The sequence below is a fragment of the Meriones unguiculatus genome, chromosome 1, assembly GCF_030254825.1.
Source record: "Meriones unguiculatus strain TT.TT164.6M chromosome 1, Bangor_MerUng_6.1, whole genome shotgun sequence".
NCBI classification, from domain to species: domain Eukaryota; kingdom Metazoa; phylum Chordata; class Mammalia; order Rodentia; family Muridae; genus Meriones; species Meriones unguiculatus.
This window is the reverse complement of record NC_083349.1, coordinates 193,749,264-194,037,621: the sequence shown is the minus strand read 5'-3', so window position 1 is coordinate 194,037,621 and position 288,358 is coordinate 193,749,264. Positions and strand designations below refer to the sequence as shown.

At 44.3% G+C, this 288,358-nt stretch overlaps 3 protein-coding genes and 1 long non-coding RNA gene across 13 annotated transcripts in view; 1 reads left to right on the top strand and 3 right to left on the bottom strand.

Annotated features, from left to right (window-relative positions):
* Positions 1 to 130,637: 130,637 nt before the first annotated feature.
* Positions 130,638 to 232,823, bottom strand: Nptn (neuroplastin). Of its 7 annotated transcripts, XM_021649745.2 has the most exons (11): positions 232,780 to 232,823; positions 225,823 to 225,969; positions 215,679 to 215,749; positions 171,313 to 171,660; positions 166,492 to 166,666; positions 162,429 to 162,523; positions 144,007 to 144,140; positions 140,111 to 140,384; positions 133,198 to 133,219; positions 132,342 to 132,416; positions 130,638 to 131,647 (listed from the first exon to the last, which is right to left on the bottom strand). In XM_021649745.2, the coding sequence occupies exons 1-10, from the start codon at positions 232,806 to 232,808 to the stop codon at positions 132,356 to 132,358; spliced, it is 1,356 nt and encodes a 451-aa protein (XP_021505420.1). In that variant the 5' UTR covers positions 232,809 to 232,823; the 3' UTR covers positions 130,638 to 131,647; positions 132,342 to 132,355. The 7 variants fall into 7 exon arrangements, with proteins under 7 accessions (XP_021505420.1, XP_021505421.1, XP_021505419.2 ...); XM_021649746.2 differs by lacking the exon at positions 225,823 to 225,969; XM_021649744.2 differs by lacking the exon at positions 232,780 to 232,823 and having other exon boundaries at positions 133,198 to 133,207; positions 225,823 to 225,947.
* A 435-nt stretch (positions 232,824 to 233,258) lies between these two features.
* Cd276 (CD276 molecule) lies at positions 233,259 to 263,361 on the top strand. 4 transcript variants are annotated; one of them, XM_060375067.1, is made up of 8 exons: positions 233,259 to 233,983; positions 247,652 to 247,999; positions 250,792 to 251,046; positions 252,344 to 252,640; positions 256,899 to 257,033; positions 259,187 to 259,228; positions 260,439 to 260,474; positions 261,714 to 263,361. In XM_060375067.1, the coding sequence occupies exons 2-8, from the start codon at positions 247,921 to 247,923 to the stop codon at positions 261,734 to 261,736; spliced, it is 867 nt and encodes a 288-aa protein (XP_060231050.1). In that variant the 5' UTR covers positions 233,259 to 233,983; positions 247,652 to 247,920; the 3' UTR covers positions 261,737 to 263,361. The 4 variants fall into 4 exon arrangements, with proteins under 4 accessions (XP_060231050.1, XP_021505429.1, XP_021505428.1 ...); XM_021649754.2 differs by having other exon boundaries at positions 233,264 to 233,983; positions 247,867 to 247,999; positions 250,708 to 251,046; XM_021649753.2 differs by having other exon boundaries at positions 233,264 to 233,983; positions 247,746 to 247,999; positions 250,708 to 251,046.
* On the bottom strand, positions 254,712 to 256,899 carry LOC132650075 (uncharacterized). Its single transcript, XR_009588435.1, has 2 exons — positions 256,698 to 256,899; positions 254,712 to 256,647 (listed from the first exon to the last, which is right to left on the bottom strand). It is a non-coding gene; the product is annotated as an uncharacterized LOC132650075 (long non-coding RNA).
* A 21,539-nt stretch (positions 263,362 to 284,900) lies between the features above and the next one.
* The window catches only part of Insyn1 (inhibitory synaptic factor 1), a 10,747-nt gene continuing 7,289 nt past the window's right edge, over positions 284,901 to 288,358 (bottom strand). The window contains exon 3 of the mRNA XM_021649759.2: positions 284,901 to 285,703. Within this exon, the coding sequence (XP_021505434.1) occupies positions 284,984 to 285,703 (720 nt within the window). The 3' untranslated portion in view covers positions 284,901 to 284,983. The remainder of the gene's footprint in view (positions 285,704 to 288,358) is intronic.

Genomic DNA, 288,358 nt, shown 5'->3' with positions numbered 1-288,358 from the left:
GTCTGCAGAAGGCAGCGTTGCCGGGCCTTCTCCTTCAGGGAAGACAGTGGCGATAGTGTCTGCAGAACCCTGTCCTCCCTCTGGCTCTGCCTAGGACGTTTTCTCCTGGAAGCTTGGGGCCACCCTTTGGTTTCTGACTCCCTGAGCTCTTCCCACACCATTCATTTTGCCAGCCTTACAAAGCTCCTCTTCCAAGAATGTCCTCCCCTGGGTAATTGGACCCTCAGGCCATTGACATTTAAAGAAATGTTTTTGACCTTTTCAGCGGTTCCATAAAATCACAAAATAGAACTCTAAATATTACTGCAGTCTCCTGCTTGCCCAGATCCTGGTGGAAACTCATTTTCCAGGCTAACTCAAGAATGAGAGGAAATAGCATAATTGCTAACAAAGAGGGGGTTCTTCTCGAACTTCTCCCTTGCACTCATTTTATTACGGGCTACACTAACCGCACCAGATCTGTCCTCTCCCTCCACCATTCCCAGCCGGAGCCACTCGTAGCTCTTTGTCATTGTTACCCAAATGACATGATTGCATTGGAAGTGTGGGGTTTCTACTCTTGAATCATTAGTAATAAAGATCTATTTGCAGTTTCGATGTTTGACCCAGCAATATGAGGACCTATTCCTTTTCCAACATCCTCATGGAATGAGAAACAGCAGATACAGAAGGACCGTTAGTGGCTCCAGAGGCTACTCAGGAAAGGACAGGGCCATGAGAAGGGAGAATAAACGTGTTAACTGACTTTTTTTTTCTTAAAGAAATCTGATAAACATGAAGGTAATTAGATATTAGATACCTCAGAATGGTTCCTTGTGTGAATAGAGATCAGGTGAAGGGTAGAAACCAATGTTGTTTGCTTGTTTCCAAAGAGAAGTTTTACCATCTAGAGTAGGAGCTGACAAACACATGTGAAGACTAAATCCAGCCCTGGACTTGAAAATAGTTTTTATGAATTTTAAATAACAGATTTATTAAGGAATACATTTTCCTCACAAAATTCACTCTTTTAACGAATGTAATTTAGCAGGGTTTTAGACTAGCCACAGAGTTGGATAACGGTGACCACAATCTCATTCTGGAACTCTTCCATCACTCCCAGACATCACCCCTCATCTGGGAAGAGGGAACCTCAATTGAGAAGAATGCCTCCATCAGATTGGCCTGTAGGCAAGTCTCTGATGATTGATGTAGGAGGGCCCAGCACGCTGTGGTTGCTAGACAGGTAGTCTGTGTATAAAACAAGATGAGCAAGCATGAGCAGCAAGCAAAAATGTAGCACGCCTTCGTTGTCTCTTCAAATTCAGCCTCCGCTTTCCGCTGGAGCTCCTGCCCTGACTTCCCTCCCTGATGGCCTGTGACCTGAGGGCTGCATGATGAAATAAACCCTCTCCTCCCAAGTTGCTTTTGGCCACGATCTCTATCACAGAAAGAGCAGACTAGGACAGGTGGCCTTTTAGCAGTAGCTGCCATCACCTACTGCATCAGCCCAAGCTCTTGAAAACCTCCAATCTACTTTCTAGATCCATGGATCTATAAGCCAGAGTTGTTTTTATTAAACATGATATTTTCAAGAACTATTCATGTTGAAGCACATATCATATGTAAAAATCATGCCATTGTATAAATACATATGCATCCTTTTCTGATACCATCAAGTGTGTGTGGTTTCTTTGTTCACCCTCTGGAACCAAATACTTGTCTTTTTGCACACCACCCCCACTCAGTTCTCTGATACTAACTTGGTAGCCAACAATTCAGTTCTCACACTAGCTACCCAGGACTAGTATAGACCACGCCACAGTTCAAGGGCATCGTCCCATGAGACTGCCTGCACTTCAGATGCCAGCTATAAGTGGATGCCCAGAACATTCTCAGGCGTGTGCTAGAATGACTTGTAGAACTCAGGAAAATACTCACATTTACTGGTCTATAATAAAGACAGAGATTCACGGGGCAAGGGAGGTAGCACGAAGTCTCCCTATTCTCCCTGGGCATGCCACCCTTCCTGCAGCTCCATGTAATAAGCAACCCGGGTGCCCCTCAGGTCCTCTCAGTGAGCTCTCATAACCAGTCTCTAGGCCTCTTCACCAAGAAGAGGCGGGAAGGGACTGGGGGAGAAGATGCTGACAGTTCCCATCTCAGGTTTTTTGTTTGTTTTGTTTTGTTTGAGACAGGGTTTCTCTGTGTAGCCTTGGCTATCCTGGACTCGCTTTGTAGACCAGGCTGGCCTCAAATGCACAGAGCTCCATCTGCCTCTGCCTTCCAAGTGCTGGGATTACAGACGTGTGCCACCACACCTATCTTCAAGCAGTTTTTGCCTTTCTGGTTAGTAGACTTCATCCCAAGATTGGGGGGGAGGGGGCCGTGCGTTGAGTCATTAGCACAGATGCAAGTGTAATCAAAGAGATGTCTTATAGATAACATAAGACATTACTAACACTTGAGACAGTCTAAAGGCTTTAGAAACTAAGTGCCAGAAAATAAGGATAGAAGCCAAATATATGTCTTTACTGTTACATGTACTGACCACATTTTGAAATTCCTTCACGGGTTAATGGACAATTGAATTGTCCCCACTCTTTTTTTTTTTTTTTTTGCTATTATGAATATACACAAACCCATTTTTGTATAAATATACACTTTCAGTTCCCTTGGGTATAGATCTAGGGGTAGAATTGCTTGGTTACATGCTTCCCTTGGTGAGGAACTGCCAGTTTTCCAAAGAGGCTGTACCTTTTACATTGTCCTGGGCAGTTTTATTTCTCCACATTCACGCTAACACTTATTGTCTGCCTTCCTTACCTGAGGCACTCTTGTCATTATGACAGGTACCTTATTGTGGCTGACACATCTTGAAAAGACTGAAAAATCAAACACAAAGAAGCCTATAGGTTTTGCATGCCATATGTGACCCCAAGCCTCACTGCTTTACTATGTAGCTCTTCATTGAAAGTGCCAAGTGTTGGCCTAACTTATCTGTTGAGCTAGGAAGGAAAACAACAATCATAGTCATAACAATTTAGAATCAAAAGTTTAAATGCAAATTATATGAGGTAAAATTGAAATTTTTTATATTTTTTGTTATATTTGAAATAGTCTTATTAAAAAATAACCACAATCAGCTGAGCGTGGTGGCACAAGCCTGTAATCCCACCACTCGGGGAAGCAGAGGCAGGCAGATCTCCATGAGTTTTTCAAGCCAGCCTGGTCTACAGAGTGAGTCAAAGTGAGTGCAGGACAGCCAAGGCCACACAGAGAAACCCTGTTTCAAAAAAATAAAATAAAAAAATCTTGTCTGAAAAAATAAGGAGGAGGATAATAGGGAAAGCCACCTGATGCCAGCCTCAGCCCTCCACACACACACACACACACACACACACACACACACACACACACAATTTTAGAACAGTTCCCTGTACAGTGGTTGCCCATGTAAGAATCAGCACCACGCATGTTGACATTACTTCTAAGTCTGGCGTGTTAGACAGTAACACGAATTGTTTGGTTTTATAAAACATCTCTCAGTCTCCACATATGGCTGCACTCTATTAATTCATGTGTGTCTCCAAAACCATGAACTGGAATATAAAGAGAAGCAAGAAAATGCTCTTCTGACACTACTTGGGCAGGCGCTTCATTATGCAAGAAAATACTGCATTCACATTCTCCGAAAGGTTTGACAAGTTAATTAATTTGTCTTTCTCTACTTAAGTGCTCCTCTGCGAAGATCCACAGGCTCGGGGCGGTGGACCCATCTCTCCCCTCCAGAGCAGCGCAGCCCTGATGTCTCAGCGTTTGGAGAGAGACACCTTTTCATGGACAGCCTGAGGGGGAGAAGAGCGGAAAAGCGATTCTCTGAGACTAGAGAGTCATTAGTCACAGAGTGGAGGTTAGGCCGTGGGGTGGTGGGGGTGGGACTGGGCTTTAGTTCAGCACTGACAGCCAGCCTGGACCATTGTATCTGAAGATACTGAGGGGTTCTTACTCGTTTTCTTAGGGGGGTAATGGTGTTTGGGTCATTTTTAAAAGTCATCCGCTAATGCTGAAGTATTTACGGTTAAGATAAAATGGTGTCTGGGATTTGCTTTATAATACTGCAGCAAAAAAGCATAAGGGAGATTTATGAGATCAGATTGGCAAGTATTTAATATTCATAATTGTTGAAATGGGTGATGATTTATGGAAGTTCCTTTAACCATTCTTTCTACATTTTATGTCTCAAATGTTTCATAATATAAAACAAAAAATAATAAAGTGGGCAAGGACAGAAAGGTTGCGGGACAAGGGAAGGCAGAGCAAACAAGGAAAGAAGGACTCAAAGATGCTTCCTACCCCGTGACTGGCTTCTCCCTGAGAGCCAAGGAGAAATGCAGGACTGAAACCCCAGTGCAAGGACCTTTATGATCTACCAGCTCTATAAAAAACCGTTATGCTACCTCAGGCTGGGGAGAGTTCAAATACCTAGAGCCTATATAAGGAGCTGGGTGTGAGGGTGTGCACCTGCAGTCTCCACGCTGGGGGACATGGGGGACAGAGACAGGTGCATCTGTGAAGCATGCTGCCCAGCCATCCTTGGCAAGCTCCAAGCCAATCAGACTCTGTCTCAAAGAAGCAATGTGAATGGCTCCTGAAGAAAAAGCCTGAGTTGGCTTTCATGTGAACATGCACACAAAATGGGATGTTATCTTTTGGATCTGAAGTAAAGGCCTGATTAAATCTCCCAGATTCTAGTTATATAGGGCATCAGCAAACAGCGTGGTACTCTGCTCAGGACTATTCTCTTTTGCCGTCCCTTCTTCAAAGAAGCTGGCCTGTGATGACAAGTAAGTTCTTGAGACGGGAGCCTGGCCTCATGTTTGTTTGGTTTGGTTGCTTACTTTTTTTTTTTTTTTTTTTTTTTGTCACACTCAATCCTAACCTAAAGTCAAGAGGTAGTTTAGATGCCAAAAGAAGTCTAAAAAATATTAGCAAACATCCAGGTACTTACCATTATGTCCAAATGTAACATTTTGTCTTGTTTACTTCAGATCTACCTCATTCTTTTAAAATAGACTTACTTGTTTTCTGTGTATGGATCTTTGTTCCGTGCCCACAGGGGCCAGAAGAGCGTGTCAGATCCCTGGAACTGAAGTTACTGATGGCTGTGAGCTGCCGTGTGCGTGCTGGGAATTGAACCTGGGTCTTCTGGGAAAGCAGCCAGTGCTCTTAACTGCTGAGCCGTCTTGCTGGCCCCATCATGCTTTTCTTATAAACTGAAAGAAAATGCAGATACAGCTGAAGTTCATGTGAGCCTGTCTTTGACTCTCATCTCTCCTGATTTGTCCTCAAAGATAACTAAGCTCTAGAATGTAATGTTCATTTCTCCTGCCTAAACTCTACATGCTTATGGGTCTGCAGACATCATATCATGCTGCACATATTTAAACTTTACACAAATCACATCATGTTTGAGAGCTTTACATTGGACTTTTATCAATCATATGCTTTAAGGTTTAGCTATGCTCTTCCTGATTAATACATCGATCCTCTGCATTGATGAACATTTGGGTTAATTTCAATGTTTTGTTGCTACAAACAACATTAAAATGACAATTTTTTTCTTTTTTTCCCTTTTAAATTATTATTGTCATTTATTACAGTTTATTCAATTTGTGTCCCAGATGTGGCCCCCTCCCTCTTCTCCTCCCAATCTCACCCTCCCTCCCTCTTCTCGCCCTATGCCTCTCCCTTAGTCCACTGGGGTCCTCCTCCCCTTCCCTGTGACCCTAGCCTATCAGGTCTCATCAGGACTGGTTGCATTGTCTTCCTCTGTGACCTGGTAAGGCGGCACCGCCCAGAGGGAGGTGATCAAAGAGCCTGCCACTGAGTTCATGCCAGAGAAAGCCCCTGCTACCTTATTAGGGAACCCCTTGGTTAGGGTATCATTTTCTTCAGGGTCCCCAGGGCTCAGTTTTTGGGCTCTGTTGGTCTCCTTTTGGAGCTCCTGTTCCCTCCAGATCTTTCTATCTCCCCCTTCTTTCATTAGATTCCCTGCACTCTGCCCAAAGTTTGGCTATGAGTCTCAGCATCTGCTTTAAGACGTGATAAATAAATCTTAAAAATATATATAACTGGATCATTTCCCTTGTATCCAAGACACACTTTCTTACCGTAAGGTAATACAATGCTCTCTTTTGTTTTCCTTTAAAGTTTCTTTTTAAATTTTGACTTTCATGATTAGTTCTTTAGCCTATCTGGAATTTATTTTTGTGAGGTATAAACTTTAGGTGTAATATTTTTGTTTTGTTTTTCGAGACAGGGTTTCTCTGTGTAGCCCCAGCTATCCTGGACTCACTTTGTAGACCAAGCTGGCCTCAAACTCACAGAGCTCCATCTGCCCTGCCTCCCTGAGTGCTGGGATTACAGGCGAGCACCACCACACTGGCTTAAGTATGATAGTTTAATGACAGTGATTCTGATTGAAATGTTAATTTTACTTAGCTTATCATTATCATCTTGACAGGGTGGGCAGGCCATAGAGCATTTGTGATGTTCAGAGCACAACTTTTCACAATGATTCTCTCTTTCCAACTTGTTTTTGAGGCAGAGCCTCTGCTGTTGCTTCTGCTACCTTGCACACTCCAGGCCTGTGAGCTTCTGAGTTCTCCCTACCTCTCCCCCATCTCACCACAGGACCACTAGGATCCTAGATGTGTGTTACTACCTCTGGGTTTTTATGTGGGTTGCTGGGTTTGAGCTCAGGTTTATGTGGTGAATGCTTTTACCCACCGGGCCATCACACCAGCCCTTGACTGTTCTCAGAAGGTAGGTCGGCGACTGTTACTGCCTTCTCCCTCCTTTGAGGCACCGTGTTCTTGCCCGCCACCATGATGCTGCCCAGAGGGTCTTGGCTGTTTTTGATACTTCACTGTTCCATATAAACGTTAGAATCACATTGTTGTTTTCTACAGAAAACCCTATTGCCTAGAAGAGCAATGGTTTTGTAGACTAACTTAAGGATAGCTGCAATCCCTACATTATCTACCTGTTCTTTAAATTACCTCAGTAATGTTATCTAATTATTTCCATCATATTCTCCCCAAAGTTGGGTAGGTTTCAGTTAGGCTAGTCTTACTAACCTTTTGGTTTTGCTTTATTTTGTTATTTTGACAACTATTTTAAAATTATGGGACTGGCGAGCTGGCTCAGTCAGTAAAGTGCTTGTCACATATGTTTGGGTCTCTAGCACCCATGTTTTAAAAAAGCTGGGTGTAGGCAAGCCTCCAGTCCTTGTACTGGGGAGGGAGAGCCAGGAGGGGACCCTGGAGTTTCCTGGCTACACAGTCGTGCTGATCCATCCGCTCCAGGTTCCATGAGAGACATTGTCCCAAACACTAAGGTGGAGATCCATCGAGGAAGACATCAGACATCTGCCCACTTAGTCTGTCCTCCTTCAGCTCATCCATATCTACCGATTTTTCTCTGAGAGAAGGAGATAGGTATGGACATGTGTTCTGCCTTTCTCCTTCCCCCATGAGCTGTCAGCTCACCTGTCAGAACTGACTGTTGCAAAACCATCAGGCACTAGAAAATAATAATTTGGTTCCCTTTCCTCACTAGAAAAAAAATCACAGGAAATGTCTGAATTGCACACATCATCCCCCAGCCCCACCCTGCTCTGCAGCTCTCTCTCTCTCTCTCATCTTGTCTCCTCTCTACATCTCTTCTGCATCCTCCATCTTCTTTCTTCTAGCTAGGGACATTAGACATTTTCATACTCCTTTGCATGTAGACTGCTGTCTTCAATGTAGTTTTTACCAAACCCATGCACTCAAATGCTATTTGGAAGTAAGAAGTGAGGGGAGGCTGTCTTTCTGCTGTTTCTGTTAGTCAAGGCTGCGAATGTATTGGAGCTGGGGCCGAAGATGGGAATTCTGATGACTAGTGTACAGTTTTGGGGGTGAGGGCCAGTTGTGGTATCTGCAGAGATGATGGCAGTGACAGGGTCATCACAGCTTGAGTGATGTGACTATTTAGTCATTAGCCTGGCAGCAGAGCCCTTCCTTCCACACCACAGATTCTAACGCCCACCTCCTTCTTTGTATTAATTCCATTTCTGTGTAAAATAGTTGGAGCAGTCTCTTTGTCCACACAGAACGTGAATCATGCATCTTCTGTCAGAATAGCTAGTCTGGTTTAAACTTAGTCTGTACTGAGCCCACTCACTGGGCCCAGTTCACCACTTTCTTGGGTCCTGTCTTCAGTAGTCCCTAGACTTTCTGCATGCGTGAATTCACAACAGAGGTCTGTAACAATATGTGCTATTTCTTAAATGATCACCAAGCACTAGGCATGATGGGACACTGAAACCAGTGTCTTTCTGACCACAAAGAAGCTATAGTGTAGTGTATTAGGGATGTGATCTATCATCTATCTATCTATCTATCTATCTATCTATCTATCTACCTATCTATCAATCATCTGTTGAGATAATGGCTTCCATCTCATTATGTAACCATATGGTGACCCTGAATTTCTAATCCTCCTGCCTCTGCCTCTGCAATGTTAGGTTACAGAAATTCACCATGACACATAATTTATAGAGTTCTGGGTATTGAATCCCTACTACATCACAGACCCAGGGAGTGCTCTTGGTTATAGCATTAGATGGGGGGGGGGGGGATAGGGGTGTAGCCAAGAGATGCAGTGCTAACCCAGCATATGAAAGGCTTCAGTCCTCAGCACTGCAAAATGAAACACAAAAGAACAGTAAGTTGTTTGTTTTTCCCTTAAAAACATGTTCATGGTGGGAAATTCAGGAGTATAAGCTGATCAAAGCCACTATGAGGAACTGCGCTTCTTGTAGCTAGTCACCTCACATGTGTGTGCTTGTGTGTGTGTGTGTGTGTGCGTGCGTGTGTGTGTGCCCGCACACCGTGCACACGTGTGTTCCTTAAATTGAATAAAATAGATTCTTCACCTCTAGGCAGCCCAGCTAGCTTGCAGACAGAAGGAAGGGAGGTTGAGGGAGACAAAAGGGAAGCAGTAAGGCTCGGTAGTCAGATCCCTTCCAGGCATTGTCTTTGTTCTCAGGAAAGAACAACCCCCTCATGGTCTAATGTCAGCATCTCATCTGCTGTCATCAGCCTCTCGTTGGCAGGGCTGGGTGGTCTCTTGGCTCCATTGCTCTGCAGTGTGGAGTGGTAAGGATGTCGCTGTGGGCTGGAGAGATGCCTCAGTGCGTAAAAACCTGCATGAGGGACTGAGTTCAGATCTTCACACCCACATAGGAGGTGAGAATGGTGATTCCTTATAATCCCAGTGCTGGGGAGGATCCTGGGGGCTTTCTGGTCAGCCAATATAGCTGATATAGTAAGTTCTACGGTCAGAGAGAGCCTGTCTCAGAAAAAAGGAAATGAGACGGGAAGTGAAAGAGGAAGACACCTGGTGTTGACTGCAGCCTCTGCGCGCGCACACGGGGAACGGGCACCCCCTACACTCATACCTGCCACCCCAGACAAAGAACTTCACTTGGTATGTTTTGTTTTAGAGTAAGGTAGGAGAAAATGTGGTTAAAACAGATGCTAAGTCAGCTGATCCATACTGTCTGCCAGGAAAAGTGTTATCCTAAATGAGCAGTCTCAGACTGAGAGAAGATATGCTGTGCCTGAATTAACTCATTCATCTATCGGCCTAGAGAGCGTGTTACTCTGTTCATGTGAACCATGCTTTGCATGAAGAGAGGTGATGTTTGCCAATGTCCAGTCTAGCCTCCTTGGCCTCAGTTCTTCTTTTAGGCACCCCTACAGTGTCTTAGACAGTGTCTTAGTTAGAGTTTCTATTACTATGATAAAGCACTATCAATCTTGAAAGGAAACCAAGGCATGAACCCAAGGCAGGAACCTGGAGGCAGGAACTGAAGCAGAGGCCATGGAGGAGTGCTGCTTGCTGGATTGCTCCTTATCGCTGGATTAGCACTCAAAGTAGACTGTGCCCTTTCACATCACTCATCAATCAAGAAAATGCCTCACAGGCCAGTCTGGTGGGCACCATCTCTCTATAGGGGTTCCTTCTCCCCAAATAACACTGTCATGTCAAGCTGGCATTAAACTAACCAGGATGTAAAACAAAGTTGTAGAGTCAGTGACATCACTAAACTGGAGACTGTAAGTGGTCCTCCTGGAGCTGAAGCATTACACTGAGACACACAACTTGCGGTGAGAGGTCCAAGGGGAGTCTACGGCCAGCCCCTCCCGCTCATTAAGGTCACCTGCCAGCGAGCAGGAACCGGAGCTACTGTGGAACGCCATTCACCGCTGAGATGTATAGAGGTGTGCGGTGGCTCTCTGGGATAGTTCAGAAAAGAAGCAGGACTAGGTACATGCCTGGGAAGGGGTTAGGTAGAGGAAGGTCCTTTGCTGCGTTGGATTCATTGGCTTAAGCTTGCACGGCAAGTGTAGCTGTGGACAGAGGGACTTGGATACCGGGTGGCATCACGGAGCACTGAGATGGTCCCGAGGATGATGCTTCTGCACGTAGTTTATTACAAAGTGTCGGTGAAGACAACTGTAAAAACCTGAGTGAGAGATTTTTAAAGGGCAAAAAATAAAAAAGAGACCAATATTGTAAAAATATAAACATGTCTTAAGTTAATGAGTTAAATACAAACTCAACTGAAACCACACTACTTTTTCATGCAGTATTATAGGCTGGATCCTAAGCTTTGCATGTAAATGTAAAAGGTAAGTTTTCCAAGGAGTTCATAAAAGATAAGGGATAGGTGTGTGGCTTGGTGATAGAATGCTTGCCTAGCAGGCCCAAAGCTCTGGATTTGAGTCCAGCACTCAAAGCAGGCAAGGAAACAAACAGACCAAACTAGATTTGGGTCCAGCATGCAAAAAAAAAAAAAAAAAAAAAAAAAAAAAAAAAATTAAGAGGACTTCTCCTAAAAGAGATCAAGATTTATTGTAAGGTAGGGCTGGAGAGATGGATCAGTGGTTAAAGGCACTTGTTTCTCTTGCAAAATATGTGGGTTTGGTTCTTTGTATCCACCTAGTAGCTCCAGTTTCAGGGGCTCTGACACCCTCTTTTGGCACCTGTGGGTACTGCATTCATGCGGTGCACAGATAATGCAAAATATTCACATACGTAAAATAAGTAAATCTAAATATACTTTTTTTTCTATGAAGCCAGCTGTGATAGTGAAGACAGCACAGTATGGGTATAAGGACTGGGAATGAACCAAGGGAGTATATTGTATGTAACTTCTAAGGGTGCAAAACGAGTTCCCCATATGACGAAAATAAATTTCAGGTTTACGGGGAAATTCTCAACAGTTGGAGTCCTACAAATTAAAGACCATCAGTGAAGACTCTAAAAGATAATTTAGGAGACTACCTTTGTGACTTTAAGGTAGAAAGATTTCATACAATACAAAACAGAACTAACTGTAAAAGATTGTTCTGCATCGAGAGTGTTGCTCTTCAAAAGCTGCTGGTACAGATGTGGACAGATGAGCTGTAGCAAGGAGACAGTGTCTGCGCACATTGCTCTACCAAGTACCCCTTACAAACCACTCAGAAAATATATCCTGATTATGGTTTCTCCTCCCAGTTTCTTCCCACCTCACCTCCCATCAGGACCCACCTTTCTGTCTCTCAATAGACAACAAATGTGCTAGGTGGGGGTAGCTCACACCTTTAATCCCAGCACTCTAAAGGAATTTTGCAAGTGGTTCTCTGTGAGTTCAAGGCCAACTTGGTCTACAGAGTGAGTTTCAGGATAGCCAGGGCTACACAGAGAAGCCCTGTCTCAAAAAACAAAAAAAACAAAACCAACCAAACAAAACAAACACAAAAAAACAAATGGGTGTCTAAGAGATAATAATAAAACCTAATAAAAACTTCTAGGACTGTGACTGGGAAACTGGCCTGGAGCTAGAGTTAGGTCTAGATATAGTCAAACCCTGAAAATCTCAGTCTTTGTTGTTGTTATTGTTGTTTTTGCTTTCGAGACAGCGTTTCTTTGTGTAGCCTTGGCTGTCTTAAACCAGGCTATTCTAGAGATCATGAGATCCACCTGCCTCTGCCTACCAAGTACTTGGATTAAAGGCCTGTGCCACCACTGCCTGGTCAAAACGTCTCAGTCTTGAGAGCGACAGGAGTAAGGATTGCTGCCTCCCTGTTCTGTACCTGCCTGCCCGGAACAGTCTTACAACCCCCCACCTCTCAGTTCTTGAGGTGTCCTGTGGCCTAGCGCCTGAAAATCCTCTCCATGCAAATGAAGCATTCTCAGCACCTAAGCCCTAGCAATGACGGTCACTCACCCAAAACCCCCCACCCACGTCCCCAAGGCTTATACAGCCCTTATTCCCCTCTAGTAAAGAGGGCTGTGTCACTGGAAGAGCTGTGTCACTTGGAGGGCTTTCTCAGTGGAAAAGCTAGGTCAAAAAAAGGCTTTCTCCCTCCAGGCAGTCACTTCCAGACTGGGATCCTGCAAACCCACCCACCTGGCTAAGCTTCATTCCTTCCCGTCCAGGTTTGGCACCTGGGCATTCCGAGGGGAATAAGCAGGACCTGGGCTCTCGATCAACAAAGACTAACACATTGGAATTGGACAAACAGAAGGAAAAGAGACCAAGAGAAGGCACAGGAAACAGAGGCCCAATCCTTTGCACACTAAGAAATCACACAAAAACCCTAACCTGGAAGTCGTAACATATGCACAAAGAACCCATAGGGTAAAAAGAGAAAAGAAAAAGATAAAATAAAGTAGAAAGAAAGAAAGAAGATCCTTGATAAGGTCGCGCCACAAGCAACCGCCTAAAATGCCACTGAGTTTGTGTTCTGTTGGTTATCTACTGCAGGGCATGCCTCCTACTGTAAGAGCAGCCTGTTTTCTGTGGTACTGCCTTAAAGACACTAAATTTTCCCTTGAAAGTGGTTTCTAACTGGAGATCGCTTCTGGGTTAGGGATGCAAACCTGAGTTCACTTATCCTTCGTGCTGTAGGTCGTGCTGGTGCAGACCCTACAGTCCCTGTGCGCACTGCCTCAGTCTCTGTGAGTTCATATGTGCACCTGTCATGTTGATTTAGAGAGAGGGCTTTGTTTTCTTGGTGGCCACCAGCCCCTCTGGCTCTTACACCCTTTCTGCCTCCTTTCCCTCAAGTAGCCCTGAGGAGAGGGATTTGATGGAGACATTTCATTTAGAGCTAAGTGTTCTAAGTTCTCTCACTCTCTGCGTAATGCCTGGCTGTGGGTCTCTGTTCCAAAGACTGTAGAATGTAGGAGCGAAGGCTCCTTGTAGGCGCCAGGTTGGCTTCTCCCATCTTCTGCAGGGAAGCTTGTCTGATGGTGGCTGAGCAAGGCAATGCTCTATTAGTGTAGCCCAATGTCATTGGGAGCCATTTTATTGCTGCACTTTTATGCCAATATTATTTGGTTTTACCCTAGGTCCCTGCACTATCTAGTCTCGGATTCTTGATCACACAAGCAGTGCTGGGTATGGGTTCCATCTTGTGGAGTGGGCCTTAGGTCAAATCAGATAGTGGCAGGTTGCTCCACTATTGCACTAGTGTGCCGTTCAGGCCGACACCACTGTAGAGTCAAGGGTTTGTGGCTGGGTTGCTATTTGTTCTTTGGTAGAGTGCAGAGTACCTTCCTGTTCCAAAGACTCTAGAATGTAGGAGTGAAGGCTGCTTGTAGGCTCCAGATTGACTTTCCATGTTCAATAAGCTGTGTAGGCGTTGCCGTCAGCAACGGGGCCTTGCTGTCAGCTTGTGGAGAACAACCTATAGTCTTGGCTATAGCGTGGGCTGTTTGGCCAACAACTCAATTAGATGAACCACAATCCCTGTACTGGACGCTTCACTTGGTGATGAGACAGATAGCCTGTGGGACTCTGTCTCCCCTGTGAGTTGGCAATTTCAGCCAGATCACCTTCGTATATGTATATATTCTATAAGGCCTCCACTGTGTTGGGTTTCCACACTGTCCCTCCAATGTCTCTTGACTTTCCCCTTCCTCTCTCCCCTCCACCTCCTCGCTTGAGCCATTCCAGCTGCCCCTCCCCCTCCATACGTATTCTATTTCTTTTTCCTACACAGATCTATCTGTCTCTCCTAGTCCCCTTACTTTATTCTTAACCTCTGTAGTCCTACACATTGTAGCTTGGCTATCATTGACTTAATACCTAATATCCACATATAAAGAAATTCCTACCATATTTGTCTTCCTAGGTCTGGGTGACCTCACTCAGGATGATTTTTTTTCTCATTCTATCCATTTTCCTGTAAATGTCATACTTCATTTTTTAATGGCTAAGTAATAATCCATTGTCGAAATGCGCCACATTTTCTTTATCTGTTGTTATCTAGGCTGTTTGTGATTTCTAGCTATTATGAATAGAGCAGCAATGAACACGGTTGAGCAAGTGTCTCTCTCTGTGGTAGGATGAAGTATCCTTTGGGTATATGCCAAAAAGTGGCATAGCTGGGCCTTGAGTAGGCTGTGGGTTCCCAGTGAGTGCCTGCTGGAGTTGGGGGCTGGAATAAATGAGTCGGGGAAGACAATCGATGATATGCTTTTTAAAATAGGAAAACCAGGAGTATCACAAAGCCAAAAATATATTTAAAGAAATGGATCCAATCTTTTAATCAAAGAGAAGTCACAGTCGGAGTCTAGCCATTAGATGAATGAAGCTTTTAGAGGCCTGGCAGCACTTGGCATTGGGCGGCGTGTGGTAAAGGGGAAATCCGCTTGCACTGTTGGTGGGAGTGTAAATCGGTACTACTGCTTTGGACAACTGGTATTTGCTCACGAAGTTGAAGAAGTGCATACTTAATGACCCAGAAATTCCTTAGACGAATGAAGGAAGGCAAAAGTGTCAAGAACAGCATTGCCTATGATATCCTCGGACTTGCCCTCAATACTAGAATATTTAAATTGTGGTGTGTTCACACAATGGAACAGTGTACAGCAACAAAAGGAGCCCAAGTGAATCTCATAAACACGGTTTTAAACAGAATAAGCCGTGTGCAAATGAATATACCCTACATGAGCCCGTCTATGCACCGTTTTGAAGACTGTCAAGCCGGGCTGCTGGGTCTCAACCGACTTGCCTATTTCATTCAGGGGGAAGTGAGCACCCTGATTATCAGGCGGGGCCCCTGTTAGGGAGGACCCAGGCTGTGAATAGAAAGGGGCAGAGCTGGCTTCAGTGGGACTCCAGCTGTCACCTCCCATGAGCCCCCTGCCACCTGGGCTCACACTCTGCTCTTCCCCATGGTACTGCATTTCAGAGCAAAATGCTGGAAAGTGCAAAGACCATTCATAGCAGGCTGGAAGGGAATACAAGAAGGCTTGCGGCACAGGCCCACCCCATCTAGCAGGTCAGTCTCTTATCCGCATTTCCAGAAGGGGAAGTTGAACTGGAGAGCTTTAAGTGGCCTGTCTCCAGGGGTCAGTGGTTATAGTCAGACTCAAGAATAGAGCCCAGACCTCCCACCTGCCGTAAATGCTTCTTTCCAACCTACTTTACATTTCTCCCAGCACAGACACCAGCTCTGTTCCCCAAGAGTGACCACCATGATGATGGGAAAGTTTGCCATGTAGCCTAGATGATAGCGAAGGCAGACAAGTAGAAGCATTCTTTTTGAGGGCCCTAGCCCCGCCTGACGGTCCAGGCAGTGGAAAGAGCTGTGACTGGGGTCCTTAACTCTGAAGCTCCAGCAGCTTCTAGGGGCTTCTGGGGCTCTGGGCAGTGGCGTTGCTCCTCTTGCCCTGCCGTGCTCCACTCTCCCTGGCCGGCCCTTCTGGACCTACAAACCTGGCTGGAGGGGCAGGCTCTCCTTGATTTAAGAGCCCAGTGCCCTTGCTGGAGAACACAACCTAAAAGATAGGAAGTGTGTGCTCTGGGAGAGCAGGAAAAGGCTCATGCCCACAAACACTACAAGGTGGTCCATGGCCAGCACACGGCCTTTGTAAGTCACTAATGCCCAATGTAGGCCAGCTGCTCCGTGAGAACACACCTGAGCTGATTCCTGAAGGGCATATGGGAATTGAGGAGTAGAGAAAGAATGGAAGGTTTTCCAGCGTAGCCAGTGCTAGTATTGTGGGGAAACTTCTGGCTGCTGGGAGGGACAGTCCTCAGCACTCTGTTCATGTGCAAGTATATCACGACTCTCTCTTTTTTAAAAAAAAAAAAAAAAAAAACATTTGTTTGTTTGTTTATTCGGGGGCTCCTGACAAACATGGAAGCCAGGGGACTACTTGCAGGAGATCCCGGGGCTAGAACTCAGGTCCTCGGACTTGTCAGCAAGCACCTTGACCTGATTAGCTCTCTCACCACCTGGAGGCTCCCTTTCTGGTGACGTTTTGTGAGGCTTGTCTTAAAGGTCCTGGAGCTTTGTGTCTCCGTATGTGGTAGATGTGCCGTGTGCATACGTGCGTGGAGGCGTTTGAGGCGAGCGTGCACGTGCGGACCAAGCTGCTGTGGGTGTTCTCTTCAACTGCTCACCACTTTATTTTTCGGAACAAGGTCTCTGACCACACCTGAGGCTCCGGGGATCTGTCTTCAGCACAGGGCCGAGCCAGGCTCTGTGCGTGGGAGGTAGGGATCTGAACTCGGTTCCCATGCTTACACTGCAGGTACTTTTCCAACTATCTCCCCGGCCCGTGCACGAATCTTTTTCCGGCTCACCGAACCCCCATCACAGCAGAGGTGCCTGCAGGATCGGGCTGTGCTCAGCACTCTGCTGAAGGCCTGTGAACATCCTTGTCAGCAGTGTTCTCCGCGACCATCTGGGCTTTGGGTGGCGGCTCTCCCAGGTGCCCTGCTCTTGCAGAGTTTACAGACAGAAGTGCGTTCTTTCTTCCAGGCTGTCCCGGAGCCCGGTCCCTTATGGAATTGTTTGCCCCGCCCCCCATATTTTCGGCAACCAATGTAATTAATGTGCTGTCTAATGTGTTTTCCTGGAACTGTGATTATGCTCAAGGTATCTCAAAGCTTTTTACAGTAATTACTGGGAAAAGGCTTGGAGAGAATTAGCTGTGCGTGTGGAGTGAGCTGTAATCTGGCCCTTGGACACTTAGATATTAAAAATCACTCTGACTGTGTCTGCCTTCATTTGCATTTCCAAATCTTCAGGTTAGAGAGCCTTTCGATTGATTGAATAATAGGTTAATGGAATCCTCTCCCTAACTAAATCCAGATTGTCTCTTTGTGAAAGTACACACTTGGCAGTCCCCAGCTGGATCATTCTAATTGCCTTCTGAGGGGACCATGGGGCCACCTCAAAGAAGCCACTGTCCTATCCGAGGGTAGACACTCGGAAGGAGGCAGAGGAGCAGGGCCACTTGGGGGCTACTCGGTTCCATTTATGGCTGTACCTCAAGATTAGCGAGAGGGTCTGGCCCTGACTTGTGGACCACCATCTATCCCGCCACCTCCAGTGCTGGGTGCTTGATGCTCCAGGAGCCACCTGTCTCAGCCTCTCTCCCCCCAGCACCAGGCTGACCAACATGCAGCACTCTACCCGCCTGTATGAGCTTGTTAGGGATGCAGACTCAGGTCCTCACACTTTGCTGGCACTTTAGTGACTGAGCCATCCTCCCAAGTGCCTTGTCCTAGTTTGCTGTCTGTCGCTGTGGTAAACATCATGACCATGGGAGGGGAGGGTTTCATCAGCCCACACTGTCAGCTCATTGTCGCCAAGGTGAGGGACGGGCAACAGAGGAGAGCTACTTACCGACTCGCTCCCTCTGGCTTGGGATCAGTCTGTTCCCTTATACAGCCCAGGACCACCTGCCAGGGGTGGCACAGTGAACTGAGGCCTCTCACATCAATCAACAATCAAGACAGTTCCCCACAGACAAGGCTACAGGTCAGTCTGACCTAGGAAATGCTTCAGCTGAGGTTCCCTGTTCCCAGAAGACTCTAATGTGTATCAGGGTGACAAGACAAACTACCCAGTGCACCATTTCATTTATGAAACTTTGTCTTGCAACTCAGGCTGACTAGAAGCTCGCCTATGGCCAAGAACTTCCTTGACTCCTCATCTTCCTGCTTCCCAATCCCATGACGAAATATTCTAGGTATAAACCACCATATCTGGAAGAGACTGGGTGGTTTATAGAGAACAGAACTTTATTTCTTATCATTCCAGATGCTGGGAAAACAAGATTAAGGGTGCACACCTGGGGAGCCTCTTCTTGTTTTTAGGGGAGGACTTTATAGGGTCCCAGAGTAGTTCATGCACCACATGATAAGGGGCTCGTGAGAGATGACCAAACCTGTCAGTGACCTATTCATCTATGAATGCATTGATTTAGTTATACATTGATCCAGTAGCCTCCTGCAAATCACATCTCCAAATACCTCTAACACATGAATTTGTAAATTTAAGTTTCCAAGGGAATTTTTGTTTTGTTTTGTTTTCTGTTTTTTGAGGCAGGATTTTTCTGTGTAGCCTTGGACTCGATTTGTAGTCCAGACTGGCCTTGAACTCACAGGGATCCTCGTGCCTCTGCCTCCCCGAGTGCTGGGATTACCGGCATGCCCCACCCTGCCCAGGTGAGGGAAATATTCTAACCAAAGCATGATCACTAGAATGGAAAAGCATTCTGGGTGTGCTCACTGCAATACTTAGACATAAAATATAACAAATATTATTAATGACTGCTAAAGCTCACAAGTAAAGACAACTGAACCTTTCACCAGCCACTAAGGAAATTAAAATCAAAACCAAAATGAGACATCGGTTCATACCCACTAAGATGAGTACATCACTGGTGATAACATAAAATGGGACAGCAAACAAGGAAAAAGTTGGCTGGTTCCCAAAAAGTTAAACAATTATCACGTGACATAGCCATTCCAGCCACAAATCTGAAAACAAGCATTCTAATAAAAATGTATACATGAATGTTTACAGCAGGATTATATGCTGCTGTCAGAAAGTGGGACAACACAAGTGCCTTTTAACTGATGGACGAGGAAACAGAGTGAGTATGGCCATACAACAGAATACTGTTGTTAGATCACGCATCCTCTATCTTCTGCTCTCTCCCCCAAATCAGCATCCCCACCTCCTGCAGTATATCTTTCCTCCTCCTCTGCCCCCCTTCCCTAACTACAGAGAGTTGCCAGGACCTTGAAACTCTTACAAAGACTGGAAACTTTTCCCTCCTTTTTGCAACTGTGATAAAGCCCAACCTCCTGGTACCTAGACCCTAAACAACCGTGTGTTGTGACTCTTAACTATCACCTGTCTCCATCCTAACCCCTGGCATATAAGCTAGGTCCCATAGAGTGGAACTTAGACCCCCACACTCTCGTAAAAATTCCTAAGAACCAGAAACTGCCTTTATCCTATGGAATCAAAGCTCCCTCTCCCGTCGAGACCTCATGTTGTCCATGATGTGACACTATAACTCTCCTAGTATTCTGGGACTGAAAAGCCCTGAGAGCTGTCTCCCTATAATGCTGCTGTCACTCTGCCCAGGATGGCTGTCTTTTCTAAGGGAGCGCTCCCTGGCTGTCTCACTCTCCCATCTCTGGCCATGATGCTAGAGCTCTTCTGATAAGGTTCGCCTGAAGAGTAATCCATGTCAGCTTTCTTTCTGGGAACTTGTAGCCTCTTCCGTTATTTATAATGCTAATACTCTTATCCCAGGCCACCTTTTCTCATCACAAATGTTAATGAGAAGGTGTTCTGCAGAAAGCTTAGCCTTCTAGGAAGATTACAGCCTCAAATGAATTGTATGGCACAGAAGACCTTTTTTGGCTCACCTCAACCAATCAAGGCACTCCATTCACAAAGCAGACTGTTTAGGCCTGCAAGTACAGAATGCTTCACTGGTATAATGGAGGGAGGTGCCACTGGGACACCTAGCAGTTTGGGCTCTCCGGTTTTATTTGGACACAATTTCAAATGCATTGGTTCTAGGCTATGATGGCTTGCTGCTTGTGGCTCTCAGACTTATGATCCAACATGTAAGGTCATCTCTAGTCACCAAGTCCCAGATGCTCCATGGTCACGTCCTCATTCTCTACCAAGAGCTGCTGCTAAAGTGAAGGCTGTCCTCAGATACCAGTCCTTCCTTGGCCTCAGTATGCGCTGCTACTGCCCTGAGAGAACGTACCAGAGATTCTGTGTCACGTCGTTATCCACCACGTCCAGTCCTGTCCATGTGAGCTCAGGGACAGCACTGTCTTAGTAGAGCCTGCATCAGCTGAGGAGCCCGCTCTTAGCTAGAAACCAGCAGCCTTCCAATTCAGCTGATAAAGGGAACTGAACAACATCACAACCATGGTCCGTGCTGTCTCCACATCCCAGAGGCCTTCCAAGCATGACTGGGCTTCTTAATGTGAGGCTAATAAAACACAAGCGTTTCCCCATCCCCACTACTTGGTGAGAATATTTCAGCATATCCCACACTTTGGGCAGCTGAAATATTACTTCACTGGTGTGGGCGGCCTCTTGATTTTTTTTTTTTTTTTTTTGGAGGAGTTCTCACCTACTCTCTGGTTCCAGTGTCTTCCGGAATGCTTGTCATTCCCCCTCCTAGGTCTGATTAATGTGATTTTAGCCATATGGTGGACACACATACATTTCTCCAGAATATTGAAAAGATCTATTTTTGGCTGTTTGTGGCAGGGATATAGAGACAAGAAACAGGAGAGTTTCTCTGGCTGTGGAGCAAGATGAGCACCGTTCCTGGCCCTGGGCAAGTACAGACAGCTGTTGACCTGCGTTAGTAACAGGTTGAGGATAATACACACACTAGCTTGAAGGGTTCCACCAGTTACCAAAGGTTGTGTTGATCTGTTCGGCAGAAACACTAAGTTCAGGAGCTGCGGAGGTGGCTCCATGGTTAAGAGCTCTTGCTGCTCTTGCAAGAACCCGGAGAGCGTTCTCAGCATCCATATGGTGGCACCCAACCTGTAATTAAATGGATTCAATGCCCTCTTCTTTTCTCACAGGGCGCTTACGTATATGTTGGCCAACCATTCATAAGATAAAAATCAATACGTTGAAAACCTTTAAACATTTGGTCTGACACAATAGCTGGGATTGCAGCCGGCAGTTTCTGGAACTTATATCAATTAATCCAACTGATTTCGAGCTCTTGAGAGTGGTGCTGATCTCTACAACTCTGCCTAGGATGCAGTCTCACCCCTGATTTGGCTGGGAGGTAGTGCAAGGGGCTTCCGTTTTTTGCTTTTCATACTGCAGTGACCCTTCTCTCACAAGCCAGGAAACCTACTAGTAAGTATATCCATCTCCACTCTGTAACTAGACGCTGGAAAGTGTGGTTGGACCGGGTTTCCATGTAACACTGGCCTTCTGTGAAGCTTTTCCTCTAAGCTTGGGTGAGGGCGCCATTATGGCAGTATTTTGTGTCCCATGATATTGATGTCAGCTCAGGCCCACGTCCTATGGCCTTCAAAAGATCTATAGATGTTCCCCTGATTAAGGTCATTGATAAGGTCTCTAGGTCCCTTTAGGGGAAGGAATAAGGACACTGAGTCCTGGAGAGCAGAAGGGGTGAGGAGGAAAGGGGTGAGCACCAGGTCACATTGGAGGAGGGGGTAAGGACACCTGCTGCCTACGCTTGTATCGTCATAGAGTTCCCTTTTTAAAGTAGCATGCTTTTTAAATCAAGCCCCTGAAACCCGGCCCAGGCCTGGAAATGTGGTGTGAGATTTCCATTGTAATCAACCTTCTACTCACCTTCTCTCGGTCGCTTTTGATCACACAAGTAAAGCAGCCTTCTCATTGCCATCCACGTCTCTCACCCCTAGAAACAGCACTGCTCTGGATCCCTGAGGTTTCAGGCCTTTGATTTCCTTGCAGTCTTGTTGTGAGTCGTGGTAATTACACCTACCCAGACTTTGACAGGTGAGGTACTGTCCCTTGATTTGTGCTGTTCCAGAATTCTATCATCTCACTGACACTAGGGACCCCAGTTTTGCAGAACATCTCTCACCATTAACCCTGGACCAAAGGCAGCCTCCACTGAGCAACCTCACCAGCACATTCCTTGTTACTTTAATGAGAGAAGTGTCTGCTGAAATTTCCCAGGGAACATATTCAGCTGGAGGGTTCTTGGTTTTATATAATGCACGCGCTCTGACATGCTTAGCGCTCTGAGGCTTTTGACTGCCTCCTCAGGACTCAGCTAAGAAACCTCAACTTCATCCCTCACCAACCATCAAGGTAGAGTCAGGTCCAGCTAGCCTTAACAGGATGTTAAATCGAAAACCATAAGGGTTTGTTATAATCAGGGGATAATCTTGATTATCATCTTGGACTTGAGAGCAACTAAGGAAAACATCTCTGGGGCCTTTGCTTCTGGGCAGAAAAGACCTTCCTCCAGACTGGGCAGTGCCTTTGGGCAGTGGATATGAAAAGGGCTGAGGAAAAAGCAGCCCTTTGTTTCTTTGTCTTGCTGGTCTAGCTGCTGTGTGTGTACCCCTCCTGCAGGGTTCCCTTTAAAATAGAGATTCATTTAGTTCAACTTTATGTGTATTAGTGTTTTGGCTGTATGTATGTCTGTTACCACACGTGTGCAGTGAACAGCGGAGGACACAGGAAGGAGCCTCATCGCCTAGAATGGAGTTACAGACAGTTGTGAACCATTATGTGGGTGCTAGGAGTTGAACCCGGCCCTCTGGAAGAGCAGTGATCGATCTCCACAGCTTTTTTGGTTAGTGATTCTTTTTATTCCAGTCTTGCCCGGCTGAAGCCTGACCCTAGCTATCAGTCTAGAGGCAAGGAGGGGTGGCGGCGGGAAGCTGCCATCCTAACAAATAGGTGTGGGGGGGCGAGGGGACACATTTGCTGGCTCAGAAGAATCCGGTTTTCTTTTCCTCTTAAAAAAAATCAAAAAAGATTTTAAAAATAAAATGTATACAAGTGTTTTGCCTGCATGTATGTCTGTGTGCTACGGTGCATGCTTGTGCCAGGGTTAGTCAGATCTCCTGGACTGGAGTTACAGGTGACCTTGGGTCCTCGGCAAGAGCAGCCAGTGCTCTAACCTACTGGGCCACTCTTCCAGCCTGATTTCAGGTTCCTAAAGGCATCCATTTAAACAAATAGCCCCACCCCACCACCAGGTCCTGATGTCACCATTCCAGTACCCTCGAACTAAGAAACTCATTAAGGCTATGGAGTCATCTTCCTTTGTACCCCCCCTTCTTTTGAGGGAGATTGTGTGTGTGTGTGTGTGTGTGTGCACTTAGACTGAACGTAGGTCCTCACACAGGCGAGTACTCTACCTCTGAGCCATCCCAATCCTCATCTTCCTTGGTAATTTTACCACTCTTGCAATCAGACCTTGGCCTGATTTTTGAGCACAATTTGTCCTCTAGCTGCAGAAGATGAGGATCACTTTGAACATTGCTATGCAGGCCCCATGGTTTTCAGTGTCTCGATGCAATACTAGGCTGATATAAAAGCTGCTACTTTTTTTTCCTTCTAGGTTTCTAAGGTAGGTGACAATAGACAACCAACTCAGCCATCCCTATGGTTACCACAGTTCCTGTATCTTTTAGATGCTAGAGCTATTGAATAAGCATAGCATCTCCTTTCTGTCTCCCAGCCCAGTCTACGGGACAGAGTTTTGCTTATGCTAACATAACAGCTGGTATTATCACCCTGTGTCCCACTAACTGCCCTCAGGTTAGCAGATGACATAATAGCAGGGTCCCATTAAGAAGATCTGTTTCCTTGGGTCATTTTTGGCACCAGCTTTCTTAGGGTAAAAAAGGAACTTGGGAATGAATAGCTTATTTGATGGTGTTCCCAAACTTGAGTCGGGTAGAGAAAGTGAAGAGAGAGACAGAAAGGGAAGGAGCTCAGGAGAAGTCCGCCATGGAGCCAAGCACTCATCTCCCATTCGTCACCGGCAAGGAATTGCTTCAGGGGCCTTCATTACTCCCAGAACTTCCTGGCTCTTCTCACTCATAAAAAGTAAAAGTCCTGTGAGTCACAGATATTCACAGTGGAGCGCGGTTCCTGTGTGTGATCCTGGTGAGTGTGTCCTTGACAGTGTGTATGCAGTTAAAATTCTCCACCTCCTTCCCTGCCGTAACCCTGCACACAAAGGAAGATGTATAGTAAACTCCCCAACCCCCAAGGAAAATGTCAAGAAAGCCCCCCCCCCAGGAAGGTGTCAAGGAAGCTCTCTCCCATTGCTCCCCCCAACGGAAAGGATGGTGTCAAAAAAGCCTGTCTTTCCTTACTTGGGAGAATTATCTTGGTAACTATCTGTTTATGTCTGACATTGAGCTTGCTGCTTGAATTTTACTCTCCTTAATAGTCCAGAAACCCAAACTAAGAAATTAGCATAAAATTTGCCTCAGGCTTAGGGGATGCCCAGTGGAAGCACTTGAGGCAGTAAAAGGGTCTTCAGATACCCCACCAAGCAGGTCTGACGTTTAAACCTGTCAATTTGTTCAGATTTAGAAGCCTGGCAGAAACACATCCTTGAGTGTGTCTAGGAGGGTATTTCTAGAAAAGTCTAACTGGAAAGGAAGAGCCATCTTGTATGCCGGTGACATCCTGTGACCTGGAGTCTTGTCTTGATAACCAGCGGTCATCTCTCTCTCTCTCTCTCTCTCTGCTTTCCGGCTGCAGTGACCAGTTACCTCATCCTCCTGCCACGTGCCATTCCCACCATGACGGACTGTACCCTCAAACTTCGACCAAAATAAGCCCTTCCTTAAACTGCTTTTGTGAAGGTATTTTGTCACAGAAACAAAAAATAGTAACTAAGACAGGTTGGGGACGGGGGGAGCCAATGGGGTCTTTTCTTCTTTCTTCTTCCTCTTTTTTTTTTTCTCCTTCTTTTTTAAGACAGGGTCTCTCTGTAGCCCTGGCTGTCCTGGGCTCTATGTAACCCAGGCTGGCTCACAGAGATCCGCCTGCCTCTGCCTCCCAAATGCTAGGTTTAAAGGCGTGTGTCTCCGCGCCAGGCTGGGAATAGCAGAATGCAGTTAAAACGGTTCACAGAACCAGGCCATCTCATAGAAGGGAAAAAGAATGGGTGTTTAACAGGGATAGAGTGCAGTTCTGCAAGATGGAAAAGCTCTGGCAGCCTGCATTAATGCGTGCATCCCTAACATTGCTGAACTATGCACTTAAAAATGCTAAGAGGGAAGGTTTTATGTTCTATATTCTTTATTACACTGAAAAGAAGGTACGAAGAAAATTTAAGAGTAAGGAGCGTGCTTGTGCCAAGATGCTAGAGAGAATCATGGATGAGAAATTTTATACACCATCTCATCTGATCTGTGAGATGGCTCTGTTGCTACGATGGAAAGGAAAGGTTTGAGAAAACACACTAAAGTACTGATAGAATTGGTTGCAGAATTATGAGTGATGAACTTTTTTTTTTCTAAACCTGTTTTAATGATCTGACCCTTAGGATTTCAGTTTGAGAAATTTGGAAAACTTAGTTTGAACTCTCTAAAAATAAATAAATAAATAAGGGAGTATTTTTTTGGCTCATGTAACTGGAAAGGCTAGAGGTGGGGTGAGATTAGGGTTGATTCAGTTCAGAGGTGGCCTTTGAGGACCTGCAGGGGCCTCCTTCTGCTCTTTCTCCGTGGCTCCGGCTTGACCGCTGAGGCTGGTCCCCTGCATCATGACAGCAGTGTCCTGCCACACTGACCCTTGTGTTAATAAGCCCCAGACAACAGGTGCTTGAGTCTTCTTGTCCATACCATGTCTCACCTCCACCTCTGACTCATTGTCCTGGTTAATCTCAGTCAAAGCACAGCCCACTCAAGGTGCTGGCCACCAAGGCTGATGGCCTAAGCGTGATCCCTATCTGCACATGGTAGAAGGAAAGAACTGACTCCTACAGAGTCCTCAGATCTCTACACATGTGCTGTGGCACACACGTTCACACACAGAAAATAAATCATTTAATTAAGAAGTAAAAGTAAGAATTGCTTTTACTAGTCTTTATCATATTAGGAATATGTGGAATAAAGCCATCATTCTGAAATCATCTTCAATCTTATAATCAACTAGGGGAGATATGAAACTATTTAACTGGTAACATGGTACAGTTATCAATCTGTGGGAGGTATCATTTGCCATTGCACTGTATTGGTGACTTGAAGCAGGGACATAGCCACCATAACTTAGCCACCATCAGCTCAGGTCATATAAACCTGTCCAACATCCTCAGCCTATCAGCATGCCAGCCCATAGGTTTCACCACCAGACACAGGTGTTCAAGGGAAAGCCTCACTCTCAAATACTAACAGAAGTGTGGACTCAAGAAAGTAAAAATCAAATCCACCCAAATCCTCCACAGTCTGCTGTGGCATTTAGTGAAGTTTTGCTGCACTGGAGTCAAGACAAACTAGTATTCAAATTACCTTCGTTATTTATAGACCCACCTTGTCAGTCTTCAGCGTTCACATCTATAAGATGAATTGAGAATTGCCTCTAAAATGGGCATGGTGGCATATGCCTGTAATCCCAGCGTTCTGAGAGACAGAGGCAGGCTCTGTGAGTTTGAGGCCAGCCTGGTCTGCAGAGCAAGTCCAGGACAGCCAAGGCTACCCACAAAAACCATGTCAAAAAAAAAAAAAAAAAAAGAATTGCCTCTAAAATCAGTTATGAAAACTTAGAGTATATTCATCCGTTTTCCATTGCTATATCAAAATACCAGAGCCTGGGTAAAAGATAAGTAAATATATCTAGCTTATACTTAAGAGACTGAAATCCAAGTGGCCTTTTTTTGTTTCTGGTGAGGATTTCCTTAGCTGGGTCATATGTTAGGATGTCATCGTAGCAGGAGGACATGTGAGAGGGACATGACAAGAAGGGGACAAGAAGGAGAGCTAGAGATTGGACTCAGTCTTTTGTTACAACTCATGTTCTCAAAAGCTAGCTGAGGGCCCCTGAAAAACACCTGTATCCCTTCTGAGGACGGGGCCTCAGCGACGTAACCACACCCCACTAGAATGTACCAAATCCGAACCCTCCAAAACAAGCCACACTTACACTGTTGCACAGAAGGGTTGTCGATGAGGTGTCTAGCTCAGGGCTCGGCACCGAAGAGGGGAGGCAATTGAGGAGGGTCACTCACCATTATCTCAAGAGACCACTGGGGAAACTTCAGACAACTGAGGAGCTTATACACTCTCTGAAGGGAGATCAGCTCTCTGATTTCTGGAGCATGGAAAGAGCCACTGGCCTCACCACCATCTCACCCCCACGTTGAGCTTCAACTGTCCACTCGTCCACACTGCCCCTGTGTCTAAATATAACAAGCTGACAGCCACTGGCGCTGGCAACAGCTCTTTCTGAGCTGGAGTTTCGACAGCCCAGCCTCTACAAGCTGTTCACAAGTTATTTCAAGGGACATTTTGCTGTCAATCACGTAGCCCGCAAGTGGACTGCACAGGCTAGGCTTGCGCCGGGGATCATGAGAGGGTGGAAACAACATTTGTTTCTTGGAAATTAGCACACTGGTTCGTGACCCATAAAAGGAAGCCGAGAAAAGAAATCGCTGCTAACAGGGAGAAAGCTATTCTTACCAAGAACCCTGTGTGCGGCAGGCGCTGAGCCACCTCCCCGAGTCCCAGCCAAGGGCAGGCAGCAGGGCTGGGGGTGGCCCAGGGGTAAAGCCAGCTGAGTTCGAATCCCATCTCAGTTAGGAAGGGGCTTCACACCAAAGCAGCGCCCGTCCTTTCCGCCCCTCCCCCTGCCTCTCGAGGGGAAGCACGTCTGACTCCTGCTTGAACGCCCCATCTGTAGTGGAAGTTTTGCTTTCTTTAAAAACCTAGTTATGTTATGTATGTTTTTGTTTTAATCCTAAGTTTGGGATGTGAGACTGCCTTAGTTTGTCCACAGCTGATAACTGCCTCGTTCGGGGGTGGTCGTTGGCAGCTGGTGACACCCCTGGGCTATAAGAAAGCAGGCTGAGCGAACCAGTAAGCAGCATTCCTCCATGGATTTCCCAGGGTCCTGCCTCGTTTCTTCCCTGACTGACTTCGACGATGAGTTATAATATGAATACTGTACAATATGAGTTACAATACAATACAATATGAATTACGAGTGAACACATGGCGAATGAAGTGTAACTGAGGTAAGCCTTTTTCTCCTCGACCTGCTTTTGGTTACAGTGCTTCATCACAGCAATGGTAACCCCGACTAAGACCTCAAGTAACAGCGGGGGACCTGGCTCAGTGGTGAGTTCCCAGAATCTGTATAAGGCTGGTCCTGAGAGCTGTAATCCAGCACTCCTGTGAGGAGAGTCATGGAAGCTCACAGGCAGAAATCAGACTCTGTCGTGAACAATGCGGAAGGTGAGAACCAACTCCAGAGGTTGTCTCTGATCACGGTTCATGCAGCATCATTATGCTTGCAGCAGAACTCACTACTCACACACATGAACATGCACTCATAGACACATGAGAGAGAGAGTGTGTGTGTTTTGTTTTGTTTTTAAAAAAGGAGGCAAGTACTTCTTACAAATCATGAGATGAAGGCTTACGGACCCTAACTGCCCCAGCTGGGTTCAAACCTAGGCGTTTCAACTGCAAAGCCCTGCCAGTATTTCTCAGAAGTGATGTTAGTTCTGGAAGCAGATCATTTTTAAAAACTGAATAATGTTTCTCATCTCTGGTCCCTGGGCAGTTAAGGTCCGGGTCAATCGCAGGTCCGGGTCATTGTAACAATTAAACCTGTCTGGCAGGGTGTGGTGGTGCATGTCTGGAATTCCAGCTGTGTGGAGGTGGAGGCAGGAGGATTGTGAGTTCAGTTTAGGGTAGTGGGAGTAGGGTGGCACTGCCTGGGTTAAGAACTGCTTAGATCAAACTGTCTCTCCTAGAGAATGAGGAGATGTACGGGTGTGACCTTGAGCGCGGTCCCTGAGTACAGAAACGGATTTGCTGGCCTGAGGATGTGTCCCCGTCCGGTCTGCCCTCTCTCGGGGCGTGGCATGTGTATGTGGAATGTGAGGTCCAAGCCACCAGGACCCCTGCCAAGTCCAGTCTCTTCAGTCCTGCTCCTCCCCCCTCCAAACTGTGTCTCTCACCCACTTCTGCCTGCCTTCTGTTCCGTAGCACCCGATATCAAACCTCTTCCTCTCTCACCTGGGTCACGGCAGCATTCCCGTCCGTAGGTTCCCATGTGACCAGCTCACTGTCCACCCCACTGCTAGCATGATCTTTCTGAAAGGCAAATAAGACCATGTCACTCACTCCCTGTCTCAGAAGTCCTAAGTAGTTGCCTTCTGGAGGTTCTAGAAGCAGAGACCTGTGTCGCAGTGGAATCTTCAAGCAGAAATACCGTGTGTACAGCAGGTAGCTGAGGAACTGTTCTGCTGCACTGTGTAGACTCCTTAGGAAGGCCACGGGAGGGCTTCCACAGTCTGTCCCCCTTCCTACTTCCGCAAAAACATCTTGCATGCGGGCACGTGTGCATGTGTGTGTGTGTGTGTGTGTTCATTACTGTACAGGTACACAAGTGTGTGGCTGTTCATATGTGTCGAGTCTAGAGGCAACCTCAGCTTTTGTTCTCATTGGTCTGGACCTCACCAAGTAGAGGCTCACCAGCCAGCCAGGGAGTTCCGGTTTCTGCTTCCCCAGTACTCCCAGTACTTGACTGATTTAAAAGCAAACAAACAAACAAACAAACAAACAAAAACAAAACCCCTGGGTTCTAGAGATCCAACTCAGGTCCTTATGCTTGCAAGGCAAATAGTTATCAACTGAGCCATCTCCCCAGGTCCACAGTACCGTCTCTGACCTTACAGAAGGAAAATGGGGCTGACATTGAGGAGTCCAGAACCAAACTGAGTGCAAATCCTCTCTCATTTGCCAGCTGTGCAAATGAACATTCCTTCCCTTCTCTGAGCCTGGGTTTTATTACTGATATGTGGGCCTGGTACTTCATGAGGATTTTTTTTTTTTTAATGAGATGAATTTGTACTTGTTTTTAGGGTAGAATCACTCCGTAAATACTAATTCTTTTGACCTTGCTTACACTTGTCCTTGAGCTGTCCCAAATATCTGCAAGGGACCTGAAGTCAAAAGCCGCTCAGCCTTTGTGATGTGCATGCTGTGTGTGTGTGTGTGTGTGTGTGTGTGTGTGTGTGTGTGTGTGTGTGTTTATGGTCAGAGGTGCAGGGCGTGGCCACTGGAGATGGAAAGGAACCTTACTGTACAAACACACAGAGACAGGATCCTGTATCACAGAGCTGTCCAGGGCAAACAGCTCCTTCCTTCTTTCTGGATACTGACTTCATCACCCTTCTACTCTGAAGAGTAGACAAACTAATTTTCATTCTCTAAATTCTTGAGACCCCCTTCTGATTGGCAAAATCTATTTTCCAATTCCTCCTGATTGTGTAAAGCCCCTTTCTGTCTGGCTACTTTATAGGTCATTAACTGTGAAGAGGAAAACTCTAGTCCAGTCAGCAGCCACCATCTTTTAAGAGGTTTGCTTCCCTTGTAGCTGAGCTGGTGGCAAGTTGAAGGGGCTTGGTGACACTCTGGTAGAGCATCTCACAGGCCCTGCCTGGACCTCCCAGCGTCTCTACCCGGCAAGCCTGTTTCCTGAGTCCCTGTCATTATCTCTTCCTTGACTGTTCCAGGCAGAACCAGGCACTTTCTTTATGTGGCCAGGTGCAGTCCTGTGCTTCCACCTTTCCACGAGAGTTTCTTCATTACCTCCAGCATCTGGTACACAGTGAATGACTGACAAAAGGTGTTTATCGGATGAATAAAATCCACCTAGCCACATACATAAAAGACGACGGGTTTCAGCTTCTATTTGTTTTCTTTGTCAAAAGTGTAATTCCTTTTCAAACCTTAGACAAGTGCAAACTCAAGAGTGTGTTTACGAGGGTTTATTGTCATTTTGATAGAACCTAGAGTCACCTGGCAAGAGGGAACTTCAGTTAAAGAATTGCATCACTCACACTGGCCTGTGGGCAAGTCTTGGAGAAAGTGTCTTGATGGATGATTGATATGTAAGAGCCCAGCCCACTGTGGGTGGCACCATCCATAGGTAGGTGGTTCTGGGCTGTAGAAAAAAGCTTGCTGAACAAATAAGCCAGAGAATCAGCCATTCAGCAGTGTTCCTGCCTCCAGGTTCCTGCCTTGAGTTCCTGTCCTGACTTACCTCAGGGGTGGATTAAGACCTGGACTCATAAGTCAAATAAATCCTTTTCTTCTCAAGTTGCTTTTGGCCAGAGTGTTTTATCACAGCAGCAGAGGAGTGATGATAGACTATCAGGAGGAACTGATTGGAGGTGGTCTCCCTCACCACCACCTGGGGATCAGTCTCTCCATGTCTGATTTCTCTGCTCCCTCTACTTGAAATGTCCTTTGAAGGCATCCATACCCACTGCATCATCTGCCTGGTCCCCTACTGGTTTAGTTCTTCAAATGTTGACTTCTCCAGGAACAACTCCTAGACTGTCCCCCTCCCTATCAGTTCCCTATTCCTCCAGCTCTAAGTTATGTCTAAAGAACATACAGTGACCACCTTCACGTTTATCCCAGAGAGAAGAGATTCACTTCCTTGTGATGTTTTTGGCTAGAAGGGAGCAGGCAAGGAGAGCGACTTATTCATCCCTATAGTTCACATCCTCCCAGGATGCTCCTTGGAAAGAGCAGGGTCTTAGCATATAATGAAGGAATGCAGACTGCGTAGCTATGCCAGAGCAGCAGAGCAGCCCCTTGGCTGTACCTTGGACTTTGAAATGCAGTTGTCTTACCACAAACCTTCTTTTTCCATTGTGTTCAGCTCAGACTGAAGCTATTTATTTTCCTTTTTAGTAGTTTTGGCAATTTTCCAGAGTCTATTTCAACCGGCTAATGGAAGTGAGGGAATCCAAAAACACTCCTTAATGTGCCACCTGTGGACAACTGAGACCAATAGCAAACTTTTAAAAGTGGCTTTTGGATGATTGCTTTGCCCAAATAAGGTCTTTACATTTGGATGAAATGTGAAATTCCTCTACCATCTTGGCTTTTTTCCCCCTTCTTTTTCTACCATTCTGCCATTTCAAGGACTGAAAAATGTAATTAAGCAAAATGCTAAGATGTCATTTTTATTTAATGCAAAGAAAAGCTTCTTCTCAGTGCTTGCTAGCTAGAAAACAGTTCTGTCTTGTACCATGTTTGGAAATAAAGTCCAAATGTAATGAAGATTTAAATGTAAAACTGAAATGTAAGGCTACGAAAAATGAAAATAGTCAAAACTGTGATAACCTTCTAAAGAAGAGATTTCCTAAGACATTTTTAAAAAAGTCATGGTAGAGGCTGGAAAGATGTCTCAGCAGTTAAGTACTTGCTCTGTAAGCAAGAGGATCAGAGTTCAGATACCCAGCACCCACGTCATGGGCTGGACATGGTACCACTTACATCTCAACCCCAGCACTGAGATGGGCAGAGATAGGATAGGTGGAGCTTTCCAGTTGCCAACCTGGAAATGTGAGCTCCAAGATCATTAAGAGACCCTGCCTCAAAGGAACATGGTGAAGACTGATAAAGGAAAATGTTTAGAGCCCTTTTATGACCGCCACACCCACACAAGCACACATACACAGGCACATACAACTCCCTCCCATATGCACACATAAAATATCACAATAAAGAAAGGAGTTTGATTGCATTAAAAATAAAAGATGTGTGAAAAGAATGTTAGGGCTGGAAGACGGGGAGAAGCACTCTGAAAGGCTGTCTTCGGGGCATGACATGGCAGTTGTTACCCTTTTGAGCTCACGGCAGCTGTGCTTATCCACGAAAGCGTGAGCCCACAGAACCAGTGAACACACACAGCACTTATTGGACCAGGTGGGTTAAAATGAAGAAGGAAGCATGAAGGTGGAAAAGGAACATGGAAGGCATGTCTGGGGTAGTGGGAGAGTTGGGAACAGATAGAATCAAGATATTATACACATGTATGCAATTGTCAAAGGTATTTGGAAAAATCTGAGTATCATAGAAAGGTAAGAAAATAAAACACTGGAGAAGTGAAAATATTTGTAATGTAATTAGTAGGTACTTAAATAGTATCTAGAATATATGAAAGAGTGCTATTAGCAAATAACAAAAGTATGGAACCAGTAGAAAATGAGTGGAAAGGAGGAATAAGCAATTCACATGTGAAGGGGGTGGGGTGGGCATGACACACTAAATGACGAACCTAGAATGTGATGGTTAACTGAGATAATGATTAAGAGAATACATGTCAAAACAATAATGGATCATTTCTTAGTCACTGTTCCATGGCTGTGAAGAGACACTATGATCAAGGCAACTCTTACAAAAAGAAAGCATGTTATGTGGGCTTGCTTCCAGTTTTAGAGGGTTAGTCTGTGATCATTTTGGCAGGAAGCAGGCATGGCCCTAGAGCAGTAGCTGAGAGCTTTACATCCTGATCTGCAGGCAGCAAGGAGAGAGACAGAGAGAGACAGAACAAGGTGGGGGAGGGAGACTGGGCCCTGGTAGAAGCTTTTAAACCTCAAAGACCACTCCTAATGGCACATCTCCAACAAGGCCATACCTCCCAGTCCTTCCCAAACAGTTCTCAGAACTGGTGACTACGCATTTAACTCTCATCCAAACCACCACAGGTCATCACTGTCAAAGGAAATGTGGGAACATGGAGTGTCCTACACTGTGGACAAGTGTTGAGTTGTTACTTACATGGAAAAGTAACTTGTCAATTTCAAATAAGATAAAAATGGAGCAGACATGACTCAGCAGCTCAGGTAATAACTCACTCGTGGGAATAAAGAAACCTAAGCAAAAGAATAAAACAGAGTTTTGTGTGTGTGTGTGTTTGTGTCCTCTTCCCTGCTTTTTTTCCCTTCTGTAATAGTGAAACATAAGAACCTTTTTTTTTTCTTTTAGCTTGTATCTTCTGAAGCAAAGATCCAAACAGGGTCTTCCTGGCATTCAATTGCAGTCATCCTGTTACCCAATGAGGGGCTGCCAGAACTCCTGCAGATGCCAGCTCTACAGATGCTCAGCCCCGTAGATAAACTACTGAAGCATTTGCATATTCAAATCCTCTCATGGACTTTGAACCATTTCTAGGTTATTTATCATCCCTAATGCAATGAAAAGGTTATGCGAGTGGTTGTGCTACTATATTGTTTGTGGAATGATGACAAGGAAAATTGGTACATGTATTTTTAAAACATTTTGTATTTTCTTTTCTCTCATTTTTTTTGTTTGTGTATATTTGTGCGTGTGTGTGCGTGCGTTTATGAATGTGTTTGTGTTTGTGTTCCTGTGCCCATGAGTAGATTGGCCAAAGGATAACCTTGGGCGTCATTCTCAGGAGTACCATCTGTTTCATTTGAGATGGTCTCTCATTGGCTTGAAGCTCACCAATTAAGTCAGACTGTCTGGCCAGTGAGCCCCAAGGATCCTCTTTCTCTTCCTCCCCAACACTGAGATTAAAGGCACAAGCTGCTGAACCCAGAGGGTTTTTGTTTATTTGGTTTGGTTTGGTTTTTGGTTTTGTTTTTTTGTTTTTTGTTTTTGGAATGTGCATGCTGGGCATCCAAATTCGGCTTCTTAGAACTTGCATAGCAATCACTTTTCTGATGAACCATGTCTTCAGCTCCCCATATTTTTATGCCCTATCTCGATATGGTAAATCATTGGCTCAGATCTGTCACAAGGCATGTGCCACTATGCACAGCTTTGTAAGTGGATGCTGGTGTTTCAACTCAGGTCCCTGTGCTTGCAAGGCCAATACTTCTCCCAAGTCCCAAATGCATAACTTTTTTTGCAATGTAAAGTACACAAAGTACAAATGCTTTGTAGAGCTGATTGATTGTCACTGTCTGTGGAATTCTGCTCTGCACAATCACCATGCATACTGGATCAGTGAACAGTGAGCTGTTGTTAATGGGAGAAATGTAGGGGAGAATTGGGCTGCAACAAGGCCACTCACCAACCAGTTAATACATGATCTTGTTTCATGTGTATTTCTTTAATTACATCTTGTTTAAAAAGTTTTTATTCATTTGACTCTGATTCTTACCTGAATGAAGTTTAACCAGCACACATATTTTTTTTCTATAAGATACACCATAGTTTTGTAGTTAAGACACACTAGTTCCATGCACAGGGCTTGTTTTAAACGGTGAATTCTTTATCAAAAGAAAAAAAAAGCAAAACCAACCGCCCCCCCAAACATTGCAGTAAGCATACTGTAAATCTGACACATGCAGGCAAACTCTTCTGTATGACCTTTCTAGGACACTGTACATCCTCCTTAAAAGGTGTGGACCTGGTGTGGAGTATGACTGTTTCCAGGAAGTCACAAACCCAGGGCTGAGTGAGGACAAGCAAGGCTACACAAGCAGGACCCAAGGCTCTGTCAACGCTGGGATTCCACGTCCCCAGTGAAGCAGAGACCACTTGTGAAACAGCATTCGGAAGGTGAACTCTTATTTCTTGTGATAAAAACCATTCAGCAGGTTATTTTTAAGATTACAATGTACCGGTCAAATTGTCCTCTGACCTCCAATTGCACACCATGTGGCACATATGTGCAGGTAGCAAATCAAATTAATTTAAAAAATATATAAAGAATTTTCCCTAAAGGAAGGATTTTCTTTCTAAAGTATATTGTGATGCTCTCAAATACAAAATGTTTGCTGCAGGCAGACCATGCAAGTATCCCTGATCATTCCCAGAGGTCCCCCTAAAACTGACCCCCCAGCTTCATTCATCCAGTCCTAATGTAACATCAGTGGCTGTAGGCTAAATTATTCAAATTATCTCAACAATGACAACCAAGCTCAGAATGCTTTTGCTGAGTCACTGTCCAACACAAAGCTTTTTCTTCATGATGCTTTCATCTGTCTCTGAGGTGTGAATTGCAAACCTTCCCGCCCCAGTCTACAGAGGTGGGTAAAATGATTTCTCCTAGGAAGAAACAAGGACGAAATAAGTGATGCAGCAAATTGGAATAGATTTCTAGAGGGGTCCACACTCCTGCCTATGTGGTTCAGTATCACAGTTAAAATGTCCCAACTAGACCAGCTACCAGAATAAGATTTTTGAGATGTTAAATTTCTACTTCCCTGTTTGCTCCTTCACAGAAGGATATTAGGAAGGGAAAGGGGTGTTAGCCATTTTCCCCAGGCTAGCCCTTTGTCAAAGTGATTTAAATCATCCATTTCTTCCATATTAATATTTGCAGCCCTTCATAAAAGAGAAAACCATGCCAGGAACTCTGATTTCAGTATTAACACGACAGTCCTCCTTTTCAAGGTGTGAGTCTGCAGTTTTTCTATAGGGGTTGTTTTCAGTTTCTTTCTGGTTCTAACTCAGCTTTGCAAAGCTTGCTCCCAAATTTACCAGCTGGCAAGCATGTTTTTAACTAGCCTGTTATTCTAGGGACTTTTAGTGAATGGGAAAAGTCAGTGTTACTCTCTTTGCATGTTGTGCCAATGAGCTGCAGCCTGCGTACAAGCTGGAATTGTCTGTGTCACACTGAAGTCCCTTCAATTACCTGCAATAGGACAGCTGGTCTTTGTATGTGAAGGATAGGGTAGAAATGAATATAATTGCTTTCTAGCTGTGAGTGTGAAGTTCCACGGGAACCTCCCCCCTGCCACCTGGGGTCTGATATCATGGAGACAGATCATCTGCCTATAGTGATGAGAACAGGGGTTTTCCTCAAACCCCCCCACTGCCACGGACCGTGCTCTGCATCTCTCAGACACTGTGTGCAGTAGCCAAGGGACCCAGCAGGCAGAGCAAGAGTGCAGATGTCTTTGTCATCCTGCAGTGCAAGGGACTTGAGGACACTGAGCCATCATTTCCTTTGCCGACTTAACATCCTGGGGAGAAGGGGTGCCTATAGTTCCTAGTCTGTTTAGAAGTGGACATGATCAGATTCTAAAACTAGTTCCTCTTTTCTTTCTTTCTTTCTTTCTTTCTTTCTTTCTTTCTTTCTTTCTTTCTTTCCTTTCTCTCTCTCTCTCTCCTTCCCTCCCTCCCTTCCTTCTTTTTTTTTCTTTCTTCCTTCAGTAAGGTCTTCTGTGGTCTAGGCTGGCCTCAAATTCACTACACAATCAAATAGAACCTTGAACTTCTGACCCTGCAGCCTCCACCATGCTGAGTGCTGAAATTACAGCATGCACCATGATGTCCAGTAAGTTTTTACAGGGTTGGGGAATCCAACCCAGGGCTTTGAGCATGTTAGGCAAGCCCTCCACCGAGCCACATATGTAGTCCTCCACAATCAGTTCTGCAGCACACTTTGGACAGTGACCCTAACAATTGAAGTGCCTCACTGTGTCACATGTCACCTGCAAAATAGTTACATATAAAAAAATTAAAGAGATATTTAATGAAATATATATTTTTTCAATATCTGGGATTTAACTTTTCTGTCTGGTAACAGTCTCGGGGGGTGGGGGGGGCTGTAGAGAGCTAGCCTCCAAAGCAAATTAGCCATTATCTTTGCCAGAGCAGCTGTGACCTTCTGCAGGCAGCTCTGGAAATGGAGCCGGTAGATTATTGAGATCCTCTTCATATAAGGAGCAGCAGCAAGGGATGTTAAACCCTCAGCTGTTATCCCAGTCACTCCCTCCCACCCCTCCCAGCCAGCTTTGGTCCTGTGGTCTGGGAGTGCGGGGATGCTAGGGTCAGAGACTATTGAAAGGTAACTGGAGAAATGGCCCCATCACTGCAGCCATGGGAAGTTGTCGGCCATCGTGGGGTGAGCCTTCTCAGTGGTGTGGCTGCCTTGGGGTCACTCTGTTTCTGTAAATAGCCCCTTACCCACGCTCTGCAAGAAAGCACAAGAAAATTGTTGGTTTACCAACTCAGACTTTGGTCTGTCACTGGTACCTGTCTAAGGGAGAGCAAGTTTTGTTTATATCACACACACACACACACACACACACACACACACACACACACACACACCGTGAGTTCATGCACCAGGGTGACATGTTAGCTCATAGTCACCTGTCATTCAGTACTTTAGGTCACAAGTTCTTTGTGGCTACAGTGAGTTACTTAGGCATGGGAGGGTCTTCAGATCTGAGGATGATTCTTCCCAAACACCTCTTGTACCATCTGCTTGTCTGCAACTGTATTAAAAGTAGACACAAAGCTCTCTTGGTCTTGTTCATTGCCCTCTACGTTTGTTTCAGAAGCAGATCCTGGGATAAGGAGTCAAGTACAAATAATTTATTTGAGAGATGATCCCAGAAAACACTGAGAGGGAGGGAGAAGAGAGTTAGATATAAAAGAATCGTTACCAACTAAAGCTGAATCCCACTAGGGAATGCTGGGAAACAGGGTATTACACGAATCTCAGCGTTATCCCACCTGAGGAGTGAGGAGGATAAGAGACAAATAGATTTCCTGGGACGTAATCAATAAGTTATTATCTTCTAAAAGTAAAAGTGAGATCTCATCCTGTCCACAGTGTACAAGATGTGCTGTGCCTTACCTCCTATGCCCTCCTTCACCCTTTCTGGGCCAAACTCTCTAGTGTGGACACTTGGTCATCCCAGAGATGAGCTGGCCACTTATCCCTATCGCACTTGAGAAATAAAACTTTCTTTTTTGCATATGCATTCATGTGTGCTCATGTGTGTGCACCCACTTGAGTGTGGCTACATGAACATTGAGCATATGTGTGTGTGTATGTGTGTGTTGGCACACTTATGGAGGGCAGTAGGACTAGGAGTTCAAGGTCATTTTTGGCAGAGGTAAAAACAAATACAATAGTAGATATAATGGGCTCATGATGCACACTTTCAAGTATGTGGAGTCCTGGGAGGGGAAAGACAAGCTGCAGTGATAAAACTGAGACCAGACCAGACCAGCTGTTTGTGAGGCGAGCCTTAAATGGAAGAGAACGGAATTTAGGAGTTTACGAGGTGTTTTATATCCTGTTGAGGTGGTTACAGGAATTATGTGTGTGTTAAAACTCACCTAATTGGCTGGATGTGGTAGTGCACATCTTTAATCCCAGGACTCGGGGAGCAGAGACTGGTGGATCTGAGAGAGTTTTTGGGCTAGCCTGGTTTACATAGGGAGTAGTAGTCAGTTCCAAGACAGACAGATCTGAGAGAGTTTCAGGCTAACCTGGTCTACAGTTCTAAGACAGGCAGGGCTATATAGTAAGACCCCATCTCAAAAACAAAAACAACACAAAACACAAACTTATTTAAACATTGAATATCTGTGCTTTTTTTTGTTGTATAATGCTGTACCTTAATAAACACTTCACTTGTATCTTTAAAAAAGAAGATACTTTGGCTGTTAAGAAGATACAATGGTCCAGGACAGCCAAGGATAAACAGAGAATCCCTGTCAAAAAAAAAAAAAAAAAAAAAAAACCCACAATAAACAAAAAAAAAGATGTGATGGTTTGGTCAATGTTCTGACCCCTACTAGCACAAACCTTAGAAGAGGTAGAAGCCTGGTGGGTCTTACTCTACCTATCTAAGCTCCTCCTATGTGCTAAGCCTCTGGGAGTTCCAGCGACTCCCATGAATACTCTAAGTCTATGCAGGCTTCCATTCACCAGGCTGTGGCGTTCTCATCTATCTTTCTCTGCAGACATGACCTGCTCTTGGCAGATGCCAGCGGCCCAGAAGCTGGCTGCAGGTGTATTGTCTAGGAAGGGAGCTTGCAGGTGGGAACTCAGCAGGATTCTGGGCGTCCTTGGGCACTGACAGGCCCAACTGTGAACACCATCTGCTCCTGTGAAGGGTGTCTGACAGCAGCCGCCGCCCTGGACCTGGAAGGTGAGTGCCCCTGAGACCCAATGTCAGGCTTCTGTTCCCATCCCCCCTTCCTGTTAGCAGGCCCACAGAAAGTCACTTTAACCCTGGAGACGGAAAGGATCAACATGTGCACCACTCCACTTTAGAGTTTACCAAGTGTTTCCTCCCCTGTGCTTTTCTTTTTCTCTTTGTAAATCTTGTTGTGGTCCTGTAAGGTAGTTGTTTAATGACAGTATTTTATATAGAGGTTGAGTGATTTCCCCAAGGTCACACAGCTGGCAAGCCATAGCCCTGGGATTCAAGCTTTAACCATTTACTACCACATTAAACACAGGACTGCCGTGTCATGTAAGGACCTCCAGGAACAGTTTCTGAAACTCGACCCTTTCAGTAAACTTTACTAAGTGAACAAAATGGTGAGTAACAATTTCCCCTTGTCTTTAATTCAATTTCTCTCATTTGCCTCTGAGAGGTTTATCTGCCTGGACCACAGCTAAGGTAGTGTCTCTTGCTTATGCAAAATGTCCACATCCCTCATCACCTGCTACTGTGCTCTTTTGCCCCAAACGCCTCTCGTCCTTATAACAGGACTTAACTTCCTAGAAGCCACACTGCCACCTCAGTATCTTTGGTCCTCTTCGAGCTCTAAGTCAAATGCCATTCATTGCCTCTCCTGCCGGTAGACTATGACTTCCTCTAAACTCTGAGATGTCTGCATCGTTACCTGTCAGTTGTCAACCAAGCTCCTGACTTGGCCCAGTCTTACACTTACATTTTTTTGGTGAGTGGGGTTGACACACGGAGGCATCGTGGAGCCCATAGTTGCTCTGTGGCTCTGCTGTTCACTGGGCACGTGACCTTAGACAAATGAGTTTGTTTGCACCTTGCTTCATCTTCCTTATTCGATCCAAAGGTCCCTGAGGCGAGATATGCGTTTTAAGAAATGGGTAACCATGTCTGTAACCAGTTGCTGACTAGCATAGTTTTTTGCACACTGCAGATAGCTGATGCTTTGTAGCGAACAAATCACTACCTTCCCAACCATTCTCTAAACATTAATGTAGTTTGAAAATGGTTTGCTTTGAACTGGGTTTGATGGCTTGTGGCTATAATCCCAACACTCAGGAGGCTGAGGCAGACCCACCATAAGTCTGAGGAGTGCTTAAGCTACAGAATAAGGTCCTGCCTCAAAATATCAAACAAACAAACAAATAAACAAATAAATGAACAAACAGCCTAATTAAAATAACTTCAGCCTCCGTTCTCTGTATACATTGTTCTGACTTGACAGAGACTGTGGAGCTGACACAGGACGAGACTGTGGGGTCCACAGTTCTGCTTTGGCTCTGCCGTTCACAGGCTGTGTCCATTGATAAATCATGTCTGCTTTTTGTATCTTATTTTGCCACCATCAGTTCTGGGGTCAGGCAGTAATCCCTACTGTGTTTCTTTAGCTCACCACAAGGTTGTTGGGAAGATAAAGGAACTAACAGATGTGGAAATGTCTTGCTGGCTATAAATCACCCAGAAATGTCATTTGCTTGCAGTTTGGTGGAGGCGCACCTTTTGCTGTTTGGCCGCCCCCTACCCATCTGCTCTTCTCTTCTGGCGAAGAAAGGAAGGGAGTGTGTCCAGGTTGATGTTTCCTGAAAGGCCCATTACGTTGTGGTAGATGTGAGTTAAGATGTGAAGAGGTGCCGTTATCCGCAAGACGGCTGTGAGGTTGGAGACACCCTAGAGAGCCAGCTTAGTCCTAGGATTCGGGGGTTACGAGGAGGTCAGTCAGTAGGAGAAATCTCTCAAGGTCAAGGCGCAGTGCTTATGAACAACATGGGCTGCCTTGAGGGAAGGTGAAGGCTCCCCGGCTGGCGCTGAAATCTTCCAAATTGTAAGCATAATCGCCTCACTCCCAGGAAGAGTCGAGATAATCTCTCTTGGGTATCCAACGTCCAACATCAAAACCAAAACAACACCAAAACCAAAACAACACCAAAACCAAGACAAACAAACAAAAACCAACAACGAAAAACCCCAACCCAGCAAAGACCGCACCGGTAGTGGAATCCCCCACTTCCTCTTACAGGAAGGAGGGGTTGGGGCGTGGCCTTGAGCCACCTCGCCTCCTGACTGGCTAGCCGGTTGCCGTAGGTGTCACGCGGGGCGGGCTGGCAGCACAGGAGGCGGGCATGGCTGAGGCGGCGACTGTGGCCTCGGGCTTCGGCCTTCCAGGAGAGGTCTCCCAGTGGCCTCTGAAGCGCTATGGCCGCTTCATGCTCTTGGACACTGGGGAGTCGCTTGAGCCTAGCCCGGAAGCTGCCGCAGGGTCCTCACCCACGTGGAAGGTGAGACCTGAGAGAGGGAAGGACCACTAGCCGCCAGATCGCCAGGGAGGGAGGGCGGACCTGGCCAGCAGCCACATAGGTTTGCGTCCCACCCTCACACCTCCGTGAGGACTGAGGGGGTGACCGCTAACTTAGGAAACTTGCGTCTGAGTAAGTTGTAGCTTATTCAGGAATAAGAGGACAAGAGGCACAGTTGTAACTCATTTCATTTTCAAAATAATTATGCAAGGGTGAGATCAACATATTGAATGACCATGGATTGCGTGCTAGACACAGGTTAGAGTGCTAGAGATTTAGCATGGAGTGCGGCATAAATGGTCCGCGCTCTCATGAATGGTTCTGCTTGCTTTCTTGTGGGGATCTAAGTGCCCCATCTCTGAGTTGTATTGCCAGACCCATTGCCTTGTTTACTGAGGACATATTATTTACCCAGACACCTATGTCAGTTGTGGCAAGGATCATTAAGTCATCCATAGCTAAATTGTCATGCTTTTTGGTAGTCAGGCGACACAAAACTAAAATTAGACTCTAGCTGTTTTTATTTCGGTGCTGGGGATTGGACCAAGGCCTCTGTGTTCTAAGCATGGGCTTTACCACTGAACTACACGGCCAGCCCCTAAAATCCAGCTGAATTTCCATGTTTTTGGTTAAGCTAGTTTCTCTGAACATTATTTACCACAGAATAGAAATAATATCTTAATGTTATATTCAAATAAGTATGGCAGAGACAAAACAGGAATAAAAATAACCATCTAAGTTCGTAGTGAGCATGTACACTGAGTTGTCTATGTGCTTTTGGATAGCCGTGGGTAAGATAAAAAAGAGAAGGGAAGGTTTAACGTGGGAAAGGCTCCATAACTGAGAAGACCTCAGCAGGCCTAATACATAGAGAGAAGCCGAAAGGTTGGTGCTTAGGAACCAAGGGAATGATAGTGAGGACGTCTGGAGAGGAAGATAGGTGTCCTGTGAATATTATTTTAGAAGCCCACAGGGGCAGCCACAGGAAGGGTTTTAATCATTTTCTTCTTTGACAAATCATTCTGCCTTTGTAGATGGAATTAGAGGACTGTGTCAGTGAATTCAGGAAGACAAAAGATAATGACACCTCAGGCCTGAGGGGGCGGTGACAGTAGAGATGGGGAAATGGGACATATCATTTGGAGGATGGAAATGAAAGGGCTTGGGGATTGATTGAATGTGAGTGGTGAGGGTGAAGGGATTCGCCTTCTGGCAGGAGAACGGGAAGCGCAAGAGGGAAAACAGATCTGAGGCGTCAGATTCGGGCATTTTGAGTTTAATGTGCATGATGAAATGCCAGCTGTACTCAGCCGAGTGTACTCTTCTGGACTGAAAGGCCGACCTGGGCTGGAGACGTGAAGGTGTGAGTCAGCATCAGGAAGGTGATACAGTCAAGAGGTTAGTGGAGACAGAGGTGTCAGAACCTCCCAGATTGACAAGGCCAGAGAGTTACAAAGTGCCTAGGAGAGTGAAGGTCTGCTAGTTCTCAAGAGGGACAGAGTGCTTGCTTAACTTTGTTGAATGATGCTGTCGAGTAAAGAAAAATGATGAAGGTTATTCATGGTCATTGCGAAGAGGAGTTGGAGTGAGTGAAGGGTGTAGAAGCCAGACAGAGGTGGATTGAAAAGTGACTGATAGGTGAATAAATACACGCAAGTGCAGTTTTGAGAGCCTTGGCTGGGAATGTGAATAGAAATAGGGCATCGTGAATTATTCATGGCATTCTGGGATATTAGAGTAAGGGTGCTCTAAAACTTGAAATCAGTATATTTAGGTCCATTTAAAAAAAATCATTAAATACCTTGTGCTCTTGTGGAACTGTGTATCCTGTAAGACGATAGAGACCAAAAATGCAAAATGGACTGAGGAGGAGTTGAGTGCAAGGAGGACAGTCTACAATTGAATCTTAGAAAAGGCCAGGAGTGGTAAAGGACATATTTAACCTCCAAGAATGCTCCATTAGGCTCCTTGGTAATTTCCCCTAACAGCTCTTTAATCCCTTCCAACCCTTTTCTCCATATTGGCTGCTTTGGCTCAGATTCAGCCAGGGAGCTCTTATATTGCAAACCAGCGCATGGGCATTTTGAACATTTTAAGATGTCAACTACTATTACAATTTTTTATTTGCTCTTTGCAAAGCTCTTCATAATTGCTTATAAGGAGCAGCGCGTTTCAGCATTTTTCAGATGTTTGCCATAACACCATGGCTGTAGTGACAAGAGATGAGGTTGGCATTTGCAGAGCCTTTTAAAACTGGACATTTGTACCTTGCTTTGAGACTGTGCCCAGCCATCCTGCCCGCTGTGGTCTGTGTCAGCCTGCGTCTGTCATTCATTTCTTCTAAATGAAAGAGAAATGAGATTTGTTCTGTCTCGTAGGCCCTGCGACTAGTGTATGACAGTAATAATAATACTGTATTCTTCAAGTCCCATGAGAATTTTTTTTAAGAACACTTGGTACCTATAATAGAACTATCTATTAGGTGAAACACAGAGATTTATTATAACAAGGTCATTCTGGTAGGGTATCTTTTTTCCATATGGAATGTTTCAAATTCAAATGTGGATAAACCCATTTTGATTTTTTTTGGAATTCACCTCTCCCCATTACAGAGAGACCTGCTCTCTGGTTCCGTATGTGTAGATGTTTTGCCCCAGAGATGCTCACCACAGTGGCCACATGCTGACCTAACTGTCCATCCAAGAGAAAGGTGACCAATGAGACTCCTCAGACTAGAAACTCCTGTTGAGAGGTCGGGTCAAGTTAGGAGACGTCAACATAGATTACTGTAGACAGAAAATGTCAAACTGCTGATTCTACTTACTTCTCCGAATTGTTATTACATGCTGCACACTTTGGAGTAAACTTCTCGTAACAGTGAAAAACAAAACAAAATAAAAGCCCAAACTCACCGCAGTTTACAGCCGTGCTACTCCGGCTTCAGTGTGCATAGTTGTCCTGTAGGGATTTTGTTAAAATGCAAATTCTTCCTTAATCGGAATAGATTGTTATGGGAAATGAAATTCTGTCGCCATAGGGGCCTGTGCTTTGAGAGGATGGGTTTGGAAGACCTTGAGTGAAGGGTACAATTAAAATGAATTTATAGAGGTATGACGACTAGGCAAACTTTTATCAACAAGGTTAATATTTAAGCCATCTGTCATCACCTAAGTGGAATGAGCAAGTGAAATACAAACTTGAACTTGATTTTAGTTCCTTATAGCTATTAGCCTTCCTGACAGAAATTATCATAACAGATTGGTCCATTTTATGTCTGTATATAATTTAGTCTGTTAATTTGGGAATTTTGAAAGGTGATGTTAATTGCAGGTTGCTTTTAACTTAAGATTTTTATCATGCTTTTCAGCTTTTAAATATTTCTCAGACATACCTTAATTGGTTGAACCTGACAACTTCTTAGGTTTTTTTTTTTTTTTTTCAGAGAAAAAGAATGATCCTTTAATTTTTGTAGGAAGACCTTAAAGTAATTGTCCTGCTTAGAAATTAAGAAATGGAGTATGAAGTTGCACTTGAGATGAGCTTTTAGCATGGGTTCATTGTAGAGTATGCTTTGAGGACCTTTATCTTCCTTATGACCGGCGCCTCTGTGCTCTGCGCCTTGTGATAAATCCTTAGTAATGTTTGGCTGAATAGTAGCATGGCTACTTTTTTCTTTTTTTGATCAAGGGTCTCACTGTGTATTTGGTGTATAGACTAGACTGACCTTGCACTCCCGGAGTTCTGCCTGTCTCTGCTTCCCAAGTGCTGGGATCCACGGCTTACAGCACTGTGCCTGGCTCTACGTGGGGAGAGTTGTGACAGCAGCCCTAACAAGCAAATATTGTTTCCATTTTATGGATGAATCCCCTGAAACTGAGAGCTGCTCTGTGGCTTTTCGAAGGTTTTAGAGAGTAGTTGGGAGTAATTTAGTCTCTAGTTTTCTTGTCTCTAAAGCTTGTGCTTTTAATTACAGTGCTGCTTGCCTTAGAAATGTTAGTTAGTATTTCAGGAGTCTTCAAATTAGCGTACAAGGTGAAAAGATGATTTTGATGATTAAGATGATTTTGTTCATGTCTTATGGACAATTTAGTTTTCAGTAAAACGTCAAGAAAATTATTTTTTTTAAAAAAATCGCAAAATAGCAGTTCTCCTTTGTATGCTGGCTAATTTTTTAGTGAATAATTTATTGTGAATTTTGACTTGGGTCCAGGAAAATATTTTTGTTCCTATAAATACTGTAGCTCCCTACCCCCCATCTCAGTTAGGGCTTCTACTGCTGTGAAGAGAAACCGTGACCACCGCGGCTCGCATAAAGGGAAACATTCAGCTGTTGCTGCCTCACAGTTCAGAGCTTTAGTCTGTTGTCACGGCTGGAAGCACAGCAGCCTGAAGCTAGACTGCTGGAGAGGTCGCTGTGAGCTCTGCCTCTGGAACCATAGGCGGCAGGAAGACACACTGAGCCCCTAGGCCTGGCTTGAGTTTCTGAAACCTCAAGTGCCCCCCCCCCCCCAGTAGCACACTTCCTCCCACAAGGCCACACCCCCTAAGAGTGCCACTTCCTATGAGCCTGTGGGGCCAATTTTCATCCACCACTCCTGCCCAACACACACACACAGGATAAGCTACTTGAAAATAGTTGCATCTTTTCAAGTCTGTTTTTAAACCATATGGAGATCAGCAAAACATTTGGTTTCGGACTACCCCCTCCCCCGAACCCCCGCAACTGCTGACGGAAAATTCTTGAGTGAACACTACTCAGTGCCCCAGAAATGAAGTGTCTTCTACCCTGGCTGTTCTGTGTGGGTCTAGGCAAGGCTTCCCTCAGTGCTTGGATGTGGTTCCTTCCCGGCCGTGTGTGCTAAGCAGAGCCGCCCTGCAGACAGGCCTTGGGAGTGACTGGTGTTCACTCAGGGTGTGCTCCTCTGGCAGTCTGTCCTGTGTGTTTTTGCCTCTCTGACCTCCTTGGACATCCAGCCCCATCTCTTAAACTCAGGAGCCCACCCATACCCTGCTTGGGTTGGTTTTGGTTTTGTTTTCTCACTTGACTATGGAAATTCTCCAAGCAGTGAGAGACATTGTTGTTGTCTATATTATTTATAATTTGCGTTTTTCTAACTTCTTTTTACCTTCATTTTACAAGTCTTTGGGGCAGTAGCAGGAGAGCTCACTTCGTTTCTTGAAGTTTCTCAGAAATCCTAGCCTTCATTTCTTGTACCCAATAACTTGAAAATGGATACTCTGAATTACTCAGTGTTTTAGTTGTTGTAGGCAGGAGAGCAAATTTGACCCCTGTTACTTCATGCTAGCCTGAGAAGGAAGTCCACAGTGGGCCTTTTGGGTCCCTTCCATTTTGCCTCTCTCCACTTGCAGACCATCCACTCACCACCTATTGTTTGCTGGGCTCTTAGCATTCAGCTAGGCACCAGCCGTGGTGGAAGTGTCCTTGGGAGTCACTCAGTCTTTTTGTTGTTGGTCTGACCACGTGGGGGTGGGTAATGTCAGTGCTCCTGCTTCCGCTTTTCCAGGGCTGGGATTACAGGGCTACTCCACCATGCCTGGCCTCACACAGTCTTAAATATAGTCATGTGACCCTCAGCAGTACCACAGCATTAGACAATTTTGTTGTTACACTAACATCAGAGTGGAGAGTTAGGCCTTGTCATTAAATGTTACTATTCTATGTTATGTGTGTGGTCTTGTGGCTTGTTTTGACTGAAACAACTCTTTGGGTCTATGTGTACAGACAAGAAGTTGAAGCCTGACTAATTAAATAGCTTACCAAAGGTTGATGCAGGAAGTAGAAGGTTAGACTCTAATCTTGACCTTACCCTGCTTCTGCTGCTGCTCCCCTTGCTTCTATCTTTTCTCCTGAAGATGTGGAACTACTGTGAAGGTTTCACTGCTCTTAGGAAACAGCCGTGTTTCCCTTCTGCTTCCACACTGTGTTAGAACGGGGGAACCTCATCAGAGCCTAGACTTACGGAGCCACTTAATATTAAGCCTCCAAAACCAGGAGCTAAATGAACCTGTTTATAAAGCACCCAGTCTCAGGAATTTCATTATACAACAGAAAATGGATTAGTAGAAGTAACAAAATTAACTTTTACTTTGTGTGTAAATACTGTATGTTTATTCCTGACATGATGCCTGGCTGATGTCCCATAAAGTTTTACTGAATGGGTGAATGAAAGCCAATCATTCTGCTGAGTGAGTGACCTCAATTACCATTTAAAGTCTATAAGCAGGCTTTCCTAAGCCTTTTCTATTCCCAACCCTTTGTGCCCAAGTAATTTTTATGCAGCGTTGGGTGTATATGTATATAAAATAGATACAGAAATCCAACATTTACTGATAATAAATCATAAATCATTTATTTTAAAACAGCTCTTTGTCTGTACTTGTTTAATTTTACACATAGAAGTAAGTGTTAGCAGATTTTTAAGTTGTAGAATTAGAGTATTGTCAGTGTTTTTCAGGGTTGGTTTTGATTTTATAATTATCAGTGATGAGAAAGCTTTTCGTATCAGTAAGTAGCACAGAATGTCAAAAGCATGTTTAAAGCTATTGCAAAACTTGTTGGGAATTCTGTTCTAATTCCAAGCCAAAATTCATTAGTGAACTTTTTCTTTAACAGTTTTTATAAAACCAAGCCAACCACTCAAACATCAAATTTTATCTATCTATCTATCTATCTATCTATCTATCTATCTATCTATCTAATGTACGTGTGTGTGTGTATGTGTATGCATGTGTACCATGTGAATGCAGTATCCATGGAGGCCAAAGGGCCATCAGATCCCCTGGAACTAGAGTTACAGATGGCTGTGAGCTCCATGTGGGTGCTGGGAATCAAACCCAGGTCCTTTATAAGAGCAGCCAGTGCTCTTAATTGCTAAGCCACCTTTCTAGCCCTCAATCAACAATTAACTTAAGTTACATCTATGTGCACATGCCTGCATGTGGGTTTGTGCAAGTAAGTGCAGGTGCCGGTGGATGCCAGATATCAGAGCATTGGCTCCCTGTGGAGCTGGTGTCACAGGCAGTTGTGAACTGCCTTGCATGGTTGCTGGGAGCCAGACTTTCAGGTGCACTCTTACTACCGAGACATTTCTTTAGCTCCTCAAACAGCATTTTTTTTTCTTTTTTTGGACTTTTAAGACAGGCTCTGTTCTGATTACTGTTTTAGTGCTATGTTGAGACATCATGACCAAGGCAACTTACAAAAGAAAACATCTAATTGGGACCTTCCTTACAGTCTCAGAGTGATCATCACGGCAGAAGCATGGTGTCCTGTAGGCAAGCGTGGTGCTGGAGCAGTTGAGAGCTTACGTCTGATCCACAAGATAGCAGCAGAAAGAACGACAGTGGGTCTGGTGGAGGGTTTGCAACCTCAGAGCCCCTCTGCAGTGAAACACCTCCGCTAACAAGGCCAGCCTCCTAATCCTTCCTGAACAGTCCACCAACTGGGTGCCAAACATCCACATATGAGCCTATGGGGGCCATTCCCATTCAAACCACCCCACAGCCTCTCTTTGTAGCCCCGGTTGCTCTGGAACTTGCCGTGTAGACCAGGCTAGCCTTTAACTCACGTAGGTCCACCTGCTTCTGCCTTCCCATCAAACAGCAATTTAAAAACATCAAACATTCTAACACAGTATAATCTAGAGGTACACTGATTTGATACTCGCATGTTGAGGACTAACAGCAAAAAATACTAAAAGTAACTGTGTCCCACTGCTAAATCATGCTATCTATAAGAACAGGAGACTTCAGACCTACAGTAAACACACCGCAGTTCATAGCATACAGCAGGCTCAAACCCTAGCCAGAGGGGTTCAAGTGCCATTCATTGGTGTGTGGCATAAGTATATGGAGGGCAAAGTGTACGTGTCGTGGGTTCAGTCCTAACGGTGCAGGGAAGTCCCGTCATGCAGCACGGGTAAGTGCTGCCGGAACTTCCCAGAACGTCAGATTCACCATGTTGCGGGTGATCAGAAACAGTTTACTCTTTTAGACTTCGCAACCTTTATACTCCGTTATGGGGCCATGACCCACAGTTTAACAAGCTATGCAAAAGACTGTAAGGTAGTTAGTATTATCTCTATTTTATAGACGGGAACATTAAGTTTTCTTCTAAGTGGTAAGGCTGAGATTTGATTCTCCATCCACCTGACTCTAATAATGTCTTTTATTAAGTGGTACTTGTAGCCAGGCAGTAGTGTGGTGGCACATACCTTTAATCCCAGCAAGACGGAGGCATCTCTGTGATCTCTGTGAGTTCAAAACCAGCCTGGTCTACAAAATGAACTCCAGGATAGCCACAGTTACACAGAACAACCCTTTCTCAAAAAACCTAAATAAATAAACAAAGTGGTAGTTGCTGCTGCTGCCTAAGCGCGCTATGATTCCACCTGGCGTGCGTGCCATTACACATGCCTGGCGTGCGTGCCATTACACATGCCTGGCGTGCGACTGGTTTGGGGCAGTGAGGTGTGAACACAGCTGGCACATGTCCTGGGCAGAAGCTTAAAGAGCCAGTGCATAATCGGCCTTGCTTTCTCCTTGGGCACACAGCTGGTGCTGCGGTAAGAGTGGCAGGCAGTGTGAGATAGCGGGAAGGCGGGAAGGACGGTGGGGAGTGAGGCGTGAGATAGCGGGAGGGCGGGAAGGACGGTGGGGAGTGAGGGAGAAATGCAGCTCTGCAGTTTTGGAGGCACGCCAGTGTCTGCAGTGTGCTCTCGCACATACTGGCCGACAGACGTGCTTCACACTCACAGGGTCATATGGTCCACACATTATAGGTTGCCTCAGACTTTGAAAAAGAAACCTGTAAGTGATGTTATCCTTGTTCCAAAACAATCTAGTTTATAAATACATATTTCTACCTTGGGGTCAGACTCTGTTCTCTTTTTTTCAGAAACAAAAGTTTAATTTTGTACAGCAGACATAGTTTCCATGGAGGCCATGGCTTGTTTGCACAACATGATTTAAGGTGGAATGATTTAAGGTGGAATTCATCTGGACGGATGCAGTGAAGAAGGGTGTTTGTGGCATGTGTTTGTAGCTTAGTGGTTAAGGAGTCTGAGGAAGTTACGGTTCAGAGTGAGGCTCACAAATACTAAAATCCCATCGATTTTTAGGATTTTCCTCCCCACTATTTCCAGACCCTGTAAGACTCTGTTGGAGATGTCTGAGGCTGCACCAGTGAGAGGGCTGGCCAGCTGAGCCCAGCTGCCTGATGATGTGGGCGCCAGAGGCCTCCTCAGCTCCCCAATGACAGCCCTGCTGCTGACACTTTCACTCCCATTGGAAACATGCTTTGGATATTGGAGCTGTTAGGTGCTTCCCGGCTTTGTGAATGGATAGAAGACGTAAAAGGAGAATGTGAGAGTTACCAAAACCTATTGTGCCAGTGGGAAGGACCGCTCGCTGTATAGTCTAATTGGTGTTGCTAATGTTTTTTTTCTGAGACAGAGTCTCATTACCTAATACAAGCTGGCCTCTAAGTCCTGATCCTCCTGCCTCCCAAGTGTTTCCAGGTGTTGTGATTACAGGCGTGCAACCCTGTACCTGCTTTTGTGGGATTTGTTATTCTGTGCAGATTTTTATTTGTGGCATGTGCTCATGGATGTATGTACCTCCACTGAGGGATCAAGGAAGACTTGCCGTGTCCTGAGGCAGGGTCTCCAGCTATGGAGCCTGCCAACTCCGCTCCTGCAGCTGACCAGCTTGCTTTGGTGATCCCCTGTCTGCCCCTCCTGGGCTCTGGGGCATTGTCTTGCGTACTCAGCTTTAGCGTGGGTTCTGGGGATCTGAACTCTGGTCTCCATGCTTGCACGGCAGTCGCTGTACCTGCTGAACTGTTGCCACAGCCAGTCTGAGGAAGCTTCAAGTTTTTTATTTTTGTTATTGTTAGAGTCATATAGCTCAGACTTACCGGGTAGCCAGAGATGACCTTGAATTCCTGACTCCCTAACTTCTTGAGTTAACTCCAAAGGCCAAGCTTAGAGACCTGGAGACTTTCATGACCAGTGATCTTATCCTTAGGAGTATGTGGCAAAAGACAGAATTATGTCTCATGCATGGTATACTTTATTTATTTTGTAAGTTCAAAAAGAAAAAAGTATATCATTAATTTTATCATTAATTTTAGGGGTGCATGAGGGAGGTCTTGAAGTTACTGTTCTTATACTTGATTTTTATTGTTAAAATTGTATTCCTGTGCAATAAAAAGCCAAATTATACAGTTTAGTATGTCGCAGGACCATGCTTGTTAGCCTGCTCCACTCTAGACCTCTGTAGAAATGAGTTAGGAGACTCTTTAGTGAGCGGCAGCCAGGGGGAGGCAGCTGGTAGTCCACCAGCATGTTTGCGCAGGGTTGTATTTTATAACGTATCAATCAGCAGTTTGGACCAACATGCAAAGCTGTGACAGTTTTGAGAGATCTTAAAAGCAGAAAACAGGTCTTTAAACAGGAACATAATTTAGTTCATCACAATCTGAAGATTAATTTATTTCATCCTTCAAGTATATATAACTTAAAATAAGTACATTTGGAAATTTTAAAAAATTATAGTTCTTTTAACTTTTTTCTACTTCATTTTCTACTTCTCTTGGGACGATTGCATCAATGTAGACATTGAATTACGAGGAATCTGTATTAGTCAGGGTTTAAGCTGTTCTCTGATTATGTAACATACATAAGCTTGTGGTGGGCACTCAATTCTCAGCATATGGTTTCATATTGATAGTAAAGTAATCTCTGTTCTCTCAACACCTTACAATAAATATTTTTTGTTATGGCTTGATCATTGAACATTTTCTTCGAACTTTCTATATTGTGTTAACTTGAACATTCTAATAAAATGCTAAATTATTAGCCATTAAAAGTATTTCCAAAGAGTCAGAAATAAGGTATTTTACAAACCTGTCTATTGCTCATGTAATGGTTTTTATTCTGAATAATCTTAAATATAATCACAGGTATAAAAATAGTTTGGTGGCCAATGACATGATTCAATCCTTAGGAAAACCTAAAGACTATACCAGAAGGATTTTAGACCTGATAAGCAAATATTGCAACGTAGCCAGACACAAAATTGACACACAGGAAGCTAGTAGCCTTACCAGCAACAAACCTGCTGAGAAAGAAATCAGGAACACAATCTTATTCACAGTTACCTCAAGAAATAGTGGAATTTCTAAACCTAAGCTTCTTTAATAAAAACTATAAAACGCTATAAAAAGAAATTTAAAGTACAAAAGATAGAATAAGCAGAATTAATATAGTAAAAATGCCATATTATTCAAGGTGATCCACAGATTCAATGTAGTCACCATCAAAATACTGAAGTCATTTTTCACAGAACTTAAAAAATAAATAAATAAAATAAAATTTATCGTGCAAGCACCAAAGACCCTGAACCAAACCTTGAGCAACGGGGCAGCTCTGGTGCAGTTACGTCTGATTGCTTGCACTCTCTTTCTGTGGGTTAGTGGAAGCATCTGGAGGTCAAGCAAACTCAAGCTGATCGCACTGGGACCAGCTTACAGTGCTTTTCCTTTGCTAGGAGGACGTTGCATCTAATTTTCTCTTTCTGTTGTTGCTCTTGATGTATGAAGCCTACATACATAAATTAGGATTTGTAAAATAGTGATTTATTGTTCTAATTTTATTTCTTTAACTGCTCTGTGCCCCGCCCCATCCTCACATTTGCCTTAAATAACCCCATTTTTAAATTACATGGCAAAAGTGGAGTCGGTGCTTGATTCTTCCTTTTAATTTGGCACTTAAGCACACACACACACACCCCTCAGTTCCCTAGAATCCTGAAGCACTGCCTTGTGTATTTAGATGGGAGCTTTGACTGTCTTTCTCTCTACCTGGAACTTAGGAATTCCACCTGGCTGTGTCCAGGTCTTGGTGTTTTCTTTTGCTTCTGCTACTCCTTTGAAGTCTGGAACTTGATCCCTTTCTGTCCTCATCCAGTCTCATGTCCCTCTGGAATACTTCTTCTGTTTAGCTGGTGCCTTCCCTTGGTCTGTTTCCACCCCTGTCATCCATATTTCTTCTCCTGACTCTGAGTCTTTGTCGCCGGTATCTTATACTGGCACTTTTGATGTCTTCTTCTTTCTATTCCCCCTGCAATTCTAAGTAGTTCTCGCTTTTTGACTTTTAATTTGGCCTCTGTAGTGTTCAGTTGCCTATGGAATGTTTATTTTCATAAAACATAACTCTAAATCCAGGACTCTACTTAAATATTAGTAATTGTTACTTTTGTTCAGGCTGTCAGTCTCCTTGAACAGTTTTACTCCTCCAGGTTGTCCTTATTTGGGTTTTCTCTCCCCCCTCCCCATATATTAATTGTACAAAAATAATGGGGTTCATCCTCCTGCAGAGGAGTAGGGAGTCCTGGCTGGAGCCAGGGAGGCGGTGAGCTTGAGAGCACACTGTCCAGTGTCTGTTCTTTAGGGAAAGGCTTAACCTGGGCCCTGCAATGCTGCCCCTCCCCAGGGCTGCTTGCTCAGAGTTTCAGGACCTCCCTGCTGGAGGGAAAAACATTTTGCCTACTCTTTTATCTGGCCCCTGAGGCCTCCGCCCACTCTTTAGAACCACTTGGATGCTGATCTTAATCACACTCCAGGAAGGTAATTGGTATTTGGATTGCATTGGGAAAGGGAAAACCACAGGCTAGAGTCCAGCTACCATTATTTTTTCCTGAACTACTTAGACGTTCTTAAATTCGACATTTTAAAACTGTATGAACTTACTAAATAGAGTTTTTAAGTGAGGGTTTGTAGCAGATATGTGAAAAATTACAGGCTTACCCCCGCAATTCTAGCACTTGGGAAACTGGGGTAATAGGGTTGCTGTGGATCTGAGGCCTGTCAGCACCCTCTTCTGACACCTGGCTACTTCTCTCATACCTTCAGTTACTTGCTCAGGCCTCATCCTCTCAGTGAGGATCCCGCTCTTGACTCCCTATTCATGCTTTTTTATTTTTATTTTTAAGTGTATTTGGGTGTGTATGTGTGTGTACATACGCGTACAGGTGCTCCCAGAGGCCAGAGGCACTGGGTACCCTGGAGCTGGAATTACAGGTGATTGTGAGCCGCTTGACATGGTTTTTGGAAATCAGACTTGAACCACCTCCCAGCTTCTATTCATATTGACACTCATGTCCTTTCTTGTCTTCTTTCATTTGCTCTATTTCTCTTACAAACTAGACAGTTGTTTACTGTGTTCAGTATTGTACCTAGAATATTTGACACCCAGAACGGATAATTTTTGACACTTTCTTTCCCCAAGGGATAAAATTATTTTCAAAAATGATTATGAAATTAATTAAATTCACTTATTATGCAAGCTGAAGACTTTTACTTTTGTTCTAATCACACTAGTTGAATAAATAGAAAGTGCACATTACAGAATAAGGTAGTAAAAATTTCACAACCATGTAAGCAGCGGCTTTGTTGTCAGGTATTTGAACTGTAATCCCTGGTTACAGGCTGATATATTTTACATAATTACTTGCTTGTTGATGAATAGAGTTGTTTTTAGTAAACCAAATTGTTTAATAAATATCTATAAAGGATGCAGTTTAGTCAACTACTCATAAAACCACAATTTTTCTTAGTTTTAAAGCCTTTAGTAAACTTAAAACATGTTTGTGTCTGTGAGACCAGCCTTGTCTACAAAGTGAGTCCAGGACAGCCAAGGCTATGCAGAGAAACCCTGACTCAAAAAACAAAAAACAAAACAAACAAACAAAAAAACCCATACTAATTGAGCTGGAGATGGCTCACAGGTTAAGAGCACTGGCTGCTCTTCCAAAGGTCCTGAGTTCAATTCCCAGCAACCACATGGTGGCTCTCAACCATCTATAATGAGATCTGGTGCCCTCTTTTGGCAGGCAGAACATTGTATACATAATAAAGAAATCTTTTAAAAAAGTGTGTGTGTGTGTGTGTGTGTGTGTGTGTGTGTGTGTGCACGCGCGCGAATGTGTGTATGTGTATGTTGGGCACCTGTGTGCACACACACATGCACAACCATGATTGCATGTAGAGGTCAGAGGACAAATTTGTGGAGCCCATTCTCTCCATCCACTCTTTTTGTTTGTTTGTTTTGTTTTTTTGAGAGAGGACTGCCTTGGCGGTCCTGGCCTTGGTTTGTACACCAGGCTGACTTGGAAATCTTGGGGTCCTCCTGCCTCTGCCTCCCCCAGGGCTGGGGCTCCAGGTGTAGACCCCTGCGCTCCACTTCTCCATCCACTTTTTATCCGGCCCCGAGGAGCAAACGTTTGTGGCGCATTCCCCTACCCTCTGAGCCATCTTGGTGGGTTTGTTAGTAATGGGTTTGAAAGAATGCATTTCTTTGGGCATGGTGGCTCATACCTATAATTTTGGCACTTGGACGGGCAGGAGGATTGCTGTGCATTTGAGACCAACCTGGTCTATAGGATGAGATAAATTTATTCAGTGTTAAAGATAATGTTCAAATTTAGTAAAGATATTTTGAGCATGAGTTAAAAATTTCATTTAACCAAACAAATATGTGACATCTTAATACTTATATTTCATCTCAGTGTTTTGAATTTTAAACTCAGATATAAATGTCAAAACGTCCGTTAAGATGAGGACTTGACAGTCACCGTTCTGTCTTTGTTCGTTGTGAGACTACCTTTCAGATGTAGGCTTGAGTAGTGCGTCCACAGCGCTAGTGAGGGAGCAGAATGGGAGAAGAAAAACTGGAAAGGGCTTCATGGGAAGTAGCCTTGATAGCAGAGCATTTGGACTATCACCGAAACGAGCGTGCGTGTCTAGGTCTGTGTGGGGGTCAGCTGTCGCTGAGACCCTCCAAACAAACCTGCATATAGAGAACAGTTTAAAGATAAACAACACAACTCTGATAATGTGATGCTTAGATTTGTACTATTTAAGCCTTTGTATTAGTTACTTTTCTATTGCTATGACAAAGCAGTGTAACCAAGGCAACTTATATAAGAAAGGATTTATTTGGGCTCATGGTTCCAGAAAGCTAGAGCTTGTAATGGTGGGGACAGCGTGGCAGCCGATGGCTGGTGTGGTAGGAGCAGGAAGCTGGGAGCTTATGTCCTGACTGGAAGCACAAAATAAAGAGAGCAGACCGGAAGCAGGCAAGGCTTTTTAAACCTCAGGGCCTGTTCCCGTGAGGCACGTCCTCGGCAAGGCTGGGGCGCCTAACCCTTCCAGCAGCACCGATGGGACCAGGGCAAATGCTGTAGCTGGAGGTCCTTCCCACTCAGGCCACCACAGCTTAGCAGTTACCGCAGCAATTCTAGGTGCCCCTGAAGGTCCGGGGTGTGAGCATATGAAGAATTTTTGGGGGGAGAGATTTGGAAAAATTTGTGGGCTAACTATAAACTTAGGGAAAAATTACATAGAAAAGTTTGGTATATTATGTATACATAAAATGAACATGGATAATTGATTAATTCATCATTTACCATCATAAAACATATGAAATCTATAATAAAAAGGTACAAATGTGGGGATTGATGAGATGGCTCAGTGGTTAGGGGCATGCTGAAGACCTGAATTCGGATCCGAGCACCCACATCAGGTGGCTCATCAGCCTGTAGCTATAGCTCCATGGGCCTGACACCCTCTGGCCTCTGCGGGCATGCACACATGTGGCAGACACACAGACACACATAAGTAGATAATATATAACTTAAAAAAATAAAAACTTTTAGTTAGAACATAAGCAGAGTGGGCATGACGCCATCCACGGTGGAGAGGTTTTTAGAAGCAGCGTGACATCAGAACAGTCTAAAGCGGCTGCGTTGTCCTGGACAGCTGTGGCTCCACGCTCCCTCCTGCTGCGTGTGCAGTGAGCTCAGGCACCACCAGCGTCCGCTTAAACACTGTGCCACGCTGATCGTCTCTGTGTGAGCTGTCCATCTGTCAGGAAATTGCCTATCACAATAAAAGTGATGTGTCGGTTCCCACACATTTTTCACGTGAGAAATATGATTTTCTCAGTAAGAAGTGATTTCTCAGGTGTCCCACATAAACAGTGTGTGGCTTACAAAATACATTTTATCCGACTGTGTCACGGGCAGGCCTCTGGTCCACATAGGCTGGCAGAACTTTGAAGGACTCAGAAGTCACAAGCAGAGTTCAGTTAGCAGCCAACAGCAGGTCTTGGAGAGGGCTGAGCAGCTTCGTCCCCTTCACCTCTCCTGAGACCCAGGAGCTCCTGGCAGGGCCACACGCTTGGTTCTGCATGCAGAGCAAGAAGCATCGCCCTCACGCCGGCCACGCCTGTGTGCAGAGACGAGCCAGGCGGGGGAATGGTGAAATGGCTCCGTGTGGGAAGGGTACCAAAGAAGGTGTGTTTGTACAGCAGGCTGCCACAGAGTGTAGCCCCAGGAAGTGCCTTTCCCGCCCTGGAGCCTGGGGGCTGGAGTGTGATTCTGTTGAGGGAGAGGACCGTGCGCAAGCAGCAATGAGACAGGCCCTAATAGAGCTCTAGTTCCTGACAATAAACTCGCAACAGACCCTGGCCAAGTATTGCATGACCGACAAGCACAGTACAGGGCACAGTAGCTTTTAGAGGCACTCCTCACCACAAAGGACCAGGCCCAGAGGACCACAGTAAGGAGGGTAAAGAAAGTGCAGGCAGAGGCACCTCTGTCTTCCCCTCCTTCTCATTCAAAGGCTAACAGCATTTAGGAGTCAGCCGGATGAAGGGTGCATTTTAGCACTGACCTGAAGGAGAATTGGTGGCTTGGAGTAGTAATACAAAGGTAGACTGCTCAGTTTGAGCACTTGTCAATTCCCTTTGGACAGAGCCTTCCCTGGGATGGACTGCGGCCCTACCCACCCGAGTTCCACTCTTCACTCACCACTGTTTGCCCCTTTGTTGTGCAGGTCTGTGCCACGTAGCTCCATGAGGGCAGGCTGTTTGTTTCGCTCAGCGATGTTCCCCATCCTGAATAATGCTTGCTATCTAATGGGATTTCGGCAATATTTGTTGAATGAACAGATGAATGAATGAAGCTTAAGGTCAAGGCTCTTCTGGTTTTTTTCCCCCTTTTTCTGTCATTTGTAAGTAGTTTCTGAATGTGGTGGGTAGCTGTTAATGTTAACTGGATTGCTTAAATCCTGGGATGGGGCCAGAGAGATGGTTCTGCAGGAAGAGCGTCCACTGCTCTTCAGAGGACCCAGCGTGGCTTCTCAGCACTCGCATGGAGGCTCACAACCATCTGCAACTCTACTTTCAAGGGATCCAGCTGTCTCTTCTGACCTCCATGGGATCATACACACATGTGCACATATCTACACTCAAGTATTCGCACATATGCATAAAATAAGTATTTAAAAATTTTTAAATGTTTGGTACACGTTCTCTGTGTTTTAAGACTATTACCTATCTATATGGATTCTAGAACTGTGGAATCTACAAAATTAGGAATTTTAAATTTTTATTGATTGTTTTTGTGTGTCATGTGTGCATATGTGTGAGAGCACTGCTGTGTGCTCACCACATAAACAGAGGACAGAGGACAGTTCTTTCTTCCGCCTTTTTATGGGTTCTGGGGATCACATTCAGGTCATCAGGCTTGTGCAGCAAGTGCGCTCCCCTGCTGAGCCACTGCCAGGCTCAGAACGTTGATTTGGCTTGGCTGGAGCCATCTGAGCAGCCCTATCCTAGCTTCCTACTATGGCCATAACAAACGACCACAACTTTATTGGTCCAAGACAGCATTCTATAGTTTATAGCTCTGCAGGTCCGAACTCTAGAGTGATGTTTTATGCAGCTAAGTTAATTCGAGGGAGACGGAATTCTTCGCAGAAGCTCAAGAGGGGATCCACGTTGCGCTAGCATTCTTGCCTGGCCTCCACCTCCTTGTCAGCAATCACATTCCTTCCCAGGCTGGCACCCTCTTTCCCTTAATGGCATGCCTGATTACAGTGGGCCCACCTGGGTAATCCAGGATAATCTCCCTATCTCAAGCTACGTAATTCCATTAGCAAGTCCCTTTTGCTCTGGAAGATAACATTCACAGGTCCCAGGTATTAGGACACGGACACGGAGCTATAAGCCTGCCTACCAGCACTTCAGTCACACTAAGTCTCCCTGTCCATGAGCAACACTCCATGTGTTTATGATTTCAGTTAATCTCAACTTGTAAGGTGCCATTCTTTCACATATTTTGCCGTTTATCCCTAAGTAGTTTATGTTTTTGAGGATATTATAAATTTTGGTGCTTTTAAAGCCAAGTTTCCGTTTCTTACTAGGATATTAGTTACTTTCCTTCTTTCTGTGACCAGAGGACAAGAACGAATTGAAAAGAAAGAGGGTTTGTGTTGGCAACAGTTGAAGGGGCTACAGCTCAGTGTGGCAGGGAGCGTGCAGGCGAGAGCCTGGGGTGGCCGCCCGGCTGTGTCCACAGCTTTAGAGGCACTCCTCACTACAAAGGGACAGGCCCAGAGGACCACCGTGAGGAGGGTAACAGAGAACAGACAAGAAGTGGCTCTCCAGGCCTGTTCCAGCACTACCAGTTGGAGACCAGAGAGTCAACCAGATGTGTCTATGGGAGATAGCTTACATCCATACCACCTGACATTTATGAATATAATTTGTTTTCATTAAAAAATTTTCAAAAACTTTTCAAAATTCACTTATTTAGTAAAGTTGATTGGATTTTCTGCACAGACCACCACTGTCTGAGATTAAATGTTGTTTTAATTCTTCCTTTACAGTCTGAGTGCTTTTTGTTTCTTGTCTCTTCACAGTAAACAACTCCCCAGTAGTGAATATTGACTGATAGAAAGAAAGTACTTCTCATCTTGGGTTTGGAGAGATGCCAGCACCATGAAGTGTCGTATTAACTGTCAGTGTCACATATAGACCGTGTCATCTGGAAAGTGTCATCTAGTTTGTGGTTTTCTGGATTTTAAAACCATAAACAGGTGACAGGGTTCATTCTGTGCTCTTCTGCAGTCTCCTTTTTTGACCACACAGCTTTTCGTTGCAATAGCTTGGTGTATGACATGGAGTTCAAAATAACTTCCCTATTTCCCTTTTAGTTTATTATTTGTTCCTATGCTATTTAGTTATAAAATGTTTGGCCAACTTTTCAGCACGCTGTTACTGACTTTTTAACTGCATTCAGAGAAAATTCTGTGATTTATTTGGACATACAGTGTGAAGATTTGGTAAATATACACAGTATAATTAATCAGGGTGCTTAGCATATCTGTGCAGACATTTATCAGTTCTTTGTTGTGAGAACAACTTAAATCCTCCGGTAGGTACAGTATTACCTGGGGTCACTTTGCCCTTGCCCTGTCTTGCTGTGGGTTGGACCCAGGACTTTGCACAAACCAGGTGATTATTCTGAGCTGTGTCCCCACGGAGTGTGTTCTTTTGTGGTCGGCTAGTGTTTCATTGTGTATATAACCACAGTTTTTTTCTCCATCTGCTGGTGAACATCTGGGCTAGAGAGTTCATGTTCTTGTTGCAGAACAAGAGAGTGTTGATCTCTTTGACAAACTGATTTCATTTCTTTGGGTGTGTACCCAGTAGTGGGATTACTGGATCATGAGTGGAGTTCGTATTTTAGTTCTTGGAAGAATGTGCACACGTTTTCTGACAATGGATGCAGCCATTCACATTGCACCAAAAGGTTATGAGTTCCTTCTCCTCATCTGTCAGCTTTGGTCTTTTGATGATGGCCATTCTTGTTAAGAGTTTACTGATAGCTCACTGGGGAGTGACTTGATTTCCCTGGTAATTAAGGAGGTTGAGGCTTTCATGTACCTGTTTACCTTGTGTGTCTTTTGAGAAATGTTTGTGCAAGCCTTCTGCCCACTTTTACAGTGTGTTGTTGTTCCGAGTCTGCTACTGAGTTGTCTGAATGCCTTGTGTGCTCTGGATAACTGCCCTGGTCACATGTGTAGTCTGCACATATCTCCCCCATTTTTAGGCTGTTTTCCTTTTCTGCGCAGCAGCTCTTAGGATAATGTAATTACATTTGCTTGTTTTTGCTTTTGTTATCTGTGCTTTTAGGTTCTTATTCTAAAACTCTTTGTTTTCTGTGTGTGTGTGAGAGAGAGAGAGAAAGAGAGAGAGGTTCTATATACATGTTTGGGTGTGTAGCTGGTGTCAGTGTGACTGAGCCTAGACTCTGCTAACAGCCTACAAGTCCCAGGAATTCTCTTGTTTTCAACTCCTCTCCCTCCAGCACTATAACAAGTGGTTATGGTTGTGTGCCCAGCCAAGCCTGGCTTTTATGTAGGTTCTGGGGATTTGAACCCAGGTCCTGATATTTGCACAGCAAATGCTTTTATCTACTGAACCATAGAGCATTTCCTATGTTTTCTCCCAATATTTTCATAGTTGTTGGGGTTATATTTAAGACTTTAATCATTTTGTATTCCCTGTTTTGTTTAATAAAGTTTTGTTTTTCCAATGGTATAGTTGGCTAGACATATTGGTGTCTTTTCTGGCAGCTCAAGGACAGTGAGCACTAACTTTCCACTGAGTGTTGGTAGTGTGGTTAAGCCTGTTGACCGTAAGGGTGTAGCTTCTCTCAGTTCTCTTGTACTTTTCCCCTTGGCCCTCGTGCATGTTTTGGTGCTCCCATGCTGCTTATGTTCCTGTGGCTGTGAGGGCTGTGAGGCTGAGATCTCTGGCTTTGTTCTTTTTAGTTACGTTAATTGTCTCTTTTGTTTGTTTGGTTGGTTGGTTTGGGTTTTTTGTTTGTTTTTGTTTTTTGGGTTTGGGGTTTTTTATGTGTACTTCAGTTTAGCTTGTTTAGGTAGCATGGACATTTAGACAACATTAATGCTTCCATCACATGAACATGGAATGCCTTTACACTCTTGTGTGTCTTCTGTTTCTGTTCACCATATTTCATTTTTCTTTGTTTTGACATTTTTTTTGTCTTAGTGGTCTATGCTGAGTAGGTTTATGTCAGCTTGACACAAGCTAAAGTCGTCTGAGAGGAGGGAAGCTCACTTGAGAAAATGCCTCCGTAACATTGGGCTGTAGACAAGCCTGGAGGGAAATTTTTAACTTAGTGATTGATGGTGAGGTTCCAGACCATTGTGGGTAGAGCCATCCCTGAGCTGATGAACCTGGGTTCCATAAGAAAGCAGACCGAGCAAGCCGTGAGGGACAAGCCAGTGAGCCGCACTCTCCGTGGCCTTGGTATCAGCTCCTGCTTCCAGGTTCCTGTCCTGCTGGAGTTCCTGTCTCGACTTTCTTGATGATGAACAGTGGTGTGTTTATTGTAAGACAAATAAACCCTTTCCTCCTCATTTTGCTTTTGATTACGGTGTTTCATCACATTAATTGTAAGCCTAACTAAGACAAATTGGTACCAGGATCAAGGGGTATTGCTGTGACAGACCTAACCATGTTGTTTTGAGAGGATTGTGGAAGGACTTTGGACCTTTGTGCTAGAAAAGCCATTGAATGTTCAAAGTTTGATGAGTTCTTCTGTGGGAACCTGGAAGAAAAGAATGTTAACAGCAATGTAGATGATGAGGCCTGGCTTGTGAACTTCTAGACTCTAGAGGGAAGTTTGAGAGTCATTTAGAGGCTCTTCTCAGGGCTGTTTTCTAATTTGAGATGAGAATCTATGGTTCTGGTTTGCAGGGGCTGAAGAATCAGTGGTTAACAAGAGATCAGAACCACTTACATAAATCCTTTTCTTTATTGAGAGAATTGATGCTAGTCAGATGGAGCTAAGAAATTAACAGTGATGAAAAAGAGACAAGCATTGAGGTGAAATCTTTTGGGAAGTGTTTCCTCAGAGGCAGCCAAGGTTGTACCTCACACTGGCAGCCGAACTTGATAATGTGTAAGAGTCTCCCAGGTGATAGTGGTTTTGAAGGTATGAAGAGGACATGAAGAGCAGCTGAGGCTTTACATTGTGTGAAGCCAGGAGACCATTGGAGAAGGGGCAGCTTCAAGAATCAGTTGACGCCCTGGACTTGAAGGAGCCATAGAGAAAGAACAGGAGAAGCTGTTGGTGACAGTGCAACCCAGTTGCAGCTGAGACCCTAGCATTTTGGAGGTGCCAGTATCATGGAATGACCACCAAGGATAGTGGCATCCATGGAGTGGAGCCTGCTAGCAAGACAAGCTGTGTGTGCAGACGAGGAGCCCAGGAGACCATGAGTGAGTCCCAGATATTGCATGTTGAGTGACTTACACTGTTGGAGTTTGGTTTTCTTTGATCTGATCATGTCTGTGTCCTGGTACTTTCCTCTTGACGTAAGGAAGTATTTAACTTATTTTTTCATTGTACAGGAGCCCACAGTTGATGGACTGTATTTTAAAAGAGACTTTAGGTTTTAAACGAGACTTTGGACTTTTAAAGAGGCTGGATTTTGAGGTGTTTTAATTTGTAAAGATTGTGGGGCATAAGTTTGTAAAATACTGTGATGTTGATATTAATGTGTGATCTTGGGGTGAAGAAGAAAGGAAAGGTGGCTTACCAGATACGTGTTTATGTGTCAAGTTGACAAGGGGTCAGTTGTGCCGGATAGTTTGTTAGCTTGACACAGGCTAAAGTCATCTGAGAGGAAAGAACCTTAATAACAAACTGCCTCCATTAGCTCAGTCAGGCCTGTAGGGCATTTTCTTAATTAGTGGTTGACAGGAGAGAGTCCAGCCCATTGTGGGCTGGTGGTCCTGGGCTCTGTAAGAAAGCAGGTTGAGAACACCATGGGGGCAAGCCCGGAAGTAGCAGCCCTCCATAGCTTCTGTCTCATCTCCCGCCTCCAGCTTCCCACCCTCACTTCACTCATGGTGACTAGTGACGTGGAAGTTAAGCCAAATAAACCCTTTCCTCCCCATTGCTTTTGATCATGGTGTTTCATTGCAGCAGTAGTATCCATAAGTAAGATATGGTCTTTTGCTTGTTTATTTTGATGTTTGTCTTTGTGTTTCTTTGTTTTTGAAATCGAAAAAGCATGAAGAATGTAAGGTTGGGTGAGTAGGGAGATGGGAAGAATTTGAGGGAAATTGAAGGAGAGGAAAGCATGATCAAAATATATTGTATGAAAATTGTTTTGTTTTTTTGTTGTTGTTTTGGTTTGTTTGTTTGAGACAGGGTTTCTCTATGTGGCCCTGGCTATCCTGCAGCTCGCTGTATAGACCATGCTGGTCTTGAACTCAGACATCTGCCTGCCTCTGTCTCCGGAGTACTGGTATTAAAGGTTTTTGCCAACTCCCTCAACTCTCCCCAACTCCTGGCTGAAAAAAAGGTGTTTTTAATATAATTTGAAAGTTTTTGTCTTTAATTGGGATAATTGAATCATTTACATTTATTGTGGCTATTGATAGAGCTAAGTTTGTCATTTGCTATTTGTTGTGTCTTTATATGGCCCATGTGTTCCTGTGTGTGTGTGACAGGATCTTACTGTATAGCCCTGGTTGGCCCTGAACTAAGTGTATAGTCTAGGCTGTCTTCAAACTCACAGAGATCTGCCTGCCTCTGCCTTTAGAGTCACCCAGGTGATTATTATTTCTAGTATTCTGTACTCCTTCATGGAGAGCTCATTTTTCCTTTTTTAGTAATTTATTTTTTTGTTAATTACAGTTTATTCACTTTGTATTCCAGCTGTAGCCCCCTCACTTGTACTCTCCCTCTCTTTTTTTTTTCTCCCATGCCCCTCCCCCAGTCTACTGATAGGGGAGGTCCTCCTCCCCTTCCATCTGCCCCTAGCCTATCAGGTCTCATCAGGACTGCCTTCATTGTCTTCCTCTGTAGCCTGGTAAAGCTGCTCCCCACTCAGAGGGAGGTGATCAGAAAGCCAGCCACTGAGTTCATGTCAGAGACAGTCCCTGTTCCCCTTACTAGGGAACTCACTTGGAGACTGAGCTGCCATGGGCTACATCTGTGCAGGGGTTCTAGGTTAGGAGATCTCATTTTTCATCTGATCTCATTTTTCTGCCTGAAGGACAACTTTTAACTTTTTTCCCTCTGGTATAGTTTCCTAATGATGAATTCCTTCTGAAAACATCTTTGTTTCCTTTGAAAATGGTGCATTTTAATACAGTGCCTTCATTGGCATTTCAATCTCATTTATCCAGTAAGAAAGAAGTAATATATGTGTTAAGTGTCAAGCACAATCTGAGGCATTAGGATATATAGGATATACAGCAGTAATCCATCCCAGTCTTTTTGGAGATTAAAAAAATCTGCTCTGGCTAGACAACTAGCAATAAGTAACAACAAAATAGAGACTAGAGGCAGTAAGAGCTGTGGAGAAAACCAAAGCCGAGGGAGGGATGAGTGGGCTGATTGGTGTCTCAGATGAAGGGTAACCTTGAAGCACCAGTCTAGAGAAGAGAGTAATGCAGGAATCTAGGAGAGATCCCAGCTAACAACACAGTAAAAGCATGGAGGATTATAAGCCCAAACAGGCCCGAGGGTACAGGAAGCAACAAGGAGCCAGGGGCAGAGAGCAGACAGAAGGGTAGAGAGCCGTGAAAGGCTCTGAGCTAGAAATGTCAAGATTTGACTTAAGTATTTACAGGATCGCTTTCGCTATTTATTGGATGGAAATAAACTGTATTGGAGAAGGAAGCAAGAACAGAAATGAAGCCAATCAGGAGGTTTTTATAGTGGCCCAGCTGGCAATGATAAGGATAAATAGATCCAACCAGACCTGAGAAGAATTGTCTGGTTCTGTGTATTTTGACATGAAGGATTTGCTGATGGATTGGATTTGGATATTGTAAAAGGAGAGGTGGATGATTCTGTAGTTTTCCCGTAAAGAACTGGAATGATACTTTATTTTATGAGGCAGGAAAACTGTGGCGCTCAGTGAATCAATGTAGGAGAAGGTAAAGAGCTCAAGTTTTGGGCTGTTAAATTTGAGATATCTGTGACCCTTTTATATAGAGATGCTGCCTGGCCAACGAGTTGGAGAGCAGGGAGAAGTGTAAACAGACTCTTCTAGAAGTTCATAGCCATCACTTGAAAAAGTAACTTAGAAGGAAATGGTATCTTCAAAATGAACATTCCAAGACTAACAAGAATATTCATAACTGAACTTTGCACAAAAACTATACTTGGGGCGAAAGTCCCTAACAGAAATGAAAAAACGCTCTGGCATAGGTGTAATGGTATTCTGCAATAGTGGCAATGCGTGTGTATGTCTACTCACACCCATGTCACTGGGTGCACACACAGCAGCATGGCTGAAGCCAGACATAAAGATTACGTAAATTAAAAACAATTTACGTAAATCAGGGCTCAAGAGATGGCTTAGAGTTTAAGAGCACTTACTGCTCTAACAGGAGACCCAAGTCCACATCTGCCTGTAACTCCAGCTCCAGGGGACTGGCCACTGCCTTCTAGCCTCTTTAGGTACCAAACAGATGTGTGCATTCTCATACACATAATTTATTACTATGCTATTGGAACCAAGTGTGGTGGCTCATGTCTTTAATCCCAGAACTCAAGAGACAGAGGCAGGCAGCTGTCAGTTCAAGGCCAGCCTGGTCTACAAAGCTAGGATAGCCAGCGCTATATAGTGAAACCCTGTCTCAAAAAAAAAAGAAAAGAAAAGAAACACTGCTGTTGGAGGTCAGAACAGAGATTGTCTTAGGAGGACATAAGCTGTGCGTTTATGTTTTGGTTACTTTGCTGGAGAGCTGGCTCATTGGTGTGTCCTCCTCCACCTCCGCCACCCACTCAGGGCAGGGGGAACCAGATCACTTTCCCCAAGGATCTTAGTTTGATTCCCAGGACCCACAGGCAGTTTACAGTTATCCCTAACTCCAGTTCCAGGGAACCTGATACTGGTTTCTGGCCTCCATGGACACCAGGCACATAGTGCTGTACAGACATACATGCAGGCTAAAACCAGTACACGTAAAATAAAAAGATTTAAGGTTACATTATCACGCTTAAAGTTTTGTAATCCAAATGGCTTGTTGTCTGGACTGTAGTTTTGAAAGCTGTGTGTATCTCTAAGTGGTCATAGGCATAAGCTCGTCCATGTAAACCGGCAGGAAGCATGTTCTGTAGTAACTAGGGCCCCGTACGGGGAAAGGGCAGAGAGCAGCAGCTCCAGGGACTGGACAGGCTTGTCAACATCCCTCCTGACATCCGAAATGTTTGATGTTGAAGTTTGGGATTTAAAATGGATTAAAACGCAGGAAATTGTGGATTTCACTATATGACTAAAATTCTGTAACCTACATAAGAAACTATGGGGTAGAGATTGTGGGACTTTATGAAAATATTCCTAGCTAGAGTTATTTGAATGTTGATTACTTACTTTAAGCAGTGAAGTTTGCTCTACAAAGTTGTTTACCTTTCAGTGTTATTGTTTTGTTTTGTTTTGTTGTTTTAGTCATCCAGTCACCTAAGACTTGATTCCCTCTTTAGGATGTGTTTGTCATGTCTTCCGTGACACTTTGATTTAAGTGCCTCAGTTTCCTCTCCAGAACTCCCTAGTCTGAAAAAGTATACCAAGTAAAGCTAATAAACTAGAATACCGTGGAGATAAATCCAAGGCCGCTTATTTAGGTTAAACATAAGAAAGGGAAAATAAGATTTACAAACATAGGTGGTGAGTTCCAGGATGTTTTATTGATTTCAGATGGAACTCTTGAGTGGGACTATTCCTGGAAAGGTTAATGTGAGCTGACCGGCTGCAAGCTCCAAAGGTGACTCAGTCATACCCAGAGGGCTGTGGGACGCTATAGTCCCCCCCGCCCCCACCTTCAGTGGCATTGACACACTTCAGGTCAGGAAAGGAAGGCAGCAGGTTTGTGGGGTGATGAAAGTGGATTACTTGGCTGAAGAAACCCGGGCTCGGAGGTCCCTCAGTGACTTTGGGAAGGAAAGGAACTTAGATCCCTAGAAGAGATGATTTATTAAAATACCACTGAAACGCATATATCAAGACCCACCTGTCTTGTCTTCCTTGTGTTTGAAATACTGGTTTTTAATTTTATTTTTAAAATATATTTTTCACCATTATATATATATATATATATATATATATATATATATATATATATGAAGGAAGCTTGACAAGAAAACCAGTTACAGAGTGAATGAAAAGAAAGGTTCAGATGGGAGTCAGTGTGAGAATGTTTTCAGAATTGCTTTTATGTGTATCATAGAAATACTTTTCACAATTTTTCTCTCTTCAAGGTTTTTGAGTCCAGTGAGGAATCTGGGTTCCTCACTGTCACCATCGTCATATCTGGTCACTTCTTCATTTCCCAAGGACAGACACTGCTGGTAAGTCGCACTGCTTCATAGCCCAATCTGTACTCTTTTTTTTCTTCATGTTTGTAGCTTTGTCATATTTTTGTGCCTTCAAGCTTCATCTTTCTAAACTTAAGTTCAGCTAACTAAGGATTTTTTTGCATGTTTTAACAGGGAAATTCAGAAACATGCTGATTATTTCCTGCCTTGAAGAAGTTTTTGGATCTAGTGATCAAAGTAGATCAAAAGATTTCTGTTAGCCAGAATGATAAAGGATTTTTAATTGGAATGTTTGATTGAAGACAGGCTAGCTTGTAGAGAAGACTAGTGACTTTTTCGGGTGGGTGGGATGGATACAGCCAAAGACACAGCTGAAAGAAAACAAAGTATGCTACATTTCATTGATAGGGCCTCCGTAAGATGCTGACTTTATAAAGACGCACTTGTCATTTTTTATTCTGACTATGTATATATTTTAGGAAATTATAGAATAAAGAAATATAATGGCTGGGCACAGTATAATTCCTATACTATAATTCCTATATTCAGGAAGCAGAGGTAGAATTACTGTAAGTTTGAGGTCAGCCTGAGGTTAGTCTACATTAGTAAGTTAGAGACCAGTGAGAGCAAAGAGAGGGAGAAAGGGAGGAGAATCATCCAATCAGATCGCTTTGCTGGGAAGTCCAGCTTCTGTTTAGTATAAATAATATGAATAAAGAGAAGATAACCTGTAATCTGATTAAAGAAATTGTCCTAGGGCTGGAGAGATGGCTCAGAGGTTAAGAGTACTGACCTCTTCGAGAGGTCCTAAGTTCAGTTCCAAGCAACCACATGGTGGCTCACAACCACCTATGAGATCTGATGCTCTCTTCTGGCATGCAGGCATGCTTGCAGGTATAACACTGTATACATAAATATAAATAGATAGATAGATAAATAGATTGACAGATAGACAGACAGATAGAAGTCCTAGAAAGAGAAGGTTTATGAAAGCATTACATCATTTCCTGAGCATAGTGTCTATATTGATGTCATAAAGTCATATAGCAAATGTTCACTAAATGCCTGTATGGTCATAATTTATTCATTTAACAGATACTTATTGAGCAGTTAGCTTCCTTTTCTGCTGTTGCTGCGGGGAGCTGGGGATACCAGAGTGCACAGGGCAGGCAAACGCCCTGTCCTTGTGGAGTTCCGCTCTAGTGAGGAGATCATGATAAGCAAGCAGGCCAGGTGTATTTAAAGACCTTTACTTGTACATATTCCCCTCCAAGCTCTGTTATAATATGACGGCAGGATCTCACACGTGTGTGAGAATGCTTCATTTTTCCACGTAAGTGAAATAAAGTTTAAAAAAAAACACTCAAGGCCAGGTGCAGTGCACACACCTGTAATCCCAGCACTCAGGGAGGCAGAGGCAGGTGAATCTCTGTGAGTTTGAGACCAGCCTGGTCTGCAGAGTCAAGGACAGCCAAACCACACAGAGAAACCCTGTCTTGGGAAAAAAGGTAAAATGAACGTGAAAGAGTGTCATCATGAATGTGAGCCCTGCAGAGCCAGCTTTGCATCCTTTGTGCCCTTCAAAGTCACAGCATGAGTTGCCTTGCTTCCACTTTACCTGCTACGCCAAGGGTAGCTCAAGATTAGACTTCACAGCTGCTCTAAAGGCTGCTCTAGAAGGTAGCCTTGCTTCTGAGAAATGTCCAGCTCGTTCTCCCTATCAGAGCCACCATCTTGCTGAATGGTGGTGTCATTGCAGTGTGATTTCCTCAGATGTAGGCCTCCACCACGTGCTTGCTTTCTATTCATCTGTCATTTTACAATGTTAAAAAACTAGTCAAGGTTGCTTTGTATCCTGTGTGAAGTGTTTTTGGTTTTTATTTTCCCCACTGAAGTTACAAAACCAAGCTCACCAAATTCAAAACAACCCCTTCAAAGAAATGTAAGAGGAGCTCTAGCTCTGCAATTATTTGATGCAGGTTCTAGTAATGCATACATAATTTCAATCATATTTTTAATTCCTCAGTGTTCTTTTTCAGAGTTGTTTTGACTATTTTGTTACTTGCATTTCCATGTGACTTTTGGAATGAGCTTTCATACCAGAAAGCTTGCTGGGTTTTGTTTGGAGCTGCTTTGAATCTGTAAATCAATTTGGGAAGAATTTACTTGCTACTATTGAGTCGTCCAACCCATGGGCACATTTTAACTCTCCATTTATTTATATCTGCTTGAATTTCTCGCAGCAGTGTCTTACAATAGCCAGAGATTCCGTGTGTATGTGTGTGGGTGTGTAGAAAGTTACTTTTCCATTTTATGGAAATATAAGTCTTGCATAAATAAAAGACTTCCGTTGCCCTCTGGCAAGCTTTTGTAATCCCCCAGTGTTTGATGGCAGCAAGCAGCCACAGCTTGCGGGTAGGAGCAGCAGCAGGTGGCGCCCTCTAGTGTTAGAGTTCTTGTGTAGGTCTCTGGTACAAATGTTAGAGCAAGTGTAGGCCCAGAAATCCAGGACTCCTCGGCTTTGGTCAGTGGCTTCTGAGTCTAGGTATTTGGATTCTGCTGTTACTCCCTCCACCACTGGTGGCTAGTGGCCCCGAGGCGTCCCATGGAGTGTGGCTGTCCATGTGGCTGGCCTTTCCACTTCTTGTGCAGCATGGCTGCCAGCCACTCTGTCGTCACAGCTACCTCTGCTTCAGTAACGGCTGCTGCTTCTTTTTGTGTTCCTAGTTCAACCTGTTTCAGAAAAAGTAGGCAAGAAACACCACTTAAGAAAATACTCTTAGCTGGGTGGTGGCGCCCACCTTTAAGCCCAGCTCTTGGGAGGCAGAGGCAGGGGGATCTCTGTAGGCTACTGGTCTACACAGTGAGTTCCAGGACAGCCCAGGCTACATAGAGAACCCTGTCTCAAACAGAGAGAGAGAGAGAGATCTTGAGCTTAAAATTGTAATAATGGGTGGGGAGCAGCAGAGGCAGCTTGTCTTGAAGCAGCTACAGCATCCCCTGCCCTAGGTCACTGGGAGAGGCTCCACCTCTGGCTTAGGTGGAGGTCGTCACATGGACAGTCCTGAGCAAGGTTCTGGAAACAGCTGTGCTGGGCTGCACCCTCACAGCTCGAGCAGGGAGCTGTGATTGTCATGTTGCTTCCTCAAGGCATTTATAAAACCTTCAAAGTAACTGGCTCTGGAGTAAGAGTGGTTTAACCTGCCTGCTCCACTGACAGTCCTTTTCTTCAGGGGAGCTAGAGCAGCAGAAGAGAACCTAATAGCTGTCAGTTAGAAAGCAAGTCCTCTAGTTTGCGAAGCCTTTGCTTATTTACAGGAAAATATGCATCAGGAGTGTTTACAGTAATGTATTGTTAGCGTTAATATTGATTTTATAACGTTTAACAGGGTTTCTAACAGTGTGTAGCAGCTGCTCAGTGCCCCAGGGAGAGAGAGGTCCTGCTCATCTAGCTCAACAGTCCAGACCTGTTCTCAGTGCCTAGGAAGATGGCTTCGTTGGCAAAAGCACTTGCTGTGCTGTGGAAGCAAGAGGACCTGAGTCAGTTCCCTGGCACCCATGTAAATGCAGGCATGGCCTGTGTGTGTAACCCCAGCGTGGGCAGGTGGAGGTGGGCAGAGCCTGGAAGCTCACTGCCTAGCCAGCTGGCCTCGCTTAAATAAAGGGTAAGATTCAGGGTTAGTGAGAGACCATGTTAAAAAAAAGAGTGATAGACGTGTGTGCCTACATGTGCAAGTGTCCACTTTCACCAGTGTCTGACTGGTCACACGCTATGCCTTACGTGTCTAGGACCTGAAGTTGTGTCGGCCCAGGAAGGAGCTGAAGTTCTGTACCGTTAGATCAGCATCTCCCGTTGTGTCCGTGGCCTTTTCTCACCTGTTGTAGCCCCTTACTCTCTGCTTCTGTGAACTCATTTTTTTTCTTGTTAATTTTATTTTTAATTTTATTGTTATTTTTTTTCTTGTTAATTTCTCACTCTTAGCCCAAGCTGGACTTGAGTCTGCTTTCCTTAGTCTCTCAAGTGCTGGGATGACAGACATGAGCCTCTATGCTGACTTAAATTCAGAATGTGAAGATTCGGCAAATGTAGAGCTAGAGAGATGCTCTTCCGGAGGACCTGAGTTTGATTCTCAGCACCCACATCGTGGCTCACAATCAAATGTAACTCCTGTTCCAGGGTATATTACACCGTCTTCTGCCTCCACAGGCACTAGGTGTGCACGCGGTACCAGACATACATGCAGGAAAACCGCAACAAACACATACAGTTATTTTAAAGCTTCTACACATAAGTGAGATATGTAGTATTTGTCCTTTTTATTAAGTAAATTCTTTGACATTTAATCTCTCTATATAATGCCACCACTATTACGTGCCCAAAGCAGCGAGAGCAGCTAATCAGAGACTAGAACAAGCAAAAGAAGGAGTCAAAGAAAAATGTTTCTCCTTCAGCTGTTTGCCTGGCATGTGCCAGTGGTGGAATCTGACTGGCATGAGGTTCTTTGCCCATTTGTAAAACGGATTATTTAGCTTTTGCTCTTATGTTGAGCTTCTTAGATATCTTGAGTATTCGCCTCTTGTTAGATTTATGAATTACGAACGTTTATTTTCATTGTGCGAGTTGCTTTTTCATTTGGTTAATTGCTTCTTTTGCTCTGGTTGCTGAGCTTTTAATCCTGGATACAAGTTGAGTTTTGTTGAATGCTTATTGGCATCTGTTAAGATGGTCTTTTTAAAAATTCTGTTACTGTAATAACACTTAAAGATACTCAGTTCATGCTGGGCTTGGTAGTATACACCTTTAGTCCCAGCACTTGGGAAGCAGACACAGATCTCTGAGTTTGAGGCCAGCCTGGTTTATGTAGTGAGTTCTAAGACAGCCATAGCTGCAGAGAGACTCTGTCTCGATAAACGAAAACAGAAGTATTCTGATATTTATAGAATTACTATTATATTGAGTTTCTTATATTTTGGGTGTCAGCCTCTTGTCAGACTTATGATTTGCAAACATCTACTTTCACTGTGTATGTTGCCTTTTCATTTTCTTGATCATTTTCTCTACTATGGGTGCTGAGTTTTTAATCCTGAATATGAAGCTTTTGACTTTCAAAAATTAAATACATGTGTAAGTGTGGTAAAGCTAAGAATCATATTTAAAGAAGATTTTACTCCTTAAGAAATAATTTTTGTCACTTTATACATAACATTTTTTATGTATCCACAAAATAAGAACATAAAATAGCAAACACATTTGGATTATAACAAATTTAAGTTGCAATGGTGCCCTTATGCATATATGCCGTCTGTTTGAATACTAATTAAGTTGTGTTGTAATTTTAGAGTTTTTCTCACAAAAGGTAGGAAACGGGGAATCTTTGGAAAGTTTGGGCCACATCTATCTTAGCGTGAAATCTGGCTGTTGGCATGGATGAAATTGTTCTCTGTTTCTATTCAAGTGTTTGTGGAAGCTGCACTGTATCCCACCACAAGTCAGGTCTTCAGGGAAACTGATGGCTGTGACTCAAAACAATGCTGTGTAGGTTTTCCTGGAAATCTGAACAGGTCAGCAAGGCTTTGTTTTTCGGGTGGCCCTGAACATCCCTTTAAACTTAAATTTTCACACATTCCTAGGTCTCTGGTTGCTACCCTCCGTGAGACCACAGGGAGCGTATTGCTTCAGACTGAAGTGTGGGTGCTGTGTGCTAACTCTACAGGTTTCCGTGTTGGTGGTGTGCACTGGGCAGCTGTCCTGGAGCTGGAGGGGTCCAGCGGACCTGCCTGGCCACTCTGTTATTTACATCAAAGAGCTGCTGTAGCAAGAAGACCAAGATCTTCGCGTGGTTTTCATTCTACCTTGCACTTGACCTCAAATGGATTCCACCTCCAATCTGGGCTTTTAATATAGATTTTCCATTGGCTATTTTGGGGCTTTTTATTTTTTTCTAATTTGTGATAACCACACATAAAATTTACTATCTTAACTATTTTTACACATATATGTCAGTGATAGTAAATACGTCCATGTTGTACAGCCATCACCACCATCCATTTCCAGAACTCTTTATCTTGCAAATTTGCAATTCTGAATCCATTAGCTATAACTTCCCCTCCCTATCCCCTCACTGAGGTAAGTACCCTTTACTTTCGTCTGAGAATCTGCGTGCTCAGGATGGTTTTGTGTGCGTGGAGTCACGCAGTTTTGCCCCTTTCGCTTGGCACGTCTTAGAGGTCTGTCCATGTTGGAGCATGTGTCAGTTCCTCTCCTTTATAAGACGGGATGAGACTCCATTGTGTTTACATGTTGCATTTTGCTTACAGATCCGCCTGTCAGCGGCTGTCTGGTTGCTTCTACCTCTTGCCTATTGTAAATAATGCTTGCTGTAAATGTGTACATGTATTCTGTGAAACTCTGCTTTCGGTTGTTTTGGATGCATACTCTTAAGAACTGCTGAATGAGGTGCTTAATCCTGACTGTCAGTTTGATTGAATTGAAAAATATGTAAGAGCTTAATGGAGCACACATTCCTAAATGCCTGTCAGGACATTACCAGAGTCGCTACATCAGGCGTGCTCTGGCCTTCGTGAAGGCTCACACCAATGGCCTAAGTCGCTGGCAGTTTAAAAAGTTGAACACATGCTGCAAGCTGGTGGCACTGTGGGAAGTAGGACATCGTGGGAAGAAGCAGGTTATGGGAGTATGCCTTTGAAGGGTGCAGTTTATCTGGGAAAAGCAGGCTCAGAAACCCGGAGCCAGGCTACTAGGACCGAGACCGTGTGCTGCGCCGAAACGAACCTTTTCTGGGTTAACTCTTTTCTCAGGTATTTTGTCACAGCTTTAACAAGCCTGACACTGAGTCCATGGTAATTCTGGGCTGAACTTTTTAAGGAACTGTCAAGTTGTTTTCCGGGGCGGCTGTACCACCTCGTTCTTACTAACAGTCACAACGTCCCGGGCTCTTGGTGCTCTCACCAGTACTTGATTTTGTTGCTTCAGAGTGGGGATGTCCAGCTCAGTGACAGCACTTACCTAGCCCTCAGGAGACTCTGGGTTTGGTCTGTGTTTGTTGGCCAGTTATAGATTTTCTTCAGAGAGAGGTCTGCTCAGCTTCTGGTTGGGATTTTGGTGTGCTGTTGACTGCAGGATTGACCTTTCTGACCCTTTACACACAGCACATGTGTGTAACACAGACACGCTCAGAGAACATGGCTCTTTTTCCTTAGGTCTTTTCTGCCTGTCTATTCTTATAGCACAGACAAGGGGTGTATTGGCTGAGCACTAAGAGCCTTTTTCATTGGAGAGACTTGTAAATGTGGCTTTCTGGGATGGGCTCTGGGCAGTGCTGTGCTCTCTCCCAGGCACACTCAGGTTAGGATCACCCCTGCCACCCGCTTTCTGTCTGCACAGTCCTGCTTTCCCTCCTGGTGCAGAGATCCTAACAATAGTGATGATCTCTTCAGAGGGCTGGCCTTCCTCCTGTGTCGCAAACTCATGCTTTAAAAAGTGTGGAGTGAGGCCAGAGAGATGGCTTAGTCGTTAGAGCACCGGCTGCAGCTGTGCTCCACGGTGCACACTTACAATCCCAGCACCTGGGAAGGCAGAGGCAGGCCTTGCAGGGCAGGGTCTCTGAGTTCGAGGCCAGCCTGGTCTGTAAAGTGAGTCCAGAACAGCCGAGGATACACAGAGAAACCCTGCCTTTAAAAAAAAAAAAAAAAGAAAGAAAGAAAAGAAAAAGAAAAAGAAAAAAGCACCGGCTGCTCTTGCAGAGGACTTGGTTCTGTTCCCAGCAACTACATGGTGGCTCACAACCATTCTTAACTCTGGCTCCAGGGCCTCTGACATCCTCTTCTGACCTCTGCAGACACTAGGGACCTAAACAGAACATATACATCTAGCAGGCAAAACACTCATACACAAACAATAAAAATGAGTTTAAAATAAATAAGTAAGTGGATCATTTGTGACTCCTTTGGGCTGTTTCTCCGAATTTAAAAACATACTGTGTTCATCTCCCTCTCCACCTAGAAGTCAAAGTCTCAAGCCGACATCCTAGGAATAGTCAGCCAGTGGGGAAATTATTTCCCAGGACTTCGGCCACTGTTTTCAGCCACTCCTTTTTATTTTAGTTAGTTCTGACCCAGGTTGTTTGTCTTCACCTAAATGATGTCCTGCCTGAGACTGAGAAGTGAAGTAGTTTGGAGGCAATTTTAATCCTGTTTTTCTTTGGAAGCCTGGGTCATCTTGGAAATGATGGAGTTCATGTTGTTTTGCTTTCATCTCCTTTTTATTTTTCACACCCAGTGCTAATGTTCTTCAAAAAGAAATCATCTCTTTGTTTAACATCAAGAAATGTTACATTCCTATGTAAGTGAACTCTCTAACCTTCAAATGTTGTTTTAATCCAGTTAGTTTTTAAAAAATGTTCCCCTATCTCAACCTGAGAATTTTCTAAGAAGGAAGATTTAACACTAAATTTTGAAATTAAGTTATTCAGACAGTTAAACTATTTAAATTAATTCCAGTTCCCTTCCTTCCCCTCCTCTTCTCTTCTTTGTCTTCTGACAGTTTCACTATGTAATCCAGACTAGCCTTAAACTCGCCATCCTCCTGCCTCAGCTTCCTGAGTGCTACATATGTCACCACAGTACTCATCTTTACTTTGGCAAGTTTTCCCAGAAAAATAAGGGGAAGCAAAATTCTCCACAGCATTACCATCCTTTCACACATTAAAACCATTGGCATCCTTTAAGACATAGTTGGGTTAGCAAGAGTAAAACCATTTTACTATTCTACATTTATACTTTCCCACATCCAAATATGCTTTGGATTACAGGCACTGTGTACCTAAGAAGTCCCAGCTATTCGCCTGGGAGGTGCATGAGCTCAGGGCTCTGTGCCCGGATTCCCATGTCTTGCTTTTCAGCTTCCCTTTGGAATCATTTCTAATTTCTAATCTCCCCTTTGAGATCATTCTAGCACTTTGTGAAGAACCAGCATGCTGCTGTAACAAAAGACACAGACAGTCCTAGTTTCCTTCTCGTGGCTTAGGGGGCCTGGCGTAGAGCAGAGGTTGCCCTCTGCGTCCAGATTGTGCTGTGTTGTAGCATCCTCCAGGGGAGGAGCACTCTGTCCTTACACTGTGGGCGGAACGACCGAGCAGACGCAAGTGCACCCACTTCCTCGAGTATTTCCTCGGAGCCTGAACTCATTCAGCAGAGCACTGCCCTTGTGACTTAATTCCCTTTCTGAGGCTCACCTCCTTCTACTGTCGTGTTGGAGACCGAGTTCACGATATTTCTGGGCACACACTCTGATCACAGCAGAGCGGTGTAATCCATGAGTTCAGGACAAAACAAATTGATAACCTCCAGCTGTCCACAGACCCCAGGCCCTTGCTTGCCTGCCTAACACGCCTTCCAACCTGATGATGAAGATGATGGCGTGTCTGTTGGTTGCACTCCTGGATGCTGACTGTGGCATTTCAGGGTAGAAGGAGAAAATACAGCCAGTGCCCTGGAATTGGGATTAAGTTACTTTTTCAGTGCAAGGAAGCTATTTCGGTAGAAGTGAGGTGACTGTCCTGGGCTAGAGTAAATAAGAGTGGCTTTCAAGGTGGCTTTTCTGAATTTTATTCTCTGATTTCAGGAGTTGTTGCTAGGCCTGGGACAGACTCTCTGCTGGACCACAGCCCTCTAAACTCAGAACTTACTCCTCATTCAAGAGGTGCTCCTACTACAGTCAGCTTCTAATTAACAGAATCTTTAAAAGCATTTGGTTTCCTTTGCATTATGTCACGATAGAAATCCATCAGTGCTTAGCTGCCCAGCTCACATTTCCCAGTGTTCCGGATTCAGTGTCCTTCATGCTTTCTGTGCGGTAGTACTGAGGTTTTGTCGTTGGCATTATTGGCATTTTCTCTATAGATTTTAAAGTCTTTTTTTCTAGGTCTCTTGATTGACTCGGCTTTAGTGGAACGTAGCTTCTAGGAGCTGAGCTCACTGTGGTGTGATAGACATCCACTTCCTGTGGAGCTTTCCCTGTGCCCACTGCATTAGTTGCTATTTCGGTCACTGTGCCAAAACGTCCTCCCTGCTCTTCTTTCTGGTACTGAAGATTTGTTTGACCTAATAAAAAAGTGCCCATTTGTATCTCCCTTCCGTAACTCAGTATGGTTTTGAGACTTGTATTTTGTTGTTGAGTGTGCCATGGTCTTTGTTGCTTGCTGCATTTCCCTTTATGGGTAAACCACAGCTTGCTCACCCTTTTCTCCTGTGGGTGGATATTTGGATTATTTATAATTTGGGACAATTATAAAGCTACTGTGAACATTTTTATTTTATTTTATTTTTTTGGTGGTGGTTATTTTTCAAGACAGGGTTTCTCTGTATAGCCTTGGCTGTTCTGGAACTCACTCTGTAGAGCAGGCTGGCCTTGAACTCACAGAGATACACCTGCCTCTGCATTTGAAGTACTGGGATTAAAGGTCTGCACCACTACTGCCTGGCCAGTACTGGGAACATTTACATGCACATTTTCATGTGTTGCATTAATTTCTCTTAGCTTACACCTAAGTGTCGGATTCCCAGATCCAATAGTGAATGAATATTTAACTTCACAAGAAACTTCCGTGACGTTTTAAAGGCAATTGGAGGATTTTGCTCTCCCACCAGGCATGCTTATTTGAGTGAAATTGTTAGTCTTACAGTTTCGTTTGCTCTGCGCCTGTACCATTGTGCTTTCGTTCCTGGATGGCTGATGAAGCACATTGTTGATATGGATGCTGGCTAACCTTACCAGCTCTGTCTTCCAGAAGCCCATCTTGTGATGCTCCCAGTGACCACTGCATGTCTGTCTCCCCAGAGGCCAGCTGGCAATGTGGCGCCTAACAAAGATTAGTTTTCCTTGTGTTTGTACCTTACATGCAGGAGATAGTGTAGGGCTCGCCTGTGTCTGAGCTTTCGCCCTTTACTGGTTTGCGGGGCTCATCTGGCTTGATGGGTGTAGTTGTTGACTTTTATGACTCTGTCACGGCAGCTGAGCCCTCATGTTGTTTGGGTCATTTCTAGTTTTTAACTCTGAAGTAACGCTGTTATGAATATCTCAGTATTTGTCCTTTGGTGAATGTTGTATGTTGTTTTCGTGATCCTAATGAGGAATGAACTGACTGACTTCCCGGTGAAGTAGCTGAGTTATAGGACAGTGCTTCTCAGTGAGTTCTCAGTGACTATTTGGATCCTCTGTTAAGATGCCGGTTGTGGGCTGAAGAGATGGCTCAGCAGGTAAAAACACTGGCTATACCAGCTCAATGACCTGAGTTCTAACCCTTGAACCTGCATAAAAAGCTGGCTGTGGGGTCTTTACAGGTTTCTCACTGGTTAAGAGCACTGGCTACTGTTTCAGAGGACCAGGGTTCGATTCCCAGCACTTGCATGGCAGCTCACAACTGTCTGTAACTCCAGTCCTGTGGGATCTGGTGCCCTCTTCTGACCTCTTCAGGCACATGTACATGCAGGCAAAACACCCATAAAAATAAAATGTGGGGAGAGGAGCTGGATGTGGTGGCATGCATCTGACTTCCCAGCACTCCTGTGGCAAGATAGGAGGAAAGAGGAGAAACGCCCCCCAATGCTTGCTGGCCAGCTACCCTGCAGTTCATAGTGATGCGGCAGTGGAAACAGCAGAGAGAGACTGCCACAGCAAGGTGGAAGGTGACGAACAACGCCAGGAAGTTATCCTCCGACCCCACACACCCACGTTCCATGTTCTCTCTCTTCCTCCCTCCCTCTCTCTCTCTCTCTCTCTTACACACACACACAAATAATAAATAAAAATGTAGAAGAATGCTGAAGGTGAGCCAGCAGGTTTGGGCATCCTGGCAGACTCCAGGGTGATGCCCATTCTAGATCCGGCCCTCTGACAAGATGGCAGACATACCTGTTAGCATTGGCAGACACTGCTGCAGACACTGCTGAAGAAGCTTTCCATGTGCCTGATTTACATGACTCTGAGTCACAGGGAGAGTTCTCTGCTTTCTTGGCAATCCCTTCCTGAAATTTTCTGTTTTTATTTTAGCCATTTTGGTATCTATGTTGTGATTCCTCCTTATGGTTGTAACATATCATAACTAAGCAGTGGGGTTACTATCATTCAAATCTGGTTTGTTCCTACCAAAACACACACTGAGGCTTGGTTCCCATGGCTGAAACAGACATTCAGTAGCAGCTACCATTGCTAAAAAGCGTTGATTCTTCGTGGATCCACAAGGAAAACATGCAGGATAAAAGCCTGACGCCTCTGCCTTTGTTCTCTGTCTTCTGGTCACCTGTTTACCTACACATAGGCCTGTTCATCACTGTGGCATGTCTGGCAAACTGATCTCATTCTTCTTCAAGGCTGAAGAGGCTCAGAGGCAAGTTGTGACCTTAAACCTACCAGTCACCTTGAACCCCGGAACAGCAGGACCTCCCAGGTGAGAGTGGTTGCCTATGATGGGGATGTCGCTCTCAGAAACAGAGGCTGTCATCTCCTGAGGACCACCCTGGTGAGTTCTCCAGAACGCCCCGCAGAGCTAAAACTGAGGTAATGGCATGCCGGGCCACACACCTCCTTACCCAGTTCTTCTCCTGTTTGAACCTAAACCTTAAGGATAGATGTGGGGCCACTGGATCCCCTGTATTTGTACCTCTTTCCAGTGTAGACATACGGAATATTCTTCTTTTCACCATTGCTTGTCCCTTGAGTTGGTGACTGAGCCTAGCTTGTTCTGGCTTCTGGAGCACAGGCTTTCCCCTTGAAAACTCTGGATACAGAAGCTGCTCCGGTCTTGGGATGGACTCTGGTTGATGGATTACTGTCCTCCCGTAGTGCTGCTCTCTCAGGACTGTATTGGTTGCAGCAGGTATGGTGGTTGTAAACGTGGCCTCCTCACGTTTCTGTCACAAAGAGAAGCAGCACAGGGCCCTCTCCAGAAATCAGGAAGTCCCCAGTGCCATCCAGGCCTTCTGCTTCCCAGCCTCTCTCATGCACCAAAACAAATTTCTACTCTGTGCATGTTGCTGACCTCAGGTAGTCTGCTATAACCACAGAAATAGACTGCGAGTTGCTGAATGAATACTTCTGATGTTTATTGAGCAGAAAGTATCCCTTGTTTGTGTGAGTTCTCCCAGTAATTATTCTTCTGTCAGGCTATATTTGGTACAGTTTTTACTTCTATTATTTTTTATCTTAATTCTTCAGATCTTTACTCTATTGCTCAGGCTTAATGAGCTTCATCCACAGCTTCAAATCTGTACCTTACAGATTTATTTACTTTTGCAAAGTATAGCCTTAATTACAATTTACCTCCATTTCCCATTTATTTTAGAAAACTGAGCCTTGGAGTTAGCAGTTTAGCCCAGTGTTAAGGCCCTGGATTTGGTCCTCAGCACTGGAAGAAGAGAGAAAAAAGTGACAAAAGTAAATGTAATGTCTTCTCCTCCGTTTTGTTTCAGACTCTCAGCATAGACCCTACATTGGTTTTGCGTTTTCTTTTCTCCTCTGTGTGCTCTTGCTGTCAGTTCTTTCCCCATTTCTCTGCTTCACTCATCCTTCATCCTTATTGTGGAGACATCATAGCTGGAGAGACCTGTGGGTAGGTCCGTCTGCAGCAACCTCACTACCCTTGGACACAAACAGATCTTCCTCTAGAATACCACAAAAGAGACATTGCTAATATAAATTTATACTCCTCACCAACCCAGAAGCCTCAGCGAAATGGACTGAGCCTGTCAGAGCAGAGGATTGTCTGTGATTCCTTCCGTAAAGAATCAATATTTCCAGCCACAAAGCCCGTTGCACACTGTAGGTCTTCACCCATGTTCCTGGTGTCTCTGCCCATTGTTTCTAAAACAGACTGATCTCCTGGATTGCAGACATCCTAAGGCGCGTTGTTTCAAATGTTCATGGCTGGCAGTAGCAGACTTGAAGAGCTGCTCTTTCCCCTTGTCCCTGCCTTCCCTAGCTCTCTGCCAGCGTTCCTGCCAGCAGCGCCTCACATCCTTTCTCACTGGACCCCCTGCCCCTAAAGCCAAGCCACGTGGGCTATTGACATCTTCTCTGCATCTAGATTCATCTCACTGTGTCTTCCACAAACTCTTCAACAGTTCTGTCACCTGCATGGAATCAGTTCCTAGCATTGATGTGATTTTCTTCTAGTTTACAGTTGTTTTAGCATGTTAATTTTCTAAGGAGAAATATTGTTAAAGTCTTCCTCAGTTCTCTCTCTCTCTCTCTCTCTCTCTCTCTCTCTCTCTCTCTCTCTCTCTCTCATCTATCCATGGTTTCTCTGTATAGTCCTGGCTGTTGTGGGACTCACTCTTTAGACCAGGCTGGACTTGAAGTCCACCTGCCTCTGCTTCCCAAATGCTAGGATTAAAGGTGTGTGACCCCTCCCCCCCATCTCCCCCATCTCTATTTTGAGATTGGGTATCTCAGTGAGCCTTAGTTTACTGATTCAGCTAGCTTGGCAGGTCAGCAAACTCCAGGGATCTGTCTTTGCTGCACGTACGACCGTTACAGAGGTATGCCTCTGTGCCTAGCTTTTACCTCGGTGCTGAGGACTTCAAGTATGTTTCCTCATGAGCCATCAGTCAGGGCCTCTCGTGCACTTAGAGTATGGGCTAGCCCCAGGAACCCACTTCTCCTCCACTTCCTGAGCACTCAGATTACAAATTATGTGAGGCTTGGGGATCAAACTAGTGTCCCATGCTTGTGAAGCAATCACGACCAACTATGCTGTCTCCCTAGTCCCTAAAATAATGTTAAGTGTTAATATGCCTCTTTTCTCATTGTAAGATAACCAACAGGTAAAAGTTGTGTACCTTTTTGGGAGGTTTAGTAACTCATGGTGTCTCATAGGAATTGTTTCTTTAAATGGGCAATCTAAGGTGAGTGGCCTAAGCTATATATACTCAAATATAACCAAGAACATTTAGGAGGATGTAAATAATTCACTAGTTGTAATCAGATAACAGAGGCCCTCTAATTGGGTAGCTGGAACAGTGATCTTTGACCCGTGCCTTGCTGTGCTAAGTGCTGTGTGGAAAGTGTCTGTCGGAGCTTTGCTGATGGGGTGATGGCTCTGAAGGGGCCTCAGGGCCTTCTCTCCCCACTCTACTTTAAAGCTGTAATCACGTGCTTGTTCAGCTGCACTCTCCTCTCCACTTTTATATGCACTTTTGGTCCTCTCTTTCCTTAGGGACTGTACTTTTTTCTACTTTGTTTTTAGTATGAAAGTCTTAAGAAAGGGAAGCCAGTAATATTGGCTGTTTCATTTCTTCTCCTTATCTCTTCTCTCTAAAGTGAGTTGTGACTTTGCGACAGTGTTTGTAAAAGGGTATTGCATGCTCACAAAGGGGATAGGTAGTTTTGACACTTGGCATCCTTCTTCCCTTCCTCCCCTAATACACTGGAGTCAGATATACTTGCTAGTGTTTGTGTCTTTATTGCAGAGCTCTTCTTTAGGTTACTGGATTTTTAGTCTGGGCAGAAAACTGCTTCTTTTAAGGCTAATTCTATTTGACTTGTATGTTTCTTGAAGTTTGTGTTAGTGTACTCTTACTAGTCATCATTTATTGATACCACAACTCAGAACAAAACACCCTAAATTCTGGAGCTCTGGAGACGCTTTGCAGTCTGGCTTTAAATGTTCGCTTGTGGAGCTGATGGTTCAGTGGTCAGGAGCACTGACACTCTGGAAGAGAACCCGAGTTTGGGTCCCAGCACCCACACCCAGCTGTTCACAACAGCCTTCAGGACCCGATGCCGTGGTTTGGCCTCTGAGGACACCTGCACAGATGTGCACACTCGCAGGCACAGACCTGTGTGACAATGCATGTGCACACGCATTATTAAAAGTAAACCTTTGAAAAATGTTTTCGTGTTTCTCTTACTTCTTTTTCAACCATAACAAAGCAATTCTTGGATTAACTTATACCTTTTTGCTCTTATCAAATTAAATGTCATGGGAAGGTTAATTATTTCCTAGTACTCTGACTGGCTTCTAGAGCCCTGTTCTTGTTAGGAGCTTACAGGTTGAGGGGTTTTTTGTTTAAATGTTTCAATTCCCTTGGTGTTCAAATATACACCTGATCCAACTGGATGCGTTTTTATCTGGATTATTTTAAAACAGTGAGTCTTGGGCTATTATTAGAGGCAAGCTATTTGTTATCTGTGATGGTTCATATCGATCTAGAATCATTTAAGACAGCCTCTGGGCATACTGTGAAATTATTTAAATTAGGTTAATTGAAGTGGGAGAGACCTACCTTGACTGTGATGGCTGAATAAACAGGTACTACGCATGGCAGCTAACCTACTGACCTACAGACTTACATCTTAGCAGTTTGGCTTGGGGTGGGGGCTGGTGTGGTTTTCTTGTCTTTGTTTGTTTGTTTTGTTTGTTTCTTTAAAGACAAGGATTCTCTGCATAGCCCTGGCTGTCCTGGAAAACTCTGTAGACCAAGCTAGCCTCAAACTCACGGAGATCTGCCTGCCGCTGCCTCCCATGGGCTGGGATCAAAGGTGTGCACCACTCCCTCCCAGCAGCAGTATTTATTCCTGTCTTCAGATTCAGGATCTAGGTAGCTCTTAGATATCCGATCATACATAGAGAGGGCTAACACGGCATTCATGCACATATACATGTGTTTCGTTTTTATGGTTCCTTGGACTCTTCCATTCTATGACTGTTGCTTGGTCTTTGCATTTTTTTTTTTTTTTTTTTTTTTGTGATTTTGACACCTTCAAAGAGTACTGGCCATGGGTTGGGGATTTAGCTCAGTGGTAGAGTGCTTGATTAGCAAGCACAAGGCCCTGGGTTCAGTCCTCAGCTCTGGGAAAAAAAGAAAAAAAAAAAGAGTACCGGCCAGGTATGTTGTTAGCTCTGAGGAACAACTGCTGTTTAGCCTTTTCCTAGTTCTTCATCTCAGGACACACTCGCATGCCTTGTTGCTGGCGCCACTGACCACTGATCATTTAGTTAAGGTGACATCTACTGTCTTCCTCCATTCTGTCTGCCTTGGTAATTAGTATCTTCTGAGGAGATAATCTGAGATAGCAAATCCCATTTCCTGTTTGATGGGGATGGAAGCGTGAGTACCACAGTGCACGTGTGGAATCGGAGGAGAATCGGTTCGCTCCTTCGCTGTGCGTTGTGGGCACTGAACTCGGGGCATAGGCGCACAGCAAGTACTTTGACCTGCTGAACCATTTCTCCAGCCCTCTCAGTATTTTCCTGCCCACTAATTTTAGCATCTATTGGTTTTCTTTTCTTTTTTTTTTTCTTTTTGCCTGTTGTAGTTCAGTTCTGATGTCTTTACAAATGATTTTCTGTTCCTGTTATTCTTTTTATATTTTTAAATCAGAATTCTACTGGGAACAGATGTGTATCTTTTCTTCTGTTTCCGTCTATATTCATTTATTTGATGATGTAAATATATATTTGTGGATGGTCACTTTATCAGTAGCATTTATCCTTTACTGCCATCATTTTGACCCTAGCACCGTGTTATCAATGGAAATATCAAAGTTTCTGAACTTTCCATGTGTCATGAAATTCAACTTTAGATAAAATGTTGAACTGTTCTCTCTCCTCAGTGCCCTCAGTGGTACAATGAGCAGTAGCATGTGCTCTGCTATATGTATGGTAGATTTGTAAAATATGAAATGTAACACATCAGTAATATGGTGGGTGTTGGTTTTTAATCATCTGTGAGTGAACAGAGAACTGAATCTCCTCAGGACCAGACATAACATTTAAGGCCACCCATTTATTTACACATTGAGGGCCACGATGAAAGGAGAGCCAGATGTGTAAGAGTCAGAGGCAGAAGAAAGCCCAAGCAAGTCGCAGCATATATATTCATACACATTCTCACATTTTGCTATAAAACTTCTTTCTGGAATATCATTCTAGAATTCCCTAGAATATCATTCAGAAATCAATTTCTTTAAATGTTAGTTTTTAAAACTCCTCCCTTATTTCATATAAAAATAAATTGCCAGTCCAATGTGGTTTCTGAAAACACAGTTTTTATCATCTGTTGTGTGGTCAGTGTGGTCCATGCGCATGCGTGTGAATGTGTGCACGCAAGCACGCATGCCAGGTGCATGTGCAAGAGGCCAGAGAAGTCATGTGTCTTCCTCACTGTCCTGTGTATTTTTGAGACAGGGTCTCTTACCTGAGGGCTCATCTGTTTGGCTAGGCTGGCCAGCCAGTGAGCTCCTGGGAACCACCTGCTCCTGCCCTTTCCTCACACTGGCATTAACGATTCACACCTCCGAGCTCAGCCTTTTGGCTGGGTGCTCAGTATTTGAACTCCTTGTGCTTGCCTGGTAGCCCTTTACTGATCCATATCCCCGGCCCCCAAACCTGACACTTCCTTGCCTCTAAAACAGTTCCTTGGTTTGAAATACTACCTCTGGTGTGCGTTATTAAGGATTTGTGAAGTGCATATGGTGTTGTGAATGTCGTTGTTTGCATTTTTCCCAGTTTTGCTTGTGAGTCTTTTTAGGTACCTGTGACAATACCGCGTGTGTCACAAGTCCTTGATGTGACTTCTTCTCATTAAGTTTCTGAATCAATACATATGTCCTTGTGACTAAGATCATCTATGTCTCCATCCTGTTTGGTGTAGATATTTAGAGGATCTATTGAACACTAAATTTGTAACTTAAGTTAGGTTGTTTTCTTCTTCTGCCTGTCATTGGCAAAGAAGGTTTTATTTCTTCCTGTCACAACAATCAGGGAAAAAATAGTCACCTAAGCTGCTAAGTAGGTCGGCCTGCCTGAGCACCATGAGGTGGCAAATCCTAATGAGGTTTCCTGACTTCAGCAGTTGTCAGTGATGGGAACAGGGAGTAGAAATAGCGTACTTGGACTTTAAATATCCAAGGAGAGTAAATGATTCTCTGCTTTGTTAAATGTTTGTAACTGGGGAAACAGCTTTTACACTATAGTGTGGGGTGGTTTTTTTTGGCTTTTTTTTTTTTTTTGGTATTTCATCTTAATGAATTCAGCAAATAAAGGCATGAAACTAGAGTGAGAAAAAAAAAGTCCACAGGAAATGATTATATGAATGGATCTAGGCTATTTTGTTCCCTAATACAGTAAAGGATTAGAAAGCCATTTGCCTTGATGTTGTACGTGTGTATAAAAGCCAAGAAAAGGAACAGAAGCTGTTACAAGGGGGTCATTGTACTGTAGTCCTGTACAGGGTGGATGTCTCTGGTGTGGATTTGTAAAATCCTCTGAGACATCGAGATTACAGGAAATGCTCCAAATGACCTCGAGACTTGGGGTTCGGTTTAGCTTTTGGATTGGTTGGGAACTGGGTGCTCTTCTTGTTGACTTATCTGTTGTGTGGTGCTCTGCTGGACCCCAACCCCATCCACCACATTGCTGGCACGTTAGGTGAGTGGGCTCTCTCCCTAAACCACTATGAAAGGTGTTTATACTTCCGGATTAATGAAGCTGTGCTTTTGTTTAATTGGGCTGAACAAATTATGAAGGGCAAGTAATATGAAAAATATTTTTGATTGCTACAGTCTAATAAATGCTTGAAAAAGCAAAATTAAATATCTATGCACCAAAACTCAGTTTGGTTATTTGATGTCTAAGTCTTCGTGCTAAGTCTTCCAGTTTGGTTGACAAAGAAGTAGGTAGTTTTTAGTTAATCATTTTGAAACCAAGTGTTTGTAACCCTAGCTTGTCCTCCTTTATCTCCATTACCTCAGTTAGGCCCTTACTGTCTGTCAGGGCCACTGCAGGGGCTGCCCTCTGATCAATTTCCTCCTTCTCAGTGGACTGATGTCCAGGTAACCTCTGTAAAACCCAAGTCTGATCAGATCATGTTCTCGCTTACCATTTCTTTCATGGCTTCCAGTTGCCGTAGGATAAGGTGTGGAGCGAGGGCCCTTTGTGACTAACCCTCTTTGACCTGTCAGTCTAAACTCTGCCTTTTCCCAGTGTGACATGAGGTTCCCCAGGGACTGCCAGCTGCCTTCTCACTTTCAATGTTTCTCTGACTGGCACTCCATTGTCTTACAGACTAGCTCATCGTCATACTTCAAGACACAATTTAAACTTCTAAAAATCCTTTTTATCAAGGTTCTTTCAAACATACACAGGATTATAGAGTAATATGATGGTCCCTTATGAATTCCTCACCCAGTTGCATAGTCTTAACATTTGTAGCAAATCTTCAACGGGACTTTTTTTTCTTAAGGATAGTCTTCAAGTGGAGACTTGCAGGGCTTCAGTAAGCGAGGCCGCCCCTCTGCCCTGTGCTCCTCAGCGCCATGACAGTCCTGTGCTTGGGCTGCCATGCTCACCTACCTGTTTGCTCCTCTGGGTTGTAAGTGCTGTAACGGTGTATGCTTTCCCCTGGAGTGCCCTGTAACTGACATGGACACTGCTGTCTAAGAGGTGTCAGATAAATAGGATAAAGTGAGAACCCGTGCATCTCCACCTTTCTTTATCCTTTTCTCACTGCTTCCCGAGGATGCATGCACAAACTGTGTCTGTGTGTATACATACTGTATTCATGAGAAAAGTAGAACGGAAGCATGGTGATGCAAACCCATAATCCCTGTACCGGAGACTGAGGCAGGAGGTTCCTGGGTGTGAAGCTGGCTTGGGCTACCCGGTAAGACCCTGTTATAAAAACCAGGGCTGGAGAGATGAATGGCAGTTAAAAGCACTGGCTGCTCTTCCAGACCTGGGTTCAACTCCCTGTACCCACATGGCAGCACACATTGTGATGCCCCTTCTGATCTGCAGGCAACCATACAGACAAAGCACCTGTATATATAAAAAAAAATAAAACCAAAAAAAAATCAACAACCTCAAACCACACCAAAACAACAATTAAAAAAAAGGTAGGGATTATCTCTGTGGTTGTGGAAGGTTCCTGGGGCAGTAGGTTATCTGGGGTGGTTGAGGTTACAACATAAAGTATTCTCTTTTGATTTGGACGATAGTTAAATATATGTGTATAAAGTGTATCAGTTGGCATACTTAAGGGTTTATCATCATCATCATCATCATCATCATGTTTTTCAAGACAGGGTGTCTTTGTCCTGGAACTCACTCTGTAGACTAGGCGGGCTTTGAACTCAGTGTGCCACCACTGTGTGGCCTCTGTGTGCCACCACTGCCTGGCTACGGTTTTACTTTTTTAAGCAGTATGAAAATCTAGAGTCTCTGCCTTCATTCTGTATTATTTAAAATAATGCTTTCAGTTTATTTCTTGTTCTTGTGTGTGTGCGCGCACGCACTTGTTTGTTGGGATGTGCATCATATATGAGCAGATGCCCGTGAAGGCCGGGAGAGGGCATCAAATCCTCCTGGAACTGGAGTTAAAGGCTTTTGTGGTCCACCCAATATAGACAGGTGCCAGGAGCCAACTCTGGTCCTCTGCAGGACAAATGCTCTTAATCGCTGAGCCATCTTCACGCCTACCCTTGAGATGTCTGTGCTCTACTGTGTATAAGCTGCATTTCAGTGTTCTTTGCGCTCTGCCCCCACAAACATTTTTTAGTTACTCCTTTGCTGGCTAGCATTATCTTTTTAAAATTATTACTAAAATTTAAAAACTGGAGTTGGCCTATTCTTTGCACACTTGGTCCTCTCAGTTTACGAGTCCATCGTATAATCCTTCTCTCCTTTTCATCTGCAGCTCCTCTGGCATCTGAGTGCAGACCAGCCTGGGAACACCTCCATGTGTCAGGGGTCTCCTAGCTTCAAGAGTTAGAGAGGAAGTCAGCCTCCTTACTGCTTGCTCATGTGTAGTTGTGGTAGCACTGGACTCAGAGCAGTTATGCTTCGGAAAAGCAGTGAATTAACCTCACTAATGGAGGTTACAGGAGGCTTTAAGTACCGCTCGTGATTGTTCTTACCTGCCTATGGCGGCTAATCTTAATTTTCAACCTGGTTGGATTGGGAAGTGCCCCCCTCAGCCTCTCCTCTGCCCAGTGGCGAATCCTTTGATGGTTCATGATGTGTTGACATTATTGGAGTGTTAATGGGTCCCAGGCGGAGGAAGCAGGTCACATGGATGTGTTGTCAGGGACCATGGCTTGCCCTGACCCCGTCTTGTGTTCCATGAGATGAAATTTCTCCTGCACACGCTCATCTCTGTGATACTCTGCTGAAGTACACAGGGCCAAGCAACCATGGACCAACCTGTCTGGAACTGTGGGACAGACGACACCTTTCCTCCCCCAGTTTGTTTCTATCCAGTATTTGGTCACAGTGACAAAGGTCAGTACGTTAGACATGTGTATCCATGTGCAGAAGGTGTGATGGTGTGGGAAAAGTGTGCAGCTTGAAGTAAAAAGACAGCCCAAGCATGCAGTGGTGAGCATCCTACTGCTGCAACATACTCAAGCTGATGGCTTATAGACGCCGGGTAAGTCACCGTTGCCTGATGCTTAAAGGAAACAGTTGTCTTACACCATAGGGAAATACATAGGGCAACTTAGGGTAAGGTGCATCTTATACTAAGTTTCTCACTGTTGAAGAAAAAGTGGTAAAAGCAGTAATTCATAGGAAGGTCTGTAATGGCGGGAGACTATCTCAAGGGCCACCGCCAGTTTTGTCCGTGAGGAGAGACAGCTGATTTTTGCTGTTCTCCAGAGAGCAGGGCCTGAGGGGCAGCGATGTGATGAGAGCATGCATACTCACACTGTACATATCAAGCTGGTCTCCTTGCGAAGGAAGGGTTGCAGTCTAGTTGCGGGTTTGGTCCTAAGTGCATACTCCTTTGTAAATTTCCTCAGGATTTGTCAGACGTGTAACTCTGAGGGCGAAGGTCTTAGCAAGGAGAGTCAGTAAGTTCCTCTACACAGAGCACAATGCTTGCACACTTTGCACCCTCCATGGCATTAACTAGCAAATCCTACGGAAAATAACGAAAATGTTAAAGCTGATGGTTAAATTTCTACAGTAGCCTCATCTTAGCATTCTAATTAGTTTTAAATTTTATTTTACTAAATTGTATTGGTTAAAATTTTATCCTGGCATAAATATTTGAAATTTTATGACTGTGAAATTCTAGCCAATTCTTCAGACTATAGTTACCCCTCCCAAAGCCATTCATGAATGGTGACTTGTCCAGAAGGAAGTCTCTTCCCGGCGTTACTGAGACTGAAGTTAAATAACTACAAAAGAAGACTTAAAGGCTAAAGATATTTTATTACAACATTATCTCAAACAGAAAAAGAAAATAAAGAGAAAAGAAAGGCCATCTTATCTACCCCCAGCTTTGACATTCTTTACTGCTGTTCAGCATTTTTCAGTGTTACTGAACTCACTACTACAGATCTTTAGAGTGGCCTGGATTAGACAGAACTATAATCCTGTTTGCAAGGATGTCAGTCAGTTTAGCTTGTAGTCTCTTCCTGTTAGAAACATGAAATAGTATGGCTACTTTGGCAAAAATTCTGGCAGTTTCTTCTAAAGTTAAATAATGCTCTTAGCAGAAAAGGCTCTTAGATATTTATTCAAGAGAAATCAAAATGCATAAGCATTCCTTCTTAAAGGCTGTAGCTGTGTTATTCCCCCCAGGTCTGGAGCCCAGTGAGGAGATAAGGGGAGCTAGGGCCCAGTTTTGCTGTGCTCGGCGGTGAGGGGGTTACTGGCACACACAGCATGGGTGAGTCCCATGCACACCTGCGAGGAGAGAAGCCAGGCTCTCGGAGTGTGGAGGGTGCGCTGCCGTCTACCTGACATTACAGAATGGCGGAAAAGGCAGGAGAAAAGAGTGATTGGCAGCGAGGAGGAGCAGGTGGAGGTTGATTGCAGGGTCTGAGCAGGTAATTTGGAGAGATGATGAGCGTGTTGTCTTGACTGTTTTGGATGCACAACTGTAGGTGTTTGTCAGACTCAGAACCGCACACTAAGAAGGTGTATAAATTCTTCCTTGATAAGCCTGACTTTCTGACTTAATTTCTTTTAAAGATATAACTAAAACATCCACACAAATGCACACATACCCACACAGAGAAGGGGAGAGGAGAGAAGAGAAGAGAAGGAGAGAAGGGGAGGTAAGAATCCATATGAAGTAATGCACTGATGTTTTGAGTTCCTTTAGAATTGCCCAGTGAGATGGGATGAGAGCTTCTGGGAGTGACGGGCAGAGCACAAGCGTGTGGGTGCTTTCCTAGGAGCTCGAGAGGCCCTGCTGTGGTGCTTGGTGGTTTGTTTTCCAACTCTAATGATCTTTAGTGTCTTTTTGTATTGGCAGTCTAGGTTTCCTCACCTCTGAATTATGTTTTGTTCTGCTTTGCTTCTGTGTCCACTCTGCTAGCTTCTGCCTTGGTTCCTAGCCTGCAGTTGGCTTTTCTATTCCTTCCTTCCTTCTTTCCTTCCTTCTTTCCTTCCTTCCTTCCTTCCTTCTTCCTTTCCTTTCCTTTCCTTTCCTTTCCTTTCTTTCCTTCTTAATTTTTTTCAAGATTTATTTATTTACATAGTGTATGAGTACCCTCTGCATGTACATCTTCAGGCCAGAAGAGGGCATCAAATTTCATTATAGATGGTTCTGAGCCACCATGTTGTTGCTGGGAATTGAACTATGGACCTCTGGAAGATCAGACAGTGCTCTTAACCACTGAGCCATCTCTCTAGCACCACACAGTTGGCTTTTCAATTAGTTTATGGTAGCTTTCACACTATGTAAGTTTTAGCTTCATGTATAGTTGGGTCTGTCAATTCATGTTTTTGTACTTCATGATTTTTTAAGATTTATTTTTATTTTATTTGTCTGAGTATTTTGCCTGCATATAATTTATATGCACCACACGTATGTCTGATGCCCACAGGGGCCAGATGAGGGCATCCCAGTCCCCTAGGACTGGAGTGACAGATAGTTGTGAGCTACCATGTGGACCCTGGGAACTCAACCTGGGCCCTCTGCAAGAGCAACAAGTGCTCTGAACTGCTGAACCATCTCTCCAGGCTTCTTCATGCCTTTCATATTTGTTGTTGTTGTTTTGCTTGTTTGTTGAGACAGATTTTCTCTGTGTAATCCTGGCTGTTCTGAAATTCACTATGTGGACCAGCCTGGCCTCGAACTCACAGAGAGCTACCTGCTTTTCCCTTAGGAACGTGCTGCCCATCTGTTGCTAAGTTTCCCCCTCTGGACTCTGGCAAGAAGAACCTGACCCTGCCTTCTTGCCCACAGTCAGCTGTTGCTTCCCTTCTTGTTGGCTGCTTAGAAGCAGTCACAGGCAAGGCTTTGCTTGCTTCCTCTCAAAAATAAGTTACCTGAGGTTTCACTCAGAAATATACCTGGGAGGAGTTTGGACACAGAACAGCAGTTTTGAAATTGGGCAGGCTTAGAACTGTTACTAAAATAATAGATACTAAAATAATAATAAGTGGCCTATGTGTGTTTTTTAATTATCTGATATTTACTTTGTGATAGTCTTCATACGTACAATTATTTTTTTAATAAATTGGTTCAACAGTCAGTGTAAGTTTCCAAATTAAATGTGTATGTAGAATTATTATGAGGCCTGCTGTGTTTTCTTAAACTGTGTGTCTCAATTGTTAGCTCCACTTAGGTTCCTATGCAAATAGCTTTTTTGTCCTATTTGTTATGTGGAGCTACTTTCTCCCTGTCTCTGACACAACTAGTTAGGACCCTCTTCTTTTTCCCCAGTGCTCTTTGCCTGTGTTATCTTGTGTTTTCTTTCCTCTCACTCGGGTGCAGCTCTCTCTCTTTCATACTGTTTAAGGTTCACAGGAATATTCTGGTTATCCCTTGTCTGTAGCTATGGGAGCACCATAGTCTTAGCTTGAAGAGCCTCTTTAAGAGGACCTTGAAGAGGACCTGCCTGGGAGCTGTGGTTCATATGGCGAACACATACACACACATCTTTTATGAAATGACAAATGAATATCCCATTGCTTTTTCTCTTTTTGTAAACAAATGTATTCACACTGCTTAGTCATTTGGTAAAGAATGGCTCCATAGAGCCTTATTGGTTCATTGTCTACTTACTGGGTCCACTTCATACTGATAAGCAAGAAGGTTTTGTTGTTTCTTAGAAACTGATTTGAATCTGGGCTGGTTTTGCATCTGTTTTCTCACAGTGGAAGGAAACCTTAAAACCTTTGCTGTGTCCTCTTGATTGTGCTGTTGATGTGACTTCTTACTGTATAATCGAGAGTTGGCGTTTGAACTTAAGTCAGTTTGTTTGCTGTTAGGCTCAGTACCACTTACAGAATCTAAAAAGATGCCCATGGTGCTGGCACACTGTGGGTGGAGTGCCCCAGAAGCAAGTGCAGGTGGAAGTGCTGTTTTCATCGGCCAGGAATTCCACAGGAAGTCAGCATGAAATGTGAATGGAACAAACGTAGCTGGTTTGACAAGAATGGGAGTTTAAGTCACACATATGTGTTCTTATCAAAAGGATATCTGGTCATTTGTAGAGCCGTTATGACAGCTGTGGTGAGGGAACAGGTGTAAACTCATGAGTGGCTTTTATAAATGCTTTTATCTACCTGAGAGGTCAGTGACCGTGGCAGGCATGGAGTCCTTTAGAGCATGAACAGCAGCATAGGTCTGGGAGGTTCGAGTACCCGCTCCATAGGAAAGTTTTAAAAAAATCACCAAAGAAAAGATTAATACGTGCTAAACATATAAAAATGGGAAGCTTTTGTATGTCAAATGGCATCTATAACCAAAGTAAAACAAAAACCAAAAAAAGGTCTTAGAGTAAGAAAGCCTTTCTAGCTAGGCAGTGGTGGTATGCCTTTAATCTCGGCATAGGTGAGTCTCTGAGTTCGAGGCCAGCCCAGTCTACAGGTTAAGTTCAGGACAGCCAGAAAAAGCCTTTCTCAAACCAAACCAAATCAAACCCCAAAAACAAAAACAAAAAGGAAAGAAAAGAAAGTCTTTCTAACTTAGAAATGAAAACCTACAGTTTAAAGTTAGGTGCAGGGGTACAATGCCCTTAATCCCAACACTCATGAGAGAGAGCTAGGCAGATCACTGTGAGTTCCAGGCCAGCCTAGGCTACATAATGAGATTCTTTCTAAAACCAAGCCAAACCCTATGATGTGTAGAATAAAAGATTGATACAGTTTGCTTCATGAAGCCATCCAGACTTCATATGGAGAAAATAGCATAAACAAGGTTTGAAAGAGAAAACTGATGTTGGAACACTAGTTCAAAGCAGAACATTCATTTCCCGTGTGTATGAATGCCTAAAATTCAGTTAATAAAGTACAACCCTGCTGAAATAGCAGCAAAGGCACTGTCTACAGCAGTGGCTAGAATGCTCACATAAAAATACACCCCACACACATAGCTGGCTGAATGTGCTTTAGGTGTAGGACTTGCAAGAATCTGACTTGAGGGTTGGGCCCAAGAAGGCCGCCTGGGTGGCTGGTGGCAAGGCTGAGAGAGCACTTACTTACTCTTTCAAAGCAGCGTGTTTTTACTTGTTATTCTCTCTCCATTCGTAAAAACAAATAGTCGATAGCTATTGCATGTATGTGTGCATACCACATAGTTTAGCATATAGGCTTGAAACAACAGTGGGTGCATAAAGTGATGACAGTGGTTTTGTTATAACAGAGTTCGTGTGAATTAACGAAAAGCTGGAAGACCAGTGTGTAAAAAGCAAAGGCCCCAGAACACAGAAAGGAAAGCGGGCACCACCTAAGCTGTCTGGGGTAATCATCATGGAGTTCAGGCATCACTTCATCAGGAAGTAGGGCCTAAGCACCTTCGGTCAAGGGAAAGGCCTTTCCGCATGTCCCCACGGCATCCTGTGCTTGCCTGGTCATGCACTAATTTCTTCTGTAATCAGGAGTTTGTTTGCATGTTGTTTTCTGCCTCTGAATCAAAACTACAAGCTCTTTGAGGTCAGAGAGTGTGCCTTCTGGTTATTGAATCAACGGAGGGAATGTTCTCATTCATTTAGTAAGAAGAGATTGAATTTTAACCTACAGCACTGACGGGAGAATGCTGACAGCATTGTGCTCATTTGTTCTGGTGGCGGAGTGGGTTGTTTCCCTAAAGCCTTTTCATTGTTTGCCAGTATTTATCAAGACCTCCCCAAGTATACAGTTGTTAACCTTTGATCCAATTCTCCTTTTAGAATAACATGAAGATAATTTAAACTATAAAAGAACAGGGCGGAGGGCAGAGCTTACTGTTAATGTACTTGTCTGGCAGGAACAAGGCCTCAAGCTCCTCTCTAGTAGCATCACATAAAAGGGAGGGGCAGATTCACCTAAAAGGGTCCCTCACAGTCTTCTTCACGGTAGGGGTGAAATGGAAGTGCCTGCAGTTTTTCCTTCTGCAAAGTGAGGGGTTCTTAAAAGTTGTTGGGTCCATATAGTGGACATTAAAGATGATAATCCTTACAAATACTTAGCAGCATGAAAAATGCCCTGTTGTAATTTCAGTGAACAGAGCGAATTTTAGAATGTAAGTACAGCTTAAGTATAATTATAAAAGAAAAAGAAAAACAAGGAAGAAATACCTTAAAATTTGAAAACAAGAAGGGATACTTATTATCCTGCAATTAGAATAAGTCTGAGTACCAGTGACTAAAATTCACCTTTTCTCTCTCCCTTCCTTCCATTCTTCCCCTTTCCTCTCCCTTCTACCTCTCCCTACTCCCCTCTTCTTTCTGTTTGGGCACAGTGGTACAGCTGAGGAACTGTTGACTTCAAGGCCAGTCTGGGCTACCTAACAAAATCCTGTCTCGGGGTGGGGGTGGGGCTTGGATGGAAACTGCCTGGCTACCATCATTTCCTTCTGTCAGATTCTATTTTGTTTTTTTAAAGTTTTTTTTAATTTCCAAATATTTTTTATTACTTAAATTTGTTCTTTGACAATTTTATACATGTAATAATGCAAACTGATTACTCTTACCCTCTCCCATCTCTCTCTCCTACCCCTGTCCATTCCCTATGAATCTCTTTATCATACCTGCATGTATTGTGTGTGTGTGTGTGTCCCACTGAGTTTAGCAAGGTCCACCTGTGTGACTGTAGAGCACAGCTCACCGTTGGAAGATAATGGGCTCAGCAGTGGGTACTTTCGACAATGATCCCCTTCTCCCAGACGCTGTCTGCTGTAACCGATAGTTCTGTAGTGTATAAAGGGTGCTCCATGAGCCCCTCCCCCATGCGTGACAGAGCCAGTCCTACACGGGCCCACTGCAGGTCACTGCGGTTGCCAAGTTCATGACTGCACTGGTTGTGAAGGCTGGAGCTCGGCACTTACAGCCTTATACCCTGACTTCTGGCTCTTACATACTTCAGTCTCCTCTTGGAGCTTTTATGTCCTTCCTAACCCCTCTTCTCAGTGTTCTCTGAGCCTTAGAGGGGGTGGTCGTTTGGAGCCCTCAATTGTCACAGTCTTAATATTTGGGGCAGTACCATTTGTTGAAGATGCTGTCTTTTCTCCAGTGTGTATTTGTGGCATCTCTGTCAAAATCAATAGCTTGTGGTTATGTAGCCTTATATCTGGGCCCCTCTGTTCTACTCCATTGACTTATGTTACTGCTTTTGTGCCCAAACTGTGGCTCTGAGGTGTAACTTGAAGTCAGGTGTGGTAATGCCTCCTACAATAATCTTTTTTTTTTTTTTAATTTTTATTTATTACATATATAGTGTTCTGCCTACATGCCAGAAGAGGGCACCAGATCTCATTATAGATGGTTGTAAGCCACCATGTGGTTGCTGGGAATTGAACTCATGACCTCTGGAAGAGCAGCCAGTGCTCTTAACCGCTGAGCCATCTCTCCAGCCCTACAATAATCTTTTTGTTCAAAACTGCTTTGTCTACCCTTAGTCTTTTGCCCTTCTATATAAGTCTTAAGATTGATTTTTCTGTATCTGTGAAGAATGCACTGGAATTGGAATTGGATTGACTGTGGATTGCATTTGATAGGATGGTCATTTTCAGATATTAATTCTATCTGTGAACATGGAAGCATCTTCTAGTGTTTTTTTCCCTATTTATTTGATGTTTTTAAATTTCCAGTGTAGAGGTCTTTCTTGTCTTTGGTTAGGTTTATTCCAAGGTTGGTGTTCTCTCTTGTTATTGTCCTTCTTCCTTCTCCTTCCTTTTCCTCATCTTCCTTCTTTTCTGCTTTCTCTTCCCCTTTCTTCTTTTCTTCAGTGTTATAAATGGGCTTTTCCTGATTTTTTTCAGTTTGTTTCATTGGTATCTGGGAAGATTGCTGATTTGTGTGTTGATTTTGAGTATCTTGCCACTTTCTAGGAGATTTTTGGTGAAATCTTTAGGGTCTTGTGTATAAAATAGTATCATTTGTAGATAGGGATAGTTCAACAATGATTTCTTATTTATTTTATTTGTTTGTTTGTTTGTTTATTTATTGATGGGAGGTTCACGACAGGGTCTCCCTGTGTAGCCTTGGCTGGACTCATTTTGTAGACCATAGAGATCTGCCTGTCTCTGACAACGATTTTTCTATGTTTGTCTTTTTTTGTTTTCATCTCTTGTTTTATTGCTCTAGCTAAGACTTTAAGCACTATATTGAATAGGAGTAGAGAGAGTGGATATCTTATCTTGTCCTCATCTTAGTAGGAATGCTTTAAGTCTAGCTGTGATTATTAGCATGTTGGCTATAGGCTTGTTGTCTGTAGGCTTTAATATGTTAAGATGTGCTCCCTCCTTCGCTAGCCTCTCCATGACTTTTAGCATGAAGATGCTAGATTTTTGTCAAAGCCCTTTCTGTATCTGTTGAGATAATGTGATATCTGTCTTTGATTCCATTTATGTAATGGGTTGCACTTATTTACATGTTAAACCATCTCTGTAAAATGCCAATTGCATTTTGATGAATGATCTTTTTGATAATCTTGAATTCAGTTTACAAATATTTTATTGACAATTTTTTTTTCATGTATGTTCAACAAGGAGATCAGTCTGCAATTTTCTTATAGTCATATTTTTTTTCTAGTTGTGGTATTAGTGTAATATTGTCTTCATTAGGAGTCTGGAAGCATCCATTCCTTCCTCTCTATTTTATGAAATAATTTGCGTAGATGATGTTAGCTCTTCTTTGAAAGTCTGGAAGAATTCTGCATTAGATTCATCTTATTCTTGGCTTTTCTTTTCGGTAGGCTTTTTATTAGTGCTTTAGTCTGGTTATCTATTGCTGATTATAGATCTGTTTAAATTATTTTATCTTGGTTTAGTTTTGTTAGGTCATATGCATTTAGAAATGCATCCATTTAGATTTTTTTCCCAATTTAGTGGAATATAAGGTATGATCCCAATTAATTCTTAATCTCATTGATGTCTGTTGTAATGTCTCCCTTTTCATCTCTGATTTTATTTACTTACATTTTTCTCTCCCTTTTGGCTAATTTGGCTAAGAGTTTGTCAGTCTCCATCATCTTTTCAAAAAACCCGACTCTTTGTTTAGTAATTCCTTGCTTTGCTGCTTTTTTCTATTTCTATTTTATTAATCTCTGTTCTAATCTTAATTCTCCCTAATTACTGCTTTGGGTTTGATTTGTTGTTGGTTTTCCATGACCTTAAGGTACATTATTAAGGTAGTTATTTGAGATCATTCTAATTTTTTTTTTAATGTAGGCACTTAGTGCTATTAACTCTCTTCTCAGAACTGCTTTCATTGTATCCTATAATTTTTGGTATGTTGTGTTTTCATTTTCATTCAAATTCTAGAAGTTCTTTATTTTTATTTACTTAATTTCTTCAGTGACCTATTCATTGTTCTATGAATTAATTGTTAATCTTTAAGAGTTTGTGGACTTTCTGTAATTTCTCTTGGGTTTAGTATCTAGTTTTATTCAGTTATACTCACATCTTTGACTTGCTTGGTTAGGGTCACATCAAGGTACTTTGTCCTTTGTGGCTATTGTGAAGGGTGTTGTTTCCCTAATTTCTCTCTCAGCCCTTTTGTCTTTTGTATACAGGAGGGCTACTGATTTTTTTGAGTTAATTTTATATCCGGCCACTTTGCTGAAGGTGTTTATCAGCTGTAGGAGTTCCCTGGTAGAGTTTTTGGGGTCACTCACGTATAGTATCATATCATCTGCAAATAGTGATAATTTGACTTCTTCCTTTCCAATTTGTATCCCCTTGATCTCCTTCAACTGTCTTATTGCTCTAGCAAGGACTTCCAGCACTATGTTGAAGAGATATGGAGAGAGTGGGCAGCCTTGTCTTGTCCCTGATTTCAGTGGGATTGCTTTAAGTTTCTCTCCGTTCAGTTTGATGTTGGCTATAGGCTTGCTGTATATCGCCTTTACTATGTTTAGATATGTGCCTTGTATCCCTGATCTCTCCAATACTTTAAACATGAATGGATGTTGGATTTTGTCAAATGCTTTTTCAGCATCTAGGGAGATTATCATGAGGTTTTTTTCTTTCAGTTTGTTAATGTGGTGGATCATATTGATGGATTCCGTATATTGAACTACCCCTGCATACCTGGGATGAAGCCTACTTGGTCATAGTGGATGATATCTTTGATGTGTTCTTGGATTCGGTTTGCAAGTATTTTGTTGAGTATTTTTGCATCAATGTTCATAAGGGAGATTGGCCTGAAATTCTCTTTCTTTGTTGAGTCTTTGTGAGGTTTAGGTACCAAGGTGACTGTGGCTTCATAGAATGAGTTTGGTAATGTTCCTTCTGTTTCTATTTTGTAGAATAGTTTGAAGAGAATTGGAGTTAGCTCTTTTTTGAAGGTCTGGTAGAATTCTGCGCTGAAACCATCTGGTCCTGGGCTTTTTTTGGATGGGAGACTTTCAATGACCGCTTCTATTTCCTTGGGGGATATAGGACTATTTAATTGATTTACCTGGTCCTGTTTCCACTTTGGTAAGTCGAATCGATCAAGAAAATTGTCTATTTCATTTAGATTTTTAAATTTTGCAGCATATAGACTTTTGGAGTAAGTCTTAATGATTGGATTTCCTTAGTGTCTTGATTTGTTGATTTAGATGGTGTCTCTCTGCCTTTTAGTTAGCTTGGATAAGGGTTTGTCTATCTTGTTGATTTTCTCAAAGAACCAGCTCTTGGTTTCATTGATTCTTTGAATTGTTTTGTTTCTAATTGATTGATTTCAGCCCTGAGTTTGATTATTTCCAGCCATCTACTTCTTTTTGGTGTGTCTGCTTCTTCTTTTTCTAGGGTTTTTAGGTGAGCCATTAAGTTGCTTGAATGAGCTGTCTTGAATTTCTTCTTGAAGGCACTTAGTGCTATGAACTTTCCTCTTAGCACAGCTTTCATTGTGTCCCATAAGTTTGGGTATGTTGTGTCTTCATTTTCATTGAGTTCTAGGAATCTTTTAATTTCTTTATTTTTTTTCCCTGACCCAGCTGTCTTTTAGTAGCAAGTTGTTCAGTTTCCATGTATGTGTAGGCTTTTTGCTATTTCTGTTGTTACTGAGTTCCAGCTTTATTCCATGGTGATCAGACAGGATACAATGGATTATTTCAATCTTCTTGTATCTGTTGAGGCTTGCTTTGTGACCAACTATGTGGTCTATTTTGGAGAAGGTTCCATGAGGTGCTGAGAAGAAGGTAAATTCTTTTGTGTTTGGGTGTAAGGTTCTGTAAATGTCTGTTAGGTCCATTTGATTCATGACCTCTGTTAGAGACATTGTTTCTTTGTTTAATTTCTGTTTTGTTGACCTGTCCTTTGTTGAGAGTGGGGTGTTGAAGTCTCCCACTATTAGTGTGTGGGGATCTATGTGTGGTTTAAGTTTTATCAATGTTTCTTTCACAAATGTGGGTGCCCTTGTATTTGGGGCATAGATGTTCAGGATTGTGATGTCTTCTTGTTGGAATTTTCACTTGATGAGTATGAAGTGAACTTCACCATCTCTTTTTATTAATTTTGGTTGAAAGTCTATTTTATCAGATATTAGAATGGCTACTCCTGCTTGCTTCTTGGGTCCGTTTGCTTGGAAAGCCATCTTCCAACCCTTTACCCTCAGGTAATTTCTATCTTTGTGACTTAGGTGTGTTTCTTGTATGCAACAGATTGCTGGGTTTTGTTTATGTATCCATTCTGTTAGTCTATGTCTATTTATTGGAGAGTTGAGTCCATTGATATTGAGAGAGATTAATGACCAGTGGCTGTTAGATCCTTTGATTTTGATGTTGGCTGTCGTCATAAGGTTGTGTGCTTGGTTGCTTTTTGTTTTACTGTAGTGAGGTTAATTATTTCCTGTGTTTTCTTGAAAGTAGCTAGTTTTCTTGGGTTGTATTTTTCCTTCTAGTGTCTTCTGTAACACTGGATTTGTGTGTAGATATTGTTGAAATTTGTTTTTGTCATTGAATATCTTGTTTTCTCCGTCTGTGAGGACTGAGAGTTTTGCTGGGTATAGTAGCCTGGGCTGACATCCGTGTTCTCTTAGGGTCTGCATGATATCCATCCAGGCCCTTCTGGCTTTCATAGTCTCTGTTGAAAAGTCAGGTGTGATTCTAATGGGTTTGCCATTATATGTTACTTGGCCTTTTCCCCTTGCAGCTTTTAGTATTTTTTCTTTGTTCTGTATACTTACTGTTTTGATTATTATGTGGCAGGAGGATTTTCTTTTCTGGTTTAATTTATGGAGTATTTTGTAGGCCTCTTGTATTCTTATTGGCCTCTCCTTTAAGTTGGGGAAATTTTCTTCAATGATTTTGTTGAAAATATTTTCTGGGCCTTGGCACCGGGAATCTTCTTTTTCCCCTATTCCTATTATTCTTAGGTCTTGTCTTTTTATGTTGTCTTGAATTTCTTGGACAGTCTGTGTCAGGAATTTTTTTAGATTTAACATTTTCTTTGACAGATACGTCTATTTCTTCCATTGTATCTTCCACACCTGAGATTCTTTCTTCCATTTCTTGTAGTCTGTTGGTTATGCTAACCTCTGTAGTTCCTGTTTTCTTCCCTAAATTCTTTCTCTCCACAATTTCCTCCATTTGTGTTTTCTTTAATTTTTCCAATTCTATCTTCAGATCTTGAGCCATTTTGTTGATTTCCTTCACCTGTCTGACTGTTTTTCCATCAATTCCTTCAGCTGTTTGTTTGAACAATCCTCTTTTTCTTTTATTTCATTCAGTGATTTAAGCATTTCCTCTCTATAGGCCACAAACTGTTTGGCTGTAACTTCCTCTGTTTCATTACAGATGGCCATACACTGTTTGTTTTTATCTTCCTCTATTTCTTTACTCATTTTATTTGTTTCCTCTGTTATTCTCTTCATGATCATATATGTTAGGTCCTCTTCTTGCATTTCAATTATGCTGGGGTGTCTAGGGCTACTTGTCCCTGGATAACTGGGTTCTGGAGATGCCATATTGCTCTGTCTTTTGTTGGTTGAGCTTTTACGCTGGCCTCTACCCATTGGGCTATCTTAGGTGTTTGGAGTTAGTTTCTGGTGGTTCCTGGAATCCTGTGGTGGAGAGAACCCCCTTGGCAGGAAGATGGTTTTTCCTGAAGGAAACCTCCTCAGCTTTTTAGGTATAGTCACTGGATGGCCGATGTTTTTCAGGAGTTGCCGCTGCTCACCTCAGGCATAGAGACCTGAGTGGTAACTGTGGTCCTTGTTAGTTGAGAGGGCTCTCCTCTCACCTGGAGAAGTCCTGAAGACAGCTGCCCTGCTTCTGGGTTTCTTGCTGTAAATTTAGTGATCTGCTGCTGTAACCTGTGTGTCCTGTGGTTTGGTCAGTTTTGTTAGGGATAACTAGTTGCCCCTTGGAGCAGTATCTGGGGGTTGATCTCAGGGATTCCGGACTTTTGTAGGTCTGAGGTTGGGGCTCTGTGCCCCGGTACCCAAGCGGTAATCTGTGGCGGGTGGGTACCACTCTCCTGGTAACAGCAGGCTATCTGGTGCACAGCAGGTCCCTGGGTTGGGCTGGTCTGCGGGATTTTTTCCAGGAATATACTGGGTGGCCTGAGTCCGTCCCCTTTGCTTCGTTCCCTGTGGAGTTTTCTCCCGACAGGGACTCCCAGTCTCTGGTGCCCTGGGGTGCACAGCTCTGTGTGTGCTAGAGAGCTGGGCGCGCAGCAAGTGTCTGTGCTTGCAGCTGGAGCCCAGTTCAGTGATGGCAGCTCATACCCGCTAGTCTGTGAGACTTTTTCCAGGGAAAGACTGGGTGACCCAAGTCAGTATCGTTTCCTTCCTTCCCTGTGGGGTTTTCTCGCGACTGGGATTCCCAGTCTCTGGTGTTTTTGTGCCCACCGGTCAGCCTGGGAAGGTGATTGGGACACACAGGCGTGTGGCTCTGGACCTAGTGCCTGCATGACGCAGGATCTCTTCTGGGTTTTGGCTGGGGGGCCTGAGAGTGGACCCGACTGATTCCTACACCGTGGGGGTTTCCTCTCACCTGGGAAACACGATGGCTGTTGTTTTAGGGCGCAGAGTTCAGTCTGTTGGTCACTGTACAGAAAATGTCGTCCTGCTCCTCAGATGCAGTGTTCTCCTGGCGCCACCATCTTGTCCCCTCTATTCATGTCCTTTTAAAATTAATTCTGGTATCTGTGCCCTCCTTGAATGCTTTGAATGAATTGAGCATTTTTACAATTATTCTTTTGAATTATGTGTCTTAAGTTTTGTCTAAGTTGCTGTCCTTGAGAAACATCACTGTGGGATTGGTGATTTTGATAGCAGGTGTTTTGTCATGTTTTACCTTACTCTTTGTATTTTTGCTATGAGACCAGGACATCTGGAGTTAGAATACTGGTTGTCTGTTAATGTGAATTTATTCTGAAGGCAGGGCCACATTCTGGGGCAGATGCTTTGGGGAGTCATTTTGACGGGGTCCCTCACTAAACCTAATGATTTTCTACGTGGCAGGAAGTCCTAGATATCTTCTTGTCTTTATTTACCAGTGGTAGGATTACAGATGCATGCTGCCATGGCTCCCCCCCCCCCCCCCCCCGTGGGTACTTGGTACCTGAACTCAGATCTTCTTGTTTACCCAGTAAGAATTTACTGATTTACTGACTGGGCTATCTTCCCAGCTCCCACAATCTATTTTACTGAAAAGGAATTGAACATAAAGATCACTTTCTATAGCTTTAAGCTACCAACAGAATTCCATCCTGATTATTCTGAGTATCTGAAGACTTGAGAGAGATGCCCACAAATAGCCTAAAAACAACCCACCGTGAACTTTCGTGATCTTAGAAGTTTGGAACAAAACTATATTTTCCTGGGAGTGCTAAACCATAAAAACCAAAGCCAAGACATGGGAAGGCTCCCAGGGAGGCTAGAATGCTCCCAGGCCAATGCGCAGGAGAAAGCAAGCCAAGGTCGGCACACAGCCCCAGAGAGTGCAGATGAGGGGTCAATGCCAGGGAGGTCTCCACAGAGAAGGTGCTGGACGGTGTTGATGGCCAATGCCTTGGTATTTTATGAGACTACTCCTCAGATTTTCTTTCCTCTGGGAGCTAAGAACTGGACTAGACACACTGTTCTGTGACCTCGGCCCGCCCTTGTCTTATGAGGCTTCAGGGTCAGAATGCTCCTAGGACTTCATGGAAGTTTATGATCTCTACATCTCCTGTTTATCAGTCAGGTGCACAGTGTTCATCTTCTTCATTCTTCCTCTGTATTCCCTTGCAGGTCATATAAGAGATTTTATTTTTATCAAGAAAAATAGGAAACTACCAACAGATTCTAAGCCATTGAGTGAGAGCCTGTTACATTTTAGATTGAAGCGTTATCTCTTGCAGTTGTGTGGGAATAGGAGGGGTGAGCAAGAGGGACATAAAAGATCCATGGAAGACAGAGAAGGCTGTTTTAGTAAATCAAGAAAGAAGATGGAAGTGTCACCATAGGTCAGAGAGCTTAATGGAATTGCTGTGGGCAAGGGAAAGCAGAAATTCAGAAGTGAGTCTGAGGTAGGAGAGATGTGAAGAATTCTGGTCTGTTCAGCTTTCTGAAGGTGGCCTTCTTCCCTTATTCTGAGTTATGAATTCAGAAAAGAGCCAGGGTTAGAAATAGGTGTATGGTGTTCACGGCTCTAGGTAGTTTGAGCTATGGTATCTCTGAGCCACTCAAGCAGATTTCTGTTTCATCAGTCCTTTGCTCTTTGCCCTTAGCCTTGGGCTTCTCTGAAGGTCTTAGAACACTCTGTGCTGGAGGCCTGCTGTTTAAAGTGTGACTGAGCCTGAGGTGTGGTGAGCACAGAATGCTGAGAGTAAGGTAGCAAAGGAATAACAGGCGGAGACAGAGTGTGGAGAGATCAGGAAGCAGCAAGGCCGGCTGAACTGCCGCCACAGTATTGAGCACCATTTTTAAAAATCAATTGCTAGATTGTTAAATGAGCAGATGTGGAATTTTGAAAACATTGTGGCAACTGAGCAGGGGAATTTGGATGGATATTTGAGCAGTGAAAGCAAATTAGCTTGGCTATTGTGTTTCTTAAGCTGTAAACTGGGTTGCAGGTAACACAAGCCCATCTTCCTGTAAATGAGTAAGACTTATTGCCTCACAAATTACAATGTACAGATATAGGCATGGTTTCAATGCAGGGGGCCCAGACCTCAAATACCATCGCTAGCTGCCTCTGCCTCCCAGCTCTGCTTTCAGAGACCCCCAGAGGCGTACCAGCAACGTACTTATCTTTCAAACAAACAACTGTATTGGAAAGAGCCTCTCCATCATAGCTGAAGCAGAGAGCACAGCACTTACACAGCGCTCTCTAGCTTATATGTGCACTCATAAATGCAGCATGGTGGCCAGAAGCAGTCCCTGCGCACCCAGCGCAAGGGCAGGGGAGGAGCCAGCCTTGTCTGGACCCTGTGGCTAGGGTCAGCTGGTTTCCCAAAGGAAAGTGAAAGTGTTCCCAGAAAGAAGAGTGGGTGCTACCCAGACAAGGCTAGCAGGTGTTCATTTTGTTGGGAAAAGAAGCCTTTCACAAGGCTCTTTCTGTTAGGGTTGTTTGTTTGAAAGATAGGTTCTAATACATGTGAGTGCCTTCAGGGGCGCTGCACACTCTCCTTTGACGCAAAGGAAGTGTGGTTCTGTTGCTGGGGTAGCTCCTAGGGGCCCTGGGTCTTGTTCTAATGATTGGGAAGGGCTGTCCTTAACCTTGCAGTGTTCTGCTATTCCTGTCTAGAGCTGATAACAACTAATCTTGATGACAAATTTGGGCCAATGAGCTTAGTATTTTAAACCCAAACTATTGTATCACATTGTCGGAAGGTAGAAAAATGGTATCATGTTGATAGCTAGAACCTTTTAGCATAGTAGAAGGCTTTTCTGAGAAACTCTGCCTCTCTGTTGAGCCTGCCCATGACGCAACAGCCAAGTGTGGGTGCCTGCACTTCCTCAGTCACATCTGTCCTCTTGTCTCTCTGCCTTCACCCACACTATAACCTGCTTTTCTACCCAGGACCTTACACTTTTAAGTGACAGTGTACAGTTGGGGGAAGATGTTGGCAGCTTCTCTTTACTGAGGTCTAACTTACATATACTGACAGTCATCTGGACGCCCTCCACCCCCACCGTCAAAATAAACGACTTCTTTTTGATCCTCAGAGATAACCCTTTCCACGTTGGGGGCCAGAAAAAAACCGCCAGTTAGTCCTCTTATATTTTGTTGCCCTCTCTCTACTGTGATAATTTTTTAGTCTTTTTAATGCTTGGACACATGTAGCTCTTTAAAACATGCTTTACTCCTTGTGGGATGAGCACTGCAACTCCAGTTTGTTGTGATTCACTTTTCTTGAAGTTGAATGCTTGTCATTAGCCTGTTTTGTCTAATATTTTGTATGTTGGCGGTTTCTGATCAGACATGATTCTGACACAGTGAAGCATTAGCATTTTTTGTGCCCATTAAAAGAGTTTTAGAGATTTTTAAGAAGTAGTTTATAATCAGCTTGACCCTTTGGAAGCTTGTTTTGACTCTGCAGGGTGGAGCAGGGCGGCCTTTACCCTGCAGCAGATTCCACAGCTTCTGAGGTGTGCTGTGTCCTGAGCAGTCTGCGTTCAGGGCAGGCTCTCAGCTCTAGCTGCAGAAACAGTTCTCGCCTGTGGGACTCTGGGACTGCTTGGCTATCTCCCCGGGGCTATTTTCTCATTCCAGAGGTTGCTCTTGAGCAGGGTTGGTGTCATATCTGCAGTGCCCAGACTGCAGGTCAGCCAGAGGCTTCAGGACCCTTGAGGCAGGTTTGTGAGGCTCTGCCAGGGAGCAGGCTGCTCTTCCAGCAGTCCTGTGGTCCGCTCTAGCCACATCAGTCTTTTTCCCATCTCTTTCTTCTTAACTCATTAAGACTTCAGATTCAGTAGGTTCCACTTCTGTTTGTTAGTCTGAAAAATTTAAATTAAAATGTAAAGGTTTTGAGATGGAGAGGGGTTGTGGAGAGATGCGCCAGGAGTTCGGGGCACTTGTTTTTCCTGCAGAGAATCCTGGTTTGATTCCAAGCACCCACATGATGGCTCACAACCATCTGTAACTCCAGTTCCAGGGGATCTTACACCCTCTTTTGATCCCTGGGCACCAAGCATGCACATGATACACATACATACATACAGGCAAAACACTCACCTACATAAAATAAAATCTATAATTTTTGTTTGTTTGTTTGTTTTGTTTTTGAGACAGGGTTTCTCTGTGTAGTCCTGATTGCCTTAGACTCGCTTTGCAGACCAGGCTGGCCTCAAACTCACAGAGATCCACCTGCCTCTGCCTCCCAAGTGCTGGGATTACAGGTGTGCGTCACCACACCCCACTGTGCCCTTTTTTTTTTTTTTTTTTTTTTTTTTTTTTTTTTTAAGCTTTGAGACAGAATCTTATGTAGCCCAGGCTGGCCTTGAAATTGATAAGCAGACAAGAATGACCATGAACTTGATCTTCCTTCCTCCCAAGTGATGGCATTACAGATGTACCCGTGAGCCTGGCTTCAGTCTGGAAACTGATTCTAAGCACAAAGCCTAGGTGAGCACAGGCTCGCTCTGCTTGATTCCCTGTCATCGGGTCCCACAGCCCTCCTGCACTTGTTCTCTTCTCTGTATACAGCATTTCCAGCAGTTGTTCAGCCGTAAGCTGTTTATAATGTTTATTTGTGACTCTCAAGCAGAAATGGTAAAATGGCTTTTTAATTTTTCCTAGTTCCTTTAAAACCAAGTCAGTGGAGCTGCAGACTGAGCGATCTGTGGGGGAGTGATGGCTGTGTGCCACCATGCTAGGTTGAAGTCCTTCTGCATAGATGCTCAAGCTCATACATGAACATGGAACAAAAAATACCATTTTGCAACTTCTAATGAATTAATGAGTGTAGGCAGTGCTCATAGTAACTGCCAAGTTCACACACATGGGACAGAGATAGGGTGTACCTATAGCAGAGTCGTATCAGTCGCCTAACCAAATCCAAGGAGATGATGAGCCTGAACTAGATCAACCTTCTCGATCTATGAGGAATGCAGGAGACAGGATAGGTATGAAAATCCTCCAAGGAGGTGTAGCGAGGGTGAGTTAGGGGAAGGGGCAAACAGTGGGCTGTGAGTGGCTTTCTGTTTGATGTAGTATGCATGTGTTCACGGGGTGGGGGGGTGCACGTGCTTGTCAGAAGCCAGAGGGCAACCTGGGTGTCGTTCCTTAGGAACGTCCACTTTATGTCTGAGGCAGGGTCTCTTTCTGGGACCTGGGTTTGCTGACGAGGCTGAACTTGCTGGCCAGCTATCCCAGGGGCCCACTTGTCTCCTCCTTGCCAGCTCCAGGATTCTAATGTATCATTGTGCCTAGCTTTATATGTGGATTCCAAGACTCAAATGATTTATACATTTCTGAATAGTTAAAGAGCATTGAGGAAGGAATAGCATATTGTGAGGTGAGAAAACTTCTATGCAATTCTGATTTCAGTGATCGCGTAAAGCCCGTTGGACAGTAGCCACACCTGCCTGTGGCTGCTCTCCCCACCACAGTTCAGCAGGGGCCTGGACACTGCCCAGCTCAGACTCCTAACATATTTACTCCTCAGCCGTTTACAGAGAGAAAGCTGTTGATCTTTGATCTAGAGACCCCTTGGCTTAATGTCTCAACAAACATTGCAAGGATGATGAGAAAGGCAGGGAGAAGACTGCAAGCCTGAAGGGACCAGCAGCCCCACATCAGTGTGTGCACGGTATTTGGATATGAAGGGCCATAGGAAAGCTACAAGACAGGGAAATGGGATACTGTCAGACACATTTGATAACAGGAAGGAGCTGTTAATTTTTAAAGATTTGGTTTTGTGGTATGTTTTTTAAACTTTTTATTGACTCTTTGTGAATTTCATATCATGTACCCTAATTCCACTCATCTCCCCATCTCTCCATATCTCCCTCTGCCCCTGCTACCTCCCTACAAAAGAAAACAAAAAATATAAGTAAATTTAAAAAATTTAAAAAGAAATCTCACTGTGGAAGCTGCAGTGTGACAGTGTTTCCCACAGACTACCCTTTTGCCCAAACAGCTTTACTTGCAAATGTTCATTGCAGTGAGTCATTAGTCTGGTTCGAGGCCTTTGGCTTCTGCTACACTATCAATACTGGAAACTGTCTGGGACTCCACCCAGATATTCTGTTGTTGCCCTGTGTCATAGAGATCATGCAGCTTTGTTTCACATGCTCTAGCAGTTCAGAGATGGGGTACATGTTGGGATGGGCCCACTCAAATCTCTGGATCTGAGCCTGGATAGAGCCCACCAGCTCTCCTGCACCCCACCACCAGGGCCAGCTCTCCGGCACTGCCCAGGCAGGGAGTGGGGCCAGCTCTTCCGAGTGCTGCCGCCAGCGAGGAGCAGGGCCAGCCCATCATGCAAGGGGATCATAAGTGTTGTTGTTAGGAACACAGTCTGTCTGACATTTCAAAGTGGCATGCTTGGTGTACGTTATCTCAGTGATCGAGTAAGTTGATGTCCACATCTGACTTCACAAAGCTGCCACAGCCTACAACATCCTTGGAGCCAATTGCCCACCCCATGCAGCTCAGCAGCAGCAGCAGCGCCAGGACACCTGACCTGCACACATGGCTGGGCCTCCACGTGCCTACCCTCTGCAACCCGCCCAGTCCCCCCCCCCCCCAAACACTGCACACAGAGGCCTGTGGTTACATTCTAAGAGGCCTTAGCTTTGAAGAAATACATCCTGAAATATTTACAGATATCTGTCTTAGCTTCAGAATGATCTGGGGAGCGGGTGGCGGTTGAGTGGGTGTAAATGAAGTAAAGATGGGCTTCGTGGTGACAGTTGCAACTAGGAGATCACTTCTATTTACATTACAAGATGCAAAAAAAAAGAATCTGTGGTGGAGGCAGGAAGGTTGAAAGTTTTAGGTCAGTCTGGACTGTGTGGTGAGACCATGTCTGAAAATATTAAAACAGAAAATAGATCTTCAAGCAAAAAGTTTCATTTGGGAATAAACAAGGAATAAGATTGTAGGCTGGGAAAGTCCCAGCCCAAGGGTCCTCTGGTGTGTCTGAAGGTTTTCTTAGGAAGCGTAAGCTTCGGAAGGTGCTTTGAGAGAAAGCCCATGGCACAAAGCCCTGTGGAGAGCCTGAGAGAGCTGGCTGGCTCAGCCTGAGGTTACCACTGGAGGCCAGTCACGATCACCAGGTCACCACAAGTGGCTTTGTTGGGGTGAGCACGTGGGGCAGATCCTGCAGCGGGTGCTGTGACCCAGCCTCTTGACTGATCCAGTGATTGGCAGGCATGGCTGGTGTAACCAGTGTCGCATGGTGGTCCTTACTTGTGGTTGCTGTTTACTGTGTCTTACTATTAAATCGCCTGTGGGTCATCATGAGACCACCTGGTTGTGTTTCTGCCATAGACCAGGAAGGTACGACATAGGAGCTCGGGAAGTTACTGTGTGGAATCCCAGCCTGGACTGTCTCTTCAGTCTGAGATAGGATGTTTATTTTTGTGGGAAGTGTGAGGTGGCCCCTGGGGATTAGACCATTGTTTCTTCTCTGTCACAACTTTGCAGATTTTTTAATGAAGTAGAAATACCCACATTCAAGTCTTAGGCTAAATCTAATCCTGACCCAGCTGTAAATTATTTTTATTGCCTATCTCATTGTCCTTTTTTATTAACTTAATAAATAACCATTGATAACTCCTGAAAGTGCACATTTTAGGGCCCGGATTCCTTTTGTTTCTTTTTTCTTCCCTCACATTACTGTGTCTTGCAAAGACTCTACTGTATGGATATTTTTCCTGTTTTCAGTATAATTTGAACCTCATAAACCCAGAGCTTCAGGAGTGAGTGGAAACACAGCCCTGAAGCTTTAGACGGGATCTTGTTTTAAATGTATCATCACCTGGCACCTGAGTACCCGCTCTCCTTCCTCAGGAAGCCTTTGGCACCCAGAGCTTAAGCCTGAGAGGATTATCAGCAGTTAGTCATCGAGCTATTTTTGTTGCCATTGTCTCCTACGCTGCTTCCTCAGATGCTGCTTCCTCAGATACAGGGTCTCTGGAGCAGGTGGGAGCACGCTCATTGTCTTGAACGTGAAGTGCCCTGGTTACTTCAAAGCTTTGAAGTCACACTTGGCATGGGTTTAAAGCCGATTTATCTTGCTTATTACCAGTGACCCTACCTGCCGTGACATCCTCCTGGGTAGCAGCTGGCTGACACTGGACAGCAGAGTTGGAACCAGGAGGCATCTGAGGCCAAGTGTGGAGATGCAGGCCTGTCATCTCAGCATTTGTGAGGCTAAGGCAAGAGGACACCCGGTTAGAGGCCAGCATGAGCTACCTAGCAAGACCCTGGAAAGGGGCAGGAGAAGCACATCAGAGCCCCTAGGAAACCAGGTCAGCGAGGGGAAGACCTGAGGGAGGACTGAGGGCTCTCCACAGCCATGCTTGTTCACAGCTCAGCACCTGAGTCGTCTGTGTCCTTTGCTCCATCATCATGTCTTCCTCTTGTCTATGGAGGCTTTTTATTGTTAAGTTTTTGAGATTGGGTCCTGCTCTGGACCTCACTGTGTAGCTCATGCTGACCTTGAATTTGTGGCAGTCCCCCTGCCTCAGCTTCCCTGGTACTGGGGGTATAGACACGAGCGCCATGACAAGCTTTAGGTGTAACTGTGGAGGTCAGGGACCCCATGGTGAGGAGACTCCGGAAATGAACTGCACGATGCTTGTAATGCAGGAAAGCCTTAGGACATGCTATCCTCACAGACGCAAGCTGCAGGGCCCTTGGAATCCAGTGTCATTCTAGCCAAATGGCCTCCAGGATACTCTGCCCAAACCCAGCAAAATAAAGGCCTGAAACTGGCTCCTCCATTTTGTGTACAAACAGGCTGGATATGAAGTGCAAAACAAAAACAAACACCAGGAACCCAAATTTCAATATTATTTAATTTTAATATATATTTTTAAAAGTGGAAGTGATATAAAACATTTTATATTAAACTCTACTTTTTCTTAGCACTTACATTTCACATTAACTAGCAAACTCCAGCATCCTCTGGGGCTGGGAGGTGGCTCAGCCGTGAAAGTGCTTGCTGACAAGCCTGACCGCCTGATTTTACTCCAGGAACCCTGAAAACGGAGGAAGCAGAGAAAATGCTGCAAGTTGTCTTTTGACCTGTACATGTGCACCAGGGCTTGCGAGTACCTGCACACACGCACACACCAATGATAAAGAGAAAATATGTACCACCCACAGTGTAAAACATGCTAGATTTCACAGACCAATTTTACTTATTTTAAAAATACTATCTCACTGCTTACTTTGTCATATATTAGGTTAAAAAGCAACTTATATGTAATATATAAAAATTATGTATGAGTATGTAAATTATATATAAATATAAAATTTTATATTATAACTTTATAATTATATAAAATTATATGTAAACTAAATTAAGTTAAATTAACAAAGTGTTGAAATATTAAATGTTAAAATGACATTTACTATTTTTAAATAATGATATTTTAAATGATAACTAGACAGTTTAAAGTTACGTATGTGGTGCAGTTGTGTGTCTCCTGGACAGCACTGATGGGTTTTCATTGGTTTATAGCTCTAGGGTGTTGCCTTGCACAGCAGCCACAGTTTAATCAGCCCGTCTCTGATGTGCACTCCAGTTGTTTCTCACCTTCTAAAATGCAGGAAGGAGCCTGGAGAGATGGCTCAGCAGGGAAGAGCACTTGCAGCTCTGGCGGAAGCCCCAGGTTTGTTTTCCAGCATTCAGCATGGTTCACAACTGACTGTAACTTCTGTTCCAGGGGATCTGATGATCTCTTCTGGACTCTGCAGGCACTGCAGGCATGTAATATACATACATAGATACATATATACATACAAACCTACATACATATGGGCACAGGAAATAAAGTAATTTTTAAAATGCAGCAGGGCTGCTCAGTGGGTAACGGTGCCTGTAACCACGCCCAACACCTGAGCTCTCTCCCTGGACCCACATGGTGAAGACTACTGATCCCTGCAGGCATCTTCTGGTCTCTGCAGCTGCATGACGACACCCCTCCACCTTCTCCCTCCTGCCAAATAAACACATGCAGTAATGTAATGCATCAATGCCTACCTTGGCCATGCATCTCGTCGGGATGAGTGCAGTTGCTCTGTAAATGCATCCGTGCTTGGACTGTTAGGTCAGAGGAGAAATACATGTGTGTTATCAGCATCACCATTTGTCCCCTGTAAGCCCTGCACTTCCTTGTGCTCTGTGCCCTCCCCAGCCTGCCACCAGAAACAACTGCTTATTTTGGGTGTCAGAATTACACATTTCCTCTCACTAATCTGAGATATTTGTTTTGTTTTTATTTTGATATCAAGTCTCATTAAGAAAATTGGGCAGGCCTCAGACTTGTGGCAATCCTGACTCAGTGCTCCTAAGAATTTCAGGTACATGCACCATGCCCACTGTGAGGGGCATGAGTTCACAGGAAGATACCACAGAGGCTTCGCCTGACTTCTGTTGTTTGTTTTTCAAGACAAGATTTCTCTGTATAACCTTGGCTTCCTGGTTAGCCTCACACTCAGAGATCCACCTGCCTCTGCCTCCCTGAGTGCTGGGATTAAAGGCATGTGCCACCACTGAAAGGCCCAGCAAGGGGTCTAACTACCTGGAGGTTTGAGAAGGAGACTCTGAGGCTGGGGAATCGGGGAATCGTTGTAATTAACAAGAGGTTTTATTTACACCAGTGCGCTGGGGCTAACTCCACATCCAGGTTAGAGTCAGCACTGACTCTCAGTAGCCTCCAGTTTTTAAAGGAGTAGAGGAGGGGGTTACAGGTCTGACATCATGGGAGCGGATATAGGATCTGTTGTGGGCACCAGGTCCAGTCAGCTAGATATCTGGAGTATATCTGTTCTTTTCTGGTATGTGTAGATTCAGCTCTTGTTAAAGCTGGGGAAAGGATCAGTACATTTTGTGGTGAGACCAGGCCACTGTTAAAGGTGGGAAAAGCGATCTGCTCATCCTGTGGCCTCTCTGAGAAATGGGGCTACGTGCCTTTAGTCAAACGGTCAGGAGCTGTTTGGGAGGGGAATTAGGACCATCTGGATCCGCAGTACTGCCTTCTGTAACCGGGTGGAGGTCCTCTCCTTATCTCCGTCCGTGCAGATGGCTGGGGTCAGGAGGGGCTGTTACATTCTCCTGTCCTCTGGAAGAGCACTGAGAGAATTCAAAATATAGCTGATAAGGCCAGTCTGAGTCTCTCACCGCCTTGTTCTGTTTTTAAAAAGAAACTACTGGTGAATGTCATGGAAGTGGACAAGCATCTCAGGGATTTGGGAAGAGCATACTAGGGAGGCTGGGATGGCCAAGGGCATTTTCCTTTGTCTTCTGAGTTCTTGATCTTCTGGGTGAGGAGGCTTTCCAAAGGAAGTTTTGCTCATGGTGGGTGAGAGGCTGAACACTTTCCAACTCAAGCTGTATCCCCAGCAGTGTGCCGGCAGCCGAAGAGCTCCGGGCACAGGCTCCTCAGTGCGGTCATGCAACAGTGCGAGGCCCTCTTAGCTCTCTTTTGAGACTTGTGTGCCCTCTACTGCTCTGTCTGCTGGTTGTTTTTTTTTTTTTTTCTTTCTTTTTCTTTGTCAGAGGCAAATAAAGAACAGAATACTCACAAAGTCAAATGGCCCCACAAGTATGAACGTGATGTTTACTATCTTGGTATTTTTCTTCATTTGAATACTGAGGTTGAGAACTGCTTTTTTAAAGGAGTGCCAGGACTCGCCACCAGCAAGGTGGTCACCTTAGCGTCTGGTGGCGGCTCTCCCATGGGTGTCAACTAGGAATGGGCAGCTGTCCTTTTCTGCTCCTGTTGCTAACTCCACCTAATTGCCGTTTCAGGAAGGGTTTTCGCTCATTGGCAGCAAGAGCTGGTTGAAGATTGTGAGGCGCATGGACTGTCTTCTGTTTGGCACGACCATAAGGGTAAGGTGATACTGAGTGACATGGCCGGCCACGTTAACACTAATGCCCTCTCTTCCCATCGCTGCATAGTGCCGTGCAGCTTCCCTGCGCTAAGCCCTGGGAGCAGCAAGGCCAGCGCTATGTGTCTGCTTACTTAGATGTTTAAAAGGGTATTTTTGAAGGTTCCATTGAATATATATTTTTTATTTTTTTCTCATTTGTAATATTTAAAAATAGAAGCTAGGTGTGGTGGTATACACTCAGGAGGCAGAAGCAGAGGCAGGCATAGCTCTGTGACTTCAAGGCTAGCCTGGTCTACGTAGTGAGTTCAGCCAGGGCTATGTAGGAAGACCTTGTCTCAAAATGAAGAAAAAACAAAACAAAATAAACCCTGGCCAGTAAGATGGCTTAGTGGGTAAAGGTGCTCGCTGCCAACCCTGATAACCTGTGTTCAGTCTCTGAGGCCCATAAAATATGAGAACCCACTCCCATAAGATGTCTTCTGACCCTCAAGGGATGGCGCCGTGGACAGCTCACAGACACCTGTCTGTGGGGACCCACACACATACACAGACCTACACATACAGACGTAAATATTTAATGCAAGCAAATGTGTGTGGGTTTTTTTTTGTTGTTGTTTTTATTTGTTTGTTTGAGACAGGGTTTCTCTGTGGAGCCTTGGCTGTCCTTTGTAGACCAGCACCCACCTGCCTCTGCCTCCCGGATTAAAGGCATGCATCACCACACCCAACTGCAAGTAAATCTAAAAAAATAAAAAATAAATGCCTTTTATTTGTTTGCTAGCTGTGTAGAGCATAAAGGATGATCCTTATCAAGGAAACATGCAAACTCATCACCTAGACAGTGCCCCTTAAAAAATAACCATGAAGCTGGCGGCAGTGGCACGCCTTTCATCCCAGAGGTGGGCAGGTAGAGAGTTCACAACCAGCCTGGTCCACAGAGTGAGTTCCAGGACAGCCAGGGAAACAAGAGATCCTGTCTCGAAAAACCAAAATCAAAATAAATAAATAAAAACAAAAAGCCATGAAAACCAATCTCTTACCATTCACTGAGCAATAATAATAATAATAATGAAATTTTGGGGGAAAAAGAAACTAATTTTTAAGTAACTCACACACAGACCTTAGGAATTGCAGGAGAGGTCAACAACATCTAGTGAGTGGATCATAGCCTGGAGCATAAACCCGGAAGAGCCTCCCGGAGTTCAGGGCTCTGTGAATCACAGGGATCTTCAGTGACCTCTAGCTTGAACTTGTCAGTTCTCTCTGCCGTGGATGTAGGTGACCCCTGCAGTAGTGTGGCTCTCCTCACAGCGGCCCCGCAGCCCCACAGCCTCGGCCCCGCAGCCTCGGCCCCGCAGCCCCACAGCCTCGGCCCCGCAGCCCCACAGCCTCGGCCCCGCAGCCACGGCCCCGCCAGGCACAGTTGTTGATCTCAGATGCTCATTGTATCTCCAGATCCCTACAGCCCTGACTTCACCCGTGCTGTGCGTTAACAAGGAGGCCTCCACTAGCAGTTCCAGGTGGTGTTTAATAATGTAACAACCCACCCTAAGAACTGGTGTCCTGGACCACAAGTGCACACGATGCCGAGGTCAACAGAGCCAACCCAGCTCCAACAGGTGACCTGCATCTTTGGCTCAGGAAATGTTGGGGAAGAGGGCCAGAAAGACTGTTAAGAGCCACCACAGCAGGAAGCCTGCTGTGAAAGCCTGGCCTAGAAAGTGGCCTCGCAAACAAGATTGGCACCACGGCCCCATCAGTGAGCTAATGTCGGCAGACAGCTGTCTCTCCTCCAAGCCACCCCTGCACTTCTTTATGTTAGCTCAGAGCTCTGAGGCTCTGAGACTGCATGTGTGTAAAACCTTGAAATTACTTCAGATTAATGTATGTTTAGTCATAATTAGACTTTTCAGAGATTTATTTTTAATATTTAAATGTGTATGTGCATGCCCCTGAGGTAAGAGGCTTCTCTCTCCTGGGCACCCCTGGGGTTGCAGGTGCTTGCGAGCCACCCAGCATGGGCGCTGGGAACTGAACTTAGGCCCTCCGAAAAGTTTAGTAAGTGCTCCTAACTGCTGAGCCGTCTCTCCAGCCCTTACGCTTTTCTAAAAATTAAAACTAGAAGTATTTTGCTTGCTGTTATATAAATAATATTCTTTACCACAACTTATTTCCAAGCTGGTTAATGTTGATTTTTTTTGAGTCAATTTAAATTTAACCTCCTTACTGAACTTTTATTAACAATAACATGTTAATATTTAAGTTTCTAGTAAAGTGATTTTTATTCAGCAAACTGATTATTTATTTCCAGTAGTTCACATTTTGTAGTACTTTCCCCACCTCTGACGGTTAATCTTCATTGTAAAGTGAAATAAAAACACTTGAATTGTTTTTAGAATCTCCTAGGAAAGACATCTCTAGGCATGTCTACACTGCCGTCTGCAGAGAGGTTTCAGTGTGGAGACGAGAGGTGTGCTGGCTGCGGGCTGGGTACGAGACTGAAGGAAGTGGGGGGGGGAGCAGGAAAGGCAGTGAACACTGGCATTCATCTCTTTCTGCAGATGGCCAGTGACCAGCCACCAGCCTTCCCACGCCTTCCGCTCCACGTTAAGTGGAGCCCCATAAAACACCCAAGCCAGTGTAAACCCTCCTCTCCTCCAGTGGCTTTCAGTCAAGTACTTGTCACAGCAGCCCGAAGCTGACTTGCCTCTGTGCTGACCCTTGGCACACTGTGGCTGTGCCAGTACCCTGAGCGCTCCCTGGCTGCACGGGTGGTGGTGTGCCAGTGGCAAATACAGCCCTGGCTGCCCAGGCCTTCTCCACATCAAGGAGGTATTGCTTCCATTGTAGTGTATTTACCAAGACTTTTGCCAGGCTTGCACGACGCATTCCATCAAGTGCTTTTAAGAAAGCTGTTTTTGGTAGGAGGTATGGGAGTGCCAGGTCAGAGAACAGTTTTGGGGAGTTGGGTTTCTCCTTCCACTATGTGGGTTCCAGGGACAGAACTTGGGTCATCAGAGTTGGAGCAAGTGCCTTTATCCTGAGCTGTTTTACAGGCTCCGTCAAATACTGTTGACACTTAGCAAAGTCATGTTTTTTTTTCCTCTCTGCTGCCTTGATGGCACGTGGAAACAGAACTGTTGGCCTTTGCTTCTGTCTTAGCTGGCTTCTTGCTTTGGGTCACTTTTAACTCATAAGCACTATACAACATATACTGTTGTTCCTATTGACTGTAGAGATAGAGTCTGCACTCCTGTAGCAGAAATTTAATATCATTTAGGTTCTATAGATAGCAAACACTGTATTTTTCTCTCCTCTAGTAGGATGTGCAGACAAAAATAGGCTTGTAAGGTGGGTCTCCTCCCTTTAACTAGAACTAATCGCTGATGAGAGTCCTGGCCTGTTGGCCAGCAGCAGGCATGCAATTCCTGCCTGAAAGGCACTCTGGGTAAAAGGAGCAAACCTAAACCACTGCCTTCTTTGTTTCTTCTCATCCCAGCAATTCACCAAAGAAACTTTGTTGATTTTGTCCGTCTTGGGCTTTGAGAATTACCTCTTGGCTTTAAAGCAAATACACTGAAATTTGTTCTCTGAGTGTATTAGTCAATTTTCCAATGCTATAATGCCCTAACAGGCTAGGTTACTTTATAAAGAAAAGTGGTTTACATAGCCTGCAGTCTTGAGGCTCAAGGGACTGGCACTTGCTGAGGGCCTTCTTGCTGACATAGTCTCAAAGCGGTACAAGGCATCTCATGGCAAGAACCAGGGAGCAAGCAAGTGTCCCCAAGATTCGCTAGGGCACTGCTGATTGACCTTCTGTATTCCGAAGGGCCTGGCCTCTCAACACTCTTGGATTAGTATCTGTCCTCTTGGGCCCCTCAGCACCGAGGCTTTTTTCTGCTCTTCCTGCACCTTCCAACAGTACGGAAAGCAGGTGGAGTCTTGATAGTGGTGCTGTATTCCTTAGGACCTTGGTAATCTGAAGCTAACAGGAAGACAGTGGGTGCCTGAGATCTCTGAGGCCACCCTGGCTGTGTGGCACGGGGTTGTTAGGCCCAGCATGAGCCTGATTTTAAGAAGGTATGAAGAGAACCCAGGAAACTAATCACCCATCGGTGCAAAATCGCAAGAGGTTCATTTTGACCATGGCACAATGGGGTCACCCTTGCTGGTCAGCAAAGTGTGGCAGTGGGAGACAAAGGCTTTGGGTTTTTAAAAGGCAAAGCATGGGAAATTCCAGGGGTTGCCTTCTTGGCAATTCATGATTGGATGAGGTATTTAACTTTTAAAGTAATTGGTTGGTTCTGGGCACCCTTAGGTCCGGTCAGCCCTGTCGTAAATATCTGATCTTCAAGTCAGTTTGGAATTTCCTGCCATATGAGATATAGCCACAGTTAAAGGTGGGAGAGTGATTAACTTATCCCATGTCTGTTCTGAGGAGTGGGGGCTACATGCTTTGGGTCAAAGGTCAGGAGTTATTCAGGAGAAGGATTGGGGCCATTTGGCCCAGTTTCCAAACAAAGCTCATCTCACAGGCGCAGCCGGTGATTTCTTCTCCATTTAGTAGGGATCTCTGCTTGTTCTCTTCCTTATCTCTGCCCTCACAGATGGCTAATGTCAGGAACTTGTACATTCCTCTGTTCTCTGGAGAAGCAGTAAGAGGCTTTAATTAACATGTGCCTAAAACTTGCAAATATAAGTTACAAGGCAATTAAAAGAAACATAGGTTACAAAGTTAGTCTGATTCTTTCAGGGTGTCACACCTTCCTGGACAGGATGACAACATCTGCTGTAGAGGGGTTTCCACACCTCAGTGGAGAGACGCCTCGGCAGGCTGTGTGTGGAGATAGCACTAGCTTGCCTCCCTCTGTCCTTAGGTCTATGGAAGGCGGAGTTTCCTGTAAATTACTAACTTGAAATTGTTCAAGGATCCACTTGACGGCAGAACCACTTCTTCATGAAACTAATTCTTAGGTGACTGACAGCTGTGGTGAACTCACACTGTCTGGACAGTTTGTGTACTTGAAAATATTCTCCTCGGAGCTGGGGAGATGGCTTGGCAGATAAGCTCACTTCGCTGCTCCTGCGAGGGCCGGAGTTCTGTTTCCAGCACCCGCCCAGGCCGCTCGCTCCCAGGGCCTGTAAGTGCAGCTCCAGGAAATCTGATGCCCTCTTCTGAACTTTGACCCTTTTCCTCAGGAAGGCGGCAGGTTGCTTTTAATGACTTGATAATTTGGGAATTGTTCATCCAAAAGACTCAAGTGCTAAAGGCAGTTATAAGTACACACAAGAGAAAAATACAAATTAACTGTGAAGCTGAAGAAAAATCTTCAAGCTCAGTTATAACCAGAGAAATGCAAGTTTGAAAATCTGTTTTCCTAGTATGTGACAAAAATGAATAAACATCTCTGCTAGAATGCACAGGGAGTGGGCACGTGGGCAAGTCTGCATTTAGGCATTTTAATACAAAGATGTTTTCTCTGTGGTTTATAATAGGGGAAAGGCTGGGGCAACCTGAATGTCAGTAGGAGACCAGTTAAATAAAGGGATATGCCTCAGCTTTCAGAAGTAATGAGCTATACTTCTATTTTTATACCCCCACTGAATAGAAAATTAGGCTACAGCACTGTAGATTAAAAATATGCACAAAATACAACCTATATATTATGTATTCTATCGGAGAGCTCCAAGACTTCTGACAGATCCAGATACACAAGACTGTGCAACGGGGTGATAACAACTAACAGACACGCAAAGCCTAGAGAGGGGCGCGTGAAGGGGAGGGACATGCTGCGCGCTCCCTAGAGCCAAGCCTTGGCTCTGTGGGGGGGGCAACAACTTGCTTATAGGAGGTTTTAGAATTTTGCTGAGGTCAGGAATCTTCCACACTAACGTGTGTGGTTCACATATTTAGTAAAGGCGGTGTACACGCTAACCTGCTTTCTTTATGGGAATACACCTGGAACAAATGCATTCAGTGTCCTTGGGAAGCTTTATGTGGACTGACTCATCTAGACAGACCATTAGATTGCAAATAGGAAACTTACTAAACTAAGGGTTTCATGTTATCACAACCCAGGTCTGTTTTTAAGCTTAGAATCAGGTAACTCTGATGAGTTGCCACATGTGGTTTGGTTTGGTTTGGTTTGTTCTTTTTAGTTGCACCTGTCCCACGTTTAACAATTTTCCTAAGGATGTACCTCCTACGGGAAACGACAGGCAGCTCCCTCTGTGGCTTGGTTAGCAGCCAGGTGCCCTGAGGATAAAGGGTGCTAGAGATTACTGATGTGCACACGCTTTGAGCACCTGCCCTCCACCAGGCTAAGTTCCCTGCCTCCTTAACATGGCAGCTGCTGCCTTTCCTTTCCTTCCTGTCTATAGGGTGCTCGCTGAGATCCGACCTCCATCACTCTCCAGCATAATTTTTGAGACAGGCTCTCTGACTGAACTCAGAATTTGCTCTCTCAGCTAGGCTGTCTAGCCCCTCAGGCCCGGGGTCCTCCAGGCTGTGCTCCGCAGGGCAGGCTTACAGGCAGAGCTGTAGTGCCTGGCTTTTCCCCGAGTGCTGGGGAGCCAGTGCAGGCGCTCATTGTGTGCATAAGCATGTTACCCACGGAGCCATTACCCTGCTTGCTCTTCCCTTTACTCCACTCAGAAACATTTTGTTGAACCAGGACTGTCGTATATTGGTTTCAGATTTTTCTATTTAAGGAATTAGATGCTGAGAAACTTACTATTTTGTAGACTAATCTAAAACTTTATTAAAAATTTCAGCTCTAAAGTCTATAGAGAGCAAGAGGAAACACTGACCTTCCACTCAAGTCAGTGGAGCGACCCTCCAGGCTGCTAATGTCTAGTGCCAGCATTCGGGGGAGCTGCCTGAGGGAGGTGAGTCCTGTGTGAGCACAGGCTTCTAGAAAGGCACAGAAACTAGTTCCTGGCTTCTCTGCACCTGCCCCAACAGCAAGCGTGTCCACTGGACGACTCAGTGATGACCTTTAGCTTTTCACACACAGAACAAGAGCCGCATGTTTCGTGTGCAGTTTAGCGGGGAGTCCAAGGAAGAGGCGCTGGAGCACTGCGGCAGCTGTGTGCAGACCCTGGCCCAGTATGTCACCGTTGAGGTACCTGACAGCATCACCCAGGATCTTCGGCAGAGCCCAGGCCCACTGGAGGCAGGTGAAAGCCAAGGGAGGGCCGCACTGCAGCTGGGGGTAAGTGCTGGCGTGCTGGCCACGCAGGAAACCTGATGATGTAACGCACTGTGAGGACCCTGGTGGGACTGTCAGACCCATCAGGCTGCTCATCACCACCTGTAACACCAGCCCAGTGATCCAAAAGGCTCTTCTAGCTTCCTCACTCATATGCACGCAGGTGTAGGCACACTAGCACACGCGCACACACACATATGCAGAGCCTAAAATTATTTTTTAAAAGTATCTAATGTTGAGTGATCTTTTAAATTCAAGGTTAGCTGCCTAAAGGCTAAGAAACAAGACAGAAAGCCCAACCTGTATCCTAATATCAGAGATTCTCAATGTGTGAGCCCTGGGACCCTACTTCAAGGTCAAGACCATTTTCATCACAGTAAAACATTATCTACCACTTTCATTGTCTGCCTTGGGAAGACTGAAAGACTTGTGGGTCAGGCTTCTGACCCTACAAGACAAGCAGTGGACCAAACGGCCAGCTGCCACACCCTCACAAGGCATGCAGGGTAAAAGGGTCCACACTGGACAAGTACTGATTCTTTCTGAAAGTACCCAAGCAAGACACTTGCAGCTGAACGACCTCTGCCTTCACCAAGTGCTTCATGGAGCCATGGGCAGCCACGGCAGTGCCGATTTCAATGGGCATTTCAAAGGGAAGCCAGACCTTTCATCCCAGATAACAGTGGACACACTTTTTACTGACATAGCAGAAGGTCGAGTTTTTTGGTTTTAGACGGGATCTGCCCTCTTAACTGATCCTCCCGCTCCAGCCTCCAGGTACCAGGATCATAGGAGTCTTAGAAAACTTGCATCTGTCACACAGGTGTCAGGCCTTCCTGACCCAAGACTTTTATGCCTCCCTAAGCAAATGAGATTTGTCCTTTATGAACAGGTGGCAGAATGTGTTAACGCCTTATTGGACAGTATCTATAGCTGACCAGTGCATGATGCCTGAAGAGTCTAAGTGGCTGACAGAAAGCTAGCCAAATGCAAAATAGGCCAGTGGCTGTGTGTCGGGGCATTTCAAGTTCACTGCTATGGCTCAGTCTATGCAACCTGCCTATCAACAAGCCAGCCAAGCGTGGTTGCGTCATGTGGGAGCGAGCACACGCAGACTGGGCTGTAAGCTACAGCAGCAGATGAAGGCTCCAGGGTGCTGACTTGAAAGGCTAGTTCAAGACTGTGCAGGTGGGAACATCCTGAGTCTCTCTTCAGGGGCTCTTCTCATCTGTAATTTGGTGTTCTGGGTAGGTGAGACAGCCTGATGTGATGCAGAGGCCACAACTCTAGTATCTGAACACATCTGGGTCAGAGTCCTGTGGTAGCTGTGTGATCTCATACAAGCCAAGAACCTCCTCTGTGAAGTGATCGAGAAATACTGCGAAAGAATACTGAACAGGGCCTAGAAAACAAAACAGAAACCACACTGTCATTACAACCGCTGCTGCCAGCATTAAAACCCTGCCCTTCCTACCTATGAGCAAAGGTCAGAATCCTCAGAGCCCAGAAGACTCGCTGACATGGCAGAGCAGTGAGACAGAGCCACCAAGCACAAGCACAGCCTAGAGAGCCCCGTCTCAGACAGGACATTTCCCAAGCTGACCCCTGACTTCTGGATACATGCTTAGTCTACCTTAAGAGTTGCGGCATCACAAGTTCAGGTCGCTGTGTTGCATTGAGGAGAATCATTTACCAATGCCATGACTTTCTAGTCAAAAGTAGTTGCTCTCCTCCTTGCAGACAGGAATAATTAAGGTTCTTGAGTCATTTCCTTGGCTTATGTTTTAGGCTTTACTGTTCCTCAGCCTGGTAATTTTGTTAATTGTGGCCAGGTGTTTCTCAACCCGAGGGCTCTTGAGGCAACCCAACCCACCCACAGGAGAGGGCTGGGCAGGAGGGGAGCCAAAGATAGGAAGAAGGGTTCTTATGACACTCTCCCGTGAGCACACAGGTCCAGAAGCAGTAGCAGCAATGCAGTCTTACTGTGTGCACAGAGCCTCCCTCCTCTGCTGTTGAGCTCAACCACCTAGTCCGAGAGCCCACCAGACTCACAAGTGTGACCACCCTCAGCTGTGTTTAGTGCTGGGAGGTGGGTTTTTGGCTGACCCCTTTCTCACTGTTGCAGTGCATGTGAGCTGAGCTCGTAGGTACCCCAGGAAGGCATTGACAGCAGAGGCGGAGGGAAAGTAGGCACCAGAGTTTTGACCTCTGTAACACACAAGAAAATATAGAAATTGAACTTATAACCAGGCTTATTTAAAGGCTCTTGTCCCATACTCCACCTCTGCTTTTTTCTCATTTTGATTTTAGTATCCACTAGTTCTCATTTTATCCATCTCTATTTGGGGTAGTGGGAGATGGGACCAGAGGGTATTTCCAATTTTGGTTTTTTGCAACCTACTGACTAGCAAGTCAGCTTCCACACTGGAGGGAAGGCAGGACTGAGCAACCTTTGCCTCTAGTAATAGACTCATTTCTGATGGACAAGAGGAACCCTCAGAGAGGAATTTTCTTTTTTTTCTATTACACCCTCAGTTCCCATCAAGCACAGGAACACTCCTCTCAAGAGTAGCAGTATGGCCACAGGTTCCCAGAGTATAACCAGGCCTGTGGATATGCAAGGAGCCAACCTCCTGGGTAAAGGCAGCACCCTGGCTACTACTCGGTTCTCACCAAGCTAGAGTGCTAGAGAGCTAATGCCCATCCTGTTACCATTCAGTGTCTGGTATAAAGCAGATACAAGTGCTAGATATAAGGAATTTTGTTTAATAAAAAACTCAAGAGCTGCACAGTGTTCAAAATGAAATTCTTAAATTAAAATGTTGCCTCACAGTAGTCAGGGGTTTTCTGTTTTGCATTTCCTGTGATTCATGCAAATAAACTCAAGGGGTTCGATAAGAACACAGGGCAGCACATGGTACTCCTGTCCTTGGTTGACAGTCCTGAGTCATGCAGGGTTCTTTGGACAGATGTGAGCTGTGGTGGCTAACATGGCCCCAACTTCCCATCAGCTCCTGAGACTACCAGGTCTGTGCTGTGGTAGAACAAGCAAGCCCTCAGTGACCCGCCTTCCTAAGTGTGCTTGGTAACTACTTTTCTTTATGTGCTTGTCTGTCTTTGAAGGTGAACCTTGGAGCTGAGGACTCAAAGAGTGAGCTCACAGCACTGGACTAACTCTAACCCTCCTCTTCTCACACTGTGTTTCTCTGCAGCAGCAGGTGTGTGTGGCAGCTGGCGCTGGTGCTCTGGAGGGAAGGACTTCAGTGATCCATCTAGCTCAGGTATTGTGTTGGGTTTTGTTCCTAAAAATGGTAGTCCACAAGAATTTGTATTCCTTGATTCTTTCCCTTGTTCTAGAAAAGAAATCTAAAGTGTTATTGAACAGAGGATGAAGTCAGGTCAGGGATAGGCTACCTCCATTAGCCATGACCCCTGCCCTTAGATCGCACAGGATGGCTTGTGTAGACTGCCGCCTGAGGAAGTGAACAGGAATCGGGCTTAATGTGCTATGAGGAACTTAAATCACCACCTCCCCAAAGGAATGAAAGAATTCAATCTAATCTTTGGAATTAAGATTTATAAACTATTCTATACACACTTACCAAATCTGGACTCTGTAATAGCTTCAGAGCTAACTTTCAGTGCTCCAGTCTCAACTAAGGAGTGTGGAAAGTAGGAGGAAGGCATCAAAAAGTCCCTATTGCTATTTTTCTGAACATGGGCTCTGGTAAAGATGGCCCTGGAACCAATTCCAGAACATCTAACATGAGCGCCTTGGTTCCAAGGACACAGGAGGATAAAAGCTGGTATACGAGTTGCCCATGTCTTTTACCAATTCTTTAAATCCATGGACCAACAGCTGTATGCCACAGCTCATAAACAAATTTCATTGGCTCCACAGTGAGCATGGTGAGGTCTGCCTGAGCCTAGGGAACCTATCCAGCCCTTAAAAACAAAACAAAACAAAACAAAACAAAACAAAACAAAAACAAAAAACTGCAGGAACCTTCAGAAACTTTTGCTTGCCGACTTTCTCAACTGCCTTGTAACTCAGACCTCTCTGCAGACAGCTCCTACCCACTTGTCGCTCCACTTAAGGTGGCTGGCTATTCTCTGTATCCTGGCTGTACCAGGCAAAGGGCTCATGCTTTCCACAGAACTTGCATATTCAGTGTGCAAGGATGAGGAGTCCTTTTTAGTTAAATAGTATCTTTATTTAATAGTATTTATTAAATAGTATCTAGTGATACATAAAGAAAATAAGGGCTTTCATGGTAGTGGGGCATCTGGCTTGCCCCTACAGGTAAAGTAGGACTAGTTCCAGATAAAGAACTTGGGAGAAGGCAGAAGAGCAAACGCTTATCACGTCTGAGGCTCCTGGTTCAATATCCAAGAAACCTTGTCCAGCAGAAGGCAGCGCTTTTGTCTTGTCTTTCCCCCAGCCCTCTGGGGAGCGACTGAGCAGGCCAAGGTGCTGTGTGCTGTGTTCTTAGAGAAAGCACTGCTGTCAGTGCCGTCCCAGCAACTGATTTACAAAGCATCAGTGAGACCAGAAACAGCAAACAGAGTTTGCTCTGACCTTTTGGGCAGATCATCCTGTGAATACAAAGTTGGATAAACTTCCTGGAATATTGATGATATAAAACAAGTTTAGTAGCCTATTTTCTGAAAGCCGTATTTCAGCTGTGCAGGTGTAAATGGAAGAATTTTTTTCATCATCATACTGTTTACAGTTAGGAATGGAGTCAATATAAATGCCCACTCTCCTGAGTGGCTAAAGTGCAGTGTTACCACAGACAGGTCAGAACTGTGGTCAGGGCCAGCAAGGTGGTTCAGTGGCTAATGGTGCTTGCTGCCAAGCCTGATGACCTTAGTTTGATTCCAGGGACCCATTCCTGGGAAGAAAGGAATTGATTCCAGCAGGTTGTCCTCTGACCTCCACGTGTATGTCACAGCATACATGTCACACCTTCCCCCAACCTCCTCTAGAAACTAAGCAAAGCAAACTGATGTTAAGCTCTGTTGCTGACATGGAAAAATTTTGTCAGTACATTGGCTTTTTTGAAGCTATAAAATATTACTCCTCCATTTTCATAATTACTAAACTTGGAAGAATATCCACTGTGCATCAAACAGTGGCTCTCAGTGGAGAACATGGCTGCATAGTGTTTTTCTTTTCTCTTTATTTCCTTTAGGCAGAATCTGAAAACCCAACTTAAATTTAGAAAGGTAAATTTCTGTTAACAATACATGTTGTTCTTAGAGAAATACTCTTGTACTCAGCCATGTAGTACACCCATAGGAAAGGAGTTACCTTTGACAGCATTAGTGTGGTGAGTCTCCAACACATATGAACCAGTAACAGTTTCTGTTTTTGTACATTTTAAGGCGGTGTTTTCTGTGTTATATTATCTGGGATCATGTTCCCACCTATAGTCAACCCCTCCATCTTTTGGCACCCCTGCAGTCTATCCTGGATTCGGAGAAGCTGACCCTAGCCTATGAACAGTCTTCATGGGGAGCAGAAGAATTGGGCCCCTTTCTACGCTTGTGCCTCATGGATCAAAACTTCCCAGCATTTGTGGAAGAGGTGGAGAAGGAACTTAAAAAGATCATAGGACTGAGAAACTAAAGCCCCACACACATATGCAACTAAGGAACTGAAGGTATCTGAATTAAAGAGTATTATTCCAAGCACCTTTTATCAATGTTTTATTGTTAAAAACAGGTGAATCCACTTTTGTACACCATTGCACTTCAATAATTACACAGAACACAAGTACATGCATCTACAGTTAGTACCGCATGAGAACCCAGTCAGGTTATAAAATCTATCATCAATCATTAAATCAATGTGAAAAATACAGTGTCAAACCAAAAGGTATAACTAGAGTTGCATAGAATATTACCATGCTATTAACATTTCAGGGTCATTGAAAACAAAAGGGAAATTATAAAAGTTGCCTTGATCGAATGTACAAGAATAAGGTTCGACACATCAGTGCAAAAGGTTTCATAATTTACATGATTTGACAAAGGAAAGATAGTCACTTAAAAGCAATCATACATATATACTGCAATTCATTATAGCCGTTCAGTGGACTGTTCAGGTTCTTAAAGTTATAGGGTAAGCCCTTAGAATGACAGACTTAAGTTTATACTCTCATCTTTATGTACCAGAACTGCAGCTTCCTCATCTGACAACAGACAATAAGGAATGAATGTCAGCAGCTTAAAAATGAAACAAGCGTTTACTTTATTTTGGATTTCTCCCACCCCCAAAAATATAAATATATATATATATATATTTATATACTGTATATATCTGTAGGTTTTGCTGTACTTTACAAAATGATCACTAGATGGCAGCAGTGCATTTAGAGCTTTGCCAATTTAACAGCTGCATAAGTAAAAAATGGCGCATGCATGATCTGATCCTCAGGGGACCTTTTACTTCAATTTAAATATTTTAACAAAGGGAGGAAAAGCAACATTCACAGCACATCAAGCCCAAAATAGTTTACACCTTCTACACTGAAGCACTGTTTAAAATGTACCTGGCTAGGTCACCCTTATAAGAGAGGCTAAATAAGGCATGCTTTAGACGGTCATTGTGGTGTTGCTCACTTGAAAGGGAGAGACCAAAGAGGTCCAAGCAGAAAACTTAGCAGGTCATGTTGCCACCATTTTTCAGGAACCTAAAGAGCTGTAAAGAGAAAAAGATTTGAAAATTATGAGAATATGCACTGTCACAACTCTGTCAATGCCACATCAAATAAAGCTTTGGTTCAAACAGCATGCTCAGGGATGTGGTATGAAATTCTGATCTCCATGTACCTAAGAATGCTGCCTTATGGCCACCATCTGTGTCTTGCCTTCAGCAGAGACCATACCAGGTACTAAAGGCCTCTGAGGTTAACAATTTCTTTCTTTCTTTTTAAGATTTATTTATTAGGTATACAATCTTCTGTCTGCATGTATGCCTGCACATCAGAAGAGGGTACCAGATCTCATTAGAGATGGCTGTGAGCTACCATGTGCTTGCTGGGAGTTAAACTCAGGACCTCTGGAAGAGCAGCCAGTGCTCTTGTCCTCTGAGCCATCTCTCCAGCCCCAATTTATTTCTTTTTACTACTTTTTAAAACTATCTAAGTAGACTGCAGTGCAAGTTATTCAGTGTGAAATGAACCTAATATAAATATGTGAGTCAATACAGCTGAAGGACATTCCATCCATCCACTGCAGTGAAAAAAAACTTGTTCCATCAGTATTAGCTATTCTGAAATTAACTATATAGTCTTACCACATAACACCAATTGCTGAAGAATTTGTAGCAAAGTGAGCAGGGGCATAGTTCATTTGAACAGAATGTTTAAATCTCTAAAGAAGGCCATACTTACATTATAAGCAGTACTTAATTTGTGTTTCTCTGGCGCAAGTTTTTATCTTTGTGATTGTTGGTAGAGTTGGTTTTCCTTTGGAGGGAAAATTGCACTGTGTGAGTTCCACTAGTCACATTGTTTGAAAAGTGCAGCACATGGAAACACAGAGACTCTTCACTCCCTCCCATCCCCGGTGTAGCAGCAGACTACGTCTAACAGTAGTGTATATTCTTTACATAAAGTGCCTCCTACTTCCAACTGCTAGATCCTTCATACTCTCAAGGCAGACAACACACAGGTAAGTTTTTCTTAGATTCCTAAACTACAATTACTTACAAGAGACAGAGAATTATTCTTTTGAATACTAATTTCTTAACTGATAAAATCTGACCTGCAACTAGCCACACTGAGCCCTCTGGCCATTAACCTACCAGCCACCAATTGCCCCACTTGCTGCTTATAATCTCCAACTCTAGGAACCCTGGCAGCCTTTAACTCATTCCACATTTACAGCTCTGTCTCTCTTGGATGTCAGCAATTATTAAAGGAACTGGGAAGTTTATTAATTCTATACTTCAGTTTGACGTAACTTGGTTATTCTCCTTACTTATATACTATCAGTTTAAGCATGTCAAATGCATGAACTTTTTTCAATTCCCTTTGCATACTATTCATGTGTATGGCTAAAAACAAGACCTGGCCTAGGAATCAAGAGATCACCAAGCAGAATTATTTCATGCTTAAAAAGTGTACACCACAAATTTCATTGTAAGGGAATTGTCTTCTCTTACAATCTTTCGTATTCCTTTTGACTAAACTGCAAACATAACACAATTCAATCAGAAACTAAAATTATGTCCAATGAAGTACTCACATTGGCCCAGCTGGTTCATCATCTGAACAAGGTGTTCCGTTTTTAATAATCCATGAGATATAAGAAAAGAGAGGAGAAAACCATTAGACTCTGCCTAAAAATGAACAGGGCAGTAAACTGCAGGTGGCAAACATGGCTATTCATAGCATATATTAAAGGCCATTCCATCTGGAGGTGCAAAACACTCATGAAGTTATTTCTAGATTCAGTTTTAATGACAGATATGCTGTTTCAATGGTTTTTAGTTAACACTTTGAATGCTCGTCATGAAAAACTGCAACTGTAGCGGACAGATAGGCTGTAATATCATTGAACTCATCTTGTCCCCAAGTTCCAGTGGTTCACTCTTAAATAGATGAGAAGACAAACCAACATTTCGGTTGTAAAATCCTGCTGTTTATTTTCTTGTGGAGAATGTATGCAGTTCCTGAATGTAAATGGATGTGTACATTCTATACATTTAACCACACATCCTCACTTCCACATAAGGCACTGTTTTTCCTTCTGTTTTATAATCTTTATGAGGTCATTAATCTGAAGAATGAGACCAACGAGGAGGAAGCCATAAGAGGAGCCTAATCCTTGGCTATCCATGCTCTGGGCCAGTAAGACACGTATGAGAAGCAGAGGATGTTCTGTGACATCACAGAGAAAGCTGAACAGTGACACCCCTCTCTAAAAAAAGATTCCACACAAAAAGATGGGCTTGTTATTGTGCCCTGGCCAAAACAAGAAGAACCACGAGGTAGTTTTTTTTTTGTTTTTTTTTTTTTTTTGTTAAATTAAAAAGTTTTTGTTATTTACGTTTAGAAGCTTTATTAATACTTCATGATTCTGACAACTTTGTCTCAACTTATTAGATATGCATACATTGAAAAAATGTTATCAGAATAAAAAAATGTTATTTAAAAAAATCCACAAGGGGAGGAAACCAGTAAGCAGCCTTTGTTTTTACTGTACAAAAAGTTGGGTGACCTAAAAGATTTTTGACATTTTGATTTCGCTGAAGCATCTAGGAAAATTCAGCAGGATTCCACAAGGGGCGGGCGCACATGAAGCAGTTATGGAGCTGCAGTCTTGGTGTAGGCACTGCAGGGGCACATGTCAGGAGCAATGTCTGTCAGGGAGACATTGCTCCACCTGTTCCTTTCAGGCAACGGAGAGGCAAAGCCACCGCCAGCACACAGTGACTGGAGCAAAACAGGATTAAAAAAGGAAAAAAAAAAAACAAAAACAAAACCAAAACTAACCACAAACCAATGACTCATCAGCAAAACAATAGGCTAGCAACATACCAGTGTCCACAGGAGTCCACTACTAACGACAGTACTATTAAAACAGGTACAGAGAACAAGCTAGGACTCAGGACACCCAAGACAACTGTTTGTTACGTATGCAGTGGAAAGATGTGAAGACATATTAGGCACTAAGACACACAAGCCCAGCCTGAACCCTCCCCTCACCACAGCCTACAGCTCAGCACCTGGGGCAGGCAAATCAGTTAACATGCTAGAAGCTAAGCACCTTGGGAATTAGAAGACATAGGAACAAACTAATTTTAGTGTGCACTCTAAAACACAAAATTCGGATGTAAGACTCCCAACTTTAAAAAACAGGAGAGGGGGGAATCACAATCGCAAGGTCAGTCTTTTCCGAGCAGGACACTAGACTAAGCCAAGTGAACATCACACCGTAGGTCTTTCTTTTGGTGTGGGGTGTAGCCTGGTGTCTAATTACAAATGCCTCTTTCCAACCTAACAAGCTGGCCGTGTGCAAAGGTTTACATGTGAGTATGGGAGCAACAGTGTTTCTGGGGTAGCGGCCATGCCTGAAAGTGAGAGCAGCCGTGATTCAACCCACACTGGGTCTAAATTCCAGGAACCTCCTTTCAGTCCTGAATCCACTTGGATACCACAAAGAGGAGGACATCCACCCCCCTGTTCTGCACTGAGCCACTGTCTGCAGTATCACTCTCCCATACAGGCCAGACAAAAGAACAACTTGACCTCCACAGGAAGGTCAGGAGAGAACAGAGCTACAGAGAAAGGCACAAAATAAAGTAAATGGGGACTAAACGGCAAACTAAAAACCCAAATTAGTTGTGAAAGTGAATGAAGTAAACTTGAAGAAAAGTGTTAACATTATGAACTGTGCATTGTATAGACTGAAGCGGAGATTAAACAAACTCCAAAAGCATGCATATCGCTCACTTACCACCATGTTTTAAGGGTTTGATGCAATTGAAGGGGGAAAAAAAAGAAGTCACAGTAACCGACAAATATCAACATACCCCCAAACCCTCAGGCCAAAGCAGCCTTAAACAGAGACTGTTCTCTCCACCTGGGGATTACTCACAGCCACTGACTAGATGAGAGGAAGAGGACTGAGGGGAGAATGAAACAAGATGCTCTGGAATCCATCTGATGAGTGTGAAGTTCCTAGCGGAGTGGTACACACACTGGTTTCCCTGCATGCTCTGTCCTCACTGAAAGTATGGCTGCCTGAGCCCCACCTTCACCCCTACCCTGCACTGACCTCTTCTTGTAGGAAACATACTGCACCCACTATACAATACAGAGTGATGGCAGAGTCAAAACAAGAGCTGATTCTGTTCAAAGCCCCTATGCCACTACAATTAACTCACAGATTTTTGTGGCCCCTGCTCCTCCCCCACCCTCTCCCATATGTTTTTTTGTTTTGTTTTCTTTTTTCTTTTTTTTTTTTTTTTTTGGTGAGGTTGGGTGGAGTTATAGCCCAGACTTGCCTAACTTTCTATGTCACTGAGGGTAGCCTTGAACTTATAGTCCTGCCTCAACTTCCTAGATGCTAGGATTCCAGGCATATGGATGTTTATGGGTTGCTGAGGATCAAAGTTAGGACTAGGCCTGCCAGGCGAGTCCCCTACCAAGTAAGCTGCAGCCTCAGCCCCTCTGTCCTCTGTCCCTCTCCCCAAAAGGACTTGCTATCTAGCCTAGGCTAACATCAAACTTACAATTCTCCTGCCTCACCCTCCCAAGTGCTAGAATTTATTATAGTTACTAAATCCACTTACATTTTGCTTGATCTCAACAGAGTTAACACTAAACCCAAGAAAAATGTAATGGTTCTTACAATCATTTCTCCTTGTTTCACTTAACTATATTTCCTCGTACAGTGCTTGTGACCGACCCTAGTTAAAGTGTGTTTTCGGTGTTACTTTAAAAAGTCACCTCTTTTCCAGCATCTCTAGCTTGCTGTCTTACCAGAACAAGTCTTCAGTTCAGTGTCTAAAAGAACTCAGACCACAGTTTTTAAACAGTACTCTCCCTCCTCTACCCTCCAAACTTGCAAGCACCTTGTCCTCCAGCAACTTAAGAAAAAATCCTTTGACCAACTTACAAAATTACCCTACTGTGAAAACAGAAGATTCCCTGATGCTAGCATTTTCTTTCTTAAATCAGCTGTTAAATTCAATGCCTGTGAGGACACCAAAATATCTAGTAGAAATGAAGGCCAAGAACGAAGTTTACCCCAGCCTCTGTCTCCCAGTGAGCAGAAGGAGACTACCCTACTTTAACCCTGTCAAGGGGACTACTCTCAATGAAAAGGCAAAGCTCTTATTTGACTCTATTACTGACTTGTTACTAAGAAAATTAAAAGTGAAAGTGGGTGTGTAAATAATCTACCTATTAGATAACTTATGAGGTACTGATCCTCAAGAAGATCTAAAGGACTTTGTGATTTCCTCTGTGAAATGGCCTGAGTACTCAGGAGATAAAAGGACCAAAGCTGCTTTCAAAGACAGCACTTAGCCTCAACATATACACTTTCAGTGTGAGAAATCTAAAGAGATGCATGCTTTTCTAATTAAACTAGGTATCTGTATTTGTCTTCTTTTATATTCTTGCATTGTTTACCAAGTGCTCTTCTACTTAAGGAGATAATATCTACAGATTACTGAAAATATAAATGCATGAGTTCTTACTTAGAGAGTTCATTGAGGCTCAAATAACCATGAGTGTTGGTAATAAATTGCCTGTTTGGTAAAGAAAAAGCACACCAGACCTACAAAAACTTCCCATTTTCATAGTGGCATAAATAGGCATAACAGACATGATTATAGGTAAAATTTCATCACTGAAACATACTGAGTTTGTATCTGAAAGAATGTACTTCATCCTCAACAGACTACAAACCAATCTATAAGTAAATTTAGAGGAGCAAATGGGAAGAAAGCATATTAGTGGGTTTGTAGTCCTCATGAAGTGAGTTGGACTTGAGGAGAAATTTAACAAAGAAAAGGCCACAATGTAAGGAAAATTCACTGAGCATCAACATACACACATCCTCTTCCATAAGAGAAGCCAAAAACTGAAGAGCTAGATGGAAGCAGGGAGACACCTGAGAATGCTGAAGTGGGGCAGGGACATGGAGATGGGAAATGGACCCTGGACAACAATGGCTGTCAGGAAAGGAGAGAAGGTAAACTGCAAACATTTCAGAATCCCAGATTTTCACCCAATACAACAAGAAAGAAGTAAAAGCTACTTGCATGATAATACTCTCCCAGGAGACCAGTCAGTGCAAGGAGGTTTTACTTTGCACTTACCCTGCAGTCATCTGTTTTCATTCACTGTACATGGTAATTTGGCTTATTATTTTCCATCCAGGAAGCTGTTCAGAAAACTGGCTCTGGCCTCCCCACCCCCATTTCAGTTTAACCACCAAGGAACTCTTCAGAGGAAAGCTGCTTCCATGAGCAGGCATCTGCTTGTCAGACAGAAAGAACTACCACTAACCACTGTAAAGTCTAACCTGAAATATGCTGGGACAGAAACATTAACAAAAGTGGCTTTATAAGACTTGTACCAGCTGGGCGTGGTAGTGTATGCCTGTGATCCCAGCATTCTGGGAGGGAAGGGAGGAAGGAAGGGAGGGAGGGAGGGAAGGAAGGAGGAAGGCAGGCAGACCTGTACCTCTAGGGACAGGCTAAGCCAATGTATAACTGCTGTGAAAATGGCAACCACCCGTCTTAAATTTAAAAACTAGGCTTTGAAGCCCATCTTTGCCTTTTTTAGTTGACTTTTTGGCTCCTTGGCTTTATTAAAATAGAAGATGGCACTTGGCACAGCTAGTGTGGTATCTCAAGACTCTCTTTGGTCTTTTCGAATATGTTTTCCCTTTCCAGGAACAAACTCCAGGTCTTGTACACTAATACTGACCTAAATCTAAGCCCCTAGGTTCCTAACTGGCCAAGGTTTAAAACATTCTGAGGGAATAATGGCCCTGAAATGTAACTGTTCCTAAATACCCAAGTTGTAAACGTATACAAGGGAAGCAACATTTCCTTCCCTTTACTCTCAGGTCTGAATAGCTATAGTGCTCTACCTCAGAAGTCCTAACATTTAACAAGAAGAAAAGTTTGAAGGAAAGGGCATCAGGGATACATGGAAATCCTAAGAATGCAGTTTCACTTCATTAAATGAGGAAGTGAAACCAATGACACCCTTTGTTGCAAGGAACTGGAGCCCCTCTGCAAAGGCCCCTCTGCTTCCAGCTCAAGTCTTTCCCATCTTTCCATCCAGCTCACTGATGAAAAGTACACGGGAGGGAAGCTCACCAGGTCTTCCTGCAAAGATCAATATCAAAAGATCCCCTGGCCAATCTCAGTGCTCACTCTAAGACTCTACGTAGTCCAGGCAAGAGATGATTTAAGAGTTGCTGAGAAGAAAGTAAAAAGTTGTTGCTCTGAAATATGTCCTTTCAGAATGCTATGGCTTTGAGGCTTTCTCTTTCTAAAGGAGTATAAAGCCTCACTTCGTGCTGTCTACTGACAGATGGGGTATGTTGTGGAGAGAGGGCAACACACTCCAGTTATTGCTCAGCCACATGGAGCCATCAACTCTGGAGGAAAACACTGCAGCACACGTGCAGATGGTAGCCAGCACCCTCAATGACCCAGGAAATATGCACTGAGCTTGGGACACATCCTCCAGTATTCTCAATGACAGGCAAGGGTAGTCATGGCTGGGTGACCAATCAATTTCTATTTGCTGATATAGTATTATAGCCCATAAGAGTAAAGATGAGGGGCTTTTTAGGAATTGAAATACCAGGGATAGAACCTTCCATAAGCAGATTCTCTGTTCTATTCACAGGGCTAGAAATGAAAATCTATAACTAAATACATAAGACTTTCACAAAACTTTCCTGATTTTAAGCATATCCCACAAATAAGACTTCTAGTCTTATTATACTTTCTAACAATGGTTCAAAAGTGGGAGAAATGCCCTAGAGTGTAGGGTGAGGAGCTGGCACTTAGCTCTTTCAAACCTAGAAAGTAAGCTACATCCTCCCTACCATTCTTGTCTGTGAGACACAGACAGAAAAGCCTCAGAAGGTAAGAGATTCTTAAAAACCTATCAAAGGGACCAACAAAGGAACCAAAGTCTGGCTTCTTCCAATGGCTTTCTGAACACTCTAAAGTAGGCTGGGGCAGTTACCTACAGGGACTATGCCAGGTAATCATGTGACAACCAATTAGATACCTTAAAATCTGCCTGAAAGGACAGGTGGCCTGTGATCTTGGGGTGGCTTCTAGGCTTGACTTGGATTCTCCTCAAGCTCAATCTGCCTGATGATCTGTATTGAAGGAGGACAGAGCTGAACAAAGAGTTTGACAGCTGACCATTCACCACATGGCCTGAAGGACAAGGCCTAGAGTTTGGAGAACACCTAAACAGGGAGAAAGCTAATTATATCTCTAAGGAGTGGGGATTTCGTAGGGAGTGGGGAGCACAGATTAGTAACCAGTATGAAAGTTTTCTTTCTTTTCTTTAGGTACTTAATCCCAGTCCTTATATTCCTCTTTCAATACTTAGAAACTACCCAAGGAACCAACCCCAACTTTACTGTTTTGTTGGGATGCTCTTACCATCAGGAACCTCATCTGGCCTCTTCCTCTTCTCATACACAACAATGATCACCACAAGGATGATGATTTCAGCCAGAATTCCCAAGAAAGGCCAAAGTGGGGCAAGGTGGCTCCGTACCCTGAGGACGGTGGAAACGGAGAAAGTGCCAATGGAGTTGGTAGCATTACATTCATACTCGCCGGGATCTTCTGTGATCTGGAGATTCACAATATTCAATTCTGTGTAATTCTCTTTGTTGATGATGAAGTAGCGACCAGAGCTATTGGAAATCTCCTAGGAGGAAAAAAAGACCAGTCAGAGAGGATGAGCTACCCAAAGGGAGGGTGACATTGCACTCCATTTTTATCAGGATACTGGCTGGAATGAGGCACCATCTTTGTTCAAAAGAATCTGGTCACTTAACTAATAACTTTCCTTCAGTGTTCAATACAGTTCTTGTAGAATAGGGTCCAAGTTTGCATTATTGCTGATCCTATGGACTTCTCCAACTTCCAGACTGCCTGGCATTCTGTTGCTTGCAGACCCCCACAGACAAACAAATCAACAAATGCTGCTTCAAACAGAAACGGGGGGGGGGGGACTGTAGCAGTAAGAAGCTGGGAAGCAAGCGATATCCACTGTTAGGTGTGCTGAGAACCTCAGGCCTGTCTGGAGCTTCACTTCAGAGCCAGCACATTTACTTCTTCACTTCATCAGTCCTCACAAATCTTTACACTTCTCTTAGAAGCAATTCTAAAAACCTGCTTTCAGGAGGGAGCAGGGAGAAAACGCTAACTTTCCTTCCAGAACTATGGGATTAAAGAAAAGACTATTTAACTAATCAACAACTACCTACTAGTTAACATATACCTGTACATCTCATATCCTACTAAAGGGAAGTTAAGATACACATGGAAAATTGTGACACAAAATACACAAGACTCTGGCTTTAAGAAGGAAGGAGAGAGCTTCATAGATAAATGGACCACAGAAATTGTGATACAACTACACAATGGAATATTACTCAGCAATAAAAAACAAGGAAATCATGAAATTTGCAGGTAAATGGTAGGAACTGAAAAAGATCATCCTGAGTGAAGTATCCCAGAAGCAGAAAGACACACAGGGTATACAATCACTCATAAGTGGATATTAGACATATAATATAGGATAAACACACTAAAATCTGTACACCTAAGAAAGCTAATCAGGAAGGAGGACTCTGGCTAAGATGCTCAACCCCCATTCAAAAAGGCAAAGAAGATGGACATCGGAGGAGGGAGAAAACAGGGAACAGGACAGGAGCCTACCACAGAGGGCCTCTGAAAGGCTCTACCCTGCAGGGTATCGAGGCAGATGTTGAGACTCATAGCCAAACTCTGGGCAGAATTCAGGGAATCTTATGAAATAAGTGGGAGATAGTAAGACCTGGAGAGGACAGGAGCTCCAAAAGGACATCGACAGATCCTACAATTCTGGGCACAGGGGTCTTTTCTGAAACTGGTACTCCAGCCAAGGACCACTCATGGAGATGGCCTGGAACCCTTGCACAGAGTATCCAAGTGGCCTCCATAGTAATGGGAACAGGGACTGTGTCTGACATGAACTGATTGGCCTGCTCTTTGATCACCTCCCCCCGAGGGGAGCAGCTTTACCAGGCCACAGAAGAAGACAGTGAAGCCACTACTGATGAGACCTTGATAGACTAGGATCAGAAGGAAGGGGAGGAGGACCTCCCTTTTCAGTGGACTGGGAGAGGGACACGGGTGGGGAAGAGGGAGGGAGGTACAGGGGGCATACAAAGTGAATAAACTGTAATTAATAAAAATAAAAATAATTAAAAAAAAAAAAGGAGAGAGCTCCATAGATAAATGCATTTGTTACACAAGCCTGGCAACCCGAGTTCCATCCAGAACCTAGGTGGCAAAAAAAAACCAGACTCCCCAAAGTTGTCCTCTGACAACTGTGTACATAATGGTATTGGACAGACATCCACAGGCAATACTGACTTCAGGAATGTGGTTTTTGAGGGGAAAAAAAAAAAAGGCAAAAAATAGTGCAGGATGGAGAATTGTAAGGTATTGATGAGCCACTTCGGGAAAACCAAAAGGAGCTGGAAAAAACTGGCTTTATCCTTAGGGCTGTAGAGGAAGGGTAGCTGTGTCAGGCATGAGCACGCTCGGCAGTGCATGTCTGTAAGGCAGGAACAGAACAGCACATGAGCAGGAACTGTGCACTGGTCTGAAGGGACATGGTAGGAAATGGGGTTGTGTGTGTGTGTGTGGAACGCTGCATCTGCAGCCTGTACTAGCAACAACTAACAACATACAAAAATAGCAGAGGAAGGGGAAGATTATCCTTCACATTATCCCAGTCACAGCATGTTTGCATTTTGAGTATGATACACAGTTGAAATGGGGACCTCAGCCTTCACTGTGAAATTCCAACTTTCATCTCTCAAGACATGAAAATGTCAAGTAATTTCAATCAGTTTTAGTGAAGGCTAGGAACTTCCTATCTAATGGCTAATAGAGAAACATATTCCTTCCTAGCACTTTAGAAAACACAATGGCTTTTTCTAAAACACTCAGGTCAGCATCTTCACCTCCCAGCTCCTCATCCTGATCCTCTTCGATCTGCAGGGTCCTTTCTGATTCTGAGGACTGTAATAAAAAAGGATGCCTATAAAGTATAATGCTGAATCAGATGTTTGAAAACCCCCTGTCAGAAAAGAAAACTGAGTCAGAGAATAAAAGAACTCAAGGCACTATTTAAACTCCATTAAGGAGAGCTCTGCAGGAGCTAAATGATGGCTCAGCAGTTATGAGCACTTGCTGTGCAATTATGAGAACCAGAATTCTGATGCCAGTGCACATGTAAAAAGCTAGACATCCTGAACACACCTGTAACCCCAGCTCTGAGAAGGGGTGGAGACAGGTTCAAGGAAAGGCACTGCCTCACTATGGGGAACCTGACAGAGGAAGATACCTAACACCTTCTTTGACTTCCACAAATATACACTGGTGGGGTGAACCCCACCCCACACAAATAAAGCTTAAGAACTGTTTGGGGCTGCAGAGATGGCTCAGTAATTATAAGCACTTGCTGCTCTTGCAGAGCACTGGAATACAGTTCCCAACAACCACAACAGGCAGCTCACACTAACTGTAGTCCTGCTTCAAGTGATCTGACACTCTCTTCTGGCTGCACACAACTTTACAAATATACACAAATAAAATAAGTCTTTTAAAAAAAATAATTCCACAGACTGGAAAAAATGTTCTTTGGCTTTGTTTTTGAAGCAAATATTGTCAGATTACAAATGCCTATGGCTAGGGGCTGGAGAGATGGCTCCTGCGTTTAATTCCCAGCAACCGCATCACATGGTGGCTCACAACCATCTATAAAGAGACCTGATGCACTCTTCTGGCATGCAGAACACTGTATACATAATAAACAAACAAATTAAAACAAAAACAAAAAAATGCCTATGGCTGTTCTTTCTCTCCAAGAATACCCCAATTTTTATTCAGTATTTTCTGAATTCTAGGAATATACTTACACTATCTTTTGGTTCCTTTTCTTCCAAAGAACAAACAAAAACAACCTATTCCAGAATCGTAGCAGAACATTTAGATTAGCTCTAAACATTTAGCTCTGTGCTCTACTGTGAAGGCATGCAATCTAACCCTTTACCACAGACAGCTTTAGCAAAGCATGCACAGAGTCAATGCTGGATAGAGACTAACCTCTATGGTCAAAGTGTAAACTGTAATTCACTCAACAATGGCCCAAGCCATACCTACATCAAAGAAACAGTTGTTGCAGTAGCTTGTCAAGATGCCTGGCCCTCCTCAGGAAAAACCCAGTAAGTGCAGAGATCTAAGTATAAGTTACAGTGCTATCTCCTACTCACCTGGAACACACCATTTTCCTTCTTGCGCCATATCCATTCTGGGTGGGGGTAGCCAACTGACTTGCAGTACATCATTGCATCCTGCCCTTCATTTTTGTTTTCACTCCGTTTATGACCAGTGATGTCAGGAGCAGCTGTGAAAACGTGTTAAACTGTTACCACCTAAGATACCAAAGGCCTTACCTATAGGCTCAGAGCTCTGCTTCTAATGCTATCAATCTTTATCAAAGCTAAATATAAAGGTGTGTCTAAAGAGCCTTTTGGGGCAGAATAGTGTAAGAGGACCAATTTTATTCCCTGCCCTTACTTATCAAAGCATAAAAAAAAAATACCAGGGTTATTAATATAGAAATTTCTACCAAAAAAATAATTTCTACCAATGTAGAACCTACTGAAAAACACACAGAAGCTCAATTGTACTAACTACAAATTCCTTCCTCAGGAAACATACAAACAGAAGCATTGTCACTTATATAATTCAAGTTTTTTTCTTTAAACACCTGCAATAACTATGCATCATGTCAAATGGCACATATTTTCTTAAGGCAATGAAAGTTCCTTGAGATTTAGATACATAAAATCAAGCCTAGTAAAAGATATATGAAAATGGATGCATGTTTGAAGAACTACTGATTGAAAACCAAGAACCAGAGCTCTTCCAAGAAAACCATCATCAAGCCCATTGGGCTTAACAATGAGGAAAGGAACAATCAGGGACTGAGCTCAAACTAACATCTCCAAGGATTTTGTAAGCAGAATAAAAACCCGACTTAAGGCCTGGTGGTGGTGGCAGCAGCAGCCTTGATCCCAGCACTCAAAAAGCAAGAGGCAAGCAGACCTCTGTGAATTTAAGGCCGCTTGGTCTACACATCAGTTCCAGGACAGCCAGCATGGTCTTAAAAAACCAAAAAGCAAAAACCAAACAAAAACATCCTGAGACAGGTGTGGTGGCTTGTCTACTGGGGAGCAGAGCCAGTATCTAGAGATTGCAAGGGCAGCCTAGGACTACACAGCAAGACCCTATATCCAAAAAGGAGACAAACAAGGCTGCCAAGCCTGACAGCCTGACTTAGATCCTTGCAACCCACATGATAGAAGGAAAGAACTGCACATACATTGTGTCCTCCAACCTACACACACAACTTAAAAAAAAACTGTCCTAGCATTCCAGATCTTAAGATACATTATAGACCACAGTAATAAAACAATATGGTACTGACACAAAACCGGAAATGCAGATCAACCTAACAAAACTGAAGAGCTCAGAGTACACATAACTTCAGCCATTTAGGAATTGATAAAGATGGCAAAAACAGCTGAAGAAAAGAAAGCATCTTCAACAAATGAAGCTGTGAAAATAGATACAGAATAAAGTTAGACCTGTATCTATCACCTTAAGCAAAAAGTAACTCCAGTGGATCAAAGATCTAAACTTGAAATTTAGAACATTGAAACTGCTAGAAGAAAATATAATCATACCTTCTATGATACGGGATTTATGATACCTTATATGATAGAGGACGGGAAAGGACTTTCTGAATAGGACTCCATTTGCCTAACAATAAAGGGCAACAACTGACAAGTTCAGAGCATTCCTGAAACTAAAAAGCTTCTGCACAGCTAGAGAAACAACCAACTAGTGAAAAAGAAGTCCACAGAATGAAAGAGAATCTGCCAGCTATACATCTGACAGAATTAATATTCAAAATATACTCAAAACAAAAAAACAAAACAAAACAAAAAAATCAGGCCTGGGACTTAACAGGAATTTCTCTAAACAACCTAACAGCTAAAAAATAGCGCAAAAAAAATACATCTCTAGAAATCAGGGAAATGCAAACCAAAACAACTTTGAAATTTCATCTTACCCTAGTTAGAATGGCAAAGATCAACAAAACAAACCTACAACAAATTCTGAAGGGTATTTGGGGGAAAGGAGAGCCCTCACTCACTGTTGGGATTGCAAACTAACAGTCACCATGGAAATCAGTGTGGAGAATTTTTATTATTATTTTTATTAATTACAGTTTATTCATGTTGTATCCCAGCTATAGTCTCCTCCCCCATCCTCTTGGAGAATTCTTAAAAAAGTAAAAATAATGACCCACTATACCACTGACATATGACCAACAAACGACATCATCCTCCAGACACTTGCTCAGCCATGTTCATTGCTCCTCTATGCACTATAGCTAGAAAATTTAAACAACCTAAACGCTCTTCAACCAACAAATGGAATATGAAATGTGGTACAAATATACTATAGAATACTATTCAGGTACAAAGAAAAATGATATCATAAACTTTGCAGATAAGTGGCTAGAACTAGAAAAGATCCTATTAAGTGAGGTAACCCAGATCCAGAAATACAACCATCACAAGAGCTCTCCCATTGGAAGCTCCCAGAGCTCCAGATCTTCAGATGTGAGTACATCTCCTGAGTAACTGAAGAAACCAGGACACTAAAAAAGAGACTGTTGTGGGAAAGAAGTTGGGAGATCAGAGAGAGAGAAAAATAGCAGGGTACAAATAATCTGATCAGAGAACTGGGAAGGGAAAGGTGCTAACTAGGGAGGAAGGAGATAAATACAAGAGAATGAGGAAGGTGAAATGACAGTGAGGATGTCTGAAAAAGTTATAAGAAGTCATACTATTAACTACCTTAAAAAAATCTATGACGTGTGCACGCATGTAACGGGTGTGCACGATTTAAATGAAATTTTCTCATCTGGGCTGACAATACTGCCTCCAAAAGCCGAAGAGCATCTAAACACGAGGTTGTTGGTCAGGGTTGTCCGAGAGACTACCAAAATACACAAGCTACTGCTACTGCCCTTGGCTGCCCCACAAAAGTGAAAGTCATGTGACTAGGCTGAAGACACCATGCACTTCATACATAAGACCAGAGGCCCCTGAGCTGGAAGTGAACTGAATGCCTCTCCTCAAAGGACTGGCCTTCATGGTACCAGAAGGCAGCAGGCAAGCTTAGAAGGAGAGCAACAGCCAACACTCCTCCCCACTATCCTATCTATAAAGCACAGCCACCAGAATGGCATGATAACTGTAGGGCACAGCAGTGGCAGCACACCACTTCGCAGTAACCAACGACTCTCTAAGTAGACTTAAGAGCCACTCAGCAATATACACTGTGCTTGAAACTGGAAACCCAGCCAACTACCCAGTGCTAGTGAGGTCATGGGTCTTGGAGGAGAACCTACAACCACCATCTTACTAAACCAGCATAAGCCCTAACTACATTCTAAGTACTTGTCCTTTTATGTAAGATAAATGCAGTCCTCAAGGTTCATCAAGGAAACTTCTCTTTACAATTGATAGACCATTATAGAAAACCACAACTGATGAAAATGCAAAGCAAGGCTACACAGAGAGACCCTGTCTGGAAAGCAAAAACAAAAACAAAAAAGAGAGAGAGAGAGAGAGAGAGAGAGGAAGGAAGGAAGGAAGGGAGGGAGGGAGGGAGGGAGGGAGGGAGGGAGGAAGACGGAAAGAAAGGAAAAGAGAGAGAGAGAGAGAGAAAGAAAGAGAAAGAAAGAAAGAAAGAAAGAAAGAAAGAAAGAAAGAAAGAAAGAAAGAAAGATACAAAGCTGTAATGCCCAGTACCAATGAACACAGCTACAAAACACCCATGGAAAACTTAAGGCTCAGGGATCTTTGCAGAAAAAAAAACAGAAAAATTCTGTGATGCCAGAAGATAGTAATGCCAGAAGATAAACCCAAAGTCTCACAACATGACTGCCTAAACATGAGCTGAATGAGGCCAACAATAGATATACCAAATATACCAAAATGGATGGGGAAATACACGTCTTCAAGCCTACACAAAGAACTAAAAGGCAACTAAGAAATGCTGACAGTGGGACAAACAGCCTTCCCCAGGAAAAACACACCAATTGGTTATACCAAATGTTCAGGTTTGAAAATATACATACAAGTAACATTATACAAACTGGGCAGGTTGTGTTTATTAGTAATATATATGAATACACACACACACACATGTATATAACAACAGTTAATGAAAAAAGGGACCATGAATTTGAAAGAAAACAAGGAAGGAGGTTGTGTTTATTAGTAATATATATGAATACACACACACACACATGTATATAACAACAGTTAATGAAAAAAGGGACCATGAATTTGAAAGAAAACAAGGAAGGATGTTTGGAAGAAGGAAAGGAAAGGAGGAAATGCTGGGTATGGCAGTTCATACCTGCAATCTCAGTACTTAAGAGGCGGGGGGGGGGGGGGAAGGATTTGAGACCAGCCTCAAATACATAAGACCATGTTAGAAAAGAGGGAACCAAAAACAAAAATAAAAAACCCCAAAACCAACCAACCAAACAACAACAAAATGATGACTTCCACATCCAGCCAATTTACTGCAATCTCGAGAGCCCAATATCTGGAGCATTTCAAGATGCAGACATGCTAGAGGCTATTATTTTCCACTTTTAAGGCTCACTTAAGAAATAAACAATGCCTGCTTCAGAACGGCTTTAAGGATTGAAGAAGCCTGATATGGAACTAATTCTTTGAATTTAAATTTTTTTTTATCCTAATTATATTTTCCACTAAGGTTTGACAAGACATCTGAAAGCACTAAAACTCAAAAGTAGGCCAGGTATCTCTTTGTTGGCCCAGGTAGGAAAGAGAATCAAAAGGCATTGGTCCAAATTCTAGTCGAGTTGGAGCTTTCTTCTGTGCTTTGATCTATACTCATCAAATGAAGATAATTCTTGGACCTGCCTAGTTCCCAGTGTTCTTAAATAGGTAAGTAAGACGTTCAAACATGCATTGAAACTGTAAAATCCGGGAGAACAGTATCAAATCATGGTCTGCTACCACATACCACCTCTGAACTACTGGTTTGTTTGTTTGTTTGTTTGTTTGTTTGGGGGGAGGGTTAGAAAAAATCCAAAGTCCTACAGTCCACAGAGTGCTTTCCAAGCAGATTTGACTTGCAGGCAATTTCCAGAGGCACGTCAGATGGAAATGGTATCGGTAATGTTCCAAGCTACATTTATAATCTGCTTTAGTATCACTCTGTGAAATGCTTCCAAGGTTCAATATTACCAAGGAAGTGTCCTTTTGTTTTTCCATAAAAATTCTTTACTACCCAAGGAGTATCAGGCTGTTCCCATAAAAGCAATTTTTCTACAGTTACTCTGCCATTACTCTGATCTACTGATCACTTTTTCTCAGAGATTTCTTCAGTCAAAAAATATTACAGATGTGTATCCACCCATAGGACCCCCTGTGCTGCCACCACTCCCCAACACCATGCCATACTTCCATATACTCCGCAGAGGACAGCCTGGTAAGTGCAGTCCTCATCAAAGAAACCTCTTTTTGCCATAGACAAAGAGCACCACAGAAAACCACAACCAATCAAATTTCAGAGTTGTGGAGCCCAACCCCAAAGGATACATCTATAAAACATTCCCACACCTAAAGTTCAGGGACCATTGCAGAAGAGGGGATGGAAAGATTCAATGAGTCAGGGGGTCAAGAAATCTTCTGTGAGATTGTGCCTTTTAGTAACATCAGAAGCTATAACTGCGAAGTCTCATGAACATGACTGCCCAAACTTAAGCTGAACAAGAACGATAATAACAAACATGTTAAACTAGATGGAGAGAAAAGCCCACAAGGCCTCAACCCTACCAAAGAACCACAGACAACTGAGTAAAGCTGGGAGCTGGAAGGGGGTCCTCCCCATGGAAGAACACACTAATTGGTTGTCCAGTACTAAACGGTCAGCCCTGAAAATAAATATACAAGTAACAACATATGGGATCAACAGGTTACATTTATATATTTTCAATAACAATCAATGAAAAAAAGAGACCATGAATCTGAAGGAGAGTGGGGAGGGATATATGGAAGAGTTTGAAGGGAGGAAAGAAAAGGAAAAAATATTGTAATTAAAGTACAACCTAAAAACAAAACAAAACAAAATATTAAGCATTTCAAGGCAAGCAAAGTTCTATCGATATATGGTCACTCAAGATGCTATCCAAGAGAACAATATATAGAAGGAGCAGAAGAGCCACCATCTTCTCCAGCTGCATTTTTCTGACTTAACACATTTGTTTAGTACCTTCTACATGGCCAAGGCATATCTTACAAGAGTCAAGTAAGGCCTTTCTGCTTAGGTATATTTTAGCTCAGCTGTGAAAATAATTACGGGCTAGGTCATAAGTTATCTTGTAGGAAGAACACTACAGGAAAGAAAAAGTCCATACCTAAGGCAGGTATGGACTTGTTTTAGATAAGAGTTTACAATTTACAGTAAATAATACGTATGACCAACCAGAATGGTACTCGGCATCCAGACAAGAAGGTAAGAGTCACATGATGGTAGTAGCAGCAGTGAGGAGAGGTAAGAGACTGGTGTAGTTTATACACTGAGCTCATATATTTGTTAATTAGACGTGGGACATTAAAAACAACAAAAAAAAAAAAAGCAAGGCTTCAGGATAACTCCAAGATCTCTCTTCCTTGAGTAACTTCAAGAATGGAGCTGCCAGTTACTAAGGAAGACCATAGAAAACTTGGAAGGTTTGTTGCTGTGTTGTGGAAGAAGGCAATAATGATAATGAAAACCAGGAATTGATTAAATGTTGTTAAAAAGATACAGACAGCATCCAACTTTAGCTGTCAGGCAGGCTTCTTTGATAACTTATGAGAATGATCTAAGACAGACAGAAAACAGAATATACATCTTACTTTTATTCTTCTTTGACTTGGTCTCTATGCTGGACTATTACCTAATGCCATTAACTATGTGAATTCAGTGATTCAGCTTGCTGTGGTTTGAAGTTTAACTATTCTCATGTTGTTCATCTTTTGAGTGCTTGGTCTCTGGCTTGTGACACTGTTTTGAAGGCTAAACAGCCTTTAGGACACACTGCTTAAGAAAACAAGTCACAAGAGGTAGGGCTTACCCACTCATGATTCTGGGCTATATATTGCTTCCTGTCTGCCTCAATGGGAACAAGCCACTACCTTAAGCTTGCAAAACAATGATAGAACCATCCCCCCACCCCAATTTCCCTGCCATGATGCACTAAAATTCCTCTGAAAATGAGCAAAATAAAGCTTTCCTTTCCTCCCTTACAATGTTTCTGATATTTTTATTACAGCCACAAAAAAAAAAAAAAAACCCTAACACAGGAACTCATCTCTAAAGTATGTATCCAAACAACCTACACAGTAATTTTCAACCTTCCTAATGCTGTGACCCTTTAATACAGTTCCTCATGTTGTAGTGACCCCCAAAGGATAAAATAATGTCATTGCTACTTCATAATGGTAATTTTGCTACTTTATGAATAGTAATGTAAATATACAGTACATGGGATATCTCATATGTGACTCCTGTAAAAGGCTCCTTTGACCCCAAAGGGGTCACCACCCACAAGCTGAGAACTGCTGACCTAGAAGGGCAAACGTTGATTTGGTATATAGCTCCAGAGCCTCTTATCAAATCTGTTTCTGAAAGGACTCAAACTTAAATGGTCCCAACAGAGAGAAGAAAAGAAACGGTCTTCACTCCAGGCTTGAGTTTAAAAAAAAAAAAAAAAAAAAGCACAATTTTCTGTTTCATTTACTCAGTAATAAAGCCATTCTATAGAGGCTTCTATTTATATATGGGAACATGACCTTAAAGGCTATTGCTAGCCTAGCTAACCCCAACTACGCTTTATTGGTCATGTTTATAAGCCTTTATAAATATAGTAAAAAGACTGCATAAAAATGTATTTCAAAGAATAAGGCCCTGATTATTCACCCTTTGGGTAGGAAAAGCATCACTACTACACTAGGCAGAGAGAAAGACAATTTAAACTAAGCTAGCCCATCCCTGAAGATAATGACTATAATAATTATCATTTTAGCCTTGGATCAATACAAAGATCTAACACTTTATCTTATAATAGCAGCTCAATCAGTAAGCCTGCTGCTGCTTCACCTGTTGGGCAAGACAGTCGACCTACAGCAAGACACCAAGACACTCAGGTACTCTGAGAGTACCAGTAAGAGACTATTTAGGCTCAACCAAGTTCTCAGATGTTGCCATTCAAGAGATGAAACTTCATTTCCCTTCTGCTGAATTGGGACTGAATTTAATGATTCCCTTCTAATCAAGTAAAATGGTGAGTAAAACTACACGAGTCTATTAAACTACTTATAAAAGCACCATGCTTTGAGGGGTGTGTGATGGTATAATCAGGAGCACTCACCTGTAGTAGCCTTCAGAAGGGAGACCATGAAAATAAATGTGAGCGAACCATTCTGAGAACAGATCCTTAAGTCTTATTTAGTCAAGCCTTCAGGTGACTCCAGAACAAGTAATAGATAACAGCTACACCAACTGACAAAACATACATTCCTCCATTTTCATGAATTGGAAAAATTAAGTTTGGAAATTACTTGATGTCTCAAATTATACTGCTAGTAAAAGACAAAGCTGAAATGTAACTCATGACTGACTCCAGAAACCATGCATTTTGTAAAAAACAAAACAAAAGAGTACATAAAAAAAAACTAAAATATGCAATATGATTAAATGCAAATTGCAAAACAAATTTTCTCACATTATTCTTACTTGCATATATGATGAAATACTCTAAACATAAAGTGAGACTTATTAACCTCTCAAGAGTTTAACTATGCCACATAATATAAAGAGCAAAGTTTTGAATTTAGAGATCAAAGCTACCTAGTTGCTTTCAAGCCTCTATTTACCAACTGAGCAAACTAACAACCAGTCATTTAAAATCTTTTGATGTTAATGAAAATCTTTTCCCATTCTGTAAGCTACCATTTTGTCCTATTGATGTGTCCTTTGCCTTATGAAGCTTTTCAGTTTCATGAAGTCCCAGTTATCAATTGTCAATCTTTAGTGCCTGCACAATTGGTGTTCTGTTCAGGAAGTTGTCTCTTGTGTCAAAAATGTTCAAGGCTATTCCCCACTTTCTCATCTATCAGGTTCTATCTGGTTTTATGTTGAGGTCTTAAATCCACGTGAACTTGAGTTTTGTGCAAAGTGATAGATAAGAGATCTATTTGCATTCTTCTACATGCTGACATCCAGTTAGACCAGCACCATTTGTTGAAGATGCCTTCTTTTTCCCATTGCGTAATTCTGGCTTATTTGGCAAAAATCAGGTATGCAAAGGTGTGTAAATTTATGGCTGGGTCTTCTATTCGATTCCACTGATCACCTGTCAGTTTTTATGCCAACAACATACTGTTTTTATTACTATAGCTATGCAGCAGACCTTGAAATCCGAGGTGATGATACCTTAGGAAGTTCTTTTATTATACAAGATTGTTTTAGCTATGATGCGTTTTTTTGTTTTGTTTTTCTTTTTCCATATGAAGTTGAGTATTGTTCTTTCAAGGTCTGTCAAGAACTATGTTGGAATTTTGATTAGGATTACACTGAGCCAGTAGATTACTTTTGGTAACATGGCCATTTTTATTATGTTAATCCTACGAGTACATGAGCATGGGAGAACTTTCTATATTATATCTTCTTCAATTTCTTTCTTCAAAGACTTGAAGTTATTGTCATACAGCTCTTTCAGTTGCTAGGTTAAAGTTACACTGAGATATTTTATATTATTTGTGGCTATTTTAAAGGGAGTTGTTTCCCTGATTTCTTTCTCAGTCCATTTATTGTTTGTATATAGGAAGGTACTGATTTGGGTTTTTGTTCTTTTTTTTTTAAAGTTAATCTTGTATCCAGCCACTTCACTGAAGGCGTTTATCAACTACAGGAGTTCCCTGGTAGAAATTTTGGGGTCACTTCTGTATACTACCATATCATCTGCAAATAGTGATATTTTGACTTCTTCCTTTTCCATCTGTAGCCTCTTGATCTTCAGAAACTGTCTTACTGCACTAGCTAAAACTTCAAGTACCATACTGAATAGATACAGAGAATACAGCTTTGTCTTGTTCCTGATTTCAGTGGAATTGGCTTTGATTTTGTCTCCATTTAATGTGATGTTGGCTATCAGCTTGCTTTATATTTCCTTTATTATGTTTAGGTATATGTTCCTTGTATCCCTGATCTACCCAAGACTTTTAGCATGAAGGGGTGTTGGATTTTGTCAAAAGCTTTCTCATCATATAATGAGATGACCATGCTAACTTCCAAAATATAGAGAGAATTCTAGATATTAACAAACTAAATAATCTAAAAATGGAATAGAGATGTAAACAGAGAATTCTCAACAGAAGACTTTCAAGTGGCTGGGAAGCACTTAAAGAAATGTTTAACATCCTTAGCCATCAGGGAAATAAAAATCAAAACTCTGAGATTCCATCTCATACTTGTCAGAATGGCTAAGATAAAAAACTCAAGCGACAGCTCCTACTGGAGAGGATGTGGAGCAAGGAGAACACTCCTCCATTACTGCTGGGAGTTCAAACTTTTACAGCCACTTTGGAAATCAATATGGTGATGTCTCAGAAAATTGGAAATTGATCTACCTCAAGACCTACCTATACCATTCCTGAGCATATACCAAAAGATACTCCATCCTACCACAAGGACACCTGCTCACTATGTTTAGAGAAACTTTACTCTTAACAGCCAGAAGCTAGAAACAATCTAGATGCTCCTCAACTGAAGAATGGATAAAGAAAATGTGGTGTATTTATATAATGGAGTATTTCTCAGTGTTAAAAAAAAAAGAAATCATGAAATTTGCAGGAAAAGAGATGTAACTAGAAAAAAAAAAATCACACTGAGTTGGGTAACCCAAACCCAGAAAGACAAAATACTGTACTTACTTCTAAGTGGATTTCAGCTGTAAAATAAAGGATAACCATGCTACAATACACAGACTCAGGCTAAGAAACAAGGACGGCTCAAAGAGGGACACATGGATCTCCCTGGGAAGCGGAAACAGAATAGGTATAGCAGGTGGACTGTAGGTGAGTGGGGTGGGAAAAGGAGGGATGGGTGAGGGGAAAAGAGTACTAGGTGAGACAGCTGGACCTGAGGGGCATGCATCTCATGGACAAGCTAGACACCTCGTGCAGTGGAAACTGCCAGGAATCTATGAGGGTGACTTTGGCTAAGATTCCTAGCAGTGGGGGTTATGAAGCCTGAACTGGCCATCTCTTGTAACCAGGTAAGACTTCCAGTGGAAGGATTGTGATATCAACCCAGACACAAAACCTTCGACCTACAATTTGTCCTGCCAGCAAGATGTGCTGGAGCAAAGGGGGTGCAGAAATTGTGGGAGTGGTCAAACAATAACTGGGCAGCTTGAGACCCATGCCAAAAGAGGGAACCCACTCCTGACACTGCCTGGAGGGCCAAGAACCAGAGGATAGATAGCCCAGAAGCATAGGATAGAACCAAACATGATAGGCACAAAAAGTAAAAACTAAAAAATAAGTCAATGAAATGGTTTCTAATGATATTCTGCTATACATACTCATAAATTTGTGCCTAGCCCAATTGTCATCAGAAAGGCTTGATGTAGCAACTGATGGAAGCAGATACAGAGACCACAGCCAAACATTAGGCAGAGCTTGGGAAATCCTATGGAAGATGTGTTGTAGGAGCCAGAGGGGTAAAGGATACCAAAGAAAATCCACAGGATCAACTAATCTAGGGGCTCAAACAGACTGAACTGACAACCAGAGAGCCTGCACAGGTATGACCTAGGCTCTCTACATAAGTTTCAGTTGTGTATCTTGGTCTTGTGGGACTCCTAACAATGGGAGCAGAGGCTGTCTCTGACTCTTTTGCCTGCTTTTGGGGACCCCTTTCCTCCTCCTGGGTTGCTTCATCCAGCCTTAATAAGAGTGGAGGTGCCCAGTCTTACTGCAATTTGATATGCCATCTGACTGATATCCCTGGGAGGCCTACCCTTTCCTCAAGAGAAAGAGGAGAAATGGAGCAGGGACAGACTGGGAGGGCAACTGTGGTTGGGAAGTAATATGTGAGAGAAGAATAAAAAAAAAAAAAAAAAAAAAAAACTGAATATAAAATCTTTTGAATTTTAGTGTTTCCTCCTATAAAATGGGACCAATACTGATACATTATTTCACAAAGGCCTTAAAGAGATTATATCACATGTCTATACTAATCTAACAGATGGTTGAGAACTCATTCAGAAATAAACACTAAGGATAGGAATAGTGCATGCCTATAATCCCAGAACTTGGGAGGTAGAAGCAAGAGGATGATACTGCATCTGAGGCCAGCCTAGTCTGCATAGTAAGATCCAAGATACTAAGAGACATGGTGAGACTCCAAAACCAAGAACAAAAAGGAACAAAAATAAATAAATAAATAAATTCACTTAGACTATCTATCATTCCATGAAGGAGAGACCTAAGCCTTAGACTTCTGAGTTATTAGTAGCAGGAATGAAAGAGATGCTAGTTTTTATGTGTTCTTCTTACCCGCTCATATAAACAGGACTTTCACTATAGCTCAAATGAAGCTTACTCAGGACAATGACAAACTGTATTGATTAATGGTCTATTGTAGTATTTTGCCTTATATGGGCTTGCCGTTTAATACTACTTAACTAGTTCCTGTTGGTCTGAGATAGTTAATTAAACTTTCATATGGAGACAGAGCAAAAGCCCCTTCCCTTCTCAGGGGAAACAGACCGAGTAGCAAGAATAAGGAGAAAAAAAGCAACAAAGACTCCTTTAGAAGACCTTTCTGACCTAACTTGGGAATTAGCTTGCTCTGCCTTCTTGGTCACATGTTCTAGTCACGTATTACTTACTGAGTTCCAAAAGAGACTTAGCTACCCAAGAGTACTTGACATGATTTCATTACCTCAGCAGTCTGGACCTTTAGCCAAGGGCAAACACACCTTTCTCCACATCTTCTGATGCCCAACCTGACTGCTCTTAGAAAAGGCAACCAACTTCTCTGTCAGGTTACAGGCTGGAGGAAGTGTCAATTCAGGCAAGCAAAACACTGTTCAGATGACATGCACATTAACAGAATGGACCTGAGGAAGGTGTAAGGCTTCACATATAGGATCTTCTGGTGTTCACCTTTCAAAATAAGCCTTTAATCTATCAAGAACTCATTTTCAAAGAAAATCTACTCTTAAATGTGTTATCGATGAGTGATCTATTTCCAAGAAAACACATTCTGCTTCCTTTATGCAACCTATCAAATCCCAGAGACATCTCAGCCACAGGCAAAATAAAGGCTTGACAGAAGGCAGAGGGAAGAGTTAAGATTTAACTTAAGGCCAATAATTAAGCCCCAAAGGCATATGAGACTGGCTCCTGGGAGATGTAGGCTTATATCCCAAACAGCCTCTTCCACACTATACTCTTTATTGGTGAGAAGACTCAAACTACTCTAGAGCTGTGTGGCCTTCTGTAACATCGCTGAGATGGCACACTCAAGACAGTGGTTTATAAACTTGGCCATAGACTAAGGAACCACCTTGAGTGCTGGGTTTTCTGGGAGCTGGTTTCTTTTTCTTTCCTTCTTTTTTCATTTTCCTTTTAATGACAGTGTCTAACTATGTTTCCTAGGCTGTTCTCAAACTGGTAAACTTGAGTGATTCTCTTACCCCAGCCTCCTAAGGACCTGAGATTGTATGTGCTACTATGACTGGCTTTGTGGTGTGCTTTTAGAGGTCTCAGGTCCAGGCATTTCAGATGAACTAAATTAAGTTTTAGAACACTAGTCTAACTATTCATTGTTAGGAGCTATTGCTCAGTAGACTGTTTGTTCAGCATGCATGAGCTCTAGGTTCAATCCCTAGCACATTAAAACTAGGTACAGTAATGCATACCATTAATAATCCTAGCACTTTGGGAGGTAGAGGCAGGAGAATCAGAAGTTCAAGGCTATACTTCACTACACAGTAAGTTGGAGGCCAGTCTTGGGATACATGAGACTCTGTCCACCATCCCCAGTTAATAATTAAATAAAAATAAAACCATTTCTAGCACCAATGTTAAAAGTTAGAGACTGTAAGAAAGAACTATCCCATTACACAGCTAAAGGTATAAGATACACTGGGTATCATTCCCCATCTTGAGAAGTTGGTTGTTGCCATGAGAAAAATAGAATCAGAATTCGTTTTCTTCAGTCTTAAACTCTCCTATGTCCAACTGAAGGCAACACAGACTTAGAGCTATAAGGGAACCTTAAAGATTACTGTCTTAATTTTATTTCATCTGACACTAGGGAAAGATAGGGCCCGGAGGCGAAAAGTAGACAGGTCAAGCTTGTGGTAAGCTTAGTTACAGAACAAGAGAGAATCCATTTCCTCTAACTGTCAAAGGCCTTTCAATTGTACTGTGCTGAACGTGGCAGCAGGGTACCCACTAGTTAACATAGCCACACTAGGCCAGTCATTTAATCCCACAAAACCTATTTTTCTCACCAGCCTAGTAGATATAATATTACTCCATACATTTGTGAAGACTAACGGAAAGGAGGGAAATAAACTCTGCCTGACATATAGTAAGTATAAAATGTTAGCTATTCTTATTATGAAAGGTCAGCAGCATTCTAAGAGTAGAGCAGGAATAGTTATTCGAGCTGAAGATAATGTTCCTTAATGCCCCAAAGATACTATGATTATGCTTTCAAAGACTTCTCATGTAGAAATAACTTGGAGTCAAAACCAGCTTTCACATCAGCTGCGGCCTAAATCACATTGCTTCTGGGCAGCCTCCTGAATGAATGCCCATGAAAATGCTGCTTTTGTTCAAGGTGCTATACAGATGGGAGATGATGTTACTTTACTCCTTTCAATAAAGACAGTCATCATCACCACGCACTATCTTGACCAGCTGTAAGCAGGGCATGTTCTTCCAGAAATCCTGGGATTTCATCCTAAAAAGAAATATTCACATGTAAAAAAAGCTAAGCAGGGAAGACAGAAGAATAACATCAATTCAAAAAAAGGAAGGCAGGTCAAGAACAGAAACAGGCAAAGGATTAAGAAACTATGAAGAAAAAGTTACAGCATCTATTAGAATATCAATGAGTCCTCTGTATGTATAGTCCTGTAAGCCACAGTCTCTATAGTAAAAAGCTATAGAGACTAGAGAAGCCAGAGAAGTGTGCTGTCCTGTGAATAAGCTTGGCAGATCCCAGGGAAGAAAGACTTCAGGACATTATCACAACTTTTTCCCCTCTCCTAGCCAGTCCTGTTCCTTCTTCTGTACCCACAGATGCTCAAGTTGCTTGTGAAATACTTAAGGTATGTGGAGGGATTCTGAGGCAGGAGGATCACAAGGCCAGTTTGGGTTACAGATCCTACAAGATAAGGATGGTAAAAAAATATATATTATTTTGGGGGATGCACATGTGTGTATAGGTCAGAAGTCAGCATTGGGTATTGTCTTCTGTAACTCTTCACCCCACTTTTTGAGGCAGGATGTGTCTCACTAATCTAGGGCTCAGTGACTAACTAGAACTACCAGTTGCAAGCCACAGGGATTTTTCTGTCTCCATCTCCCAGTGTTCGGGTTACAGGTCCACACTACCACACCCAGCTTTTTATGTGGGTACTAGGGATACATACTCAGGCCCTCATGCTCATGCAGCACACACTTTCCCCACTGAGCCATCTTTCAGCCCAAGTTACTCAAAAGAAATGTGTGGACTATAAAGAAAGAGCCATGGTCACCCAAACACATGTCCTTTCTTCACTGTGAAGAAAAAGAACTGACTATACAATTCAGTCAACAAGTATTTAGGAGTTCCGTTATTCCAAAGAGCTGGTTGAGTTAAATCTCTACAGGAGGAAGAACCTTGAAGATTCTGTCAGCAAAGAGGTCACTTATGTTCCCCCAAATCTTTAATTTTTCAAGTATAATAACCTTTTACTGTTCTGCAAGATTTTCACAATCTGCAGCTATAAAATGGCAACTGACTCTAACTCTACCCCAGAGGCACCGATAAAATACACTATACACCACAGTGGTTTAAAATTAAAACACACTTCCCTCTAAATTTAAGTCAAAACCACAATTTGAAGCTAGCTTACAAAATGATCCTGGGTTTATTCAAAGCTTTTTGAACGTAACATAGAAAAGCTCAACATTCCTAAACTTTACCAGGCTAAACCATCAACAACCTTAAATACTCAAGATATTACACACTCTGATTTTTTTATCCAAATGTTAAGGGAGAGAATACAAAAGCTAAAACTCCTTAGAAAGTTTAATACACTGTATATTATACATGTATCTGACCAACGTACTCACAACGACTTAGGGTTTCACATAACAGACATTTCTCAGTCTTTTAAACCAGGATATCACTATTTGCTCTCATTTTCCTCCCAGGGTTGTAACACAGTAAAAAATCAACAGTGCACTAAACAAGTTGAACATGACAGCACACGAATTAACACGCAGATACACGTGCAACTGTGCATACAAGTGAAGGCTATAAGCCAACATTGGGTGTCTTTGTCAATTGTTCTCCACATTATATTTTTGTGACAGCATCAAAACCTAGGGATCCTCCTCCGTAGACCTGGGACTGCAGGGGCAGGTGCCCCTTTTTCATGTGAGTTCTGGACACTCAAACTCAGATCCTCATGCTGACAATAGCAAGGACTTCACTGAGCCACTCCCCAAAATACACAAGTTGTAACTTTTATTTAAAAAACCAAGCCAGCAGCCTTCTACGTTCTGCCCCTCTTCATTATTACTTCATATCTGCTACAGAAATATGAAGGACACTTATGAGACTGTTGAACCCCACCTTCTTAAACAACACAACAACAAACAAAAAAAGACTTATTTACTGTGTGTTTGTTGTGTGCACTGGAAACATGGTGAGCACGTGGCGGTCAGAGAATAGCCGCAGAGCTGGCGCTCTTTCTAACTTTATGGAGTTCTGAGGGCTGAACCAGAGGCTCTGCACAGCAAGCACTCCTACCTACTCAGTCACCTCACCAGCCCTAAACTCTCCCACTAAACTCTTTATTTAGACAGCTAAACAAAAAGAGAATTTTTTTGCATTCTTAAAGTACTATTTATAAATCACAAATGCCAAGTCCATGAAAATTACAATTATTCAGTACTTACAACTGTGTGTAATTATCCCAAATAAATTAATAAACCTATCCTTTCCCACAGCCCTTGGGACAGTACCAAGAGCTCAAGCAGAAATGACACAAGGCTTCAACTACGGAGTCAAAATCTCTTCAACACAGCTCAGCTCACTTGCAGTTGGGAAGGTCCATTACTACTGACATAGAGAAAATGTCTTCCAATACCTTTCATTCTCGTGTTAAACAAATGCGACACTCTTCAAAATTAGGAAGAAATCAAGCAACAAGTCTTGGCCTGTTGTGACCTGCTGCAACTACTGAAACTCCACAAGTCAGAATGTGATCTGGCAGCCAGAGGTGGCACTGACAACGCCTTTATCAACTGGTAAGTTAGGACGGGATCACCATGACACTACTTTCCCTTCAGATGTACTAGATGCTAAAAATGACTCTTTCTTCAATCTGCATTTTTAATCTTCCAAATATTTTAAAGAAGAACTAAGTAACTGTTTGGGTCCTTTTCTTTTTCCCAAATCTGTCCTTCCAGCACAAGTTTGTCTTTGTACAGTTCTTCCTCAACAAAATAAAACTAAAATTAAAACTTTGTTTCCTAAATAGGACCTTAAACAGTAGTTCTGCCTCTTTTTAGACATCATAACAAAGGGAAAAATACTGCCCTGAGAAGTCAAGACCTGGACTCTAGGCTGTCTCTGACACAAACTCATTACAGGACACAACAGTTTCACTTTTGGGGGTCTCAGACTCTCCTTGTAAATGAAATAAAAACTAAGATTAGTATTACTAGGTAGCTCCAACTTATATAGTTCTATTTGCTTGTGGAACTCTTTGCTATAGCTTCATACTGAAGATAACATACATTCACAGATTTCCTTAAAAACAAATAGCTTTATAATAAACTTGTACAATGTACTTTCACAAATGTGGCCAGGCCCACTTTACACCTATATACTCAAACCTATAAGGTTTTAAAGCTTACACAATGCTGGGTCATATAAGATGCTACTACTTAAACATTTTAACATATGAAACAGTAATTTCATTTAGCTAAGTCTACTGTAATTACTACTCCTACCAAATGTATCAAGTAAAACAATACTGATGCCCTTATTTTACAAATAAGGGAATGGAAGCATAGAAGTCTGGAGCTTGCCAAAGTTACAGTTAGTACATAATGGAATTTGGATTTAAAACCAGGCAGCCAGGCTTCTAATCCTGTGGTCTTAGTCATAAATGAGATTGCTTCTCAAAATGGAAATAAGAATTTCTAAAGACCAGGCATCCAGAGTGAGGTGAATTCTCAGTAGGGACAAGAGGCTAACACTGAAGCCTTTGATAAGGTTGTACCTTTCACTTCAATGGTGGCATTTGCTTTAGGAGCGCTGACAAAATGATACACACAGTGGTATTCGCCTGAATCCTCAGCTCTTGGCTTATTGATCCTGCAGAGATAAGAAAAATAAAATGAGGTAACTAGGAATAGCCAAAATATTACAGAAGGCAAATTAAACAGGCAACAAGGGACCATACTTTACAAATCCCACTCTTTCTTGTAATTCACCTCTTCCTCATTAAAAGCATTCTTTTACGTATTCTCAAATATTAATGTTTTACTCACTAATGGGAACCAGTAATAAAAATTGAATGAGATTCTGGTCCTTAATCTTACCACCAACAGTTTACTGGAAGAAACAAACTACAAAAAAAAAAAAACAATCAAAAATGGAGGGTTTCACCAAGAAATCGTATTATATTGAAATACAGAAGAACCATCAATCAAAGTTCGCTCTCTTGGAGGTTCCAGACAAACAGGGAACGGGGTGTTTCATGAGCCTTTCTGAGCTTTTCTGAAGATCTGATTTAGTAGCATGCCTTTCAGGAATTTTTTTTTTCCTTTCTTCTTTTAAATAGGCAAACAACCAAACCTATCAACAGAATATTAATCTACAGAGATCTAGCTTTTTTGAAAAAAGAAAAAAAAATTTCATGATACTTTGCAGTATTTCAGTATGCCAAACTTGTTTCCATCTCAAAATCTTCTTTACTGTTCTTATCACCTAGCATACTTGAGTCCTCTTCTGTCAGGTCTGGGCTCACATCTCACTTCCACCCCATCTAAATTTCTTTCTCCCCCATTACTCTTACATTGTGGTTCTTCACAGCACTCATCACAATGCATAATCATGTATTTACCAGATTATTTGATTGACATCTGTTTCTATAAACAGACCAAGTTCTATGTAAGTAGGCACTGTTTAACTGGTACAAAATTCTATACTCAGCCCTCACCTGGTACACATACTGTAGTAAGGAATTGAGTAAACAAGTGAATAAATGAACAAATACAAAGTCAGAGCAAACTATGCATGGATCCAGACAAGTTAAAAAATTACTGTAAGAAGAATGTGTGGCCAGGACATTAATTTCTCTTAACTCTCACAGCTGATGCCAACCTCATACAGCCTCAATACACTCCATCCTCCACACACACACACACACATACACAGAGACAGAGAGACAGACAAATATTGGTAACTGCAAAAAAAAAAAAAAATTCAACCGCCCCCAGATTAAAGGATAAATATTAATACAGGGGTGGATTCAAAATATTCTTCTGAAGATAATTTAAAAGATAACCAAACCTCCACTGCAAAAATTAATGTTTAATAAAAACTCCTAATTTTAACCACTTACTGATCCAAAAAATTTACCCATCTTATTGTTCATTAATAAAAAAATACACACAAGTTAAGAAACCACAGATAAGAACTGACTCAGCATATCTATGTCAGTACAATATTCTAAAAGAAACAGTCAAGATCTCTTCTCAACTTGAAAAAAATATGCCGCCACCTTGAATCTACGCTCTCAAAAGGAAAACACACACAAGTCGGCTGTTCCAGAGTTTGAGGAATGAGCAAGAGCCATACCCTGGTTTGGCTGACTCTAAGTTCCACAAGGAATACTTGGGGGTTAGGGGGGAGGGGAGACTCCCAGGTTCCAGGAAGAGCCTACTTTGTTGTTGTTGCTGGTTGTTTCTGGATTTTTGTTTTGTTTTTAAGATTTATTTATTTATTTTGTACACAATGTTCTACCTGCTTGTGTGCCTGCACCAGATCTTATTATAGATGGTTGTGAGCTACCATGTGGTTGCTAGAAATTGAGCTCAGGACCTTTGGAAGAGCAGCCAGTGCTCTTAACCTCTGGGCCATCTCTCCAGCCCCATAAGCCTATGTGTTTACATTCTCCTAAAACCATTCCCTTGGACTAACTATGGGAAGAAAATCAAAGCAAACAGAAATATTTCCTACAGGGTAGGAAGAACAGGCTTCTGAAGCTGGTTCAATGGCTGACTACCAGAGTAGACCAAGAACATCTAAACTCTAATCCATAGCCTAGAGACCATCAAGTAAACTGGGGCAAAAGGGAACAGTGGCAAAGACATAGTTGATAAAGTCAAGCCAAAACTTCACTTAGAGCTGACAGCTCTGTGGGCAACAGTAATCCCAGGGGAAATGACTGGATGCCTGCTTTCTTGGAAAAGCTATTATATTAAAAAAAAAAAATCTTTAAAATGGACAGGCCAGAAGTAAAAGTAAATACCATCCAACAGTCCCAACTAGTTAACATTTTCCAAACTATGAAAATACAGCTGCATTCTCAAAACAGCATCAGAAGAAATCACAGTGGAGACAGACGAAGTTGCCACTAGGTGGTAAGGTACCGTTGGGAAAGAAAGCATTCCAGGAACAATTCAAAGCAGGTGTAGGATCTAACACTGGTACTGAAATATACTGTAGTATTTGACCTAAAGGCAGACAGGACCTATTACTCTCTAAGCCTTAGTTTCCTCATCTGAAAAAAAGGATGAGGACTTAAAAACTCAGTTATATCAATTAAATAAAGAGCACAAAAATCTAAGTGATGTGAAATATTGCAGAATGTTCTTGCTGCTAAGTCCATAGGCTTTCCTGGTCTCCCTTAAGTACTATTTCTTTATTTGTACTATTCTGCCAAGAAGGATTAGCTGATCCTTTTCCAGATCATTTTGCAACACAAAACTAACTTTTCTAAACGATGAGATACAAAATGTTCTCAACACTATAAAAGGCACCATATGATTGGGGTTCCAGGTAACTCAGACCAGCAAATATCCTCTGTTATTCAGAGGGTATTTATAGACTACCAACCTCACCCCCAGATCATTAAAAATCACTATATCGACTGGTCCTGATTAGGAGGGCATCTACCCACAGAAAAGATCCCTTGTTCCAGTTTCAAAGCTGACTTCAATTTGCTTCTCCAACAAATGAAATAATTCAAAAGGCCTGTATTCTGTGACTCAGCTATTAACTAACACTGATTCCCTGAGCAAATGACTCCCTCTTGTTCTCAATTTCTCAATTATCACAGTTCGAGGGTCGTCTATGGCTCTCAAACATGACTTCCCATTACAACCATTTAGAATTCTTTGACAGAATCCTAGGCCTTGCCTAAGATACACCAGACTAGACTAACCAGGAGAGGGACAAGGCCCAGGATGGTGTTACATGCCTTTGATCCCAGTACTCAGGAGGGTCTGTGTGATTTGGAAGCCAGCCCATACCTAGAGAGTACCAGGACACCAGGATTACAACTACAAAGAGACACCACACACACACACACACACACACACACACACACAATCAGTAGAGGGTCAACTGCCTATCAAAACAAAGTACAGAATTTGGAAAAGAGTTCAGCTCACTGAAATAAATGAGATCATATGACATTTTCAATAGAAACATTCACAAGTTGATCTTTTCAACGTGTACATGCTGTAAATTTCTAATGAGGCTATGATACATTTATAGGAATGACCTTAGAGAAGTACGAAAATACACATCATGAGAGAGGCAGTGGTCCAGTTTAGGAATCAGCTGCTTATTGTAACAAAATAATTCACAATGTGTTTGTGTCTCTTTATCTCCCACCCTTTTTGTTTTGATATTTTTGGGTGTGTTTGTTTTGGCTGTCCTATGTAAGCCAGACTGGCCTTGGCCTTACAGGGATCTGCTTGCCTCTGCCTCTCAAGTGCTGGGATTAAAAGATGTTCACCATCACACCCAGCATATCTTTAAAAAATAATTTACTTAGTATATGTATACACACACACACACACACACACACACACAAAGACAACTTGCCAGAGTTGGTTCTTCCATGTGGATTTCAGAGACTAAACTCAGATTATCAGGCCTGGTGGCAAGCATCCTTACCTGCTGAGCCAACTCAGGTCTACAATCTATCTTTTAAGTAGCATTTTCATACTCATAATCACATTATATAAATTGCTAATGATTAAGGATTTATCAACAGTAATCTTATCCATACTCTCACTTGTTCCCAAGAACAGGTTAGTCCCTCTCACCTGTATTCCATGTTGCTGGCATTCTTCCGGGTGGCACTGAGTTCTATCCCATTCCTTGTCCAGTAGCTGTACATAAGGGTGTGAGAGCTGGAAGTGAGGTTACACTGCAGGGTGACAGAAAGTAAGTTGTCTTCCTTCCTTATAGTGACCTCCTCACTGGTGACAATTCTTGGCTCTGTAATTAAGAGTGTACAATGATAGAGTGCCATAGTTTTCCACTGTTTGCAGCCCTGGCCTGAGAGCTAAATGGGGTAGGACGGGGAGACTAGAAGAAGAGGGAAGGCAGACAGGACTACATTAGGACTTCACTTTACCACTTTGGAGGAAGTTAAAAAAAGGAAAAACAATGATTATAAGCAAATGACCACTAGCGCAGACAACAGCCTGAAAACCAGTTGGCCTAAACGTGAAAGAATGGGAGTATCACATGTGCTTGCACTGGCAACAATCCACTTACAGTTTTGAATCCAAAATTTTAGGAAGGACCACCAGCCAATTCGGCATCTCTGAGAAAATGGAGATCTGCCTTGCAGCTCTGAGTGCAAAGGCGCTGTGTCATTTACAGACAAGACTCTATGGAGCCATGGGCCTTGGAAAAGCAGCACATAATACACGTGTGGTTGCTCCACAGAGAAACCTGCTAAACCCAGTGGAAACCAACTAGGGCTGCCATATAGAAAAGGTTTTAAATTTAAAAGTAAACTTCCCGTTGGAAGTCTGTGGCATTCATTAAAATCTTGAGGAGGGTAACTTCTTAAACCACCACTGACTTTTTCCAGCCTGTATTTATTCCCAAAACAACCTTCTTCAGAATTGCACTTTAGAACACACTTCACTGCAAGACAACACAATTATACTAAAGTGTACTATGTCTTGGCATAAGGGCTCCTTGAAACTTAGAACTGCAAGGCCCTTAGGGTTTACTCCCCTCTTTTATGGGCTAGAAAAGTGAAACGACATGTGAAAGGCCAAAATTACTATCAGCGGCAAAAATGGCCCTATAAAATACAGGTGACTGTGTTTTCTATTTCTGTCCCCCAACTCACACCTCCTAGCCCCCAAAAACCTTCACCTTAACAAGGTAAAGACTTTTCTTTCTGATTCTATTCTGGGCTTGGATAACTTAAGATAACATTTGTCTAAAAATTAACCTACAATTAGCTAAATGGAACCCATTAAGCAGAAGTTTATAAATCACACTGAATCATCTCTGGAAGGGTTATCTTAAAGGGACTTTTAAATTTTCATTTCCATATTATAATCAGGACTATGTTGCTTGTGTTTTATCTTTTCCCAGGTTTAGGGTTTTGATAGGTTTTCTTTCTTTCCCCCCCTACTTTAGATCAAATGTTTTCTTTCAGGTGAAGTCTCAACCAAATCACCTTTGCCCATCCACATCAAAAGGTATGTGCCTCCTCCCCACACCCGTTCTCAAACAACCATGATTGATTTCCCACTTCCCTGTATCTGGCTACTTCTAGTATGTATTGTCACAGCAGCTCCTCTCATCATTTTATAAAGAGTCTCCCTCTTCTGAAACTGCTTCTTTTTATAGTTCAGAGGAGGGAAGAGGATGGAGAAGTCATGAGATACTTCCAAACCAATGTAAAATTTCTGCTTAAAAAGTTAGAATCTTTATAATCTTATGATAAAGCAAATCTTGAAATTGCCTCAATTAACAAACTGGTTCTTACTTATTTCCAATTCTGACAACAGGATAATAGCTATTTTCCACTCAGTACTGGTCCTACTTAGTAACACCAAACAGGTTCTCTATATACAAATAATGGAGGCATAGCAGCCACTAAGACAAAAGCAGATGCATGTAAACACGTTAGCGCATTGGTGTCCCATGGTTTCAAGACACACTGGACAGAAGCCAAATCCCTGGGTTTTAAGAAGTCGAGCAGAACAGCTGCAACCCTGCAATGGAAGGCGCACATACACCATCAGCAGAAAGCATCACAATTCCAAGAAAAATTAAAACCAAGCAAAAACGGAAGAGAAAAAGATAGAACCAGTACTCCACAGAAGAGAAATTAAAAATATACCAAAAGCAACATTAAACCCAAACACACTTTCAAGTTTTCACTGAATTTTTATTGTCCAATTTCATTTTCTGTCTCACTTAGGAATCTCCCGGTTCTTCCTCTCAGACTGCACTGAGAAAGGGTGAACTCTGAGAATGAGGCCAAGAGTTTCCAGATGTTTATATACAACGAGGTAAAGTAAAAGCTACTCTTACCTGTGACGATGCAAATGATCATTGCAGCTCAGGGAGATTAAGAAGGTGATAAAAGCAATCTGGTAGACTTTCTGCCAAGAAATCTTTGAAAGTAAAAGAAAGTACTTTTTCCCTTAAATGTTAAGGATCCAGGAAAGAGTCAGCTGGGAGCAAGTTGATTAGGTTTCAATATGATTCTGTACCATAGGAGGACTGTATAGTGTAGGGTAACCTGCCTCCTGTGATTACTGTATGTGAAACTAGTGCTAGTCTGAGCTCCTTTGGCTGCAGTACATTTGTATTCTACACCAGAATGAAGGTGAGACATTTGTTTCTGTGGCCCAGTACTACCCAGTCAAAGACCAAGAGAGATGAACATTTAGAAATGCAAATGACTTACTTATCGCTGACTTCTGCTTAGAAACAACAGTAGGACCCTCACCCTAACCACCATGTGTATGTAAAGAGTATATTATGGCAAAGCAAGCCTAAAAGCTGGACCTATTTCTCTTCTGGTTTACATTATTGAAAGAGCTTTAGGAAAAGTACTGGTGTGTCATTCTTAGAAGAATTCAACATGGAGGCAATGTTTCTAGGGAGACCTAAGATCACAGAACAATTCAATTAAGTTAAATTCAGGGCATTAGAGATAACTTGTGTTAACCAACTGGTATGGATATCCAGAGAAAGACTGGCCAGCCAGGCTGTGGCTCTCAAGTCCATGCAGATACCCATAAGAAACTTGTCTCTAAGTAAATTGGGGAAGTACTATATGCTCTTAGGAATTAATGCATAGGTAACCCAAAGCCCTATCTATACTCTCTAGACACAGTCTTTTTAGCTACAAGTTAAAGTTCTTGGAAGTAAAACTACCAAATGCCCAGTCTATGACTATGAATTTCTAGAGACCTTTGTGGCCATTTGGATAATTCTGCTTTCTGTTTAAGGAAAGGAGCAAGGGGGCAGGAGAAGGAGGCGTGCAAGGGGGAAAATTGTTAAAAGAAAGAAAGAAAAATCGCTGGGTTAATGTTCCCCATTTTTACAGAGACAGGTTTTCTTTTCCCCTTCACAGAAGCAGGTTCTCTGATTCAGCAGTGCCAATTGCAACAGCCTCTCCTGTCTCTCCCTTTCACATCCCCTCCCCAAGTTTTCCAAGTGGATACAAAATAAATACTAATTTGATATTTTTCTATAAGTTATACATTTAGGGTCCCTCTCCTTACTATGTTATTACCAAATTGCTCACAAAAATAGTTTATTTTACTACTTAAACTTCATTCTCTATCAATCAGGTCTCTCACAGAGCCATTCAAAATCATGCAAAAGTGTAAGAGGCCCCTCCATTAAGTTCAGAATGCCCCTCATTCATAGCCAACTCAAATGCAGGACTAGAACCCTTCCTAGTGAGAGCACTGATTTTGTGGCGGGCTGTTTCCTATCACACAAGTTTCAGAAAGAGAACTGACCACCCAGACCTAACTTATACAACAGACAAAGGACTCAAAGGGGACTTGGGCTGGGATTTAACTTCCTCTTTTTTTTTTTTTTAAGACAAAAAACAGCCAGTATGAATGGTTTCCAAACTATTTTAGGGGTTATCATCCACCAAGATGAGGAACTTTGTGCAAACATAAAAGTCAAGCTGTCTATAAATAGAAACCAGATGCAATTCTGACTTTCATGACAGCATGATAGTTTTAAATACAATATAATTTTCAGCTTCAGACCACCTAGCTCCTGTTAGCAAGACTAGAGGAGAGGCTCCTGGGTGGCTGCTTTTAAGAAAACAGGCCCAGTAAGAACTGTGCTGTTGCATTGGAGTGATGCTGTCAGAGAAGCACATGCCACTGCTTTAGAAAAGAAAAAGAGCTGGAGCTATGGAAATAACCAAGCTTCATGCCACCCAACAAAACACACACCACCACACTGCACCATGGTAACATTCCCATCAACAGAACAGGATGACACCAAGTCACAGTGAAGAAAAAGGCTGGGCAGACACAAACTTAAAACCACAGAGGTGAAGGCAGCTAGCTATATTCAGAGAACTTCCAACAAATGAACAGGGGAAATAAAAATTAGTTAGAGTGGGTAGAGAAACAAAAATAGAAAGGCACCAGAGAAGCAATCAGCAAAAGGATAGCAGGAAACCTACTACAAAATTAAGGAGGAAGAAAAGAAACAGTTTCAATACTACCCTCATTAGACTGCCTGGCATTTGTACTTTTAAATGTTTTTTTGCTTCCCCAGTTCTCCCTCCCCACCTCTTCCCAGCGCAGCTGACTTTGGACAGTCATAGATTTTCTCATGTTCTTTGTTCCTGAGGAAAAAGACACAAAGAAGGGTTGGGAAATAAGGAAAATAGAAGGACGGCAAAATAAATAAACAAACAAATAAATAAATAAATAAATGAAAAATAAAGTTGCCACAAATGTTTTCATACACTACAACCAGAAGGGTCGCGGATTTGAAAAAAACAAAGACAAAGGGTGGGGTAAGCGATCATACTAGGGTAGAGGGAAAGGAGGAAAGAAGGGAAGGGTCATTGGGCCACCTCTAAAGACTACAGTACTACTACTGTAGGGTGCTGGACTCACTCTGAAGGACGCTTATGGTGGCCTGGGCTCGAATCCATGTTATGGAAGGGTTTTGCCTCAAGTCATTCCTCTTGGGGTCGTTGCTGGCCCTGCACTCGTAAGTCCCAGAGTCCTCCAAGGTGAGCCGGGTTATTCTCAGCACACTCACGCCGTTTGACCCGTAGGCGGTGTTTACGGTGACACGGCGCTTCCGAGCACCGTCCCACAGCTGTCTGAAAGACTCTGCCCGGTTGACTTCTGCGTACCACCACTGGATCTCTGGCGTGGGACTCCCGACCACGTCACAGTACAGCTCAAAGGCGTCCCCCGTGAGCTTAGTTTCTGACATGGGCGACTTGACAAACCCAGCTAGAGGGAGGGGGAGCAGGAATGCAGTGACAGGCCAACCAGAAAAAAAAAAAAAAGAATCAACAGGTGTTAATAATTTAAAGGAAAGAAAAGAAAAGAAAAAAGCAAATGAGTTGCAGAGAACAAAAAAGGATTCATTTTTAAACTATAAAGAGACAGTAATAGCAATTCATACAAGCTTTTAGAAGAAGAACCACCCTGGGAAGCTTATGAAGCAAAGGCAGGCCAATTACAAGCTGGGCAGCCCAGGTGCTGGCCAGGCAAAAGCAAGCCCACTGGAAAGCATTTTTAGCAATGCGCCCAGCTGGTAGGAATGAGAAAGCCTTAGGTTTTGGGAAGGGCATCCTTCCATAGAGCACAAAACCATTACCTTTCCAAACTCAGGCAAATGATGAAAGATAACAGGAAGTGGTAATGGGTTTTTATGCCAAGTCAGGATCTTTTTTGAATGAGTAAACATTTAATTAGAGATGCAGTATCTTTCCTAAGCCTCAACAAGAAATATTAACTGATCTATTGGTAACTTCTCTTGTTATTCAGAGTCCAAATTTCAGCTGACGGGCAGCAAAATTCTCACATGCAGGATAGTATCCTTAGTTTAATCTTCACTAATCTTCGCTGGGCCCATAGCAAACAAACAGCCCAGCTGCCTATGCATCTATCTTAATACAGACCCCCAGGAACAGAAAAATAAGGCACAAACTGTACTTCACACCAAAGTGAGAGCTACTGAACTCAGCTCAAGAGTTAAACCAACACTAACAGCAACCAATCAATGCCAATGAAAAGAGGGACAATATTCTCTACGATCCTATAAATTCTACTAGTAAAATCTCCTGAAAAGCCAGCCTTTGAAATAATTGTGGCTTCTGACAGGCTATCCCTAAAAGGGTAACTGCCGGGCTACTAGCAGTCAATTCAAAGAGGGTAAGAAATGTACAGTGATGAGTTAAGCTAAACCGCAAGGTGAAGGTTACGCCTCAACTTGCATTCTAGGTAGGCACTGCTCAGAACTCTATCTGACGCCCACTTCTAACTGCCCATAACTTGTTTTCTATAAGGCAAGGTAGTAATGGCAGAAAGAGTTTTTTAAAAAATCATAATCTTCATCTAGGCTTATTTTAAAACCTGGAGTAAAGCCTATAGTGAAAAAGATACTACAGCGCAATCATCCATTCATTCATTCCCTGGGTTTTTTCGAATTTCTACCAATTAAGTGATGCCCTAAAGTTTAAGGCAAGATTTTAAAGGAGGGCACTCTGATTGGCTTGGCTCAGGAGCTAAGAACGCTCGCCTGCAGTGACCAGATTACCAGGTCAGAATCTGCCAATGTTAGACTTAAGAACACTCCAGAGGACAGGAGAACAAAATGCAAGTTTTTCTATAGTCTAGAAGCCACGGATATAATTAGCTAACTGAAAATGGGAGTTTGCTGAGTAGAAATTTTCCTGTTTGTAACTATAGTAGTGTCTGCCTTTGGAGATGAAACCCATTCTGTAGACCTAAGAATACTCAGGAGGTAGTAACTATTATATTTAAGTACAGATCAAGACCTCTAAATTCACAGTGACCTTTCACTAGCTTTCAGAGTAAATAGTACAGAAACACAGTCATCAACAGGCTCAGACTAAATGTACGTTAAATATGCTATATGAAACTTCTCTTTGGATTTAGGATTTATTCCTTATAAGAAACTACCTAATACAAACCCAACCTGCCAAACAAATGTCAATCTCAGACACAAAAGTTGCTTAATAAAATACAGAAAAGCGGCCCCAAGGTCCTGTATAGAGTCCTGTATAGAGAGGAGCTTGCTGCTAGGTAAAATGCTGATCTAAATGACTATGTCTCAGTCAGCCTCATAAACTGCTACCAACTGCTAAAAAGTCAATGTTTACAAACAGAAGAGGACAGATTGACAGATTAAGAAAGCTTATTTTAACTATCAGTGCAATCAGCAGGGAAAACTAGTTATTGGTAAATTCCTGAAATACTGAAGACTGTTTTAATCATATTCCTGATCACTTAACAGAAATCACACATCCCTCAGATGCTGTAATTATGTACTTGACAATGTCCTAGTACCCACTGGTGAACTTTTGTTATTTTCTTCTTTCTTCTAAATAGCACAGTTATTAGACTAAAGCTAAAGTTTGCCTATCAATCTGTTGACCAGCTAATATAAAAAAAGATGTTCAAAAACCAAACAACCCATAAAGTTCCAGTGCAACCCCAACTCAAAGAAATCAAGAAAGAGACCTAAACATGATTCCCACTGCATAAAACAAAGAATTTACTCGGCCTGATCCTGCTACCACAGACAAGTCTTCCTTAACAAGGAGGGAAAAAAATGTTAATCTAATTCAATTCAAATGCCTACACGTAGGCCAGGCTTAAGCCAGACAGTGGTGGCGCACAACTTTGATCCCAGCACTTGGGAGGCAGAGGCAGGTGGATCTCTGTGAGTTAGAGGCCTGGTCTACAAAGCTAGTTCCAGGACAGCCAGGGCTGTTACACAGACAACCTCAGGAGGAAAAAAAAAAAAGCAAAACAAACATACAAAAAGGCCTACCTGTATCAATGAAACCAATACCAAGTCAAAATTATTATTCGAATTGGTAAATTATAAGATGCAAATTTAAACTTAAAAAAATAAATAAATAAAACTAGCTTCCTGTCTCAGCCACCATCGGTGATCGGCAGCCATGGCCCCACAAGGTGATGAAGAACATCAACAAGCTGGGGCACGGCTGCTGCTGTGAGCGCCGCACCACACACACCAAGTCTGTGCCAGACACGATCAGGGAGGCATGTGGTTCCACACTCTATGAGCAGCTCAAGGTGTCTAAGGACAAGCAAGCGCTGAAGCGCACCAAGAGGGTGTGCATGCACATCCTCGACAAGAAGGGTGATGACCTCTCCCCAATAAATATTGTGCCGTTAAAAAAATAACAATAATAATTAATAATAATGAGACTGTAAAGACAGCTCAGTGGTCCTGAACACTCATTATTCTTGCAGAGGACCTGGGTTTGGTTCCCAGAACCAAATGGGTCTAGTGTCAGAGAATCTGACTCCTTTTTGGCCTCTTCAGGAACTGCACATTTACACTGCACAGACACGCAGACAAAACCATCCATACACATAAAATAAATCTTAAAAAAAAAGGACTGAAACTATCTTAAAATAGACAACAGATATCCTACATTCTAAAGCTACTATTATCATAACTTACTATTAAAACATTAATAGGCAATATCTTCTTTAATAATTGATTGTTTTTTTTAATTTCATACAATGTATTTTAGTCATATTAATCCATCTTCATTGTACCCCCGAAATCTCCCAAATCCACCCCTATCTCTTTTTTAATAACTCACAGAGGCCACTTTGAGCCATACAATTAAGTGTGGTACAGCTAACTAGGGGACACACCCTTTAAATAACAAATAAACAAAAAAAAAAAAACCCAAAAAGTTCTCTGTCCTACAGAAGTCATTAACTTTCAATAGCTCCTCAATCAGGGATGGAGGCTCATGAGTTCTAAGGCAACGTTTTCTAAGTATGTGTTATACTGCAGGCACTTTATATGTTGTGTTACAAGATAGGGATGCAGCTCATTGCTAAGAGTGCTTGCCTAATATATACAAGCCCTTGTTTGGGTTTGAATCCCTAGCACTGAAGAGTCCTGCAAGGATATTTTACCCATCATCATGAGAGTCTAGCCTAGAGCCAAAATATAGCCAAAGCCAAAGCCTGGTCCACAACTGTAATCAATGTGTCTTACAAGGCTAGAAAAGTTGCCATAATCATTTAAAATTAAAGATATACTCTGTTCTCATTTAATTTAGTAAATTATTTGGTAATTCTTGGACACAAAATACTAAGCATCTTCCACTAAAATGACTTAACCAAGATCACTTAGGTGTCTAACCTGAAACTAAAGTTTAATTCTTATTTTGAGGCTCTTTTCCACAAACTGTACTGCCTCTACAGAAACTTGAGGTTCTGTGATAGCTGAAAACTCATCAAAAAAAGCATGTAAATAGATCCATTTCCCCTCCAAAAGAGGGAAGAATTCTATAAAGCACTGTGAAATAAATCACAATTAGCCCTAGGGAAGGTTATTAGCAATCATCTGCCTCATTATGTACCCCAAATTAGCTCCAATTCAGAAGAACCAGCTTTCAGAAGCAGCTCAGAACCTGACTCACTGCCCTGGCTTTCATCACCAAGGGATTTCAAATAGATTGTGCCCTCAGCATCAAAGTACACAACTGCCAGAGGTTAGGGGCCACTAGAACCACTTATTTGAACAACAATGATAGAGGATTTTTAGAGAGGCAAGGTATAAAAGTTAGTGTTAAAGAGGGGTGAAAATGGAGGCAGCAAAACCCAGAAAAGTGTAATGAAAATTGCATGGCTGAGGTTGGGGGATGGGAAGCGAAGATGACAGCTGGGGCTAGCAGCAGGGAAAAGAAGGAATTTTCTGGCAGGAAAAACTGTATGTGTTGATATGAAAAGTGTACAAAGAGATGAATGCAAAGAGAGGGAATGCAGAAGAGCAAGCTGAACCCAATCTCAAGAAAGCTATCTCCACATATGCCCTACGGAAAAGAATTTTTACCACTTGACTTCAAGGCAACCAAAGACTTTGGCTGACTACTGCTAAAGCCAAGCCTTTAAATCTTGCCTAGACTTGCTGCCTTCTAAAAAGAAAGAAAGAAAGAGAGAGAGAGAGAGAGAGAGAGAGAGAGAGAGAGAGAGGAAGGAAGGAAGGAAGGAAGGAAGGAAGGAAGGAAGGAAGGAAGGAAGGAAGGAAGGAAGGAAACAAAAGGAGAAAGAGCTGTTCCCTTCAAGCCATTCTACAACTGATTCCTGTGGGTGGCTTATGCTGTTCTTTCCTTCATATCTCAAAATAAAGAAATGACAGCAGTCAGGCCTGGTGGCGTACACCCATAAAGGCAGCACTCTAGAAGTCAGAGGCAGGGTGATCTCTTTGAGTTCGAGGCTAGCCTGGTCTACAGAGAGTCCAGGACAGCCAAGGCCACACAGAGAAACCCTGTCTCGAAAAACAAACAAACAAACAAAAGATGCTACAAAATGTCTGTTCTCTTTCTTTCTCACACACATACACATACTCAAATCACCTACCTCAAAAATAAAGACCGAGCAAGAGCTACCAATAGCTGAGGTCGTTACAGGAAATAAGTATTTCAAATCTACCTAGAATTGCTGTAAAAATGTCATAGATTTGAGCCAATACAGCTTACCTATCTTCTGTTAATTAAGCAAACCATGTACCACTATCACTTAAACATCAAACCAGTCAAGAGTGCACAGGCAGTCACTCCATGTATACCATGGGAAAGGTAGGCTTAAAGATCTGGTGGTAGTGAAACTAGGGCAACCTCATTCTCTGCAACAGAGATGCGGGGAGGGTAGTTCTGGTGCTGAACTACTGGACTATCTTGATCACTAGCACTAGGAAGAGAAGACAGCAACACAAAGCATTTTCCAAAGTCAAGCTTGCTCCTTTTGATCAAGCAAACACCTCAAAAGTGTTGGTATTAAGATCATTATAAAACAAAGCCCACCCTTGAGTCTAAAATTATACTATCCAAAAAAGCAGTAAGATTTTGGTTAGCCTAAATTAAGTAACTTTTCTGCTTTGGAAAAAGAAAAATAGAGGGCACAAAAGGTTAAAAAAAAATGGTCTGCATAGTTTAGTGATGAAATTTAATGAATACAATCAGATTGTCTGAGTTCACATGAGGCTCTGTTACTAATGGTATGGCCTTAGGCAAGTGGTCTAACCTCTCTGAGCTTCATCTGCTTAAGCTGTAAAAAGGAACTAATAATAGCAATTTCCTTAGAGGGTTATTGTGAGGATTATACAAAACAACAGCTTAAAACAGCACATGGCACATACTAAGTAACTCAATAATGTTACCGATTATTGTATGTCTCCACAGAAATAAATGCTGGACAGACCACATACAGCAACCTTTAGCATTGCTTTACAACAGTCTGAGAAACAGAACTTCACACATAAAATAAGTTTAACTTAGAATCCAAGTTTTAAAAAATACCCCCCAAAATTAACTGTAACTTGTCAAATAAAATCAGAGAACCACTGTGGCAATGTTGTTAACAAGATGATGCAAAGTAAAAGAATTCTTCATTCCTTCCTATTCTTAAAGAAAACTTGGTAAGAGTGGTAACAACAGATACACTTATATTGTCACAAGATATTGGCAGTTACTAAGAGTTGCTAAGCCACTAAACTGAGAGATTATGAACAATGCAGGAAGTCCAATAATGGAGGTAGAATAACATTCTAGACCAGCCCAGACTACAAATAAAATCCTGCCTCAAAAACACAGTAAACAACAACTCAAAAAATATAGAGAGGTAATTAATATTCTTACAAAAAAGGCCTATTTTTAGAAACAATTCCCTACCCTCTCCCTTCCCCCACCCCTCTGTCTGTCTGTACAAGAATATATGAGTTAGTGGCCATGTGCCATGTAAAGGTCAGAGGACAAGTTGCATTAGTCAATTCTGTTCTTCTATGATGTAGGTCCCAAAGATCAAACTCAGGTCATCAGCTCTGAAAGCAAAAAACTACTGAGGTGAGTGAGTCATCTCATCAACTCAGAACAAGGCCTATTAATGACAAGTTGGCTTAACAATAGAAATACAGGAAAACAGTGGATACTGGTTAGGCCAAACTGTAAATTCACAAAAATAGGAGATAAATAGGAGTTGTAGGGTTTTTATTCAGATCAAATTTGTTTAACTTCAGCCTGAAAATAGTATGACACCTTGAGTCAATATCTCCACAACTTAAATTCTCTGCACTTACAATAGTTTCTTCAAACAGGAATGATGCTATGAAGATATGTAACATGTGTGGAACAGTTCTGTAAAACTGTAGAGGACAATCCACAAGTTAAATAACTCCAGGAAGAGGGGGGAAAGAAGTACTAAAGAGAAGCGATCTTCAACAAGCATTCTGATTTCAGTTTGCTGGCAATTCCCACTGACAAAGCAAGCATAATCTTCTGAGCTCTGTGGGCCTAAAGAAGTCATTGACCAAACAGGCCTCTATCCAGGATCAAGGAGACAAAGGCAACAAATCTGTAAGTCTGTGTCCAGCCTGGTCTATATGAGTTCAGGCCAACCAGGGTACACAGTAAGACCCTTGGTCAAACAAACAAACAAACAAACAAGTCATTGACAAAGAAAAAGTTAGAAGCATGACTAAAAGGCAGACTGTAGTGTTGTAGACTCAAGGCTTGACACTGTACTACTGTTTACTGTTAGATAAGTAGACATCCAAGAGGGTCTCTCTAAGAAGCCAAGAGCTCACCTTATAGGGAAATAGATGGGAACAGTAACTATTTTAACCATGATGGTAAAGTTCATATGAACCATGTATATAAAATACCTGTAACCTGTGAAGCTACAAATCCAGTATTCTAAAATGTGCATTATGGAAACATTCCACTATATAGCTTTCAGTCCAAACCAGCCCTACGTGTTCTGTGGAGATACTTTCAAAGAAGCTGGAAGAACGCAGCACCTTGACTCAGAGACTCACTCCTTGAGGGGTGGGGAAATCGACTATCTCACTGTGCTGTGTGGAGAACCCCACTATGTATCCTGGGCTGTCACGGACAGGAGCCAAAGCCAGGCTGGACCCAAACTCATTCAAAAGAGCCACCTGCCTACCGAGTGCTGGCATAAACACAGCCCAGCTCTGAATTTCTTAATTGTTATTCATTGTGTGTTTGAGAGTATGAACACCATGATGTGTGTGGAAGCCAGAGACCAACTTAGAGCAGTCAATTCTCTCCTTTAGCTGTGGGTTTCTGGGAATCAAACTTGGGTGGTTAGGCTTGTGTGGCAAGTGTACTTGCTGGACCATCCCAGTGGCCTATCTAAATTTTCACTTTTTAATTTTCCAAAAGAACATCAGAAGCCACAAGCACAAAGAATCCCAACATGTTTCAAATAGAAACTGACTAACCTTAAATAAAGTAAGATTGTGAGTAAAAATAAAAACAACTTATAATCAATTCTGGCATTTAAAAAAGATGTTCTTGGAGAAATAGCTGGAGAGACAACTCAGTGGTTAAGAGCAATGGCTGATCTTCCTTCCAGAGGACTCTTCTTCAATTCTCCAGTGCCCATATGGACACTCACAATCGTCTAACTCCAGTTCTAAGGAATCCAGTGCCTTTTTCTGACCTCCATGGACACTAGGCACCCATATGACACCCAGGGAACCACAAAGGCAAAAACACCAATATGTATCAAATAAATGTCTTAAAATATAGAAAATGACACAAAATCTAAGGAACAGACTAAATTAGGATGGGGGGATTGTTTGTTTGATTGGTTTTATTTTTTATTTTTTTAGTTTATTTTTTTCTCTGAGACAGGATCTCTCTATGTAATGTGGCTGTATTGGAACTCACTATGTAGAACAGGTTGATTTTGAATTCACAGAAATCCACCTGGCCCTGCCTCCCAAGTACTTAAAGGCATGCTTTACATCTAGTTAAACTGGAAGATTTTAGTAACACACTAAAGAATCAGAAGCACGGACTTAGCGCTTACATTTTTCTTACAGCTACAGTTCCAAGGGCTACCTCAGTATCAAATAGCCCTGGTGTGTGCTCTAAGAGATAGAATGCTCTCCTTATAAGTTATCAAAACTGCAAAGACTGACTGTCTTCCAGTAAACAATTTCATCATTAAATTTACACCTTACGACAAAAAAACATTTCTTCTTTAACCCAGAGAGCAAAGAAAACCAGAACAAAGAAAGGGAAACCAAATATAAATCTGGTCCTATTTGACTTTGATATTGGCCTTTTAAAACTAGTACTATGCCCAGGTGGGAAAATGCAGCAGCCACAAGCAATTGTCAAGTTAATTTTCCTTGGAAACTTTAACCCCCTTTCTTAGGAGGTTTTGTTTTATGTAGCCCAGGCTGGCTTGACCTCACCCTCCTCATGCCTTAGTCTGCTGAATGGTTAGGATTATAGGTGTGGTACACCTGGCAGAAAAGTGATTCACTTTTTAATTCCACAAATAATACTAAAGCTAGGCCCACACTTGGACCCAGCAGAGCTTGTTTTGTGATCTGTTTGTAAGCCAAGAATGTTTTGGCTCAAAAGGTAAACCCTCACAATATTTATGCAAATACTTATATAACCTTTTTAATCCCAAAAGACCACCAAATACAGCAATGGACAAAAATGGTACTCTTTGAGAAGAGAAGCAATTTAAAAACAAAAGAAAAATAAAAACAAAACTGTAGATGAGCATTTTAGATACGTGCTTCAGCTGGTCCTGTGCTATAAAGGTTGAATATAGCAATCCGGTAATTTTTTTGCTTGACTAAAATTAATTCATGCTTCTGATCTTTCTAGGATCATCTATGTATGTCCCTGTAAGATTCACTTCTAGCAAATTCTGCTAAATCAGTTTAACAATTCATCTATCTTCAGTATCTGCCAACTCTTAGTATATGATCAGGCATCCTCTGCCAGGCCTCAAGTAAGATCTGATCACTGTGGTCTGTCTTCCATGAGAATCCTGTTAGTAGCTGGGCAGGGTGGCATGTCTTTTATATCATTACTTGGAGACAGGTCTGAGATCAAGGCCAGCCTGGTCTACAAGTTCTAGGACACCAAGGCTATATAGTAAGACCCTGTCTCAAAAAAAAGAAAATAAAAAATTAAAAAAAAAATTGCTAGGTTGGTTTGAGCAGAATCATTCACTGACCCTCACCCTTCACCTTAGCTATAAATTCCTGTGTTGTATTCAGCATGGAATCTAACTCTGTTTAAAGTGCAACTAAAGTGGTCCCTATACTTCCTGTCTGAACAAATCCTCTTTATCATAGTTTGACAAATACCACCAGATACTTTTTTTTCTTAAGTTAAATAAACCATTCTCAGAGACTGAGTAATTAGAAACAAAAGCTAATCTCCACTATGTTTTCTGTGAAACATAACAGTCTACAGTGTAGCTTCTGATACACTATCAATGACAACTACTTAGGCTTAAATGTTACAGAAAAACAGTTTATGATGGGCTTGATGGTTTACACTTGTATTTCCAGAATTCTGATGACTGAGGTAGGATGACTACTATGAGGCCAGCTGAATCTACAGAGGCCTTGCCTCAAAAAATAAACAAAACAAAAAACCCAACCAACACCAAAATTCATCTCATGCTCCCATCATGACACATCCCATGAGCATAAGACAAGTTGTTCAAGCTGATCATTTAAATATACTCTAGAAAACATCTTAGTTCAAAGAGGTAGCAAATACCCATCCCTGTGTTTTGTTGCTGTTTGTTGGGGTTTTTGTTTGCTTGGTTTTTTTGAGACAGGGTTTCTTTGTATAACACCCTGGATGTCCTAAAAACTGCTTTGCCTCTGCCTCTGGAGTGCTGGGATTAAAGGCATGCTCCACTACCAACCTGCTCTCTGTTTTGTTTTGTTTGTTTGGTTTTTTAATATTTACCAGATAACTACATTGCACAGTGGGAAATTTATCATTCACATTCCAGGATGTTAGGTGGTATTAGCTATCTTTTCAGTTATCGAATTAAATCCAAAGCAGGAATTTTATTATTATTTATCAAAGGCAAAACTTTCCTTAGATGATAAAACCTAAGAGCAGTGACTCTTGGTCGTTTTCATGTATCAAAACCATTTGGAGAGCTTACTAAAACAGACTGTTGGAAATGTGTCCAAATTCTGATGCTAAATATATCTGGTCCACGGACCACACTTTAACAACTAATGCCTAAGATACTCTAAAACTGCTACATGTCCAAGTTTTTCCTTTGTTTTTTTTTTTTTTTGTTTGTTTGTTTCTTTTGTTTTATTGAGACAGGGTTTCTCTGTGTAGCCTTGGCTGTCCTGAAACTCACTCTGTAAACCATGCTGGCCTGGAACGCAGAGATCTGCCTGCCTCTGCCTCCCCAGTGCCAGGATTAAAGGCATCCACCACCACCCCTGACCATGAAAACTTTTGTAAACAGAATAAAAGAGAAGTACCTCACAGTTATTTTTAAAACCATATAGAAAGTCTTCTAGCAGTTGAATTTATGTTGCAAGGCCAAAAGTAACAACAAAAACCATGAACTATATTCCAAAGCCATGACTTTTGCTTTGTATTTTTAATTTTTTGTTTGTTTGGTTTGATACAGGGTCTGAGGCACCTCAAACTCCCTATGTAGCCAGCATTGGCCTTAAACTCCTGATCTTCCTCCCTCAAACTCCTGAGTGCTAGGATTATAAAAAAGTGCTACCATCCCTGGTTTGTCTTGTCTTCCCAATTTATTAATCTATAAATTGGAAACATCCCATCAATCCAATTTGTTTGCTGAACTATTTTCAAAGTACTGTGCATAGGAACAGTGAAACTTAGCTCCTCAAAATCTAAGATACAGCACCTTAATAGATTCAGGAAACAAACAAACAAACAAACATTTTTGACAAAACCTAGCATTCCATACTGTTAACAGTCCTGAAAAGGCTGGGTGTGGTGACACACACCTTTAATCTCAGCACTGGGGAGGCAGACCTCTGTGAATTTGAGGCTAGCCTGGTCTACATAGTTGAATTAGTTCCAAGACAGGCAGAGCTACATAGTGAGACCCTATCTCAGAAGGGGAGAACACCTAAATTTTAAAACAACAACAACAAAAAACACCTCAGGATAGAAGGAACACATCTCAACATAATAAAGGCTATACAAGACAAGACTACAGACAATGCTGCATTAAATGGAGGGGGGAAACTCAAAGCATTTCCACTAAAAGAGAAAGAAGGCATGAATATCTCCACTCTTATTCAATAAAGTGCTAGAAGTGTAAGCTAGAGCAGTAATACAAGAGAATAAAGATACAGACAGGAAAGGAAAAAAATCAGGGTATCTCTATTTGCAGATGGTATGATTCCAAACATATGAGACTCAAAACTCTTTAAAACTGGTAACACTTTGCACAACATCGCAGGACACAAAATTAACACACAAACATCAGTAGCTTTCTTATATACTAATAATAAACTGAAAAAGAAATCAGAGAAATAATCTCATTTATAATAGCCTCCAAAACAATAACAATAACAACTGTGGAACAAACCTAACTAAAAATAAGAAAGACTCGATAATGAAAACTTTAAAACACTGAAGAAACTGAGGAAGACACTAGAAGATAAAGATCTCTCATGCTCACAGATTGAGAATATGAAAATGGCTTCTTACTTTTCAAAAGCAACCTAGAGATTCAATGCATCCTAATCAAAAATTCTAGTGTCTTTTTTTCTTACAATAGAAAAAAAATCAATCTTAAAATTCACATGAAAATACAGGAGACTCGAGATAGCTGAAGCAGCCCTACAAGAAGAATGCTGTTAGGTATATCACTATGCTTGGTTTCAAGTTTTACTAGAGACATACCATGGTACGGGCACAAACACATGGATCAACAGAATAAAGAACCTAGATATAAGGCCACACAGTTACAGCCGCCTCATTTTTGGCAAAAGTACCAAGAAAACTGAGTATCTACATGTAGATGAATGAAATCAAATCCTTCACAAAGTCAACCCCAAAGGGATCAATGTACTAGGAGGAAAAAAAAGTAGGAAGTGGACTTCAAGATACAGGCACAAGTAAGGGCTTTTAGGAATAGAGCTTACATCACTTAAGAAATAAGGTCAGTAATCAACAACCAGGATACTATGAAATTAAAATGTTTTTGTACAGCAAAGGCAACTGCCTATCAAGTGAAGAAACAATCTACAGAAAGAAAAATCTTTGCCAGCTATGTATCAAACAGGATTAGTATCTAAAATATACAAAAATAATAATAATAAACTGTGTCTTGGTACTGAACAGAGTTCTCAATCAACCAATCAAAATCAAAAGGCTAGCAAGCATTTTAAGAAGTGTTCATCATTACAGACTATGCCAACGCTCTTGGTTACTCAAAAATGACAGTAAATCCCTACTGTTTAAGATACTTGAGTCAGAGAACTTGGAGAATCAAGCTGGTACTTACCTGAAACCTTCATCCCTACTGGCTAGCTTTCATAGTGCTGGAAGGTACTTTGAAAAATTCCTATGAAAGTCCACTACTTTGCAAGCTAATTAAATAGTTATATATTTCTATATAATATACAATTTTATCACATACACATATTTGTTTTTAAAGGAGTTTGAACACAAGTACCTTGCATGGGTAGACACAGGTATCAAAAGAAAAAGCACAGTGCCAGAGTATGGGAGAGTGCCCTACAAGATACTGACCAAAGGGGACCCAGAGGCCTGTAAATCAACACAGACTATTATTATTGTTCTTGGTTGTCTATCATAACTAAGACCCTACTGCTAAAGACACAATACACTTTGGTTGCAGGACATAAAGAAATCTAGCTGGCACTCACCTGGAAATTTGCTTCCTGCTAATAGCTGTCATAATGCTAGTAGGTGCTATGCAGGCAACTAGGAGAGAAAAGCCATCAATGGTGAACCTTGCATGCTACAACACCAACCTGCCAAGCAAGATACACCCACTGGTCCAAGAGTGACATGAACATTATAAGAGAAAACAACTGACTTCTGATTGAATATGAAAAACCTGCTCCGCAAGAGGGAATTCATACCTGATACTGTAAACCTGATCAAAGTCTCAGGGCTGGGGAGACCATAGGCCATGAGCAGGAGATACCACTACTGTTGTTTTACTAAATGGACATAGTGCCAAACAGCCTTTTAAATATTTATGTTTATATCCACAGATCAGTATCACACTCTCAAATGGCCAGACAAGCCTCTCTCTGCAATGGATAGCAGCAGTTAATGCTAAGATTCATAATTCACTCAATCCTAAATTCTCAGAGACATTGCAGAAGAAAAGATGAACACTGAGTTGGAGGACAGGGAGGAATGCTGAGAAATGTTATCTTCTGGACATGATCTGGCTATTGCATTCATGAACTTACTGCAGCTATGGTTACATGCACAAAATCAGGACAGAAAGATCAGTCATCATTGTAGCAGGCAGCACTAACTGACTCCGCATTGTTTAAAGTGGGGAGGAGGAGCATAAAAGTAGGAGGAGGACACATGTATGGGTAAATGCCAGGAGAGTAGAAAAGGGGAGTTAGTGTTATATATGACTGAGATACACTGTACATATCTACTGTGAGATTGTGAAAGTTTTTTAAAGTGTAATCAGCCCCACAGTACACAGTACTCATCAAAATACAACACAAATAATAATGGCCTTTTTCAGAACACGTGCATACAATAAAAAATGGGATTTTAAAAATTTAAATGTAATCAAATCTGAGTGGAGCCATCGTTGTCAGTGGTCAGAAGAGGAAAGATTATCTTGAGAGGTAACAGTTGAGCAGCATTAAAAAGAGGAAAGCTGGTGGTGACACATGCTTTAGTCCCAGAAATCAGGGAGGCAGAGGCAGGCAGATTTGAGTTAGAAGAGGCAGAGGCAGGCAAATTTCTTTGAGTAAAAGGCCAGCCTAGTCTACATAGTGAGTTCCAGGAGAGCCAAGTCACACAGAGAAACCCTGTTTAAAAAAAAGGGGCGGGGGCAAGGATTTCCAGTTCTAATAAAAGTAGAAAGGGCTCATTGTTTCCTGAGTGCTATTATATCCCAAGTACCTGTTAGTTGCTGATGTTATTTAGGAAAAAAAAAAAAAAAGAATCCTGTAGACTATGAGGAGTAGCCTGAGCTTCTTTCTTTCCTATGAACAAATATTATGATCTGGATGGTGGCAACACAAAGAATGTCAGAAATAAAGAACAATGTCAGAAAAGTTTTGAATCTCCTTCAATAATCCAAATTAAAAAAAATGAATCTCAACTAATTAAGATGTGGAGAAATCTAAAATGTGTGTTAACTTAAGAAGCTAGTCTGAAAAAGCTACTACTGGATGATTTCAATTATATGACACTTTATGAGGCAAAACTATGGGGACAGTAAAAAGGTCACAGGCTGCCAAGAGGTAAGTAGGAGGGAAGTATGCAGACAAGGGCAGAGGACTTTAGAGCAGTGAACCTACTCTCTGGTACTGTAATACTAGATATACACACACATATGTATGTATTCATGTATAACCAGTATACATATTTGTATATATAACAATATATTTATAATAAAAACTATGTTGCTGCTATAGTTAATTGTTTTCTATGTGTTTGTATGCATGTGTGTATGTAAGTGTATATGTATATACAGACCTGATATATACAACATTGGAGGTTAATCCCAATCACTCTCTCCCTTAAATTTTTGAGGCAGGGTCTCTCGCTAAACCTGGAGCTGCTCAATTTGGCTAGGGTGACTGGCAAATGAGCTGGATACATACACCTTCCCAGCACTGGGATTGCAGAGGCATGCTGCCACACCCGGCCTAACCCTGGCCACTGGCAATACAAACTCAGGTCCCCGTGCTTGCTTGACAAACGCTTCACTGTCTTAGCTGACTCCCCAGCCCTTATTAACTTTTTTTCCTTTTTAATTTAAGTCATATTATATAGCCTTAGTAAGCCTAAATTCATGATGTAGACCAGGCTGGTCTTAAACTTCTGATAATCCTCCTGCCTCTGCCTCTTGAGTTCTGGAGTTACAGGAATAAAGCCACTACACATCTCATTAATTTTTTTTTTTTTTTAAGTTTAAAAACATTATGTTGCACTGGCTAAATGGTTAAGGGTACTCGCTGCTCTTCAAGAAGACTGAAGTTGGGTTCCCAGAACTCACACTGGACAGTTCACAACTGCCTATAATTCTAGCTCCAAGGGTTCAGATGCCCTCTTCTGGCCTCTGCAGGCACCTGCATAGATATGGCACACAGACACACATACACATAAATAAACATTTTAAAATATTTTTTAAACTATGTGAAAACCCATAGAACATAAAACACTTGAATGAACCCCAAGATCAATGTTGAGCTCTTAATGAAAAGGAATTGTGATTGCGCCACTGTGATAAATGCACCTACTGGGAGATGCTGTAGTAAGAGCGAGTGTGTGTAGAAGGACGAGGGCGGGAGGAGGCGCTGTCTGTGCCTTCTCGTTTGTTGTGAGCCTAAAACCTTCACTAACTGAAAATTACTTATGTTCTAAAGGTTACCTGCCTTGAGTCTAAGTAAGCTGATTAAATTCAAATACATAAATAGAAACATGAAAGAAAAACCATTTTTAAAGCAACGGCACTGATTCTCGTCAGACAAGCCATTAACATCCATCTTGTGCTACAGACTTTTTAAGCACAGAAGACAGTACTTTCCGAATCCTGGAATGACTGACATGTACACACTGCTTCCTTCTCACAGAACCACAGATACCATCCAGTGCTATCTTGGTTGCCTTTCACAGAAATCGTACACAGGCATGGAGTTTGAAGACTGCTGGGCATGACAGATTATTTCTAATTTTCTTGAGCTAGTGCTCCTAGCCAGCAACTAGAACTTTGTTAGATCTCCATCTAGTCCTTACTGGTGTATCTCCCAGGAGGTTACTAAAACTATACTCACAAAGATATTCTTCCCATGAAGAAGGGATAAAAATAATTTCTTCCCTTTCCCAAGCACAGACTTAATAGTATGCTTCTGTACACTCCTATCCTTAGATTTCAAAGTCAGAGTAAGACAAGTAAACTCTTTGCCATAAAGAGGATGGCAAGCTTTGTAATAGCATTTATTCTATTGATCAGTCCTAATGGCATGGGCCTGGACTCTCAACTACTTGGGAGCCAAAGACAGCAAACTCAAGGCTTGCCTGAGTAATTCTCAAACAAAACAGGATCTAGGAGTGGGCATGATAGCTCACACATATAATCCCAGCACTTAACAACACCAAGGCATCAATGTTAGTTACAAAGTAAATTTGGAACCAACCCGGGCTAAGAATAAGACCCTGTCTCAAAAATATTTAAGGCTGAAGTGACAGCTCTGCGGTTATAAGCAATAGCTGCTCTTCCAGAGGGCCCAGCTTGGAGTCTAGCACCCACACGGCAGCTCCCAACTGTCTTTAACTCTTAGTCCCGGGAGATGCCCTCTTCAAGCCCTGCACACACGTGGCGCCCATAAATACATGCAGGCAAAACCTTCATACACATAAAAGAATCTTAAGCAAACACCAGCCAGAAAGACGGGTAGAATCACTCGCCTTCAAGCCTGCATCCAATACCTAGAACCACAGGAAGGTGGAAGGTGCAAGACGCCCATAAAGTTGCCCCTGACTGCCACATGCCCAAGCTCAGGCAAGCACCACGCTCCAAACAGTTCTTGAAGCTTAAAAAAATTAAAAGGGGAGCAGAAGGATATAGCCAGTAAAGCAGTCCCTGCCTAACATGTACAAGGCCTCAAATTAAACCTACAGTTCCACCAAAATTAAGACAAAAGGTATAAAGTAACTTACAGGATTATTTTCATACTATTTTGCACATTTTGTCTCAGCTTTAAAGGGTCTGTCTTATTCTTTTGTTCTCAGTAAAGCCATTAACATATATTTTTCAAATATATGACTAAGACCCTGTCCATGAAGGCATCAAGACTGACTAAGCAGATCAAGAACCAAAGGTACAAAATATTCTTGTCCAAAGGCTTTAGAGTAAGTCTACAAAGGAGTTCTCCATTAATTAAAAAATCCATTAATTAAAAAATCCAACTCCTCCAGTGCTGGAGAGATGGCTCAATGATTAAGAGCACTAACAGCTCTTTCAGAGGAGCTGGGTTCAACTCCCAACACCCACATAACAGCTCACAAATGTCTGTAACTCCTGTTCTGGGAGATCTGACATCCTCACACCGACATATATGCAGTCAAAACACCAATGTACATAAAATACAAATAAATTTTTAAGAAAAACTCAACTCCTCAAACTCTAACACTGTAACACCTCAGGTATACTTTTATCTAACTAATAAAGTAAAATTATGCTTTACATTAAAAAGAAAACTTTTTACTCTAAAGGTTTACCTTTAACAAAGTGAAATTTTACTTCATATCAAGATGAAAAGCAATATTTACTCTGAAGGTTTAGCATTTAGAGAAAACTTAAGTCCCCTGGTTCTAATTTAGTTGTTAAACTCTACCTGGCATCTAAATACTTTTGTTCACTAACATTCTAAGTGTACTAAACATGCTACTGCCTCCTCAATCCCTTGAGAATCCTCAAACTGAGCCAACTATCCAAGTCTATTTTTCTTCCATAATTACTTATTTGTAGTTGTTTGGGGACTTTATTACTTCATCACCACACACAGAATCTCTACCTCTAATGAGATGGAGGGTCAAATTTTATTAGTTACCCAGAGTCCCAGATATGCTAAAATATACACATACTCGCTACTAAAATGCAAATACCAAGGAACTTATTAATTCTGACCAATTTATGACCAATATTATTTGCATAAACAAAATATCGTTTTTCTCTCGAAAGGGACAGGAAATTTTCTAGAATGGTTTTGCTGAAAACTAGCAGATAACCCAGAAATTACTCACAAAGCTAAGTTGTTAGATATATGAATGAACATTCAAAATTTTTGCTTAAAAGTACAAGAAAGAATAAAAATCAGAGTACTATATTGTTATTTTCTATTAAATGAAGCCTTTCTACTTAGGATACTAAAGACCCTATCAGTAGGCCAATTTCAGCATGAGAATGCACTCATAACAACATAATTCCTTTGTAATAACAGCAAATATTCCAGAGCTGCCCTAACTTTATAAGTGAAAATGTCACTCCAATTCTGTATTCAAAAAAACTATAACAGTATAAACCATAACATAGCTAATACTACCAAATACAAAGTATCACAGTATATAAATGATGTCTACACAGAATAACCTTTGAAAGCATACACAACAAACTGAAAGGGTTTATTCTCATGGAGGGGAAAGGGGAGAAGTTCAATTATTTCACTTTAATGCACTTGCAGAATTTTCCCTGTTGAAATTTTCAAGTTTGCATTAATAATTTTTAGAAATACAATAACCTTTCCCCTTTGTTTTAAAAACTGAAATAATTTTATGTTAAAAGTTTGCTTCACCACTACTCTATGCCAGAAGGTTCATCCTTGCTGTCTGCTAGTATTTTCAGTTAGTTCTATCTTCTCTAAATGTTCAGCCTAATGAAACCCTCAAGTTGCACTGAGTTAAACGGCAAGAATGTGTATCTGGTTACCCAAAGCTCACCTAGTACTGCCAAGGCTGTCAAGTTTTTTCCAGTGGTGTTATTTTAAGAGTTTTAGACTTGATACAATTCTTGAGCTCTTTTGGTGACAAACAGATACTATGTTACACAAAGTAAGTGACACCTCACAAACTACCGCTAAAACACACTCCATATACTCTTCTATTCTGCTTTGAACAAATGCTAAAATAAACATACTCGTAACTGAAATACAAATGCTAAGGAACTCTTAGCTCTGGTTATTACACAAGAAGTACCACTCTATACTATTTTTCTTTCCTCTAATGCAAATCAGAATTTGCCCTTTTCTTCTTCCAGCTGTAAAACTGGATTACTCCCTAATACCACCCCAACCCATAATTGAATTTTTATATCTACCTGCCTTAGATTATATGCTACATGGCAGACAGTTCAAAGGCACCGTATATAATAACCTTACAGGAAAACATTAAAATTGAGCTGCCCACAGCAAGTACTTCATAGCTCACAATCAATATTCACTTCTAGGAGCCTGCCTGAATTCTTTCTGCCTTAATATTCTTAGCTCCATCAGGAATTAATTTTCTTTGTGCCTAGTCCTCAAAGACTGGCTGAACTATTTCTGAGAAATATGAACATTATGACCCTGTGGAGAATAAAAGATTAAAAAAGCATGTTAGAAAACTATCTACCAAAAAAGAAACCATTAAAAATTTGAAAGTAGGAAATATAGTGAAATCCCAATGACCAAACATTCCTGCTCAAAACACCCAATGATGTTAACTAAACATTTGTTACAAGTATACAGCACAGTGATGTCTTCTACTCAAAACATCCAAAGATGCAAACTAAATGTTTGTTACAAGTGTAACAATGTCACCTTCTAGCTAAAACAGTCAAATAAAATAAAATAAAAAACAAAACTCGAAGTGCTTACCTAGAAACAACTGAAGATAACACAAAAGTCACTTAAGTATGAAAAGGAGAAATAAAATCAAAATAGGGAGGTTGGAAAATGGCTCAGAGGTTAAGAGCACCAGTTTCTCTCCTGAGCTCAATCCCCAGCAACCACATGGTGGCTCATGACCATCTATAATGGGATTGCATGGAGGCAGAACACTGTATAAATAATAAATAAATCTTTAAAAAGAAAAAGAACTGTGGAGAGTACCTGATATGTTAAATATTATTTTTAAAAAAATCAAGACAGGAAAAACAAGATAAAGAACACATTGTAAAAATTAAGATCTACCCTGGGGCTCAATGGTTAAGAGCACTCAGCTTCTTTTCCAAAGGTCCTCAGTTCAGTTCCCAGCACCCACATGGCAGCTCACAACTGTCTAGTGCCACCTGCTAGTGTGCAGATGTACATGTAGACAAGTGCCCATATATACAAAATAAATAAATAAGTCTTTTCAGAAAACAAGATATATAGAAAATAGAGCACAGAGAGCTCTAATGGGACTCAAAAATCATACTGCAGAAGAAATAGAACGATAGAGCTATAAAAACAAGGATAAAGGTTTTTATTGCTCTTATCATTTATTTCATTGTCTTATTTACTAAAATAATTTTTTTTAAATTCTGCCATTAAAATTTGAAAACACACTGGCTACATGGGAAGTTCAAAGCAAGTCTAGTCTACATGGGACCATCTTCTAAATGTAGTATTTTTTAAATGGGAAAACTAACATTCCCTACATTAAAATTTCAAATTTTCTTAACAATTTTTAATACTTTCTATAGAGTACATAGCTAGCATTCAAAAAATTAAAAAATAAATAAAGTGTTATCAGTGGCAAAGATAAATTCTATCAAGCACATTTTGTGTTGAACACTGTGCCAGGTACTAATGTATACCAGATTATTGTTACCATCCTATAAAAAGTGTACATTATATAACTATAACAGAAAAGAAGCTGAGAGAGATTAGGAGATTTGTCAAAAATCAGGACTAAGTTTAACTTATACTCTAGTCTATCAAATGACATGTGTTTTGTCCCCAAGGTAAATTTGCAATCCCTACTTCACTGCAGTTCACCAACAGAAAAAAGACAAGTAAACAGCAACTACCCTTGTCTTTCAGTTCCTAGAAAAGGTTTTTTCTAACCCTGTTTTTTTTTAATATTTATTTATTTACTTATTTATTTATTAGTATACAATGTTTTATCTGCATGTACGCCAGAGGCACTAGATCTCATTGCAGATGGTTGTGAGCCACCATGTGGTTGCTGGGAATTGAACTCAGGACCTGCGGAAAGGCAGGCAGTGCTCTTTTCCTCTGAGCCATCTCTCCAGCCCCTCTAACCCTGTTTTAAACACAAGTATTCTTGCTTGATTTTAATAATCATTCAATTCTCCAGAACAAAACTCCTTTGTGAGGTAAGAGCAAGACTAGCTTTTAACCCAGAACTATTCATCTCATCTTAAAAAACAAAAAGAAAAAAAGGAAAAGAAAAAAAATTCACATTAACAATGATGCTACTTGCAGAATGTAAGTCACCATCACAGCACAACTGTATCAGTTAGCACACATCTGCTATAAAAATCTTGGTTTTCCTATATATATTTAAGAAGGGTTAATCTAAATATCTTAAGTTATTCTCCCTTATAGAATATCAAACAGTTTGGAGCTTCTAAAGGTATAATAAACATTTATGAACTTCATTTCATGATAATAAAAGGAAATTATACACAAACTTAGCATTAAAAAAAAAAAAAGAAAGAAAGAAACAAGAAATAACTGAGACTTTACTTGTCCATACCTGGGGGACAGAGGAATATGAGGAGAAAAATAACTAAGTGTCTCTGGAACTACACTTAACTTAAAATAAGAGTAGCAGACATACTTGGAAGATTACAGAAATTTATACCATACAGGCCACGGGGGAGTCAAGACGGATCTCTGTGAGTTCAAAAGATCTGCAAAGGGAGTACCAGGACAGCCAGAGCTATGTAGAGAGATCCTGTCTCAAAGAACCTGTCTCAGCTGATGATAATCCAATGGAGAGGTTAGTCTATTCATAACCATCTAAAATGTGCATCCTTACACTGTCATCATTTGTTTAAAAACGTGGATGTGGGGGGCTGGAGAGATGGCTCAGTGGGTAAGAGCACTGTCTGCTCCTCCAGAGGTCCTGAGTTCAATTCCCAGCACCCACATGGTGGCTCACAACCATCTATACTGGAATCTGATGCCCTCTTCAGATAGAACACTGATACGTAAAATAAATAAATAAATAAATGAAATGTGGATGTGGTAGAGTACACCTGTTAACTCCAACAAAGGCAAAAGGACAGGTGCAAGCCTGAGGCCAGCCTGGTCGACATAGTGAGACTCAGTATCAAAAAACAATGAAATAATCTGGCCTTTTTCTTTAATACACTACTTTCACTGAACTACTCAGTGTTCCAGTGAATTTACAGGACAGCTATTAACTTTCAGGCCCTGAAAATTAAAACTGCAAAAATATGCCATTTCTTAACAACCACCGATTTTAGTACCTTTCTATTCCTTTATCATTTATTCTCACTTTATAGACTAATATTATACTGATTTTTAAAACTGACTTAGGAACTAAAGTTTAGAAGAAAATTTCAGAGCCCTACCAAGATCAGCGCCTTTTTACTCCAGCTCACTGCCTCGCATTTGACCTTTCTTCTTTCCTTCCTTCCTTTCTTTCTTTCAGACAGAGTTTCTCTGTGTAGCCTTGGCTGTCCTGAACCCAGTTTGTAGACCAGGCTGTCCTCAAACTTACAGAGATTGTCCTGCCTCTGCCTCCCAAGTGCTGGAATTAAAGGCCTGCGCCACCACACACAGCTTTAGGTTGATCTTTCTTGACAGAACTCTTTGGAGTGTATCAGTTTATTCTATAACACTGTTTCCAAATAAGTTTAGATGGAAAATTTAGATTATAATTTCCCAGTTTCATAAAAACACTATTTTAGCTACATAGTTAAAGTTAAAACTATATTAAATAGATTTCAAAAGAAAATGTGGAAGTTCAGCTATGATCATGCTTCATGTTCCACTTAATACCACTCTTCCAGGAAAGTTATGTTACTTATTCCTATACACACCATCTTCTTCCTGGCTCCCAGAAGAATCATAAGAAGGTAGATCTCTTAAACTGAATTACTGACATACAGTGATATGGCACTATTCAAAAGACCTTATTACCCAAACCCTTAAGGGCTGGAGATACAGTTCAGTAGGAAAACAACTGCACAGCATTGAACAGCACGTGCAAACCCTTAGTCTCAATGCCCGGTACCACAAAAACCCTCAGAAACCAATGTTTCTCTTACTGTTGATTTTTTTTAATTTATCTATTATGTATACAGTGTTCTGCCTACATATAATACCTGCACACCAGAAGAGGGCACCAAACCTTATTATAGGTGGTTTTGAGCCACCATGTGGTTGCTGGGAATCGAACTCAGGACCTTTGGAAGAGCAGACAGTGCTCTTAACCTCTGAGCCATCTCTCCAGCCCCTTACTGTTGATTTTAACCGCAAAGAGATTACATACCTAGTCTCTCAAGAGCTAACTACACTTTCTCTGATTCTTTAGATCAATCAGATGGTTATATTTCAGCAAGTAAAAATTACTCTGAACCATTAAAAGGAAAGAGATCTGATCAGTTGTTTATATAAATGCATATGTTATCTAACCTGTATTTTCTCACACAAAACATACAATGTAACATAATTTTACCCATATTAACCTACTTTAGAAGGCTTTCTGGGTTGGTTTTATTCGAGAATCTCAGGTAGATCAGGCTAGCCTCTTACTCCACATATGTAAGCAAGGATGATCTTGATCTTCTAATCCTCCTGCTCCCACCTTACAACTGCTGAGACTACAGACAGGATTTTTCATACACAAATACACACACACACACACACACAATCATTACAAGCCTCTATGTCTTTAAAGTTCTAAATGAAAACACCAATATACGTATGCTCGCTCTCTCTCTTACAAGTTCAGCACCAACACTAGTCTAGGCTAAACACTGAAACTGAGTCCATACTCCTCCCTGGAGGGAAAAACAGACATAAAGGCTTGTCACATTTAGTGACAAAATCAGTTTCTTCTTTGAAAATCATATATAATTGCCAGGAAACATTTTATCTGGCAATCTTCCACTCCAACACATAAGTTTCTGTCTTTACCACAGTTATATCAGCTCCTACTGTGCAGGCTGGGGCTAGAATCCAGCAGAATTTTGACTACTACAAGTTTTATGAAGTAAAATAAAAGTTCTCCTTTCAGGTGGTACAGCTTTCTTAATAGCACACATTTACCACACAAAACAAAGACCTAAATCCTAACAGCTAAAAAAAAATTTAGTAGATCCCAACTGAGGTCCTGTGAACTTGTTATGCTACTGTGCATTCTGTGAGATCTACAGTTTAGATTGTTTGATAACTAAACAAAAAAGTTGCTTATGAAGGTTATAGTTAAACAAAATCCCGTTTTATTTACTACCAATTTCCCACAAACTAATAAATTTGTCACAGAACTTTAGAACTAGAAATGATTTCGGATCCTTTGGGAAAGCCCATTTCATTTCAAATTCTTAGCTTTTATTTTTACCATTCTTCTCCTACTGAGCTCCAAAACAAGCACTACCAGCAACAGGGATTTTTGTTTTGTTTTGCCCCCTTCAAGCATTTCTTTGCCCTACTTATGACGAATCTGACAACAGCAGGTATATATAATTCTATTCTGCTAGTTTCATTAAAAAAACCATCAAATACTAACCCTCTGCTTTTCTTCCCCAAGCTCTAGGCCTTTGCTCTTTCATATAGCCCATCCATCTTTGGAGACTGCCTAATTCCCTTACTTCATTTACACTGCTACCTTGAAGATATTAATAGACAACCACATCCCCCCTAGTGTTCCCTTTTCCTAAGTTTAGCTCCTGAATCTTAAACTACCATCAATGCAATATTATCCACACTCTCTCCTAAATGTAGCTGGAAGGCATTCTTATTATTTGTAGCTTAATCCAAATAAGAAAATAGTATCACTGTTACTGTACCATCATTTTGTTAGGTGGTCACAATGCTGCTAGTCTTTAAGGGTAATTCAATGACAGTTCACTGCCAACTATATGAAACCTCTTTGTACTTGCTTTTCCAGGTAGCAGTTTCCTGGTTTGCATTAAGGCCATTCACTCATCTCCCTTGGTGAAAGACTTAAGACACAGCATTAATGAATATAATTTCATTTCTGGAATTGCTGTGCTATTTTCTTTTCCTTCTGTCCTGTAATGGTCCCCAAACTTGTTAAACTTGTATAATTTAAAAATATGGAGTTAAATCTAACATATTCCTTCAAACTATACATTTAAAAGCATTTCACTGACAGCTGCCATGAGAAGGAAGGATGTCTCACTGTATTTCCCCCTACAAGTAGCAATGCCTAAATTAAAGAAAACAATCCTAAACTTAAAGACCTTTCATAAAATAGAGTAGTGGTGGTGCATGCCTTTAATCCCAGCACTTGGGAGGCAAAGAAAACAGGCAGATCGCTATGAGTTCAAAGCCAGCCTGGTCTATAGAGCGAGTTCCAGGACAGCCAGAGGTATACAGAGAAACCCTGTCTTGGGGGGGAGACGTTTCATAAAAGATGATTCTTCAATAACTGAAAGTACCCATCACTTTCAGTTGTGTGCACTTTCTCTCTCTTGCTCACTTGCTCACTGTCTCTTCAGCAGCAGTCCAGTGAACACACGGCTCAGAAGATAGCAGTGCTTCTAGCCCTGCATTCAATCACTAACAAAAAGGCAGGCAGGGCTAGAGAGCAAGGAATACAATCCCTAACTTAAGGACAACTAAACATACCAGAAGAAAAGTTGTTTTCATTACAATACTCAAAAGTATTGTGGCTTCACTTTACCACTACCCTTTTAAGTTCAAATAAGAGAGGGTGAAAATCCTAACTTTCAAAATTTTATACTTTGCCAGTAACATACTAGTAACAGTGTATGCTGATAGTACTGATAAATGCCTGGTGAAAACCATCAGATTGTTCAAGACTAAAATGACATACAAAAAAATAAAAATGGGTTGGAATGATGGCTCAGCAGATAAGAGCCCTTGCAGAGAACCCCAACACTCATATGGCAGCTCACAACTGTCAGTAACTTGAGTTCCAGGGAACTCCCTCTTCTGAGCTCTGTGGGTACCAGGCATACACACTGTACAGACATACATGCAAGTAAAATACACACATACACACACACATATATAGAATAGGAATAAAAAAATCTTTAAAATAAAGGTATGAAGGGACACCCAGGTAATCTTAGCATTCAGGATAATAACACAGAAGGATAACTGCATGTTTAAGGCCAGCCTACGTTACACAGCAACATTCTGCTGGCTGTCTGAAAAGACAAATAAAACAAGCAAACAATTCAAAAAGCTGAGAAAGGCAGCATAATTCCAGAAGAGTGGTAAGAAGTACGGAAGGAGGAGGGAAAAAAGCCTCAAAAATAAGTAAATAAATAAATCCTAAAATAACTCGATTAAAAAAAAAACTATTTCATTTTAAAAAATTCTTCCCAATCTTCCTTTCAATCATTTAATATTTAATATCACCTCATGTTGTGGTGACTCAACACATCAATATTTCTACTGAAAAGATTATTTTCAAATTGTCATAGACCAATAATGAACTGTTAATCACCTGAAGTGGTCACTATAATTTCTGAAAAGATACTGCTTCACCAGTCACTAAATATACTGCATTGGTTATAAACTATTATACTATTTCTGTGGGTCCAGGCATGGGGTGAGGAGGCATGTGTACCACAGTGCACACTATGTGGAGGTCAGAGAACAACTTGAAAGAGGCTGGTTCTAGGACTTGAACTCAGGTTACCAGGCTTGGCAGCAAGCAACTCTACCCACTGAGCCATCTCATTGGCCTAATAAATAAATTATTCTTCTATCCGAGTCACAGACATACTCTCTTGTCTGTCTGTCGGTCTGTCTGCCTGCCTCTCTATGCAACCCAGACTAGTCTCAAACTCTTTTCCTTCCTATCTCAACCTCCTGGATTCTGAGATTACGAACATACACCAACATGTCTGCCAACAGTAATTCTTAGAATCTTAAAGTTATTTCAACATCCTGTGAGTCAAATACACTGTTGTACTACAAATTAAATCCTTTGAACTATATTTTAGATAATGAAAACTTCTAGCTTGTAACACAAAATTGCATTTCTTAGGTTATTTTCAGTTAATAAGCAACAAAGATGTGGCTGAAACAGCTACTGAAACTAGATTATCAGTGCAGAGGAGATAATATGATCTGTTTGGGTTTTGGTTTGTTTGTTGAGTTGATTTTGTTTTGGGGGGGTTCTTTTTGTTTGTTTTGTTTTTGAGCTGTGGCTGGTCTCCAACTTGTTATGTAGTAGCCAAGGATGACTTTAGACTCCTGATCTTCCTGTCTGCATTTCCCCAAATGCTGGGGTTACACCGTATGTAGTTGGGCCACCATTATGTAGTTTGTTTATATATGTTTGCAAGTCTAACAAAAATGAAAAGGAAGAAATGGACCCAACAAGCATGATAAATAGCTCATAAATTGTGTCCTTTAAATATACTGGTTTGCACAAGTGAGATGCCTCCGTGGGTATATGTGCTTGTGCCAAGCCTGACAACCTGGATTCAACCCTGGGAACCCACTTGCTGAAAGGAGACAGTAGATTCAAGTTGTTCTCTGACCTCAAAACAAACACTGAGGCACAGGAGTACCCATATATGCACACACACACACAGTAATTTTTAGTTTTAAGTGTTGTTTCTAGGGGCTATTAACTTAGAAACGTCCTCAGGTTTAATTCAGATAATATCTGGTTTGCCTCCTTCTTCATCCACAAAGAGATTTGGAGTCTATTTTAGATACATAAATAATTGGTGAAAGTAAGTTATATATAAAAACAAATTTCCTCAAAGGTTAACATTTAAAAAGTAAACCAGGCACAGTGGCACATACCAGTAATCCAAGCATTCAGGGAGGCAGAGGCAGGCAGATCTCTGTGAGTTCGAGGCCAGCCTGCTCTACAAAGCAAGTCCAGGACAGCCAAGGCTACACAGAGAAACCCTGTCTCAAAAACAAACAATAGTAATAGTTGCCGCACAATGGTGGCACACACCTTTAACCCCAGCACTCAGGAAGCAGAGGCAGATGGCTCTGAGTTTAAGGCCAGACTGGTCTACAGAGGGAAAGTTCCAGGGCACACAAAGCTACACACACTCTGTCTTGAAAAATAAACAAAGTAATAATAGTTACGTGTTACATCACTGTCTCTTCATTAGCCATTTTTTCTTTCTCTTTTAATAATTTATTTAATTCTATTTTTTTGTGAATTAGTATGAAGGGGTCAGATCCCTTGGAATCGATGTTACAGACAGTTATGAGCTGCCATGTGGGTGCTGGGAATTGAACCCGGTTCCTTTGGAAGAGCAGACACTGCTCTTAACCCACTGAGCCATCTCTCCGGGCCCCATTAGCCAGTTTTCAACCAACAGAAAGGAATACAAAATACCTACCTGGCAGAATGTTCATTTAATTGTTTTTAATTCACACTGCCAACTTCTGCATTGAGCTGCAATCTCTAACAGATACTGTCTGCCTTTCTTAAAACAAGTATTTTTTCAGATATACTCAGAGAAAGTAAAATTTCAAAACAGTGTATGTCTTAATGTTTTATCATCTTCCCTAAAGAAGTTTCTAAAAGCTTATAAAAATAGAAATTTATACAAACCCACTGGAGGCAGAACCTACACTGGAAAATCAACAGAACTCAGTCATTTGTAGAACTGGAAGCAGCTGAGGTATCATCAAACCTACAATCTAAAACATGGCAGGGAAGCCAGGAAGAGTCAAAAACAGTAAGCCAAATATGCAGCATTCTCACAGCTTGTTAACTCTCCTGCAGAAGCAGCCTGGACCTGGTCAGCATTCCATCAGGACAGGTCCTGAGTTTTTGATTTGCATTTTATGATTATTCATCTTTAGACTAAAAGGAAACTTTGGATGTGATTAAAACTGTTGGTGTGGCTGGGCATGGCAGTGTACGCCTTTAATCCCAGCACGTGGGAGGCAGAGACAGGTGGATCTCTGTGAGTCTGAGAGCAGCCAGGTCTACAGAGTGAGTTCTACAACAGCCAAGGCTACACAGAGAAATCGTGCAAAATAAATAAACCGGAAAAATTGTTGGTGTAATCTGATCTTAAAGGTTTATAATATAATCTTATATAACATACAGTGATTTCACATCATCTCATGACTGCTTCATCAATTTGAAAAGTACTTTATGCAATGGAAAGCAAATCATATCCAAACTGATATATGTCTTGGAAAAAAAACATAAAACAATATAATTAACATTATTTAAGGCTTAGTTTTAAAACAGTTGTTTTTCAGAAATGCAAAGACACCACTTAGTAATTGTTAGCATAAGAAATAGCACAGGGTATTACCATTAAGTAGGTCATATTATTTTAAATAACAAGCCAGATGTGACCTTTATTTGTTTGTTTTTAGTTTGAAAAATAAAACAAAACAAAGAGCCATCGGGTATCTGAGGAACATAAATATTTTCTTGAAACATTTATTTCCACACAGTCCAATTAAAAGTTTTGAGCAATCAGTTCAAAATAACTTAATTTAAGTAGATTTAAGATACAGTTTGTCTTGTCATTGTATACACGCAGAGGCAAAAGATCACTAGAAAATTAAATTATATATTATGTAGTCACTTTTAAATTTTGACATGTTTTTACACATGCTCACTTTTCAGTGAGTTTATGTATATATAACCCTATAAAATGTACCAGTTTATAATCAATTCATTTTTATAGGAACATTTTCTATTTTCCTAAAAGTAATGCTTAACAACTAAAAAATTAGGAACTTTGAAAAAATAGTCTTCAAAGGCCTCACAAATGAGTTTTAAAACGTATTAGCTGAGGTTGTTAAAATTAAATTCTACATTATCAATGTCATTTTTCATTTATGTAAAATGTTTTTGTTCAGTCATTATCAAAGTCAAGTTGTTGAGAGGAAGTGCTTTTATACTTTTACAATTTTGATTTGTTAATGTAGTTAAAAGTCTCCACTCTTTTTAAAGATTTATCCTTATTATTTTTAATTATGTATCTATATAAGTGTGCACAAGTACAACTCCCCATGGAAACCAAAGGCTTCTGGATCCCTTAGACCTGGCGTCCTATGTATGCGTCCTCTGGAAGAGCAGTACGCATTCCTAGCCACTCAGTCATTTCTCTAAACCCTACCTACTATTCTTTCCAGCAGCTCCTATCCCTCCAGATGTTCCTCAAACGAAGATCCATCCATCTAGTCCTTATTCGTACATCCAACTTTTCTCCTTGTCCTACTACAACCTTCTGGTTTTCCCTTTCTCTCAAAACCTCATGCAGTATGTTTGATCCTGTCCAGCACAAATATGGAGTTGGAATAAGTTAAACATCAGCAACTATTGCACAAAATCCCATTTTCTAAAGCTTTTCTGTGTAATTTTACTATCAAACTGTTAAACTTTCTCTGAATATTTTTTGTATAGTATTCAACATGGTCACTCATTTTTCTATATATTTCATGTTAACAGATAACAGCACCCTATCTCCTTCCCAAAGCATAAAAAAAATCTTTACACATCTTAGCACTTAGGAAGGTGAAGTATGAAGATCTGAGTTGAAGGTCAGGGGCTGCTCAGCAAGAACCTGCCTGAAAAAAACAAAGCAAAATGAAACAAAGGGGGAAACAAACATTTTACATTGTTCCAATTCTAAAGAACACTGTAAGAACATACAAGCTCAAAGAGCACTTTTGTAAGTCACATGTGGTAATCTTTGAGGTCTAGCTAAATTCTTATTAAAAAATAAAATCGGGCTGTCAAGATGGCTCAGAGGGTAAAAGGCATTGCCACCCAACCAAATTCACCCAACCTAAATTCAATCAACAAGATTACATGCTGGAACAAACTGAGGGTTGTCCTGTGACGGACACAGGCATACCAAGGAATGTACACCCACTCACATATACACAGAAATACATAAAAACAGTAAAGTATAAGAAAATTTTAAATAACACATAAGATCATGGGGTTAAGGATAGAGCTTAATGGTAGAGCACTTGCTTAGCATGTGGAGAAGCCCTAAATTTAATCTCAGCACTGTATAAAATTTTTTTAAATAAAATTAAAATGATGATAGTATAGTAACATGTTACCTTAGAGCAGTGGCTTTCAACCTTCCTAACGCTGTGATCCTTTAATATAGTTCTTCATGTTGTGGTAAGCCCCAACCATAAAATTATTTTTGTTGCTATTTCATAATTGTAATTTTTCTACTATTATGAATAATATAAACACCTGATATGCAGGATGTGGCCCATGTGAAAAGGTCATTCGACCCCCCCCAAAGGGGTCATGACCCACAAACCACTGCCTGAGAACCTACATGGAAATGATTTACAGCAATACTATATTTAAGGAAGCAAAAAAAATTCTTATAATAGTCTAATTTCTCAAGAAAATATAACTCATGAAATCTGATCTACAATGAAATCAAATCTTAATTTGTGGCAAGTAAATTAACTGTGAAACACATCTAAATTTAAGAATTTTTCTAAAAATTTTTTCTTTCATTTTTTTTGTTAACCTTTGGCATTCTCATAGGTTAAGCTCTACGTTATATATATATATATATAACTCTCTCTTTCTAATATGGACCAAGTAACTATAAAACAAGCCAAGAAATAGGTTCTAATGTAGTCACATGGCATTTCCTCCCAGACCCCTGACAAATTTGTGCCTGGTGCTCTATTCAGTCATTGAAGAGATTGAAGACCTATAGTCTCCTTAGGAAAGGCTTTATTCAAAGACAGGTTCCTTATTCTGAGCAAATAACATCTTAATTATGTTTAAATTTGTTGCTTGACATTTATCATATCATTTGTGCCATGACTACCACTGATAAGGTTTTATCTTTCTGCTGTTCACTTTAGTTTACTCCAAGTAGGAAGACAGTCAATAGTAAACTGCCAAACAACTGAAGCAAACACTTGACAAAGAGATTCATGAATCACCTAGTGAGTGCAGATACTGACATAATGCATACGGCTGTCTAGAATCGCCTAAGTAAGAATGCAGCAATTAACAATAAATTTCTTGAATTCTATTTGCCCCCACAATATTAATTCTCAAATTTTCTAAGTTTCAGGATAAACATATCACATATTTACACTCCATCCCAAAATCATTCACTTAGCTAACATCTGTAAAACTCTTGAGTACTTTCCAGGTACTACAAAGCCTGACCCTTATGAAAATGTGTTCATTGCAGAAATGGTCAGGAGAAATGAATGTCAAAAACTCTCCAGACAATCAAATGGAAATACAGACTTTCTCACCAGAATTTTAACTGCAGCAACATGGTTGGCACAAATTTCAAATGACCTATTTACTTGTATTCATGATGACAGAAACTTAACAAGTGTTTAATAGGAGGCTGGAGAGATAGCTCAGAGGTTAAGAGCACTGACTGCTCTTCAAGAGGACCTGAGTTCAATTCCCAGCACCCACATGGCAGCTCACAACTGTCTGTAACTCCTCACACAGACATACACACACAGTCAAAATACCAATGTACATAAAAGAAAAATCTTAAAAAAAAAAACAAGTGTTTAATACACACAAGAAAAACAATGATGCTATTTTTAAAAGGATAACAGTAACAGCAAACTAACACTGAGACTTGCTATACTGCCAGAATGAAATCCAACTAGCCCCATTACTTCATTTAATCTTTACATCCCTACAGGACTAACACTGTAATCCCCATTTCACAGATCAAACTAAGGGCTTGCCTTACTCAAGGTCACTAAACTGTAGAGAATTAGAATTCAAACCCAGTTCTTGGGAAGACATAGCTCATCAGTAGCATGCTTGCCTAGTACATATAAAGAAGGATTTGAGCTCTGGTAACACAAACACACTGGAAAAAAAAAAAAGAAAAAAAGAAAAAGAAAAAACAGAAGCAAAAAAAAAAAAAAACAAAAACACAAAAAACAACCACCAGTTCTATCTGTGTCCAAAGTCTGTGCTGTAGATATCACACTGCTTGGTTTAATCTTCAATTTCAACTTAAAACTTTTGAATATCTTAAAATTTTTTAATTGGCTGGTACAGTGGCACACGCCTTTAATCCCAGGATATGGGAGGCAGAGGCAGGCAGATTTCTGTGAGTTCAAGGCCAGCCTGGTCTACAAAGTCGAGTCCAGAATAGCCAAGAGAAACCCTGTCTCAATAATAATAATAATTTAATTATTGGTGGGTGATACATACAAAAAACAAGGGATTTAAAAAAAAATTGTTCACCTGAAACAGAGATCTTACAAATCTAAATATTTATATGGAAAACAAAATCTACTTGAATCCCTATGGTAATCTGTCAGATTCCTTCCGAGTTAAGAGACACTGTAGGTCATATAGGCCAAATTATTCACAATAGGAATAATGAAAACAGAAGCCTTTTCAAAAACCTCTACATGCCTAACAGTGAGTCTACCAATGATTTTCCAAAGCATTATTTTTATAATCTGTATGTCTAACATTTCAATATTATATGGAACATGGTATCTCTTTCTGAATCAACGCATAAAAGTAAAAAACCTTTAGGACATAAAATCAGACCATTATAGACATGTAATCAACAGAAAGCTTAAATATTATCACTGAGACCCATTGCAGAAAGCTTTAAAATGACATCCTTAACCATATAAACTCAGAAGTAACTATTTCTTTCTTGAATTCAATTTACATTCTTTTAGGTCAACTATGGCCTCATCATTACTTTACTAGTCATATCACAAGACTAAATCAAAGCTCATTTCAAGGGAAAGACTGTACTATGCTGTATTTAGAACACATTATCACTAAGAGCAGCCAGATGAGTCTTTGTAGGCCTATCCAAAAACCTTGCCTTAGTTGCTAAGAAACTACAATTTACCATATTATAAATCATCAGAAACAACTTATGCCAGCAGAGATTAAACATCTAAAATCACATATAGAGCAAAATGAAACTGTGCTATTTTCACAAATAAGTGAAATCAGAATTAACTCTTTTGTTATCACATAGATGACTGACATGATAGATGATAGAGTAGAGCAAGCAATTCAGGCTAACTCTACCTTTCCCTTCGATAGCTTCAGACTTAAAGGAAAAAGAGATGGGGGCCTATATCCTTAGGATATGCAATGCAAGAAACACAAAAATGTTTCCTTTCTGACCCATGCAGTAATAAAGCCATAGGGCATAAAATTCCCTTAGTACAATTTAATACTTAAAGTGATTTTTTTTCACTGTAACCTCTAGTATTTTAAGCTCAATTTCTCTTCAGAATACTGAATTCCAACGGATCTGACTGATTTTGTTTTAATGAAAGCCATTTTAATTTTAGTCAAGAACAATTTTAATTCTTTAGCATAATAACGAAGAAATACGGAAATTAAAATTTATGGCTCCCTATCGCTAACCGACTTCTCATAATTTTTTCATATTAAAAACAAAATTTTAAACCTCTAACAGTTGTTTCCACAATAGCTGAAATAGGTTCATTATCCTTTTAGGCTTGTTTCTGAAAAATCAGTTCAGCAACAGACTGACAATACCGTCAAACAGAATCTGTTATGTTAGACCACCCCCCTCATGCCTATTATCTTTCACCAGCTTCTTTGAAAAGCTTTAATTTAAAACCCAATTCTCTCACTTCCACTGTACCTTAAACATGACCCAGAGTCCACATTCATATTCCTCAGAAATAACATCTTTGCAGTCTTGAAACTTTTAGTTCTAAAAGCCCACTTCTTCCATCTCCCTGCCATCATCGCTCACTGCCCTCAACCCCACCACTGCAGTGTGGCTGTGTCCCAGTCCTCCCTGAAGGCCGAACTAACACCATCCAGCATTTGCCACAATTCGTCCCCTCCCAATGTATCGCCACCCTGCAAAGCAACATTACACCCCCGACTTCCTGCATTTTACTCCTTTCCCTTATTTTTCGTCTTTGACTCCCATCTTTATACCCAGATACCCTTTACTTCTCCGATTATTTCCTCTACCTCAGTTTTAATGCTTTCCCCCCATCCTCTGCTCATTTTCCTCTCCTTATTTAGAAACTCCCTTTTGCCTTCCCAACCGCTATCCTAGAATGCCCAGCACTCCACCCTCCTTGGCAAAACCCAGCCCTCTTCCCCCAGCTCGTTCGGAGACACTGCTGCTTCTCTTCTCCCGGTCCCCTTACTGCAGTCAGCCCACTCCATCATCTTTCCGCCCACCTTCCCTCTACCCCAAATCCAAGGTTCCCCGAATCCCTTACTTCCCTCTCCTTAGAGACTCAGGCAGTCGGCTCCCACACCTAGTTCAGGATCCTTTTGACCCCAGCCTCTCCCTCCTCCCATTTTGCAGAATGTCACTAGGGTTCCAAGGCCCCAGCAGAATCCCGGGTGTCAGCCCGGTTCTCTCGCCGACACCATCCCTCAGCCGGCTCGAACTCGAACGCCTGTCTCCCGCCGCCTTCTCCAGAGCCGCCCCCGCTACTCCAGCTCCCGGTGCGCGAGGAGCCCTACGCCGCGGATCTGTCTACAGAACCCCGGGCTCGCACCAAAGCGCCTCCTTGCCTCAGCCGGGCCGCCCGCTCCGGCTCCGGCATCCCCCTCAGGCGTAGGCTCGGCCCCTCGGCTTGCAGGAGCCCGGCGCCCCCGCCCGACCCGCCCCCGGCCCCTCGGCTTACCGTTCTGAGCAGCGCCTGGCCCTGGGAGGAGCGAGCCAGAGACCAGCAAGAGCGAGAGGGCCAGGGCGCTGGGGAGCGACGAGCCCGACATCCTCCCTAGACCGAGAGCGCGCAGCGAATGGGCCGGGGCCGGGGCCGGGGAAGGGAGGGGAGGGAGGGAGGGGGCGGGCGAGAGCGCGAGGGAGTGAGCGAGGGAGGTAGCCGCGGCCGAGCTCCGTCCTTCCCCGTCCTCCTCCTACCGCCGCAGCGCCCAAGCCTCGCGAGACCTCCGCTCGCGACCGTGGGCGGTCCAGGAGCGCCGGAGGAAGGCTCGCGAGAAGAGGCCGTCGCCTCACGTCCCCGCCCCTGCGGAGACTGATTGGCCTAGCACGAGGGAGGTCACGTGCAGAGGGCGCTTCTGGCCACGTGACGGGGCGAGGCGGGGTCTCCGCCCGCCAGCTCGCGCCCGGGGGAGGACGGCGGAGTGCAGTTTTCCCTTCGGAGGGATCCGAGCGCTCATAAATTAGAGGAAGCGTCAAGAAAACAGTCTCTCCTCCACCCATCCTGCCTTTCACGCGGTCCCGCGACCCCGCTTTCTAGCTTCCTGTCATTGTCCCGTGTCAAAAACCTTCTCTTTCTTCCCCCTGGGCTTTGCCCAGAGACCGCTGGAGGTGCCTGGCCGCACGCTCCCTGCCCCGTGTTTATTTTCGTCCCAGGCAGTGTTACGCTCCCTGTGCCTTCCAGCGCCGCACGGACATCTGTTACCTCAGCCTTCGAGTGTCCTCCTTTTCCTCCCTACCTGTGCCTTCCCCACCCCCCTTTGGCCTTATTTTAGCTTCACAGGTTCCGAGGACCTGAAGTTAACTAGCCTAATTGCAGGGCCATAGATAAAATTCTACAAGGAAGTCGTCGTGTGCCCGGCGATAGAACCTTTGCTAGAGGAAACTCGTAGGAAAATAGTTTCCACTCAGTTCACGGTTCAGCCTAGTCTTATCAGAGACTGAGGAAGAGTCAAATGACCCGTAGGAAAGGAGCCAGCGAAAGGGAGTTTACCCTTGTTGCACGGAAATTTGAGAAACGCCGCCTTTTGCGGGGCGGGGGTAGTGGCGTAGTCGGTAAAAATGCTCGCTGCACAAGCATGGAGACCTGAGGTTCTCAGCATGACAGGGAAAAGATGGCCACCAGGGCTACCACTGTAATCCCGCACCGGAGAAGGGGAGACCTGGAGGGCCTGGAGCTTGCTAGCTTAGCCGGCCTAGTCAATCCGTGAGCTCCAGGTTCCAGAAGAGACCCTGCCTCAAAAACCGAATTAAGGGAGATACGCAGAGTTGCCCTCTGGCCTCCAAGGGCATGCACTCTCACTCATAGGAACACAGATTTGGGGGATTTGATTTCTTTTTCCTGTAGCACCCTTGGCACATATGATTAGCAAAGGAGTGTTTTCCGTGGCTTACTCGGCTCATCTGTTAGTCACAACAGACATCTTCGGGTGTGGACACCCTAACCGGCCTACTGACCTGACTATATTCAAAGGGTTTAGAGATTTTGGAGAAAGACCTTCACAAATTCTTCGGTTTTCCCAGGAACAGGCAACAAGTGACTACAGACAGCTTTCCAGCAAGTTCAAGGGCCGTAACTGTGGTATGTTCACAGAGGAAGAGCTGTTCCAAATGTGTATGTGTGATAAAAGGACTGGTGGGTATTTTTTGTCTGAGCAAAGCCCGTTCTGCAGACACCATGAAGGACAGCTACCAGGCTGCCTCTAGTGAAGCCAAGATTCTCAGCTGATGAAAGCTTTGGTTAAACGCAATCATTCCGCCTTTTAGAAACCATAACAATTATACCTATTTTATCCTTGTAATGAGGAATCCTTATAAAATTATCATTTGCAGGAGGGGAAACTGAGGCTAAGAGATGGCATGTTTTACTCAGGATCTCCAAGCATAACTGTTGATGCCAGACAGTCTGGTTCACTTGCTTCTAGGCTTCTTTTGGAAGTGTATCTCCTTGCCCTCTTGAAGTTGAGAATGGCATGTGACTGTCTCAGCCAATGAAATTTGAGAAGTGTTGAAGTATTCATTGTCGGGGTTTCAACTCTTTTGCCTTGGTAATAATGAGTAATGATTATCATAGTGATAATACATGTCACTAGAAAATATATGACTGCTTGAAACCTTGAGTTAGCACAATAAACTGAACCCTCCTGGCCACCTACACAGAACAGATAACATCTCTTGAGATTCAAGGATGTTTGTTCTTTTCCACTTTTAGAAATTAAGTGTGTGAATATTTTCCTTGCGTGTATGTGTGTACATTGTGTGAATTACAATGCCTGCAAAGTCTACAAGGGAGCTTCGGAATCCCTGGAACTGAAGTAATAAACGGTTGCGAGCTTCCATATGGGTGCTGAGAACTGAACCTGGGTCCTCTATAAGAACAGAAAGTGTTCCTACCCACTGAGCTGCCTCTCCAGCCACCAGTGATTGTTCTTACAACCTGAACTATCCTGGGTTAGGAATGACAAAATCCAACTCCCCCAATCACTAGTATCTATGCATCTTTGCCCACATACCCTAATAATTTCTCTTGACATTATCTGTCAGTGATCTTTGCGACCTCAAAAGACTGTAGGATAAGTTTATGTGCAATGTTTCAGACAATTTCTGGTGTGTAAAAAGCACTCCAATGTTGATCGTGACACTCAGACTCCAGCCTAAAATGACCCTCCCCAATGGCACAACATCATGATTACCAAAAGTGACTCGGAACAACATTTTAATGATGGGTGTTACCATTCAATTCTCAAGATATTCAGTTATGAAGAACCCTTTTGCCAAGTGCAGTGGCACACGCCTATAATCTCAGCACTCAGGGAGGCAGAGATAGCTGGATCTCTGTGAGTCCAAGGCCAGCCTGGTCTACAAAGTCTAGTACAGCTAAGTCTAGTACAGCCAAGGCTACACAGAGAAACCCTGTCTTGAAAAAAGAGAGAGAAGAAAGGAAGGAAAATCTCCTATTAATGCAGTAACTTCTTTAAATGAATTTAGAAATGCAGGGATTTTATTGTTGCTTACGGCTTACCAAACAGAGTAGCTCACACCAATACTTGGGAGACTGAGGCAGGAGGATCCCTGCAAGTTCCAGGTCAGGTGAACATAGTGAGATCCGGGTTAGGCTGCAGATCCTGTCTTAAATCCTGTCAGCTTAGGCTACAAACCCTGTCTGAAAACAGTACCAAGTATTATTTAAACACCTTAAGAAAACTGCAACTGCCAATGTGCCCAGAGAGTTGTTTAGCTCCTTGTAGTATGTCAGAAGAGTCCTAGGGGTCTCAGAGCTAAGGCTGAACCGCTCTCCTGGCCTCCAGGGAATCCATCAGAGGTCTTCTTTCCAGTGTTGGTAGCGCCCCCTGGTGATAAGGCTTGTGATTTCCAAATGGAAAGGCTTCCTTTGGTTTGGTTTGATGTGGTTAACTTGCCTATTGTAAGGTTGGTCAAGTTGATACGGTTGTAGGGTTCCTAGAGATAACCTTGAACTTCCTAATGGTTTTTCTCTCTTCATCCTGAAAAGATCTATGCACCTTGAAAGCTCTTTCTATTGATATATATTGCCCCACTCATCTTGCTTGCTGTCACCTGACAGCAACTCACCTTCCAATCAATATAATCTTCTCCTTGTCTTTCCAGCTCCTTGCACTGTCTTTGAACTCTGTACATGAATTCAGCAACCATACTGACAATCTATTCAGCACCTTGGTGTCTCTGTTCTTTTATCTATTTATTTCTAACAATCTTCTCACTGGAACCAACCAACGTGCACTTGAAGACTTTAATAATCCACTCTCAGAGGGAACTATGAAAGTCCCTACTCTTGAGCTGGGCATGGTGGTGCAGATCTCTGTGGTTTTGAGGCCAGCCTTGTCTACAAAGCGAGTCCAGGATAGCCAGGGCTCTGTTACACAGAGAAACCCTGTCTTGAAAAGCAAACAAAACAGTCTCTAATTTCTACAAACAGACACCTACCCTTTCATTTCCTTGTGCAAGTAAACCATTTGCTATAATTCCTCAATGCACTTAGGACGACTGATCCACCAATCTTACCAGTTTCTCTTGTGGAACACATGGTATAACTACTCACTTACCCCTCAAGCTCCAGCCTTTTCCTGAGACAACCACAACCTGGAACTAAAGTCTGAAATGAGGTTTCACGCCTGCACCTGAATGTGATTTCACCTTCTTTAAAGAAGAAGAAGAAGAAGAAGAAGAAGAAGAAGAAGAAGAAGAAGAAGAAGAAATAAAGATTTTTTTTTATTTAGCTTTCTATGTGTGGGTGTTTTGTTGCATCATGTGTGTCTGTGTGCAGTGTGCATGCAGTGCTCATGGAGGCCAGAAGAAGGTGTCAGATCCCCTGAAATTGGGTTTTTGGACCATTATTAGCCAATATGGCAGTGCTGAGAACCAAACTGAGGTCCTCTGTGCCCTGAATGGCTGAGCTGTTTCTCCAGACCCCGAATTATTTCACTTTCTATTCGCAAATGCAAACCTACAAAAGGCGCTCACCAGCAAGCCTGCTCTCTAGGTCGTAGCCTGAATTCGCATCTAGAGTGATCACATACAAGAAATGCCTCACTTTCTACCTCACTCCAATTTTACCTGTTTGCTGAGATGTCAACAGATTACATTTTGGTCACTCTGAACCTTCCTCCCTGTTTCCCAAGGTAACAGGAAATTCCTGGGTTTTTGCTTGATTGGTTGTTTCATCAGTTTGCAGTTGTCAGCTGTTGTTTGTTTGTTTGTCTTGGTTTATTTTGTTTTGGTTTGGTTGTTTAAGGTTTGTTCTTGCTCTGTAGTTCGAGTTGGCCCGGAACTCACCATATGGCTGCTCTCAAACTTGAAATCCTCCTGCCTCAGCCTCCCAAGTGCTGGATAACATTCATGCAGCACCACTCCTGGTTTTATCAGTCCGTGGCACATTTGCTTTTTGGTTTTGTGTATATGGGTATTCATGTCTATGCACCATGTGCGCTCAGTATCCTCAGAGGCCAGGACACTTCCGGGCCTGGCGTGACAGATGAGTGAGAGCTGCTCCGAGGGCCCTGGAGCAGAGTAGCATTGCTCTAAAGCCCTGAGCCCCTCTCCAGCCCTGCCATTCGCTTTCTGTTGTTATTAACTTTGGCGCCTGTTGGTGTTGCACTGCCCAGATCCCTTGGAGGCGAGTGGTCCAGTGCTGTCCATCGCTACTGCCTCACCTCGCGTCTCACTCCCTCTCAGTTCTCTGTGATCACTTTGTTTCTTCCCACCCCAAAGGCTTGGAATATTTGGGGTTTGGTTTGGTTTCACACGGAAGTTACACCACTCCATCTTTAGCACCTGGTCTATTTCTCATCCTTTAGGTAGAAGCTTCACCTCATTCCTTCTGTTATGAAATTAGCACCCAAATGAGGTTATGTGTCGTGTGCATTCACTTAGTTGTTTTAAAACCTGGCAATACCAAGTGTTGTTGGAGATGTGCAAAAACTCGAACTCCCATACACGTAAGGATGCCTACCCTAACAAAATTACCTTGGATACATTTTGGTGTGTGTGTATCCCAGTTTTTAAATGAAAATGAAACAATCTCATAGCTGGAGAAGCCCTTTCTAGCTGCTCTGGCTGGGCTAAGCTTCGCTGGTGTACAGACTCGTTGCTCCTTCTATCTCTTCACAGCTGGGATCTGCTATTTATTCATGTACAATTTCACTTGCATATGGCTTGTTCTCTAAACCTCCATAAGGGTGAAATCTTGATCCAGTGCCTAATAAAGTACCTGGCATGGTAGTATTATATGAGATGCTTTTCCTGGGGAGATGCAACACACACACACACACACACACACACACACACACACACACACAAAGACATATGATCTGAGAGGCTGGGGGAAAGGCTTTATGCTGGCATGCACAAGGCCCTGGGTTCAACACCGAGGGAAAAAAAAATTAAATAGTACAAGCAAAAATAAGCTCTGATAAGTTTGTTTCCCACCAGTTGGTTCTGGCATGCTTCTTACGTCAGAATTACCAGCATCTGTGATCACCAGTGGACATACTCTGTATTTCCCTTATTCCGAGATCATCTCAGTGTTATTGCTGCCATGATAGACACAGGTTTTGGCCGTTATAGGCATGGTGTTCTATTTCCTATTTCCTCAGAGCTGAGCAGTCGCCGGTGAAAATGACTAACATGCTTTTGCCCTGTCTCATCACCTGAGCAGGCTTGTAGGCCAGGACGTATTTCTGCTCTTCACAGTAAGTTGCAGTCTAGAGTTGACTGGCCTTCTCTGTAGTCACCATCTTCCTGTCTCAGCATAGAACACACAGAGGATTTAGGATCCTACAGGAGGTTTAGGATTAGAGTTCCGAGTACCAACTGCCTCTCTCCTCCTACTAGCTAGACCTCTACCCAGCAGAATGCAATCACTAACTTTCTTCAGCGTACTCTCCAGAAGCCCGATGGCGTGCTTCTCCAGTACCACTCTCTGCTACTAATAGCATTTTGTCTCACTGTCTCCTGCAGAGTCAGTCTCCAGGAATTGAGAGAAGGGACACTTGTCCCTTGGGTTAAAACATAAAGAGGCATGTTTCCTCCTCTCCTGAGGCCATAGTATAAGGGCTGCTATCTCTACAGGGAAAGGAGATGAAGCACAGAGGAAGGGAGAGATGGTTCTGCCTCCACATAAGATGTTAGTGGTTGTCAAATTAGCTCTCGGTATTTCCTCCCTCTTCTCTTGAAAACTAGAACCATTCTATGAGTGATACAGACCAGCTTTACACAGTCCCACTTCCAGTCTCTCCATCTAGGAAATCAAGTTTATTCTAGTAACCTCTTTTTTTTAAGATTTTATTTATTATTTATACAACATTCTGCCTGCATACCAGAACTTACTATAGATGGTTAAGAGCCACCATGTGGTTGCTGGGAATTGAACTCAGGACCTTTGGAAGAACAGCGAGTGTTCTTAACTTCTGAGCCATCGCTCCCGCCCCTCTAGTAACCTCTTATCTCTTGCACCTTTTCAAAACGTAGAAAGCATTTCCATATTATCCTGTAAGGTTATCACAATGATCATTTTTGTAAGACAACCAGGGCTTAGAAAGGAGAATAACTTCTCAGCTCCTACCTGGCAAGCAACCAAGACAGAATTTGAATCAAAGTCCTTTTGAACACAAAGGGAATATACTGAAGATGGTGGAGACATCATCTAGCGCAGTGGTTCTCAACCTCCTAATGCTGCGACCCTTTAATACAGTTCCTCATGTTGTGGTGACCCCCAACAATAAAATGATTTTTGTTGCTACTTCATAACTGTAATTTTGCTACTGTTATGAATTGTAATGTAAATATCTGTGGTTTTCAATGGTCTTAGATGACTCACAGGTTGAGAACCACTGATCTAAAGGAAGACAGTCTCTTGCGATGAATGACCTTCATGCAATATGAATCTTTTCTGAGTAAAGCAATATCCTTGGGCAAGCTCTCCATGCAGGGTTTGCTGAGGTTAGAATAATGTTTTGTTTACCTGACAGTAGCATGGAATACTTATCATTTCTTTAGGAAAAACTTTGGGTACCATATCATCTCTGATGACTAATGTAGGAATGAGGCACAGCAACCTAACAGCCAGAGTAGGCTCTCTAAGGTTGGGGTTGGATCTTAGGGGTTACTCCCTGCTCAGATTTGGAAATAATTGAGGGAAAGACATGAGTGTGCCTATAGAGATTAAAGTGTCTCCTTTATGAAGGTTATATTGGAAAACATCCAGTAGTCCACTAGCCACACCAGCTTGGGAGCAAATTGCTCCTGAATGCAGCATTTATGTGCAAATACAGGTACCAGCAGGGAGTGAAAACAGTTTCCCATTACTACTTGGAAACTTAGGGCAGCAGAGAGGAGAAAAACCAAACACTTACCTGTCCTCTGTGGGTGGCAGGTCTTAAACTTGCTCAATTCCTTCCCACAATGGCTCACCGGAAACCTCACTCTTGAGCCCACAGGGAGAGATGTGCGTAAAGAGAAGCCATGAAAGTTAGAATAATGAAATGATCCTTTGTGGCTACACACTAGAATCAACTGGGGAACATAGATAAAATGCCAGCACTAAAAGGGATATGCACACCAACATTCAGATCTAAGGCTCAAGAGATTTCAAGTCCATTGTCGAGGGTGGGGCCCAATTTATGTAGATGCATGAAAGACTCTAATACGCTGCTGCTGTGCAAATGTTCTGCATTGCAAGCTTTGATGCACCTTAGAACAACCAGAGAACTATTAAACAATTTCAGTCCTAGGGCAGGGGCTTTCTTGCTGTGAGCCTAGCTCTAGTTTCACTGAGAGACTGAGTCTCAGAGGAGAAAGATGCAGATTGATAGCGCAGGATCCCAATATCCTCCTCTGGATTTTGCACATGCACACATGAAAATGTACACACATGCAAACACACCACACTCACAAACACAAAAAACAAAATATTGTCTATGTCTTAAAAAAAAAAAAAAAAAAAACAACTCATGCCCTACACCTTACCAATTAAATGAGAATCTTGGAGAGAAGTGTATTGCTTTTATTGCTAAGTCTCTCCCAGTTGTGGCCAGAGAGATGGCTCAATAGTTAAGGGCACTGGCTGCTCTTACAAAAGACTTGGATTCTATTCCCAGCATCCACATGGTGCCTCAAAGCTATTTGTACTTCCAGTTCTAGAGGACCCAGTGGCTTCTTCCAACTTCCATGGGTACCAGGGCACACACACACATGTAAGATACCCATACACATAAATAAATCTTTTTTTTAAGACTCAAATTGATTCCAATTTAAAGCCAAAATTGAAAATAGATGTTCAAATGAATTTGCATTATTTTTTCAATATGTTTTGCAGTGCTAAGGATCAAATCAAACTGAGTGTTTCACACATGCTAGAAAAATGCTTTATCACTGAGCTGCAGCTCCAACCCCTGTTGCTTGAAATTTAATTACACGGAAAACTGTTCAAAGATAGATTGCTGAGCCCTGCTCCCTGAGTTTCTGATTCACTTGGGCTGGGTTGTGGCCTGATGATGGTCTGCAAGTTTCTCAGTGGCACTGATCCTTCTGGAGTTGCTGAAATTGCAGGTTGGAGGGAGCCACCATGCTTGATGTGTGGTGCTGAGAATCAAACCTCAGGCCTTGTGTGGAATCACAATCCTTCCTAGCAAGAATAAGTTGGTGTCCACCTTTTTCTTTAGACATCTTTTCTGTTAGGGATGGGGACATGAGCCTCAGTTTGTATTTGTCTTGAAAAGCCCTTACTTCTCCATCAATTTTAAAGATAGCTTTGCTGGTTATAACAATCTCAGTTGGTGCAGATTTACTCTCAGGGTTTTAAACATACGCTTCCACGCTTTCTCAGCTTTTTGGTTGCTGATAAGAGAGATGATGTTACTCTAAAGTGTCAGCCTTTGTAGAGAAGTCCCCCTCCCCCTCTATTGGGGCTTTTAATATTGTTTCTTTGCCAAGTATGTTTGATTTTTGATGATCATATGTCGTGGAGAGGTTCTTCTCTGGTCATGTATATTTGGGGTCCTAAATGCTTTTTGGATTTAGGCGTCTATTCTCTAGTTTTGGGGAGGTTTTTGTTGCTGTTGTTTTTGTTTTTGTTTTGTTTTGTTTGGGGGTTTTTTGGCTGTAATTTTATGAAACAGATTCGTTATACCTATGGGAATTTTGTTTGGTTTGGTTTTCTCTTAGCTCTTTGTTCTATCCTATGGATTATTGGGTTTGGCCTCTTGATTGTGTTACAGAGTTCTAGGATGTTGTGGTCATGCTCATTTTTTGGTTTTGTTTTGTTTTATTATACTTTTGGAGACAACATCTCATGTAGTCCACGCTGAACTAGAACTCTCTATGTACCTGAGGACAGCTTCAAACTCCACGTCTTCCTGTGTCTGTTCCCCAGTAGGGATTATAGGCATTACCAGTGAATATAGCATTTTTTTAATTGATGTTTGAATGTAGTATTTCTTTGACCTTGTCTTCCATCCCTGATCTTTTTCTCTGCTTTAGCAGAGAAGTCTATTGAATATTCTTGTGAGTATGCTTTTTACTTGGCTCACTGAGTTTTTCATTTCCAACTTTCTATTTTTTTTTCTCAAAAATCTCAATTTCCTTGCTAAATAGTTCTGTGTTGCTGAATTTTTAAAGACTTATTTTTATTTTGTGTGTATAGGTGTTTGCCTGCACATGTGTGTGTGCACCTTGCTGTTTAATTGATGCCTTCAGAAACCAGAAGACAGCATCAGATCCCCAGAAACTGAATTCACAGGCACGTGTGAGCCACCATGTTGGTGCTGGGAATTGAACCAAGGCCTCTGGAAAAACAGCCAGAGCCCTTAACCACTGAACCATCTCTCCAGCTCCTGTTCATTTGTTTGTGTTTGAGACATAGTCTCATGTAGCTCAGGCTGTCCTTAAACTGAATTCCTTGCTCTACCTTCCAAGCACTGGGATTATAGGCAAATGCCACCACACCAACTGGAGATAAGGGTGGGAATTTTGATGAGTAGACTACTCTTGGAAGCCCAATCTTCCAGACTACTCAGAAAGGAGACAACAAACTACTGTAACAGCAACAACATCCAACCATATGAGATCTAGAAATTCATTTAAGAGTGATTAAAGCTCACATCACTGAAAAACACATCACCAACAAACACAAACCAGATCACGGTAAAACTAATGTAGAATGTGCTGTGAAGCTAAGCACGTATGCTGGCCGTACTCTGTGGTCTTGGCAGGTACTCTCACCCTCACAAGACTTCCAAGACCATACTCACTAGGGTAGCTAATGTTCCTGCTGAGGGTATCCTTGAGTGTGTCGGGAGTGGGGAATGCAATGGCCACACTGCATTCTGTAGCTTGGACCTTTCTCTAAGCTCTCAAAACCCCCTGAATATCAATCGTCCTGCTGGATCCACACAGCTGACGGTATCAAGGAGCCCATTTTGGCTTCTGAGTTTCAGGTTCTACAGCAGGGAACAGCAGGTGGGTACTCCAGAGGTGATCCACTTGCTGACTTGAGACTCCAAGTTCACTGTCAGTTGATGAGGCCCTCTTGGCTTCAGTAGCCACCATTTCCTGTGTACCTCACTGACTGATCCAAGCCCCTTGTGACCATCTGCTTGGCCTTTCCTCTCTTTCCAGTTGCCCTGCAGAGCTATCTCTCACCCCGACACTTCAGTAGGTAATGTTCAGGTTCCCCAAATTGCGGGTGTTTCCCATTGTCAGGATGCCAGGCTAGCTCAATTTTAAATAACAAGTTTCCTATCAAGATAGCCCTGACCACTGCCTTCCAGGACATGCTGAGTAACAAGACAAAAGAAGATTCTGATGGACTTGTTGGGCTAAAACCAGCATCTACAGTTTGTGAAAGCTATGAGCGTGTCCTGTGAGGTAGGATTCGCTGTCACTTTTCCCTGAGGCTGGCCTGCTTTCCTTTTTAGGTGCTTCTCACCCTCTCTGGAGGTGTGCAGCTGGAGTTGAAAGTGACTTTGGTTTACATCTTTTTGGCACATCACCTGCTGATTTTTCCATATTTTCCAGGGATCCCACCACCTTTGCTATTTCTAAAAGATCTTCCTCACTTTCTCTCTGTAGAACAAACTTTATTTTCTCTATTATGATTATTCTAAGTCTCTGCTTAGAATAAGACTGGCCCACATGGAGGCAGCTTCTCACCCTCCCTCTGTCTTACCTGGAAGTCAGCCTGCTTTAGGTTTAGATTTGTCTGAGTGTCTGGTGAGATGGATCAGTGTATAAAGCACTTGTGGCCACATGTGATGACCTAGGGCCATTCCGCAGAACCCAGGAAAGGAGAGGAGAGGACCAAATCCTGGAAATTATCCTCTGTCCCCACCACACACATGTCAGAGCATGTGTGTGCCCACACACAGGCACACAAAGTAAATAAAAGTGTGAAATCATCCTGACTAGCATTCAAATTATTTTCACTTATTCTGTTCAACACTGCTGGGATCTTTTAATCTGAAAATTAATGTCTAACACTCAAGGTGGATTCTAACATTCCATGTTCTTTGTTCTCTTTCTGAAATGTTTGATTTTCTGAATCTATTCTCTATTTTATCTTTTATTTCACAATTCCCATCCCTTTTATATGTTTTTTATTTATTCTAAAAGACTTCCTTTATCTGCCAATTTTTCTTTGACATTTCTAACTTCAGAAATTATACTTCTTAAAATTCTAAGAGCAATTTCTTACTCCATTACTGTTCTTTTATCAGAACAATTTGTACCATTTTTGTGGATATGCTATCACCTTAAAGTCTTTCTTGAAATGAAATGTGTAAAGGTTTTCTGTTTTCCATGTTCTTTATTTCTCCAGGGCTAAAAGTTTTAAAAAATATTTCAACATGATGTTCTTCTTTCATTTGTCCATGTAGTGGTCTGCTTTTGTTGTTTTATACTTATAAAAGGGAAACCATATTGATTTGCCTGAGTTGGTGGAATACATTCTCTATATGTTCTGTGAGTCTAGGTCTATTTTTCTATCTTATGTCTCCATAAATAAAAGGCTGCCCAGAGGTTCTGTGAACAAGGTTTGTTACTCTTCAGAGATGGGCCCTGGGGGTGAAAGAAGTAGATCTGAGGTCTCAAGAAGATGATTATACGGTCCAAAGTACTTTGACAAGGCAAAATGTTTTCTTTCTGCAGAGAGGCTCTAGCCACCCTCAGTTGGGCAAGTGAGCACTTAGGGTCCCTCTGGTGTTTTATCCCAGTGAGAAACATCCTGTGCCTCACTGAGGATTCAGAGTTCCTCTTACACTCTTCTGTGATTTGGCTAATAGAGCACAGTGCAGTTTCGAGGAAAAAAAGAAGCAAGCATGTTTTGGTTCCAAGAAGAACTGAGGCTGGAGAGATTTGCCTCTTCATAATTTTTTAAAGATTTCCTTATTTTTATTGTCTGTGTGTAGATGTGCACCATGTGTGTGCCTGGTGCCCATGAAGGCCAGAAGAGGGTTTCTGATCCTCTGGAATTGGAGTTGCAGAGAGTTGTGAGCTGCTGTGTGGGTGCTGAGAACTGAATCAGGGCCCTGGCAGGAGCAACAAGTGTTAACCTCTGAGCCATCTCTCCAGCCTGCTACAATTGTGTAAGATGGAACTTTTGTCTTACTTAACCCTTTGAGAGAAAAGGCTGCCTCTGCTTACACTTCCCACAGGGAACACCTCGACAGGAGGAGGCTTCGTTCTGAAATATAGTTATCCATTGTGATAGGCAGCATTAATTTTCTGGATGTAGTAGGACCAGATACCTCAAGGTCCTGCCTTGACTTCCTTACAGTGATGGGCTATTATCTGGGATTAAAAAACAAACAAAGCCCTTGTCACATAGATTCTTTTTGACTGGATATTGTATCACAGCAACAGAAATGAAGCCAAGACAACCCACTTCGAGACCTTGATTTTCTTAATGCCATCTGCTTGAGCTCTGTGTGAGAAGACACGGTGGCCACCAGGGACACCTCAGGAAGGTGTTTATGGAAAGAGATGTCCTCTTCATGTCTTCTCTCCTTGGACCTCTCCTCTCTTCACCTGCAAACTTGTGGGCTCTGCCAGGAGTACCAGCTTCCTCCTCAGCTTCCTATACTCATTCATTCTCATTCTCTTTCTGGTGCAAAGTCCATTCACTTTATTATCATGCTAATGCAGTTTCCGGAGAAAGAAAAGATAAAAGTGTGTTTTCTTTACCATTGTTCCTAATTTTTAAAAGACTTCTTTTTATTATTTTATTTTTTTGAGAAGGGTCTCACTTTGTAGCTGTGGCTGTCCTGGAACTCACTAGGAACACTGGGCTGACCTTGAACTCCTGGATATCCACCTCCCAAGTCTTGGGATTAAAGGCATGTACCACTACTCCTGGCTACAGAATTATTTTTATTTTCTCAGTTACACGGGTGTGCGTGTGCGTGTGCGTGTGTGTGTGCGTGTGTACCTGTATAGTCAGACTTTTGGTTACTTTATTGGGTTCTGTTTCTCTACATCCCTGTACCACCATTATCCCTTCCAACTTCCCATCACTGTGGGAAACACCATTATCCCTTCCAACTTCCCAACACTGTGGGAAAGAAAGGTTAGAGAGGAAAGGGATCGTTGATATTATTACACTACTTGCTGCTGATTAGGGGCGTCAGATTCCTCGAGGGGTGTTTGATGGTTGTCATCAACCCAGGATATCTCCAACCAGCAAACAGCAACAGCAGCAGGAGCAGCAGGGGCAGGAGCAGCAGCTGTCCCTCTTAGGGCTCTGGCATTTATACACCCTCTGAAAAGTCCCCAGAATTCCAGTTACCAGCAGCTGGCAAAACCGCACCCTGTACCAGACAAATCATAGTTAGCTGCTGTGGACAATCTGAAGCAACCCCATACCCCACAACTAATATTAAAGCAAAAACATACTCACATAGCATTTTTATGTTAAAACAAAACAAAGTTCTCGCTGTGCAGCTGAGTGCAGGTTTCTGCAGTGGCCAGGAGAGGGTGTAGGATCCCCTGCAGCTGGATTTACAGGCAGCTGTGAGCCACCCTGTGGAAGTGCTGAGAATTCATCGCAGCTTCTTTGCAAAAGCAGCGGGAGCTCTTTTTTTTTTCTTTTTAGTTGTTTTTTTTTTTTTTAAGATTTATTTATTTTATGAGTGTTCTATCTGCATTTACACCTGCCAGAAGAGGGAATCAGTTCACATTATAGATGGTTATGAGCCACCATGTGGTTGCTGGGAATTGAACTCATGACCTTTGGAAGAGCAGACAGTGCTCTTAACCACTGAGCCATCTCTCCAGCCCCACAGCGGGAGCTCTTAATCCCCAAGCCATCTCTCCAGCATCAGTTAATATTATGTTTGTAATGTTTATGTCTTTTAAAATGAGTGTTCTATAAACTTCGTTTTTTTCTTTTCTCTTTTTTTGACTTTGTTTGTTTGTTTGTTTTCAAGACAGGGTTTCTCTGTGTAGCCTTGGCTGGTCTTGCTTTGTAGACCAGGCTGGCCTCAAATTCATAGAAATCCGCCTGCCTCTGCCTCCCAGAGTGCTGAGCTTATAAGGTGTGTGCCACCATGCCTGGCTACTTTGTTTTTTCTTCAGAGTGGTCTTTCCTTGATTCTGAGGTCAGGGTTATAGTAACCTTACAGAGGAATTATCTCTCACTTCATGTTTTCTTGGCATTTGGATTATCTTAAAGTTATCCAAACAGTGGAACAAGAAAGTATTGCATTATAGCCATCTGGGAATAATTTTTCAAGTACAGATTCCATTCATCTTTGTTCAATCACAGGACAAATATGGAATAATAGATATAACTCGACACATTTACACATACATTGACAAATTATGTCTTAGAAGCATAGAGATTAAGAAGAAAAAGAATTTATATTCTATATGTATCTATATTGTTCTTTTTTTTCTCCCCACTTCCCTTTTGTTTTTTGAGACAAGGTTTCTTTGCATAGCCCTAGCTGTCCTGGAACTTTCCCTGTACTCCAGGATGGCCTTGAACTCAGAACTCAAAGATCAGCCTGATTCTGTCTCCTTAGTGCTGGGATTAAAGGCATGTGGTACCATCACTCAGCTCACACTGTTCAATTTTTAAAGTAATCACTAAATATAACTTCTGAAATGAAAATAAACGATCCTATGAAAAAGATTCCTAGGCCAACTTTTGGAGATTTTTAGTTCACTGGGTTTGAAAAGCCAAGAATAGATATATTTTTAAAACATCTTCTAGGAAAAGGGTGATAGACTATATGTGTGAGCATATGCAGTTTTGAGTTTAAACCCCAGCACCAAAAATTAAACAGTTAATCAATCAGTAAACAAACAAATAAGTGTGAATCCAGATAAATCAGGTATGCAGTTGAGTTTGGAAGTCGTTAGTTACAAGGATTACCTTTTTTTTTTTTTTTGAGTCATGAAAATATTTGCCTATACTTTATGGACTTGTGGATTAATGGGGGAAAGGTAGGACAAAGAACATACAGTTCTTTAATTTTTTTTTCTTCTTTTTCCTCCCTCTCTCCTCCCTTTCTCTCCCTTGACTTCTGTTTTTGAGATGGACCATTTTCCCTTTTTAAAATGTATTTGTATGTGTATGCATGCTTTGCTTACATGTGTATCTGTGTGCCACGTTTGTTCTTTGATCCCACAGAGGCGAGAAGAGGGCATTAAAACCTATGGGACTGGAGTTATAGACAGTTGTGAACCATCATATTGGTGTTGGGAATCAAACCTCAGTACTTGGCAACAGCAGCCAGTGCTCTTAACTGCTGAACCATGTCTTCAGCCCCTTGAGCTAGGATCTTACTTTGTAGCCTCCGCTAGGCTGGCACTCACTATTTAGACCAGTCTGGCCTCAAACTGGCTATCTGAAGCTAATCTGAAACTTCTGGTGTTCTGCCTCCATCTCAAAGGTGCTAGGATTAGGCATGTACATCACTCTCTTCTGGTCTCCTCAGGGCATTTGCATGCATGTGATGCACAGACATACATGCAGGCAAAACACCCATCCACATAAAGTAAAAATAAATGAAAGCTAGGAAAAGGATGTATCGAGCCTTAAGTTAAATGGATACATATTGATCTATATACATGATTGTATATATATATATATATATATATATATATATATATATATACATATATATTCATTGGCAAAAAAACCACCATAGTTGATAAAACAATATGCTAAAATGAGAGGGTATTTTGAGTTTGATTTGTTTTCTATTTTTAAGTTATGGCATTGTGAGAGCTAACCTATTACCAGTCTTGGAAAGTTTTATATATATATATATATATATATATATATATATATATATATACATATATATACATATATACATACACACATACATATACACGCATACATACATATATATGTGTACATATATGTGTATATACATATGTATATATATATGTATATATATATATGTATATATACACACACACACATCTAGATTCCACAAATTAGTGAAAACATGGTATCTGAGGCTGGGTTGTTTCACTTCCTATGATGATCTTCAGTTTCATCCATGTTCCTGAAATGACATAGCTTTGTTCTTCATTATGGTTGATTAAAACTTCATTGTTTATATGTAAAGCAAGCAAACAACAGGACATGGGCTGGTGAGAGGACCTCATTTTATAAATGTCAATATTTCCTCTGTTCTCCTATTATTAACCTTTTCATAACAGCAAGCTCCTCTGACTCTCTTCAAAGACGAATTCTCTTTAAAATACTCTTTTTTTGAGCTACAAGTCTCATGTGTATCAAGTTGACCTCATATTTGATGTGTAGCTGAGGATGACCTTGAATTGCTCCTGTAACCACCTACTGAATGTTGGCATTACAGGTATCTGCCACTCACTACATCTGGTTTATTTACTGTTAGGATCTGAACCTAGGGCTTCATGGAAGACAGACAGGTGCTCTGCCAACTGAGCTACACCTTCAACCACAGCTTAAAAAAAAAAAGATTTAAAGTCCTTGTGTTCACTGCATTAGCTCTGGGTCTTTCCAGGTTGAGCATGCCACGTTTTTACCCTGGTTTTCACTTATTCTACTGGTTACCTTAAGCTGTATACGGCTTTTCCAGTTTTGTGGTCCTTATACTTATACTGCCTTATACTGCAGCCCAGGATACTGGGAACTCACACTGCAGTTCAGGTGGGCCTCACACTTGGGTCAACCTACTTGCCTCAGTTTCCCTGGGTTCTGAGGCGACAGGCATGATCACACCCAGCTACCTGCTGGTCCCTGCCCATTATGTTCCATGAGTGTCAGACTAGGCTCATAGTTAACTTCCAGTCATTCTTTCTCAACAGTTTAAGCTCCAGTTCCATGATTGGCATTTTCCCTTAATTGTAAGATTGAGGGAGAACTCTTAGCATGAGGTCAGAAGCCATTGTTAAGCTCCAATAGGTGTATAAAGGAAAAGGCCTCACAGGGAGTCAGTGCTTTATGTTAGCCAGGGGTGGAACTGTTCTTTTCTCTTTTTCTCTTTCTTCTTTTCCTCCGCTTACCTTTTGAAATCCCGGGATTGTCTCGGCCCAGCCCTCTTCTTTGATCTCAAGAGCTGATAAAGACTGCCTGTCAGGCAGATTCTCCTGTCTGAGTAGAGACTGCCAGTCATTCTGGATCCTGCAGTCTCGGTCACACTTTGCAGCTGGCTGCCAGACAGAGGGGCAGAAGAGAGAAAGGCTGGCCAGCTCTTCAGAGCACATCTCTGATTCATGACTCCCCATTCTTCTCCTGGGTCTGGCCCTTACTGATCCTTGAAGTTCTTCGGGAGAGAGAAAGTCTGGGCGGGAGAAATGGCTCACAGGTAAGAGCGTTTGTTGCTTTTACAGAGGACCCACCTAAGATTTCCAGCATCAACATGGCAGCTTACAACCATCCGTAAGCCCAGTTTCAGAGAGTCTAATGACGTTTTCTTACTTCCGTGGGTACCAGGTACATACATGCATGTGGGCAAAACATTCAAACATATAAAACAAATCTAAAAACAAAGAAAAAGTCTCTAACTTATTTAAATCTCTGCTATATCTGTTTAGCATGTGAATGAATCATCATTAATGCCATATCCGTTAATTGATTTTTGCTTTTGTGGACTTTTGCTACACTAGATTCTATTAATCTTCAACTTATAGTAATCAAATTTCAGCCTACAATGTTCCTTTTCATTATTATTACTAGTATTTTTTTGTCTTATATATTACAAAGCGTCTCCCACTCCCACCACCCACTTTAATACTGAGACTGAGTCCAGGGCATTACATATCTTAAATGCTAGGCAAGACTTGGACACAGGCATGATGAAAAATACCCATACATATAAAAGATTCTTTTAATGCCCGTGCTGTGAGATGGGGCAGTGGCACCTGCCCAGCAGCCTAGCTACTTGGAAAGACTTAGGGGGAAGATAGTAAGCTTGAGGCCAGTCCTGGCTACACTGCAAGATCCTAGTTCAGAAAAACAAAACAAACATGCTACATATAGGACAGATCACTTTCTTCCGCATCTTAGAGCAGGTTCCCACAATCTCCATGCTTTCCTGATCTCAGCCTATGTTTCCTTTCCTCTCAATAGATGATTATCTTGCCTTATGTGTCACAGAGGTGACAACAGAAAAGAAGCTGCCAGCCAGATCCATCAATTTCCCTTTTCATATTTCACTACCCATCTTCTATCCTTCCCTCTAACTCATGTAAGGAAAGGTTCTCCCCATCCCTGGGTCGTGACCTATAGACTAACACTCACACCCCTTCTCCATTAAAAGCCTTATAGCAGAGTGGGAGATGTGGGCTTGCCAAGAAAGAGAAAAAGCAAAGGTAACTACAAAATAGCCTGAGCTTCTGGAAGAATGGGGTTGCCATCACCAGGCAGGCAAGACTCAAATGGGCTCATTTTGTCTTGTGGACAGTGGTGGGGAGTGTGAAAGTTCTGGGAGACAAAAGTTAAGTGAAGATATAAGTAATTCATTGGCTGTGCAAATCTCAAAGGCTCTGTCTTAGCTGGAGATTTTTCTCAGAGAAAATAGTGTGGATTTCAGTCAAAGCCATCAAATAGGGTGAGATGACAAAGGGATGAACAAAACCCCACAAGAAAATAAACCTGATAGCTCAGTCCTGGGATTCCCCAATGTTGAGGGGCTACAGAGAGGCATGGGAACGAGAAGTGGCCCCTACTGAGGTGAATGGAACGCAAGGGATGGCTGCATTCTATATGCAAGGTGTCAGCATGGGTAGGAAAACAAAAACAAAAACAAAAAACAAACAAAACACTTCAGCTGCATTTCCACCAGTTACCACTAGGGGAGTGCCCTGGTCAACCGTGGGAAGCACTTGGAAAGTTGGAATCAAACTCTTAGTCTCTTCCTGGCCTTACAGGCTTCCTGCCCACTGTGCTACCCTGCCTCTTGGGTATCCTACTGCAGGGCCAAGCAAATGGTCCTCCTTGGAGAGAAATAGTCAGTGGCTCAACACGCTGCAGGCAAGTCTAAGGAGGATGCACAAAAGGAAAGGAGACAGCCCAGCCTGTCAAGCCACTTCTTTCTCTTGCCCTGTAGCTCCTCCATAGCAAGCCTGGGAGGGGAGCCTAGTAGCCTGGTCTCCATGCTGTTGAACTATCTACCCTCCAGCCCATTTCCACCAGCCAGAGGTAGGGCGTTCCCTCCAGGGCCTGAGCTTTCAGGCAGCTACAGCATTAGCAGTGGCAGAGGAGTGTGGGGAATGGAAGCAATGAACAGAGTCCCTGTCTTCATGGAATTCTTTTTTTCTTAACACTTATGTATTTATCTAGTGTGTGTGGGGGGTGTGCATGTGTGTGTTTGACTCGGAGCGCATGAACTAGTGTGCACGTATGCCATGACACATGTGGAGGTCAGAAGATGACTTGCTGGAGCCAGTTCTTTCCTCCCACTGCGTGCGTCCAGCAGGAGGTCAGAGTCAGGTCGTCAGGCTTGAAGTCAAGCACCTTTACCCTCTGAGCCATCTTGCCAGCCCCAGTACCCTCAGATTATTAAAGTGCCCAAAGGCATATTGTTACATGCCTACAAGCCCAGGACCCAAGAGTCAGAGGCAGTAAGATCACTGTGAATTTGAGGCCAGCATAAAATACATAGTGAGTTCAAGATCAGCTTGAGCTATATATGTAGACCCTGACCGCCCGCCCCCCAATGCTGAAAGGTAAGTTATGTCAATAGTGCAGAACAGAGAACCCTGGCAATACACGTCTAAATAGAGCAGGGGTGAAGTTGACCGCTGCGGTAGTTTGAATGAGAATGGCTTTTATAGGTGCGTGTGTTTGAATGCGTAGTATGGTGGAAGTGTTTGGCAAGGGGGTATGAGGTACGACCTTGTTGGAGGAGCTGTCACTGGGGTTGGGCTTTGAGGTGACACCCCCCCACACACACACACACTGCTGCCTTTGCCTTTAAGAACAAGATGTGAGCTCTCAGCTGTTTCGCCACTGTGCCTTTACTTGGGCGCCATAGACTCAACCCTCTGAAACTGTAAGTCCAATTAAACGCCTTCTTTTACAAGTTGTATTGGTTCTGGTGCTAGTGAGTCTACTACCAATGATAGACCTCCCCCTCAGGGGAGAGGAAGTGGACTGTGTTATTTATAGCAGGGTAGGAGTGTTGAGGAATAATGGAGAAACCACATTGTCATAGCAATACAGACTCCAGGAGTGCATCAAAGGACTGAATAGAATTTTTTTTTTTTTTTAATGAAAGGGCCTTGAATTTGCTATGTAGCTGAAGATGACCTTGAACTTTTATCCTCCTGCCAAGAGCCAAAGTTCCTGGGGTGCTAGCACTCTTTTTAATCTAGTGCTTGGGACTGAATTCAGCGCTTCAGGAAAACAGTCCTTCAACTGAGCTGCACCCCGTTCCTTAATTGGGGGATGTTGAGAGCTAGGGGAGAGAGGGCCACTACAGTGAAGGTTCCCCTGGGAGGGTGGAGGCCCCGTGCTTGCCGGAGAATGCTGTGCTTCCTCTGAAAGGACTTTCCTTAGAAGGCATGCTTATGATGATCTCATGGGGAATGAGGAAGGACGAAGAAGTGCCAAAGCCATTACTGTGCTAAACGTTCTGTTTTAAGAAAATAAGACTGTAAACTGGACTCAGTGGCGAATGCCGGTAAGCCCAGCACTCAGGGAGGCAGAGGCAGGTAGAACTCCAAGTTCAATGCCAGCCTGGTCTACAAAGCGAGTCCAGGAGAGCCAAGGCTACACAAAGAATAAACCCTGTCTCAAACAAACCCAAGGGGGGAGAAAAGAAAAAGAAAAAGAAGAAGAGAGTGCACTCACTGTCAAGTGGAAGAAGCAGCTAATGGAGAACGCTCCACATCTGTTGTGGTAACTTCGGGCTGGGGAGACCAGTGGGCAAGAGCCCCGCTTCTGGTGGCAGGTGGGAAGGAAAGTGTGTGAGGATGGCAAGGTTAGGAGTGCTGCAGGAGGGCTAGGAGTACTCTCCCTGCTGGGACAGCCTTTGAGGGTCAAGGCTGTAACTAGATGCCCAAAGACGCCCCAGCGGAGTATCTCAAACCTACCTGGGAGCAGCTAACACAGAGGGACCATGTGACTCTGCACAGAGGAGCATTAGCTTCAGCGCCTGGCTCAAGGTCAGGATTTCTAGATTTCCTCTGGTCTATCTGCTGCCTTCTAAAGGGTCGCCATTGTCAGTGTCACAGGCTAGACCTCTGTTCTCTAAGCCACTTATTCTCAGTCATGTTCTGGACTATGCTGTCATTTGGGATCCTGTCGTGGACCAACCTAAGAGAAAGGTCAGGACAGCTGTGAAGTGAGACCCTCTAGAATTGAAAATCAAGGAAGGAGCTCACTTTCAGGTCAGCACAGTGAGAAGCCTGTTTGGATATCTTGGTATTCACTCATGAAAGCTACTAGAAACTGGCCATATAGGAAGATGCAAGCTTCATCCCTGCACCGTAGTTTAGACCTCATTTTGTTCTGGTTGTATTTGTGTGTGTACATGTTTGTACACATATGTTTGTGCATGTGGCTGTGTACATGCCTGTGGAGGCCAAGGGTCACTATCAGGTATCTTTTACAACCACTTTCTAACCTACTTTATTATTATTAATTTATTATTATTGTTATTATTATTTTGAGATAGTGTCTCATTATGTAGCCTTAGCTGGCCTGGAATTCACTATGCAGGCCAGGGTGGCCTTTATCTCATAGGGATCTGCATGCCCCTGCTTCCCCAGTGCTAGGCTTAAAGGACTGTGACAACATGTCTGGCTTCCAACCTTGTATTTTGAGACTGGGTCTCCTGTTTAACCTGGAGCTCTGTGATTAGACTAGATTGGCTGTTCAACATGCCCGGGGTCCTTCTGCTTCCACCTCCCCATCACTGAGATTACAGGTCCACCTTGCACTTCTGTGTGGGTCCTGGGATTGAGCTCAGTCCTCATGCTTGCGCAGCAGACTTAACCAGTAGAGACATCTCTCCAGCCCGTTTCTTTGTTTGTTTGTTTTTTAAACACTGTCCTGGGCCTCTGATTTTGAGGATGTCCTAAATCTCCAGTGGTAGAACCTCCAAGAAAGCCTAAAATAGATTCCTGGTATGAGGAGTATTGTCAGCCTGGGCTCTGAAAAGCTCTTGGGGGAAAAGAGAGAGCTGATGGGCTTCATCAAGGATGGGGGAGGAGGACAGATGTGGAAGAGTGAACAGGGAAGAAGTGGGGATAGCGGGTCAGACCATGGCAGACTGCTGGACAAGCGGGTTGCAGTTTGTTGTTTTGAGTGTGTGTACTGAGTGGTGTGCCTCAGATGATCCTCTCTGGGTGATCAACTCTTTCTTGAGTTTGTGTCTGCTATTTTGACTTCCAGCTTCTTCCAGCTGGAAGCATCTGGATCTAGATGCTTGAAGCCTGTTCTAAGACTCAATTCCCAGGAATAGGAAGCCAGAAAGGAGCCTGCAGTGACCACCACTTACTGTTTCCAGCCCTGCATTGGTCCTGGTCATTTGGAGAAATGTGGTTGCCCCGTCTGATTGGAAGTTGGAGGGAAGCCCTGTGAACCCTACATGAGTGGACAGGGTGGGGTGGTGCTCCTTGCCAAAACTCCAAGGACGTGGGGCCTGAAAATGTAAACAACTTCAGGCTGAGCTTGGAGGGCAGTGCCAAGGTATTGCATAAGTGTCAGTGATTCTCTAGAAAATGCCCAGACAGGGCTGTGGTCTCTGGCATTGCCAAGGCTTGACTTTTATTTCTTGTTGAAGCAGATAAAACAGATTTTGAGTATTGTTTTCAAATGAGGCATGCAATGTCTCTGAGCTGCTTTCTCAGGATGAGCTGCTTTGGGGTTGGGATGTAGCTCAGGATTAGAATGCTTGCCCAGTATGCACAAAGCCCTAGGTTTGATCTCTAGCTCTGCAGTAAACTGGGCATGGTGGCACATGCCTGCAATCCTAGCACTGAGGAGACACAGGCAGGAGGATCAGAATCGTCTTTGCCTACATAGCAAGTTTGTGGCCATTTTGGGCTATATGAGATCTTGTATCAAAAGAGGCAACCAGCCTGCCACACCTCCTAATCCTTCCCAAACAAGTTCATTAGTTGGGGACCAAGCATCCAAACATGTGAGCAATGGGAGCAAGTCTCATTCAAACCACCACAGTGCTGGTCCAGGAAACAGAGGAGAGGGGCAGAGGACCCTCGACCCGTCAGAGTGTGTGGAGAATGCCCTCCATCCCAAATGCCTCTGTTTAGATGGGACTCTGTTGGAAACATCCCTGCAGTCACTTCCCTGAAATAACAAACCCACATTTTCTAAGCTAAGAGACTCTGGCGTGCCAGAACGGCCATCCCAGCTTTCTGTCTGCGGCCACCTAGCTGAATCTCTGTGGAACGGCCCTTCAGACACACTATGCCATGTTCAAGCTGTCTCCCTTTCCTGGGGCTACCAGCGCTCCTTGAACTGAGAATCGATGCTCATTATTTTCTTCCCTCTTAGACTGTGCCCTTGAGCAAGAACAAGAAAAGCCTCCCCAGGATAAAATGTTCCTTCACCACCTATCATGGCTGAGTTGGGTTTCATGGACCAGTAAGCCTGGTGCACATAGCAGAAAGAAAGAAGGAAGAACAGAAGGAAGGAAGGAAGGAAGGAAGGAAGGAAGGAAGGAAGGAAGGAAGGGAAGAAAGAAAGAAAGAAAGAAAGAAAGAAAGAAAGAGAGAGAGAAAGAAAGAAAGAGAGAGAGAGAGACACCCTGCTTTATGGCAGATGGAAGTCAAGGACTCATACCCAAGGTTATCCTCTGACCTCCACATGAGAGCTGGGCACATTGGCAGCCCACATTGGCATACACATTTTTTTTAATGCCCAACTTATATTCGGCAGCTATGTTTGACCTCAGCACATAAACTCAAGGACATAAAGTCATTCTAGCTCTTCCCATACTGGGTGGGTATCCTCAAGTGAGTTACTATAAAATCTCTTTGTGTCCGAATTACCTTATCTGCAAAGATGAGGATAACAGCATTCATTTCACTGAATTCTGATGATTTGTGAAGAGCTTAAAATAGTGGCCGGCACAAGCAGAGACCCGCATGTTTCCTAAGCCCTCTCTGATAGCTGCTGTCCCTTGGTGCTAAGTCTGGCGGCAGTACAAGGTCAGCGTTCCTTCGTCCCCTGAGTCTCAGTTTCTCCATCTGCAAAACAGAAAAAATACTATCTTCCTGGTGGGATCCTTGGGAAGATCTACAGAGGCCGGCTTGGAGAGCATCTGCCTAGATTTGAGCTCACGGGAGGCCCTCGACGCTGCTGCTGTTTCCCGTGAGACAGACAGATACAAGCACAGGTGTAGTGACGTTGGCAAATTCCAGACAGACTTAAACACCCCCTGCCCTCCTCTTGCCGCAGGCTGGAGCTAGATCTTTTAAGGACAGAGTCCAATTGGGTGGGAATAGATAGGCCGCAAGGGTGGCAAAGGGTGGTGGCGGGGCAGCCAGGCTTACTCTTCCATTTGGAACCTGTGCTGGCAACAGCTGGCACGGGGCTGGAGGCAGGTTTAGTCCGGTTGCTATGGGTGTAAGAAAAAGAGGAAAACCATCTCAGTGGAAACTGCCCTGCGGTTGGCTCAGGCGCCCACGACACTGTATTTATAGAGAGCTCCCAGCAACTCGGAATTCTTCGGTGTCGAGTTAACCCTTTCCGAGCCGCGGTGCCGGCCTGGTGTCAAAGGGGCGAAATTCAGGACTGAGATAGGACAGCTGGATTGCAGCAGGGCTTGGAGCCAGCAGGGTGGGAGTGGTCAATGGCCAGTCACCTGTCCTTTCTCACCGAAAAAGAAACTTCGGCTGTTGCAAGTGCGAGGATCCGTGTAGGGGGAAGGGCAGCGGGTAGCCCAACACCCTCTCGTCGGAGTACCGGGTCTTCCCCCACCGGGGTCGAGCTAGGGTCCGGGTCGGGGGCGGGTCCAGGCCCTCGGCCCTGCCCAGCAGGCGGGCTCAGGCCTCGTCCTCGGATCTCCGCCGCGGGGCCAATCCAGCGTCTGGGGCGCACCCGGTGGCCTTTCCGGACCCGCAGCTTCCTCCGGCCGTCCCTCCCCTCGCACTCCCGCCCCCGGCCCCAGTCTGGCCGGGCTTCGCGGCGGCGGTGGCGGCGACTGGGCTGCGCCCCGCTGCGTCCCCGAGTCCCGGGAGTCGGCGCGGCGCGGTGAGTGCTTGCGTGGCGCGGGGTGGCGCGGGCTGGGGCCGCCTTTGTGTGCGGCCACGCCTGGACCGCGCGCGCTCGGGCACCGGGTGCATGCAGCTTGGAATCCGCGGCCTTTCCCTGCAGGGCACCAGCCCGCCGATCCGCTAGGGCTCTAGGGCCGGGAGGAGCTGAGAGAACCCCTGCTTGGCCGCTCCCCCCTTGGGGGCTGAGACTCCCTGAGATTTGTTGGATCTGAAGACTTGGGGGACCGGAAGCTGGGTGGGTGACTGACTGTTCAGGCCTTGGGTGTGGAGTGGGCATGCAGGCAGGTAGGTTCTTCTTCAAGCTTAAGGAAGCTGCTATCCAAGACTAGGAGGGAAACATTCTCCCGACAGGGAGGAGGAAAACACTGTGGATGCCAGCCCGGAGGGGGGAAGCTACGGGGGAAGGGAGCGCGAGGTGAGGTGGTCCCTGTTCTCGGCTCTGAAGGATGAAGGAGTGGACGGCAGGGCGACTTCTACAAGCTGCAGAAGAGCACGGGGTGGGGAACAGCTTCTGGGAAGAACTTTAAAGACTGCCCCTCAAAGTCAAAGACTGAAGAGGAAGTAGGGAAGGGGCCGTTTGGGGTGTCTTAGCCAAATAGAGGTGGATAGAGAAGAGATCCGGAGGAAGGTGGGGAGAAGCTGGAGGCCCAGGGTGGAACACAGAAGATAAAAGATCAAATCCAGTTCCCCAGGGCCCTTCCTCACCAGAGCCCAGCCACCCAATTGCAGATTTGGGAGTTTAAGGCAGTGAATTGGCAGAAAGAAGGTTTTATTTGTGAGCCAAACCTGCCCTAATGAGAAATGCATGATGGATGACTCAGACCTGAGAGCTTATCATTGAAGGGAAATACTAAACAGTAAATCAGAAGTTCGTAAGTGTGTGTTTGGGGTTTTTTGTGTATGTGTTGGGAAGACGCCTGCTTACTTGTGAAAAACTGTTTTCCTTCAAACTGATTGCAGATGATCTGTAAATGAGTATTGATTAAATTAAATCCTTATTTGTTTATTTAAGATTAGGGTCTCACTGTATAGATTTGGCCGGTCTTGAACTCCCATAAACCCACTTGCGTCTGTCTCTCACGTCCTGGGATAAAGGCGTGCACCACTCTGCCAGGCTCAGTCAAGTCCTTTTAAGTGTTTGTAGTAGCTACTTTCAGCTGGGGACACTAATGAAGCTCTTTGGACTGTGCAAGAGTCATTTATTTAATTGGGTCTCCCTTCTCATTCCTCTGACCTCTCAGAGATTCCCAGGACTCCTGTTGAGCAACAGCATTCGGAGTAGTTTGGGGACCTGCAAATAGGTGAATCTCAAGTGTGTACCTGGAATTGAAACCTAAACTTGCCTTACGGACTGGGCTGTTTGGATGGCAGGCTACTGTGGAGGGCTAAGGAGCAGGGGTATGGCTGGTGGTCTGTATTTCCGCCTTGCTAGGGGTAAGAATCTTTTGGATGTGTGCATTTTCCTGGTAGCTGGAGTTCTCGAGTGTCAGCGATGACTCTTGGCCAATTGTGGCCCGTGGACATGTGGCCTCCCCCCACCCCCATTACAATACATCACAGTCAGCTGATGTCACTGAAATTTTCATCATGTGGCTGGGGCTACGGCTCTGTTAGCAGAGTGCTCGCCCAGCATGCATGAAGCCTGAGTTAGACCCCAGCAACCAGCAAAGCTTACAAGCTGGTTGTGGTGGCGCAGGCCTGTAATCTCAGCACTGGGGGTAGAAGCAGGAGCGTCAGAAGTCATCCTAGGGTACGTAGTTCGAAGCTCTCCTGGGATACACAATGCTCTGTCGAAAGGATAAAAGAAGTTTTCTTTACCTCATCACTTGAGGTTAGCCCTTGAACATCAGTTTTGCTACCAAAGTGTCAGGAGACAAACAGTAAAGAGAGAGAGTGTTTGCCTGTGCACAGTAACCCCCGTGGTGACTTCATTGGTCCCATGACTGGTCTACAGAGTTCTGCGCTGTCCTGGCTTCCATGGTGGCTTCTTCCTGCTTGCGAGCACTGCACATGCACTCCAGACTAGTGCTTTGAGAGGGCAGGCTCTGCATCTTGTGAGAGAAGCAGCCTGTTTTCAGAGGAGAGCTGGGATTTTTGACCCAGTTTTCTTTCCCATCCCTGTCCCCCTTCAGCTCTGTCCAGGCACCTGATGGGAACGGGGTGATTGAATATTCAAGATGCTCCGATGCCTGGCGGCTGGGTGCCTGGCAGCTGGGCTGGATGCTTTAATGTTTATCTGCGGAAGAGTTATAGAAGTGGTGGCCTTTCAGAGCAGTCCCCTGGGGAGTCAGCATCCTTATTCTGGAGAGGTCACTCCTGGAGCTTTCTTCAGGAGCCATCCTCCTACCGTGCTGGCCTCTAGGAGGAAGCCTTCGCTCTTTTGGGTGGGATTTCAGTTAGACACCCAGGTGAGAAATCCAGTTTAGGATGCAGTGTGATCCCAGAGCTGTGAGTTGGCATTCTACATCCTCAGAAAGACTCCTAGGAAGTGTTGAGTGAGTGTCTGACCTATAGCCAGATGCTTCTGGGTTGGGCTATGTGCAGAAAACAACCCAAACCCTTTGAGATTATGACCACATGGGGCTATTGAGCTGTGGATCTGAGTCATAGGGTTGGGAAAGAAGGAAGAGGGGCAAGGAGGATGATGTCACTGCTCAGAAGCTTGTCCTTTGAGTGGGTGGGAACTTCTCATTGATGTGCTTTTTCCCACACCCTGGGGCATGAATGGCAGGGAAATCTGCCAGCAAGGGGGGAGCCTTCATTAGAGAGAGGGGCTCACTGTGGACCATACGTTGGGAGAGAGCTACATATACTGTTGCACAGGCTTTGCCATCACCTGGAGACCAGTCAGCCGTTCCTGCAGTATGCAGGGTGGGAACACTGGATTTTCAGGACTTGTGGTGGGGTTATGCTGGATGAACGTTGTCTCGTGTAATTAATTGTCTTAACATCACTGAAGAGAAGGAGAAACCCAAGTCTATCAAGGGCAGGTCGCATACCCAGAGACACAGAATGGGCAAATGGTGAGGTCAATCTATTGTCTGCCTTCACCACTGGCTCTTTCTGTCACTCCAGAGTTAGCTTTAGGTTTGACCTCTCAGTTTAGATCTTGGCAAATGTGCCAAGGGTGCCCTTGGGTAGAGAAACTCATCTGGTGTGCCAGGAAGAGGACAGGCCTGACCACAGAGACTTGTGGTCCTTGACAGAACACCCTTGTGCTGCCAGAGTCCTGGTCTTTGTCATGGTGCTTTCCAATCCTGGAGAGGAGACCCTCCTATGTCCTCCAGTTCTGACTAGTCCTCCAGCTGCCAGCCCCATGCTCCTTCTCAGCTTCTTTACAGTCCTGGGAAAGATACTTCCCAAAGTAGCCTTTGTAACTTTGGGCATTCACCCTTCCCAGGAAAACCCTGGAATATTTGCTTATAAAGAGACCCTGACCTGGGGGTGACAGAGAGGGGCAGCAGGGACTAGAACTCTTGATGTGTGGATCTGTGAATCAGTTTCTGGTCAAGCACAGGGAAAGGAGCATAGAATGAGCCAGACCTAGGTGAAGCCGAGCTGTGTTTGCTGCTTTGGATTCCAGTGGTGGTGGGGTCTCGGCAGAAAGGAGAACACTCAGGAGGCCTAACAGTTGCAGGGACCTAGATGTACAGCCCGACAGAGAAGGTATTGACTGGGAAGAGATGGGGTAGCTCATCCTGAAGGACTCAGGGGGCCTGGTGTGTGCCTGTGGCTGTAATAGCAGTAATGACAATAACTACCTCTGTGAAGCTGGCCATATGATGCAAACCTATGGTTCTAGTACTTGGGAAGTGGAGGGAGGAACATCAGGAGTTCAAAGCCAGCCTCAGCTACATAATGAATTTGAGGCCATTCCTGGCTATTGGAGACCCTGACTCAAAAAACAATAAAACTGGGCAGAGGAGAGATGGCTCAGGGCGAAGCACTTGCCCCAGAGGCCTGAGGACCTGAGTTTGCATTCCCACAACCCACTAGAGCTGAATGTGTTTGCAGGGTCAGAGCTGCTGTGGTGAGGTGGGAGGTGGAGCCAGAAGAGCTGCCAGAAGCTAACCTTGTCTCTAACAGGTTGGAAGGCTAGGACTGACACCCAGCGATGTCCTCTGACCTTCACGCATATGCCATGACACCAGTGTGCCTGCATCACATAGGAACACACACTGCTCACACACACAACAGTAAGATTCACCAAAGTTTGATTTGGTATTGGCCACTTGTATTGATCTTTGTTGTCTTTATTCTCATAGCATCTTTGTAGGTTAGGAATCATCACTCCTGTTTTATAGATGAGTCCCGAGTAGGCAGCCATGGTCATTGGCATTTGGTTGTGGCTCTCAGAGAGTTTCTTGTGTCAGGACTGCTCCCGAGCCTAGCTGTGTGCCGGATGGTTAAACAGCCCAGCAATTCTAGCCAACAAGCGAGGACTCTGGGCCTAGGGGGCATTCCTGAGCTAGTGCTAGCACCCATTAGTCACCTTTGCAGGTGATGGATGACTGTGGGCCCTAGAGCAATACCGTCTTTTCTGGGCTGGCATTGTCATATGAACCTGGTCAAGGCCCCAGGCCACAGCTCTGAGGACTGGCAGGGCCTCTTATACTCTGAGACCTGTCCCTGATAGAGGCAGTGGGGCATGCTCCTTAGAGAGAGAAAAAGAGAATTCTCTGCTAGGCAGAGCCTCTTTCAGGGCAGAAACAGAAAGGGTTTAGAGACAGAGGGGCATTGACTGGGACACATCTGATTCGAGCCTGGCATGGCTTCTGGCTGGGCTGGCATTTCCAGGTGTGGTTAGGTGGACACCTGGCAGAGTCAACAGAGGTTGTATGTTTCGTGGTCTGTCCACATCTGGCCTGGGATCTGCCCTCTGATTTGGGCTCCTATGCTCCTGTCCCTTCCTTCTCTCTATTCCGGCTGGCCCTGCACTGAGCCTCTGATTGTGTGTGTGCACACGTGCATGCTCCCTTGTGCATGGCTAGGTCCGCTTTTTATTTCTGCAGGTGACTCTGAGTTCAAGATGGCATCATGTTGCTTTAAGTGGCTGTGAGCATCCTAGAAGCTGCTCATTGACTGGAGGGCCTCTCCCTGAGCAGAAGAGAGCGAGAAAAGAGGGGAGCTCTGTAGCACGTGCCTTACCATGCATACCTCATAGGCCACCAAGGCCTGTGGTTTGCCTTCTTTGGGTTTGGAGCCTTGACCTCTGCGTGGGAGGCTAGTCAGCCTGTCCTGTGGTCAGTCTCCTTCTTTTGTGTGCTTCCTGCAGGGGGAAATAGCCGAGGATGCAGGGAAGACCTTGGACCACCCCTCAGGCGGTTCTGATGACTTACCACAGTCCTGACTCACACAGTCACTTTGAGAGGAAGTCGGGTTGGGTAGACTGTCTGTTGGGTAGACTCACATTGTTGGGACATCTAGTGGGTAGCCCCGGACACAAAAGGCCTGAACTGACTCAGACTGTGAGGAAAAGAAAGCCATCTTGGAGACACTTCCCCAGGGAATGGATTCTAAAGACCTTTCTTCCCTTGCCCAAGTCCCTCATCCAGAGCGTATAGTATTTGTTAGGTCAGTTCAGACCTCTCAGCCAACCTAAGAGGGGCTTATTATTCCTATCATATGAGCTAGCAAACCGAGGGCCAGCATATATCCCTAAATCATATGACTTTGGGAATGGCAGAGCGTGGATTTGAATGTCCAACTCCAAAGCCACATTAAGGCCTACTTCCACCAACCTTCAGCAATGTTGCCACCCCATCATGCAATTATAATCTCTGCAGGGGTCAGTGCTGAACTATATAACCTTAGCCTGGATCTTCCTTAGGGAGTAAGAGTAAGAGCCTAGCATGAGCCGTGGAGCCAGGACGTGAAGTCCACACATCTTTGATACTGCTGTTTCATTGTTTCCTGCAAAAGAATTGCACATCCACTGCAAAACAAACAAAAACCCAGAAAGCATCAAGTAGAAGACAAAAGTGGACTTGTTCCTCATTCCCACATTCCGGGGGGAGGTTATCACTCTCAGGCCTGTAGATCCTTTCTTCACCTGTAAGCATCTGTCTGTTCGTCCATCTAAGCACTGCACCCATCCATTCATCCACCCTGGTGCACAGAGCAGGGAGCTCCCTAGAGCTCAAGTCTTTGCTAGAATTAAGGACATGAGAGTTCATGGAAGCACACACGGTTGCTACCCAGGGAGGTTCTGAGGTGTCAGGCAAGGTGCAGTGAGTAGCAAGGACCTCTTTCAAGCAGCAGACTTGGTTCTGGCTCTGCTTTCAAGTGTGCCTTCAAGATAAAGAGGTCTCACCCACATCATGCCAGAATAAGGGACTATAGTGACAAAACCAACCCCTTATGAGGTAGCAAAGACGGCCTTAGAAGCTGGAAGCCGCTCACTGCAGTGAGGGGCAAGTGAGAGGAAGTGGATGTGGGAGCGTGGGCAGAGCCAGGTCAGATAGGGCTCCCTTGGAGCTGAGCTGTTATTCCAAATGGATGAGCAGGCGACACCCGTGGAAGCAGATGACTGGATGCAGCACATGTTTTATGAGTGTGTGTCTATGTATGTGAGTGTGTCCATCTAGTGCAAACGTGCATGTGGGCATACGGGGATGCATGAGTAAGGGAAGCCAGAAGTCAAACTTGGGTGTCTGTGTCTAGCTCGGTTGTTCCACCTTGCTTTTTCTGTTTTGTTTGTTTGTTTTCAGGACAGGGTTTCTCTGTGTATCTTTGGACTAACTTTGTAGCCCAGGCTGGCCTGGAACTCATAGTGATCCATCTGCCTCTGCCTCCCTGAGTGCTGGGATTACAGGCATGGGCCACCGCACCCAGCCCTACCTTGCTTTTTGAGACAAGGTATCTTACAGAATCTGGAGTTCACAGATTTGGTAAGCCTGGCTGGCCAGGGAGCCCCGGGGATTCACCTGTTAGCCCTTTCCTCGCACTGGGATTGTATGTGTACCATCACACCCTGCTTTTATGTAGGTCAGCGGTTCTCAGCCTACTGCTGCAACCCTGCTGTTCCTCACGATGTGGTGACCCCCAGCCACAAAATTATTTCACTGCTACACTTAGGAGTTACAGTGTAAATGTCTGACATGCAATCCCATGGGGTCGTGACCTGCCGGTTGAGAGCCACTGGTGTAGGTGCTGGGGGTTCTAAGCTCAGATCCTTATGCTTGTGTAGCAACCACTTTATCCACTGAGCTAGCTCCCTGGTCCCTGGATCGGTTCCTTTAGATTGTTGATAGTTGACAAATTGGTTTCTAACAACCCAGACCATATCCTTCCTAGGAACCTCAGTTAAAAAAAAAAAAGAAAAAAAAAAGTCTTTACTGAGAGTTCCTGTTGAAAAGCCGAGGAAAGACTGTGGTTATTGCTTGGCATACGTCCCATCCCTGAGCTTGGGGTGGGGTAAGGGCTCTTCCCTGAGTCACATCTGCTCCCAAGCCCAGGCTTGAGGGTGAGCCACAGCCTCCCTACATTATATGGGGTGGATTCCCTGCAAGGGGCTGATGACTGGTATCAGAAGAAGCCATTGAGAATAAAAGAGGAACTCACCAAAGACTGTGGAGAAAATAAGCATCCATGTGGAGACTAGCCTGTCAGCTGTGTGTGTGTGTTTGTGTGTGTGCGCGCACGCGCATATGCCTAAAATATGTGTTACTCCACTGCCAAGGCGGGAAGCACAGATGTCCAGGAGGAGCTGAACCGGTCAGGTGAGGAAGTGGTGGTCTGTTTTAATTGCATCCGGCCCCTGGGATTGGCTCTCCTCTGCTGAGAGAACTTAGAGTCACTATCTCCAAGAACCTGTCAGAGACATTTCCAGACAGCCTGGGGTAGAACACGGGGAAAGGGGGTGGAGGTGTGGGTCCCAACACCCCAGCTCCCCACTGCACAGAAGCAATGTGGGATCCTTAAGTGACCCTTGCCTCATCTTCCCGCAGCATCCCTCTCCCAGAGCTCTGCCTTCCCAGAATATGCTGTGACGTTCATGCCTTCACTCCTCCATCACCTTCTCTGCCACCTCCTCTCCCAGATGCAGGCATGTCCCCTTCCCTGAGCATTCCTTCCTAAGCCTTCCAAAGCCAGCCATGGTGGCACATGCCTTTGATTCCAGTACTCAGGGAGGCAGAGGTAGCAGATCGCTGTGAGTTCAAGGCCAGCCTGGTCTACAAAGCAAGTCCATGACAGCCAAGGCTACACAGAGAAATCCTGTTTCAAAACAAACAAACAAAAAAGAAAGAAAAGAAAAGAAAGTTGTCAAGGAATTGCTAATCCATCACAGTCATGTCACCAATATGCACCTGTACAAAAAGACTGGCCATATTGTACTTTCATTATACAGTTGGTCCCCAAATCTTCCCCTATATTATTATTAAAATATGACATTTTAGGGGCTGAGAAGATAGCTCAGTTGGTTACATGTTTGCTTTACAAACATGAGGACCTGAGTTTGAATTGCCAGAACCCAAGTAAAAGCTGGGTTCAGGGGTACCCATATATTCCAGCCCTGGGGGAGGTGGCCTAGTCAGTCATGGGAATTGGAAGGATGGACTTGGGTGGGTTCAGTGAACTGTTAGAGCAACACAACCTAGACTTGGGAAGGTGGCTCCGAGTTCAAGGACTTATGGTTTTGAGCTACACGTTTGGTGATGTAGTGTTTTGGTGAATTGTGTGACACAGTTGCCTAGGAATGACCTTGCCAAGGAGGGGCACATCCTTGCAGGGCCATGAGAAAGGGCACATGTTTTTTTGTGTAGTTGTAGGGGATTCATGAGGACTGATACAGGCTGTCCTGGGAGACAGATTTTGGCTTAGTGTAAGGAAGCATTTTCCACCAAAGATTTGCCTCAAAACAAGCAGGTAGCCTGTGGGGGTGGCTGGTTCCCATCCTCAGAGAGAGCATACAAGCTGGCTAGGGTAGCCAGGGAAAGGTCCCCTGTTCTGACCTAGCCTTCTGTAGTTGCTCTAGAATTTGCCCTGGGGCCTCTTCTCATTCTGTTGGTCTCCCCCAGATCCCAGCCTTTTGGGTTCTGTGGTCACCCTTATGTGAATGACTTCCCCTGTCTCTCACTCTGCCGTGGATAAACCTAGTGTAATTTCAGTGTGATTTTTTCCTTTCGGTGAACACGCTTCATTTCCCTCATCTCCACATCCCCACATAATCTCTGGGCCCACATTCACCCATTTGTTCTAAGCATCACTCTCTTCTCTTTTCATACAATCCCTGGCTCTCTTCCATCCTTGAAATATCTCTTAGCTGGTCTCTGTCATCCACTGGTGATTGTTGAGACTGTCTCTAGCTCAAATTTTGAGACATCTATTATAGTGTTTCTTTTGTGGCTCTGAACACTAGCAATTTTTCTAGGATGGAGAGAGAAGGAAGAGATGAGCAGGGAAGGATGGTTCCCTAAATTAGTTCATTCAGATGCCGTAAGAAAGACCAAAATAACAGTGACTTATGCTAGAACAGATGCTGATTCCTCACCCATGTGACCATCTGGCTATATACAGGGCTGCAGCCCCATCCCCAGGGATTCTCTGTCTCACTGCTTGGTGATGCTTATAGTGCTGCCCTGGCAGTGTGGTCCATCTCTGTTCCATGCCTTGGAAGGGGGAGGAAAAAAAAAAAAAAAAGAGTGTGCCCTCCATCTTTAAGGACATGACCCAGAAACTGTATGTATTAGTTCCTCTCAAATCTTATTAGCCAGAAAATGATCGCGTCGCCACACCCAGCTGAAAGGGACTCTGGGATCTGTAGTCTTAGGTGAGTAGCCCCATGCCTGACTACCAAAGGGGAGAACAGATGTAAGGAAATAACTGGTGGCTTCTGTGGCAACATGGCTATATGCATTTCGATGTGACTTGCATGCTAGTGCAACATAAAATTAAAATATCAACGGAGGGCCTTTAGATTTGGCTGTGTTTTTTGTTTAGAAACATTAAACTCAGAGAGAAGAAGCTGAGCTGGCAAGATGGCTCAGCAAGGCAAGGTGCCTATTTCCAAGGCTGACGACCTGAGTTCAATCCCCAGGACCCGCATGGTGAGGACTGACTCACACAAGTTGTCCTCCTACCTGCACATATGTGCTGTGTCATGCATTTAAACGCACAGAATAAATGTAGATAATTACAAATTTTAAAAAAGGAGTCATTTATTATGTTTTATGTGTATGACTGTTTTGCCTGCATGTATGTATGGCATCGAGTATGTGTCTGGTACCTGAGGAGGTCAGAAGAAGGGTCAGATCTCCTGGAACTGGAATTATAGATGGTTGTGACCCACCATGTGGTTGCTGGGCCCTGAACCTGGGTCTTCCGAGAGAGCAGCAATGTTCTTAACGCCGAACCATCTCTCCAGCCCTGTACTTTTTTTAAAGAAAGGTAGGTGTACTCGTTTTTCTGTTGTGATAAAACACCATGACCAAGGCAACCTATAAAAGAGAGTCTAATTGGGCTTACAGCCCCAGGGATTTAAAGCCCCTGATGGCAGAGTGAAGGCACGGCGGCAGGGACAGTGAGGGCTCCCCCCCTGAGCTGCAGCAGGAGGCAGAGCACCCTGGGAATGGTACCAATCCTTTGAAACTTCCTGCCCCAGGTGACAGCCCTCTCCGACAGAGCCACACCTCCTAAGCCTTCCCCAACAGCTGCCAACTGGAGACCCAAGATTTAACTCTAGGAGTCTATCAGGGCCATCCTCATTCAGCCTCCCACACTGGGGGATCTTATTAAGACTATACAGTGACATGTCAGAGCTTGGAGCAGAACCCCAACCTTGGGCTCATTTTCTACCACCTGTGTATATGTGTGTGGGTGCGTGGGCCTTGGTGGTCACTAGCTGCGGAAGCCAGGGGGACAGGACAGCCTTGGCTGTTGTTCCTTAGTTGTCTTCTGCCTTGGTTTTTTGTTTGTTTGTGTTTGTTTTGTTTCTGTTTTGAGACAGGCCCTCTCACTGGCCTAAAGCTCTCCAGGTAGGCAGGGTTGGTTTGCCAGTGAGCCTGGGCATCTGCCTGTCTTCACCTCCCCAGCCCTGGGGTTACAAGTGTCTACAGCTATGCCTGGCATTCCCCCCGCCCCCACCTCCCCGTCCTGATGACCAAACTCAGTTCTTCTTTGGTCTTCATTTGCTGCCATGTCAAGGAAACCTCCTCGAGAGGCAGCAGATAGGGCTACGATGAGTTCCACCTTTCCCGGCCTTACCTGGAGAGCCGTCCCAAGTCTGAGGGGCCTCACAGAATCTTAATGGCCTCTGAAAGGCATGTCCACCCTCTGCATTGAGGTCTGCAGGTCTGCTATTGAGAACATGCACACAGATTAGTCACCTTTGCCCTCTGGCCTCTCCTGCAGGTGTTCCGTGCACTGTTAAAGGAATCGTCCAATACACAGGTTAATCTACCACATACCAGGACCCCTTCCGTTGCACATGACAGAAGCTTAGCGAGGTCTGCATCTTGCTCCAGGCGTATCTGGACCCTGGAAGTTAGCGGATGTTTTTAGAGCTCTGCGACTCTCTCACCCTTGTCCTTTTTGTAAGAGGTTGGGAGGTGTGGGGTAGACCCTGGGGTGGGGATGGAGAGGTGGTTCTGTGGTTAAGGGCATGCATTGCCCTTGCGGGGAGCCTCAAGTCCAGTTCCCAGTGCCCGCTTCGTGGCTGTCAGTCCGCGCGCTTCGGGGTCTGACGCCCTCTGCTGCCACACTCCGGGCACCTTCACTCGCTTGTGCACACACCCGCACATGTGCAAACCCCCCCAGACTCAAAAACAAAGCAAGTCGGCGGTGGGCTTCCTGGGTCCAGAATGGAGAAAAGGAATCAAAGGCAGCAAATCTAGTGTCCACTCTGGAGCCCATCACTGACCCACTGGAGTGAGGGACAGCTTTACTCTGGGAAATGTAACTGGTCTGATCGGTAGAGGGACTGACTCCTTGATTCCCCACGTTCAACAGGCATTCACAGGTTATCCTGGGAGTAAACCCCAGTAACGAGAAGTAGCTTGAAGCATGGGGAGACACCCTAGAAAGAGCCTTGAGTGTCAGGTAGAGGTAGGCCCTGTCTTGTAACTGCTGGGGAGCCATGGGAGATTCGTCAGCAGGGGAGAGCATGAGTCGATTCCTGCCTCAGGTCTGGTAAGAAGGCACCTGAGAGAGTAGGTTGGGTAGGGGTGATATGTGGGATGCCTGGGGTCAGTGAGGAGGGCCAGGTGGTGGCACGAGCAGCAGTGAGAAGGGGAAGGAGGTGGGGCCCACGGAGCACGGACAGATGCAGGGCTTCTTTTTGTTTTGAGACAGGGTCTCTTGTAGCCCAGGCTGGCTTTGCACTCACCATGTAGCTAAGGATGCCCCCAGACTCCTAGTCTTCCTGCCAGGAGCGCTCAGATTACAGTGTGTACCACCACACCAGCTGAGCCACATCCCAGCTCCCAGACTTTGCTTCTGTCTGGGGGTGAAAGAGGACAGAAGACATAGAAGCTGGCAGCTTTGCAGGCTTTAGCTTCCTGTGTCACGTGATCAGTAGTACAGGCAGCTGCCTGCTAGGTTTTCCTGCAGGCTGCCTGTGCCCTTGTCGGGCAGGAAGTGGTGTCCCCAAGGATGCCTCCATGAATTGGAGCTGCTGACTCAGCACCCAAACAGCAAGGCTTTGAGGCCGCCAGACTTTGGGCCGGAAGCATCTGGGAAGGAAGTGGCTGCCCAGGGCTTCCCCACAGTGGACCATGGGCAGCCAGGGAAGTAGTGGCTGGCCAGGATGCAGGGTTTGGCTGAGGAACTCCCTCTGTGCAATTGCCTGGCATGGGGAGAGGGGGAAGGGTGTTTGATAGGGTGGAAGGGCTGTCCCTGGATACCTGAGGCTAGATAAAATGCTTGGCTGTACGTAAGCTTTTGCTCCATCAGGGGTAGAAAGGGATTGCTGCAGGACTGGGCTCTTTTCAGCTCTGCTCAGTGAAAATGATGCGGCCTAAGGAACTCTTATGTTTGGGTTTGTTTATGTATTTATTTATTGTTTGTTTCTCCTGCTAAATGTGACCAAGGCATCCAGTCTGTCTCTGGGGGTGGTCGGGAGGATATGAAATGTTCCTATCCTTGCCAGTCATTGGTAGGTGGGACAGATGGACATGAGTCACATGTTTGAGCAGGCAATGGGAGGGACCCAGGCTGTGTATGCAGCCTGCCTGGGTCAGGCACCTGGGGAAGCCAGACTGCAAGCTGAATCCAGGGAAGTCTGGGACCCTCTGGCCCAGGTCTGATCTGTTGCAGGAGATTCCACTCTTGCTCAGGCCTGACCCCGATGCCAGCCCTGCTGTTGGCCTCTTTCATTCCTTCTGGGTCTTGGTTGCTTGGTACATCTGTACTAAACTAACAGATGTCACTCCCAAACTCCACAGCCTTGCATTCAGCTGCTCCTAGAACCCTGCCCTGGAGTTTCTGCACATACCCCTAACCCAACGTGACTTAGACCAAATGTTACGAATTTCCTGCCCCGGTGACCAGGGCTCAGATCCAGCTGTCCCGACTGTTGCCTTCCTCATTTCCTGCACTCTCAAATGCTGTCACCCTTACCCACACCTGCTTTGTCACGTGGCTGGCTTCTCATTTATTCCGCAGATGCTATCAAATTAGTCCTGACAATGCTGTTTCTTTATTCTAGAACCCTCTGTGGCTCTCTACCCTTTAGGGTAGAGTGGACTTTTCAAGCTGAACCCTGCGTCTGTCTAAAGCCTGCTCTTCTACTCTCCCATCAGCCAGAGTGACCTGAGGACAGCCTGGACCCCAAGCTCATCAGCCTTGCCTGGCCTCTTCCTGCTTAGATTTGGGTGGCCCTGAGGAATTAGGAGGACAGAGGACCCTCTTTCTCCTCCACAGGCAGGAACAGCCACCTGCCACGGAGAGCCCAGCTGTCAGCTGCCCCAGAGGAAGATGCTGCGAGGATGGGGCGTCCCCAGTGTGGGTGTGTGTGTGCACGCAGCTCTGGGAGTACTCTGCCTCTGCCTTACAGGTGAGGGGAGGGATCGTGGTCATGGTGTGTGGGGACACCAACTTCTTCCTGGGCTCCTGCCAGGTTGGAATCAGACTTGATTCTTGAAGAATCATACTGATTTCTGTCTCTGGGCTCCATAGGCAACCTCCTTCCCTTAGCTCTACTCTTTCATCTGTAAAGTGGGAGTTGAGCCCTGTGTACCATGATAATGCAGGTTCCGTATGAGCAGTCCTCGGGACCCTGGCACATAGGGTTTCCTCTGCCCAGAACTTTCTGTCCTCAGACACAGGCATGGTTCCACTTTTTATTTGGTTGTAAGCCTTTGCCAAGATGACAGCTCCTCAGCATGCTTCTTTGGCTGCTTTGTATAAATAGCCTCGCGCTCTTCCTCCCTCCCTATCCCCCTGCTTTGTTACATTCTTCCCAGCATTTACCTCCACTTGACACAGGGTTCCTTAACATATTGCCTGCTGTCCCACTGCTCGTAAGGCAGGGTCTCTCCTCAGGGACACGATGGGTGCTTGTTATGTAGTCAGTACTCAGTCACCATGATGAATAGATGAAGGTTCTTCCCACGGTGCTTGGCGAAATAAATGCCCTGTTTGGGTAGTCAGCCACCCCACGGAGAAAACAAAGCCGAGTGTCTGGTGCCATCTAGTGGTCACCACAGGCAACACCATCTCTACCCGTGGGTATTCTGACAATTGTTGTGTTTTGTTTTGTTTTTCACAACAGAGTTCCTCCCCCTGTGTAGCCTTGGCTGTCCTGGACTCCATTTGTAGACCAGGCTGGCCTTGAACTCACAGAGATCCGCCTGCCTCTGCCTCCCAAGTGCTGGAACTAAAGGCGTGCTCCATCACTGCTTGCCTTCTGACTTCCTTTTTTGTTTGTGTGTGTTTGCTTGTTTGAGAGAGGGTCTCACTATGCATTCCTGACTGTCTTAGAACTCACAGTGTAGACAGGCAGGCCTCAAACTCACAGAGATCTACCTGTCTCTGACCCCCAAGTGCTGGTATTAAAGGTGTGTGCCATTACACCTGGTCTGGCTCTAACTTCTTTAGAAAGAAGGGACTTTGGGTGACTAAGTTCCATGTCCTCTTGGGGATGCCTAGGTCTAGTTGACGAGCATGAGAACTGGGTGGAGGCTTCATGGGTATTGAAGGCTATCCAGGGCCAGCTTCGACATCTAGACATCACATACTAAGGAAGAATGTGCATAGGCTTCCCAGTAAAAACGCTAACCACAAAACAAAGACACTTCTAAGCTGCCTGTGGGCGCTGTGTTCAGTTAGCTTAATTTGAAGACTGATTGTGCTTCACCTATTTTGAGTGTGCCGGCTTCCTGTGCTGGTGCCTGGAGCAATCACTGTGACCACCAAACATTCCTTCCTTCTCACCGGTCAGCAATCAGCAAACATTGATAGCTCTCCTGACTGGCTCTACAGCGCTTTTTTTTTTTTTTTTTAAGACAGGGTCTCACTATGTAGCCCTGGCTGGTCTAGAACTTTCTGTGTTGTCCAGGCTCAAATTTATGCAGGGATCCTCCTGCCTCTGCTTCTGAATGCTGGGGTTAAAGCCTTGTGGCTGACCCCTGTGCTAACAGCCTGATGTGTCCTTTCCTCCACTGAATCACCATCACTTCTTCCAAGGACCCCTGAGGTGGCCTCCTGACTACTCTCCCTCCAACCCTTCTGCAATGGAGTCACCCTCTATGGAGCAGCCGGGCTGAACCTCCAACCACCCAGACTCGCAGCTAGTAATTAGTGCTGTCCTTAGCGACATGCCCCTGTCGGCGGGAAACCCCAGGTTTCTTCCAGCGTCTCCCAGAGCCCTGTTGACCCACCTTTAGTGGGCTTTCCCATTGGGTTACCTTCCCATAGGCTCTTACTGGCCCCTGTTTCAGGGCCTTTCTACCCGCTGGTCTCTCTTCCGGTCACCCACTTACACCGGCTCTGTGTTCCATGGGGCTCGTGCCTCACCCTTATTTAAAGACACAGGTCTTCTTTTTTTGTTGAGAAGTTAAGTGTGCTTGTTTAGGAAGAGAAGAAGAGAGAAAGCACCCATGAAGTTTCCTCACTCAAAGAAAATTACTAAGAACGTTGCTTGTATACTTTTTGTAGGCACTCCTTCCTAATTATGCAAATAGTATGTATTTGTGGGAAAACACTAATGACTGGGTAGGTGGAGAGTGCTTGCCAGGCTTGAAAGCTGACTCTTTGCTTTAGAGTCCCTGGTTGCTCGCTCGCCTTCCTTCCTTCCTTCCTTCCTTCCTTCCTTCCTTCCTTCCTTCCTTCCTTATAGTAATTCCTCTCTACTTCCTCCTCCTCTTCCTCTTCCTCTTCTCCCTTTCCCCTTTTCTCTCATTTTTTGGAACAGAGTGGACCCAAAGCTGGACAAGTGCTCTAACACTTAGCCACGTCTGCAGCCTTTTTTTCCCTCTCTCTTATAATCTAATCGCAAGCTGATGAACATCTGTGTTCATCACAAACTGCTTCTGTCTTCCCTTCCAATGTAAATGAGCTCCAGGCATGACCTCGGTCTTGGTCCTTGTTGCATTCCTAATTCACATTGGCACATAGCTGCTCTCAATGAAGAGCGTAGATAGGAACTTACTTTGAGCCCCAGACGTAAAAGGAAGGGTGTGTAGAGCCTAGAGGTAGCTGGGGAAGAAGACCCTGAAAAAACCACCTTCCCTAACTGCCCTGCCCCCTCCGACTCACCCCCAGGAGCTGTGGAGGTCCAGGTCTCTGAAGACCCTGTGGTGGCCTTGGTGGACACCGATGCCACCCTACGCTGCTCCTTTTCCCCAGAGCCTGGCTTCAGTCTGGCGCAGCTCAACCTCATCTGGCAGTTGACAGACACCAAACAGCTGATTCACAGCTTCACCGAGGGGCGGGACCAAGGCAGCGCCTATGCCAACCGCACAGCACTCTTCCCTGACTTGTTGGTGCAGGGCAACGCGTCCTTGAGGCTACAGCGTGTCCGAGTAACCGATGAGGGCAGCTACACCTGCTTTGTGAGCATCCGGGACTTTGACAGCGCTGCTGTTAGCCTGCAGGTGGCCGGTGAGTGTGGAGAAGGGCGCCCTCCGCTTCTGCTCTCCCACACTGCCCCACAGGAGCCGACTCCTGCACTAACAGCCTTTTGTCTTTTCTTCCACCGTCTCCTGACTGATGGTGTTGGTGACCCCTGCCCTATGCCGCCCTCCAGCTACTCAAAGGCCAGGATGACTCTGAGCGTGTTGCTGTGCACAGCACGCTTAGGGTGGTCTGGGTGCTGACGGCACCTCAGATGCCAGCACTCGACCTGGTGCTACAGTGGGGTGCTCATGGCTCAGTCGCCATTATGACCCACAGATTTTTATTCTTGGGTCTTAAAGGCCACCTTAAAGAGGAGGTTACAGTTCTATCAATTGAAGTTAGAGGAAGTTAGTTCTCTGTCTTTAGTCTCCCAAACAAGCGAGATGCTTGGTAGTGATGGGACAGTGATGGGGCAAGGGACTCAGTGTGGAGTCACTGATCGAAGGCCTTGACTCCCTAGTCTCCAAGGCTATAGAAATTGCCTGGAAGGACGGTGATACATGTGGGTCAGCAGGAAGTCTCAGGGCAGGAGAGGGAAAGGAGCTCTTCTAGGGAAGGGCTTGTTCTTACAGGAGCCCTCGACAACCCCTACCCCAAGACTGAGCTCCAGGGATGGCTCTCGTTAGACAAGGCCAGCCTGCTGTGAAAATCTGAGAGGAGACTCAGTCTGTCTTGAGAGAGTGAGAAGGAACAAGGCCTGGGTCGTGATGCGGGAAGACCTGTGGAGCGGCTACAGAGGCTCAGTCCTTTCGTAATTCCTTGTCTGTATGATCCTCATGAAGGACATATGGAGGTCCAGTCTCTGAAGACCTGCGGTGGCCCTGGTGGACAGTGACACCACCTTATGCTGCTCCTCTGCCCAACCTGGCTTCAGCCTGGCACCTTACCTGGCAACCGGTAGACACTAAGCAGCTGGTGTGCAGCTTCCTCTAGGCCAGGACCAGGGCAGGCCTATCCTAGCAGCACAGTGATCTTCCCTGGCCGCCATAGGGCACTGTGTTTGTGAGGGTCCCCTGCATGTATGATGAGGGCAGCTTCACCGGATTTGGGAGCATCCAGGACTTTCGCAGTGCTGCTGCCAGCCTGCAGGTGGCAGTTGAGTTACAGGCAGGAGCATTTCCCCCTCTTGGCCCAGTCTGCAGGCGGCCCACCCACTGTCCCCTGACGATCCCACCATCAAAGAATGGCCCCAGGCTGATTCCTAACTCTCACCCTCATGTCCTTTCCTTCCCTGTATCGCCTTGCTGACTGTCATTGATCTTTGCCCTCTGCCACCCTCCAGCCCCCTACTCGAAGCCCAGCATGACCCTGGAACCCAACAAGGACCTGCGCCCAGGGGACATGGTGAACATCACGTGCTCCAGTTACCAGGGCTACCCCGAGGCCGAGGTGTTCTGGAAGGACGGACAGGGGTTGCCCTTGACCAGCAATGTGACAACATCCCAGATGGCCAACGAGCGGGGCTTGTTTGACGTTCACAGCATGCTGAGGGTGGTGCTGGGTGCTAATGGCACCTACAGCTGCCTGGTGCGCAACCCAGTGTTGCAGCAAGATGCTCACGGCTCCGTCACCATCACAGGTAAGGGGAGACGGTCAGCTGAGGAAGGCATGAGGGAGCAGCTAGCCTGGAATATCAATATAAAAATGCTCATTTTCATAGATTTCATGCATCCCAACGCCTCCCCAGTGAGAAGTCTTTAAGGGACTCGTTTTCTTGAGCTGACAAATTGTTTGGAACATGTGTTTTCCGTGGACCACAAATTATCTTCCTGGAACCTTAGAGCGGTGGGCAGAACTCGGCTTGCTCAGGCACAAGGCACAAGGCTTGCTCAGAGACGCAGTGAATGAGGGTGTGCTTCCCAGCGGGCACTTCTTCAGCGTGAAGGGATTGCCTTGTCCAGCCGTGAAGCTCTGGGAGCTCAGGGAGCCTCACAGGGAGATCTCACTCCTCTGAGTGCTGTCCCTGCAGACCAGAGCACCACCTTTGGATTATCCAGGATTGTCTCTACTGCCCCCATGTGGTCCAAGGCAGATTGAGACTCTTACATGGTGGGTGGAGGGCAGCGATCACTTAATTTCTGGTTTCCAGGTCAGCACTAGACCAAGTAGGCACCTTCGGTGCTTGGGGCTGGAAAGAGGGCTCAATGTAGACAGTCACCCTCTGTGTTTGGTCTTGACGTGTCTCTGTTCAGTCCTTTTTTTTTTTTTTTCCCCAGGCCTGTGTGCTAGGTCTAGCTCCCCAGGGCCTGCCCCTGGGCTGTGTGAGCTTTTCCAGGAACCTCCTACATCTTTGAGATCAGGACAGCAGGTTGTCTATCACCGGTCCTCATCTGTTCTCTTTTCACAATTTCTGCCTGACACCCCCAGCCCAGCCAGCTTTCTACTTCCAGCGTGCTGGCCCTTACGTGGTCTTCTCCCCTGATGAACTCACAGCCAGTGGCCCCTGTTCACGCTTGTTTTCCAGGGATAAGTCTTATCCCTCCTACTGAGCCTGCCTTCTCTGAAGAGGGCCGGTCTGTGCCTCCTCTGAAGGAGCAGCTTCCTCAGCTCTGTGTGTTCTGAGGTACCGCCATGCTCTTGCAGAGAACACCGCAGGAAAACTGTGTTTCGCTGGGGCTGCGGAGATGGCTCAGTGGTTAGGAATTGTTGCTCTGTCGTGAAGACCAGAGTTTACATTGCAGCACCCATATCAGGTGGCTCGCAAGCACCTATAATTCCAACTCTAAGGGATCTGGTGCCTTCTGCTGGCCTCTGTGAGTACACGCACACATGCGAACACACAGTAAATCTTTTCTTTTAAAAGGGAAAGCAGATTGTTTACCAGCAAGACCAAGGAATGTGGAGTGAGATGGGCAGAGGTGTGGAGGCTGGCAGGCAGGACAGAGGACCCAGCCATCCTGTGCCAGGTGGGCTGGGATATCTGCCGACTTGATGCTGTGAGGCAAGCGCTGGTATGTGGAAAGAACACTTGCCCATGTCAGAGAAAGTTCATACCTCAGTAGGAAAGGGATCTCATTTGGGCTAGTGTCGTCAAGCACAATTCAGACAAGAGACTGAGGTCCAGTGAGAGGGGACCTCCAAGACCACAGACTAACACAGTGGCTCCAAATATTTTGCGGTCTAGTCATCACTTTGAAAATTGACAAGTGATAAAGGAAATGGCTTCTCCATGGCTTGCAGTATTCCCAGCTTCTCTGAACTCTCTCTGAGCTGCCCTCATCAGTTATATATACATGCACTGAATCCTTTTGCCGCATTCTGCAGCAAGCAGATGAACCAGGATCTGAATCCAGCATTGGCCTCTTAGCCCAGTTTCCCCTCCTCCCTGCCGTCTGGCCTCCTGTTTTCATTAGAGCAGAGCTGGCTTACCTTGGAGCCCTTGGCCTGCATTCTGCTTCGGGCAGATCTGCCTTGTACAGCATTCTGGGATTTCGATGCTCAGGCCTCTCGCTGGTCTGCCTCCCCCTGAAGGGGGTTAGCGATGTTGAGTGTGCTGTGCCAGGCCTCTCTGGAGAGGGCTTTCTAGAGCAAAAACTGGAGCTATAGGTCTGAGCCCCAGCTGACTGTGTCCTTTGCGAGGAGAATGAAGGAAGTCTGAGCATGTTTCAGGCACACTATTGGGGTGAACACAGAGAAACTTTCCCTTTGACTATTTCTTTTTAAGTTTTTTATTAGCTTATATTAATTAAATATCAAATAGATTCATCATGATATTTCCCATATGTCTGTAATGTGTTTTGATCATATTCACTTCTGATACCATTTCATGTCCCCATTTCATTCCTGCTGGTTCCCTTCTTCTGCCCAGTTATTCCTCTCCTATTTTCATTACTTTAAACATTATTTGTTGTGTGTGTATGTGTAAAGCTCAGAAGACAACTTGTGGGAGTTGGTTCTCTCCTCCATGGGCTCTGGGGCTAGCATGCATGTCATCAGTCATTTGCCAGTAGGTCTTTTACCAGTGGCGTCATCGGGGTGTTCCCCTTCCCATTTTAATGTCTCTTTATTTTTTGTGACACAGTGGCTTTCATTAGGAGCACAAGGGAGGGGTTGATGATAGGAGCCTGAGCGCTCTATCAAGTGGCTCTACTGCTGAAGAAAATGTCTCTCCTTCCCCTAGCCACCGTTAGCTGCCTGTGGTTCTTCAGGGAGGGGTGGAGTCCCTGGGGTATTTTTGCTGCTCTGCTCTGTCCACTGCTGCAGGAGCTCCATCTTAGAAATGTCCAGAGGTCTCTTCCAGTGCTCCAGCCTGACCTTCCAGCCGCCCACCACAGCTGTGGCCTTCTGCTCCTGTGCTGTTCTTCTGTTCTTCTTATTCCAGGGTCCAGAGCAGCAGTATGCCCACCCCACCCCATGCCCGTGGACCTGACACTCTACAGGGTGCAAGTGCCAGGCCTGCTGCCTGTGTACCTTATGAAGGCGGCTGCTGCCCTGCTGCATGCTGTCTCCGGAGAGCATAAGGAATCAGCTTTGTTAGATTGGGGGGGGGGGGGCTGTGTGTGGCCTTGGCTGTCCTGGACTCACTTTGTAGACCAGGCTGGCTTGGACCCACAGAGATCTGCCTGCCTCTGCCTCCCCGAGTGCTGGGATTACAGGTGTGTTAGATTTTTTTTCCCCCGCTTCACGGCTTCACCCTGGACCCAGTGTGGCACTAGGCTGAGTGCCTATGCTGGGGTCATTTCAGAGTGTGCTCAAAACAGCTGCTGCCCTCAACCCCAGCTTGAACTCCACAACCTCCCGTCACGCTCTTGACTTGAGGTCGAGCGGAGCCTGAGGACTGTGCATGGATGTTCCCTTGGTGGCGTACATCCTCGAGTGACCTAGACTCTCACTCCAGGTCCCCATCTGTGTTGAGACCTAGGCGCACTTTCTGAGGAGAGGCAGAGAGCGAGTACGGTGCGGGCCATGTGCTCCCTCTCTGCTGATGACTTACTCGTTCTTTTGTTCGTTCATTCGTTCATTGGCAGTATCTCTTTGTCTCAGTTGACATTGAACTCAATATGTAATGAGGATGACCTTGAGCTTCTTCTTCTCCCACCTCTGCCTCCTTGCTTCTGGGGTCACAGGCATTGTGGGAAACCATGCCTAGTTCGTATGGTGCTGGGAATCAAACCCGGAGCGTCATGTGTTCTAGGCGGATGGTCTCCCAACTGAGCTACATCTCCGGAGTACTATAGCTTTTCTTCCTGTCCTTTCTTTTCTTTTTATTTTCTCCTTTCTTTTTCTAGCCCTTTACAAAAATAAGAGGTAATACTAGCTCATGGATTGTCAAAAACAGCCACAGTCTGGCTCATGGGCTGTACGTAGCTGGCTGATGTCTGACCTTCAGGATGACGTAAACCAGGTGGGACTTTAACCATCAGGGAGGCCTCTAAAGAGGTGACTCTTAAGCCAGGTGGAGGATTTGGGAGACCCTGCTAGGAAGGGAACACGAGGTGACTGTGTAGAGCCTGGAAGGGATTCAGGCTCTCTGAGGAAAATGGCTGAGGTGGGGTTTCCTGTAGCGACATTGGAAAAAAGCTGGGAGACGAGAAGCTGGGTCAGCTTAGAGACCTTGAGCCCCTCTTAGAGGACGGGATGATTAACCTAGGCAGCGAGGCTCTCCCGCCGCTATCTTAGAGGACGGGATGATTAACCTAGGCAGCGAGGCTCTCCCGCCGCTATCTTAGCCCCTCCCACTCCCATAGCCACAGTGGCAGGTTTTGGTCTGGTGGATGGGCCTATGGCCATGGGAGCCTGAGTGAGCTCCATTCGTCTTGGCGGGGCACAGTGAGTCTGAGCGCCCCTTTTCACACCTTGGAACAAGATGGTCTCATTCTTCTTTCTTCCTCTTCTAGGGCAGCCTGTGACATTCCCCCCTGAGGCTCTGTGGGTGACCGTGGGGCTCTCTGTCTGTCTTGTGGTACTGCTGGTGGCCCTGGCCTTTGTGTGCTGGAGAAAGATCAAGCAGAGCTGCGAGGAGGAGAATGCAGGTGAGTGACAGAGATTGGTGTGTGTGTGTGTGTGTGTGTGTGTGCACATGAACATACGTGCCTGCGTGTCTTGGGGCATGTCACTGTTTTAGTTTGTGTAGTGCAGCTGAACAGAATGCCTGAGACAGGCTCACGAAAAGAACAGAAATGTGCTGGCTTGTGCTTCTCGAGCTGGGGGTACCATATCCAGGCAGAGGGTGGGCAGAGAAAGCGCTTGCCGCAGAAGAACAAAGGCTGGAGTTTGGAGCTCCAGCCTCCACAGAAACGTCGAGTTGGCGTGGCAATGTGTGTGTGATTCCAGCTCTCCGACAGAGGAGACGGAGCTTCTCCTGATCAGAGTGGTCAGCTAGACCCGCCACCTCAGTGAGCTCTGGACTCCATGGAGAGACCCTGCCTTCATGAGTAACTTGGAGAGTGATCAAGGAAGACTCCTGACATCAGCCGTGGGCCTCTACATACATGGGCATCCACACACATGGAAACAGGCATGCACACATGCACAGACACAGCACACTCAGACATATACACACATGCACACATGCACAGACACAGCACACTCAGACATATACACAAAATAAATAAGTCAGGGCCTCATTCAGGTACCAGGTGAGGCCTTGCTGATCATTGGACGGTGGAAGGTGAAAGGGCAAAAGGCCACAGCACCAATGCCATCTGCAAGGGTGGAGCTGTCAGAGCCACTCACCCCTTACAAGTGTCACCTCTTTAGAAAATAAAAAATTGACTTAAAATTAAAATTTATAAATTTTTCATTAAACATTGAAGTCCTGTGCATGGGTGTTTTGCCTGCATGTACTCTGGGACTGGAATTGCAGGTGAATATTAGTTGCCCTGTGGGTGAACAGATTCGTGTTCTCTGCAAGAGCAGACAGAGCTCCATAACTGCTGAGCCTTCGCTCCAGCCCAGAAGGCCCACTCTTGCTGTTTGATGGCAGATAACTTCAGTGTGCATTTGGGAGGGGAAACAGACATTCAAACACAGCAGTTGCCGTGTCTGTGACAGGATGGACAGGACGGGGTACACAGAGGGACCTAGGCTTTGAACCTCAAGGCTAACATCCTGTATGAATCCGTGTGAACCTGCCAGTCAGTGTGTAAGTATGGCAAGTGGATGTCAACAAGAGTGTCACGCGTCCCGAGGGCGGTGGGTGTATCAGGCTGCAGCGTGACAAGGAACGAGTGTGTCTGTGGAAACGTGTGAAATGGAAGGTGTAAGTGTCACAGGTATGTCTGTGAGGGAGAACAGGTTTAGAGCCGTGTGAACATTTAGTGTGTGTCACTGGAAAGAGCGTGTCTTCCTGGGCGTGTGGAGTGCGCAGAACCTCATGATGCCATCCTCTGCGGTGATTAGGAGCTGGTGTTGGTGACTGTAGTTGGCTGAGTGGACCCTGCTGGGTGTCCCTGTATAAACTGAGGTATGAGAGCAGACAGGCAGCGGAGGCCGGCAGGTGACTCGGTAGGAGGAAGAAGTGTGGAGGCTTGGTTGGACTACGGGTGAGCGGTCTTGTGTCGTAGGTGGTTAGGTGGGCTGTGTGTGTCTGGTGGAGGATGGGGAGATGGCCTGAGGTGGGGTATGGAGGGACCGGGGAGATGACTGTCAGGTGGCTGCCGTGCAAGGATGAGGACTTGAGTTTGGATGCCCAGTATCCATGTACAGCCTGGCGTGGCAGCTTGCTTCTGTGACACTGGGGTTAGGGAGAGAGAAAGATCCCTGAAGTTCACTGGCCATCCAGCTTAGCTGACTCAGTGAGCTCCATGTTCAGTGAGGAACCCTGTCTCAAAAAAATAAGGTGGAGACTCATTGAGGAAGACACCTGATGTGCACCCCAGAGTGCGCGCACACACATGAAGTGGGTGCAGATGTGGGCAGTTGTGGGGACGTAGACTGAGTTGTGAATGAGTGGGTGTGTGGGGCGGCAGGCTGCGTGGGTAGAAAGCTGGGTAGGTGGCGCCCTGGCCAGGGGAGTGTTGGGCTTCCTGCTGCAGCTCCCATTATACCCTAGGTTCAGCTCCGCTCTGGTCTCAAGCTCCAACCTTGAATCCAGGGTTCAGACCAGAAGTCAGATTTGTTCAGTCACCAGGTGTGGACGTTCAGGACTAAAAGCGCTGAGACAGTTTGTTCTTCACCCTTCTAGGGGCTGAGGACCAGGATGGGGATGGAGAAGGATCCAAGACAGGTGAGTCTGGCCCTCTTACCTGAGGAGGCATCCGGGGCAGGAGACAAGACTTCGTACTCTGATGTTTGAACGAAGTGCCCACTGATGGAGGCCCCAACCCAGGAGTCTCCTTCCTGCCTTGACCAGTCCATCAGGACTGTTCCAACTGGGGGCTTCCCAGGGCTGGGAGGAGGGCATCGGGAGAGAGGAAGTCTCTTAGAAACAAACAAAGGAGTCTTCAGCAAATAACTGTCAGTTTGGCCTATTTTCCCATATGTTTAAAAAAAAAATGGGTGTGAGAATAGGTCTCTAGGTTTTTCTATGAGATGGTCTACATAGAAGACAGTACCATGCCTGTGTCTGGTTAAGAGCTTACGGAGGCGCCCCACTCCCCTTAGAGGCTATGCAGCGGGGGTGATGTGCTTTGCTCCCCTGGGCTTCCGTGTCTCACCTGTGAAGCACCATCCTGGCCCTGTTCTCGTGCTCCCTGCGGGCTCTTCTGAGGCTCCCCAGAGCCTAGAGAAGTAGTTGCTTTGCAGAGGGTCTGAGCTGAGTCAGGTCTTAGGGTGGGTCCCACAGCTGCAGGCCCAGGAGTAACGGGGCTGAGAGAGGCCGGATTCCCCTGAGCCATGTTGGACTGTTTCAGTTGACAACAGCTCCCGACGAACCCCCATAAAAGGAAGAGAAGGAGACTGATGCCTGTGGACTGCTATAAATCATGGCAATTAATTCTCCACCTGTTGGTACCCGTGTGGCCGGCATGGAGATGGGCTGGGATCAGGCCTCATTTCTCACTCTCAGAGGCAGATGTTGGCAGAGGGAGGAGGGAGGGAGAGAGGAAAGAAGGGAGGGAGGATGGGTTGGAGAGTCAGTCAGCCTCTAGGCCATGTGACCCAGGGCCTCTGGAGGCATATGCAACCGTGCCAGCCTCCCTTGATCCTCATTTCACCTCATTTATGGCCTGGGCTCTGTGTACTGCCACATTTCCAGCTTGTCTGGGGATGGGTCCTTGTCCCCACTCTGTAGTAATAGGAACGAGGGGAGACTCGTGAGACTTATTTAGAGGGGGGCGGAGGGGGGACTTGTGAAGTGAGGCTTGGGAGAGCTCTGGGGCTCCCTCCCTGGCACTGAGAGGGTACCGAGGCCTGCTCATCCCTGCCCGCCCTTCTGCATCCCACCCTTCCTCCCTAGGGTCCTTCTCTCATCAAATGCTCCTTCCTTTTTTTTTCAGCTCTGAGGCCTCTGAAACACTCTGAAAACAAAGAAGGTAAAGATCTGTTGCCCGAAATTGAATGTATGTCTGTGTGTCTGTGGAGGAAGCTGGGGGGCGGGGCAGCCATCATCACCTTTCTGGTGTGATCTGTGCTTCGCCCCAGAAGAGCAGCACCCACTCAGCTCCTGGTGCTGTGGTGGAGGAACCTGGGTCCGAGCTGCTCCAACAGGACCCAAACGCCCTTCGCAGGCTTGTGCGCACCAGGCGTTTCTACCACTCCTGTCTGATAGTCTTAAAGTTGCAGGTAGCCTGGGGCCTGGATTCTGTCCGCTGCAACATGAAGCGCTCATCCCTGGGTCCAAGGGGTTGCTGCAGTTGCCATGGCCCCTCCAGAGGCAAGGGATGAGAAGGAGGGCAGGGAACATCTTTCTAGGGCTTGGCCAAGAATAGCTCCTGTCACTTTAGATAGATCCCATTGGGCAGAACCTTCGTCATGTGACCCATTTCTCAGGTGAGGCTGGAAGTGTAGCTTTCATCTGGGCAGTCACGTTTCTGGCACATAGGTGGCTAGTCAGCACAGCAGCCGCTGTTGCTCACATCGGCAGCTTTGCTAGGAGACAGGAAATGAGAGGTCTCCTCGCTGTCGCTGGGAAGCAGTGAGCACAGAAGAATGGAGCCCTGCTGGTGAGAATGCCAGCTGGGCATCTGCAGAGAGTTGCTGCTCAGAGTAGCTCTGTAGGTGGAGCAGTGGGCTTCCCTGCTCCCCAGGGAGGCACCCTGGACCTAGTCTGTGTCCAGTTTCCTGAGGACAGACAGAACCCAAAGGAAGGGAGAAGAGCAGGACCACATGTGTCCAAGGCCTTCTAAACTGCTGGTGCAAGCTGGGATGTGGAGCGGGCCAGGGCGTCAGGGTTGGCAAAGTCAGAGAGAAGGGGTTTCCTGCAGCATTCCTCTTCAGGTCACTAGAGTGGGAAGGGGCACCCTGCCAGAGGAGGGAATTGGGCCAGGCCTTGAGGGGTGAGTCAGATGACTAAGCAGCCAGTCGGAGTGAGTATATAGGGTGAGCGGACACACTTTCCTGCCTGGCTTCTGTGTACATACTGGCCTCCGGTGTAGCAGTGTAAGGAAACACACTCCCTGGCTCTACCCGTCCCGCACGCACGTTATCCTCAGGACGGGTTAGGGGGCACCCTCCCGACTGGATATGTGACTTCCGACGTAAACCCAGGAGGAGAACTTCTAGCCTCTAATGCATTTTCTCCCCTTTCCCTTTCATCCTCCCCTGAAATGCAGATGATGGACAAGAAATAGCCTGACGGGGAGATGTTGCCTTCCCAGGTCGGGGCCCCGCCTGTGGCTGTGTTGAGCCTCAATGTGAGCCCTGCCCCCAGTGAAAGGGCTCGGCTCTGCAGGTCCACCTGTTCATCAAAGGATGTGGTGTGTAGGCCACCTACAGCCTTATTTCTCTGATGGACTTAATTCCCGTCATCCTGAAGCCTTACTTCTCCAGTGACACGATACACGAACCATTCTGCGGCCTTCTTTCTTACGGACACAACACACAGACCGTTCTGCCTCCGTGTTCCTCCAGTCATCCAGTGGCCTTATTTCTCCAGAGATGCCACACACGAACCTGCCTTCGGCCTCACGTCTTACAGACACACGCACACCACCCGCACCTCCTTGCTCCTCCAAAGCCAGGTGGACCGTGTGACTGCTGTTATGCTCCGAGGCACAGGCCGTTCAGACGAACCCCTGCCTTACTTTTCTGAAGACAGCCGCACAGTTACTTCTTGGTCGTTTCTCCCGTGGCCCTGGCCTATCTTAGTTACCGTCCCTCGACCTCTGTTCTGACTGCCGAGGATCCCATCTCCTCAGCATCTCCCAGGTCTTCATCCTGACTCTCTTGCCCAGCTCTGACCCTGGCTTTGGTTGTCCCCCTCCCTAGCTAGGTGAGAGGGGGACTTGCTCCTCATCTACACACACAGGTACCAGCATACCTGCAGCTGTGCGTGCTGGAATGCGTGCAGACCTGCCTTGCGAGGTCTCCTTTGGCTGCCCTGGGGTGTGTCCATTCTCCCCACAGGAAGCAGGTGCTGGTCCCCCTGCTTCTCAGGGCCCTCAGGGCATCAGCCTTCAACCCTATGCTTTTCCATGTTTGCAATCTTTGTTACTTTTGCTTTCTTAGTAAATTAACAATCACTTGAGCAACCACGGGGGTCATCACTGCTGGACGCCAGGGTCCTGCAGGAAAATCGGAGGCTCTTCCCTCTAGACCTCGCCCCAACTTGGAAATGGGTTTGCTCTCTACTGTACCCATCTGTGCCCACAACTCCTGGATACCTCACCCTCAGCCTACACTATCCCTGACCCAGGGCCCAGGGAGGGGCAGAAACCTGGAGAAAGCCCAGCCCTTGCCATACCTGGAGAGCTGGCTATTTTCCAGTCTTTCTAGATGTGGACTGGAAGGCAGGTGGCCACAGCTAGTCAGACCTGAGTTGGGGCAGCAGCCTGCGCCATGCTGAGACCATCTTAATAGCTGGAGCCTGGGGAGGCTGCTCCCTACCACGGTGCTATTTTGGAGCTGGGGCATATACCTGGTTTGTCTCTGGCAGCCCTGGCTTCTGGCAAAGCAGAACTGCTGATGTCCCCCTGAAGGCATGTCTCCAACCCTGGTACTGAAGAAAATGAGGAAAATTTAAACAGACTCTGGCCAGGTGTGGTGGTGCACACCTTTAATCCCAGCACTCAGGAGGCAGAGGCAGGCAGATCTGTGAGTTCGAGGTCAGCCTTGTCTACAGAGTGAGTTCTAAGACAACTAGGGCTACTCAGAGACTGTCTCAAAAAACTGTCTCAAAAAAACTAAACTAAAATAAAATAAATACGGGATTCTGTAAACTGGGTGTCTTTTGGGAGAATTAAATATCTTTGTCTTCCCGTAGCCTGTTGCCTGTGATGTCAGTGAAACAGTGGGGTGGCTTGGTGCTAGAAGGAAGGTATCTGTCCTGGGTATTTGTGCCTGGGGTAGGGTTTCCTAGCTCTCCGTGGTCCTGTGCCTCTTCATTCAGGTTCCTGGATGCAATTTCCTTCTTGGAAAAGTGAAGTTGGTTGGGCAGAATCTGGTTCTTTTGCCAGTGGCTCCTCCCACTAGTGCACGTGTTTTCTTTGTCTCAAACTCTAGCCTAGTTTAGGGCCTCTGCTAATGTCCCCACTGTATGATGGGGAAGACCAAAGCGACTTGGGGAGGAAGGTTTATCGTGAGCCCCGTCCTCAGGAAGTGAAGTCAGCGCAGGAACCTGGAGGCGTGAACTGGGACAGACCATGGAGGGTGCTGCTTGCGGTTTACTACTCTTGGCTTGCTCAGCCTGCTTTCTTACACACCTAGGGACCACCTGCCCAGCGATGGCCCCACCCACAGTGGGCCGGGCCCTCCCGCCTCAACCACTAATTAATAAAATGCCCCACAGGCTTGTTTACAGTCTAGTCTTATGAAGGCACTTTCTCAACTGCTCCAAACTTCTATCAAGTTGAGGAGAAAAACAACAAACAACAAAAGACCCCAAGCAGGCAGAGAGGCTAGAGGGAGCAAACACTAGACAAGTGAGTGTGCCTGATGTTCCTGGCTGACGCAGTGACATGGAGAAGAGGCAAGGACCTAGCTCTGCTCTGTGACCCTGAGCAGGGCATTGACCTTTGGATCACTTAGGTGACCTTCCACTTAGGAAATCTGGGAGGACAGTGAGCTTGGCGGACAAATTTTCAGAGAACCAGAATCAGGGATGGGGGAGCCTGAAAGCTATCCTGCATCCTTTTTCCTTGGGGAAAAGCTTCAGAACTCCACGTTGTCAGAACATCACAAACCATGAACTGGAGGCTGATCTGGGGAGCGGTCACCGAGGGGGTAGAGGGCTTAGGTCTTTGGGCTTTACCCTGGCTCAGCATCTCATATAACCACATCCCTCATACCTCGGAGCGCTGATGATTTCTTTACTGACTAGTTTTGTAGGAAAAGCACGTGACATTCTTTACAAACTGGATGGTTTGGGTCTGGGAATGTAGTTCAGTTTGCAGAGCTCTTGCCCAACATGCTCAAAGCCCTGGGCTTGATCCTTGGCACCGTGTAAATGGGGCACGGTGGTGCACGTTTATATTCTTTGCACTCAGGAGTTGGAGGCAGGAAGATCAGAGTTCAAGGTCATCTGGCCTACATACTGAGTTTGAGACCAGCCTGGGCCACGTGTGATCCTGTCTCACTGGATCTAACTAACCTCCCTAAACTGGAAGGTTAGTTATAAAATCGATGGCTCCGGTAACAAAAAGATTTGCCTTGCTTGATGATGTCTTAACATTGAGCGCTCTGGGTGGGTTTCAGACTCCAAAAGCTCTGACTACCCCCACCCTCAGTGCCTCATGCACCTTGTCTCCCTCAGTCCTCACCCGGGGATGGATGACAGCATCAAAGGTTGGTTGTGAGTATCAAACAAGGCTGATGGGGAACACGCTGGGCGCTGGGGAGGCTGAGGCTTCCCTGCTGCAGACAGTGCCACACTGTTGCTGTTTCACTGATTTTGTAGAATGCGCAGTGACCCTGGGCCAGAAGTCTGCACCTGTTTTCCCATCTGTGTAAGAGAGATTACTGGTGTCTTTTCTTCCTGTCAGGCTGAGGTGAGGATCAGACATGACAATATCCAGGGCTTGAGACCTGGCAGGTGTGGGACTGGCCTGGAAGCTGAAGGGTGAGGAGAGTGGCCACCGAGTCCCCTGATGACAAGTGCCTTGGAGAGCAGTATTTTTAGCTGCCCTTCCTGGGCAAAGCTCCAATTCCTGCATTTTAATGGAGAAATAATTCTCACAGTGCGACAAGCTGTAGCCTGCAGGTGTCACATTCATTAAAGAGAGGACGGAGCAAGGGTCCATTCGCCTGGTTGGAGGTGTGACCGGAATTCGCCTCCAGCACCGTTTGTAACCTGGTCTGTGACGACCAATTAGTGGACCTGGCCACCCTGTCGTTCATGGGGAGGGAACAGAAAGAGTAGGGATGGTATGGCAAGGGTCCTAAGTCCCCCTGCCTCTCCTAAGGACTTGTTACATAGAGTTGAATGATGGTTGGAGGTGGGGTGAGGTGGGGACCCTTCGGCACTTGCCTTGTTCAGTTCTAGGATGTGGAGACTGAATGAGAAGCGTGTACCTGTGAGCCCATGAGCAGAGACCTGATTCCAAGTTGAGCAATTTCTAACGCTCCAGTTACAAAGCCTGTCTTTTTTTTTTTTTTTTTTAATGTGTGTTCATACTTCTGTGCACTCACATTTGGTGACCCAAGGTCGACATTTATTGTCTTCCTCGATCACTCTTGGCCTTCTCTGCTGAGGCAGGGTCACCCCAGAGAAGAGTTTCAGCCCACCATTTCAGCTAGTCTCTCTAGGAAGTTTGCTCCAGAGAGATTATAGGCAAGCCACCTTTCGTGAGGCTTCTGGGGATCTGAATTTAGTGTTTACTCTTGTGTGGCTCTCTACCCACTGAGCTATCTCCCCAGCCAGTAAGGCCAAGTCTTAAGCTGCACTGTGAGGCCAGTGTTGTCCTGATAAGCCAACACTTCTCAAGGTTCTCTGTAGAGAAGCAGGAGCCAGGTTGGGCTGCCTCACCTGAGGAGGGCTGGAAGGCACCTCCGCAGGGGTGAGAACTGAGCGGTTCTCCCACTGTCCTTGTCCACTCACACGGAGGCTTTGCTTGACGTTTCTCCAGGTCATGTAGTTATTCCAAAGATCAGAGGACATTGCTCGGCAGCATTTCCTTACTCTTTCCCAGGTCTCCTCCGTCTTCCTCTTTACCTTTTCCATCGATATTGGACACATCTAGCATTTCAATTTTGCTGATTTTCAGTGTGCGGGTACATGGATTTTTGCACAAGTGTCACTGTTACTTAGATCAAGATCTAGAACAATGTTGGAATCCCACAAAGTTCCCTTATGTCCTTCCTCAGGCAGCAGCCCCACCCAGGGGCACCATCTGGCTGCTTTCTGGGCAGATTAGCCGTGCTTCTTGAACTTAGTAGCTGAATACTACAATGATGCTATTTTGTATCTAGCTTCTGGTAAAGACTTCCTTCATTCCTTGTTAGATGGAGAGGTATCAGCTCATAGTGCCTGTTTTAGAAAGGTCTTGTCAGTTCCTGTACTTTGGATGTAACTAATATAGGTTTTCATACTATGAGGTTCTACAAGTAGGATTTCTAGGCATATTTTATCTTATTTGGGTTGTGTGGGCAGAACAACTTGCACTCCAGACTGGCCCCAAGTTTACAATATAGGCAAGGATGACATCACACTTCTGTTCTTGTCTCTACCTCCCAAAGACTGGCATTACAGCATGCACCACGGTGCCCACCTTGGACAGTGCTAGGAAGAGAACCCAGGGCGCCATGCCTGCTACACAAGCATGCTATCAATTGAGCTACACCCCTAGCTCTCTGAGTTCATTGGAAATGCTGGTGTATTTACCAGCTGTTTGGGCTGCCTTTTTAGCTGGGCCCATACAAAAAGGTCACTAGCAAAATATTCTAGAAAGTACAAGGATAGTGCTGAGAATCCGTGCTCCATCTGAGCTCTCAAGGACTCAAAGGGTTAAAGCCCCAGTTGAGCAGTGGCCAGGACTTGCGACCACTCCTTTCTTATCCCTCTGGACTGTTTAGCATCTCCCTGGGAGCTGTGTGCATTTTCTGGACTCTCGATCCTGGGCAAATACATCTGCCCACCCACTGGCTGTGTGGGTGCAGACCTGTGGTCTGAGCATGGCAGGCCGAGCTCTGAGTGCAGAACTCTGGACTCTAATTGATGGGAAAATGCAGCAGAATCTTGGATTCCGGCGCCTTGGGGCAGGGCGATCTTCTGCTGCACTGAATCCCAGGGCGTTCATAACCTGCCATTTGGCTCCACCAGCTCCAGGTTATTATGATGACATCATTTTATTACTAATGAGGCAGGGCTTTTTGGGAGCAGGGAAAAATCTGGGTCCCATGGGGGTAGACAGATCTCAGCCCTTAGGTTGAAAGTTTATGACCTTTGCCTCCTACCTTTTCCTAGTATCTGTGTTGCAAAATATCCCCAGCCCTCAGCTTCCCTTAGCTAATGTGATTTTTTTTTTCTCTCCTCTGACCATGTTTCAGTATTGTTCTTTCTAGATTGAGGGCCTGGCTGAGAGCATACTGTGTCCACTCATGCTAGATCAGCCTCCCTGATCCTGCACACTGCTCCCAGGGACAAAGCTCTGGGCTCCATTTAGCCCAGTAGACTCTGGCTGCACATTAAAATCACTTAGGGAGTTTTTAATAATCCTGATGTTTGGGCTCCCTCCCCAGAAGTTCTGATGCAATTGGTTGAGGTCATTGCTGAATATTTGATGTGTGCTCTCAGAGTTTGCAAGTTAATACAAAACAGAATTCTGAGAGAGAGAGAGAGCCTTGAGCAGAGAGCTTGGAGAGGGGGCACCAAGGCAGGCGGCTGTTCTATTGTTGCTGTAGCTGACCAAGGGATTCTCAGCTGCCAGAATATCAGAAAAGTGAAGTAAGGAAGACTAGAGGAAGTGGTCAAATGTGTTGAGGGACCCAGGGGAGAGTTAGTAGGAAGCCCACATTCCTGTCATCAGTCAGATCACCCAGGCCCTGGAGAGACAGGGATGTGGTATCCTGTGTGACTGCTAAGTCTCTAGCTTTCTGGTAGCAAATGGGACTCTCCTTCCCGCTTCCACCTTCTCCCTCTGTGTCTCTCTCTTGTCACCCCTCTCCCCCAGGCCTCCAGATGTGACAGTCACACCGCTGTCACATCCTAGCTCCCTCTTCCCTCCAGCACTGTGCGCTCAGTGTGGGGAGGAACCATCTGTCTCCCTCCTGTAAGCTACCGTCAGTCTGTGAGCCTATGCCAGACTAGAGAGGAAACAGCCTTCTCTCTTCCTGTCCCTTATCTCAGAGGCGCTCCTACCCCAGAGTGTTCTGGAGTTCTGACTATAATGTAGACCCACACTAGCCAGAGTGACTGGACTTAGTATCTCCCTGGGCCCCCACCCCTGCAACTGGCCTCCACCCCTGCACCCTCCTGCAGGCCTCTGGCCTCTAGTTCCTCTCCAGGCTCCAGACTTGCCACCAAGGCCCACAGTTCAAGGTCAGCGTGCTCCCAGGTCTAGATGTGTGGCCTGTTTCCATCAGATCCCTATGTTGTTCTGTCTCCTCCATGAAAGTCCCTGTACTGTGCTGCTGGAGGTAAAAAGGAGGTGGCAACATGTCTGCAAAACCTTATTTGCTAAGATAATGCAGTGGAATTTCTGCTAGTGAAATAATGCACTTGTGTGTGTGTGTGTGTGTGTGTTGATAGTAAAATAATGCACTTGTGTGTGAGAGAGAGAACGTGTGTGTGTGTGTGTGTGTGTGTGTGTGTGTGTGTTGTCTGTGTCGATGTCCCTGCAGTTAGGTCCCTTAATCATTCATGTACATGTGGCAGAGGGTGGCTTCAGGATCTTTTCCTTAATTCATTCTCCACCTTAGTTTTTGAGGAAGGATCTCTCACTGAACCTCTTTTGGCTAGACTGCAAGCTCCCGGGATTTACCTGTCTCCACCTCTTCCAGTGCAGGGATTACAGGCATGCTTTGTCATATTCAACTTTTTCGTGGGTTCTGGGGATCTGAACTTAGGTCAGCAAGTACCTTACCCATTGAACCACCTCTCCAGTACAGTGGCTGCATTATTTCTTGTTTCTCTGGCATATATGTTTGTGCATCATTTTTGTGCCTGATGCCCACACAGTCCAGAAGAGGGATATAGTTGGGAATTGAGCTCAGTCCTCTGGAAAAGCAGCCAATGCTCTTAATGGCTGCTCCAGTCCCATGCTCCTATGGTTTTTGCAACTGGATCAAGCTCCTTGTCACTGCTAACAATGTTGGTCAGGTTCTAGAGGTGGCTTAGCCTCCTTAGGAGGCTAGGCTCAGGACCTTAGTGACCGGGGAGCCATGGCTAGAGTGCTGATTTCCTCAGTGTCTGTCCTCTGCTCTCCTAAGTGTCCTGTGGGCTATGTCCAGGAAGATCTGGGTCAGCCCAGCAGGAGAGTGTGCTAGTGGGTTGAACACTGTGGACACTGGAGGAGTATATAGGAGATTGTATTCCATTTCATCTGGGGGGAGCAATACCTAGGAAATGGAGGAGTAGATCATGAAGGACAAGAGGACAGAGTGGCTGAAGCAGCCTGACTCACAGCCATAGTCTCTTATTCACAGAATTGTGTCTCTCAGCATCCACTCAGGCTCCCCTCCTCCAGCACCTGCCCTCCCTTTTCTGCTTTTGTTTTTTAATCCTATGCTCTACTCCCATCTTTCTCACCTCATCTCTGCACTTAGTGTCTCCCAGCCACACAAAGAGCTGCTACTGTTTTCCCAGAGGCACCCTGTATCCCCAGCAGCTGGTCAAGACTGTGCACCATCCCCCAGTCCCACCATTCTCTGGATAGACCCAGACCACATTAATTCAGTTCTCTGAACTATTGACTGTGGCTGGAGTTTACTCCTGCAATCTCCATGAAAAAAAAAAAAAAAAAAAAAAAGATTTCCCAGAAAATGAATAATGCAAATGAGGCTACAAAGGGCCCTTAACCTATTTAAAGGAATAAGCTCCTTGAGAAGCCCTTTATTTACCCAGGAAAAATTGATATGACAATTGCAAGTAATTCTTTATTATTATTTACCAGAGAAGGCTCCAGAAGGCTGATGGCCCACTCCTTTGTTCTGTGACGGGATCAGCTACCTTTGCTTTTCCTTTGGGAGCTGAGTACCAAACGTTCAGTGTCCGTGTAGGCTGCAGCTGGAAAAATGGGGTCAGCAGCACCCCTCTTCCCAAATGACTGAAATGGGCAGAGCGTCATGGGGCCACATGACCTGCAGGTCACAGTATAACTGGATGGGTCTACCCTGATAGTACCAGCACCACGGATCAATGTCATTTCTTGACCTGCAGATCGATTCTGCACTCCCAGAGTTTAATTGCCTTGTTGGCTGTGCCTTGGGGTAAGAGAAAGCTTTCTTGAGGAAAGAAGCGTCATCAAAGACAGCCTTTGGGCCTCCATTCCTGTCATTCCTCCAAGGAGGATGATGGCCTGCAGGCTACTGACCTCTCCAGGCCTTCGGCAGGATCTTCCCTGCCTGTGTGTGGAAGGAAACAGGCCCTTGGGCCTTGTAGGGATGATGCTCTGGCCTGAGGCTACTTTGTTGCTCCTGGTACATGTGGTGGTCTTGGACAGGGGTGTGAGAGAGAAGGGCAAAGGATGGCATAAAAAATTCTGCAAATGTCAGCCTGCTGTGGAAGGACCCCCCCCACCCCCGTCTCTTCTCCACTCTGTGGTTCAGCTTGGAGGAAGGGTGGAATTGTCTTGACGCTGGAGACAAGCCTGAGAGAATAAGCCCAGGATGTTATCTGCCCCAGCTTAATGCCCTGAGACTCTGCTCTGTTTTCAAAGAACAAGAGCAGGGGTGTCTGAGCTGCCAACGCCCCCCCCCCCCTTTAAATAGGGTTTTCCCTATTTCCTGTTTTCCCAGAGCCAGCTCCTCCAAGAGAGTAAACATGTTATTGGTGGTGGTGGCAGCAAAAGTTGAAATCCCATCAGCCATCTCTCCTCCCAGCCTCGCCAACCTCCTCTTTGCTCCTGTGGTTTTCTTAATAAACACCTCTGAAATATTTATGAAGGCAACTTCAATGAAGTAACACAACATCACTTTAAAATGATTTTCTTCTAATAGGTAGTTTGAGCCTGGACTCTCTCCCATTACTCAGCTCTAGAAGGTGGCCCCATTGCTTGAAGCCCTGTGTGGCAGGCACTCAGGTCTCTCCATCGCCGAGCCTGGCAGTGGGGAAATGAGTTCAGGCCTGGAGTGTGACAGTGTGACTCCAGAACTAGACTTTGTGGCAAATGGTTGAGGGGGTGGGGAGACAAGCCTGGCTTCTGGTAGAGGTGAAGATTCTATTTTAGAACCACGGACAGCAGCTCCGCAGGGGTTGAGATAAATTGGCACCCACAGCCTAGGTGGGCAGGTCTGGAGAAGGACTGGATTCTAGCAGGAAGTGGAGGGTGCTGTGGCTCAGTGAGGAGGAGTCTGGGGTGGCTTCAACCCCACAGGCCTTAGCTACCTCCAGCAGCCCTGGCCAGAAGGGCCCTGTGCGGAGGTTGTGGTGTTGGCTGGAATCCGTGCATGGTCACAAATCTGCCCCCATGGCCTGTACAGTTCCATGGTACCCTCTTTCTTGCATAACTCCTGGAGCTTCACTCTCATACTCACCTACGATGGCATCTCATCTAATCTCCAGGGGCAGGTGGAAACACCAAGGTCCCGTGCCTCTGCCCATCAGAAGGAAGACCTCATCCCATCTACTCAGCATGTGGACAGAGGTGGCCCTGATGAAGAAGCTGACCTGGCTTCTGGTCCTCAGGAAAGTCCCTCTCATAAGCTGTTCTCATCCCAGTCGCCCGAAGCCTAGAGTTGCTCTAATTATGTGTCAGGCTGGAATCTGACAGGAAGCATTTTAATTATTAATTTGAAGTGTACTGAGCATTAGGAAGGAGGAGGGTCCGTTCTCAGGTCCGTTCTCCGAGCTCATGCCAAGTCCTGTCTGCTGGGACCTTGTTACTGATACCTCACACCCCCCATCTTTCCTCCCCAGCTGGAGCCCCTTTCCTGTCCCAGCCGTGGATTATATCTCCTACTTCCTTGACCTTCCTTGTTTTTCGCTGGGCACCATTCTTTCCCCATTTCCTATGTTCATGGGCACAGATCCTCCTATTCCCATTGGTTGGATAGAGGAATACTGAGGCTTAAGGAGGGCAGAGGTTGGTCTGGTGTCAGAGTGTACATGACAACGACCTTTAAGTTTGCTGAATTTGGATTTTTTTCTTTCAGCGCTTGCCATCAGAGGAAGCGGCCTTGGAGAGGTCTAGCTACTGGGTGTCATCTATTTATCCACGTTATCTAAAATGACAAAATGTCCTCAGTTTGCGGTATAAGTGACATCTCTGGGAGTGTCCAATGGCTCCTCCTACCTAATTTCTGTATGCATGAGGCGAGGCTGTCATTCCTCAAGCGCTGCCCACCTTTTTGGAGGCAGCGTCTCTCAGTGGCCTGGGGCTCACCAAGAACACTAAGCCAGCTGGACAGTGAAGCCAAGGGCTGCCCCTGTCTCAGCTTCCTCGGCACTGAGATCCCATGGGTTCTGGAGATTTAATTTAAGTCCTTGTGCTTGCAAGACAATCATTTCAACTACTGACCTGTCTCCCCAGCCCCATCTGATACACTGAAAGAGCGGTTTCTTTGTTCTATTTATACCCAGGCTTGGGCATGTCCTTCTGGGTTCTGAGGTCACACCCTTAGCTTGTTTCAGCTGATGTACACTCAGGGAATGCTGTGATATAAGGATGAAGGACATTTTCTTGTCAGTTTCTTCTTCTGTCCTCAATCAAGAAATGTTCATTCCAGGCCTGGGGAGACAGCTCATTTGGTAATGTGCTTGCCTTTCTAGTATGAGGACCTGACTTCAATTCCCACATAAAAATGTGGGACATATTGGCTTATAGTTGCAATCCCAGTGCGGGGAAAGCAGAGACAGGGGAATCCCTGGGGCTCTCTGATTAGCCAGCCTAGTCTGGTTGGTGACCTCCAGGCCACTAAGTGACCCTGTCTCAATGGAGGTAGACAGTGTTTCTGAAGATGACACCCAAGGTCATCCTCTGGCCTTCAGAACACATGCACACACATCTGCCCATGGGCAAGCAGTAAAGAAAAAGCTCGCCTGCTGACTGGTTGCTTATAGATTTAATCTCTGATAATCTTCTGTGTATCAGGTCATCTGTTACATGTTGTTACTGTATTTTGGGTACAAGCTTAGGAGCTGAAGAGCATGATTTGGCTTGTGTCCAGCTTTGGAGGGTAGTTGGTGAGGCTGAGATGGCTTTCCTATCCCAGGATAATCCCCTGCTTCTGTTACAGCAAGGATAACCTGCTCCAATCCCATGGCTCCTCCTACCTAATTTCTCCATGCAGCCTTCATTTATGTCAGGTTCTGTACTATGGTGAAGGTTAAGCCATGAACCCTTAGATGAATTAGATATTTATGCTAATTTGATCAAGGAGGATCTTAGGGCCTTGGGGGCAGAAACAAAGAACTTTGGAAGAATTAAGAAAGACTTTCTGGGTATGGTGATGCTTGAGTTAAGTGTTGGACGCTTGACATGTCAATCATAGTTGGGTGGAGTGAATAGGAGCCACTGAATTTCAAATAAAAAGGACTTTCATATAGGGTATTAGATGCTTGCAAAAGCCTTAGATGAGATTAAACATGTGGCTTGGCTCATGGAGTGCTTGTCTACTACACACAAAGCTCTGGGTCTGATTCCTGACATAGAATAGGCCTAGCACTTGGCGGGTGGAGGCAGGAGGATCAGAAGCTTGTTGTCACTCTTGGCTATCTACCAGGTTTGAGGCCAGCCCAGGCTACATGAGACCCTGTTCCCCCAAAAGAAGGAGGAGGAGAAACAAGGAAGAAAAAGGAAGATTGCTAGATCTTAAGAAGCTTGAGGCTGGATCTCCAGCAATGCTTGCTGGAGCACAGAATGGACTGGTTAGAAGACAGCTACCCGGGTGATGGAGTAGGTTGAATGACAGCCCCTGAAGATGTCCACATTGGAAGGCTCAGCCTGTGGAGCCACCTCATACAGCGAAAGGGATTCAAGCATGCCCAGGCTGCTACACAAGCTATCTGTGCCCCAAGACAGCCATGAATGTGGCCAATACAAAAATCGTAGGCTTACTTAAAACATTATGAGACATTTTTGGCATATATTTTGTAAGTCAGTTATGTGGCTCTTGAATACAAACTTCTCCATAGATGACAATGTCGTAATAGCATGTCTGCCTGACAGCTGAAAAATCTTAAGACATTGTCTGGATGATCCAATTTGGGCCCAATATCATCACAAGCATTTCTAGAAGAGGGAGGCAGGAAAGTTGAGTGAAATGCTCAAAGTGGAGCTGGGCTGAAGATAGAAGCAAAGGCCATTACCCAAGGACCGTAGGAGGCATCGTAGCCTGCAAAAGGTGTGAATACAGGCCCTGCCCCCGCCCACTTGGGCTTCTCGAAGGAGCATGGCTCTGCTCAGACCTGGATATTAGCCCGCACTGTCCTAAACTGCTGGTCTGTGGCACGACAAAGGTTCATCATAACTCCTTACAGCAGCCAAAATATTCGGAATGTGAGAGAGCGCTGAGTTTAGAAACATGCTTCCAGGCTGGGCACGTAGCTCAGTTGCTAGAGCGCCTACTGTGCATGAAGTGCTGGGCTCAGTCCCCCAACACCACATCAAACCAGGCTTGGTGGTCCATGCTACCCCAGCACTCCAGAGGCAGAGGCAGGAGGACCAGAATATGCTCTCAACCAGGGATGGTAGCACCCACCTTCAATCCCAGTGCCTGGGAGGCTGCAGACAAAAAGAGCTTTAGCCTGATCAAAGCACTGGAGGTCCATTGCTCCAGCCTCCCCACACCCAGGCTTTTGAAGACTCAACAGAGGAACACTGCTTCATTTCTGTGGTCAGGTTTGCTGGCTGAAAATAGCCCAGAGCAGCCATAGAGAGCCTCCAGCTCTACCCTCCAAACTTCGTCAGTACGTATCTGGTTGCTGGAATCCAGTTCACATGCAGAACCTCAGCTGCCTGTTTAGCTTTCCAGCCCCTGTCTGACCACGTCAGGGCTCAGGTGAAGGCCTCACAGCAGCCCAGCCACAGATGAACATAGCCCTGGTGTAAAGACAGGCTAAACTGTTCGCCCAAAGTCCTTTAGCAAGACGGTTATGGGGACAGAGTTAGAATCCAGTTTTGGTTACTTTTCTAGTTTCAGCTTCTCAGTGCCACACAGCACAGCAGAGGGGCCAGGGGCAGCCCCACTGGAGCAACTGGTCCCTTTGAGAGCACTCAGCAGCTCAGAGGCTGTGCACAAGAGGCTCCGTGATGGAGGTAGCAAGAGGAGCAGAGACCAGCGGAGACCCGTTATGGAAGGTAATGGGGATCTGCAAGTTGCTGTAACGAAGGGCACAAGGGACCATTGGAAATTCTTTCTTTTATCCTTTGCTTCCATGGGATCTTTTAAAGGGAGGGGCAGAAACAAGCTGTTTTGCATTGTGTATATGAAGAATGGTTTAAAATAGAAATTGAAGAGCTGTGTCTAATAGAAATTTGAGTCTTGGCCCTGGTCACACACTAAACTCTGTGGTCATGCAGTGAACTGTGAATTCTGATCACACTCTAGCTCAGACTCTAGTCACATACTGACCCTTGATCATGTTCACATGCTGAGCCCTAATCCCCATCTCACTCTGACCCTAATGTGGTTACACACTGAGTTCTGACCCTAGTTATGCACTAAGCCCCAACCCTATCAAACACTAAGCTTGAACTTCTCATACACTGTTTTCTGATTTTGTCCCATGCTGAGGCTGGCCTCTACCCAAGACTGAACCCCACCCTTGGCCTGACCCCGAGCACTCTGGCTGTGGATAGGTCTTTCCTAGAACTGAACTCTTGCAAGCATCCTGAAAGGTCCCTGATGACCCCCTGATGATGGCGACGGACAGGCAAACGAGTGATTCATGTACCGAAGGCTTTGCTATTGCTGTGTCTGCAGCCCAGAGCTCACATCTTTAAACAGTTTAAACAGTGTCAGCTTCTAAGAGGTGAAGGATGACTGGACAATGCTTGCTTAGCATTTGATAAATGGAGGTGGAATTGAAATAGTAGGAGGAGCATGGGGTGAGGAAGGAGAAGAAATGAAGGTGAGTTTCTAGACTATTCAGTCTCCCTTTCCACAAGGACGGGGCCCTGGAGCTCCCACCGAAACAGATGGGCACTGGGGAGGATGTGCTTGCAGCCTGGGTGATGTGCACTTTGGCCTTCTCGGGCGAGCTCATGCCCTGGGACCTCAGCCCCAGGCCAGTGGGATCTCAGTGAGGGCAGGGCTGAGGGCGCCTGCTCGCCAGGGTAAACCGAGCCTGTCAGGCGTGTACTGGCATCTACTGGCCAGCTCCTGGAGAGCATGGCAGAGGCAGCAGGGTTCTTCCTGTCAGAGGAAGCTGAAGGTAGAGTTAGCCCTTGTGACTAGAAAATATTCTAATAGCAGCTGGGTTAGCTGCTCATTTGCTGGCGCAGCATAAGTGTTTGGAGTTGTAGGTGTTTGGGATATCTCTGGCTCTCTGGGTTCTGTCACTCCTGGTTTCCCTTCCAGCTTGGCTCACGTGGGCCACGGCTGCCCAGCCCTGTGCAGATTTCTGTCTATCACAAATCTGGTAGGTTTCTGTCCAGTTCCTAAAACCTCCAGGAATAAGGAAAGTTTCCATCGAATACCTGGTGAGATCACATACAGGAGGATGGACCCTCCCTAAGGGACAGCTAGTTACAGTCCCAGGAGCCCACTGTCTGCAAAGCTCAGCTGTCCTGGGAGACTCTGCTTTAGCCTTCCCTTCCTTCACACTACTGTGATGACTGTCCCTTTCTGGGCTGAGCTCAGGAACCCTGACAGCAGCCACAGGAATGTTCCACTGGGCCCTGAGCTCAGGGCATTTCCTAGGGCCAATGTGGCAGGGAGGCAGTGAGCCCCTGAGGTGAAAGTCCCTCCAGGGATCTTTGCAAGTAACTTGTCATTGAGCCTCCACAGTAAGGCTGTTGGTAGATCTTGTGACATTAAGAAATCAAAGCTTTAAGAGGTTAAGCAACCAGTGCCAGGCCCAGAGCTTGCAAGAGTTGGATTCCCAGTTCAGACTCAGGTCTCTCTGGATGCCATCTGGGAACCAGGCACCTATAGGCTCTAGCTCTCTTACCACCTGGCCCAGGCTACAGTTAGCTTCTGACTCTGGCCATGGGAAATCAGTGATTGTGAGCTTCCTAACCTGGGATAGAGCATGCTGAACCTGAATTGTCATAGCACCTGCTCTCTGAGTTCTGTCCAAATGCTAGGGCGGTGGGGAGGAACTGTGTCCTTTTGGGACCAGCCTGACCTGCGAGTGTGGACCTTTCCAGCAGACCCCTCTGTGATGGTTACTCATGTTGCCAATTTGTGCCAATATAGACTCTCCTGGGAAGTGCCGGTGAGGATTGTCCAGATCAGGTTGCCTGTGTCTATGGGGGGTTGTCTCGATTGTTAACTTAGGTCAGAAGACCCACCCTGAATGTGGAGTTCTTAGGCTGCACTGTATGAAAGAAAGCAAGTTCAGCACATAGCAAGCGTATGCTTAGTCTCTCTTTGCTTCTGATGGTGGAATAGGTGCTTTGAGTCTCTTTGTGTCTCCCCTATAACAATGGGCTGTGACCTGGAACTACAAGCTGAAATAAGCCCTTTCGCCTCTCAGTTGCTTTTGTCAGAAAATTTTATCCTAGCAACAGACTTGATAAGAGACACTGCCCTCTTCCTGCTCTATTTCCTGTTAGAACTTCTTTCAACCCCCATGTGCAGGGGGAGGATGCCAAAGGTGCCTGGAGCTCTGAAGGATGCAGCACGAGGACACCCCGCCTCACATTCAGGGTTCTGCTAACGCCAGCTCCGAGTTGGGACGAAGGGTCTTTGGGACTTGGAATCCCCAAGCTGCCTGACTCCTGGAGACATCTTTCTGTGACGCCCGATGGGGAGTTGCTCTGAGGGCCATTCACTTAAGACAACATTCCCAGTGAAGTTCTGCGATGCGGTTGAGGCAGAGGCATAGGGGAAAGGGATGGAGACTTGCTAGTGAGGAGTCCCAGAGGGCTTTGGGAAGTCACATTCCCAGAAGTCCATTGAATTTCTCTTCCTCAGAGGGCTGTGACCTACTAGGGAGGGAGGACAACTATGGAATGGGAGACAAACTTTAGTGCAGTGAGGAGGGTGGAGGGCAGGCGTGCTGAGACATGACAGGAGCAGGAAGAAAGCATGGCAGGGAAGGCACCATTTGGAGGAGAATCACAGCCACATGGCCACAGGTGCCAGCATCAGTGAATGAGATACCGGGTGGGACAGGGACACCGGTGAGGGCCGCATCCGGACAGGACCTGCTGCCTGGTTTTGTGTGAGAATGGCAACCCACTGTTGTTGCATCTACTGATTTCCTCCCCCAGGAAATCTGTTTTTTGTTTTGTTTTTTAGAATTGTCTTAAAAACAACAACAACAACAACAAAAAAAAAACCAGAACAAAATGGCCAGGCAGTGGTGGAACAGGCCTTTAATTCTGGCTGAGGTGGCCAGATCTCTGAGTTTGAAGCCAGCCTGGTCTACAGAACTGGTTCCAGGACAGTCAGGGCTACACAGAGAAACTCTGCCTCAAAACACAACAACAACAACAACAACAAAACAAAAACAAAAAATAATCAAAAAATAACAAACAAATGAAAAACAAAACACAAAAACAAAACAAAACAAAAAACCAAAAAAAAAAAAAAAAAACCCAAAACATTAAACAGGAAGTAAAACAGGTGTGCAGTCTGTGTGAGCTCTGACTAAGGGGCAGAAATGTGCTCAGGGAGTAGGAGAGGTAGCATGGTTAGCTCGACCAAGGAATGTGTGAGTTCCAGGGCTCTCAGATCCTCTGGCGTCAGTCAGGGGAAGACGACGCCTACTAGGCCTGGAGGACATTCTTTACTGACAGGGGCCCTTGTCCTACTTTCAGGCTCTGGGACCAGTTCAGCAGGCCTCTTGTTACAGTGCCACAGGCTGAGCACTCTTGGGAACAGTCCTAGAGCCACGTGGGACTTCCCAAGCTGAGCTCTTGTCTTGTTCCTGACTGTGTTCTCAGGCCAATGGCAACCATCACCTCCTGCAGGCTGCTTTATCACTCTGCAGAGTCACCTGTTCTCACAGGTGACTTCCCGTCTACCCTCCTGAGCCTTGAAGCAGACGGGCCTCTTCCTAGCACTGATGCCAGGCATCATTAGCTTTTAAGGAGAGAAGGAACAAGGAGAGTACCTAGGTTGCTGACTCTGGGGAGGGGGTCCACTGGGGTTCAACAACTCTTCCCAAACTCCTGGGTCACCTAGTAACCTCTTCTTACAGTTTGGATGTGGTGTCTCCCCTCAAAAGCTCGTGTGTGCACGGCCTGGCCCACAGCTGACAGATCCAATCATTGAGCGGTGACTGAAGCATGAGGGTTCTGACCTAATCAATGACTCAAGCCACTGATAGACTCATTATTTGATGACATTACTGGGGATTGCTGGAAACTAGGAAGTGGAACCTGGCTGGGGGAAGGAGGCTGTATATGGGGGGTGGGGAGCAGATATTGTCTTTGAAGGGTAAATCTTGTGTAAGGCCCCTCCCTGTCTGTCTCGATGCTCTCCAGCTGCCATCAGCTGCTCTGTAACTCTCTCCCCCTCTGTTGCATCAGGTGGAAAGCACAGACTGAATCTTTTGAAACCAGGAGCCAAAGTGAGGCCTCCCTCCCTTAGGTGGTTTTCTCACCTTCTCCAAGGTGGGCTCAGTTATTCCCACCATGGTGTCTGAGGAAATTCTCCTTTCCTACAGGAGCATCCCTGACCAGGAGGAGTACAGGAAACCCACAAAGACTGGGGCTCTCAGAGAGGCTCATGGAGCCCTCAACCCTCCCTTAGAATCTAAAAGCAGCTAACGGATGGTGAGGAAGAAACATTTTTTTTAGTCATCATTGGTAAGTTTCCTGTGCTCCTGGAAATAGACCTAATAAAACTGAGTCACAGAAAAGAAAGAAAGAAAAGAGAAAGAAAGAGGACATGAGAGTAGAAGCAGGAGGATTAGCTGAGATGAGTGAGGGGATCAACAGGAGTAGGAGGGACCGAGAGGGTAATAAGAGATTACCACCTTATATATATTGATCAACATTCATTATATATGTATAAACTGCCATATTGAAGCCCACACATGTTAATAAAAACTTAAAAAACAAAATGAAAAAGAACCAAAAGGCATCCGGGCCCTGCCCCAGACCTCTTTCCAAACTTCTTTCATGAGTTGTATTTTGCAGTGAGCTCTGCTCTGCCCTGTCTACTAGGGAGCTCAGGATGAGTGGGGCAGCCCTTAAGATGGGTTTCGGTAGCACTTCTGAGATGGCAGCAGGAGGCTGGATGGTGAACCCCTGTCACGTGATGAGCCTGACCCCTGCATGTCCCAGGAGAAACAGGAGGGACAGCAGAGCCTCAGGCAGGTGTGTGAGCTTGAGGATTCCTGGCAGGGAGTCAGAGCCGATCAGTGTGTGGCCCAAGCCCTAAGCAATGCTGGCCTGAGGTTGCCCTAGACCCTCCTTCTCCTCAGCTTGTTTGCTGGAGACCCATAAAGAGATGTAAATGATAATGGTGGCTGTGTCGGGGTGCAGGGCAGGCAGGTGAGCAGAGTCAGGTCACATGAAAATCCCAGCTGGCTCATGTGTATCAGGACACAGCCTCAGGAACCTGTCTAGATGGCTTGTGGGGAACAGAATGGTAGGATACAGTATTTTTTTTTTGAGGGTTTTAGTATACCCAAATTACCAAGGTGCTAACTGTGCTGTTTTCATTTATGCACTGAATGAGTCCCCATCGTAACAGCCTGCTGGATAGCACATTATTGACTTGTTTTAAAGAGAGACTCTCATCTCAGACTAGGCAGATGTTGTCTCCCTACCTCAACCCTTGTCAAGAGAACAGAGTGAGGTGGTGAGAGCTGGGGGAGGGAGGGAGGAGTGTCTGAAGTTCCTAGCGGGGAGTGCCCCTCAGTTTTTTCATTTTACTGCATTAGCTCCAACATCTTTCCCCTGCTTTAACAGGACCTCACTCTCTTGCCCAGCATATGGCCACTCCATCTACCTTTAAGGTCCCAGCATCCCCAAATGACCTTTACTCCCCCTTCTAGATACCCAGGGATACCCCGTTCCAAAGGAAGGGTCATAAACACTTGCTCTCAACTATAGCAACATTAAGTCTCCTTTGTTCATTTGTCCCCTTGTCTGACCTGTAAAATGATGGTTGTGGTTAATCCATTTGCTCAATAAATAAGTATTGAACAACCTGTTCTGCACAGGGCCCAGCTGAATCTGTTATTTAGTGTTGGTTAGAAGACATGGCCTGGTGCCTGGCATATACAAGGTTGTCAAAAAACACCAGTTTTCTTACACAAGTCTCAGTTTTGGAAGGAGAAATGGGGATAGGAGGAGTTAGGAGAGGTGGGGGCAGAGAGAGGGGACTCAGGATGGGGTGTGGAGGGCTGGGCCTGCTGCTTCTTGGATCCCCACCCCAACCCTTTCTTTTGTTAACATGACCTGGCTCTGTCTAAGGACAGAGGATGGTGCTGGGGGGCGGGGTGGGGTGGGGTGCCTCTGAATGGTGTCTTCTCCTTTCTGCTGTTGGTTTCAGAAAACCACTTCTGTCCACTATATAGTTGGGATCCTCCTTATTCTCAGGCGCTCATGGATACTGCAGTGTGCTTAATTCTACCACAGTGGTGTCAGGCTGAGGAGCCTCCAGCTCTGAGGACATGTTTCTGAGTAGCTTCCTCACCTAACTGGCCCCTCTGGCTTCTGGCATTTCCCCCCCCTTGGCATCTTGGTAAGGCTAGACCCAGTAAACATCCCTGACTTGACAAGGCTGAAACTTCACATTCTTCATTCCTGCCCAGCCTGGAGACATCCCAAACCAGCCTCTCACAGGGGAGAGAGAGCTATATGTGCACGTGAGAGTGTATGCACCTGTGCAACCTGAGATCTCCCACACTGCAGGACTTCAGTGATGGCGGACTAAAGGGGTGCAAAGGGGGCTCGTTAATACATTTGACAATCATTTATCAAATCTATGATCCATTCAGTTTTGGGCTGAGAGAGGGCCTGTGACATGTAGGTTGACAGCAGCTAAGGTCTCCCCAAACAGAAGGTTCACTGGCTTCCTTCTAACACATTTCTTACCCTCCAAGGCTCACATGGTTCTTGGGCCACCTCTTGTCAGCACATACATGAGTGCTAAGAAACTGAGTTTGATTTTCCTAACTTGTATTGTTTAGTAAATGACAGGACTTCTCAGAACCTTAGTTTTCCCATCTGGAAAATAGGCACAAGTAAAATGACATATTTGGTAATGTCTGTGAGGAATGAATGAGATAAGGCACATGCTTACACAATTCCAGTGCATAGTATGTGCTCATTAATGGAGCTATTTATTATGCTTAGCCCCTTCTCTGTGACAAGGGCTGGCTTGGCTCCCTCCTACCTCCTCTAGAGCACCTACAGCACAAGAAAATGCACACAGCAGGTGGCAGGTGAAATCCTACTTCCTAGAAGCAGATAGCTCCTTAGGAGCAAAGCCTGACACCAGCAGAGGCCTGGAGGCAGGGAGGAGCTGGAGGAAGGGCTGACTTGGTGGGGGAGGGGCCCAGGATGGCTTTGTGTGCTCTAAGGATATGAGCCCCCGCTCTGATGCTTTTCTCCCTGGGTGGATGAGGCCTGTATTTCAAGTCTTAAGAAGTCCAGGCAATCCTGTCCCACTGCCAGTGAGGTCTGGATCTGGTGAGTACACCAAGAGCTTTCTGAGCCTTCACCATGGTGGACCTATATCTACTTCAAAACCAGGACACATTCACTCTCTGCCCCTCCTGGGCACAAGTGGTTATCTGTGACCAAGCACAGTGTATAAGCCTGGGTCCGAGGAGGCATTTAAGACAGGAAAAAAATCCCTTGCTCTGGGCTCGCAGAGAGCCTGGCCTATGAAATGAGAACTACTCCGTAGGTTTCATCTCCATAATGGTTAAAAGATGAGAAAAACAGTCTCATCACTAATGAGGAAAAAGCCAGCCTCAGAGATGGAATGGGATGAGTGGGAACTGTTCAGCTAAGGGAGGGCAGGGCCTCGCTGGCCCGCTGGCATGAGCTAGCTCTAGCTGGCATCACTGGACTCCTGCTCTGGCGGCTGCACCACTCTGGCTTCGTAGGGCTCTGACCTCACCATGGTGGGGGACAGATCTCATCCTGTGATACCCTAGGTCTGTCAGATTTCCCAGTTATGTCCTTCCATCCCCTCTAGGCCAGCCCCCACCGTGGGACCACACACTACCTCCCCAGGCAGAGAAAGCAGGTGCTGGTAGAACACAAGGCCCCCTGGTGGGTTGTGGTTCTGCACTAATAGATCTGTGCCCAGGAAGGCCTCAGGACCGATGCTCTCAACTGTTCACCGACCTTACCTCTCTGCTCCAAGGTGGGGTTAATGAGTCATGCTGCGGCCATCTTCTGGCCTCAAGCTGTTTGTAGGGACAAAGCCATGTGATACTTCTGACTCAGGGCGGCTTCCACTTTGGCCCTCTATCCTGGAAGTCACTGGAGATGCAGGCTGGTACACACTGCCCACAGTAGGCATACAGGGCCTTCAATTTGTCTACCACCATGCTGGATTCCTGTGACCGTTACTGAGGTGGTGAAGAGTATCAGACCCATTTACAGCTGAAGTAAAAAGGGTCAAAGCTAACGGATTGGCCCGAGGTGACACAGCCGCTATACAGCAGGGCCAGGGCAGCCTACAAACTACTTGTTCTTGGGGACAGGAAAGCAGAGGCTCTGTGGCCTTGCATCTGCTATGTCACCTCTCTGAACCTCAGTCTTCTCATCTGAAAAGTGGGGCAATGAGGTGATGGTACTTAGCGCATTCAGCATAGTGACCTGCCCGGTGTGGACAGTGACTGTTTCGCCCTCAGGACATTGGAATCTGTTGCCAGGAAAATCACGCAGTGGGGGACGCGCTCTTGCTGCTGTATCTTCCTTCGACTCTATTCAGGGCTTGCCAAGATGAGCTAAGGGGTTGGGTGTGAAGGAGGAGGAGCCTACTGCCTGCCCAGTGCAGATGGTAAGTGCCTCTGTGTCTTGGTTCCTAGCACTGTGATGGCCACTGCCACTGTCCACAGACCTTGGTTCTGCTCAGGGCAAGAGCTGAGAATTCTGAACCCCAGAGTTAAGAATGGGAGCTGAAGGAATCAGAATGGACTGGGTTCCTGGATTGCACCTGCCTGGTCCTGCAGCTCCACCAGCTGCGTGGCTGCCAGCCTTCCCCACAGCAGGCTACCCTTCACAGTGTTTGGGACAACCCTAAGGTGGGTGAGTGTGTGTGTATGTGTGTGTGTGTGTGTGTGTGACAGCATTGTCTATCAAGGTACAGACAGGTCTCCCCAAGAGGACAGGGGTACTTCTGGGTCTAGCCAGAGTGATGCCAACCACGGGTTCTAAGTTCTTGGTCGTTTGGGTGAGCCCTGCCCTGGCCTACTGTTCCCTTAGCTTGCTCCGGCTGTTGAGTTCTCCCTAGGAAATGGCCCAGGCTAGCAATCACAGGCTTCCGTGGTGTTGGGCACTTGGAGTGGGCTTCAGCTTCCATCAGGGAACCCTGCCACATGGAGAGGAAGGTGAACTCTGGGCATCTCGTTCTTTTAGGATGAGCTTTCTGAAGGCTTTAGGGCCTGTGGGCCCGGATCCTTAGTATTTATGAATTTTATTATGACTGTTTGTTTAAATATATATGTATATATTTATAGCTCTATGCATCCCCCTCCCAGCCCCTAGTTTTTGCCCTTAGCTTTCTGTTTGGTGGCCGTATAGGGCAGCACTGTCTGCGTGCTTTTGTCTGATACTGTCTGGGTGCTGCTGTTCCTTGTGACCCTTCGGGTCTGTTCTGGGGCCAACGTGGGGCCCAAGCGTCGGGTGGCCAATGGAGAGCGCCTGGTCTTGTAGGGGGCTGGGGAGGGCTTGAGGGGGCCTGTGTGTGGCTCCACATGGGGCAGCTCTGGGGTCAGGCCCGCCTCCTCCTCCTCTACCTCCTCACCATCCTCCTCTTCATCATCACAGCACAGAGCGTGGTAGAGCACTTTGTCACTGAACCGTACCCTCTCCCTCGTCCCTGGGGTCCGCTGGGGCACTTGACCCTTTGCAGGGCCAGCACCAAAGGCCTCTTCACTGGAGGAGTCTGGCGTCTCCACTCGTGGCCCGTTGGGGATGGGCATGCCACCATTCATGAGCTGGTAGTCAGGGCCTGGGCCTGGCCGTGGTGCCTCAGGCCCATCCACGGAGTCTGATGGGGTAGAGACATCCAGGAAGGAACAGAACTCCCAGCTGTCTGAGAGGATATCGGCTGTCATGAAGTCCAGGTGGCCCAGGTCAAAGGGGCCGCCCACACCCGCCTTGTCACTGCTGGAGGTACTGCTCACAGTGGCCGTGGTCCAGTCGTCTGGCTCCAGTTCAAAGTCAAAGTCAGAGGTTAGCTTGTCGATCTGACTCACCACCTGGCCGGGGAAGGGAGAGGAGGTGAGAGAGACTGGGTGGGACCCAGGATTACCATGGTGTGTGTGTGCCTCTGCCCTGTCCCAGAGACCTCCAGATAGGTGACTCTGAAGGATGGTTGCTGAAATGAAGTCACAGGTTTTGTTTATACTGTTAAGAGCCCAAACTGGGGCTGGGAAGATGGCTAAGTTGGCAAAGTGCTTGCCTTACAAGCATGAGGACTTGGGTTTGATTCCTGGAACCCATCTTTAAAAAAAGAAAAAGAAAAAAGCTGGGCATGGCAGTGGGTGCTTAAAATCCTAGATCTGGGAAAGTGGAAACAGGAGGATCCCTGGGGCTTGCTGGCCAGTCAGCCAAGCCTGCTTGGCAAGTTCCAGACCACTGAGAGACGGTCTCAAACACACACAAGGCCAAATTGGACAAGGGTGGACCGCTTGTCCCCGGAGGGAGGAGTACTGCCTTTTCCCTAGGCACCCTGTCCATTCATACAGCCTCTCTCTCGAACACAGCCACTGGTTGGGTGAGGAAAGGATAGTGATCAGGGCTTACGCTTGTTCTGGTTGGGGGGTTGTCAAATAAAAGGGTTTGAGGGACTCCAGCGAGACCTGAAGACCCTGCCCTGGAAATCTCCTAGCTTTGGACTATAACACGGCAGGGTAGCTGGGCTTGAATGACAGGGGGACAGTCATGAAGAGGACCCTGCCCAGCATTCTGGACCCAGCACTGCCACAAGTTAGTGACTCATTCGGGGATCTCTCTCCAGCACTACAAACCGGAGCAACAGGTGTGTGGCACTGGCTGAGTCACCCTCCCCTTCTTCTACCCTCCTGCTCTGGAACCTCCTCCCTCCTTGCCTTCCTTGTCCATTGATGGAGATCAATCCTGGCTTGCTGAAGAAAAGAATAAAGCCAGCCAGCATTCTTTGGAAGCAATAAAGGACCAGCCACCCTGGCCTGGGGATGATTGTTAAAGGCCCTCAAGGGGCAGTTCATCTGTAGAGGTCGCTGCAGCCTGCTCTGCCTGCCCACCTCCCAACCAGCCAAAGGGAGGCCCTGGGCCTCTGAGCAGGCAGACCCCTGCAGAAAGACACTTGTCTGTGCTGCTGTAGGCACATAATCAGGGTAGCATGCAGAGGAAGAGGGAGGCAGATTAGGCAAAGGGCTAGGGACAGTATGGAGTATGAGGATGAAGAGAGGGGCAGCAGGCTAGGACCAAAACTTAAAACAATAAAAGCCAGTGAGTGGAACAAGCATCCAAGCCACCAGGAACGGAATCCAGTTCCCAAATTCTGCTTGGCATTTTCTTCCTGGTTTCAGGGTGGTCAGTTAATAAGTTAATTAAGCAAGTCCTAACCTAAAGCTTATTCCTTGGAACCACTACCATGAGATGCTGTTTCATGCATGGTGAGGGGTGGGTGGCAAGTGCCCCGAGGTGAAGCAGAAAGCAAAGACCCTGCCTGAAGCGTCTGGGTCAGCGGGAGGTGGGCTCAGGCTGCAAGTAACCTGACCATCCCTCTCCCTCTTCAGGTCTGTTTCTCAGTCCCAAGTGGGTGAACTAGCTGACTTCTAAGGAAGATTCCAGGAATTTGTGCCTGTAAGAGTCAGTATGAGAAAGTATTTAGGCCTGGCAGCAAACTGGAGGAGTCAGGACCCCTGGGGGACAGACTGGGCGAGCCACATAGGCTTGCAGGAACTCAGTGTCGTTTAGCACCAAGTGCCTGGCCAGCCATCATAAGGTGCAACAGGACAGTGGGAGGACTCAGAGGAGCCCCTGGGATCCCAGTGACGTCACTGCAGAGCTCAGATCACTGCCTCTTAGTGCCAGGCCTTCCACTTTACACCCGTGAGATCACGGTGGCCCAGTGGCTGCCTCTTCTGAAAGGCACTGGCCTAGCGGCTGGGCGCTGGGGCAGCCTTAGGAGCTGCTCTGCCATTCAGGCCGCCACCGCATGCTCAGATGGGACTCTGATTGGTGTGAGCTGTCACCAGCTGCGGCAGCCCAAGGCTGGGGGTGCCAAGAGGAAGCTGGAGTTGAATGGCTTGGCTCAGATCCCACAGACTCAGCTGAGGCCAGGCTTCTTGAAGCTCAGCAGGAATGAGCGCTGTCAGGCCCCAGGCCTGAGGGATGGCGGGGATAGCCCAAGCGCACCCAGCAGGAGCCTGGACGCCCTGAAACCCTGAAGTGGTCCTTTCAGGAGGAAGCCCTGGCTGGCCACCTGTTCTAGAGGCCTTCCCAGTGGGTCCTTCCCTTCCTCATTAGCACCCTCTTTTTGTTCTGCATCAGGGTATGAAGGGAGGGAGGGAGGCGGTCTTTGGGTCTCATGTCTGCCCTCTCTTGGCAGTGGAGTTGAAGAAAGATTATGATCCACTTCCAAATTGTCACTAGCTCTGACACCCCTCTCCTTGCTCAGGGAGATAAGATGGAAGAGATATACACATATTTTAAACTACAGTGTTAGGACACTATATCCATAAGTACCTGGCCTCTGGAGCCAAAGCTGACTCCAGCCCTGACTTCACTACTTCTGAACAACCTTAATCAAAGTCACTCAACTTTCAGCCTCTGTTTCTTCACCTGAAAATTCTTAACAGCATTCTCCCTGCCCAAGAGCTGCTGTGAGGACTTAACCAAAGGCCCCTGGGAAAGCGCGCAGAGCA

Coding starts and splice junctions, on each gene's coding strand:
- Nptn (XM_021649745.2), bottom strand. CDS start 232,808: ATGCTGTTATCCTCATCTTTGCAGATAAG. Junction 162,524..166,491: donor GCCAGCAACATGGAATACAG/GTGAGAGGGACT, acceptor TTATCTCTGCAG/GATCAATAAGCCAAGAGCTG. Junction 140,385..144,006: donor AGGAAAATGGTGTGTTCCAG/GTGAGTAGGAGA, acceptor TTTTCCTCCTAG/GAGATTTCCAATAGCTCTGG.
- Cd276 (XM_021649754.2), top strand. CDS start 247,921: ATGCTGCGAGGATGGGGCGTCCCCAGTGTGGGTGTGTGTGTGCACGCA. Junction 251,047..252,343: donor TGTTAGCCTGCAGGTGGCCG/GTGAGTGTGGAG, acceptor GCCACCCTCCAG/CCCCCTACTCGAAGCCCAGC. Junction 257,034..259,186: donor CTGCGAGGAGGAGAATGCAG/GTGAGTGACAGA, acceptor TCACCCTTCTAG/GGGCTGAGGACCAGGATGGG.